General features: G+C 46.1%; 3 protein-coding genes and 2 pseudogenes across 4 annotated transcripts; 4 read left to right on the forward strand and 1 right to left on the reverse strand.

The window, feature by feature from the left end:
• Positions 1–19,767: 19,767 nt before the first annotated feature.
• On the forward strand, positions 19,768–20,179 carry LOC125399583 (ATP synthase F(0) complex subunit C2, mitochondrial pseudogene; annotated as a pseudogene).
• A 20,645-nt stretch (positions 20,180–40,824) lies between these two features.
• On the forward strand, positions 40,825–52,970 carry LOC125399585 (kinesin-like protein KIF11; annotated as a pseudogene).
• Positions 52,203–53,514, reverse strand: LOC148119899 (uncharacterized). The gene is made up of 2 exons (XM_087896577.1): positions 52,833–53,514; positions 52,203–52,495 (listed from the first exon to the last, which is right to left on the reverse strand). Exon 1 carries the CDS (start codon positions 53,428–53,430, stop codon positions 52,981–52,983), a length of 450 nt encoding a protein of 149 aa, XP_087752703.1. The 5' UTR covers positions 53,431–53,514; the 3' UTR covers positions 52,203–52,495; positions 52,833–52,980.
• Positions 53,515–53,588: 74 nt separating this feature from the next.
• On the forward strand, positions 53,589–141,314 carry Fam120a (family with sequence similarity 120 member A). The gene is made up of 18 exons (XM_048432973.3): positions 53,589–54,077; positions 72,058–72,304; positions 77,494–77,576; positions 89,473–89,601; positions 90,521–90,617; positions 97,767–97,864; positions 98,049–98,332; positions 105,351–105,438; positions 107,235–107,462; positions 109,868–110,042; positions 119,463–119,712; positions 124,025–124,139; positions 129,266–129,475; positions 130,811–130,994; positions 131,505–131,642; positions 134,899–135,040; positions 135,607–135,703; positions 139,433–141,314. Exons 1-18 carry the CDS (start codon positions 53,604–53,606, stop codon positions 139,742–139,744), a joined length of 3,351 nt encoding a protein of 1,116 aa, XP_048288930.2. The 5' UTR covers positions 53,589–53,603; the 3' UTR covers positions 139,745–141,314.
• Positions 141,315–149,436: 8,122 nt separating this feature from the next.
• On the forward strand, positions 149,437–222,806 carry Phf2 (PHD finger protein 2). 2 transcript variants are annotated; one of them, XM_085699484.2, is made up of 22 exons: positions 149,437–149,588; positions 190,170–190,255; positions 193,748–193,862; positions 197,014–197,174; positions 200,021–200,162; positions 201,591–201,777; positions 203,054–203,216; positions 204,160–204,247; positions 204,620–204,726; positions 205,132–205,223; positions 206,321–206,410; positions 206,879–207,238; positions 208,193–208,312; positions 208,702–208,817; positions 210,587–210,765; positions 210,857–210,927; positions 211,430–211,590; positions 216,686–216,957; positions 218,566–218,661; positions 219,120–219,229; positions 219,788–220,175; positions 220,877–222,806. In XM_085699484.2, the coding sequence occupies exons 1-22, from the start codon at positions 149,491–149,493 to the stop codon at positions 220,963–220,965; spliced, it is 3,291 nt and encodes a 1,096-aa protein (XP_085555610.1). In that variant the 5' UTR covers positions 149,437–149,490; the 3' UTR covers positions 220,966–222,806. The 2 variants fall into 2 exon arrangements, with proteins under 2 accessions (XP_085555610.1, XP_085555611.1); XM_085699485.2 differs by lacking the exon at positions 219,788–220,175.
• The last annotated feature ends 65,552 nt before the right edge of the window (positions 222,807–288,358 follow it).

The following is a 288,358-nucleotide window of genomic DNA, read 5'->3' on the forward strand; positions in this document are numbered from 1 at the left end:
TTTTCTTCCTTCCTTCCTTCCTTTCCTCCTCCCTCCCTCCCTTCCTTTTTTTTTTTTTTTTTTTTTTTGTGTTCACAGTTTGAGGAGTTAGAGCCCATCCTGGAGGGGAAGGCACTGCATGTGGGGGCACCATGGTGGCAAGAGAATAAAACCGAGGCCTCACATCTTGAAACAGGAAGCAGAGAGCAGACAGGAAATGGGGCTGAATAATGAAACTTTAAGGCCTACCCCCAGTGCCTACTTCATTCCAGGGCTCCATCTCTGAAGATTCTACAATCTTCTAGAACAGAGCCATCAGCTGAGTATCAAGTGTTCAAGTACTTGGGCCTGTGAGGGACAGCCCACATTCAAACCACCACACGTGTGTACAAGGAAAGGAAAAATACAGTTGGCTGTTTTTATTCTTTACTCATCGGGCTTTCTGAGGGCCTGCTACCCAGCTCCCAAATAATTCACGCAGAGTGTTTATTCTTACTTATGTGTGCCTGATCTTAACTTGGCTTGTTTCTTGTCTGTTTTTCTTAACTTAAATTATCCAGTCTACCTTTTGCCTCTGGGCTTTTATCTTTCTCTATTCTATATACTTTACTTTTTACTCCATGGCTTGCTGGGTGTCTGGCCCCTGGTTTCCTCTCTCCTTCTCCTGTCCTGATCTCCTCCACCCAGATTTCTCCTGCTTATTCTTTCTGCCTGACAGCCATGCCTATCCTTTCTTCGGCCTTGCTATTGGCTGTTTAGCTCCCTATTAGACCAATCAGGTATTTTAAACAGGCATAGTATCACAGCTTCACAGAGTTAAACAAATGCAGCATCAAAGAATGCAACACACCTTTGCATCATTAAATAAATGTTCCACAGCATAAACAATGTAATACATCTTAAAATAATATTCCACAACAGAATAACTTATGAAGAAATCTGTAGGAATGTTAATGGTTCATGTTAGCCAGGGAGACATCATTTTGTAAAGTTCCTCAATTTTGGTTGAACAGTATATAGCTTTCTTTTGGGCCACCAACCAGCTCCCACATCAGGACATGGAGACTTCTTATTAGTTATGGATGCTTGGCTTTACCTTATACTTGTCCCACTAACTCTTAAAACTTAAATTACCCTGTTCTTTTTCATCTACGCTTTGCCTTGAGACTTTTTACCTTTTGTTCTGTATGTACTCCGTGTCTGTCTGTCTGTCTGTCTGGCAGCTGCATGGCAACTAGCTCAAGGTGTCTCCCTCTCTCTCTTCCTCTTTCATCTACTTATTCTCTCTGCCTGCCAGCCCTGTAACATGAGGGCCGGCTTGTTGGGGTTTCCGTCCCACCCGGTACCCCAACAGCCGGCAAATCACAAAGAGAAATTACACACAGGACTCCATAAGGTTATAAACTGATTGGCCCATTTGGTCAGGCTACTTATTAGCTCTTATAACATATATTACCCCATTATCCTTATCTATTTTAGCCACATGGGCTCAGTACCTTTCTCAGTGTGACAGCTTACATGTTGCCTCTTCGGTGGTCTGTGCAGGAGTGGCTGAGAGAGAGCTTCTGCTTCCAGAATACTCCCAGTCTCTTTGCTCCACCCCTACTTCCTGTCTGGCTTTCCCGCCTATACTGCCTGCTGGCCAATCAGCGTTTTATTAAAATATAATTGACAGAATACAGATAATTCTCCCACACCATTTCCCTCTCTTTTTTTTTTAAACAAAGGAAAATACCCATAATCCATTTGTTGGGAACATGGGCGTAGTATTTCAAGCTACTTCCTGCTGGTTGGGGGCGCTGATAGTCTTAAGGAGGCCTAAAGAAAATTTAGAGTTATAATCAAGTCATGACTGGAGTATCCTGTGAGTCTCGATCATCTCAGGCAGCAGTCTTGGATCAGTTCTGGATGTAGACCTCTGTCATCTGGGCCATCTGTTCCTATCGGAGATTTTTCAGGTGGCCTCCCTTGGTCAAAGGTGATTATTCTTAACTCTGAATAAATCCAGAGTCTCTCGTTTTCTGTGGAAACAAAAGCAAAATCTCTTCTCCAAAGTAACATACCTTTTGACTTCAGTTTTGAAGCCAAGGTATTTTCAAAATTCCTATCTTGGGTTAGTTCAGCAGCATTTATAAACAAAAGTCTTTTAGCAGTTGTTGCTCCTTCCTCAGCAATCAAACAATTTAAAGAGAGCATAATAGCATACAGTATGAAGATTCTCTGTGCATTTTCCATCTTTATGTGGCTTTATTTTAACCTCTATTTCTTTTATTTTTACTTTTACTTTTTGAGACAGGATCTTTGTATATCTTTGTCCTGGAATAACACTGTAGACCAGGCTGTCTTTGAACTCACAGAGATCCTCCTGTCTCTGCCTCCCCAGTGCTGGGATTAAAGGTGTATGCTACCACACCTTGAACTCACAGAGATCTGTCTCTGCCTCCCAGGCATTGGGATTAAAGGCGTGTACTACCACACCTTGAGGTCACAGAGGTCAATCTACCTCTACCCCTTGAAGTCACAGAGGTCAATATGCCTCTGCCTCCCAGGCATTGGGATTAAAGGTGTGTACCACCACACCCAACTACTCTCTTTCTTTCCTTTAACTTTAAGAACTTTAACTTTTAGCCTGCATATACACACTGTAAACCATTTAGAGGTTTTCTTCCTCTTTGAATCTCTCTTTACTGTATATTTTTCTTTTTCTGACCACATGAGCCATTAATTTACTAAGCAATATGGAGAGCCGTGACTTTGACAGCTAGATCCAGCTCATTCCTTAGCTTTTCAGCCTCAAGGCTGAGGTACCAGCCAGAGCTGTGTTCACTGCCACAACTCTATGGCGTTTCAAGGTCCTTGCCAGCAAGCAAGCTGCAGCATTCTGCTCACAGACCACACTCAGTCGGACTGCCTGCCTGAAAGAGTCAGAGTTTGCTCTGGCAGGACAGCCCACATAGCCGGCATTTTAAAACAGCACAGCTTTTCTCCTGCTACAGCTGAAAACTGAAAAGAATGCGTTCAGCTTGTCATCAACAACATTTAAGTGTTTTGTGGCAGGACCTCTTTAAAGAGCTGCAAGGTTTTGCAGCTAAAGCTGAGTCAGGAAGCCTCTCTCAGATGAGAGCGCTTGCTTGCCTCTAGCAAGCAAAGTAGACCTGAGAAATTGCTGCCACCAAGAAGCCATGCTTTACTCTATTCTTTTCCAAGCTTTCTCAGGCTTTCTGTGGATTCAGTTATCCACGTCTGGGCGCCATATGTAGTATGAAGGCTGGCTTGTTGGGGTTTCTGTCCCTCCCAGTACCCCAACAGCCGGCAAGCAACAAAGAAAAATTACACACAGGACTCCATAAGGTTATAAACTGATTGGCCCATTTGGTCAGGCTACTTATTAGCTCTTATAACATATATTACCCCATTATCCTTATCTATTTTAGCCACATGGGCTCAGTACCTTTCTCAGTGTGACAGCTTACATGTTGCCTCTTCGGTGGTCTGTGCAGGAGTGGCTGAGAGAGAGCTTCTGCTTCCAGAATACTCCCAGTCTCTTTGCTCCACCCCTACTTCCTGTCTGGCTTTCCCGCCTATACTGCCTGCTGGCCAATCAGCGTTTTATTAAAATATAATTGACAGAATACAGATAATTCTCCCACACCACAGCCCTGCCTTACCCTCTACTGTCTAGCTATTTATTGGCCATTCAGTTTTTTATTAGACCAATCAGGTGCCTTAGGCAGGCAAAGCAACACATCTTTACTTCATTAAACAAACGCAGTATAAACAAATGTAACACAGAGTTACATAGTTAAAGCAATAGTCTGTAGCATGAACAAATGTTACACACCGTTACATAGTTAAATAGTCTAGCATAAACAAATGTAACACACCGTTACATAGTTAAATAGTCTGTAGATAAACAAATGTAACACATAGTTACATAGTTAAAGCAATAGTCTGTAGCATAAACAAAGGTAACACATATTTGCCTAGTTAAACAAACATTCCACAACAGACTAACAATTCCTAATGCTAGAGTAACTTGTTTGTCTAGATCCCTGCCCTCCTTACTCTCCTCTACCCTGTTGATGGCTACAGGAGAGATGTTTAGGATCCCCTGACATTCTTTGATTCACTACTCACTTTATTTCCTTAAGTATCCCTAACAGCCAACCGCAGGTCAGAAACCATCTCATTCCCATTTCCCCTTCCCCTTTTCTGCTCTATAACCACCCCAGGCTATAAGCAGGCAGCAGGCTCTGTGGTTCTTGGACTAAGAGAGTGCGCCTGTGCTGTCTTTCACGGGATGAACGCCAAGTTCCAGTAGAGCAGCCCTTGCTCATGTTTCTTCTTCTGGCTAACCTTACAGTTATTGCTTCTGAATCCTGAGATTATGGGTGCTCTTCTTTTTCCTCTTGATTATTGGCATTTTCTAAATTTTCTTTTTTTTTTAATATTTTAAAAAATATTTAATTTTTTGTGTATTTGGTTGTTTCACCTGCATGTATATCTGTACACTGTGTGTGTGCCTGGTACCTGTAGAGGCCAGAAGAGAGTGTCAGATTCCCCTGGATTTGGAGTTACAGTCAGTTATGAGTCACCATGTGGTTGCTGGGAATTGAACCCATGTCCTCTGGAAGAGCAGTCTGTGCTCTTACCCACGGAGCCATCTCTCCATAATTCTCCTAAATTTTCACGATCAACAAATATCTGGCTAATTTACTTATGTGCGTGTGTGTGCACGCATGCAAGTGTGTCAGATGCACACACGCCCCTGTGCATACTTACTTGTGTGGATAATGGGGATAAAATCCAGAGCTTTGGTGAAGAGACACCATGACCAAGACAACTTATAAAACTGAAGCATTTAATTGGGGGTTTGCTTATAGTTTCAGAGGGTCAGTCCGTGATCTTCGTGGCAGAGAGCATGGCAGCAGACAGGCAGAGATGGTGCTGGACCAGTAGCTGAGAGCTTATGTCCAGATCCATAGGCAGCAGGCAGAGAGTGAGTCAGACTGGGCCTGCTGTGAGCTTTGAAACGCCAAAGCCCACCTGCAAGTGGTGCACCTCTTCAACAAGGCCACACTCCCTAATCCTTCCCAAACAAATCCACCAAATGGGAACCAAATATTCAAATACGTGAATATTTGGGAGTCATTCTCATTCAAACCACCACAGGAAGGAAGTACCCTTTCCCAGGGATAGACCCAAGATCATATAAAAAAGCAATCTTTTTTATTGACATTAAATTTTCAGGCCAATTATGGGTCCCAAAACATTTTTTTCCTGGTGGGAGTAAAAAAATAATTCTATGCTTAAAAATAAAATTTAGCTGAAAGTGCACATGCTAATCCCAGCTCTCGGGAGGCAGAGGTAGGTAGTTCTCAGTGATTTCAAGGCTAACCAGGGCTACACAGTGAGACTGTCTCAAAAAAAAGAAAGAAAGAAAAAAGGAAAAAAGAAAGAAAATTTAGACGGTAGGTTTTTAGAGTTAAACTAAATGCTTATTTATTCGTTTTAATATATACAAGAGGATTTATGAGTTAGCCCCGCACTCCTTCCAAGTATTTAACTCTTATTTGTTGTCCCAAATGCAAGCTGTGAGCTGACACGTGACTTCACAGTTGGTGCACTTGTAAAAATAAGCCAAGCCTGCTGAGCGACCCAGGCTTGACAGATACAAGCTGTAAGTCATGTCCATCCCAGACACAGGAAAGCCAGGACTGCCTCAGGCTCTGAGCCTGCTGACTGCCTGGCCCTCGAGGGTGGTTGGCAGGGAGAGCACTCATTGGTCCAGGCCGTGGGCATCACTAATGCTGCGGCTGGCGCCGCCCCAGGAGCGGGGGCGGGGCGGGCACCGAGGCTTCGCTGGCCTGGAAACTGGCCCACCAGATGGAAAGCGCGCGTCACACCGAGCGTCTCCCGGACTAAAGGCTCTTTATGCACAAGACAGCCTGGCACTAGGAACACTGTATTCATTTTCTCGTAGCTGCCTAGCTGCCCCATCACACGTGCCAAGAGAGAATTAATGTCGCACAGCACGCAGACTGCCATGTCTTCGTGCTTTATTTTCTCCCAAACTCCCTCTCCTCCGGTATCAGGGTTGCCCAGGGGCTGCTGGAGGCCGGGCATTAAGAACTTGCACTTGAGAGACACCTTCCCCTTTCACTGACGGAGGCAGAGGGCTTTCAGTCCTTCCGCTTCAAAGCTGAGATCAGTTTCTAGTGTGTGCTGTGCCAGCAAAAGCTGCGCCTTAGTGCAACAAAAATCCCTTCCTCCTCCCACCAGTACTGTGAGCTCTAAGGAGAAGCAGCACTGTGCGTGGCAAAGCAGGATTCAACCACCAGTGAGCCACGCGGCGCCGTGTGTTTCACACTGAAGGTCTCCAAGGCCAACAATACAAAAGCCGCCTCATTAGGAATTTCCAGTTAAGGACTTGAGCTGTAGGGGCCTAATCTGCAAAAAAGCAAATGTCTGGGCTGGAGAATGCTTGCTGTTCTGGCAGAAGATCTGGGTTTGGTTCCTAGCACCCACGTCCATATGCTCACAATTGTCTGTAACACACATATATGAACGTGCGTGTGTGCGCGCGCGCGTGCACAACACATGCACGAACTCAGGAACATGTACAGACACAAAAGAATTTTTTAAATGAGTAGCACATGAATAAGCAGTGTGAAAATTTCCGGCAGAATAATTTGCAAGTAATTCCCAGCTGCTCTGAGGAAAACCGGCTCCTTCCCAGGCTGTGGAACCTGCAGGTGGAGGGATTTAGTGGGAGGGGTGGGCCCTCGAAGGGAATTTCAGGACAATCCTGCAAGCTCTACTCCACCCTCAGCCGGCCAGGAGGTGAACAGGGCTACCATTACTATCTAGGGGTCTTGATCAGGTCCATTTTCTTTGTCAGTTAAAGAATTAAAAGGCGAGTGAGGGGGTGCAGGGGGAGGAATCTCAAGGGCAGCAGATAGCAGTATAGAAATCTGCTGGTGAAGATGGGCTTTTCATTGGGGGGAGGAAACACACAACTGAGGTACCCAGAGAAAAAGACAACCTGCAAGTGGGGGTGGGGGTGGGGTGGCTCTTGGGTAGCTGAGGCCTGATCTCTGTAAGGGATAAAGTTTTATGGGTCTTCCTCCCCGAATTTAGGGCTGGTCAGGTTGAACAAAGACAGGGAGACTCATAAGTCCACAAGTTTGGAGGAACCATATCTGGTCCGGTCTTATGCTTTGTTGGATCAGTCCATTGTCTATGGGCACAGGGCCTTTGTCTGAAGTTGCCAGACTTTTGTCTCAGGTCAGGAGGGTGAAGAAGTCAGCCATCTTGGAAGACCAGTATCTTTATTGTCTATCTAATCATGGTCTATCTTCCTGTCTGTCTGTCTAACTCCTAATCAAATGTAACTCCTAATCCCTCATTGCCACATATACCTTGCCATGGCGTTTGGTGTTCAGCCTTCACACAGCCCCTAGACAGCAAAGTCAATGGACTATGACTGAATTCCTAAAACCACAAGCCCAAGTTATTTTTTCTTTCTTTTAAGTTGTTTATCTCACGCATACTGCCACAGCAACAGAAAATTAGCACAGTATTTCCAAAAAGGGGAAATACTAGGAAAAAAATCAAAACTGAAATATTTTTAATTTTTAAGTTTTTGATAAAAAATTGTAAACCCACAAAATGTAAACATCTAACACACCCTAAAATCAAGAAAAAGACAGAAAACTGTATCAATACACAGCATAATCAGGTTTGCCAAAATTAGAAAATGTGAAACTTGCCTCTGAACAGGAGCTCATGCCAGCAGGAACATAACAGACGGAAAAACTGTATGTTAACAGAGAAGGCAACAGGACCTTGGAGCAATGGAAGGAGTCAAAACCAGGTGAAAGTATCTTTCAGAAACTACAGTGTGAGGCTGCCCTGGTGGCACAGGTGTAATCCCACCAGACACAGGAGACCAGGGGCTCCAGCCCGTCTGGACTATATAGCGAGTCTCCTTCTCAAGAAACCAGAGCCTAAACTGGTTTTAGCTCAGGCGCAGAGCATTTGCCTAGCCCAAAACTGTATCCTCCAGCGCAGCAAGAAAGAAATAGAATAGCAAAACAACGAAGGTAGGACTTCCTGTTTCCGGTCTAAACCTTGACACTCAGCACTTCTTCCTAGCAAGCGGAAAAAAACGTTTCTTTTTTTATCTGTTCCAATTGAGGTTGCGAGGCAAACGGGTGGAGTGGAGGGCAGACCCTGAGCATCACAGCATACAAGAGCTAAAGCCCGTCATCGTCAGAAAATCCCACGTGAAGTGCCACCTGGAAGGAAACCAGAACCGGAACTGGTTTCCGGGAAGGCATCTCTGTGGGTGAATTGGGAACGGTAGCGCTGTGGACACAGTCATGGCACACCCCACACCTGTATGTGATTTCCCTGCTGGGGCACCACCGAGTCTCATGTAAATCTCAGAGCAAAATCCTTTCTCACCTCAGGCAAGGAAGATAAAAAGAACCACGGGGCGGTGGGGGGGGGGGGGCGCCATGGCCTTGGCTCTGCTCTTAATCTGCCTTGCTCAGGAGCCACTCTTCCAAACCAGAGGGTGCCTCTCTGAGAAGAGAGGCCACTCATAAAACTATCTTCACTCCAATTACTGATCGTCATGGATCAAAACAAATCCTTTTATACAAAGAAGTATAAAATCAAATTCCTGTGATTTAATTTAGAAACAAGGCATTCTGTTTCCTTGTGTTTCATATATTAGAACAAGTTCCTGGTAACTAATACAATGTTTTGACTTTTGTTTTAGGATGTTTTAATACAAATATTCAGGGACGGGTTCTTTAATTGAGTACATCTGAGAGACAGGCTGTTCAGGCATGTATTTGGATTGTCAGCTGTTGGAGAAGTCTGGGCAAAAAGCCCTTCAGTAAGTGGACCCTAGGGATGCTACTGAGGGATGAAGCTGGGGAGCCTGGGTTTCTGCCCTGCAAGCATCACAGCTACCGCTCAACTTGTATTTGGCACCTCGGGTAAGACAGAGTAGAGGGAGGGGGCCAGATCTGGGATCTCCCCTTCCTCATGGCGGGCCAGGGTTGGTGAAATGGTTTCTCAAGAAGGGGAGCTTCCTGGGGCGCTGCACACATGTACTGCACAGATACACATGCAAGCAAAACAGCCATACACATAAAATAAAAATAAACCTTAGGGGAAAATCCACCTGCTTTCCATCCCTCTGGAGGTATGCTGCACCTGTGTCTGCTAATGCAGGGAGAAGCAACAGCACTTGGGTGGCAGAGACAGGTGGATCTCTATGAATCCAAGGCCAGCCTGGTCTACATAGTTCCAGGACAGCCAGAGCTACATAGTAAGATTCTGTCTCAATTCCCTGCTCCCCCAAAGAGATAATTCTGTCGTTTCTGACAATCTGGATGCATCTGAGGGACAAGTCACATTAGGTAAAATAAGGCAAACACAGAAGGACAAGTCTAATACAGTCTTACTTATCTATGGAATATGAAGTATAAACTGATCAAAGCAGAGAATAGAATGAGACTCTCTGGAGGCTGGGGACAGGGTGAGGTGGGGGTCAAGGGAGGCAGGGTGGGTTCTTCAGGTTGAGATCCACTGAACAGCAATAGAACATGTCAAAAGAGATATTTCTCATTTCTTCTCAGAAAAGGGGTAAGTGATGTGCTAGACCTGTTAATTAGCTTTGTTTAAGGATTCCAGTATCACCCATCTATGAACCCTGCAACCTTGCCAACTGGTCTGGCAAGATATGGCCTTGCATGCAATATTGGCACAAATGTCATAGGGGTAACCAACCACTTTCTGGAGGAATCCAAGGCCCAGTCCACAGTAGAAAAATATGTCTGAGAGTGTCATTCTGGCCACAAACCCTGGCTGGGAGCTCACAGGTCCCAGGAGTGACTCTATTGCTAAGTTGACATAGTATCACAATGTCTTCTAAATTCATGTGCCTTTCTGTATAGATTAATGTAGCTCTTTACCCTCATCAGAGAAGCTTCTTAGTGCAGTATGCGGCTATTAATGCAGAAACTCACAACTGGTCAAAATGTAGAGAAAAATGTCTTTGGAGTGCTTGGCCATATATGGCACATTTATATTGGAATCCCCTCCTATCAGAACTTCAGGGCTGTCGCAGAGGAGGGGCAGAACCCTTGTGAGAGTCAGAAGTCGGGGAAGGATGCTTCAGAACAATACATTCTGAGGTTGAGAAGATTCCAGGTCTCATGAGCTCACAGCAGCTGTGGTTGCCTTCTCAAGACCTGCACAAGGAACAAACCAGTCAATATTTCAGCATGGACGTTGATGGCTTCTAGGGGAGGGGAGTCAGTTTTCTTTAAGGGAGTAGCCTCTAGTAGGCCAACTATGCTTCAGTGGATGACACCATCACCATGAGAAGGACTGTTAAAAAAAATACATAAAATTGGGAGGAGTGTTGGGGTAGAAAGTGGATCTGAGAGGGGTTAGGTCGTGAATATGATCAAAATAATTATATGCAGACATGAAATTCCCAAAGGATTAATAAAAAAAATCTACTTTTTTATATTCCACATTTTTGGGTCAACAAGATGGTTCAGAAACGCAGGCACTTGCTGCCAAGTCTGAAGACCCGAGTTCAATTCCTGGTACCCACATAGTGGAAGAGGAAAACCCACTCCCAGAAGTTATTCTCTGACATCCAAAGGTATGCCATTCCACATACCTAAATATACACAGAAGAGGTAAACGTAATTTATTTTTAAAAAATAAATCCACATTGTACACTTACTCTCAGAACATCACATTGTATTCCCCAAATTTGTGTGATTATAATGCGCCAAATAATATTAGATTTTAAAACGACAGAAGCATTTGTACTTGAAGATACCTTCTATGAGGCAAGGTAGAGGACAAAGCACATACATAGAAGGACCAAAAGAACTGAAAAATGAAGCTATCACAGGGAACATTAATCAATACCTACTAATGGTTGGCAGTCACTAGAGGAGACAGTGAACCCACTAGTAATTTGTATGTTGTATATAAAACACATTTGAGACAGATTTATATCTGTAGAGGTGGGGCCTTGCTGGAGGAAGTACATCACGGGGAGTGGGCCTTAAGGTTGTAAGGACCCACTTTCTTTCTGACTCTGCTCCTCAGTGCTGTCTGGCATTCGGGCTCCTGCTGCTGTGCCTCTTCCCTGCCACAATGGCTTGTGTCCTCTCTGGAACCATAAGCCACAATAAACCCTTTCTCCCTGAATTTGCTTTTGTCAAGACATTTTGTCCCAGCAACAGATACAAACTCAGATAGCACTGCACCTTTTTTTTTTTTTTAATGGAGGCTCTCTCACTGAACCTGGAGCTCAGTAATTAGCTAGACTGTGTGGGCAGCAAGCTCCAGGCACCCATCCGTCCCTGCCTCCTTAGCGCGAGGAGAATAGGTGCGCGCCATCCTGCTTGGCTGTCTAGAATCTGAACCTGGGTCCTCATCCTTGCACAACAAGCTCCATACCCACTGAGACATCTCCTCAGCCCCACCTATGGCCCTTAATGACTCCTAGGACGTTTGCTCTGCATTCCAAATGGCATCACCTCCTTCCTCTGATCTCACTCACAGAGCTGCACAGAGGCAGACTCTAATCTGCCACCTTACCCTGGCGGTTGGCACGTCCAGCTTTGAACTCACTTCCTTGCTGCTTGTGTTCTGTGAATCTCATTTCTTTTTGTTAACCGTTTCCTGCCTTCTGTCTCCTTTTAGATCAACTGAGCATTTATGGTTTTATGATCCAGTTTTCTCATAATTCTACCCTTATTAGTTTTGAGTCTGGATTTTTTTTTTAGTGGATGCCTCAAGATTTGCAATATGCATTGTAGTCTATAATAGCCTGACTTGAAATAGTGTTTATGCCACTTGGTGTTTGGTAAAATAGTTTCATAAAACTAGGCATCCATTTCCTGTCTCCTGGTCTTTTGGCTAATGTTGTACAACTTTATTATACATATGTCATAAACATCATACTATACTTTTATTTTTGCCTTAAACACTCACTCCTACTTTAGAGAACTTTAAACAACATGGAAATCTGTATGTCATTTAGCATTACACTTCCCACTACTCTTCACCAGTTCCCATGCATGGGGACCGTCTCCTGGTACTGGTTCTCTTCTGTGTGGAAGACAGGAAGCCACATTCTTGCAGGACAGGCCTGCTGCTCATTAAGCCATCCTGCTCAGCCTGCCTTGAAAAGTCTGTACTATGTCTTCACTGGAAAAACATATTTTTTGTTAGTTACAGAATTCTCGGTTGATAGGACGTGCCTTTTCCTTCTACTGCTCCTATATTCTCTTTGTTCCTTTGAATTCAAAGTGCCTCTCTTTACTCGGGCTGCATTTAGTATGTCCTTGTGATGGCCCCTTTTAAGCAATTTGGCCGTGATGTCCTTCGTTTTCTTATTTCTTCTAGTCTTTGGGGTTTGTTGAACTTTCTGGGACTAAGGATTTATATTTTCATCAAAGTTGGGAAATTTTTTTTAATTATTTCTTCAAAATGGCTATATCCTCCCTTCCTGTGGGAGGAGGGAGCTTGTTGGTTCCCAGCCGCCCAGCTAGCTTAGACCCGAAATAATCACACAGAAACTGTATCAATTAAATCATTGCTTGGTCCATTAGCTCTAGTTTCTTATTTGGCTAACTCTTATATTAACTTAACCCATTTCTATTAACCTGTATATCGCCACACGGCTGTGGCTTACGGGTGTCTGTCTCAGGCAAGGCCACATGGTATCTTTCTAACTCCGCCTTTCTTTCTCCCAGCATTCTGTTTAGTTTTCCCTGCCTATCTAAGTTCTGCCCTACCAACAGGCCAAGGCAGTTTCTTTATTCATTAACCAACAAAAGCAACGCACAGAAGGACCTCCCACAATCACCTTCCTTTGAGGAGTCCAGTTTACACGGGCACGAGAACACTCAGGTTTCACAGCTCCAGTTTTTCTGTGCTCCATTCTGACGGTGTCTATTTTTAACTTCAAGCCACATTCATTTCCTCTGCACTGTATAACTGGCACTTGTCCTGTTCTCTTGGGTTTTTATCTCAGGCTTCCATTTGGAATGTTTCTCAAATGCCTCTTCTTATGCTTCCACGTCTTCCTTTAAGATACTGAATCTTTCCTGTCTTCTGGAACATGTTGAGTGTATTGCAGTATGTATCTAGATAGATAGATGGATAGATAATCATGTATAAGTATATCTTTAAGCAGTTTTTAGATTTATATATTTTATGTGTGAGTGTTTCGCCTGCATGTACACATATGCACCATATACATGCAGTGCCTGGGGATATTAGAGCTCCTGGGACTAGAGTTAGTTATGGATGGTTGCGAGCCACTGTATGGGTGCTGGGAACTGAGCCTGGGTCTTCTCAAAGAGCAACAGGTGCTCTTAACCATTGAACCATCACTCCAGTCCCTAAATATATGTTTAATGTCATTATCTGTTAATTCTGTTATGTCTTATTTCTGAATCTGTTTTTATTGGTTTACTTCTTCTATATTGAGAGTCAAATTTTCCTGCCTCTTGTCATGCCTGACAACTTTTGGTTGCATGCCAAGCTACTATGAACTTCTACTTTTGGGGTGCCCACTATTTTTGTATTCTAGTAAATATTGCATATTGCTCTAGGGTGCAGTTGACATACTTAAGCCAGGTTGACACTTTTGAGACTTTTTAAAGATTTTACTCAGCAGGAAAATAGTGGTTAACATCGTTCACAGTTCAACACAGACTGTTTGCCTCTGAGACACTGGTTCTCAACCTTCCTAGTGCTACGACCCTTTAATACAGTTCCTCGTGTTGCGGTGAGCCCCAACCATCAAATTATTCTTGTTGCTACTTTATAACTGTCATTTCGCTACTGTTATGAACCATAATATAAATATCTGATATGCAACCCCTTTGAATGTGTCATCCGACCCACAGGTTGAGAATCACTGTTCATGAGGACTTATTTTAATGTCTATAGATTATTTCATCCACCAGTTGAGGGCTATCGCTAAGGTACCCAGTGGGTAGGAGCCTGAACGGCTGTTATGACTATGGAAGGACAACCACCACAGTGAGTAGCTACCCAGCCATGAGACCAGAATGGCCCCAAGGCTAAGGTTTAGAAACTAAAGTGCAGAGCTCATTTTTCTTATCCACTCAGACAGTTCCTTCCTGCTGCCCCCTCCCTGGATGAGGCAACAGAAACTATTCGTATCCCTGTGCAAGCACCAAAGACGGTTCCTTGTGTTTCTTCACCTCCTTCATATATGTGCACTGACTGGAACTCAATTGGAGACTTAACCATTATTAGGGCTGTATTCTCTCTCTCTCTCTCTCTCTCTCTCTCTCTCTCTCTCTCTCTCTTTCTCTCTTTCTCTCTCTCTGTCTGTCTATCTCTATCTCTGTGATGGTGGCATGCTGGAAGGTCAGAGGACAACTTTCAGAATCAGTTCTCTCCTACCATGGGCTCTGGGGCTCTCCCTTACCTGCTGAGCCATGAGCAATCTCATTGCCCCTTTCCCTGAATCTCTAGCGTGCACGGGGTGTTAGTGCGTCCGTATTTTTGCCACTACAAGAAGACTTTTAGTTGGGTAAATTAATCTCTAAAGATTGCTTTGTGTGGGGAGGGTGCAGGGGAGTAGGCGTGCCTGTGTCATGAAACACTGGTGTAGGTCCAAGGACAAACAACCCTCAGGTCTTCACGCCTCTGCCTTGTTTGAGACAGGATCTCTTGGCCGCTGTGTGAGCCAAAGCTAGCTGGCCATTGGGTTCCTGTCGCCAGCAGCCTCCTCCAGCTCCTTTCCTCTAGGCATCTGAGCTCAGGTGTTCAGGTTTGTGCAGGGTGACGAGGTGTGGCTATTCTTTGTTGTCAAGTTGACTACACCTGGAATGAGGCTCCGATCCAGATGGAGAGGGCACACCTGTGAGATAGTTTCTGCTTGGTGTGAAGTGGGCGAATCCACTTCTAGTTCAAACCTTTGAGATCAGAATACACACCTCTGAGCTGGATCTTGAGGCAAGAAGACACAGGCTTTTTTTATATATATATTTTATTTTATTATTTATTTATTTTGTATACAATATTCTGTCTGAAGACACAGGCTTTTGATCTGGATCTTGAGGAAGGGAGATCCACGCCTTTAATCCAGATCTTGAAACAGGAAGACGTGCCTTTAATCTGGGCCACACACTGTTGGAAGGCTATATAAAGATATTGTTGCACAAATTCTAACTGGTCTTAATAATAAAATTGTAAGACTTTAGACAATTCTGAAGCCATTTCTGACAATTCCAAACCCTCTCAGCCTCTATGCCATAGGCTTCCCCTCCTCCCCTGGGAACCAAGGACCTAACAGCTACACATGCACATACTCAATTCCTGAACACGTATGTTTTGATTCAGTCCCCTGGGAAATGGGGTCAAAATGACCTCTTACCTCATCTGATCTGACAATTGCTCTCCAGTCAATTATTGGTATTAGCCCTTTTCAAATAAGCCAATCATAATGGTCAAAGAACAACCCCCTTGTTTCTATGGCCTTCTCCTTTAAATATAGACTGTACCAGCTATTCGAGGTCTCTCGTCTTCCCGAATGCTGAGGGACCCTGTCATGACAGAATTAATAAAATCCTCACGCTTTTGCATCAGTTATGGTATATGAGATAGTCTCTGGGGGAGACTCCTTCTCAGTTTGGACACTAGAGTCCAACAAAATCAGAGTCAGCTGTTAGGGGTGAAAACCGAAAGATCAGAGAAGCAGAGCAGCCAGCCGCTAGTTCTTACCTCTATGAAATCCTCGGATGGAATGGGGAATTCTGTCTCTACAAGTCCTCAGACTGAGTGCCCTGAGCACCTGTCTCCTTCCACCTTATATTCCTCTCTCTGCCTAGCCATATCCCTTCCTGTCTCCACCTCCCTAGTGTTGTGATTAAAGGCATGTGACTCCCAAGTACTGGGGTTAAAGGTGTGAACCACCACAATCTGACTCCATTTCTCCTTGAGAATGGATCAATTTTGTGTAGCCCAGGGTGGCCTTGAACTCAACTGGTTCACCTCTGCGTCCTGAGTACTGGGATTAAAGGGGTGTGCCACCACTGCCTGGCCTCTATGGCTAGCTAGTGGCTCACTCTACACTCGGGCAAGCTTTGTTACAGCACATACAGGAAATGGGAGAAGAAAACTCTTGCTCTTTGTCTGCTTGCCCCGCCTTGCTATCATATCCATTCCTTCACGGGCATTGGAGTCTACTTCATCAGGATTCCAGCATACATGGAAGACCAGTTGAGACACCCAGCCTTGTGGAACTGAGCAGCTACTAGATTCTTGAACTTTCTATTCACAGTTAGATTAGCCTAACTGCATGCAACTTGTGATTCCAGTAACTTCCCTATGAGAGAGAGAGAGAGAGAGAGAGAGAGAGAGAGAGAGATTCCTTCCACAAGTGACTCTAGAGAAGTCTGACCAATACAATGACAAGCATTTTTACCCCCTGAGGCGTCTTCCCAGTCCAATATGTAGTTTCTAACATCACCTCACAGGAAACAGTCTTTTATTTTTACAAAACAAAAAAAATACATAAAAGCAAAACAACAAAACATTACTTTTAAATTCCCAAAAGGGGATCAGCAAGATAGCTTAGTGGTTTAAGGCAGCTGCCGCCAAGACCGACCTCTCAAGTTCAATCCCAGTACCCACATGGTGGAACGAGAGAAGCTACTCCTTCATAGTGCCCTCTGACCTCCTCACACATGCCGTGGCATGCATCTGTGGACAGACAGACAGACAGACACACACACACACACAAAGAACTTGAAATCTCAAGTGGAGAAAAATAAAAAAAAACAAGAAACCTAACAAGAAATCGTGTGACAAGGTCCTAAATTAATCTTTGGACAATGGTGTTAACCTCATGAGAATACTATATGCTTTGGATGGCTTGGAACTATTGCTTAGGTTTGGCTTTTATTATTTTTTTACACTAACCAAAGTATATTCAAACCAGTTCATCTGTAAGGGTTACTCCTGGCAGCCTACAACATACACAAAGTCTACACCATCTTAAACTTCTCTGTCCGTACCAAACCTCAAAGGTGGCCTTAGTGACAGGAGTCATTTATCCAGTGGGAAATAAATCGCTCATGAGTGGTGGCAGTGCACACTTTTAGTCCCAGCACTTGGGAGGCAGAGACAGGTGATCTTCGTGAGTTCGAGGCCAGCCTGATCTACAGAGTGAGTTCCAGGACAGCCAGAACTCACTGAAACCCTGTGTTACACACAGAAATCCTGTCTCAAAAGCAAACAAAAAGAGAGAGAAAAGAAAAGAAAGGAAGGAAGGAAAGAAAAGAAAGGAAGGAAGGAAGGAAAGAAAGAAAGAAAAGTGCTGGGAAGACCACAGTAGGTAAAATACTTGCCTTTAACAACTTCAGGTGGGAACCTGAATTTGATTACTAGAACCATGGCAACACCTGCTTGGAATGCCAGCTCTGGGGTGGAGATAGGACAGGGACAAGGAAAACTCTGGGTCTACCAACACAGCAGAACTGATAAACCCCTGGTCAGGGGGAAAGGCTCAGTAAAAGCAGGTGCTGTGTAAGCAGGAGGATTGGAAACCCCAGGACCCACATGAGAAATGTCTGTAATCCCCAGCACTCTGATGGGGAAACGGGAAGCAGGGACAGGAGAAATCCCAGAAGCTAGCCTGGCTCACACAGTAGCAAAACAAAGGGAACCTTCCTCTAGGGAAACACTTTTTGTTGTCCTCTGACTCCACATGTACGCTGTGGCATGAATACACCCACATTCACAGAATGAATGCACACACACACACACACACACACACACACTCACATGCACAGGCATAATAAGTAAATAGAGTGGGTGGCCCCTGAAAAATCACATCCAAAATTGACCTCTGAACACTTCGTGTACTATGTACTCTCACACACATAACACATGTGCTCCTGCATGAGTGCACACGCACACACGTGTGCACACATGTGCGCGCGCGCACACACACACACACACACACACACACACTTGAACCTATAGTGACTGAACATAGTGGCACACACTTTTAATCCCTGCACTTCAGAGGCAGAGGCAGGCGTATCTCTGTGAGTTTGAGGCCAGCCTGGTCTATATAACAAGTTCCAGGATAACTTGGATGACACAGAGAGACCCTGTCTCAAAATATATAAATATATAAGCACATAAATAAAATAAATAAAAATAAAAGAGCTTGTACTGGAGAAGTACTCTCTCTTAACTCTAGTGCTAGCAACAGGACTTGGGGAAATGTCACTCAGCATCACGTATAACTGCGTCTGAACTGGACAGTATGTTACTATTTTCTTTAGGCTTTCAGTGAACAGGAAGTGAAAACACACACACACACACACACACACACATACACACATGGGCTCTAAGCTCCTTTTCGCCGAGGCAGAGTCCACAAATAGCCTCTGTTTCTGCGAATATGGCCAGGTTTTTTTTCTGAAGTCTCCCTGGAACCAATCAGCTAGGGACCTTTATTCTATCAAAGCAGGACTTAGGGGCAGGCAAGCAATTTTGGCCCTACGGAAAAAAGTGTGAGAGCCCTTGGGTGTGTATGTCTGAAGTCCTTGCTTGGTTTAGGAAGTCTTGGCAGTTTCTAGGGAGTTTCTTTCTTCAGCTCTCCGCAGCCCTGCAGCCCGCGTCTGCACGGAGCTCTTCTGTGCTCTTCTGTGCTTCTCATGGCTGTTCTTACCACCGCAACTGACACTGCCTCTGACACTGTCAGTCTGCTTCATTTCTGCCATCTCTGTGTGTCAGCGCACTCTGCTAATAATAAAGATTCAAAGTACGTAGGGAAAAAAAAGACCTGTCCTAACACCAGATACCAGCACTTAGAAAACACACACACACACACCACACACACACACACACACACACACACACACACACACAACTTAGTTGCTCCCAAATAGTGATTTCCTATGTTTATCCCTCTGCAATATGACTGTTTTAAAACCATCTCACACCAGACGTGCTAGCACACACCTGTAATTCCAAAACTGGAGAGGTAGAGGCTGGAAGATCGAAAGTTTGTGGCCAGCCTGAGCTAAATAGTGAAACCTTGTCTCCAAACAACAGCAAAGAGAAAGAGTTTGTGTGAGGGGAGGGTGCAGATATGCATGTATTTGAGGAGGTCAGAGGGTTCTGTTCCCTCAGGCACCATCATGACAGGGCGGCTCAGTGGTTTGCTATGTGCTGAGCCCTAGGGATGTCTGCTGATAAAAGGAACCAAACAGAAACTATTCCATCCATGGAACCTTCTACAAAGCTGACTAACTGATGAGTTAACCCAGTGCCCATGGAGAGGTTGGGATGGTACAGGTCCACAGCCAAATTACAGTTTCTCTTAAGCCATCTCTAACCTCCCCCTATCCCCCCAGCCCCCCTCCCTACTTCCCCCAACCCCCCCGCCCCCGCCCAACAGCCTTTCCTTGCTGTTCTGAGTCTGACCTGTGACTACCAGGTGAAACCTTCTGGAATGTATTAACTGACAAAACCAGTTTCTACTGGATTGTCGTCAGATAGCATCTGGAGCCTCCAGCCAAGATGTCGCTGTTCTCCTGTAATGTCTCCACCAATGTACGTGTGAACGTCTTGATGGAATGTCTTCGTCCTGTTACTATAAACCCTTCACGGAATGGGCCCCCTCTGTCTTCTCTACCCTGAGAGGAGTTCTCCTGCCTTGGTCCCTCACCTGTGAAAATGTTTGCCTGCTCCAAGTTCATCTCCACCAGCTCCTCGGTCAGGAGTGCCTCCCAGGTGCTGGGTTATCTGCTGTCTGCAGTGGAGCCGAACCGACCGCAGATGTGGACAGATGAGGCCCTCAGCAGCCTGGCAGTCTCTTGTCCTCTGACCTCACTCATCCCCAGCCACTATTTCCTAACCAGTGTCATTGCCAGGGGCATCGACGCAGTCACCAAGTTCATTGGTTACAGTTGGGATGGTTGGCTCTGGGGCTGGGATTGGGACTGTTTTGGGGAGCCTCATTGTTGGTTATGCCAGGAACCCTTCTCTGAAGCATCAGCTCTTCTACGCAATTCTGGACTTTGCCCTCTCAGAGGCTGTGGGGCTTTTTTACCTAATGGTGGCCTTTTTCATCCTCTTCGCCATGTGAAGCAGTTGTCTCCATTTCCACCTCCCATAGTTCTTTTGTGTCCTCTCTGCCCCGTATGTTCCTTTTCCTGTACCTCCCCAGGAAGTCTGAGGAGAGTGCTTGGCTCAGGGTTTGACAGAGAGAAAACAAAATAAATACTGTATTAATAAGAAAAAAGAGATTTCATAGAAAAGTTACCACATTGGAATATGGGGCTCGGAGTAACCTGAACCTGTGTTCTGGGCCATGGTCACTCATATTTAATTTCAGAATAAGCAATCATTTCTCCCCTTGGAGGCGAGAGCTGTGTGTTCACACTGATTTACTATGGCCAGTTCTCTGTGCATGGGCTCTGGTCCTCATGTTTTCTAGGCAAAGTATTTGACCAACTGAGCCAGTTCCCCAGATCTTAATTGTTGCTGTTATTATTATCATTATTATTTTGCTTTTGATAGTTTATGATTTCTTTGATTTTGGGTTTGGACCATGGGCAAATTACCAGGGGCTATACCCCAAAGAAGAATGATCCCCCTTCCCCAGCAGCATTAACTGGACAGCTCTTTAGCTAAAGGGGCGGCTCACAAGCCCCTCTTCCGTGAATGACGTGTTGATGGGCTCTGTCTGTGCAGGTCTTGTGTAGGTAACCACAGCGGCTGTGAGTTCCTGAGTGCGTTAGCCATGTTGGCATGCTGTGTCCAGGGAACATCATTGCACAGAGCTCCTCCTTGCCCTCCAGCTCCTACGTTCCTCCCAGCCACTCTCCCATGACTCCCCAGAGCCCTGAAGGGTGGGTAGATAAAGACCTGTTCAGGGCTGGACACTCAACGAGTACCTAGTCTTAGTTATGTGACTAGTTGCATGTCTTGGCATTAGCCACTCCTCACTGAGAAAGTAAGCTGTAATTAAGCTTGAGAGTAGCACTAGTCTATGGACAAAAACATAAATCTGTAGAAGGCAATTTTACATTTGACAAGAACGATGTCTATTTAGCAGAACAAAGTTGATAGGTTTCACACTATAGCCTATGCCCTCCCCAGCTATAGGCTTTTGGCCAGTACCAGGCATGGATTCTCTCCCATGGAGTAGGCATCAAATCCAACCAGAAAGCAGTGGGTTACCCCACTAACAGTCATGCCACTATTGTGCAGTTGGCACATCTCTTGGTTCTTGTTTTGTTTCTTTGCTTTTGTTTTTTGTTTGTTGTTGTTGTTGTTTTTTCCCAAGACAGGATTTCTCAGAGTAGCCCTGGCTGTTCTGGAACTCGATCTGTAGACCAGGCTGCCCTCAGTCTCAGAGATTCACCTGCTTCTGCCTCCTGAGTGCTGGGGTTAAAGATGTGCACTGCCTCTGCCCGGCCTGTTGGCGTATCCTGTGTACAGTTGGCATTGTCGCATGGAGGACACACTGCTAGGAAAGACGACTCATGATGTTCCTTCCCTAGAGATCCTAGAGCACTTGCAGCACTAGGAAAGCTACCCAGCAGGAAAGATGATTCTGGCTCGCTTCCAGCTCCATTCTTCTATGTCCTTCCACCAAAGTGTCTAGAGTCTTATCATCTTGTTCTGGTGAGCAACCAAGAGCAATGACAACAGCCTGTATTGTTTTAGGAGCATCTGGGATCACAAATGTGATCTGTACCTATGAGTTTGACATGAACTTTTCTTTCGATATGCTATTACGTTGGACAGATTGCAAGACTGTCACCACATCGTGTCCATCTGCGTGTGTGCCTATGAAATGGCACCCAGGAAACTGAAGTGCATCCAGAAGCTGCATTAAAGAAACTCTGCCCCAATGGGCTTGGAAGAGCCCGAATACTCTTTTATTCACACGGAAGACCACAGCTCCACCTCTTGGGTGCTTATTCTGGGTCAGACGCCTTCTGTAGACAACCTATTCTATCCTCACCCTGCACCTCACAACAGGTACTTCCATAGGCCTTTTTTAGAGATGAGGATTCAGGCAGCTTGAGTCCAGGTCTAGACTCACAGCCAACTGCCTGCGGGACAACAACTGTCTAGTTGCCCCCTCCTGCTGGCTGCTCCCCATGAAGTCCTACTCAGAGATCTCAATCAGGTTGTGGTTGGGGTTCAAGAAGAAAATACGCCACAAGGTGGCAGTAGAACTCAAAAACTTGAGACGCGTAAAGGAGATCCCTTGGACTCAAGACTGCCAGAGGTAGGGAAGCACACTGAAGGAGAGAGACCCTTTAGGACCGGGGGGGGGGGGGGGGGGGGGGGGAGTGCTGTCAGGGCTGGGCGATATGACTCAGCAGCCTGGAGGGGGACACCCTAGGTCACAGAATCCCAGAGGTAGTGGAATGACTTAGGGTCATCACAGTTTGGGAGGTAATCTCACTTTAGCAGATGCTGGGCAGAGGTTTTCCCAGTATGCAAACAGGCAGGTTCCAAGGGCCTTATTCTGTTTATCTGAACGATGTTTAAAACAGGTGGGTGTGGGCAAATCTGAACTTGGTGTTGGTAGGCATTTGGCCAGCTCAACTCACTATGAAGAAATAAAAACACTAGAGACCCAACAGACAGAAGCTACTCCTGGCTCACTGGCTTATGTAACGGACAAGCCAGGGCTTCTTTCTTGGGGGTGCGGCCTTGAGGAGCTAGGCCATGAGGGGGGTAATTGTGGGTAGAGACACTCTGCTACTCAGGGTGGGGTCTGCATAGGCGGTGCTATCTCCCTCACTTGTCTCCTTATGCACCTGGGCACGTGGCTGTGGTTGAAGGCAGGGGGTGCCTTTCCTCTGCAGGTGGGGAATTTTGCTTTCAGGGTGAAGGACAGAATATAGGGCTTCCTGTGTGCCAGGCAAGTGCATCGCTGTGAATGGAGCTAGATAGATCCCAGTCTCCAAACATTTTTTATTTATTTATTTATTTATTATGTATACAATATTCTGTCTGTGTGTATGTCTGCAGGCCAGAAGTGGGCACCAGACCTCATTACAGGTGGTTGTGAGCCACCATGTGGTTGCTGGGAATTGAACTCAGGACCTTTGGAAGAGCAGGCAATGCTCTTAACCACTGAGCCATCTCTCCAGCCCCCTCCAAACATTTTTTTTAAAAGATTTTTATTGTATGTGTATTAGTGTTTTGCTTACATGGATGTCTATGTGTGCAGTTCCTGATAAGGCCAAAAGAGGGCCTTGGATCCCCTGGAACTGTAGTTACAGATAGCAGTGAGTCACCATGTGGAGGCTGGGAATTGAATCCGGGTCCTCTCAAGAGGAGCCAGTGTTCATAACCACCAAGCCATCTCTGCAGCGCCCTCAAGATAGTTTTTCTTTCTTTTTTTAAAAAAGTTTTTAGTAAAATATATACAATGTATTATCTACCATTTAACGCTTTTAGATTTTAAAATCCTGTGGCTTTAATGACATTAATAGTCTTGTACAAACATCACAGCTGTTTCCAGAAACTCATCCTTCTGAAGTTCTGTTCCCATTAGCCCTCTCCTTAGCCTGTTTCCCTCCATCTGCTCTTCCTCTACCAACTGACCAGTTCTAAATATTTCAAACTCACCAAGCCACGCCATGTTTTTCCTTTTGTGGGAGGTTTGTTTCACTTAGCACAGGGTCTCCATGCTGCATCCACGTGATGAGTTCAATCTTAGCCAGGGGAAGGTATTGTTAGGAGGTGAGACCTCCTGGAAGGTGGGCCACTGAGGACTTACACAGGATGGCTTACAACTCCGGCCCAAGGGGATCTGATGGCCTCTTCTGACCTCTGCAGACAGCAAATATGCTTATGATACACATAAATACATGCAGACAAAACACTCATACACACCAAATAAGTATGTCCCAACAATTTTTTTGAAAAGTTCCATGTCATTCTCTGCTATGTGGGGATTTTGAGGCCAGCCTGGGCTAGAGAATTTATATAAATAAATAAATGAATTTTTCATCTCGTAAATTTATTTTCTAATTTTCTTTGTTTCCATGACAGAGAGCTAGCACAATTTATGTAGTCTTTGTTCCGGAATCCCATTCCTCTTCTTGTTAAATTATCCATCTAACATATCTGTAATGCTCTTATTTTTACTCACCTGTTCATGGGCAAGCGTTTGTGGTCTTCCCTTCTTTGGCTACTGGAAATAAAGCTTCAGTGAACATTAGCACAAAGTGTCTGTTTTAGTATCTGCTTCCAGTTATTTGGGGGAAGTGCCTGGAAGTGGAATGACTGCGCCATATGACAGTTCTAAGTTTAACTTTCTGCAGAGCTACCAAGTGGTTTCCCACGGCAACAGCACAAGGTGGTTGGTTCTAATTGTCAACTTGATGCAATTGAGAATCACCTGGGGAGAGTCTCAGTGAGGGATTGTCTAGAAAAATTTCCCTGTGGGCCTGTCTATCTTAATTACAATAATTGATGTAGGAAGGCCCACCCAGTATGGGTGACACCATTCCTTCACAGGTGATCCTGGGCTGTGTTAGAGTGGAGAGAGTGAGCTCAGCATGATTGTAATGCTGTCTGCTTCTTAACCATGCAAGCAACGTGACTAGCTACGTGACATTCTTGCTTCCTTAGCTTCCCTGCAGCAAGGGACCTATAACCCACACCTGTGAGCTAGAATTCTTTTCTCCTCTAAGGTGCTCTGGTCAAAGTGTTTTTCTCCCAGCAGCAGGAGATCACGTTGTAATCAGCAATACCGATGAGTTTGTCCCCATTTCTCATCAGCAGCTATGCTATGGTCTGGGTAGGACTGAGCGTGGCCTTTAGAAGCTCATGTCTTCCGAAACTGGTCTTCGGCTGATAATGTATCATTTAGACATGAAGGCTTCAGAGATACCTCCATGAGTAAAATGCTTGCCGAGAAAGTGTGGGGGCCTGGTTTGTAGCCTAAGCACCCACAAGAAAGCCAGGCAGTATGTCTGTTACCCTAGCACTGGGAAGAAGTGTACAAGACCAGACAGATTCCTCGAGCCTGCTGGCCAGCTAGCCTAGCCACATTGGCCAGCTCTGGCTTCAATGAGAGACCCTGTCTTTAAAAAGAAGGATTAGCACTATTCTGTAAGTAATATATAATTAATGTTCTAACTTAAAATATAAAGGAAAATCTAAATCTCAATTTTTTTTTTCAAGTCATGGTTTCTATCTGTAATAGTCCTGGCTATCCTGGAACTCACTCTGTAGACCTGGTTAGCCTCAAACTCCCAGAGATCTGCCTCTGCCTCCTGAGTGTTGGGATTCACAGAATGTTCCATCACTGCCCAGCTAAGTCTCACATCTTAATGAAGATAGGCTTACCACCTATGTTAGCTGCTGCTTTGTGCTTCAGGTTCAGAATTTAGTGAACTCCCAGTAAAATTTTAGTGGTTTTCTTTTACCACTATGAAGATGGTAGGTTTTTTTTTTAAATAATATTTAATGTGTGTGTGTGTGTGATGTAGTGTGTATGTGAGAGAGAGAAGGGGGAAGGAGAGAGAGAGAGAAAGAGAGAGAGAGAGAGACTCATATACCACAGTGCTCATGTGGAGGTCAGAGGACAACTTGTGGGAACGGGTCCTAGGCATCAAACCCAGGTCTCCAGGCGTGGTGGCAAGCACCGTTATTCTCTGAACCCTTGGAGACGTCAGTCTCGCAAAGTCTTGTAAATAAACATGCTCATAAAATTCACATTGCTGCTTTTCACTTTGATCTCATGGAGTGGTGGCGGGGTGGTCTTCCAGGGGGTGGGAGTTATAGGCTGGGGGGACTTGAGAATGGGCCTGGGGATTGTTTCTCAGATGCGCACTTCAGTCCTTCGCTTGGTTTCCAGAGGTGGTTTCCTGTCTCTCTATTCATGCGTGCCCTGAACCCGCTCTTTCCTTTGTAGGTCTGGACAATTCGCAGTGTGCTTTGCTGTGCAGAAGTCCTGGTCCAGGAAGTACTGTTGCTTAGCAACAGGTTAACTAGTTCTTCCTCTCTGTGGCCCATAACAAAAGAGCTGAGCAGAACCTCCACAGTACTTATTTGCCCAACAAACAGACAAGTGGTCTCTTGTGCAGGTTTATGGATGAGCGGCAGAATTTTGTCTGTCTTTAGCTACAGCAGGGGTGAGAGTGTGTACTTTAAATTAAACATTTATTGAAAGTTACATACTTGTTTGACTTGACTTTTTAAAAAATTTTTATAAGTTTATTGTTATTTGTGTGTGGGCATATATGTGTGTGTGCTTGGTGTGTGAGGAGGGCACATGTTCCATGCAGAGGTCAGATGACAACTTTTTTAAAAACGTATTTTACCTTAGTTTATTTAGAGAGGAGAGGGAAGGGTAGGGGCGAGAGAGAGGTGCACACCTACCACAGAGCTCTTGCGGAGATCAGGGGACAGTTCACAGGGATCAGTCCTCTTCTTTGCTTCATGTGGGTCCTAGCGATTGAACTCTAGTTGTCAGCAGGTTGGGCAGCAAGTTCTTTACACACTGAACCATCTCGACACCCCACTTCAATTAATCTGTGTGTGCGCGCGCACGCACGCGATTGCACTTAGACTTGCACCTACAGGGTACCCTTGGTGGTGGCCAGAGCAAGGTGTTTGACCAGCTGAAGCTAAGTTATGGGGCCACCCAGGGAAGGTATTGAGAACAGAACTCAGGGCCCCCAAAACTGGTGAGCTATTTTTGCAGTATCCCACCCAACAGTTTTAAAAGGAATAGCCATTCTTTGACAGCTTCATACATATATGCCATGTATCTTGCCATACATCTTGAGCATGAGCATCCTTCTTCACTTCCCCCAACACTACTCTTTCATGTTCATGGCCTCTTCTTTGTTTGCTTTTTTTTGTAACCCAGTGAGTCCAATTAATACAGCCTGCTCTGACCTCTGAAGGCACCAGGCATGCACATGGCACACAGACTGACATGCAGGCGAAACACTCAGACACACAAAATATTGAGACATAATTTACACACAGCTCTTATGTGTGCAGTTTATTGGCTTTTGCTCTATCACAATATCAATTTTTAAAAATTATGCATTTATTATTATTATGTGTTCCTGGTGTGTGTATATGAGTGCGGGCACTTGTACATGCCGCAATGCTTGCGTGCAGATCCGAGGACAACTTTCTGGGGTGGGTTCTCTCCTTCCCAGTGTAGGTCCCAGGGATCCAACTCAGTTGCCAGGATTATCTGTAAGCACGCTTGCCTTCTGAACCATCTCACAAACCCCAGCAATAGAAATTTTTTTAAAAAAAACTGTGGTAAAATGCACATATTTAGTCATATTAAGGTGTGCAACTAGTACCTTTTATTCAGTGTTGTACATCTGTCACCAATGTATACGTCCCTGATTTTCATAGGAGCCGTACAATTCAGGACTGGGGGTGTGGCTCAGTGATTAAGAGCATATACTATTCTTGCAGAGGACCTGAGTTTGGTTCCTGGCACCCATGTTAAGCAATTCAAGCTACTTGTAACTCTAGTTCCAAAGGGAACTGATGTCTCTGACTTCTATGGGTGCCTGCACACACAAACACACACACACACATACACACACACACATACATACACACACACACACATACACACACACATACACACATACACACACATACACACACACACATACACACACACACACACATACACACACACATACACACACACACATACACACACACACCCAGAGGCAACTATCTATTTTCATCATCATCTATCTAAATAACAGTAATGAGAATAAATTTTAAAAGTTATACAATTATGCAATAATATTCCATTTTTTTTCATGCCCAACCTCTTGAAACTCTGATTGCATTCTGCCTCCTTGAATTTAATTATTTATTCTTATTCTAGCCTGTGCTTTTGTGTTATACTTACACAATTATTTCCAGGCTGGAGGATTGGCTCAGAGTGAGTAGTGCTTTCCCAGAGGGCCCGGGTTCGACTGCCAGCACTCACAAGGGGCACTCACATACACATATATACATAAATGAAATCTTTTTTAAAAAGTAAATAAGTCATTTGCTAAGGCAGAGCCAGGGATTTTCATCCATTTTTATCCCTAAGGATGTTCCAGTTTTAGAGCTGAAGTTTTGTTAGGGTCTTGGCCCATCCTTTTCCACCTAATATTGTCTGCTTCCTAACGGGCTGGCTGGACCATTCCGTGTTCTGTGAAGGCCGTAGTGAGGGGGACTGCCCTGGCTCCGGGTGGCCAGTTTCTCCTAGCGCTAACTGCAGGAATTGGATGTTTTGTTTTTGTAGATGATCTTTATCAAGACAAAGGCATTTCCTTCCTAGTTCTACGCTTTGGAGACGTTTTCTCATGAATGCGGACTTATTTTTTGTCCGATATTTTTCTGCCCTATATGGGCAGATATATATCCTCTTTCAGTCTATGTTTTACTTCCCAGCATCGAACTAGGCCTGCATTCTTAGAAGAAACCTCACTTCATCATGGTGTCTAATTTTTCTCTATATAGCTGGCCTCTATTTGATGATATTTTTTAGGTTGATGACGAGGGTGGGAGACATGTCTCAGCAGGCGAGTGCTCCTGTCCTGCAGAGACCTGAATTCAGTTCCCAGCATCCATGTTGGGCATCTCACATCTCCACGCAATCTGGGGTCCTCTTCTGGACTCAGGGGCACTTGGATGTATGTGAACATACCCACACAGGTGTATAATTAATAAAAAAAATTTTAATTGATAAAAATAAATAAAAATAAGAACTGATAATGAGCAGTAAACTTTAGCCAGTCTAGTAGGGGCATAATAATATTAATGCATATAATACTTTAATATTAATATATTTTAAAGTATTTTCATGTTTGTATTAATGAAGAATATTGGCCTATAGTTGTGTTTTTTGTTTGTTTGTTCAAGACAGAGTTTCTCTGTGTAACAGTTCTGGCTTTTCTGGAACTAGTTCTTATAGACCAGGATAGCCTTGAACTCACATAGATCCATCTGCCTCTGCCTCCTGAGTGCTGGGATTAAAGGCATACACCACCACCACCAGGTTTATAGTTTCTTATTTTTAATATGTCTTTGGTTTGGGTCTCATGGTGATACATGCACACACACCATGTGAACATATACAGACACCACACACACACACACACACACACACACACACACACGAACACATTTTATGATTGGCTTTCTGCTTTGATTTATTTCTTCTCTTTGTCTTTCTTTTTGTGGAAAAATACCAAAAAAATTTTGAAAAGTTGTTCTATTCTGGGTTCTCCTTTATGTGGTCTAATTTAGCATGTTTAGCATGTTCCTCTCTTACTTTAGGAGTTTTTTCTTCCTTCCTTTCCTTTTTTGTTTGTAAACTGCTAGTTAAAGTAAAAGATAATAAAAGCAATAAGCAACTCAGCAGTTTGGAGGACTTGCTGCTCTTGCAGAGGAGTTCACAACAACCTGTAACTTATCAGTTTCAGGAGATCCAACACCCTCTTCTGACCTTCATAGACACGCATGTAGTGCACACACATATACACAGGCACACACACATTCATGCACATAACATAAAATGAATAAATCAGAAGAAGGTTCTAAGGAATGAGAACACTCTGAAAGTCTATGAAGAGTGAAGCAGCCTCCACAGGACAGCGGCTGAGGATGCCCAGGGAAGTCAAGGGTAACATCTGAAGAGAGAAAGTCTGTCAGAAGCCAAGTCTTAGGTCTTTTATTGCTGTGAAGAGACACCATGACCACAGCAGCTCTTATAAAGGAAAGCATTTAACTGGGACCGACTTACAATTCAGAGGTTTATTCCATTATCATCATGGTGGGAAGCGTGGCAGCACACAGGCAAACATGGTGCTGGGGAAGGAATGTAGAGTTCCACATAGGCGGCAGGAAGAGAGAGTGACATTGGGCCTGGTTTGAGCATTTGAAACCTCAAAGCCCATTCTCAGTGACACACTTCCTCCAACAAGGCCACACCTCTCAATAGTGCCACTCCTTATGGGCCTCTGGGGCCGTTTTCATTCAAACCACTTCAAACCACATGGGCAGTCGCAAGATGGCTGGACAGCCTGGAGAATTAGAAAGGCTAAGCAGAAAAAAAGAAGCTGACTTCAGCACTCCAGCAGGGGCGGGGTAACCACAGGCTCTCCCACCACTTAGGCCAGGAGTATTGGTCTGGAGAATGACCGCTAACCCCAGCCACAGTGTAACATGAGGGCCGGCTTGTTGGGGTTTCTGTCCTGCCCAGTACCCCAAAGCCGGGCAAGCCCAAAGAAAATCACACACAAGACTCCAGAAGGTTATAAACTGATTGGCTCATTAGGTCAGGCTTCTTGTTAACTCTTATAACTTATATTAACCCATTATTCTCATCTATGTTAGCCATAATGGCTCCGTACCTTTTTCAGCTGGGCAGGTTACATGCTGTCTCTTCGGTGGTCTGCACAGGAATGGCCGAGGGAGTTTCCTCCTCCCTAGTCTTATCCTACTCTCATTGCCCCGCCTCTACTTCCTGTCTGGTTGACCCACCTATACTTCCTGCCTGGCCAATCAGCGTTTTATTAAAATACATGATTGACAGAATACAGATAATTCACCCGCACCATTTCCCTCTTTTTTTTTTTAAACAAAGGAAAATACCCATAGTCCATTTGTTGGGAATGTGGGCGTAGTATTTTAGGCTACTTCCTGCTGGTTGGGGGCGCTGATGATCTTATGGGGACCTAAAGAAAATTTAGAGTTATAATCAAGTTTTGACTGGAGTATCCTGTGAGTTTTGATCATCTCAGGCAGCAGTCTTGAACCTGTTCTGGGTGAAGAACTCAGACATCTGGGCCATCTGTTCCTGTCAGAGATTTCTCAGGTGGCCTCCCTTGATCAAAGCTGATTTTTCTTAACTCAGAATGAATCCATAGCCTTTCCTTTTCTGTGGAAACAAAAGCAAAATCTCTTCTCCAAAGTAACATGCCTTTTGACTTCAGTTTTGAAGCCAAGGTATTTTCAAAATGCCTATTTTGGGTTAGTTCAGCAGCATGTATAAACAAAAGTCTTTTAGCAGCTGTTGCTCCTTCCTCAGCATTCAAACAATTTAAAGAGAGAATAATAGCATACAGTATCAAGATTCTCTGTTTATTTTTCATCTTTATGCAGCTTTATTTCAACCTCTATTTCTTTTATTTTTACTTTTAACTTTTGGCTTTTTGAGACAGGTTCTCTGTATATATCTTTGTCCTGGAATAACTCTGTAGACCAGGCTGTCCTTGAACTCACAGAGATCTGTCTGTCTCTGCCTCCCCAGTGCTGGGATTAAAGGTGTATGCTACCACACTTTGAACTCAGAGATCTGTCTGTCTCTGCCTCCCAGGCATTGGAATTAAAGGTGTGCACTACCACACCTTGAAGTCACGGAGGTCAATATGCCTCTGCCTCCCAGGCATTGGGATTAAAGGTGTATACCACCACACCCAACTACTCCCTTTTTTTCTTTTTTACTTTTAAGAACTTTAACCTTTAGCCTGCATATATTTTTAACACATAGTAAACCATTTAGAGGTTTTCTTCGTCTTTGAACCTCTCTTTACAGTATCTCTCTCTCTTTTTTGACTACATGAGTCTTTAAGGAGAAGATTAATCCTCTCCTTTAAAGCCGTGGCTTTGACGGCTAGATCCAGCTCATTCTTTAGCTTTCCAGCCTTGTGGCTGAGGTACCAGCCAGAGCTGTGTTCACTGCCACAAATCTATGGCTTTTCAAGGTCCTTGCCAGCAAGCAAACTGAGACCACACTCAGTCGGACCGCCTGCCTGAAAGAGTCAGAATTTGCTCTGGCAGGACAGCCGGCATTTTACAACAGCGCAGCTTTTTTGCTGCTACGGCTGAAAACCCGAAAAGCATGCGTTCAGCTTTTTACCAACACCGTTTTAAGTGTTTTGTGGCAGGACCTCTTAAAGAGCTGCAAGGTTTTGCAGCTAAAGCTGAGTCAGGAAGCCTCTCTTAGATGGGAGTGTTTGCTTGCCTCTAGCAAGCAGAGCAGACCCGAGAAATTGCTGCTACCAAGAAAACATGCTTTACTCTATTTCCCAAGCTTTCTCAAGCTTTCTGTGGATTCAGTTATCCACATCTGGGTGCCATATGTAACATGAGGGGCCGGCTTGTTGGGGTTTCTGTCCCGCCCAGTACCCCAACAAGCCAGCAAGTCCCAAGGAAAATCTACATTAGGTTTCCGGAGGTTCTTCTTTTGTTTTCACAGAGGATGAGACCCTGTGGATTGCTTCTATCCCAATATGGTATGATAGACCACGTCCTCCTGAAAGGTTGCTGTGAACACCCTCAAGAAATTACTTCACTCAAGTGCCAACTGAGATGAACCTGTCAGACAGGTTTTACCATGAAAGACCTGATTAACAGTACCCCTATACAGCAGGAAGAAGTTTGGAGAGAAATAACTACGTCCATATTCCCAAATATTGTTTATAAATGTTCTTTTACATTTAAAGGGGGATATGATATAGATATGAATAATTTCATTGGTATGGATTTTAAGGTCAATTTTGTTATATGTATATATATATTTCTGATCTTGAGGTATTGTGATTGTGTAGTTCATTTTAAAAATGTAATGTATAATTAGAAAATATAGGTTGTTAATGGATAATATCGATAATAGTCAAGCTTGTAGTAATGTTAGTCTGATTTTCTAGAAGTGCACAGATATATTTCAGATAGACATTCATATCTTTCAAAGACTACAGAGCATGGCATTTAATGTTTTAATAACTTAGGACTTTTCATGACAATGAGACACGTCTGCTCCTGGCAGCACCAATCTACTTCAAGAGGAAGATGGGCATCGAAGAGGCTCCTTATGGAGTTGGTTAGCCATTTGGGCAAGAAACTGCTCTTGCCTGGACTGTTATATAAACTAGACACAGAGAACCCGCAGAGAGAGGACTGCTGAACTTGCCTAAAGGTGAGATGATCTTTCAGGGTTCCTGATTCATGAAAGAGTCTGCGAGACATTCTGCAGGACACAGCAGATAGTGACTGAATTGCCTTTGAAATTTCTTGCTTCGTGAAAATGTCTCTGGATATTATGGGCCTGAAGGCCGAAGATGGGTGCCCCAACGATACAGAGGAACTTTGGGTGACTGTCCAGGCAGCGAGATGTCTCTGTCATTTCTAGAGTTTTGGAAGTTGCTTACTTCTTGTTTACTTAGGTAATATATCCTTCTGGAGTCTTTGATGAAGTTAAAGAATGGATAGTCGTAGTTATAGTTTTCCATTATTATGATAAAGATATAGTTATAAATATTGTGACTGTAATTCTTGCTTGATAACTGTTTTGTTATGTGTAATTTTACTATGTTAAAATGAAAGCCTTTCTTTTTTGTTTAAACAGAAAAAGGGGAAATGATGGAGGAGGGTTATCTGTCTATTGTGTTATTTTCATTGGTCAATAAAGAGACTGCCTTGGCCCTTTGATAGGACAGAAAATTAGGTAGGCGGAGTAAACAGAATAGAATGCTGGGAAGAGGGCAATGAGCCAGAAGCCATGGAGCCAGCCACCAGGTCAGACATGCTGAATCTTTTCCGGTAAGCCACCACTTCGTGGTGCTACAGATTATTAGAAATGGGTTAATATCAAGATGTGAGAGTTAGTCAGTAACTAACTCTCTAGAGATAATGGGCCAGGCAGTGCTTAAATGAATACAATTTGTGTGTTGTTATTTCTGGGACTAAGCTAGCCGTGCGGGAGCTGGGTGAGGCGAAAAGCAGCCTGCCCGCAGCTCCTTACTACACCACAGGACAAGTCCATAGTTTTCATAAGCCTTAAATCCAGTTGTTGGACTTGGTGAGGCGGTGATGCCTATGGGATAGGTTAGCACTGGGGACGTCCATGTGGGTACTCTGCTTACTTTGGAGGACTGTGCCCAGGTACATCTTTAGAGGGGATGCCTTGTTTGAGACCACTGTCTGCTGGGCCTCTCTGGTGTGCAGAAAGCAGTCATGGGTCAAGGAGGACTGGACACAGACATGCTGGGAAGCCTAGATAGCAAGAGGCTTCTGTGCTGGCAGCAGCTTCACCTTCTTTGGCTGAGGGGATTGACAATAAGGAGCCAGAGGTCAACAGGCTTCTCCAACTCCATTCTTTCCTCTCTGTCGTGTGTTTTTCCATTGGCAGGACTGAGGAGTCTGAATTGCAGGTCCAGCGGATGCTGTCTGCAACCTCCTCTATCCTCGGGATGTGTAATTTCAAACAGAAATCACAGAGACCAGGAAAAATCTCAGTGCTCCAGCAAGCTCCCTGAAACCTCCATACTGCTGGACATTTAACCATGAGCCGCCCCAAGAGGTACAAACTGAGCAGTCTCAGGAGGGTGAGCAAAGGTGCCTAAAATGACTGCAGCCCTGTTAAGCAACTGACTGCACCACCCCCAGTTTGCACGACATGAAACAGAAGAGCCTCAGCTTCAGTTGGCATCATCTTCCACCTGACCACAGAATATTCTGGAGAACTCAGGAAGAGGTTGTTCTATGACATCTGCGGGGTCCCCCCCCCCTTTGGCCCTATATTTTTCCTTTTGCTCTTTTTTTTTTAAATATTTGTTAATTTCTTTTAAAATTTGCTCTTATGTGCCCCCCCGTGTGTGTGTGCACACGTGTGCGTGTACACGTGTGTACACATATGTGAGTCAGGCTGAAGTTTCTTCTGCAGTTTTTGCTTGGAAAAGAGTTCTAGTCTAAAGGCACTTTTAATTCACTGTGAGCTTTCCTGGTTCTTTCTGCTGAAGTCTGTTAGTTTTTTCCCTCGTCTGTCTACATTCCCTGGTGTTTTCTGTTGCCAGCTTCTGCAGTACGGCCTGAGCACCCAACACAGCAAGGCCAGGCCGACAGAGCTCAGCCCTCTGCTGTGCCTAGGTCCTGGAGTCCCTATCAGTCCAAGTTCTCCCGGCTTTTATGGCCAATTACTTCTTATGTTTGCTTTATAGGCAGTCTTTTTAGTCTACTTAGCAGAACAGGAAAGGCTTCCTTGACCGCATCGCTCTGGAAGCAGGTTCTGAGTGTGCACGAGTGTGCCGTCACTTCCTGCAGCTGTTCTTTATGTTTGATTTATTGCTTGTGTCCTTGACTTTCCCTTTCTTCTCCACATTTGCTTGGATCACGGTGGTGTTTGTGTGATCTGGCCCTTGTCCTCGGTGGTTTCTGTGACTTGTTTCCTTTGCTGCTCACTTCAGCAGAATCGGAAGGTTGTCATGTTTAACAACTTTCTTTCAAGAGATACTGGAGACTTCACGCACAGGAGAAGCTGTGGCAGTGTGTTCTCAGGCCTCTCTCGAAGCATCTGCTGTGCTCTGGTCATGTGTATGTGGGAAGTTCACTTCTGCAAATGCTCCAACTGTGGTTTGATGGACTGGACTGTGCTCTGGCCTAAATGTGACTGTTTGGATTAGAGCCTGTCAGGAGTAAGTAAGGTCGGGAGTATTCTTTTCTTTCCCTACGTGAGGACTCAGTGTCAAGTAGCCATGGGCAAGCCAGGAAAACAGCCCACACCAGAACCTGACCTACTGGCTCCCTGAGTTCCTGCTTTTAGCTTTACAACTGTGATAAGATAAATGTTCATTGTCTAAGTCACCCAGTCTATAGTTGGTTGTTAAAGCATCCAAAACTAATATACATGATTGTATTATTTGGGTTTAAATTTTTGATAAATAATGCCTTAGGGTTTCTAATGTTGTGGAGAGACACCATGACTGCAACAACTCTTAGAAGGGAAAACATTTAATTGGCTGACTTACAGTTCAGAGGTTCAGTCCATTATCGTCACGGTGTGACATGACAGCATCAGGCAGACATGCTGCTGGGGAGGCCGCTAAGAGTTCTACATCCTGTGCAGACAACAAGAGGTGGTCTGAGACACTGGGCGTGGCTTGAGCATAGATGAGACCTCAGAGCCCACCCCACAGTGACACACTTCCTTCAACAAGGTCATACCAACTCCAACAAAGCCACACCTCCTAATATTCACTCCCTATGAGAATATGGGGGTCAATTACATCCAAACCACCACAAATAGTTTATAAGTGATCTCCTGAAGAGACTTGTTTGTTGACAGTGTCTAACCAAGTAGTTCAGGCTGACTTTGAACTCAGGTCCTCCCACCTCAACCTTCTGAGGGTTGAGATTGCCCATTTGTGTCACCACACACAACTTTCCTCAAACAGTTTAAATAAGAATTTTAGCCATATGTGGCGGTTTTCCCCTGTAATCTCAGCATTCAGGAAGGCTGGGGTAATAGGATCATGAGTTAGAGGCCAGCCTGGGCTACCATGGTGAGTTTCAGGCTAGCATGGGGCTACATAGCAAGACTCTGTCTCAACAAATTTAAGGGAAAAGAAGGAAGTTAGTTAGGAGAGCAGAAAGATGGCTGGCTTCATCTAGCTATGTAGTATTGTTTCTGTTCTCTTCATTTGTGTAGGACGGCTTTCCATCTGGTATGATTTTCCTCAGGCCAGAAGGATATCATTTAACTTCTGTTTGTGACAGGGTCTTAGTATGTGCTGTCCCAACCTCCAAGCAGTGGAGTTACAGGTTTGAGCCACCATGACTGGCTCATTCTAGCGTTTGTTATGGGGCCAGTCTTTTGCTATTTTATGCTTGAAAGAGTCCTTATATTTCCTTTGTTCTTGAAAGATCCACGTAAAGGTCATTATTTTGTGTTTGTGTGGGGTACATGTGCACACGCCCCGACCTGTGCAGGCAGAAGACACCTTTCAGGACTCCATTGTCCCTTCCCATTGGGTGACCCTGGGCTCTAACTCAGGTTGTCCAGTTTGCATAACCAGCACATTTACCCACCACGTCATCTTCTTGGCCCTTGAAATAAGATTTTGCTGGGTAAATAGTTCTTGGTTTTCAGGAGGTGGGTGCTGCTGTCTCTGATGGCAACAGAGTGTCATTCCTGTGCTACTCTGTTCATGGGGGGACAGGGGTGTGGGCACCTGATACAATGTTTACTTTTGGAGGTAAACTTTTAAAATCTGTTATTGCTGGGGTGGTGGTGCCCACACCTTTGATCCCCAGCAAGCCCTGAATCCTAAATCATTCTCTTGTTAATTCGGGGAAATGCTATTCTACTGTGTATATTTCATGAAGCCTCCCTCTTCTCGGAATCATGGTTACATAGTTGTCAGTCTTCCAGGTAGTCCTCCCCCACCCCCACCACACACACCCTGAGACGGGGTTTCTCTGTGCAGCCCTGAGTGTTCTTCTGAAACTCACTCAGTAGACCAGGCTGGCCTCAAACAGACCTGCCTGACTCTGCCTCCCAAGTGCTAGGATTAAAGGTGTGTGCCGCTACTACCTGGCCTTCGTGGCTTTTCAGTGTGAAACCATCAGGTTAAGTGTCTCTTCACAGCAATGGAACAGTAACTAAGGCAACTTCTGGCTTCAGTGCTTTCCTCGCATCTATAAAGCCTTGGGTTCAATCGTCAGCACCGCTTAAACTGGTGTTTACACCTGGAAACCCCAGAATTTAAAACAGGAGTCAGAGGTTAGAAAGATGGTGTCGTAGGCACTGTCACACTGCTGCGAAGGGACACTGTGACCAAGGAAACTCTCACAAAGGAAAGCATTTCACCAGGGCTGGCTTACTGTTTCAGAGGTTTAGTCCATTATCATCACGGTGGGGAAGGCGAGCACACCAGAGAAGTAGCTGAGAACCACACTCTGATGAGTCAAGAGAGACTCTGGAATTGGCATGGGATTTTGAAAGCTCAAAACCCATCCCCAGTGGCACCCTTCCTCCAACAAGGCAACACCTCTTAATCCTTTTCAAATAGTGTCACTCCCTGATGACAAAGCATTCAAATATGTGAGCCTATGGGATCATTCTTACTCAAACCACCGGAGATGACTTTGCTGGTAAAAGTACTGTCTGCTCTTCCAGAGGGACTGGGTCTGATTCCAAGTCCTTACATGGCGGCTTACACCTGCCTTTAACTTCACTTCTGGCCCCTCAGGCACTGGGCATGCAAGTGCTAATAGACACAGACATACATGTAAACAAGATACATGGCATAAAGTGAAACAAAGGAAAAGAAGTGGAGGTAGGAAAATCAGAAGTTCAAGGTCAGCCTGGTCAAGGTGGTGGGACATGCCTTTAATCCCAGTACTCTGGAGGCAGAGGCAAGCAGATCTCTGTGAGTTGGAGGCCAGCCTATTCTACAAAGCTAGTTCCAGGACAGCTAGGGCTATTACACAAAGAAACCCTGCCTCAAAAAACAAACAAACAAACAAACAAAAAAAGAGTTCAAGTTCAAGCTGCATGTTGTGTTCAAAGGCAGCCTGGCATACATGAAATCCTGTCTAAAAATACATAATTTGTGTTTATTTTATGTTTCATTTTCATGGCATGCACATGTGTGCATGCACATTTTACATATGTGTTTGCACACATTAATGTGTGACTGGCTTTTCCAGGCAAGACTCAACACATAGACCAACTCAATAGAAAGGGAACCCATAAAAGACCGAAGCAAAAATTGCACCAAAGTCCAGTTCTGTGAAGTAACGAGATTGTTGCTGTTTTGGTCACTCACAGGAGTGTGGGTGAAAGGTCACAGAGACAGGACACCTCAAAGGCAGCCATCTATGACTGAAAAGTCTACTCCAGTGCGCACACTCATGATGCAGCCTTGGGGCTTTCTGCACAACCTGCACGCTGCCTGTTAATCCGAGAAGTCTCCTCTCTGAGGCTTGCCTGGTCTCCTTCCCCAGCAGCTGTCTGTACCGTCAATAAAGCTAGGGAGGGGCTTACAATCCTCCAAGCTTCCACTGTCCCAGACTTCCGGGAGGGAAGGTTTCAATTCAAGGGAACTGTTACATAATAACACACACACCATGGTGGTACATGCATGAGGCCTGGGTTTCATTTGGGGAATCAGTTTGCTTGCTCTCCCAACTTACTCACCAAGGCAGGGTCTCTAAATCAAGCCAGAACTCCTTGAACAGCTCATCTTACTAGCCAGAGTGCCCTGGGGATCTCACCTTTAAAGGCTGGAATTGCAGGTGGGCCATCACACCTACCCAGCATGCATATGGGTGTAGGGGATTCAAACTCTTGTCCTCATGTCTGCCATCTCCCCAGCCCTCATTTGTGTCATTTAAAACAGAGTTTGTGGTACTGTCACAAAGGCAATAGAAAACCAGTACTTTTAATTGAAGTTGTTCATCTTCTTTGCAAACCTGGTAACTTAGTTGGACATTGCTGTTTTGAGTTTAGAAAGGTCACAGGGTCACTCAGTGTGGCAGGAGCAGCTGCATGTTCTAAGAGGGGCCTCTACAGACATGCTATTCTTATTTATTTATTTCTTGCTCTTTTATAGACAGTGTCTCACTGAGTGGCTCTGGCTGGCCTGGAGCTCACTACGTAAACCAGGCTGGCCTTGAACTCAGAGATTCTCCTGCCTCTGCTTCCTGAGTACTTCCATTAAAGGCAAGCACGACCACGCCCAGCTCAGATGTGCTCTCTTAATAGCATCCCTCTCTCCATGCCCCATCTCTCTGTGTTCTAGCCATCCAGCTCAGCCCCCAACCCAAGGACTGACAGACCACATACTTCAGGCACTATCCCTCACTTCATGGCCAGAACACTTTTTCTAGGCTGGGAGCAGTAGCCATTTGGAAGTCTTTTAAATCAGTGGAGGACTCCTGTTCTTCATGCCTGACATTTGAATGTCTAATATATTCTGTATGCTATTTTGTTTCTTCATATTTATATTTTGGGCAGTGTGTGTGCATGTATATAGGCACACATGTATGTGAATGAATGTGAGTGCATGTATATGCATACATGTAGAGGTCAGAGGTTGGTGTCAGATGTCTTCTATTACCCTCCATATTACATATGTGGCAGGGTCTGATCTATTTGGCTAGTCTAGCTTACCAGCTTGCCCTGGGGATTTTGTTTGCCTTCCTTTTTATAGGCAGGCTACCACACCTGCCTGGTGTTTTTGGGGTGCAGGGGGGATCTGAATTCTGGTACTCATGCTTACTGCACTTTACCCGCTGTCATTTTCTCAACTCTTGTCTGTTATTTTAAGTGTATCAGGTGGGTGGGGGATTCAGTGCCTTATCATGGCTGGGAGTGAAAGGATTCAATTTAAAATTAATTTGTTGAAATAAAATCTTTAAAAAATCTATTTCATATGCTTCCTAAGGTAGGAACTAATTCCTTTCCAAACACTTTAGAGCATCTACTAAATAGATGAATTATTGTACTACTTAATACAAGTTTTATATGGGCCTATTTTCCCTTCAGTGGACTGGAGAGTATGGACGAATATAAGCTACAGTGCAGTGTTTTAAAAATCTGAATGCTCTATTATTGGTTTCTGGGCAGAGATGAGTCTGGAGGTTCAGTTTCTCCAGTTGGTGCAGGTTGGCAGCCACAGTCAGAGGCCTATGTGAACGGGGGAGTGGGTGCTGAGTTGCAAGCCTTTAGTTGGGAGAAAGATGTGGGTGCCCAGGCCCCCCCAGTGTCAGAATCTTCTCCAGGCCAGCAGATTTTGGCAGGACTGTCAATATGTCTGTACTGGATACTTTTATGTCAACTTAACATAAGATGAGAGGAAGGAGCCTCAGTTGAGAAAATGCTTCATGACTGACTGATGTTGGAGGGCTCGGTCCATTGTGGGTAGGGACACCCATGGGCAGGTAGTCCTGGGTGCTGTAAGAAAGCAGACTGGACAAGTCACGATGGGCAGTCCAGTAAGCAGCACCCTTCCAGGTTCCAGACCTGCTGGATTTCCTATCCTGACTTCTTTCAATGATAGACTATAACGTGGAAGTGTATGCCAGGTAAACCCTTTCCTCCCTGTAGTGATAGTTTGTACGTAATCTAACAAATAAAACTTGCCTGAAGATCAGAGTGCAGAGCTAAGCCACGAGAGGCCAGGCGGTGGTGGCACACATCTTTAATCCCAGCACTCAGGAGATAGAGGCAGATTGATCTCTGCTAGTTCAACCACCCTGGGCTACACAAGATTGAATCAGTCTAAAAGAGAAACAGAGCTCATACACTTGGGATCACATGCCTTTAATTCCAACACTAGGGAAATGGAGTCAGGGGTGATATGGCTGGGCAGAGAGAGAACTATAAGGCAGGAGGAGACAGGAGCCTGAATGCAGCCTGAGGATACAATGGGAGCATACAGTCTGAGGATTTGTAGAGACAGGATTGCCCTTTCAGTCTGAGGATTTGGTAGAGGTAAAAGGTCTCTCTAGTGGCTGACTGCACTGTTTCTCTGATCTCTGTTTTCACCCCCTAATATCTGACTCTAAGTCTTTATTATTAAGAACAATTAGAATTTGTGTTATACCTCCCCAGTTTGCTTTTGATCATGGTGTTCCATCATTAGCAATAGTAAGCCTAAGACAACACCCCAGGAAGAACTCTCCTGAGGAAGAAAGATCTGAAGGGCAAGAACATCCAGGTGTTGGTGAGACTGGAAGGGAGGAAAGCTAACTACCATCAGGAGTAGGATGTGATCACGCACAAAAAGAACTTAGTGTACCAACTGTAGGATTCACAAGAACTCCAGGAAAACATTGACTTTTGGTATGATGTTTGGAATATCTACTGAGCAAATTGATGTCTACCAAAGTGATGTTTGTTCATTCTAGATGAAGTTATTATGGGCTATAATTGGAGCATTTTACAGACTGGCACTGGAAAAACTTTTACAACAGAAAATGAAAGGTCACCTAGGAGGAAAATGACCTCTTGCCTGGGATAATGGTTTGCCTGGGATTGTTTCACAAATCCATCTACATTTAAAGAACCTTACTGATAATGGTACTGAATTTGCAGGCAGTGTCTCTTTTGGATCTCTATAATGAAGAACTTTTGATATTCTTAGTCCATCTTTTTCTGAGAGTCTGCTTTGCTTGATGATCCTGTAATAAGAGGGAGTGATAATCAAAGGTTTAGAAGCAATTACAGTGCACAACAAAGGTGAATTCTACCAGATATTGGAGAAGGGAACAGCAAAGAGGGCAACCAGAGCGACCTTGATGAACGCTTACTCCAACCGCTCTGTTAGAATACTCATGGAAAGGTACTACAGCTGGCGGAGAACAGCTCGCTAAAATCGGAAAGCTGCATTGGGCTAATCTTGCAGGAAATGAAAATTTGGCCATCCTGGAGCTGCTGACAAAAGCATTCAGGATGCTGTAAGTATCAATCAGTCCCTGTTGACTTTAGGAAGAGTTATTACTGCTCTTGTGGAAATAATACCTCATATTCCTTATCGAGAATCCCAACTAAACAGAATCCTGCAGAGTTCTCTTGGGGGATGGTAGAGAACATCTCTAGCTGTAACAGCTTCCCCTGCAGCTCTCATTCTCACCCCTGTGAGTGCATTAGAATGTGCTCAGAGCAAAGAGCATTCTGGGTAAGCCTGGAGTCAGTCAGAAACCCACCACAGAACCCGTGAGGACTACACAGAAGCGATGGAGTGTGTGGCGTGAGCTCTTGCTACAGCCCATGAGGAAAATGGAGTGTGCATCTCTGGAGAAAATCTTAAAGAGCCATGAACGGAAAATTAACTGTTCAGAAAATAAATTGTTGAACTGGTTGGAAAAAAGAATCAGTGTCCTTGAGGAGGGCTCCGTAGGGTTACGGAGTTATCTGTGGATGACGAAAGTGAACTTCATCTGTGGAAATCTTAGCTGCAAATAAGGCATGCGGACTTGAAGCCACTCAGAAACATTCACAAGAAAGAAATAAACTGACAACTTATTAGAGAGGAATAGGTCTCTTTAGCATTGGAAAGAACGTGGGAGAAACTTCATGATGTCACCAGCAAGAAAATGTGGCAGCTAGTCTCAGATTTCTCATGTGCCATGAGAAGAGCCATCATTAGCTACACAAAGTAAGCCCCGCTATTGTGCAGAAACGGGTTAGCGGGCTGTGACTGACTGTCCTGGCTCCTGAAGGCTGTCTCACCCCCGGTGTGGCATCCATACTGAAGCCCAACAGAAAACTGCACTTCAGTTTCAGGGCTTCATTGATGATGGTTGAAGACAGGGGAAGACAGGAAGTTTCTGTTTGTTTTTTGTTTTTACGTTTTCTCAGTGTGTTGTATAACAATCTACATGAACTCTAAGAAAATATAGTTTCTTCCTTAGTGAAATCACAAGAGGTTTGTGGGAACTTGGATGAGGACTTGAAGACAGCGTGGAGACCCATCCACAGAAAATTTGTCAGTTAGTCAATAGTTGGATGGAGAGATTCTGCACTTTGGCGGAAAAGTGTGAAAATGGCTGTAAACCACTTAATAGTACTCAGGAAAACACAGAGCGGAAATCTACAGATCAACCAGTAAAACAACACACAGTAAAAACCTGTGGAGGCTGAAGAGACAGTACAGCAGTTAAGGACACTGTCTGCTCTTTCCAGAGGACCTGAGTTTGATACCCAGCACCCATCTGGAGGCTCACAACAGTTTGTAAATCCAGTTCCTAAAGGCTCCAGCGCTCTCTTCTGACCCCCTGAGGGCACAGTACACACAGTGCATGATGCATGTAGACAAAACACTCATTTGCCTTTAATCCCAGCACTCGGGAGGCAAAGGAAGGCAGATTTCTGTGAGTTTGAGGCCAAGCCTGATCTATAAGAGCTAGTTCTAGGACAGGCTCTAAAACTACAGGGAAACCCTGTCTCAAACAAACAAACAAACAAAAAAACAAAGAAAAAAGAAAAAAGAGCAGACCGCATTACAAACCTGAAGTAAATTTAAGCATCAAGACTGATTATTTGTTCATTCATTCATTCATTCATTCATTCATTCATGTTTTTTTAAAAGACAGGGTTTCTCCATGAAACAGCTCTGGCTGTCCTGAAACTCACTTGATAGACCAGGCTGGTCTCGTCTATAAACTCAGAGATCTGCCTGCATCTGCCTCTCGAGTGCTCAGATTAAAGGGTGAGTCACTGCCGCTTGGCTTATTTTATTTATTTTTATGTGCACATTCTTCCGTGTGAGGGTGTTGGATCCCATAGAACTGGAGTTACAGATAGTTGTGAGCTGCCATGTGGGTTCTGGGACTTGAACCCAGGTCCTGTCGAAGAACAGCCAGTCCTCTTAACCACTGAGCCATCTCTCCAGCCCCAATTACTTATTTTAAGAAAAAAAAGTCAGGTGGTGATGGTGCATACCTTTAATTCCAGCACTTGGGAGGTGGTGGCAGGTGTTTCTCTGAGTTCCAGGCCAACCTGGTCTACAGAACTAGTTCCAGGACAGTCAATGCTACTCAGAGAAACCCTGTCTCAAAGAACCAAAACCAAAAATTAAACGTGACTTGCCATAATCTGAGGCTGTGTACAGACTGAAATGGGATAGGCTATATCAACAACAGTTACTGTGGTTAAACTGAGTGCCCTTCTTTGTCAGCACTGTAGTCCGAGAGTGTAGGAAGTTGGGTTTCATTTGGGAGTACATTGAGAACGTGCGTTTCTAGCTTTTTACATAAAGTAGGCCTTCTATAACAAGTGAGCATTTTTCTTGTATACTATCAAATACCAAACATATGGAAAATGTGTTGTTCTAGGCTTGGGCTAGCATAGAGGAATATTGCCAGCACTTAGCTTTGAAAAGGGCATCTCCTTGGCTGTTTTGTTCTGAGTTCATGTATTTTTCTTTAAGCCTCTGATGAGATTTTTCTGTTTTGCCTTCTCAGCTCATTTCTCCCCTTTCATCTGTTACCATGCCATTTGAAGAGAACAACAGGTTTCGTTATTATGAGAAATCCACGGTTTTACCTCAAAATCTTAAGCATGCTTCAGTGGTTCATGCTACATATTGTCAATAATAAACTTGACCCTGGAAGTATATACATACACACGGCATGTGCACATACACACACACACACCATGCTTAATAAGCATTGATTTGATGGATTAAGTCCCACCAAATGCCCCAGTAGCTCTAGTCTCCTAAGTGACGGAAACGCCATGCAGTGTTTCCACACATAGAGATTTTTATGCATCTTTATTGAGAGCCTTTGTAATAAACACAGACATTGGGCTTTTAGTGTAATTTGCGGTGCTGAATTCAAAAAAGAAAAAAGGCAAATGGATCAAATTACAACAGGATAGTTTTTAAAGACAGTTTGCTTGGTGGCAAATCAACTTTTAACCCAGGGATTATGATTTTCAAGGCACTGCCTGGTTCGTCTAAAGACTGGGTCTACACAAATCTTACCAATGTGTTATAGACATGTTTTAACATTTAATTTTTTTTTAGATTTATGTACATGTTTTACCTTCATTTATCTCTATGCACTATATGCCTGCCTCACACCTGCGGAAGATAGAAGAGGGTGTGGGATTCCTCGGGAACTGGAGTTAAGGTGGGTATGAGTGACCATGTGGGTGCTGACAATCAAACTTGGGTCCTCTGCAAGAGCAACGCGTGCTTTAAACCACTAAGCCATCTCTCCAGGCCCTAAAACTTTTATTTGTGTATGTGTTACTGAACCAAATGGAGGTTAGAGGACAACTTTGTGCACTTGATTCTCTCCTCTTACATTTATGTAGGTCCTAGAGTAGGGGTCCACACACTTCCTAATGCCGCGACCCTTTACTACAGTTCCTCATGTTGTGATGACCCCCAACCTTAAATTATTTTCCTTGCTACTTTATAACTTTAAGTTTGCTATTGTTCTGAATAGTAATGTAAATATCTGTTTTCCAATGGTCTTGGGTAACCCCTGTTAAAGGTCTCTTTGACCCCTAAAGGGGTCACAACCTACAGGCAGAGACTGAAATCATGCTGCCAGATTGCATGGCAAATTGTTTTACCAACCAAGCCATATTGCTAGCTCTTAAAAAGATATATAATCTCAGAAATTATGTGTAGTTTCTGTGAAACAGTTCAATCCCAGCACCTAAATTCCTTTTGACAATTCTAAGACAAGGTTTCAGGGAGCCATAATCACCTTGATCTCTTGCCTCCTCATCCCAAGTGTTGTGATTATAGGCAAGTGCTACTACAACTACCCAATTTACTTTCTTTACTGAAGATCAGAGTGACTTTCACAACTAGTTAATGACATCCTATTATATAGTCACTAGTACCCCAGGTGTACCCACCATTTCTTAAACCAGCACCTTGGACTAAATTCTCACCGTTTATAATCCTGGTGCTTTGAATAATCTGTGTAAGAAATGTTTTTGCCTATATTGTACGAGTTTTTGTTGCTTATGACCTTAGAGTCCAAACTGACAGTGTAACATGAAGTCTTAAAGAGACTCTGGAAAAGCAGTAATACCTTTTACCCCCGAGCCATCTCTCCAGCCCCCTGAAGGGCTATTTTTTTTTTTTGAGACAGGCTCCTAATATGTAGTTAGAGGCTACGTATTACATAATATGTAGTAGAGGCTAGAGCTTGACTTTGCCTCTGGAGTGTTAAGATGAAATCATGAACCACAATGCTTTCCTGAAGGGTAATTTTTTTGGGAGGGGTGTTGAATAAAAATGGCCCCCATAGGGCTATAAGAAGTGGCACTATTTGGAGGAAGTGTGTGTCACTAGGATGTGTGTGTGTGTGGGGGGGGCTTTGAGATTTCAGATGCTCAAGTCAGGCCTAGTGGCTGTCTCTTCCTGCTGCCACGGAACCAGATATAGAAGCTGCTGCTTCAGCACCATGTGTACCTGCTTGCTGCCATGCTGATAGTAGACTAAACTTCTAAACTGGAAAGCCAGTCCCAGTTGAATGCTTTCCTTTATAAGCATTGTCGTGGCCACGGTGTCTCTTTACAGCAAAGAAACCCTAAGACAGTTTCTCTGTGTAACAGAGGTTGGTTGTCCTGGAACTCTGTAGACCAGGCTGGCCTCAAATCTCAGAGTTCCATCTGTCTGCCTCCTAGTACTGAGACTAAAGGTGTGTGCCACCATGCTCAGCCTACGGTTGGCTTTTATATAAAGGACTAGGTGTCACGTAACTGTGATGAAACTCTAGGAGTGAATGGCCTTATGTGGCAGATAATGCTCCAGGCCCCACTTCCCAGGACCAGCTCTCCCTACTCGACATTCTGGGAACTTTTAAGGGGCAGCAATGTTGAGCAAGGGAAGAAGAGCAGTTCTTCAGTCTGTGTCTTAGGGTGGGGCTTTGTCATGCTGTCAGTAGGTCTATCGCCATTGCTTTAAGAATTTGAGGCAGAACTTACTGTTTTCTACATGCACATTGTTCTTGTAGCTCAAGTAACCCAAATCCTTTTGGCTGTAGTCCTAGACCTAAGCAGGGAGTCTCCACCATTCTCAGGATGACTGTGCTTTCCAGAGTCAGGCTCAGATTTCCAGCCTGGACAACTTCTCAGACTCTGGTGTAAGGGCTGTGATTTTTCTGGATACATTGTATTGTTTGCACAAGTGCAACAGATTACTAAGTAACTAATCTAGAAACGGTCAAACCTTAAAATCACTTCGTACTTAAAAACTTCCATTGGACTAGGCAATGGTGGCCCACGCCTTTAATCTCAGTTCTTGAAAGGCAGAGGCAGGCAGATTTCCGTTGAGTTTGAGGCCAGCCTGGTCTACAAAGTGAGTTCTAGGACATCCACGGTAGTTACACAGAGAAACCCTGTCTCAAGAAACTTACAAGAAAACAAAAACCAAAAACCTCCATCGGATTTCTATTATACTTGAAAATAAAATTTAATTCACTCAACCATTCAGTAGCTGAGGGCGGTAGTGCACTTCTGAAACCTTAGCACACTAAAGGCGGAGGCTGGAGGATCAGGAGTGAGGCCAGCCTGGGCATTATAGTGAGTGCCTTTCTCCAAAACCTTGAGATTTCGCCCTACATTCTATCAGGCAGCATTTCTGGAATGACTAGAAAGTTCTTTCTCTAAACAGGATTACGGCACAACAGCTTCCACTGCTGCCTGGGTCACCTCTTGCAAGTTGCCTAGGGAACATACACCCCTCATTTCAAAGTCCTCAGCAACTCTTCTCTTGAGCACAGCTATTTCTGATTTGGCCCAAAGCCATCTAGACACAAGTTTGGATAGCATACTGGCTAATAAACAAGATAAACAACAAATGGGGCCGTGGATGTTGCTTGGGGATGTACTTCTATACAAATATGAGGACATGACGTCTGGTCCATGGTACCCACATAAAAACTGGGTATGGTGGGAGCATTTGTCACCCTAGCATGGGTGGGTACAGTCAGGTGAATCCTGGGGTCTCACTGGCCAGTTAGCCTAGCCAAAACAACAAATTTCAGGTTAAGCGGAAGTAGCCTTCTTAACAAGAGGATGGAGGTAGACAGAAGACGACCATGCTGACATCGGCTTCCACACATGTGTGCAAGGGCAACACGCACCCTCCACCTCCCCAAAAGAAAATGTGTAGCATGAATAATAAAACCCAGAGACAGACACTAGGGTTCAACCTAAAGATCAGAAAAGCAAAGCAGCTAACCACTAGAGAGACCTTTTACCTCTACCAAATCTTTAGACTGAAGGGGCAAGATCCTGTCTCCACAAACCCTCAAATTCCACTGAATTCCTGTCTCTCCCCTTTATATTCCTCTCTCTGCCCAGCCGTATTGTTCCTGTGTCCACCTCCCTAGTGCTGGGATTAAAGGTATGTGATGCCAAGTATTGGGATCACCTTTGTGTGACTTCTGTTTCTCTTTTAGACAGATTCAGTTGTGTGTGGTCCAGGATGGCCTTGAACTAACAGAGAATCCCTCCGCCTCTGTCTCCCAAGTGCTGGCATTAAAGGTGTGTGCCACCACTCCCTGGCCTCTATGGCTGACTAGTATGGTTACTTTGCCCTCTGATCTTCAGGCAAGCTGTATTTATTAAAACACAAATAATACACCACTACAAAAATGTCAAAAGCAGGCAGTGCTCTTTAGGTTGAAAATGTAAGATGAAACCCTGAGAACCTATGTCCAGCAGCAGTGCTGGCTGCTTTCACCCATGTGGGGGACCTGTCTTACTCAGCCTGGGAAAACTGTGTCCCTGTTGAGTGGTGACACTAGTGCTCTTTCTCAGCAGGGTCAGCAGCTACAGCTGACCTGTTGGACAGGACCTACAGATCTGGCCACTGATGTATGTCTTGCAATATCTGTGGCTTTGGACCTGAGCCTTGGTGTTGCTGTGTAGGTTATTTTTGTTTGGTCCTGGAGATACTTTGCAATTAACACAACAGCCTCTGGAAATCTGAAAGAAAGAAAAGGTAATTGATATGTCAGTTGTTTGTAGCATGTAATGCATGTTGATCAGCCATCTCCATCATGCTAGTATCACAGGGCCAGAGGACCAGCCAAACAGAACTGTTAGCATGCTAGAAAGGCTCAGGGGACCAATTACAGACCTTCCACTTCCTATGCAGTTCCAAAGTTTGGAAAAATTTAATAATCTAGGGCTAGGAGTCACTCTCCTTCCTTTGTACTCCCAATATGGGATGTGGGAAGAAAACAAGAACATGGTTCTCGAAGGACAGCAACATACCCCTAAGTCCCATTCATTATTTGAGGGGGAAAGGCGGAGGCCTGTTGATTCAGAAAATCTCACTACAATCCTGGTTACAGTACAGTCAGACACTTCTGTTCTCTCCTTTATAACCTGGCCTATAGAAATCCAAGTTCAGGAGCACTGGGTGAGAGTCCACAAGGTATGATGTCCAAACCTCTAGCTTCAGTAAAGAGGGATGTTGGAGAGGTTGACTTTAGATGGTGAGTAGCGGGACAGTGGGACACACGAAAAGGACACCAAACCACTAGTGTGGACAGGCGGGTAAGGAACACCAGCAACCAGGGATGTGAGTGGACCTTTGGCTGAGTTGGTAAGGAACCCATCATATGATAATCATTTCAGGAGTCTGTTCTTTATCTGTGCTGTGCTGGTAAGGACAAGCTAGAGCCATTTAAGAGGCGGGATCCTCAACTGAGAAACCCCCTCCACAAGACTGGGCTGGAAGCAAGCCTGTAAGGCATTTTCTTAATTAGTGGGGAGGGCGCAGCCAGTAGTGGGTGGTGCCATCCCTGGGCTGGTAGTGCTGGAATGTATAAGCAAGCAGGCTGAGCAGGCCAGTAAGCAGCTCTCCTCCACAGCCACTGCATGAGCTCCTGCCTCCAGGTTCCCGCTGTTTGATTTCCTGCTCCCTTCGCGAAGGACTGTGAAACCAGAGTGTGAGCAAAATGAACTCTTTCTGGGCCAAGCTGCCCATGGTGACGGTGTTGGACACAGCAAGAGAGAGCCTAACTGAGACACGTGCCCAAGTTAGATTTTAGGGGATCTAATTTTACTTTCCTACTGGCTTGGAATTAAAATTTTTAAAATGTATCTTTAAAATAGCTGAAAGGGAAAATGAATTCATAGCTGTGAAAAGAACAGCATTCTTAACCCACCTGAGAAAAGGCCTCCTAATCCCAGAGTAGCAGAAGCCCCAAACAGGAAAAGCCCTGAGATTGCAGAAAAAGCCTGTGCTCTGTGGGGACTCTGAAGCAAAGACCACTCAACAGGTCAGGTCTAGGCAAGACCACAGGTTCAAATCCCAAGCAGGGACTACTGTACCTCTTCACAGTCACAGGGTTGAGACTTAGCTGTGGTCTGGGGTTTCTCTAATCTTGGTTATCAACCACATGGGTAAGAAAGAGGTCTCCACCACAGTTATTGTCAATATTTTCAAAAGGCATTGTGTCTCACACCTGAAATCCCAGAACTCTAGTGACTAAGTCAGAAGGATTGCTGGAAACTGAGGCTGGCTGGATTTCATAGTGAATTCCAGGTTATCTAGGGCTATGAGTGAAACCCTGTCTAAAGAACATCCCCCAAACCCAATCCAAAACTCCCAAGTCAAAAATGGCAATATTTTCCTGCTTTAAGTTGTAATGAATTAACCAATCAGAAACAAGTTAAAATGGTAAAGAGTTAAAAGCAAGCGTTTCTCTCTCAAGCTTGGAAAATTTTCCACACTGTGGTTAGCTTACTTTCTCTATTAATCCACTAATTATATATGTTTGTTTTCTTTTTTGTTTTTATTTTATTATTATTCATTTTTTGAGACAGGTCTCTCTAAGTAGCAGTGGCTGTCCTGGAACTCATTATGTACACCAGACTGGCCTTGAACCCACAGAGCTTCCCTTGCCTCTGCAACCTGAATGCTGAGATTAAAGGTGTACGTACCCCAGCACGGCCAGTAATCTTACTTTTTAAAAATTTGGTACTTCCTGTGAAGCCTATGCTTACGCAGTTTATACCATTTTTATTTTTCAGTTTTTTAATTTCTCAATAGCTTGGTAATATCTTCATGAAAAGTTTCTCTAATACAGCCTAAAGACTAAATGAAGAAAAAAGTCCTCTAATCAAGATCTAATCATATTGCATTTCCAAGCATATAAGAAGTTGTAGTATTTATCAATAGGGCTTGCTTTTGCCTTGGTATTTAGAGAATTTAAGTTTTATATACAGTGCTGTTAGCCAAACAATCCTCCCGTCATTAATCACAGGAGTAGAAAGTGAGTACAAATTCAATATTATTAGCATCTGTAGAACAACCTGGGAGGTCAAAGAAAGCCATGGTTCTCCCAGGTAATGTGATTTTCAGAAGAACCAGAGAGGTGACACAGATTTGGTGGTCCACCTCCAGAACCTTGGCGTTCCTGTCTTAAGATGAAAAGTACATTTTATTTCCAGAATCACGAATACTAGCACAAACGGTTTTTTCTTCCCTTTTTTTTTTTTAAAATAATAAAAGCAAGACTTTTAAAAGAAATAAAAACAGGATGGGAAGTCAGCCGTTGCAAAGGCTGACGAAGCACGTGCAAGGCCCTGGGGTGTCCACCAGCTCTGCCCAGCAAACAAGAATGAACCCAAACCTAAACAACTGGATGGAAATATGTGGACTGTAATCTTGTTAATGAAAATACAAGTGACGAAGACTCAGGCCCAATCTTGTACACTAACCATGAATTCCAAAACATTTGGCTATTTCGGGTGTATTATTATTTAGCGAGTCTCTAAGTGCAACTCCACTTTCTACATAAGATGGAACCCTGGCCTCATCACTAATTTCATCCTTAAGAGGCATAACTTATCGGGCTTTAAACATCCATCAAGGCTCCAACAACGTTTTATTTACGTCACAGGGGCCCGTGCTTGAGACTAAGAATGAGGTGTTATGATCACATTACATTGTACACATGAACGAAACGGTCAACGAATAAAAAAAATATTCTTTAAGAGGGAAAAAATCCTACAGAATTCCGTTTGCCTCTTCTCGGAGACTGACGAGAGCTTTGGGTCTGCACGGACTGGGTGCTCGGCAGTTCTGCGTGATGGGTCACTCCTGTGTCTGGTGCACCCCTCTCCAGCACCGGCTTGCACAGAAATATAACAGATGAGGACCTGAAGGTAAGCAAAAACGCTCCTTTAAACTGTTTTCTTTTCTTTCTTTCTTTCTTTCTTTCTTTCTTTTTTTTTTTTTTTTTTTTTTTTCTTTTGGAGACAGGGTCTACTGTAGCCCAGACTGGCTTCCAATTGGACGGAGATGACCTTGAACTTCTGAGCCTCCTGCCTCCACTTCCAGAAGGCTGCGCGACACGCAGGGGTCGAGCCCTACGCTTGGTGCCTGCCAGGCAAGCACTGTGCCAGCCGAGCCACATCCCCAGCTCCTTCCAGACGCCCAGGCGCACTGGCAGGGACTCCGCTTTTAGAACGTTTGGTCCCTGCACTGCATACGTACCGTCGCCGCCCGGGTTTAGCGGGATCCTCGCGGCCTTCTCAGGCACCCCCGAGGCAGCGCACGTCCGGCAGTCTCCGGAGGGCGGCGCAACGCGAGGAGGCTTGCGGCTCTCGGGGAGTCTCCTTAGCCAGGCTCTGACGCGAGGCCGTCAAGTCACGGCCTGGTCCCGGGAGCGACGCCATCTTGTCGCCCCTGTCCTCCACAGCGACACGCACTTCCAGGTTTCTGGCTCGCTCGCCCCTGCGCGCGACACACGCGGCGGAGGAGGAGCGCCAGCTGCCGGCCACGCCTCCCGAGCCCGCAGCCGCGCGCGGGGCGGGGCCGGCCTCGGAGGCCCGTGGCCTCGGGGCGCGGCCTGCACGGGCCCAAGCGCCTCCCAGAGCCCGCCCGGCCGCGGCCCCCTAAGGGCCCGACAGGCCAAGCCGCGCTCCTCCTTCTCCGCCCCGCCGCCGCCCCGGGGAACCCGGCCGCGGCCCGGCGCCGCCTCTTCCGCCTTCCGCGTCCGCGCGGGCGGGCCCGACGTCAGCGCCGCCCCGCCCGGCCCAGCATCGGCCTCGGCCTCGCAGCGCGGCGGCGGCGCAGGTCCCTCCCCAGACATGGCCCTGGGAGGTGGCAGCACATGGCGGCCGAGGCGGCCGTGAGCGCTCCCCCGGCCAGCCCCAGCCCGCCCTGAGGCTGCCCGCGCCCGCCGGCCGCGCCACGGCCCCGCCGCCCCCCGCCCCGCCGCCGCCGGCCCCGCCGCCGCCCGCGCGCGCCCGCCCCGCCGCCGCCATGGGCGTGCAGGGCTTCCAGGACTACATCGAGAAGCACTGTCCGAGCGCCGTGGTGCCGGTGGAGCTGCAGAAGCTGGCCCGGGGCAGTCTGGTGGGCGGCGGGCGGCAGCGGCCCCCGCAGACCCCGCTGCGCCTGCTGGTGGATGCCGACAACTGCTTGCACCGCCTCTACGGTGGCTTCTACACCGACTGGGTGAGCGGCGGCCAGTGGAACCACATGCTCGGCTACCTGGCGGCTCTGGCCAAGGCCTGCTTCGGCGGCAACATCGAGCTCTTCGTCTTCTTCAACGGCGCGCTCGAGAAGGCCCGGCTGCACGAGTGGGTCAAGCGGCAGGGCAACGAGCGCCAGACGGCGCAGCAGATCGTCAGCCATGTCCAGAACAAGGGCACGCCGCCGCCCAAGGTCTGGTTCTTGCCACCGGTCTGCATGGCCCACTGCATCCGCCTGGCGCTCATCCGCTTTCACGTCAAGGTGCGCCTAGGGCCGGCGGGCCGGGGTCTCTCAGGGGTGGGTCTGGGGTCCCTTTGGACCCGAGTCAGAGTCGGGCCTGGTGCCCTTTGGACTGGGATCCCTGCGGGCTTGGGTCAGAGCTAGGGTCTGGGGTCACTTGGGCAGGGGTCAGAGTTGAGCTCCGGGCCTCTTCGTGCTTGTGTTTGGGCTGGGCCTGGAGTTGATTGGGTAGGGATCGGAGTTGAGCCTGAGGTCCCTTGGGCCAGGGTCAGAATTGGGCCCAGAGTCCCTTGGGGCAGGGTTCAAGGCTTGGCCTAGGGTCCCTTCGGGCTTGGGTTTGGGTTGGGCCTATGGGACTTTCTTGGGCCAGTATCAGCGCTGGACTGGTTCCGGGAAGCCCATCCTGGCCCAGGCTGAGGCTTGGGTGCCCCTGCCTGTGGAAGGCCAGGGAGCAGGTCTCAGGGACTCTCAGGGGCTCTCTCGGGACACTTGCGTGTCACCGCCTGAAGCAGGATGGATGTCGGGCCCTTTAGGCCCGGCGTGGTTGAAGTCCGCCCACAGCCATTCCTCTCCACTTTCTCTCTGGTCTGCTGTGGGCCCATAGACTTGTGTATAAGACAGATACTTAGGCTGGTGGACAGACTCTCCCCCCCCCCCCCAAGTGGTGTCATCTCCAACCTCCTCAGTCTCTTCCTTTTTGGAGGTTGGCAGGCCACCCGCTGGTTTTAGACTTAATTGTGTATGCATCTGTCGAAATTAACCCGCTCTTTCCCAGCAACAGGTTTATCTTGGAATCATGTAGAATAAATCGTGACAGTGGATCGTCAGGGCCTTAGGGACAGGCAGATGAAAATAGTGATTGCCTCCAAAGCCGTGCAAGGGGCACCTTGTGTCTAGGCCCGTGCTGGTCTCTAATTCTGAAGGCGGACCCCCCTGCTCCTCTACCTCTGAAAAAGATGTTTGGAGAAATTGTCTATGGTAAAATTTTGGTATTAGATTTCGAGGTACTGTAAAATTTGATGAGATGGGATCTTGTCAGTTCTGTATGTCTGATGTGAAGGTGGTGGTTCAGAACCAGGAAGAAGAATTTGGGGGTCGTTTGGCATAGGCACAAGCTTTTGAGAGCCGTTTTTTTCTGCTGTACAGAAAGCATTCATTGACCTTCAGCGGGCCCGATGGGTGGGTAAGGAGAGCTGTACGTTGTCAGAAAGCTCTGCAGCCAAAATTGGGCCAGAGGAGAATTTAAGGGCCCAGCAGTTGACTGAAAACTGAGCACCTAACTGGTCTTCAAAAGTCTGGATAGCTTGCATTTTCATGTTTTCTTTAAAACACTTCTTTGGGGGGTGGGGAGGATGAGGCTGTTTGAGTTTTAACACTTGCCTATGTCTTCCAACTTGTTCCTTTCTTTGGAAACTGAGCTCGAGTTAAAAGTTTTAGACTCTCTCCTCTTCCTGATCATCCCTGCTGGCAGTGATGAGATGGTGGTAGTTAAGCCTAAAATGATTGCGGAAGTCCCACCCAGGATCCTGTTGCAATTGGTGAAGTTGTGTTTAAGTCTGTGGGTGGAGGCGGCTGGAAGAGTGGTGATTGGCCCGGGAGCGTGGCAGATACACAGCATGTCATTTCTCAGCTAGTTCGTGTAGTTCGTGTGAGAGGTAATGTGTGCCTCTCACTTTTTCTCTGTAGCCTGGGGCTCTTGGAAGGGAAAGTGGAGCCCTCCCTCTGTGATCCACCTCTAGTGGATAGCTTGAAAAAGGTTCTGGTTTAAAGTTGTTTAGTGCTGGGAAGTAACATTTAAGACAGTGAGCTTTATTACCTATTTTTGCTAACAACACAGAGCTTTCTATCTTTCAAGAAAACATTGAATATTCAGATTAGAATCTCTGTGTGTGTGTTTGCACGTGCGTTCTTGTGTGCTTTTTACCTTTTTGCAAGGTATGTTGAATTCTAAATTGTAGCTTTTTTTTATTTAAAACAAAACAAAACAAAACAGGATCTCATTATAAAGCCCTAACTGGCCTTGAACTATCTATGTAGACCAGGATGGTTTCAAACTCACAGAGGCTGAGATTTAAAGGTTACACTGTCATAACTGGCCAACTGTAACATCTTTGGGTCCTTGTGAATGCCTCCCATTCCAAGTAGGTACTCAGGATTTTGACCAATGTGGTGGGTGTTTGGAAGCTAGATTTAAGCCACATTTAAGACAGTCTAGATGCTTTTGATGGGACATACCTATTGTCCCAGCGCTTGGAAAGTTGAGGCAGGAGGATCCTGAGTTTGAGGCATGGGCTTCAGGGTAAGAACCTGTGGTCTTTCTAGCAACCTCACCTTTCTGAGAAACGCCTAAGAAGTTTAGCTTTTCAAAATTTCTTAGCAGCCAAGCAAGACATTGTGTAGAATGACAGGAGAATAGTGTTGTCTTTTCTGCCTGAAGGATCCTTTATGCTCTCTCAGCCAGCTCTAGCCTTTGCCGATGTAATTCTAGCAACCCCGGTTGTCCATTTTCTCAACTCTGCTTGAGGAGAGAGCAGGTGAAGAAGAAAGTCTGCTGAAGACAGGAGCACCATTAATAGCAAAAAGTGACAGCAGAGAGATGTGAAACTGCAGAAAGCAGACAGAATTCTGTGTGCTATTTTTAAACAAGAAAACAACCCTGTGTAGTTTTTTATCCCTGAGAGCAGTACAGCATTTATTCTGTGAGGATGATTTCGAGGGGGACCCACCCAGATTTGATTCCCAGTATCCTCATAGTGGTTTCCAACTAACTATAACTCTAGGGTTCCAGGGGATTGGAAGCCCATTTCTAACTTCCGCAGGCACCAGGTGCGAATGTGGTGCGCGTAGATACGAGCAGGCATAACATCGACATACAAATATAAAATATTTTTAAAAGTAATAATGTACATGTTTAAAAAAGGATGATTTTGAGTCATAAAAATTACCTTTAGTATTCTCTGTTTAAGGGTGTGTGTATGTGTGTGTGTTGGATTTTTGTTTTTGGATGCTCATAAAAACTTGAGACAGTATGAACTATCACTACATAGCTGACAGAGTGGGTGACTAAGAAAGGCTGTCAGTAACAGGTGCTAGCAGGTTCTGAGCGTCTGGAAATGGGCTGGCAGTATAGTTTATTACGTGTATGGCTGGTGTCTGTGCACCACTTCTGTGCCTGGTACCTGCAGAGGTCAGAACAGGACATTAGATTTCCTGGAATTGGAGTTACAGATGGTTGTGAACCACTGTGTGGGTACTGGAAATTGAACCCGGGTCCTCTGGAAGAGCAACCAGTGTTCACTACTGAGCCTTTTCTCTAGTGGTAGTTTCTTACTAAGCATACATGTTCTAGCAAATCCCATTGATGGGTATTTTCTTAATGAAACTTTATTCACATAAACACTAGCATTTGGCCTGGGGGTGTAACCAGTTACTAGAGCATTACCTCATTTGTGTGAAGCCCAGGGGTCCGTGCCCAGCATTGTATAAACTAGACATAGTGGTGCACACCTCTAGTCTCAGTACTTGGGAGGTAAAAGCAGGAGGTTCAGATGTTCGGGGGTTAACCTTGGCTGCATAACACTTAGAGGCCGCCTAGGCTCTGTGAGACCCTGTCTTGGAAAACAAAACAAAACAAATAGCAGTTGGGGAGGTGGCTCAGTTAGTAGTGCCTGCTGCACAAACAAGAGGCTCTGAAGTAGGACTACAGCTCCCATAGAAGAAGCTGAGCTGGCCCCGTGCAGCCATAACTCCAGTGCTGGCAGAGTGGACATGGGAAGATCCCTCGGCCTTGCTGGCCAGTAAGTTCCCTGTTCAGTGAGAAACCCTTTTTCTCAGAGGTAGAAAGTACTTGAGGAAGGTACCCATCGTTAACCTCTGGCTTCCACACATCATGTGCATGTATGTGCACACACACGCGCACGCACACGCAAACACACACACACACACACACACAAAGCTAGGCTCACAAAGTGTGATTCTCTTTATATGACCTTTTCTGAAAGTGAATGCCATAGGGATGGGAGTCTGGGAAGTAGAGGCCGTGAGAGTGGAGAGGAGAGGTGTGAACTCTGGCCACAGGAGTGAGCTGCTGGGAGATAAATGCAGAACTGTGGAAGTCGTGTTTTCTCTTCTGGTGATGATAACATTTAAAAATCAAAACTGTACACCAAAGCTAAATAAAAATTAATTTTGCTGTATGATAATTACTACCTTTTAAAGTTAGATAAATATTGGTAAAGAAATTGACATGAATACCTAAACATTTATTATGTTGTGTAAAAACATTTCTGTTACAAAAATACAAAAACCATCTTTTTCACTTTTTTAGTGTTTTTTAAATAGGATATCTTTTATTTATTCTTTGACAGTTTCATATTTGTGAGCCATTCTTTTGGCCATCTCCATTTTCACCTCCCTCCTTCTACTCCTCTGTCTTTACTAGTGTTTTATAAATTGGTGGAGAGCTATAATTCCCTGTCATATTTATTTAGAGAAATCCTTTTTGATTTCGAGACTGCTTCTTTGATAGAGTAATAACTATTTTTTAAGCTTACTTTTAAATTTATTTATTTTGTGGTGGGTCGTGTGTGTTGGGGGCATGTGTGGAAGTCAGAGGACAATTTTTTTCTCTCCGAGTGGGTTCGGGGATAGGCTTGATTGCAGGTGCCTTTGTTTGCGGAGCCACCTCACCGGCCCTAGCTGCATGTTTTGCAGTTAGTTAGTGGATCTCTGTGACCATTAGAAGTTGGCTTATACTTGAGATAATTTTCTTGTGGACCTTACACAGCATTACTTGAACTTGGCATTTGCTGGTCACTGGGAGAGTAGCCTTTGTGTGCCTTGAGTCATGGTAACCTTTGAAGCCTCAGGGAGTGACTTGTGTTTATTTGAAAATCTTGGTGACATTAATTCACTGGCATTGTCTAAACACCTCTCCTACCAGACTGGAGGTGTAGGTGTGAAAGTTTATCCTGAGGTTCCTCAGACCTCATCCTGAGTTCCTTCCAGTGGGGCTTCCGTAATTCAGTGCTCTGGTCTGTTTAAGCAGAGCTTACACAAAATAGTGTTCCTGTTTTCAGCCAAGCCAAGAAAACACACTTGTCTTTAGGGCTGATGATCTTGCGGCGAGGAGTAACCAGTGTCAGCCTGGGTGCTTACTGGTCCTTGTTCATATTCGCTCTGTTGTTTAGTACTCAGTATCTTACTGGCCGTTTTACATGGCGAGAAGCAGCATCTACTGGCTCAGTTACAAATGGGGACTGGGCACCCTGCAAAGGGAAGTGCAGGCTAAAGTCAAAAGTCCAGTTCCATTGTATGAGTACTTTAGGGGTGTGCCTAGTGCTCACGCCCTGGGAGCAGATTTTTTTGCAGTTACAATAGGAGCAGCAGGGTTTCTATATAGAAGAAAATCATGCATCATTAGATACAGGGAACTAAGAGCAATGCTCAGGGACCTTTAAGTAAACAGGAAATACAGTACAGAATTCACTCAAACTGGTCATCCATTAAAAATAAATATTTTTATTAGTTAGTTTATATGTTAGTTTTGTAACTAGTCCTGTGCTACTTAATGACAGGTAATTTCTTTCTTTTTTTTTTTTTTTTTTTTTTTTTTTTTTTGGTTTTTCGAGACAGGGTTTCTCTGTAGCTTTGGAACCTGTCCTGGAACTAGCTTTTGTAGACCAGGCTGGCCTCGAACTCACAGAGATCCGCCTGCCTCTGCCTCCCAAGAGCTGGGATTAAAGGCGTGCACCACCACCACCCGGCCAGGTAATTTCTTGAAATATACTTAAACCTAACTGGCTGTTTATATGAAAACCTGTACAGTGTGTGACTGTAATGAACACTGGAGGCAGTAACATAATGGTACAGCTCAAAACAGAAAAGGTACAGTAGAAAGCTAGAGATAGTATATACTAACACTGAAATGTTCCAGGGCACATGGCTGCAGCTTACCATTGCAAGAGTCAGTAATTTTGTAAGCTAAACAGTATTTATTTCATTTGTGTGTGATGCATATCCATAGCTAGACATCTGAATTTCTCCTGCTTTTTGACTATTATGAAAAAATGAGTAGTGCTTCTGTGAATGTGGTATGCGAATGGACATGTTAATGGTATTGGGTAGTCAGGACTTCATGCTTGCTAAGCAAGTACTTTATCACTAAGCTACATCCAGTCATATATTTAATTATTTCAAAATTGTTTTATTGTTACCACAGTGGCTACAGAAGTTATGTTTTCTGTCACATGTTCGCTACATATTATCAGCATTTTTTAATGTGTAAAAAAATCTTTTTTTGCTTATATTTTTTAAATTAATTAATTAATTGAGTCAAGAGCTCTCTATTTAGTTCTGAATGTCCTGAAATTCACTATGTAGACCAGGCTGGTCTAGAACTCACAGAGATCCTCCTGCCTCTGCCTTTGCTGGGATTAAAGACTTGTATCACCATGACCCCGCCTGTAGTTGTCTTTTTTTTAATATTTATTTATTATGTATACAATATTCTGTTTATGTGTATGCCTGCATGCCAGAAGAGGGCACCAGACCCCATTACAGATTGTTGTGAGCCACCATGTGGTTGCTGGGAATTGAACTCAGGACCTTTGGAAGAGCAGGCAATGCTCTTAACCTCTGAGCCATCTCTCCAGCCCCCTGTAGTTGTCTTTTTAAAGTAGTGGTTTGTAGTTTGCCTAGCCTTCACAGTTGCTATAATTGCCCTCCCCTTTCCTCCTCACTTAACTTCCCATCTCTTCCCTTGTCTTGTCTTGCCTTTTTACTTTCCTCTCTTCCAGATAGGATATCACTGTATAGCTCAGACTGGCCTGGAGCTAACTGTGTAGACTAGGCTGGCCTCAGACTAGTGGCAGCCTTCCTGCTTCATTCAGCTCCTGGGATTATAGACATGAGCCACCACGTCCAGTGGCATGAAAGTCCTGCAGAACTGTGCATCCACATTTCCAGATAGCCAGATTTTTCAAGTAAACCAGAAATCCACATTCTATGTGAAGTTATTCTACTTAAGAACTGTCAAATCAAGCAAAACAGTGCTCTGGGCTGAATTCAGCTCCTGAGCACCAGTGTCTGAGCTCTGATATCTGTTGTTGACCTCTTCCAAGTCTCTTTTCCAGAGTCCCACTGTCTCTTCCCACCTTGAGCTCTCTTCAGTGGTCACAACATTTCAGAGACTTTCCCTAAAGGCCAAGGTTGTGGGGTTTCCTTGTTTCATGTTCTTTTTCCTGGTGTCCAGTGTCATGTGAGGGGTATCCCATCCACATGCTCATAGTGTCTGACACTGGCCAATCTCTCACGGCATGTCTTGTCTCCCTGCCATACAGACCAGTGGTCCCCTTCCCCCTTCCACCAACCAGATTTGTTCTTCTCACTCCACACCCCACCAGCTATGTCTTTAACCTGCCTCTTGGCTTCTCACTCTGAATGAATTTACCAGAGCTCAGACCTGATAAGAAGTGCCAACCCCTTCAAGGCCTGTGTTCTGCATTCCTTTCTGGATGTCTTCCCCTTTCCTTTTTCCAAGTCTGCAGTTTTAATTTCACCCATACAGGTTTGAGCCTCAAGATCACTCCCATCAGTCTTCACTGCTTCAGAGTCATCTGACCTTTCCATCCCCCTCCCTTCCCCCCATGAGTCCCTACACTAATGACACGTGTAGCACCACAGTCTTTCTCACCTCTTCCTCTTCCTCATTCCCAGCATCCCTGACACAGAAGGCTACCACACAGCTGCTCTGCAAACCCGTTGGCAGGTTCTGAAACCAAATTTTTGCCTATTTATTGGCATTTAAGAAGTGATATAGACTCAAATACAACCAGAATCTAGAAGTATAGACACACTAGGAACCAGTAGCATTTCCTGTTGGTAATGTGTGACCTCGAGCTTCCACAGTTACCCCAGGTCATTCGTCATTCACACCCTGTACAGCAGCCTACCACATCTTCAGGGAGGCCTCTTGTCGTATTCAGACTTGACTAAAGCCATTAAGAGTCCAGCTCTGTTCAGACTTGTAGACCCTTCTGCAGCCCTGGCCATTATATCTCCTGCTTCATGGTTTGTACCATCCCCACCTTATTTATCTGTTTACTTTGATTCTGTCACCCATCTTTCCTGTTTGCTATCTCACTTAAGTTTGTCAAACTTATACTCTCTTCAAAGCTTGTCTCAATACCACCTTGCTTCTTGGGGTATGTGTGTGTACCCATGTGTGTGCATTTGGAGGCCCGAGTAGGACTTGGGTATCTTCCTGTATTAGTTAGTGACCACCTAACTGCTTAGAGACTGAGTCTCTCAGTGAGCTGGCAGCTTGTTGTTTGGGTTAGGCTAGGTTGGCTCATCTTTGCCCTTCAAAACTGGGTTACAGATGCGTGCAACTGTGAGTCCTGGGAATTTGACCTCACTCAGGTCCTTATGCTTGCAGAATGAGCATTCTTACCCACTGAGCCATTTTCACAGTTCCAACATTCACTTAAACAAAACCAGGGTCTCACTGTGTAGCCCTGGTTGGCCTGGAACTCCCAGCAAAATTTGCCTATGTCTGTCTCTGGCGTGTTGGAATTAAAGGCATGTACCACTGTGCCAGGCTTTGTTTTTGTTTTTTTCTAAGTAGAATTGTCTGGTCCAGAACTTGCTATGCAGACTAGGCTGATGTTAGCCTCACAAGTGCTGGGGTTAAAAGTTTGTACCACTATGCCAACATTCACCTTTTAAAATTAAAATATTTACTATGTTCTTTTATGTGGCCAGAAAAATTTTATTTTCTTTTAATATTTGGATCAATATCCATTTATTAAAATGTGTTTTCTTACGGGTTCTTTTCTGTTTCTAAGGGCTTAATTTTATTTAATGTTTACTTATTTTATGTGTATGGCTCACTTGCCTGCATTGTGTATGTGTGTGTGTGTATATGTACATACACACACAGATACTGTGTGTGTGTCTGGTGCCCACAGAAGCTAGTAGAAGGCATCAGATTCCCCCAGGTCTGAAGTTACAGAAGGTAGTGAACTGTCTTGTTAGGTACTGGGAATCTAACTCCTGATCCTCTGGAAGAGCAGCCAGTGTATGTACTTAACAACTGACCCATCCCTCCGGCCCTGAAAAGGACTTAATTTTAGCAGCCAACTGAGTGCCTGTTACTACTTGTCATAGACAGTGAAGGGAATTGAGAATTAGGGAAGCCTTTGGGAAGCTTGTACTGGGTTAGATAGTGTTGAGGTAAGTCTTTCATGTTAACATTTAGAACTTTTTTTCGTGCCATGAAATGACGTATTTGTGAAGACTTGGGAGTAGTAATTCTTAGCTAGGGTTGACAGATGAGTTAGTTGGCAGTGTCATCAGAGCCCCCAGGGCAAAGGGTGTTTATAGGGTAGAGGCCAGGGATGCTGCTAACATTCTCCAGTGTCCAGAACAACTCTCTGCAGCAGAGAGTTATCTGTTCCCAAATACCAGTGGTGCTAAGTCAAGGAAACCCTGATGCAACCAAATCCAACGAATCTAAGTTGTAGGGCTTTTGGGGCCTTTGTACACCAGGAAGAGAACTTGAAAGTAGAACTCAAGTTTCTAAACTAAAATATGCATTTATATATATATATATCTCCTATATTTAATATGTTTTAGACCTATATTACCCTTCATTTTAATTTACTGAAATTTATACTAATGCAAAGAAGCTAATTAAACACAGTACACATTCTAACTTCAGTAAATAGTTAACTGGAGGAGTAAATGTCAAAAGACCGTATAAAAGAAAAGGTATTTTAGAATGATTAGGCTATTTTCTTGGATTTGTAGACAGAATTTCAAAACAAGAAACAAGCAAACAAAACAAATTAACAAAAAGCCCCCAAATCAAATAGACATAGAAATGAACCAGAGTTTGAGTCTGGAGCCATGGCCCAGTGGTTAAGGAGCTCATACTGTTCTGTAGAGAACCTAAGTTCTAATAGCACCCACATCTAGCAGCTCTCAATTGCCTGTAACTCCAGCTCCAGGGCATCTAACATTCTTCTGTCCTCACTCATGCAGGTATATACATGTATACATAAATAAATAACAAAAATATCTTTAAAAATAAACGAACCAGAGTTAACGTACAATGTTTTAAAATTCTCCAGATGGCTGTGTAGTTTATCATTTATTTTGCTTTTTCCCCCCTCCCCCATGGAAAGTAAGTTTATGAGGACCTTGGCTGTCATCAAGCTCCTAGAACAATCCCTGGCTTATTGTAGTTGTTTACAGACTACCTGCTAAGTGTGGCACACCCAACACTGCAGCTTCCTCCTGCAGGCTGTGTGATAGGAGGAAGTAGAAATTTTTTCAGCCCAGAGTCAGTTAATTCCAAAGGTGACTGACTGACTGAGCTCATCCCAGCCACCTGGTGCCTAGGTTTTATCTTACAATAATCCTTTTATGCTTCTTAACTCAAGATGTACTCTGTTGAGAAGGCATAAAAGAGGACTGAGTAGGTAAACTGGCTTCTGCTGTTTTCTTTCTCGTTGCTCCTGATTTGAAGCATTATGGGGGACGTGTGGGCGGAGCTGCCATTGAAAGACAGCTCCATTTGTGCCCTGGCCATTTGGTATTTATTTTGCTGTTGTCTCAGAAAAAAAAAAACACAGCAAAACAAAAACAAAAAACAAACAAAAACTGGTTTTTTGGGAAAGAATAGATCCGCCATGCTCTTGTCATTTTGCCATTTAGTATAGTGCAGTAACAGGAGGTTCCAGCCAGAGGGCTGACCCCTGAGGTCCAGTGTGCTCCTGTCTTTGGAACTATAGCCCATTCACGAAGAGCAATGACAGGTTCACTGAGACAGCTGGGGCTTCTCTAGATCCTGCCCAGAGCATATGACTTTGCAAACATTACTATGGTAAATTGTATCAATTTAAAATTCTTTTTTTGGAACTCTTAAAATTAAATTTTGGTATTTCAAATTTTGGAATTAATTTAAAATCTAGTCATTTATTTGTTTATCTAGATACAAGATGTTGCTATGTTATAAGTGAGTCTTTAGGTACATGTCACTGTGCCCAGCTTAGAGTTAGTTTAACAAAAATAATTCTATTAAGTTTTAGCTGAGTCATTTGGAGGTTTTTATAATCGACTATTTTAAATAGAATCCTTGTGAAAATACTATGATGTCTCTTGTCAGGTTTTTTAATTTTTAAAAAATAAAAAATTTATCTTTCATTCTTTTATATCTACTCCCTTGTTTTTTTTTTTCTTTTTTTTAAGAAGGGAAAGGAAGCAAATTTATTACCACATAAGCACTGAGTCAAGCTGCGGTTGTGTAACAAACAACCTACTAAAGGAATTGAAAGGGGGAAATCATATCCTTTGGTTGTCTTTTTACAATTATGGTATGGTACACATAATTTGCCATCTAAACTATTTTTTTGCATGTACATGTGTGTAGTGTGCATTCTTGTGTGAGCACTTGTGTATTTGTACATGTGAAAACCAGGTGATGTTGAGTATCAGTCATCCTTTACTGATCTTCACCTTCTGTGTTGAGGTGCAGGCAGTCTCCCACTTGAGGATTCCACTAGTCTAGCTAGCCAGCTTGCTCCAGGAATCTCAGCTCCACCTTCCGATCACCGTAATTACACATGAGCCACCATGCCTGCTCACAGTTACATGGGTGTGGGAGGTGGGCAATTGCCAGGCAGGTGCTTTACCTGGTGAGCCACCTCCCCAGCCCTGATGTTGTCTCTTTTTGGGGAACTGCTATGCTGTTCTTCACACTTGCTGTAGCACTTTATGTTCTTAGGCTTGCTTGCCTGTGCTTCTTGTCTGTTTTTGAACAGCAGCCATCCTACTTAGTATGGTTACTTGGGTGTAGTTTGCATTTCCCTAATACTTGCCAAAGTTGCGCATCTTTTTGATGTCACTCCTTTTGGAATTCTGGCCTAACTCAAACATACTTTTGCTTTTAGGATCATTGCTTTCTATTCTTGTGGAATAAATGAGGTTTGTAAGATCTGCTTGGTCAGTTGTGATTGCAGTTTCCCTAGAGGGAGAGATTGGAATGAATGCTATTACAGTTATATCTCCCCTTTAAAGTCAGAAACAATAACCCACCTCACCAGACTGGAATTAACAACTGGATTTGATTTGTGAGTTAGACGAGGGCAGGAACAGAAGCAGGAGTGAGTTTCACCACCTAATACTTACAGGCTGGACTTCTGTGGGCCTATGTCAAACCTTGTTGTTTTATCTTCTAAGCAGAGTAATTCAGGTTCATCAACATCCTCTATGACTAACTTGTATCTTCTTGGTTGACTGGAGGATGGGTTAATTATTCTGTGAGCTGACATACACAGTGTGTTTCTCTATGACATGTCCTGGCTTACTTAAGAAGTGCCTGACACATTTCAAGTGTTTGTTCCCTGAAATGATTCTGTGGGGTTCACATGCAATTTGTCTAATCATCCCAGCTTCCCTGTGATGAACACGGAGGTACACCAGTATTAAGTAGGCAGTTTACCACCTGGTTAGCAGGGGCCTAAGACTGTACTTTCCCTATAGTTGAGGAGCTAGTGACAGCGCTGCCCCCAGGGCTGTCTCTGTGTCTGCTTTTCACAATATATAGTAGTAATAACTTGCTATGTAGTCTTGGGAACTTGTTCTTTATAAAATCAACTTTGACTTATTTGCCCCTCTTGTTTTAATGTGTCTGTGTATCACTTGTGTGCTTGGTGCCCATGGAAGCCAGAAGAGGGCATTGGATCCTCTGAAACGGGAGTTATAGACCAGTTGTATGTACTGGGAACCAAATTCTGGTTCTCTGGAAGAGCAGCCAGTGGTCTCAATATCTGAGCCATCTCGTCAGCTTATTTATTTTTTAGTTTGTTTAGTGCCATATTGACATTAAAAAAATTAACCCAAAATTCTGTAGTAGATTGATAGTAGAATAAAAATAATCATCCTAAGCTAAGAAGGTACTTCCTTGACAGTGAAACCAGTACATTTTGCTGCCACTTAAATCTTTCATCATTAGCCTTGCCTGCCCTGTTTCTTGGGAGGGTTTGTAGCTCTCACCTGCTGGCTCAGGCAGGCATCTTGTGTGGGTTATTGGCCTTGCACTCAGCTGGAGCTGAAGAAGATTGTTCCTTTGAGTGTGTGCAGGAGTTTGGGATTGGAATTTCACTTCCTTCGTGGGAAGCTTGCCCCACTTCTAACACAGCAGGTGGTCTCAGTGGCTTCTGGCATGGGGTTTCCAATGATGAAGCAGCTCAAATCCAAGTCTGATAAACCTTAGAGATGGGTTCTCTCTGAGGAACTCTGAAGGCTTAGTTCTTTTGTTTTATGCTTTCTGGGGTTAACGGTAACAATATTTTCAACGTTGCATCTCATAGACTTCTTTGTTTGTTTATTGTTTTTGTTTTTTTAGAGACGGGTTTTTCTGTGTAACCCTGGCTGTCTTGGAACTCATCTGTAGACCAGACTGGCCTCAAACTCTGCGATCCACCTGCCACTGCCTCCTGAGTGTTGGGATTAAAGGTGTGTGCTACCACCACCACCACTGCCTGGATTCTCATTTTTTATTATTGTGTGTGTGTGTGGTTTTTTAGTCAGGATTTCTTTGTATAGCTCTGGATGTCCTGGAACTCACTTTGTAGAACTCAGAGATCCACCTGCCTCTGCCTCCCAAGTGCTAGGTTTAAAAGAGTACACCATCACTGCCCAGCTATTTTTTTTTAAAGATTTATTTATTTATTATGTGTACAGTATTCTCAGTATTCTATCTTCATGTACGCCTGCAGGCTAGAAGAGGGCACCAGATCTCATTACAGATGGTTGTGAGCCACCATGTGGTTGCTGGGAATCGAACTCAGGACTTTTGGAAGAGCAGGCAGTGCTCTTAACCGCTGAGCCATCTCTCCAGCCCTGGATTCTATCCTAGCACTACTACAAAATTAAAAAACAAAAAACAAAAAACAAAAAAACAGTCCTATTAGAAAGAAGCATACCCTTTAGTTCACTCTCGGCTGTCGACTTTGTGCAGATTCTTAAATTTTATGGGTCTGTCTCTACAAAAAACAAGCACCTCTGCCCTCACACACATTTTGTATTAGAGAAGGCTTGTTGCCTGACACCCGGGAAGCACTGAGACTGAGAAATGCCGTATTTTGTGAGTTCCCAGGGATTCTTAAGTTACAGATTAGCAGGGTGGTCTCTCCAGTAGCAGTGGCTGGCACGGGCAGGAGTGATTGGCAGTAGTCCTCCATTAGCATCTTCCTCCACCCCAGCAGGATTCTATTTGTTCTCAACACTGGTCTTTAGATTATGAGTTAAAAGCAAAGTGCAGCTGGGTATGATTATGTAGGCTGAGGCAGGAGGATTGCAACTTTGAAGTTATCCTAAAAAAACCACAGTGAGATCCTGCCTCAAAGGAACAACAAAATCTAGTGTATTAAAAAGTGCACAAACTTTACTAATCCATCCTAACTCTAATTTGCAAATTATTAACAATATTGTAATTCTTCCACAAGGCAGATAAAGCACTAAGCAAATAGCCAGCTGCAGCAGATGTGTGATTGGCTGCAGTGGCAGTATGAACGTGGAGGTCCTTGTCTTTTGTAGTGGGCTGCTTTCTAGTGGGACTGTTCTTTTTTTTCTTTTTGTGGTAGTACTGGGATGGAACTGAAGGCTTGCACATGTTACCTTCATCTAGCCACCAGCCTTCCAGCCTTAACTAGGCTGTTTTTGTCCTCCCTCCCTCTCTCTCTCCCTCCCTCCCTCCCTCCCTCCTTCCCTTCTTCTCTCCCTCTCTCTCTCATAAAGTGCACACATAATTCCACTACCCTGATACAACCCTTTCCAGTCTGTTTCCAGACACAGTTTTGCCTATCTATAATTAACATATTGCGTTCTAATATGATTAATGTTTTAATGAAACTTTCCTCGAGTTTTTCCAAAAAACATTGTAGTGACTATCTGTTTCATAATTTCAGTTTAGTTTTCTCCTGTAGGAGTTATGATTCTTTTCAAGGCTCAAAATCTAATAATTTTTATTTGGTAGATTAGCTTTTAGGCTATTTCCTGGAGTAGGGTTACTCGGCAAAGAACATGAAGGTTTTACGGCTTTTAAAATATATTGCTGATTGTTTTACAACACTCACAGCATTGTTTGAAAGCTGACAGGTTAGACCTGACCCCTGCTGACTCAGTCTTCACCTTCCACTCTCTGGCTTCTGATCCCACCCAGGTGAAGCTTTACTTCCCTATTTTACCTCAGATCTGTGTGGGCATGGCCTTGGGAACCCATCCAGAGCCACCTTTTTCAGCTTTTAATAAAAAGTCTTCCTTAGAAGAAGCCCCTCCTTCCTGCCTTGGGTGAAGCCCATAGTCAGGGAACTCAGAGAGCGATGAAGTCAGGAGTTGAGCCTAGCTCTCCTGTTCCTAGCCTTGGAGATGGATCTGCTCTCGGTTTCCTGGAACAAGGGTGCTAATGAACTAACTGCCCACAGATAGAAATGTGCACCGTGCAGACTCACTGCGCTGTCTCCTACGAGCTCTGAATCCTCTAAGATGAGTAGTCTCCTGCCGTCCTAGGAGTCTCTTCCCTTTTATTGTAGAACCTCTTCAGAGGGGCTGTCTGGGAAACAACCAGTAATTTCTGTTCATTTAGCAATACTTTAAAATTTCTTTCTTCTTCTTTTTTCACCTTTGAAGTTTCTATGGAAGCAAATTATTTGAATAAAGAACTGGAACTAGGGGAGAGATAGATCAGTGGTTAAGAGCACCACCTGCTCTTCCAAGGGTCCTGAGTTCAATTCCCAGCAACCACATGGTGGCTCACAACCATCTGTAATGAGATCTGGTGCCCTCTTCTGGCCTGCAGGCAGAGCACTGAGAATACTGTATACATAATAAATAAATAAATCTTTAAAAAAAAAAAAAGAACTCAGACTAGACTAAGATTACCATTTCTAGATAGGATTAATTTTTGAGCATTTTTTCAGTTACTTTTCTATGTTAATTGATACGTTCCTAGATTAAGGATGAGGTAATCTTCTCTTCATCTATGGGAGACCGCTACCTGGGTAATTGTAGTTTTGCTTTTTCTTATACCATAATAATGTTTTATTAAATTTTCTCCCTAGGAGAATTCAAAAATTTATTTTTCCTTTAGCTAGTATCATTAACAGTTTGCTTTGCCTCTTGGTGAGATTTCATTACACTAATTTCAGCCAGACTTGGAGACCACAAGCCAGCAAGGAGATTAGCTTAATGATGGCCACCACTGAGGAGACACAAATGCTCTGTGTCACTTAGGTGCAGTAGGATAGCTGCTGGTCCCCTGACAGTTGGCTGCTGGAACTTAATTTTAAATTTAATTTAATTTAAAATTTCACTCATTAGTCCATACATTAGGTTGTAGTTCTAGAAATTTCAGGTTAAAGAGGGCGTTCATTTCTCCTTAGTCTCTGGAGATTTAACTAAGTCCCCTGACTCATTATAAACATTTTTAATTGGTTTTATTGAGCTATACATTTTTCTCTGCTCCCCTTTCTGCCTCTCGCCTCCCCTTCAACCCTCTCCCATGGTCCCCATGCTTCCAATTTACTAAGAAAATGTTGTCTTTTTCTCCTTCCCCTGTAGATTAGATCCATGTATCTCTCTCTTAGGGTCCTCATTGTTGTCTAGTTTCTCTGGGATTGTGGGTTGTAGGCTGGTTTTCTTTACTTTATGTTTAAAAATCACTTATGAGTTAGTACATATGATAATTGTCTTTCTGGGTCTGGGTTACCTCACTCAATATGTATGATGTTTTCTAGCTCTATCCATTTGCCTGAAAATTTTAAGATGTCATTATTTTTCTCTGCTGTGTAAGTACTTCATTGTCCACATTTTCCTTATCCATTCTTTGATCAAGGGGCATTTAGGTTACTTCCAGGTGCTGACTTTGACAAACAATGCTACTATGAACTTAGTTGAATACATGTCCTTGTGGCACGATTGTGCATCCTTTGGCTATATACCCAAAAGTGGTATTGCTGAGTCTTGAGGAAGGTTGTTTTCTCAATATAAATTCTAATCTCTAAAATGCCTTCACTTGTTGAAGAAACAAATAGCTTCCTAGAATTTTAGTTGGACAGAGTTTGAGAATTGGCAAGAGAGGAAATCAATAGTTTGGGGATTTGAAGTATTATACCTTGTTTAATTTTAAAAAATGATTTGGACTTTGGTTTTAACATTTCAGAGCAGTTTTCAGTCCTTGTGGGCATATGTCTAGGACTCCAGCAACTCCAAAGGACTGTATCCTACCTACCTGCTTGTCAGTGAGCCTCCAGGCTAGGTTATTGTGCGTAGTTCCGGTAGTTTGTAGTAGGGGTGCAAAGTGAAAGTGCTTGGGCTCCTCTTCACAGACGTGGCAGTTAGTGTGTAGTGAGCCTAAGTGGTAGTTCTGATGTGGCTTGCTCAGGGACTTTAGGGTGTTCATGTGTACCCCGAGAATCCCTGTGATGAATGCCTCAGGAACATAGACTGGGACACAGATAGATGCAGGCTATTTTTAAAAGGAGAAAGTGTATAATGTTGCTTTCCTACACTTTTGAGGTACTTTGAAGAGGCTGTGTTGGCTATGCAAATGTGGGTGTCTCCTTTGTCTTTCTGCTTTTATTTCCCCCTTTTCATCTTCTCCCACCCTCTCCATTTTCCTTTCTTCTAAATACTATCACAGGGATTAGTCAGATTTGCTTGTTTTTAGGCAGGGTGAGTTTTGAATTGTCATGAGTGGGAATTAATTTGCGGTCTAGATGGGATGGTAGATTATTGACAGGTGATTTGAGTTCAGTTTCCCAAGAGATTCCTATTGGAGCACTGTGCTACACACTTGGTCCTGGCACTTTTGGATCATTTGAATAATGTTTATGTTAGTAGCTCTTTAATGCTGTTGAGTACATCTGCCTGTTGAGCCTGCTGCTTTAGTTAGAACCTGCATCTGATGGCATTTTCTTCTTTTTTTTGTGCATAGGTTGCACAGAGCATTGAGGATCACCATCAAGAAGTGATTGGCTTCTGCAGAGAGAATGGTTTCCATGGCTTGGTGGCGTATGACTCTGATTATGCACTGTGCAACATCCCCTACTACTTCAGTGCCCATGCCCTGAAACTGAGCCGCAATGGGAAGAGTCTCACCACAAGCCAATATCTGATGCACGAAGTTGCCAAGCAACTGGACCTGAACCCAAATCGTTTTCCTATTTTTGCTGCTCTGTTAGGTAGGTGGAGTAGTGTAAAAACTGTTTTCTAAGGGAGTGGTACAGTAAGCATACTGATGTATCTTTTGAAGATTTTGTGCCTGAATGCTTTGATTTTATATCTGATATTTACATTTAAGAATGAAAGAATGGGTTCTTCAATTGTATTCTTTTGTATATTTTCTCCTTTTTTGCTAGTAATGTATGGTTCTTGTTTCTAAAATTTTGTTTATATGTTGTTCTATCCAGGCTGAAAAACTTACTCTGTGATAAACTCCAAGTTTTAGAAAAATAACATTTCTGAATCACATGTGCTAACATGTGCCAACTGTGAAAGTGGTAGTGACCATCAAACTGGTAGTGTAAATTGTGTTTATACAAGAAGAAAATATGTGATTGACATTGTGGCACAAGCCTATAATACCAGCATGCAGGAAGCTGAGGCAGTAGGATCACCACAAAGCTAGTTCAAAACCATTCTGAACTACCCAGTGAGACCCTGTCTCAAAAAACAAAACAAAACAAAACAAAAAAAACCAATGGTCTTGAGAGATGACTCAGCTGTTGAGAGTATACTGCTTGGAGGGCTGGGAAGATGGCTCAATGGTTAAGAGCACTGACTGCTCTTCCAGAGGACCTGGGTCCAATTCGCAGCACCCACATAGCAGCTAACAACTGTCTGTAACTCCAAGATATGACACCATCACACAGAGACACATGCAGGCAAAACACCAATGCAAATAAAATAAAAACAAATAAATTATGCAAAAAAAAAAAAGATTTGCTACAGTTGTCGAGGATTGAGTTCAGTTCCCAGCACCTGTAGTGGGTAGCTTGCCTCTAAGTACCTGCACACAGAAACATACACAGGCCGGAGAGATGGCTCAGTGGTTAAAAGCATTTGCTGCTCTTCCAAAGGACCCAAGTTTCAATTCCTAGCACCCACATGATAGCACACAACTGTCTGTAACTCTGGTTCCAGGGAACCTGACACTCTCACACAGAAACATAGGTAGGCAAAACATCAATACACATGAAATAAAACTTACACACACAATTCAAAATAAAACTTTGATTAGAGAGATGGCTCAGAGATTAAGAGCACTTGCTGTTCTTGCAGAGAAAACTACCCCTAGTTTGATTCCTAATACCCATGTAGTAGCTCACAACCACCCATAACTCTAGTTCCTAGAAAGCCAATGGCCTCTTCTGACCTGTAGGCATCAGGCACACATGTATGACTTACATACACACATACATGTAGGCAAAACACTTAGATGCATCCAATAAAATAAATAAATTTAAAATTAGAAAAAATAATTGCTGGGCACTAGTGGCACATACCTTCAGTCCCAGTACTTGGGGAGGCAGAGGCAGGTGGATCTCTAAGTTTGAGGTCAACCTGGTCTACAGAGTGAGTTCCAGGACAGCCAGGGCTGTTACATAGAGAAACCCTGTCTCAGAAAACTAAATGGAAAAGAAAATCACACACACACAAAATCTAAACACAAAGAAAATATACCACAGGACTAAAGCATTGCTATGATTTCTTTCCTTTTGCATGGTAGCCATTATTATAAAAGAAAACAATTGCCTTTTTGTTTTATTTTACTTTGAACTAGAGTTTTATATAGACTTCCAATGACTTTGTTCAAGGGTGAGCTTGGACTTTAGGTCCTCCTGTCTCCGCTGGGATTATAGGTGCATGACACCATTCCCAGCAGAAAAACAACTACTTTAAAAGAAAAACACCATTGTAAGTAAATTTTAAAAAAAGAATCTCGTGAAAGAATTATTTTTGCTACATTCCCAGAAAGGATATATTTTGTATATTAATTTATATTTTTTAAATAAGTTTCAAGAGGTAGCATGTACATGTGCCATTTGTTTGTTTGCTTTTCTTGTTTTTTGAGACAGAGTTTCTCTCTGTAGCCTTGACTCTCCTTAAACTTGATTTGTAGATCAGGCTAGCCTCGAACTCATTGAGATCTGCCTGCCTCTGCCTCCCAAGTGCTAGAATTAAAGATGTGCGCCACCACCGCCCAGTTGCACGTGTATGCCTTTTACTTTGTGTCATTCCTTTCCTGTTACCTTACCCTTTCTGTGTCTTTGTATGTGTAAAACTACTTTAAAATTCATATCTCTCTCTCTCTCTCTCTCTCTCTCTCTCTGTGTGTGTGTGTGTGTGTGTGTGTGTATATGTGTGTGGATATATATATATATATATATATATATATATATATATATATTATAGTTGTATCCAAGTAGAAATGCATGGTTTTTTGAGTGAGGTTTTCCTGTGAGTTAACTCCTTGGTTCTCTGCTGTAGATACTCCAGGGCTCTTTGGGAAGCTGCATGATCTCTAGTGAAGTTAGATACTGTGCTTTCTGTGGAGTTAACCCATTCTGGGAAATTAGTTAGATTGTGGATTATTTTTAGAAATTCCTAGTTATCAGAAAAGTAGGTGTATGTAGGTCAGAGGTCATTCTCTAATGACGTTCCTCTGGACAGTTGTCTACTTTTGTTTTTGATTTTTTTTTTAAGATTTATTTATTTATTATGTATACAGTGTTCTGTCTGCATATGTGCTTACTAGTCAGAAGAGAGCACCAGATCTCATTATAGATGGTTGTGAGCCACCATGTGGTTGCTGGGAATTGAACTCAGGACCTCTGGAAGAGCAGCAGGTGTTCTTAACCTCTGAGCTATCTCTCCAGCCCTGATTTCTTTTGTTTTGAGACAGGCTCTCTCACTGGGACCTGGGGCTCACCAGTAAGTGTAGGCTAGCTGGCTAGTGAGCCCTAAGGAGGATCCATTTGTGTTTGGCACACGTACCCACATGCATCTCATGTTGAGCTTGTGAAGGATGTGCCATTATACATGTCTTTTTATGTGGGTTACAACTTGGGTCTTCATGCTTGCAAGGTAAGCATTTGCCAAGTGAGCTATTTCTAGTTCCAGATTTGTATAAATAGTACAAAACACTTTTATGTTTTGTTATATAAGAACAAAATATTAATTTTATAAGTTGTTTATTTGGATCTAGTTGTAAATATCGTTTCTTATGGAATTTTTGTGTCTTGAGATTTGGAAGATTCTCAAATGAAACATTTTTAGAAGTTATAATGTCAAAGGATACTTTTTTTGATGTCTGAAGCATGTGTTGAGCTGGAGTTGGTCATACATACTCAGCACTGGAAGGCTGATACAGGAAGACTGGGAATTTGAGGCCAGCCTGGATGACATTTGACATGTTAATTTCAGACCAGCAGAGTTGTATAGCATATCAAGAACCTATTTTATAGCTGGGCAGTGGTGGTACATGCCTTTGATCCTAACATTTGGGGAGGGGGCAGAGATAGGCAGATCTTTGTGAGTTCATACAGAGCTAGTTTCAAGACAGTCAGGGTTCTTAAGAAAAAAAACAACAACCCTGTTTTAAAAAACCAAAAAGAAAAAAAACCCAACAAACCAAAAACCTATTTTATTACAAAAGTCGGTAGGGAGGTGGCACATTACATAGATGATCAGAGTGTTTAATTGCTATGCAAAATTGCCTAGAATTTGAAATATGGGTGAATATTTGATTTTTTGTTTAAGAAATGCTGAATATATTTCTTTGAGGTAATATCAACTCATACTTTTCTAGATAATTATATTAGAAAAATTTGAAATAAGTGAAGAAAAATATCCAAGTAATACTTTAGCTAGGTCTGTATGTTACTCAGGAGAATGATGCAAGAAGATCAAAAATTTAAGTCCTTTTGGGCAACTTAGTAAGGCCCTGTCACAAGACAAAAAAGTAAAATGGGGCTGCAGTTCAGTGGTAGAATGATGTCCGCCCTATGTCCAGTTCCCAGAAGTTTAAATATCATCCAATTAATGAGGTATAGAGTCCAGTCTGTTCGAGAAGTTTAGATAAATTATGAGTAAGTTTACTTATTGTAGATTTTGTAAAAAATTTGTTGTCTTCAAATAAAACGATTTCCTTCTCTGTAATGTAACAGTTATTTAAAATGTTTAGGAAGTTGAGTGGAATATTCATTTAAAAATGTTTGCGTTTTTACAAAGTCCATTTCTGATACTGAGATTGACTTCATATTTTCTCTTTTCTTTTCTTTTCTTTCTTTTTTTTGGTGGGGGGAGAAGGAGTTCAAGGCAGGATTTCTCTGTGAAACAGTCCTGGCTGTCCTGGAACTCACTCTTTAGGCCAGGCTGGCCTCAAATTCACAGAAATCCGCCTGCCATCTGCCTGCTGAGTGCTGGGATTAAAGACATGCGCCACCACTGCCCAGCAACTTCTTATTTTCTTAAATTGAATCTTTAGAATAACTCTGAGACTTTGTATTTCACAACAAAGTTCTGTGCAGTCCACTCACAGCAGTAAGCAGCACAGAGCCCAGTTGTGTGCACAGCCGGGGCTTGTGTTGGTCTGGGTGTCCTGGGGTTCATACTGTGTGTTTGGGATCATAGGCTGTAGCAGTGCTGCCTGTGTTATTGCCGGTTAGTAGGTAGTTGATGGGCCTGATGTTTTAATGTAGAAGTGATTTAGCCAGGATACAAACATCACAGAGTTGCTTAGGAAATCACTACTTTAAAATTGCAGTAACAGCACCCTAGAGGTGTGTATCAGGCCCTAGAACCCCGCTATGAAAGAACACCCTTCATTAATATAGTTCCTGCTTGTAGACGGGCATAGCCCTAGCGGTCGGACAGACAGCTCAGATATTATAGTCTGTGCTCTGTCACAGATACTTGTGGGTGGTGGGAGTCATGCTGTAACCCAGTTGTTGTTATTTCATCTTCCTAGGGAAGATTTAATAACCACAACTCCACATCTGGCTATGTCATTTCAAGTAATTTTGAACAACAGGTGTTTCAGGAACATATGAAAACTTAGGTCTTGTCCCTATGTGACTTCCTGGAATCCTTAGGCTGAAGTTTTGCATACTGCTGGGAAGTTGATTCAGTGTGTAGCTCTGTGAAATCCTTAGTACGAATGGTCTCCAAACTATCTATCTGAAAATTCCCCTGGTGCTTGAGTGAACTGTCAGGACTGCCTGCTGTGTGTGTTGCTTCATCGTACAGTGTGAAGAAATGCTTGATTTCTCTTGAAAGTGGAATGCTCATTAGCTAGCACACAGTGATATAGGCGCCTCCCTGTGTCACTGATCCTATGGCTCTTACGTTGTCCACATTTATATTCTAGGAAACCACATACTACCTGATGAGGATCTGGCTTCCTTTCACTGGAGTTTACTTGGTCCAGAACATCCACTCGCCTCACTGAAGGTACAAATGTCACTTGGTTTTCTAGCGTTTGACTGACCACTGTGATTTTGTACATAGTACAATGCACGATGTACTTTACTGAAGAAGGGGACATGCTGTGTGGGTAGAAGTGTCTTGTTTGTGACTCCATCTTAAAAAGTAGCCTGCTTCTTCCTTATTCTCAACACCTGTGTGATAGGCAGACTTATGCCTTCCTTCAAAATGCCCTTCAGAGAATGTCCTGTTCCCAGTTAGACAAGAACTCTTTGAGCTGCAGTTTTTATAGATTAACATTTTTACTTAAAACACTAATTTTTTTCAATAGGTAATGTCATCTGTCACTTAGAGCAGTATCTTTTAGTACAGTCTGAGGATTTAATAACCTTTCCTTTTCTGCGGTTATAAAATAGTCTATTGTGATGCTTCTTGAATGACGGGAGAATGGGTCGTGGCACTGGTTTATCAGCACAGTGTTTTCTTACTCATTTCTCCATTTGTGATAGTAATGAACATCAGAAAAGAGACATTCACTAGGGCGTTCTGGAGTGAGGAGGTTGTCTGTTTGATGTGAGCCTAGCAGAAATGTGGGATTGGTGTGAGCTGTGAGGACACTAGCTGGCACCTGTCAGTGACGCTGTAACTGGCATTATCATTTGTTAGGTGACTTAGGAAATGCAAAGGTGGGCACTTGGACACTGTGTCCCCTCCAGCTCTGGGACCAGCTTCCTGAGAACAGGGAAAGGCTAGAGTGGGTGGTCTCCAGAGCCGTGCCACAAAATCTGAGTTCAGTCACAGTGACCCTTCGGCCGTGAACAGTTGTAATTGATGGGCAGTTTCCGAGTTTTCCTTTCTTTGCATTATTATTGATTTCTTGAGGGGAACTCGCTCATGTAAGATTTCTTTTTTTATTCCTTGCTACTTGGAACCTCTTTTTCCTCTCTCATCTGTGTGCTTTGAAATATTTACTTTTCACTGTAATAGTTCTTGCTTATGATTACCTTCAACTTCTTAATTTCCCTTTCCTTTTAGAAAACACATGTTTTCCTTTTGCATTCAACAGAGAAAAGCTTTTCTTTTGCTGTTGGTGATAGAATGTCTCCTGTGTGTTCTTAGGAATGAAGTAACAGGCCCTGATCTCCTGACTCTGAGTGCTTGATGATAGCTAGTGGAGTGGAGACTGGGATGGTGCGGTCTCTAACAGTTAAGCATGGGGTTCTTACAAGTGGGGACATTTGTGGACGCTTGCTGTAAGGGATTTGAGTGGGACTTTTGCGACCTCCTGCTGTGTGCATAAATATAGTCACATGTTCAGCTGAACTATCTTTGCTTTGTGCTCCAGAAGCTTAGATGGGAAGAATTTTTGGAAAGCCAGCTTAGTAATTACATGTAATGCTGAAAGAACAGAGAAATGTTTGTCCAAATAGCCACCATCTTGGTTCAGTACTTGTTGGCATTTTCCCATATGTTATACAGACATGTCTGTGTCTTGTTGGGAAGTAAGGTGCAGTTGTCACAGCACTTCACTCGTTCACGTTTTGCTGTATCACTGCGCCTACTGAGGATGCGCTCTCAGTGTCTTAGTGTTACTAGTAACAAAACTCACAGCGATTCCCAAAGAGAAATGTATTAGGTTTTTGTGTCATTTTTTTTCCTTTAAAAAACATTTTTTGTGGTGTGAAGTTGGGAGGAAAATGTGAGGGAGGTTAGAGGAAGAATTGGAGGGGAAATAATGGGGAATGAGTTGGATCCAAATACACTATAAGTTATGGATATTAAGTAACAACAACTTTAATAATTATTATTTATTTATATGTGTGTGTGCTTGTACATATACACCCATCTCTTGGAGAGGTCAAAGGACAACTTGCTGTGTTTCTTTCCATCATGTAGGAATCTGGAGATTAGAATTAGTTTGTCAGGGTTGAGGGCTAGATTGCTACCCCTGCTGAGTGATCCCACTGGCCCTGCATTCAAGTTTTCCAGCACACCCAGCCTGTGCTCGTAACTGTTGAACCATCTCTCTGTTGTTGTTGGCTACTTTTTATGGTTAGAATTCTTTGTAGGCATTTTCTGTGTATAGCACTGTCTTAACCATCCTAACATGGTAGGGAGAGCCAAATCAAATGATTTTTCTCTTGAAATATGACTGAAATATATCCCAGCTGCTATTAATTCTAACTTTTTGAAAATTTTGAATACTTTTTTGCTTATCTCCATCATGCTCTTAGAGTTTTAATTGGTTTTAAAAATTGATACTTAGCTTTGAATTTAAGTTTTTCTCCCTATATTTAATTTGCAAGTGCAAGAAGACCTTGCTGTCTCCTCATGGCTCAGGTAGAATTCTTTTGCTACTTGTTTCAGCTTGCTCTTTGCTATTTAAAACCCCTTTTCTCTTTCATCTTGTTCCAGTTTTCCTGTGCCTTGAGTTGCTTTGAGTTGTTAGACAGTGAATTCATCTAGGACTAGCTCTCTGTGAACAACCATGTAATAAATTTGATTCTAGCAAAATATGCCAAATGTGGTATGATAAAAGATTTGAATAGGTGACAATTCACATTTGAGCATACAAATTGGAAATCTTTAAATCCAACACAGTATGCTAAAAGAAAACCCAATCTTGAGAAAGTTTCTCTTTTAAATATCTGATAAAGAATCACAGATATCATGGATGAGAAGCTAGCAGTTCATAATTTATTATATGGCTCAAAATCCTCAGTATGCTTGCAACACTAGAATTCTTTCTTCTCTCCCTCTTCCTCTCTTTCCTCTTCTTTCCCCTTTCACTTTACTTTTAGAAGTTTACTGTAGCCCAGGCTGGTCTTGAACAGCTGATTAGCTCACAGACAATAGTTGCAAAGAGGATGCCTAAGTGAGAGATTGTGCTGCCTTGTGAATGAGTAGCTGTGTTCATCACTAAACTTGAATGCTGTCCTGGGCATATTCATCACCCAGCACTTCCAACATTTTAGTTCCCCCCTCCACTTCTTTTTTCAGACTTTAGTCTTTATTTGACAAATTTGAGGTGAAAACACAAATAGAAATGAGATAAACAGGCATTCTCGCCTGACATTGAGAAATGTCAAGGAATTGGTGAAAGGAAAATACATCAATTTAGTTCGTATTATTTCTATTGATCTTATTTTCAAATACAGAGAAAATCTCTCTGCCATTAAGTTTTGTAAGAGGGCTTTAAAAAAAAAGTTGGTAAATATAATGAGAAACTTTTAGATAACTCTAGCGCACTATCCTTGATCAGTGGACTGTCTTCTTAATTGCCCTCTAATTTTGGATATGAAAGTTTTTAGTAGTTGAAACAGTCTTACTTATTCTCATTTTCAGGCTGTAGTCATGGCAGCTTCTGTCAAGGTAATTAAAATGTCCTCTTCTAACTTGTTTAATGGATGGATAACATGCTACACTTTGCCACATTTACATATATGAGTAGCTAACAGAGGAGAAGCTGATCTTTTCATACAATAGAGGTTCACTGTATTGTTAAAACAAATTTTATTTGTGTTCCAGGACTTAATGTTTAGCTCAAATGTTATGAAAATATAAATAAGACTCTTAATTTTATATCAAGACCTTTTAAATATTTCTTAGCCATAGTTCCAGTTAGTATAGTGCCACAGCCATGCCTATTTTAACTACTTCTTAGTATAATGGATACTTTTTAGAATGTGCTTAGAAAGTACTGAAATTTTTTTTTTTACACAAAGGCTTAATCTTACAAGTACTGAAAATTTTTATAAAGGGTCCTGTAAATATTTTAGTACAAAACTATTTAGGTTTTTTTTTTTTTTTAAGACAGGGTTTCACCATGCATGTAATCATGGTTGACCTGGAATTTGCTGTTTAGACCAAGATGACCTTGATTTTAAGATTATCCATACCTGCCTCTACCTCCCAGTTGCTGGGTTGCACACTTTCTCAGTGGCATTGCAAGTCATTTACTATAGGGTTTTGGCTTTCAGGTCCTTTGCTTCAGTCTTAGAGGCCCATTGGCTGGGTTGGCCCTGTTAATGGGGACCCTGATTCAGAAACAAAGTAACCTGAGGCAGGGTAGGTGACTGGAGGGGTTGATCAGACTTCAACCCTGAGACTGTTTGTAAGTTCATTGGCTGTAAAAACAGAGTGTGCCAGGGAGGGGAAACTGTGATTGATATGTAAAATAAATAATAATAAAACAACAGAGTATGTTATTTACCTGGAATTGCTGGATATACTTTGGGAACACACTATTTTTAAGAGCAGGGAAATCCTCACTGTAACCTTCTGCTTGAAGAATATGCTCTTAGTATATAATATTTTAGTCTTAGTTATGTAATTGTTAAGAACCTTTCTTCTACTTATTGTAATAGCATCAGATCACTGTGCCTTGGCCTGCCAAAGAGCCTTCTGCTGGTCATCCGGCTGTGCCCACTTGGTTGGTCTTGGTGGGTCAGAGTCCTCTCTTAAGTTAGCCTCAGGCTTTCAAGTGTGTGAGCTACCATTGCCTCTGGGGCAATGACCCTGATCCTGCTTCCCCTGCTCCGTAGGGATAGTTAGGCTTTTGCTTGGGTATGAAGATTGGTGACTAGCTTCAAACAACCCAGCCCTGCAAGTGTTCTGCAGAGGTGTGTGAGGCTGCAGCCATTAGCCTGGCATGGGACCCTGGCCACAGGCACACACTAAAAATGATTTTTTCAAATGTGTTTTGTGGGTTTTATATTATTCTATGATTTTTGTGTCCTTACCAGTTATAGGAATTTTAAATTTTGAGTGGGTATTTGTTTGTTTTTGTTTTTTGAGACAGGATTTCTCTGTGTAATGACCCTAGCTGTTCTGGAACTGGCTCTTGTAAACCAGGCTGGCCTCGAACTCACAGAGATCTGCCTGTCTCTGCCTCCTGAGTGCTGGGATTAAAGGTGTGTGACTGCCGCCCAGCTGAGTATTTTATTTTAATTTTTAGAAAGTCTTATCAATGTTGCTAGCTTTAATTAAAAAATATATAATTTCTTCTTGTTGCTGATTTTTCCAGAATCTTGAGTTTCTCAAATGGTTTATTACCCCTCCCACTCCTGGTGTGTATGTGTGTGTATGATTTTACTTGTAGCACTCTGGGTGTCACTCTGAAGGTGGGTGCTAATGATGCTTACCATTTGGTGTCGGTGTCACTAACCGTGTCTGCCGTGCTGAACCTTGTCCTTGGAAAGGCGGCAGTAGGAGCGCAGTAAGCCAGTAGCTGTGTGGACCCAGCCTCCTCACAGGAGGAGCTGCAAAATTTCAGTGCTTGGAAGCTTCTTTTGTGTCAGATGAGCACTGGAGCTAGGTTGGTGGACTAATGGCTTTATTATTCTGGAATGTTCTCTAAAATTCAGTTGGGAATAAATTCGGTAAATAGAAAAGTGGATTTAATTTACATATTTCACTTTTTTTTGTCCTAGCATAAGGGGACAGTTTTGTCTCCATGTATCTTCTAGGGAAGGAATTACTGCCTTTATGTTAGTGTCAAGTTGAAGTTAGCACAATGCATCCTTTACGTTAAGTCAGTCTCTAGCTCAATAAGAGCAAAGAAACAATACCTGAAGTGTGAGTGCCTCCTGGACTCCAGAGAAAACAGTGATAGGGACTGAGAGGTCAGTAAACTAAACATTCTTCCTTCTTAGAAACCCACAAAAGCAAAACATTGCCTGATTATAGGAGAAAAAAATGGAGACACCTAACTTGAGGTGTTTTGACTGGACATTCTGCTCTTATTGGTTGATCTTTATGGTTTTCCTATTTCTTTTTCCATTTTTGCTCTCCAGACTTTAAATAGTAGAGAAAAGTATAATGTGGAAATGAAAGCCATGTAAAATCCTGCTCTAGAGAGTTGCTTTTTAACATAGTTGTGTTTGGTCTTCCAGAAGTAATTGTATCTGCTACTGTTTGGCCTTGAGCTATGACCATGCTTGGTGTTTTGTGTTGTTTTAAGACTGGGTCTTGCTGTGTAGTCCTGTCTGGCCTGGAACTCATCACAATCCTTCTGTCTCTGCCCTCCAAGTGCTGTGATTGCAGGCATCAGCCACCACTGCTGGCCTGTTTGTTCTCAGTGGTTAATATGAACTCTGAGAACCTAGACTTAGCATGAAATGTAGTCTCTGCTTTTGTTGTTGTTGTTGTTTGTTTGTTTGTTTGAGACAGGGTTTCTCCATGTAGCTTTGGAGCCTGTTCTGGAACTTGCTCTGTAGATCAGGCTGGCCCCAACTCACAAGAGATCCACCTACCTCTGCCTCCTGGGATTAAAGGCGTGCACCACCACCTCCTGGCCCTTTGCTCATTTTTAATTTACCCATTGAATGTTAAGTGGAATGCTTTTAAGTACAAGACAATGCAAAGGCTTTCTGTTTCTTGAAAATAAATGTGGGACGTGTGCAGCTCTAAGAATTTGCTGCAGTCTGTTGGGACTCAGGCCTAGTTCTCTGCCCATGCTTTTTAGGTTAGCATGGGCTTCCTGTCATGATAGAAAGAGAGGGGCTTGCTTTGCTCTTCCATGTGGCAGCTGCTCAGTCTTAGTGATAGGTCTGTAATAGATTTGGGATGGAATGCGGTGCTTTTGAGAACCCTGGATAAAACCAGGAGGAAAGGCAAAATGGGAGGCTCCAGGTTAGTGTTTGCACCTTCCATGCTTACCTTGCAATGTTCTAGTTTGAAATAACAGTGTAATGGCATTAACTCATGTCCTGTCTTGTTGAGTCCATAGCCTTGACTCTGTTCCAAACCAGGTGGGCTTCATTGCTTCCCTCTCCACACTCGCCTTACTCTGAAAGTCAGGACAGTGCTGGGGTGAAGTAGCATTCAGTGCTGCTTTCTAATTTCTGTCCCTGCCAACTCCTCACCCCGAGCAGATGGCCAGCACTGTTGTTAAACTAAAGTTCCAGGGCAGTTCCGTCCCTAGAGAATATCATTTGTTAAGACTAAACTACAGGTCTGGGGATACAGACAGTGCTTCTGTCCTTAACACTGTGGGTGTGTCGAGTTAATGCAGACATGGTTTCTTAAGACTATGCTTAGGTCAGAAATGGAGGGTGTACCAACTCAACTTTGCATGCTGACTGGCTTTCTTCAAAGTCTCTGGCTTAGGCCTTGTCCAAGTTGACTTCTCTTGTTGGCCTTTTGGAACTAGCATTTTCCTCCATGAGACATTGCCTTTCCCATGGGCTATGTTTAATCCAGCTTTCTATACAGGATTCCCCTCACTTTCTTGCTTGCTCAAACTCGGGCACCGCTGGTTCCCATATCCAATTCTACAGTAGCCCTGTCTTCCCTTCAGTAACTGCTGTATTAAGATGTATAACTCACATATGGTCAAATCCAGGACTTTGTACACGTGAAGGGTTTTAACATTCAGAGCTGTGAAACCAACCTAGAATATTTTTGTTTACTCTAAACGAAATTATGTGCTTTGAGATACTCCCCAGTTCCTTGACAGTAAGCTCTGTCTCTTCATTATGAACAGAATAAGATACTATACCATTTTTCTGTTTGGTTTCCTTTCTCTTGATATAATGCTTTCAGGGTCTGCTGCTACTGTGGCATGTCTCAGCACCACATTCTGTCCTGGGGCTGGATGACACCCCATGTACGATTATGCCACCTTTTGTTTGCTTGTCAGTCTATTGACTTAGGTTGTTTATGTTTTCTGATGAATTCTGTTGTAAGCCATTGGTGGCACATACCTTTAATCCTAGCACTTGGCGGGGCAGGTGCAGGCAGATTTCTGTGAGTTTGAGGCCAGCCTAGTCTACAGAGTAAGTTCCAGGACAGCCAGAGCTACACAGAGAAACCCTGACTCAAAAAACAAAAACAAAACAAAAAACCAAAAGCAAAAGATTAAAAATATTAAATAAATTCTATTATGAACACATTGACACACTTTTTATACATTTCATTTTTCCTTAGTGTTTAGACTGTGTGCTCATTCTATGCTTGGTGTTTTGAGAGTTCACACCATTTTATGCTGTGCAGTGGCCATACAATTTCTGTTCTCCCAGCAACATGTGGTGGGTTGGATTTCTGCATGTTCTTGTAATTAGTCATCATGGTGGTTAATGAGATCTTCTTTTTACTTTCAAGTTGACTTTCTCTAATGACTAATGATGGTGTGCATCTTTTCCTATGCCCGTAGGCCATTTCCCTGTCTCCTTTGGTTGAAGGTCTACTTGGACCTTTTGCCTATTTTTAAATTGAGTTATTTATCTTCATCAAATTAAAACAGATTTTAATATATTCAGATGTAATTCTTCTGTTATGTATGATTTGCAAGTATTTTTTGATTTTTGAGACAGAATGAGCCAAGTTAGCTTCTAATTTTCCATCTTCCAGCCTCTGTTCCTTCTTCTCGAAAGCTGGGATTGCAGACTGTTGCTGCCTTTTTCTCCTTCCCAGTGATGTCCTGTTACTTTGCACATCACTAACTTGGTTACATTTTGTCATTTGCCCTATTCCCACCCCCTACAGCCCTTGGTCCTCAGTGTACTTTAGTTTAGTGCAGACATCTAGGTTACACCCTTAGTCCTCTTGTATTCTACTGCAGCCTCCTGTCTGTAGAGCCAGGAGCCTGATTTTGTCTTCTAGAAGTTTTTACTTAATGACTTAATTCTAAATAATTATTTCTACTACTGTGACTTTTACCTCTAGTACTGAAACAAGAACACCCAGGGAGCTCCTGATGAAGCATGATGCACCCGCTACCCCCACGTCAGCCATCTTACCTTCCTCCCATGCTCTATCCCTGCAGGGTATAATGGTTCTGCTCTCAAAGAACAGGTGGATGTCTTGTGGAGACATGGTCTAAATTAAAGAAAGGGTCTGTGAGCCCATTGTCAAAATGTCCGTTCTGATCACAGTTGCAGCAAGAATTTCGGTACACATTGATTTAAGAATGCATATGGGACTTTAAAGGACTGAAAATAGCAACCATTCTCCTCCCCCTTTCTTCTCTTGTGTTGGAGTCTAAGTCCAGGACCTCGAGCATGTAGACAATTCCTATACCACTGAGCTATTTCTTGAGCCCCAAACACAATTTTCAATGTGAAGAACAAAGTAGGACGACTTAACCCTGTCAATTTAAGACTAAAGCTACCACTGTCAGTCAGGATGATCATAAAAATCAGTGGAAGGAAACAATTCAGAAATAGCACATATGTATGGTCAGGTATTTTCATCAGAAGTGAAGTGAGGGTCATCTTTACAACCAATGCATATCCATATGTATTAGAAGAAAGTAGCCAGGTGGTGGTGTCACACACCTTTAATCCCACCCAACACTTTGGAGGCAGAGGCAGATAGATTTCTGTGAGTTTAAGGTCAGCCTGGTCTACAGAGTGAGTTCCAGGACAGTGAGGATTGTTACACACAGAAACTCTGTCTAAAAAAATAAACCAAACAAATAACCAAACAAAACCAAAATTAGAAGACCATCTTTATAACTATCCATTATACAGACTTAGTTAAGAGAATGAAAACAACCATACTAAGGTAAACTGTTTGCACAATAGGATGTGTCTAATAAGGGATTTGCATCTATCATGGAGAGTGACACAAGAGTCAGATAACCCGGTAAGATAATGGGCACAGGTTTGGGTCAGTCTTTTTACAGAATGCTCAGAGTACACAAGAGGTACTGCAGTGTCATGGGATGATGCAAATTAAAGCAATTATGGCCACTTCTAACCAGTATTGTGGGCTAAATGAGGGTGACTGGTGGATATTGTCACGCAGTTGCAGCTCTGCTGCTGTGGAGTATGGCACCGGAAGAGCAGTCACCAAGTGTTTAAACACTGGAGTGCATGTGCGTGCGCGCGTGTGTGTATGTGTGTGTGTGTGTGCACGTGTGTGCATGTGCGTATGTGTGTGTAGGGAGGGGAAATTTCATATTCAAACAGAGGTCAAAGGACAGAGTTTATGTTGGGTGACATGGGGGAATGGGGTATCTTGTCTGCTGATTCATTGAGTAATCTGTCATTTGGGGCTACTCTGACAGGTCATTGATTCCAGTGTGGCGGTTCTGCATTATAGCTACCTGTCACAGATGTATGGAAGATCACAGCACATAGTTTTCAGTAGGAAACAGTTCGTTTTGGGAAAACAGTGCTGAAAGTGAACATTTACATTGGGACCTTCCCCACCCTCATCCTCAGACAGAGTTTCTCTATTAGTCCTAGCTGCCCTGGAACTCCGTAGACCAGGCTGGCCTTAACTCAGAGATCCTTCTGTCTCTGCTTTCTGAATGTTGGGATTAAAGGTGTGTGCCATCACTACCCAGCTCACATGAGAATTTTTACCAAATATGACCTGTTATTTAACTTTCTTGCTGGCAAGCATAAGTGGGTAAAATCCTGTGGGTCTTTTATACCTTCCTCCTTCTCTTAAGAGTGTGCTGATGGTCTGCATCAGTAACCACCTCAATCACACTTAGGGAGCCCTTATACTATTTTTCCTGAACCAGAGTCTACGAACTGAACGGAGAGTGCTGCTCTTAGGGTGAAAACGGTGATCCACATGGAAAATTCCACTTGGTCTAGGGGTAAAAACACATTACCTTTTACCTTTTTTTTTTTTAAAGGGAAATTTAATGTAGCTTTGGGCATCTGGAAATTTGCATATTAATCTTAAAATGTAAATGGATGTATTTCCATTTTATTTATTAAGGTTAAACTTTTCTTAAATAATCCCCCTCCCCATATACACATACATCTCTGATTTTAAAAAACACAAACATTATCTCAGTGTTAGAGAGACTAGAAGTCCGAATGGATCTCGCTGGGCTGAAATCAAGGTATAACAGGCCTGTGTTTATCTGCAGTCTCCAGAGAGAATTCTCCCTGGACTTTTCTAACTTCAGCAGCTGCTCACATTCCTTGGCTTTTGGCTCCCTTCTCTGTCATCAAAGCCAGCAATGGCAGGTCCTGTCTTTCTCATGCTGCCTCACAGACACTGTTCTCTTGCATATAAGACCCTATCATTACTCTTTGCCCATGCACACAATCCAAGACAGTATTTTTTTTTTCTTTTAAGTTGAGCCAGTTGGCAACCTTTTTTTTTTGACACAACAGTGTATGTGCGGGTTCTGGATAGCGGAATGGTGACAGTAGTGAGAGTCATTGTTCTTGGGTGGTTTTGCTTTCCTTCTAATTTACTAACTCACCTTCTGGTAGCAGCTGTTCTTGGATAATGAGAGTGCCCCACTCTCATTATTGGATATTAGACTACATTTTCTTTTTCTTTCTTTTTTTTTTTTTTCTGGTTTTTCGAGACAGGGTTTCTCTGTAGCTTTGGAGCCTGTCCTGGAACTAGCTCTTGTAGACCAGGCTGGTCTCGAACTCACAAAGATCTGCCTGTCTCTGCCTCCCGAGTGCTGAGATTAAAAGCGTGTGCTCCCACCTCCTAGCTTCTATTCCTCTCTTTTCAAATGTGCCCTTCAGTGGGAGGTGGTACTCTTGTCAAGTTCATAGATAAACTTGGTGGGTGTAGGCAAATTGGTAACTGAGTTTATCCTTCAAGTTTCGGGGAGCCTTGAGTACAGGTTCAAAGATCACACCACACCGCCTAACATGTTGATACAGCAAGGAAGCTAATGGCTTCTAATGGGCCTGCTCAGTTTGTGAGGTGTAGGTCCTGTTATCAGAACACTGAATGATGAAAGCTCAGCCATGCTCTTGCAGCGTCACAGGGTTTGAGCAGATGAATTGTGTTTTTTCATCTGAAAGAAAAAGATGGCTGTAGAGCTAGCCATTCTTAGAGATAGGAGATCAGGCCAGGGTCTCATGGGTGGGAGGTAAGCAGGTCCTAGTAGGCCCAGTAGGCATACTTTTGGAATGTCTGGGCCCTACATGCAGACTTACCCATCTCTGCGGCTCATGCCTACTGCTGACATGTGCATTTGTCCTCCCAGGTCCGAGCCCACCAGCTGGTCTTGCCACCTTGTGATGTAGTGATCAAAGCCGTAGCTGACTATGTCCGCAACATTCATGACACCTCTGACCTGGATGCCATAGCTAAAGATGTTTTCCAGCATTCACAGGTAACAACACAAATTGGAAAAGGTTTGAGCTTTGCTTGGGTTATGCCCAAGATTGTAGGCTGGAAGCGTGTGCTTGGAATATGAAGCTGTAGGATTGGGGGATTAGGGTAGCCAGTATGTCTTCCATCAGCTGGGTGATCTGAGCCACTTTACCTTGCTTGTCAAGTGAACAGGAGGGGAGTTAGTGTAGGTAATGCTGGATAGAGGCTGTGGTACTTTGTGTTCATAAGATGTATGTGCCAAAGGGTTGTTTTTGTTGGTTTGTTTCTTTTCCTTTTCCGTTTTCTTCTTTCTTTCTTTCCCTTCTTCCCTCCCTCCCTCCCTCCCTCCCTCCCTCCCTCCCTCCCTCCCTCTCTAGCAATCCACCTGCCTCTGCCTTCTGAGCGCTGGTACTGAAGTCATGCATAACCATGCCTGGCTCATGCCAAAATTTTCAAAAGATAAACTGCATGTTGGTCATCTGGTGTTGTAGATTGCAGGTTAGACTTTCTGTCTGGGAAGTAAAGAATGTAGGCAAGTCTGCTCAGTAGAGGAGTATTGAGATGCCCAGGCTCTTCCTGAAGAGCCTAAGCCAGGCTCTTGTTAGTCTCCCTGTCTATGCCGTCCGTTCCCACCTGCTGTGAACTGTGAGGTGCTGGGGGTGGAGAGAATGTCAAAAACCCTTGGAAGGTCAGAGACCAAACAGAGCTGTTCAGAGAAACCAGTACCCATCCCTGATGCCAGCTGAGAAATCTACTTTCTGACCACATTGCTTTAAATTTACATTAATTTTTTGGTAATAATTTATTGTGTTTGATCTAAGGTTTTCATGTCATTCTCTGTTCTTATCTAACCTGAAAGGTTATAAATTGTTCATGTTCTGAATTATGATAAAATTATGACCAGTGGCATAATTAAGACTTTTCTACTTCTATTTTAGTCTAGAACAGATGACAAAGTCATTCGATTTAAGAGAGCAGTTGGATATTACTCAGCAACTAGCAAGCCTATGCCATTTCACCCTCCACATTACTTAGGTAAGTAAACAAAGCCCCCATGTGATTGCCATTAACTGTAGAAATTATGAGATTTAATTATTCCCCAGCAAATTTCATATGTTTACTTATTTATTTTTTTGAGACAAGGTCTCTGTATGAAAGTCAAGCTAGCCTTGAACGAGAGAAATCCACCTACCTCAGCCCCTATGTGCTCAATTAAAGATACACACCACCACATGTAGCAACTTTGTTCTTTGAAAGTACTAGTTTCTGCACTTACAAAGGTGTGGCCCACTTTCTTAGTAGTTCCTAAGAGGGACTATATCAACTTCTAAGAGAAATTAGGGGTTGTGGAGACAGCTGCAGGTCACAGCAGGGAAGTCTCCTGAGGACACAGATAGTGCAGTAGATTGACAGTAGCTCCTCTTCTGCTTTATTCTCTTCTTTCTTCTCACCCTCTCCCTCCATAGCCATTTTTTTCCTTGTAGAAGGGCAGATTCAGCAGAGATAAGAAGAGTCTTAAGAAGTGGCACCCCAGCCTGTTGATGTTGTTTTTCATGCCAACCGTTAGCAAAATAGAAATATTCATTAGATATATGTGGGAATTATACTTTTAAAAAGTTTTTATGTTTGTTTGTTGTGCATGTATGGGGGCGGGCTACAGTTTGAGAGATAATTCTCTTACTGAGAGAGCTCTGGGGCACAAGCTTGAGTTGTCTGGTTTGTGTGGAAAGCACTGTTACCCAGAACCTAAGAGCTGTTCTTTGTGGATTCATTCATGGTGTTCTGTCAGTGTGTTTGTCAGACATTGGAAACCTGGACCAGAGATGTTGGCCTTGGCATGACAAATGGGAGGTGGGCAAGTCAGTGCAGCTGTGAGACACTGTGACTGAGGGAGGTGGGATTGAAGGACTAGGGGTGCCTGGCCATCTGTTCACCCAACCTCTCTCTTGGTATTCTGTTCACTCAGTTCTATACTGTACAGTTCATTTTTCTCAGAGCAGTCAGAGTAATGTTTTAGAACATGAACAATACTACACTTAAACCCCTGCACTGGCTTCCCATCATGCCTAGCCTGACTCCCATCTCTTTGCTCTGCTTACACCTGATCTTGCACAGCCTGCCCCCAGGCCTATGGCACAGTAACACCACCTGCTGGCAGCTTGCCCCTCAGGCCCATGACACAATAACTTTTTTGCCTTGAGTGGACAAAGCCAGCTTCTGGTGGTGACCTTTGCACCAACTACTAGGTCTGGTGTTCCTCTCCCTGACTGCCTTGGATTTGAGACAGCTGGTGTATGAGACCCAAATGTGAGTGTCTGTTCTCTGGGGGCACTGAGCATTTTCTCTCAGTTGCTACAGTCCTCACACACTGTCTTCAATGCTTGCTGGGCCTTGCCTCACATCTTCTACCTGCAGAGAGCAGGAACCAGGGGAATCAGGGCCTGTTCTGCATCCTCTGTGGATAAATACTTGATTGAATGAATTAAGCCACTAAGATTTTAAATCAAGGGAATGAAGTAATGTATTGTCTTTAGGCATTATTCTTGGAAAAGAAACACAGTTTATAGAATGAGACAGGTGTGCATTGTTCTGTCAGTTAGGGTATATCTGCTGTATACTTTGCACACAGGAGATGTTTCATAATTGGGGTGATAGAGAGCATGAAATCAAGACTAGCCTGCGTGTCTGGGTCCGTCTAATACAGCCACTTTTTGACTTTGGGCTTCATGTTCTGTTGTAGTGGCTTCACTGCATGAACATGAAAGAGAAAGTGTACGTGAAGTGTTTGTTGTAGGTAGGATGGCCTAAAGGGCACCAGATGATTGACTCAGTGATGGAGTGCTGGAATGAATAGTCAGGAAGCCTGACTGCTAAGGGAGGAGGATAGACATTGAGTGCCAACATTTGGCTCCTCTCTATATTACTTTGGTTTTTACTGCTATATCCAAATATCTGAGACTGGGCTGGTAGGATGGATCACAGGTAAAGGGTATCCCTGTTGCCAAACCTGATGACCTGAGTTCCATCCCCAAATTTCACATGGTGGAAGGAAAGAACCAATGCCCATAACTTGTTCTTGGACCTCCACATGCATATTGTATCACATGTGTACACTAAATAAGCAAATAAAATAATTTTTAAAATGTTTATTTAGCTGAGACTTCTGGAAACTCGGGCCATGGCACTGGAATCAGCTCAGCTCTGATGAGGACTTCATAGCAGATGGGCCACAATGGTAACTCTACTGTAACAAGAGAGCATACTGTGATACTGGAAGTGAGAGACAGACTGGGCTCCACAGCCCATCCAAGGGTCTTTAGGAATTCCTGCTGTGCTCCAACTCTTGAAGGTTCCATCCATCACCCTCAGTACCACCAAACTAAGGCCTAAGTGTCTATCACATGAACCTTTTAGAAACAGCATATCCTGACCATAGCCCATGGGATAGTAAGCAGCAGTTACCTGAGATTATGTGAGCAGCACGGTACCTCAGTGTGTTAAGGACAGAAAGTAAGGAGAAAGGTAGTGTGAGCCTTCCATATCTAATATCTTCTAGAATATTTGTAAAGAAAACTGTGTGAAACATATACTGATTTTCCCCTATCATTTCTCCCCAAGTAATGCAGTGTAACAACAGAGCATTTACCTTGCAGTTAATTGTTGTTGTTGTTAAGTCTTTATGTGAAGTACATATGAGGGTACACACAGGTTCTGTGTATGGAATCTCTGTGTACAGGTTCTGTGTGTGGATTCTCTATGTCCAGGTTCTTTGCAAATATACAATACATAAAAGGCATTTGGGCACCCATGGATTTTGGTATCCACTGAGATAATGGGGTTACCAGAATACCCTTGGAATACTTTGGGGATACCGAGGGATGACTGACTGTACACATGACATTGCATTGATCAAGACTGGTGACCATGTTGAAGGCATTTTATGTAAACAAGGTGAATTTTAAATTAAGTTATAATGTCTGTGAAGTGCATTCATATTTTCAGGTTGAAATATCATATTTCAAATGATAGTTAAGTGTTTTACGGATAGAGTTGACTGAGAATTCAGTTTCATTTTCTGTATCAATCCACTCAAAAGAGACAGCACACTCACCTTATGAAGGACCTTTCTCTGGACCTGACCTGATAAAGGTCATTAGCGGTTCAATACTACTACGCTGGGGGGCCTAAAGAGACATCAATATTCAAACATTCTACCAGTGAGCTAGATTCGTGGGGTATTGTTGAAGGATAAAAAAGTATGTGTTCAGATAATGTCTTTATGCCTTCTCTTAGATTTTTAAAAGTAAGTACAGGGGATATTGAGATGGCTCAGTAAGGCACCTGCTGACATGTCTGTCCTCTTGAGTATGATTCCCCTGTTGCAAGTTGTCTGCCAACCTCCACACATGTGCTGTGCTGCATGTTAGCATACACATACTAGGGATGGTGTGATTTGTGTCCCAGCACACTGATGACACAAGTACTCATGTCCTACTAGTTACGTGAGCACAGACTAGTGTCTGCACGAGTGACCCCAGATCCCTCCTTATTATCTTAGCTACCTTTCTGTAATGTGAAGAGACACTAGGGCCAAGGCAACTTAGAAAAGGAAAAGTTCATTGGGGCTTCCAGTTTCAGAGGGTAAGGTCATGACCATCATGGCGGGGAGTTCACCCCAGAGCCACAGCAGAGAGTGCTGTTGGGGAATGGCACAGGCCTTTGAAACCTCAGAGCTTGGCCCCAGTGATACACCTCCAACAAGGTCATACCTAATCTTTCTCAAATAGTTCTACCAACTAGAGACTTTGTATTCAAATCTATGAGCCTATGGAGGCCATTCTCATTCAAACCACCAGTTAGGAAAAATAAATGAGCTCTTAGTACACTCTTGTTCAGAAGGTTAAAACTGTCAAACACTGTTGAGAATGCGAAGTAACAAGACATCTAGTGCTGCTCTTGAGATGATTCAGCAGTTAAGGCACTTCCTGCCACTCCTGACCATCTGTATCCAATTCTTGTGGCCCGTATGAATGAGGGAGAGATGACTCTCACAGGCTGTCCTCTGACCTCCATGCACATGCTGTGTCATGTGTGTGCCTGGTGTCCACACACATGCACTCACACAGAATTAATGAAGATGTAATAATAATAATAAAAACTTTGTCACTGGTGAGAATGTAAAATGTGTTGGACACTTTATCAGACAATTTGGCAGCTTTTCACAAAGCAAAACATTCTGACAGTATGACCCTGCGGTCATGTTTGTGGATATTGCCCACACAGAAACCTCCCATGGATGCTCATACCTACTTAATTTGTGTCTGTCCAAATTTGAAAGCAACCAGGATGTTCTTAAGAGAGTTATGTGGATAACTATAGCACTAGTGTAGTGGAGCACTGACCAGCCACGCAGTCACAGAGGAAACTTAGGTGCACAGTGCTGAGTGAAAGAAGTGACACTTAAGGTGATTCCAGCTGTGGATTATACTCCCATATTTCCATAGGAAACGACAGAATCATGCAGACAGTGAAAAAGATAGTGGTCTTGGGGTTGTGACAAGGGAGCAATGACTAGATAAAGTCTAAAGCACTTGCAGGACCCAGTAAATGTTCCCATTGAAAAGAGTGTTCAGTAATTATAAAATAATCATTGAAAGCTAATGTCAACAGCAGGAGTTAATATTTTTTTGTTCCTTGAATCAAAAATTCCAAAGCTCCATTTTTAACATTTCTAAAAATGTAAGATATATAGGTTGTCTTCCTCTTTTGTTCTCTACCTTATTGCCTGGAGACAAGACTTCTCATTGAACTGGAAGCTTACCATTTCCATTAGGCTGTCTAGCAGACCTGTGCTGCCTGATCTTAAGGTTACAGGCATGTTGGTGCTAGGGATTTGAATCCAGGTCTTAGTGTTTGCAGAGTAAACACTCTTATCCACTGAGCCATCTCCTAGTTCCAGAACATTTAAAAGTTTATTGTTACTGTTTTGTATTTTGTTTAATGTAGCATCTCTGAGTTAACAGACTAGCCTCTGTTGGGTTGGGCTGGGAGTAGGGACAGGACTGTAATGTCTGCTGTTATCTGGGAGTAGTCCTAGTTTAACACCATTCCTTTAAACAGGTATCTCAGTTTAATATAGAGCAAAAGCTAGGCAGCTCTGTGGGCATTGTGAGTCACTGGGTGGGTCATGGACCTGTGCTTGGGGTCTCTGGGAGAAAAGTCAGTGAACACACCTCAAAGGCTGTGTGTGCTGCTTCCTGTGCTTTCCTGAAGAAGTCTGTCATACTTAACACTGTTTTAAGTTATAAAAATACTCTACATTCAGTAAACATTCTTCCTGCATTCTTTTTCTCCTTTGTTGTGCATACTTTGCTAACAAAAGCCTGCCTCTAGTATGTGGTGGACAGAAGGAAATAGGAAGGCAGCAGGATTGCCTCTACACTGGGCCCTGTGTCCCTTCTGAGACACTCTTGTCATCGAGAAGGGGACCATGGTTTTCTTCAGCTGCTGCACTGGCATGGAAAACAAGAACCAATTTAGAGGGAAGCCTGTGGGCTCCTGAGACAGGTCCTGAATGGTCAGACATTTGAGGAAAATGCAGACGAATTCATTTGGTCACCACAGGACTGACATATGAGAGAGCAGTGGCTTGCCCTGTGAAGACAAGGGGTGTGTTTGAAGCCATTGTCTACAATGTTTGGTTTGGTGGGGCTGAGAGATGTCTCAGCAGAGGACTTGTGTGAGGCAGTTTCAGGGGATCCAGTGATCGTCTTCTCCTGGCCTCCACAGGTTCCTGCACTCATATGATGGACACACATTGTGTACACACAAATAAAAATAATAGAAATACAATTTAAAGAGAATCTTTGATTTTATGTTATATTGTTTTATTTGTTTGTGCTTTTTGAGGCGGTGTTAGTTGTCACAGATAAAAGGAGCACAGCATAGTACTCATCTCCACCTAAAGGTGGTGACTATAGGTTGGAAGTCTAGACCTTGTTGTATTCAGAAGTTAGGCAGCCAGGGGCAGTGTTGTTGCATGCCTTTAATTCCAGCACTTGGAAGGAAAAGGCAGGTGGATCTCTGTGAGTTTGGGGCCAACCTGGTCTACAGAGCTAGTTCTAAGACAGCCAAGGCTACACAGAGAAGCCCTGTCTTGAAACACCCCCCCATAAAAATGAAAAGTTAAATAGAAAAGGTCAGCTACCAGAAATTAAACAGGCTTTCTACAGTGATTCCAGTGACAATGTTTCAGCATTGCTGGACTTGGTAGCATTTTATTGTTCTTACTCCTAGCTGTGATTCTGAATTACCATAGAATATCTTTAACAGGTGCAGTGACTTTTACCTGACACTTGGAGAAGAACTGGTAGACTTGTTGCTTATGTGCAGGTGCATGCACGTTTGGTGTGTCTGCATGTGTAAATGTGCCCTTTAAGCACACATGCTGACTGACTCTTCCCAGCTGTTTGTAGGGCAGTTCTCTTTGTTCAGTACAAAGAGGAAAGCTGTGCCAGGATTTCTAGTTAGTGAGAGCTAAGATCAAAGACCTGTTGTGGCAATTCAGAGCTGAGAGCTGCAGGCTCTTGGAGATGAGAATGCTAGAGAGATAGATGGTAGCTTGTGAGGGTCCTGGATCCTCATGGAACAGGAGAAAGTGTGCAGAGGTCTCTGCTTTTCTTCTAGTGTTTGTGAGCTGCACCATAACTCTCAGGAGATCCTGTGCCTGCCAGATTGGAGCAGTAAAGCTAGTATTGCATTTATAGTCCTAGTCTGACCCTGAATTACCGCTACAGTTTGATATTGGAGCTTTGCTTTTAGACAGGGAGAATGAGGAACTCTGGGAGTGGGGTAGGTTTCTTGTCTGGAAATTGGGTAAGAGGTGGTGGTCACATGTGTCCCCCCTGACCAGTGCTGTTCAGAGCAGAGGCTAGGAAGCCCTCTGATCTTAAGAGAAAACTGATTTTGGGAACTCTGAGCTTGGTTTGTTTCCACTTTTAAAGCAAGATGAGGAAGTCATGGCCTGTGAAACCACATGATAAATCTGAGTTTTACAAGTTTCTAGGAAGCGGGACTTCTAAAGCGGGCAGGGCACACGGGCTCTGGGCTAACCCAGGGATGTCTTGGAGATATGTCATTCTCTTCTCAGTTGTCTTATTATTTTCTTCCCATTTGACAAAACAGCCAGACCAAATCCATTTGGAATGCCTGGGATGGTGCCACCATATGTTCCCCCTCAGATGCTCAACATTCCACAGACTCCTCTGCAAGCAAAGCCCGCGGTAAGGTACCCCTGAGTCAAGTAGAGCTATGGGCCTTAGATACAAACATCCTTAAATTCTTAGGTTGATATATAAAATAGATGCCAGTTTGTCAAATTAAAAAATGACTGAAGAGGACACAACCAATTCAGGCTTGCCTCAGGTCCTTCTAGCCCTTTGCACTGACTTGTGTTCTGCACCTCAGGTCCCACAGGTGCCCAGCCCAGGGGGTGGCCCAGGCCAGGGTCCATACCCATACAGCCTCCCTGAGCCTGCCCTCACCCTGGATACTAGCGGGAAGAACCTGACAGAGCAGAACAGCTACACCAACATTCCTCATGAGGGGAAGCACACACCGCTGTATGAGCGCTCCTCGCCCATCAACCCAGCCCAGAGTGGCAGCCCCAATCACGTGGATTCGGCCTACTTTCCTGGCTCTTCTACATCATCATCATCAGACAATGATGAGGGCAGTGGCGGGGCAGCCAAGTGAGTATGCACAGTCACAGATACTCTGGGTGCGTGACCTAAGGGCTTCCTTAACTCCGTAGCTACCTGGGGTCTGTGCCAAAATTGGACTCCCACAGGTGGGTGCTTTTATACCTAGAGGAAGTCTGCCTAGTGCCAAATCTTAACTGTTTAGCTCTGTGGCTGGAGATCCTAGGAACCTGGGAGAGTTTAACTCATGTATGTCACCTCTTAAATATGGGGGTTGCTCTAGGGTACCATGGGCCCATCGTGTGCACCAACTCCTCTGACAGCATTAACCTCTGGGCTCCCTGGAGAAGGGTGCCCCGAATTGCTTCTTTAAACTGTGCAGCTCAGGGCACCATTCTTGAAATAGCGCCATTTGCCAAAAGTGTGGAATGCTGCATGGTTCAGATCAATTCACAAATGCACAGTTGGTTAATATCAGATGGCAGAAGTCATCAGTGTATCCGCCCTTGTCCCCTAAAGTAGTCTGTTGGAAGGGAAGAAAGGACTAAGTGTCTTTCATGCGAGTCCATCTCCTTCCTGTGAGCACCACTTCAGGAGGTGAACAACCAGGGCAGACTACTACTGCGTGGAGGCCAGCAGGGCTGGTACCTGTTATATTTACCTCTGCCCTAAGACACGAGACATTTGAGAGGTGCAGTTTCCAGCATTAATGCAAATTTTCACTGATGTGTCTACTTGCAAAATAGAAGCAGATGTCTATTGACCTGCCTCAGTGTTTACTGAATTTGCATACTTTATCTGGACCAGAGAAGTATAAAATTGATATTCATTGACAGAATGTGTCAAGTCCAAATGAAGTTAAGAATTTTTTTTAAAGTAGTCATACTTTTAAATGAGTTGTTTACCAGGATGATAGGTTTATGATCTTTTGAACCAGAAATTTTGGATTGCCACCCCAGAAATCTGCATTTCAAACAAGTACCCTGTAATTCTCATCAAACCTGAAGGCAGCTGGCAGGTAGTCTTAGAAATTCTGTCTAGAATTCTGGAACATTTCACTGGGTCAGTAACAGCAATCTGTACAGGGATCATTTGTTATCAATTATGAAACACTTACAGAAGGCAAAAGAAAAAAGGTTTTGACTTTGAGCCTCTCAATGGCAGAGTTACAGAAACCAAGTCCAGGTAGTCACTTGGACATGGTAGATGGTGACTCCCGGATGTGGAGGGCGGGCACTGAGAAGAGCGCTGCTGTCTGGCTGGGATGAGACTGTCTGCAGCTCTTCGCTGCTGTGAAGACTGGCTGGCTGCTCCCAGGTTCTCAGAACTCTCTCATGAAGTTTCTGTCATCTTTCCCCAGAAATTACTATTTCCTGGGCATCTTGTTCTTGTAGAGGGATGTGAACTGCTCATCCTGGCAGTTCTTGTTCTGCCATTGTTGTAGAGAAAATGTCCTTCATACACAGCCTCATGTCAAGGTTGAACCTGAGTTGTGTGACTCAGGAATTTAATTCCTTGAATTGGTTGCCTCATTCAAGACAATAAATATGAAACTGTGTTAGAAATGTGAGGATGGTGGCAGAGGACAGAGGGTGCCTGCTCCTGAAGCCCTGGACTCCACGCTTTGCTTTGTGGAAGATGCTGTGATACAGTTCAGGTTTATGAATGTGGTGGGGGGGGTCACGGTCCTCAGGGAGGATTGTAGGCTGTTGAGTAAGTTTCATGTAGAGTGTGCTGTGTGCAGCTCAAGTCTACAAATGAAAACAGAGCCTTGCACTCTTAGTTGCTCAGCACCCTGGTCAGTAATGTCGTTGTCCCAACTATTTAGGAGACTGAAGCAATATGGTCTTGTGAGCCTAAGTGCTCAGGCAGCCTGTGTAGCATGGTGAGACTTTGACCCAAACATAAAAGCAATACCAGGTGCAGTATTTTAATTCCAGCACTTGGACCCATAATTCCAGCACTTGGAAATCTGAGGCTGGAGATTGCTGTGGGTTTGAGGCCAGCCTGGATTACATAGTGATTCAGGCCAATCTGGACTATATAGAGTGAGATCCTATTTCCAAAAACTCAAGCAAAACAGGAACAAAATTATTAGTAGGAATAATAAATAAGTCAGGATTTTACCTTTGATTTGGGCTTGACCAACACTATGCTTTTAGGAGAGTCTTGAGGGAAAGGAAGTTATCAAGTTATCTGTTCATTTGCCCAAGAAATGCTTGAGCACTTCTTGGAAATGGTTGAGGAAGTATGCTCTGTGGTATTCTGTACTGAAGGACAGTCTACAAATGGCAAGTAGGGTCCCACAGGATGACCATGTGAGGAAATCTACAGAGCAGAGGACAGATTAAGTGCCCCTCTCTAGGTCTGGCCTTGCAGAACTGAGTGGACCCTACCCTGCAGAGATCTTTTGTTTTTGTTTGCTTGTTTGTTTTTAGAAAGGAGTATACTCCCTTTTTAATGCCATTTGCCTTTGAGACCGACAGTTGAACCTCAGTAGTCTTAATTTTAACCTGTTCAACAGAGGGTTATCAACCCTTACAGTTTCTTTACTATAAAATAGCAGGGAAGAGAGTCCTTCCAATTGCCTCATAATGTGCAACACCACATGACCCTCCATGCCCCCCTGTGACCCCAAAGACTACGTGGCTGTGCTTATGGACACGTACAGTATAGTCAGTAAATACTCACTAGTTAGAGTGAAATACTGTCGCAGAAAACATACCGTTGGTTCCTAATTTAGAAACATTTCCTTTAGTATTAGTTGTGTGATACACTATGGGGAACAGTAGTCAGATTCTAGTCTATAATGACCCACTGAATAAATGGTTTAGTTCCTCCAACCTTAACTCAAATAATGGATGATTGGGGACTGTTACAGAAGAAATAAAAACATAAGAGTTTCCTGCAAATGATAAGGTAAATATTTTTAAATGACAAATGATAAGGTCCTGGAAAGATGGCTGTTAAGGGTGAGCTTCCAGAGGACTGGAGTTCCCAGCACTCATCAGGTGTCTCACAACCACCTCTAACTCTAGAGCCAGGGGATCCGACGCTTTCTTCTGGCCTCCGTGGGTATCCATACACATGTGTGCACACAGTAAACACACATACACATAATAGTAAAATATCTTAAATGACAAAAGATAAGACACTTATGAATTGGCAGTAACACTAATATCATTAAATATGTAAAAGGAAGGTCCTTTTCCCTGAGGGGGTGAAAATGTAGCTTAAAACCTTTAAATTATCAAATATTTGTTCTTAAAGATAAATCAAAAAAGTGGAATACAGGTGGGACCACTCCTGGCAGATCTTCGTCCTTGTTTTTGCCCATACTCTGACAAGAGCTGCTTGGTTATGTGCATGAAGCTGAGTGTGGACTACTGTCAGCGGGGCCTGTGCTGCAGAGATGTCCTAAAGAACTGCAGTAGCCATGAGGCCACGGGGTGCAGATGCTTCTAGCTCTGGGCAGATAGGCAGGCCGTGCTGCCAGGTTTGTTAGCTTCATGAACTGAGCAGTCCCCATACTTCACTCCTTCATTGCCCTATTTTGTTTAAGGCTTATCTAGCGTTTTGTTTTCTCCGGTTGACTGAATAGTAAGGTGGCGCTGCCCCACCTTTCCCTTGGAGTCTTCTGTGATGTGTGTGACCACTTGCCACCCAGCTTAGCCATCAGAAGAGGTGGGCTGCATGGGCATGCTGATGGGAAGTCTAGGCCTGAGTTTTAATTGGTGATTTCTGCACAGACTTGTTCTTTTCTCATGCATTGTTTGTGGAGGAGAACAGGCCTGTCTTTGCCTAGGGCAGCAACTGAACCAGCCAGTTGCCTAGGCCTAGGACAGGTAGTTGAAAAAAAAAAAAACTAAAAGAAATGTTCTACTTTCTAACTAAGTTATTCCCCCCACCATCCGAATAGCAACAGAACATACTTAGTGCTCTCTTTTTTTGTTTAAATTGCAATTTTTTTAGGGTGGTATTGTGTTTCTTCCTTTCCTGGCCTCTGTTGAACCTTTGTAGTTATGTTTTGGACTAAGAATTACAGTTGGGTCTATATTGGAGATGTTTATTTTTTATTGCTTTCAGAGGTTTATTTGGGCTTTAAGATTTAAATCAAAGGAGACAAATAACTTGGGTGTTTTAAATTATTCATTATGCATTTTTCTAATTACCACCTTTAGTAGACAGAATTATGTAGAGTTAAAAGTTTAGAAAATACAAAGAATCCTGCACAATTCCCAGTCTGGATGGTAACCAGCCAAAGCTTGTGAATGCATAACACCTTATTTCTCTGCATTTACCAAATACTATATTTTGTAATAATGAGGGACAGCTTGTCTTTTTTCTTTTCTTTATACTTTTCCTATCCTTTACTTGATATTATTTAAGCATATTTGTGCATGTAAGTAAAATGTATGAATACTTTATATTTAATAAATAATGTGCACTTGATAAGTATTGCTAACTTTTTATTGTTTAATTGTGCATATAAAATTTCTTATTCAGAGAAGATGAACATTTCAGTTTTGTGACTTTGTACAGACTTGTTTGTTTTCATGAACATGGTTGTATGGAGAGAAGAGTCCAGTGTAATAGGATGTGCAATATGTATTGTTGATTTTGAGTTACAGTATCCTGGTAGTATGGCAGTATTTCTTGCATAAGCTCTCCTCTCCCAATTCTAACAGCACACGATTCCCAGAGGATCACATCTAACCTGTGAAAAATGAGCTCAAGAAGATGAGTGCCAATGTCCAAAGGCCTGCGGGGCTGCTTATGCCCTTGCAGGATCTAGGTTGGCATTTTTAGCTGTGGTTATGTAGTTTTCCTCTTGCCAAACGCCAGCACACTCAAATGTGAATGGGGGTGAGTTGTTTATGAATTATATAAACTAAGATGCCTGGAATCAACGGCAACTGTCACACTGTTCAAAAATTAACCTTTGGAGTAATATAAAACTAAAACAATGATTTGGTTTTTAATGAATTACTAAAAGGTTTTGTTCACCTTCTTGTCATAGTATTTGAGGAAGTAGATGCCTTAAATTTATTATTATTCATCCTTCCGTCTGTCCGTCCATCCACCCACCCACCCACCCACCCACCCATCCATCTTTTGGTGTCTAACAAAGACAATTCATGTTTCCCTGCTCTGGGGTTCAAGGACATTGTGGACAGGGTTGAGAGAATGGCTTGCTGTATGCACCTGATAAGCTTTCTTCCAGTGGTTGGGCTAATGTGCCAGACTTTGCATTTATATTTTGGTTCTTTTAACACATTTCTGAGGTCTTTCCATTGAGGCAATTCAGAATTTTATGTATTGGGAAAATAACTTTAATCTTTATTCCTATAACAACAGAATCTATGTTCTAGCTGTCTGCTAACTGTTTCATATTAATCTTATCACAATAGAGAGCTCACAGACACTGGCGTCTTGGAAGTGTGAGCCATGTCCACATGGGAAAGACTGCGTATTCTCTGAAGACAGGCCTTGTGTGGAATAGGATTGTGTATGTCTAGAATACACTGCTACCTTCACCAGGCACTTGTGATCTAAGCATCCCAGCACTGTGCTGCCTACCAGCTCTCTGATAGCCTACAAAGCTTGCCCTGCCTCACTGGCCTTTCCCTCTGCAGCTGTCTTCACAGAGTCAGGTGGAAGTGACTGCTTGCTTGCTGTGGTTTGTATGTATATTGCGCTGCATCTGCAGGTGACTGTTTGCCACAGTATGTGACACAGTCTGGAATAATAGGCCCAGGTCTGAGTTCAGTGCCTTTTTCTTGGGGGCTGAGGGAAGATTTCCTTCGCTGAGCCTGAATTTGATCATCATAGATTTTATTCCATGGGAGTATGGATGAGATTCAGCGATAGCTAATGCTGGTTGGTGAGACATCTGGCTCTAAAAATAAGTTTAAGGTGTTACCAGGTATGTCAAATGAGTTACAGAATGCTGAACTACATCTGTTCTTCAAAGCAAAGTATTTATTCTGGCCATATACTTTGTTTTCTTACATTGTGAAGTAATGAATAGCCTCTTGATGTGGATTTGGTGTTACTGTATTTTCAACTTGATGGTATGTTAATAAGCAAACAGGCACACGGGATCAAGGAAACTCTGGGGTGTCACCACGTGGAACAGCACGCTTGATTTAAGATGGATGGGATAGTCTTAGGACACTTTCCTTACCTCTTTTGGAAAAAACTAAAATAATATTGATTAGTAGGTAGAAGAATTAATGAATATTTTAATCTCTCCATTTGCTATATGAATCAGTTAGAAAGGCAAACAAGAATCCTGAAGTGGCATGTTCTGTAGTCATTAAAGAGGTAATTTAGGCAAAAAGGGCTGCCAGTGAAGCAAAGCAACCCAAGCGAACAAAGGATTTATGAAGTAATGCTTACCCAGACCACTCAGATCTTATCTGCTGCATTTCAGATTTTAAAGATACTGTCAGAACTCAGTAAAGTGTTTTTGGAGGCTGCAGGCAGCTCATGAGTCACCTGCAGTTTATCAAGTGCTGCTTGAAATATGTCCTCCTGGCGTTCCATCTCTTTCCATACCCTGTTTTTCTGCTTTGCCAAGCTGTTTTCCAAACGGGAATCTGTCCTTGTTCTCTGAACTTGAGTTCAACTATCTCCTCTGCCTACACCCTGCTTTCCTTCCCTGCCTCACAAGGGTGGGATAAGAGTGTTCTTACCTTACACTTAGAAATTATTCCAGAGACCATTGAACTTTGTTCTGCCTAAGAGGTGTTGCTGGAAGTGTGGGATGCTTGATTTCCTCTCCTGATGACTGTCAAGGTGCCTTGGGGCCACAGCCTGCCTGTGTCTCAGCACTCTTCTTGTGAGCACACCTTTGAACTTCTTGCTCATGGCTTAGTGCCTGATATCCTCTTTTCCACTTGAAGCAGGAGGAAATAGTCTCGAAATAGAACTATGGGGAAAATATAAGGCCATTAGAGCCTGAAAAGTTACTGCTATTGAGTCAATGGACTTAGTTCAGACCCTTCTTTTCATTGTGAGGTGGTTTAGTCCATAGTATTCACTGATCCTGTTCTTTTATGTTTAGCCACATCGGCGGGAACAAGATTACCTGGGAGAAGACAGGAAGCCATGCAGAATCACTGACACGGGGAGACCCAGGAGACCAAGTGAAGGTATAGAGCCCACACCTTCTGTTGCTTAGTTTCTGATTGTGCATGTGCACTGGTGCCCAAGTTAAAGGAAAATCCTTTCTGAAATGTGTGGTGAGCCACATGTTTTCCAGTGGGCTCAGGAAGGGAAGGAATTGTTTAAACTGCCCCAGTCTGCTTGCTTGGGAAGCATGGCACTAGACACCCCTTCCTCTCCAGGACATGGTACCTGAGCCTTCCTGTGTCTCCTTTTAAGGGACTGTGTGAAGACTGAGAAAGCACCTGGAGTGTGTTTGTTAAAAGTAGAAAAGTAGCTGGGTGTGGTGGAGCTCGTCTTTAATCCCAGCCCTGGGGAGGCAGAGGTAGGTGGATCTGTGAGTTCCAGACCAACCAGGGTTATACAGTGAGACACTGTCTCAAAAAAGTAGGAATAAACTGAATTGTATTTTTCCCATACCTACTTTTGTTTGCTAGTAGTGACCTCTGGGAATACTTTTTTGATTTATAAGATTATGTCTGCCACCTGTGGTTCCTGAGGAAGAGCAAGACTCCTGCTTCAAAAGGGTTAGGCGAGATTATCTGGGTACCAGAAATGCCTTTAAAACTCTGAGTCAACTAATAATGGTGAATCAGTTAGAAATAAGGAGCAGAAATACTTCATGAGAAGGTATTGTTCATGAAAGAGTCTCGTAAAGTACTCTGTGTCTGTATTCCTGCAGAAGAGGGAAAGCATAGAAAGCCCGTATGGATTTGTCACAGGTTCTTCTGAGACCAAATCTGGCACTTATGTATTCAAGGGTAAAGTTAGCACTCAATTACATATCCTTGTAATGAAGACATTTATTACAAAGCAGAAAAACATACATGTTTTAAGGTGACACCAAATCACGCAATAAGTAGTTGTTATTTCCAGCATTCTGATCAAGGAAAAAAAAGTTTATTGTGTAAATAATAATTACTCTTGGGCAGTTTTTCAGACAATTCAGAATATGCCAGGGCACCTGCCTCTGCCTCTCTTCTCCCTGACACCCTGCCTGGCACTGGTACCATACTAAATTAACCCATTGCGGTTCGGCTTTCCAGCCTGCGCCTGCTGTGTGTAAGTGCTGTTAACAGGATGAGCACTTTCCACCTAGGGCCACATTATCCATTGTTGGCATTTATAGGGCTGAGTCATTGGTGTTTTTATGGGATTACATTGGTTTAGAGAGAGGATTTGTGGTGTCCTGCATTGTTGCTGTTAATATTATGTTTTACTTTTGCCTCTGTATAATTACATAGGGGCTTTTTTCATGACTATAGAGAAAATTTTAGATGGGAATTTTGTCCTTGTCAGACCTGGTATGAATTCAGTTTTTTGAGTTACTGATTATAAAACAGTGGTCAAATGCATAGTCTCTCTGAGTGCTGGTTGCCTAGTGAGTAAAATGTTAGCAAGATCTTAAGGACCACAGAAGCACAGAGAGCCAGAAACACATAGTGATGATCAGAGAGCTGAAAACTCCATGCGGGGAGCCCAGGGTCGGGAGCGCTGTGGCTGCTTCCTGAGATGAGTATTCCAGTCCCCTCACTACAGGAGGCAGTGTGTGCTGTCCTCCTTGGCACAGTGTGTATTGGTGGCATTTTTCTGCATAAGGCAGTCTGAAGAGAGAAAGGTGAGTGTGTTTCCTGGCCAACCTGCCTTTCAGTTGGCACTGGATCTGACCACTCCAGGCAGGGGTCATCTCTGCTGGATTTTAGGTGGACAAGTGCCTTGTATATTTGAGGTAATGAGAATGGGACATGAATTCTTTCCTCCACTTCTGCCCTTTGCTCTGTAGGCAGAAGGTTCATCCACTGCCTCTTCGGGAAGCCAGCTAGCTGAAGTCAAAGGGAGCCATATGGGCACTGTCCAGCCAATCCCGTGCCTCCTGTCGATGCCTACCCGGAACCACATGGACATAACCACACCTCCTTTGCCCCCCGTCGCACCTGAGGTGCTGAGAGTGGCTGAGCACAGGCACAAGAAGGGACTGATGTACCCCTACATCTTCCACGTCCTGACGAAGGTATTATCCAGGGACCTTGGAGTAGCTTCAAGTATTGCATAACTTTTTTAACTTTTGTAAACTTTTTTATTGTTTTTTCTAAAGTATTTCCTGTTTCTAAACATTAACAAAAAATGAAAATTTGTACCTATTAATACAAGTTTGTTTTTTTTTTTGAAACTAGTGAAATAATGAAACATGTTGTTTTGTGGCTCATAATTTTTTTCTTAGTAAAAGTAAAGAATTTTTTACACCATATTTATGTTGTAATATTACGTTAATCATAATGTCATAAGTGATATCTGACTTCTTTATTATTTGTCCTTAGGCAATAACAGCTCTCCTTTTGAATGGCTTACTGTAATTAATGCATTTGACTCTGTTCTTCTCCTTCACTGACTGCAGTTTTAATGATAGGACCCAAATGCAATACAGGATTTTGTTAAAATGTACATATTTAGAAATCATTTTTATAGAGTGTCATAATTTACCTTATTAGTGCCTTACCAAATGTGTAGCAAAATATATGCATATAGTTTGCATTGTTTTTTAATCTTATGTCTCAGTGTATCTCTGTGTAACTAGATTTTCTCAGTGATTTATGGTCTTCGTGTTGGCACAAGTCACTTCAGTGACAAATTTGTCATAAAGAATTGGTTTATTAGTATCACATTATCAACATGTTTTCTTCATTACATGGGCCCTGCCCCCTCACCCCCACTCCCCACCTCTATTTTCTGCAGTCCGTTTGTGGCTTGTTTTAAAGTGGAGTTCATAAATTCAAAAAACTCCTTCTTATTTCACAGATCACATGAGGTGGACTGTTGACCAGCTAACTCATCTAGACACAGAGTATATTTAGCTAATGCTATTAACTCTTAATTCATTTACTTTTTAGTTGTCACTGCCTCCAAGTCTCGTCTTACTGTTTAATATGCGTGCATGAATAGCAGTGGTCAGATTGTGCTCGTACGACAAACATTTTAGAGAATCACCCAAAATTATGAAAATGCAAGTTTTGTTATGGTATAGTTAAGTGTCCAAAATTTTAAAAGACATCTTTCAAAGGAACATGTGTAGAGATGGCGCTCTTTCCTTGTGAGACTGTTTGAGATGTAAGAGGCACCGGAGCCACCGTCTGCATCCGTGCTGCCAGCCTTGATGCTTGGGCAGTTGGGTAGGTCCATGGAAGAGTGCAGATGGTATTAATAGCTTTTTTTTTTTTCTTCTGTTCTTACAAACTTCTGGGGAAGATTGACAGAGTGTCCAGGGTTGGGAACAGTAAACTCAACTGTCTTTTCTTAATTTAAAAATGCTACTTTGGATTTTTCAGTGTAGGGGACAGTTTAGACTACAATGCATACTATTTCTTGTGAGCTGAATAGCCATGGTATGCAATTGTCAAGGCTGAGACATTTGCAGTCACGTGATGCTTCATAGTAATGTTGAGAATCGCTACAAGAGGAACCTTCCTTAAATGAATATAGTAGAGTATGTTTAACCCCTGGGTAGCGAAGAGGAAAGTGCTTAGGATAAGGGCAAAAGCAATTTTGAAATTAAATTTGTGTGAAAGAGCAAATATACAAGATCATTATTAAGGGAACTTACAAGTAATGTTTAATAGGCATCGAAGGTCATGTGTGTGTTTTGTTACAAATAAACATAAATAAAATCTTGAATATTTTGATGTATTGGGATGCCATGCAATAGAAGTTTGGTAATAGCCTTAGCTGCTGCATATGACAGTTATTTGTCTCTTGGTGGCATGTTCTTGAGTCAGATGCGGGTCTGGCCATGTTGGGACCTGAGCTGGGGATGCAATCCTTTCATTTTCTGTCCTATCAGCTGTCTGTGGCCTTGACCATGGTGAAACAATTGGTAAGCACCTACTGCACTGGGAAGAAGCTGAGGACATGTTTAAAAAAGAGTTCTCTTAGGGAGATCATTTTAACATGTGGTAACATTTTATGGAAAAGCTTGGTAAAATATGACTTTCATTTCAGAATACTGCATTCCTTGGATTTTGTTCAAATCATTGAAAATTACAAGTTTTATTACATCTGACCATCTTGATCCATGAATAAAAGTTGTAGATTCTTCATGCTTTCTTCTGTATTTGTTGTCTGGCGTTGTCTGTGTAGAATGTTTAAAAGACTTTGGCTCATCTATGTGGTTTTGGTTTGTTCTTGGTTTTTGGGTTAAAGATAAAGTAATATAGGAGTAATTTAGAGTCTCTGGACATACATTTGGACCACAGACTGCCAGTGAATTCTCCTAAACATCTCACTGTTGGCAAGTTGTAAAGCCATTGACTTGGAATAGAATAGCTATGTCATTAATGGAGATGATGCAGTATATTGCTGTGAGTTTCTTGTAAATTCAACATGAAAAATGTGCAATATTATTCTGCTTTCTTCCATGCAAAGGGTGAAATCAAAATTGCTGTTTCTATTGAAGATGAAGCCAACAAAGACCTGCCTCCGGCCGCCCTGCTCTATAGGCCAGTTCGTCAGTATGTTTACGGAGTCCTGTTTAGTTTGGCAGAAAGCAGAAAGAAAACTGAGAGACTTGCTTTTAGAAAGAACAGACTTCCACCAGAATGTATGTACTGTAACAATCCATTGTTTGTTTCCCTCGGTACCTCGTAATCTCTTGTGCATTTTCTAAAGCCTTAGAAGAATCATGGCTGAGTTGCCTGAGACCCTCCTTGTGTAGGAGGTGGGCTGTTCTTGGGGCGGTAGGCCAGGGTAAATCCCTCAGAACAGTAGGAGAAGCTATACTTGGTACTGTTTTAGTGATTATGTTTATTTGGTAAAAGAATAAAACAGCAGGTTTCCATGTTAAACTTGATATTTTTCTGAAAACATCTTGAATGGCCATCAATCTCTGTAATTACCATGTTTTATACCCAAGATGTGTATGTGTCTGGTCTATGCTCTTGAAGCACAGATCCATGCTCTCCAGCCCCTCAGAGTTCTGGAAAGCAGATCTCATAAGGCTCTACCACCGTAGTGGACTCACCTCGGGACTACCATGGGTACGACTGCTTGAACTCATCAACTTAAACGAGGAGAGGGGCACTGGAAAGGACTGTTAGGAATGCTGGTCAAAGTCGAAGTCCAAAGCTTTGTCCTTTGTGAGGCCTGGGTCATGTTTTGGGGAAAACCACCTTTTCTTCTCAACATTTTTATCTGCTAGTTTAAGAATGCAAACCCACTGTATGTGCTGGGTAGTGGTAGCGCACTCCTTTAATCCCAGCACTTGGGGGACAGAGACAGGCGGATCTCTAAGTTCCAGGATAGCCAGGGCTACACAGAGAAACCCTGTTTCGGGAAAACAAAAACAAAAAAGCAATAAAGATTCACTATGTGCTAGGAAGTACAGAATTATCTTTAAAACATGAAGTCTAAAATCATAATGTTGTGAATTCATATATTCCTGAACTGTTCTCTCAAGCAAGAACCTTTGGTTGTAACTTTGACTGTAGTGAACAAATATTTGACCTCACTAGGTGGTGACATACAGCTGTCACTTACTAACTAGTTCTGAACATGGGGACTTTAAGCTCAGTCTATAGAATCTGGCCTAAATTCACAGGCTGCCTTTCTGCCTCAGCCTCCTGAGGTCTGGCATGATAGGTTATGCACCAAAACACCAGGTTTAAATTCAGTAGATTCTTAAATTTTCCTTTTGTTGTTCTTGTGCCAAAGTTATGATCAGTAATACTTTTTCAGTGCTTTCTTAAATCTTTTTGTAGCTGGCGGATGTGATGCCAGCCCTTCTACTCTCTACCCTTATGTGCCAAAAGGCTAAGGATTCCTGGGGTCTGTGTGCAGCCCTTCGTCATCAGCTCCAAAGGACTGGATTGCTTTCTCAGTAGATGTACTTTTGTTTATTTGCTTATGTTTTTAAAAACAGGGCTACTCTTTGAAGAGTTTCCAGTAATCATTATGCCATCCCAGAAAACTGGTGTAACTGACTTCTTCCCCTTACTGTCATGTGTGCTGCCATGCCAGAGACACTCAGAGAGCAATGTTGACCTCTTATGCCCTGCTGCACGTCTGCAGGCGGCAAGGACAAGCTTTTGCAGAGCTGATGTGCAAAGTACATGAGGAATGGGGGTGTTAGGGCCACACAAGCCTTTTCCTTAGAGACGCCTATCTATCTGCTTCTAACCTTGCTCCAAGCAGCCTTGGAAACCCCATGGAATGAGCCATCAAGGGAGAAAAGATTGGGTAAGGAAATATGAAGTGACTCATGAAAGTACCTCAGATGTAGAGGCTGCTGGCCTATTTGAGAGAGAAAGGAACATGGGAGAATGTACACGGATGGAGGTGGCAAACTGTTCCTAATATCTTCTCTTCAGACACAACTAAGATGACAGAAAGGCCGTGACTTAGGATATGTCTAGGACTGCCTTTTCCCTTCTTTCTACTTCTTCCTTTATGAAGATGGAAAATTAAATACTTTGACTTTTTTCCCCACTAGGAAGGATCTCTAGAGAGAAAATATATGTGCTAGAGAGTAGAGACGAGAGTGTAAATATGGAGCCAGTGTTCTGGACTCAGGTGGAAGAGGCAGGAGGTGTCCATTCTTGGGAGCCACTGTTCCTGGAAAGGACAGGAGGAGCTGGGAATGGCAAGGTGTCTGGACTTGGTTTGGGAAAAGGAACCAAGTAACAGTTTGCCAAAGAGTAGGCCCAGCCAGGTAGGCCTTGGAGCGAAGGGCCTTTCTCACACAGCAGTGAGACAGCCTCTTGTCAGCTGTGGCCCTGTCCTTAGGTTGCAGGTGTTTGAGATCAGTTCCATCAGCTTGTCTCATTGCTGCTCAGTGTATGACTTCTGCAGGGGTGTCTGACAGGCAGTCACAAGGTGAATGATGGCCAGGTGGTGATGTTGCGTGTGTCTTTAATTCCAGCAAAGGCAGAGGTACACAGGGCTACACAGAGAAACCTTGTCTTAAAAAGGAAAAGAAAGAAAGAATGAATGAATGATACAATGCATGGTTAAGATTTATTGAGGTGAATACACGAGTCTTTTAGTCTATTAGGAAATTAAAACCCCTGGGTAAGAGAGCATGTAATTACTGAGGTTCTTTGAAGGCTCAGTACTGGGACACCCCCTCCTCGTGTTTGTGCTCTTTGTTTTTAACCTCTGTGTAGGAGTAAGAGGGTCAGTCATTCAAGGTTTGGGGTCAGTGCTGCTGCTGTGTAGAAAGTTATGATGTGGGATATCTGTGTGTATACTACCAAGACAGATGAGGCCTGTGTATGGTAAAGAAAGGGTCTCTGCAGACAATTAGCTAATGAAACCCCTAGAATTTCAGATGTTTGGAGAAATGTATTATTTCTGTGCTAACATAGATTTTCTGAGTGAAAATGATAATGTTACTTTGATCTTTAGGGTTTAATATTGAAGGATTTTTTAGTATTGTAAATATGAGGTGAGATTTTTATGAGCCACCAGTTTGGAATCTAGACTTCTATGGAGAACTCATAAAATGGAAAAGATTTCATATTTTCATCTGTCAGTTAATTCACAGGAGAAGGGAGGGGAAGAGGGTAGGTGGACAAGTCTTATTTTTAAAGATTTATTTATTTTTATGTGCATTGGTGTTTTGCCTATGATAATATGACTGTGAGGATGCCAGCTCTCCTGGAATTGGAATTACAGACAGCCATAAGCTGCCATGTGGTTGCTGGAAATTGAATCAGGGTTCTCTCTGGAAGAGCAGCCAGTACTCTTAACTGCTGAGCCATCTCTCCAGCTTCTCCCCAAAAGCTCTAATTGCATTTTTTTTAACAAGTCTTTAAAAAAATATTTTTAGAGGCCCAGTGTGGTGATGCCTATCTATAATCCTAGCACTTGGGCAGAAGTAGGAAGATTCCTCAAGTATGTAGCCAGCCTGGCCTATCTAATTTTCAGACCAATCAGTAGTATATAGTAAAGCCCTTTCTCTAAAACCCAAAGTAAAAGAAAACACTGTCTATGGCAGCAATTCCTTCCCACCAAAGAGCAGTCTAATTGGATTCCCAGGCCTCAACAGAGACATTTTCGTCCTTATCACCTGAACATTTTGAGTCTGAATCCTCTTCTCTTGTTCACATGTTAAGAGAACTTAGTGTGTGCCTGGCTGGCACAGTCTCCCAGTGTGCTTAGAGGTGTCTCCTTTACAGCCTGTCTATTGAGTTTCACTCAACTGAGTACTGACTCTGCCCTGAGCATCAGCTGGGGCTTCATTATCTGCAATAGCTAATTGCTGGCTGTGTATTTTAGTGTCTGGTGACTGCTGCCACTTCCCAAGGCTCTGAACGAGCCGGGAAAGTAAGCTGTTGTGCTGTCATGAAGCAAGGCTACTCAGGAGTGCTTATTTGCTGATGTAATGAAACCATGACTGGATTTCAGTCTTGTTGGCATGCCACTCTAACTTGTGGCCACTCATGAATGACCTGTAGGGTAGGTACATGACTGATAAGTGGAAGGAGAGCCATACCACAGAAAGTGTCCCATAAGGGCAAATCCTTATAGCATGGTTCTTTCCATGGTACGACCCTTGTGGGTGGACTCCCAGCTGGTGCAGCGTACCCTCAGAATGCACAGGATAAATTCCTGTCAGTGATCACCATGGCAATAAAAATTTGCAAAGATGGCCTTAGTAGCAGAGAGAACTATCCAAAGCATATAAATAAATCTTATGCCTTATTTAAAACGCTCTCACTAGATTTAGACCTATACCCATATACCTATTTGTAAATATAGTACCATGATTAAGGCATGCAGACATGTTCATAATTTATTCTTAGTCTTTGAGTGTTTTACTTAAGGTTCACTTACCTAAAATTATTTTAAACTGGAATATCAGTCACTTTATACATTTCAGCCTTGACTTGAGTGTGACTGAGTGGAAGAACACTTGCCTAGCGTGTATGAGGCCCTGAGTTTAATCCTAGCACTGCAAAAAATGAAGATGAAAGAAGAAAAAAAATCACACCAGCCTTTTAAAAGTCATTGTTTTGTTCTGTTAGTTTTTTCCTGTTTCTTTCCATTTATGCCTCAACTCTGTACTGTAGCTTTTAAGAAATTAATCAGAAAGCAAGCCAGTGAGATGTTCACAGGTAAGGTAGCTTGAAGTCTGATTCCTGGAGTCCACACAGTGGAAGGAGAGAATTGATGCCTGAGAGTTGTTCTCTGACCATTACATGTTTGGATGGATGGGATGGACAGATAGATGAGGACGGACAGGGACACACACACACACAATTGTCTCCTGAAGGTTTACTCTCTGACGATTACTTGTTTGGATGGGGACACACACACACAAAACACACTTTTTAAAATTTAAAAACAATAAGGGAAATTCTCCAGGGAGATCTGGGGTTGTAACCCAGTAGTGGTGCACTCATCTAGTGTGGGGTGACTTAGTTCATTCTTAGCAAACTTAAGAACCTTTGCTGATTGCAAGTTTTTCAATGAGCTTCTGTTCCCTGTTGGTGGAAGAAGTTAAAGTGTTCCTTTATGTAGACAGTAACCGGGGGGAGGAGGGATCCCCCACACTGAGGATAGACACAGTGCCCCAGCTGTGATGGAGACTGGAGCCTGTTTCTCTTGCCTAAGTAGTAGCAGAAACTGAGTCATAACGTGGGGCTTCCATAGTAAATTCCTAGCCAGCCTGGGCTACATAATGAGACCTGGCCCCAAATGAGACAGAGCAGACACCACATTCCATTTTATACAGCTGACCATTGATTTCTTCTTCATGTTTCCTGAAATATGAAATCTTCCCTAATATCTCAAAATGGCATAAAGGAACTAGGCTTATTAAAGGATAGATGTGGAGGCTGGAGGCAGGGACAGTGTAGTTTCAGCCCCAGAACTGCCAAGCAGAAAGAAAAAAAAGAAAGCTTCTGAAGGAAGGTGTGGTGACATTAAGTGCATACCTGTAATCCTAGTATCCAGGAGGTTAAATGCTGGGGCGGAGAAATAAGAGAATATTTTGATACATTTCAGAATTAAAGATGTTTTATGTCCATCTAATTTTATTTGTTTTGTTTTTACTGAGAAAGAATCTTGCTATGTAGCCCAAGCTGGCCTTGAAATTAATCATTTTCCTGCCTCAGCCCCAAGTATGAGATTATAGTCCTGCGTGCCCCATCACCCAGAAATTCCTGTGACTTCTGTGAAGGCTGTTTACAGATCCCTCTGAGTCTCTTTATTCCACACGGCTTTCTAGTGCTAGCCCAGACATTTTCCCACAAACTTAGATTAACCAGCACATGACCAGCACCACCACCAGTCTGTGAATTGATTTTTATTTTCTAGTCCTTGACTTTTTGAGTTTCTAAAATGCCAGTCGCTGCATACCCAAGGAGAAGGACTGGGCAGCACTCGTCTACTTGTCTTTGCCATTGTGCCTGCCAGTGTACTGTAGCCCACTGAGCATCTTCTCTCTGTGGGCAGTGCCAGCTTCAGAAATCGGTTTGAAGAAAAGTCTCTTAGTTCCTATCCTCTTGAGGACTGTGGCGGCGCTCAGAGGAAGGAGCTAGAGGGCCTTGCTCCTCTCTGCCTTCCACCCACTGGTGCTGGGAGTGGGCAGCATCCACGATGAGGAAAGAACAGATGTCATAGTGTCCAGTTTTCCTTTCAATCCTGAGCTGAAGTTGTTTACATCATGTCCTGGGCAGCTTTTCCCCAGGGCACATGCACATATGCACAGGTCACAAGTTTAGGAAACTGCTGCTTTTGCTGCTTCTTCCTCTCCCTTGTAAAGGTGGTGTGGCATGCTGCCCCTGCCCCTGCCCCTGCCCCTGCCCCTGAAATGGTACTTTGTGACATTACCAGCCAGTAGAAACTCCTGTATGAAATGGACCGTGCTTGCTGTTGTTGGCTTGGGGGTAGATGCTCAAAGTCTTTAGGTGTTGTATATTAGGCGTGATATAAGGACATGATTAATGTCTGATGGCAAACACTGGATTTTTATTGATGGCTTGAGCAGGGCAGTGTTTTATGGCCCCAAATTGTATTTGAGGGTATGCTTTCAGTAAGGTAAGTGTATTATAATTGAGCTTCTAATCCCATAAACACTTGATGTCCTAGAACTGGTTTGTGCTAAGGTAAAGCATGGGGTTAGGGCAGGAAAAATGATGTTAATGTCTGTTGAGGTGACAGATTATCGTTCTTCAGCTGCGTGGTCTCTTTGGTACTGCTCCTCTGCCATCAGAGTGCAGCATGAGATGGCTTCCTGCAGTGGTTCCACCACTGATCCAGGTCCAGGCCAGACAGTGCTACCTTGCAACCTCTTTAATCTGTTATTTAAAATGAATTTATGGAGAGAGGTAGATGTAGGAGTAGTAGTGGATAAATTTGCTAAAAAAACATTGTCTGGAATTCTCAAAAGAATAATAAAATGTTATGTTAAAATTTACAAATTCTAATCAATTAATGTAAGTATAATCATAAATTGAACAAATATTATAAGCTATTGAGTGGTGAGGTACTCAAAAGGTCTCCAAATACTAGACCATTTAAAAACAGCTAAGCATCTGGGAAAAACAAAAGAAGTGCTGAACACCGCGGCCTTTTGTATGTTTATTACACCTATTAGATTTGAACTGTGCTTATCATGAGCGTTGCAGGTGGATGACCAAATACTTAGTGCTATGGGAGTGCGTAAGCCTCACCCATCCCTTCTGCATCTGTACCCGTGGGATCCCCAAAGTAAAGGGTCCATAATATAGTATTAGATGAGGCAAAATCAGGACACTCCTGGCCCTCCAAGCCCTAGGGCAGAAAGCCGTTGGTTCTGAGGTTGGAGGAACTGTTTCTTTGGGCACCAGGCAGGCAGTGCCTAGAATGCATAGGAAACACCGTCGAATAAGCAATTGCTTGTTACTAAGACATGTACCTACTGAGATCAGGTCCCCCAAAACAAATAAAACACAGCGTGTGCTAAAAAACAATTAAAGATAATCTAAAAACAGCTGAGGGAAAGGGAAAGCATATGGCAAAGGTAGGTGAATTAGAATGCCTCTCTTGTGAAAACCCCGAAAGACTAAACACAGGAGATCTGTCTTTTATGATGCACTAGAATACATACTGTGAGCAGGGTGTGTTTGTGGATTTTGTGTGGTGTGTGTATGAATGGGGGCGGGGTGGGGGAGAGAGTGCACATGAATGAATGAATGAACACGGTCACAGGAATTTGGCCAGAAGCTCAGTTTGAAAGGCCCTTGCCTGTCTTTTCCTCTCAATACTAGGTATCCTTTGTGGTGGACACAGGAGGAGGGAGACAGGAAGAGGAGTGGGCTTCCAGGATGGCTGTTTGTGGGGGTGGAGGTATATGTGCTGGTGCTGGCACAGCTGGGGAAACTTCTGGAAGCCAAGCTGTGCTGGAGCTCAGTGGGAACCAGGTGGGATGTGGTAATGCCTTAGATTGTGCGTCCACGGACAGGTCCTACTTGCTGATAGCAGTTTTCCTGGTTCTCTCGGCTCCTAAAATACTCAATAAAAACAAAAAGTGTATGTTGATATATACATGAGTGTCCATTCTGAGTTGATAAACTGTCATTTTAAGTTGTCTCAGCTGTCCTCACATTATTCAATATTAGATATTCTTAAATGTGTTAATACTTATATTTCCATCTAAGAATCTAAGAAATGTAAATGAAGGAATTTGCCTCATGACAGCAGTACTTCTTGTAAAAGGGAAATTTTCAATGACTGTCTGCACTTGTATTCCTGCTTGACCCGCTGGCCTGCATACCGCGGGGGTGGGGGGTGGAATTCTCGCTAAAAGTGTGCCTCTGACATTCCCTGTATGCGACACTGTTAGGTGTTGTCATTGAAATGTGTTCAAGCATATTTTTTTCTGTTACTGATATATTGTGTCTTCCAGTACCTAATCCTTGGCAGTTTTCATTATATTTGAAGAGATTATTATATCACCCAACTATATTTAGACTCAGAGTGGAACTGGAGTTTAGCTAGTTACTTGGGTGATTCTTCCACCATTTTGGAGTCTTGTGAATCTCCACAGCTTAGATATTTCATTAGAGAAAATGAATCTCGGTAAAGGTTATTTGGATAGGCTATCCTTAGCCCCATCCTGGTTTTCATGCCAGATGGAGCCTTGCGTACAGGCCTGCTCTGTTTCTGTTTTTTTCTGCTTGTTGCTTGTGAAACACACAGCCAGATCTCATTGTCAGATTGTTATCTCAGTGGAGCTGAGGATTTGCAGCTTCCCGACTGCAGGTTGGATTGTCTTTCTATTGCCACTCTTGTAGATTTCCCTTGGTGTCTTTGAAGACTGTGGGACTATGCCATGTTTCTGTGTTTCTAAGAACGGACTCCAGCAGGGATGAAACCCAGGATGTGAGGTCATAATCTGTTATGTGTATTTAGAACAATTTGCCTCTTTCAAAATGAAAGTTTGGAGAATTATGTACAGTCTTAAGTCCTGCTGAAGATAATTGCTATGTTCTGCTACCATCTGGGATTTGGACGTTGGAATGTTAATTCTACATGGTCATACTGGCTACCTTGTAGTGCTTACTATCTGTTCAAATAGGAAATCCTTAAGTAAAGCTGTTACAAAATTTAAATGGCTTCTCTAGTCTAACTTGTGGAAGTATTTCTAGAGAAAAAGAGTGTGTAATTTGGGTTAAAATGTTGACATACCAGAGAGTCCCATATTTCTGTGTATTATATCCATTGATAGCATTAAAATTCTTAATAGATTTAAAGTAACAACAAATCTAACATCTGTGATGTATACATTCAGCAAGTGGAGAAATCAAGTCTTGATCTGTCTGGGAAGTTTATGTGTGGCCTGACTGAAGATCTAAGTGAGCTGTTAATCACATAATAGAGGGTCAGAGAGACATAGGCCCTATGCTTAGAAGCTTGCTAAGGAAAGAATGCCTCATTCTCTGTGAGGGAGGCCCGGTGCTAGAGCAGGTTGTTTTTGTGCAGGCTGAAGGGCCAGTGAGCAAGCTGCAATGAGCCTCTTTGTGTTTTTCCTCTACAGTCTCACCAGTGATCATTAAGGAATGGGCAGCTTACAAGGGGAAGTCTCCTCAGACCCCGGAACTAGTGGAAGCTCTGGCCTTCCGGGAGTGGACCTGCCCCAACCTGAAGAGGCTTTGGCTGGGCAAGGCGGTGGAAGACAAGAACCGCCGGATGAGGGCCTTCCTAGCCTGCATGAGGTCTGATACCCCAGCCATGCTCAACCCCGCCAATGTGCCCACTCACCTCATGGTGCTCTGCTGCGTCTTACGGTGCGTGACCACTCATGGGATTAGGAGTGATACAGGGCAGGGCACAGTCGCCATGTTCAAAGTCTTCTAGAAAAATGATCAACTTACTGTATAGGAATTGTGCTTTCTGTTGAGATTTGTCTAAGATCTGTGTATGTATAATATAGGGATGTAGGTCACGTAAATGCAACAACTAATTATACTACAGAGTGCATCTAATAGAATAGATATATTTGAAAAACCACATAGCTTGTAAATATTATGTGATTGTGTGAATATGTCTGTGTGCGTACACAACCTCTACGTTGCACACACATACACACAGAAAGTAAAATCTGTGCACTTGATGATCATGAGCAAAAGTGAATTTGGTTATTGTTTTGATCATTTCTTTGTTGCTATGATAAACACCAGTACTTAGAGCAGCAACTTGGGGTAGGAAGGTTTTCTGGTTTATAGGTTATAGTCCATCAAGGGCAACTACAGCAAGAATTTGAGGCAGGAACTAAAGCAGAGATTATTGGAAGGGCTCAGCCTACTGGCTTGCTCAGCTACATTTCTTAAACAGCCTATGCTCACTTCTTCAGAAATGGTACAACCCATAGTGTCCTATGACTTACATTAATTAGCAGTCAGCCCCCCCCCCAGCCTCCAACACACACACACACACACACACATCCTCATAGGCCAGTCTGATGGATACTGTTCCTCAGTTGAGATTCTCCCTCCCAGGTATGTCTAGGTTTGTGTAAAGTACAGTCAGTGTATAGTCTTTGTTTCAAGTGTGAAATGATGTGTAACACTTGACTTGTCCACTGTCAACACTTGTATTAGGTGGCACACTGGACCACATATGATATATAATTTGTGGTCGCTTCTGGGCAGCACACAGACACACTTATTGGTTATGGATAAGGGGTGACATTCACATTTTTGTCTGCCTTATGGACAACTTCATGCTTTCTGGACTGATGATAATCTTATGTCTTGACTGTTTATTCTCTTGGCCTCTCAAAGAAGAATGAGAGACTCATTCTTTGCCAGTACCTAGGACATGGTGAGATGGAGGAACACAAGTACCTCTCTGGCCTCTGCCTGTCCATGTAGATCTTTATTTATCCCTGACACCTTCATCTGCTTGGGCAGAGAACCACAGAGGGTGTGGCGTTCTCCCATTCTCCAGAGACAGCTTTTGCCAGTGTTCTCAGTCTCCACCTTTGGGGAAGGTCACATTGGGCATTGCTATGTTATGAATGTCATAAAAGGCCAGGTAGGTAGAATGAATAAGGAGCATTGTTGGTCCAGTCTCTAGAATCCAGGGCAACAGAGATGAGAAGGAGTATGAGCAGAAGTTGATGTTCTGAGGTGTGAGGAGAAGACTAGGTTTGTTGTCATGTCACACATGACAACATGACTAAATCAAAGACGCTCTTCTTTGAAAGTGAAGAGACAAGACCTCAAGTAAATGAATATGACTTGGGCTTAAGTCAGTATGAAATATCAGGAAGGAGGCCGCATGGGTTGGTGCCCACCTCTGTCCCAGCACTACGAGAGCCTAGAGGAGGAAGGTGAACAGTTCAAGACCAAGGTGGTCTATAAAGTAAGATCTTATTTGATAAAAACCAAACAATCAACCACATATACATGAATATTTTTCAAGGAGGAAGGGGCCAAGGTCCCATCTCGAGGCTCCAGTTGTCTGTGTTTAGAGATACTTTGGGCTGTGCTGATAATGTTCTCAGAATGGTGTCAAAACCACCTTTTCCCCAATTTCCATGGTAATAAAGGGCAGACAAGCCTCTGAGGGCACTAGAACAGTTTAGACTGCCTCTTAGCCTCTGTGGTAGAACAGCCCTTCCAAGTCTATTACTATAAACGCACCAAGTATATTTTTATTTGTTATTAGTTTTTTGAGACAGAGTCTCAGTGTATAACTCTTTCTGGCCTGTAACTTGCTATGTAGTCCTGGAACTCATGGACAGAGATCTCATGCCTAGAGTGCTGGGAATAAAAGCATAGGCTTCCATGTCTAGCTTTAGAGTAGTACTTTTTGTTTGTTTGTTTTTGTTTTTTTGAGACAGGGTTTATCTGTGTAGCCTTGGCTGTTCTGGAACTCACTCTATAGACCAGGCTGGCCTCAAATTCAAAGAGATTTGCCTACCTCTGCCTCCCAAGTGCTGGGGTTAAAGCTCTGCATCACTACTGCCTAGCTCAAGTATTACTTCATTCTCTGCTCAGTTAATTGCATGGAAAAGTTAACACTTAACCAGAAAAAAAAATCTTCAAAAAATTTCTTAGGTGAATTGGTAATGCAAATAGTATCTGAAAACATTCTAAATGTGCAGATAAGACTCACTGAATAAATGAGATAGTGCAGTGAGTTGCTGTTTCCGTTATCTGTGGGCTCTGATCCTTGTCTTCATGAACCTGTTTTCTTCATCTGTCTCTATCTGAGAAGAGATGTAGGTAACTAAATAGAAGGACAAGGGCAGGAAATGCACACATTGACCAGCAGGGTTATGAATTCCTGCAGCTGTCCTGAGTTCTGAGTCTCCTTCCAGAAAAACAGAAACAATTTAGAACTATGGCTGTGATCTTTTTCTGATCCATAGTTAAAGGGTATCTAGAGACAGACAGGGTAGAACCTGAAAAGTTAGTGCTCATGGGTCATAGTTTCCATCTAAGAGATGAAAGGAGTCCAGTAGGGGAGTTAGGCTGTAGGACACTTAGTATAGGGAAGTCTGTGCTGTATGTATATGTATGCTACAAATATATAGTTACTAATAAAAGAACATAAGTGTATATAAATAATAACTTATGAATTAAAGGAAGAATATAAACCATGGTTATTTAAGGAAAAGAACCTTGTATATTGATCATAATCTCCACAGTAATAACTTTTCAGTCAATATTTGGGACTGCTGTCACTTTACTTGTTTTTTCTACCAAGCTGATTGAACCTCAGTGGGACCACTTCTAGCACTTAGTTGCAAAATATGCACTTATCTGCTTATTTATTTGAGAGAGAATCTTACTATGTAGCCTTGACTGACCTGGAACTACTCATGTAGACCAGGCTAGCCTCAACTCACAGAGATCCACCTGCCTCTGCCTCAGTGTTGGGGTTAAAGGCATGCACCACCATTCCCAGCCAAAGGATATAATTTTTGTCAGTACAAATATTGATAGTTTAATTTACGTTTATTTAAGTGCAGTAGAAATATTTCGTATTCATTCTCAAGGATGTTTGACTGCCCATCTACTTATGCTACATAATTGTACTGTAAAGTGTATGTCTCTTTCTTGGTTTCCTCATCTTTGATACAGGATACTTACTCCTGCTTCAGAATAGATAAGGTCCTGTCTATAAAATATGTAGACCACTGTCTGCCTCTTAGCATATGAAATTCACTTTGCTTACTGACCTCCTTAGAATCCGCTTGTGCCTTCTCTTAGTGTACATCCCCATGGGTGAATGCTAGCTCTGGTCCTGGTTTTAAGCCTGGAAAGCCTATTCAGCAGGCAAAAGTGGAATGAGTATTGTTTTATATGTCATGACTCTCTGTACTCCTTTGACTTGATCTCCAGCACTGACAAAGCGGTCTGTTTTCAGGAGGTTTTTGTTTTGTTTTGTTTTTTAGATGGTAGCTAGAAACCTGATCTAGTCCTCTGTAAGGTTTGTTGGGTACAAAGAATCAGTACTAGTGGACTTGAGGGTTTATGGCTATTGCAGTTAGTCATTCCCATTCCCACACATGTAAGCTACTTGGGGTTGTACTCTGTGTAGTGATGCAAGCTGTTGATTGCTTGCCAGATCTATCCTAGTGGAATTTGTCTCTTCAACCGTCCACACCAGGATGTTCCAAATGCCAAGTGTGAAGGTGCCCTCAGTGTATTGAGTTACCTTCTCCTCGTGGACACTCCTTGCACCGTTCCCACGTTCATCTGCTGTTGAGGAGCCGTCAGTCAAATGAGACAGATCTCACTCTGGCCCTGGGTGGCCTGGAACTCTCTGTGCAAACAAGGCTGGTCTTGAGCTCGCGGAGAACCACCTGCCTCTGCCTTGTAAATAGTGAGAATAAAGCATGTGCCACCAGGCAGGTCTGGTAAAGCACCTTATTTTTAATGGCTATACACAATACAGCATTCTAGCATGCTAAATGTTGATCAGGTTCACTTTTCAACTAATGTTCTCTCGTGGAAACACAGTGGCTGAAAGAGAGTACAAAGGCAGCTTCCTGAATTGCACCATTTTGGATTTACTGAGAACTCAGTTTTTCCAAGCACTACCTGACAGCTTCAGTTATTCCACTCTCGTTTTATTCCTCACCAGGTATATGGTGCAGTGGCCCGGAGCTCGCATTCTGCGGCGTCAGGAGCTGGATGCCTTCCTGGCTCAGGCATTGTCCCCCAAACTCTATGAGCCGGACCAGCTGCAGGAGCTCAAGGTACCAGTCAGCCTTGTTCCCCTGTCCTGGGAAATCTTGCTTTGGATTTTGGTATAACTTTGCTAACCCTCGCCAGACAGTTGTTTGGGCACCAAACTAATGATACTAATGTCATATGTGTCAAAGCCTTCAAGGCAGAGGGGATATCCTGTCTAGGTATGGCTGTGCCATCAGGGTTTGTAAGCAAGAAAACAGTCGATTCCATATTTATCAGATTTTACCTGTTTATCAATGGATGTTTAGTCTTATTTTTCACATCAGGAAATAAACTTCTCTTTTTTATTTTACCAGGGGATTCCAAGCCCTGGGAGGACTCAATCTTAGGAATTTTCTAACATCTAGCCAGGATTCTTTTTCTTATTTCATTCCATTGTTCCTAGCTGCAACTTTAGTTTTCTCTAAAGCATAATCTTTGCCCTTCTAGTGTTGCGCAGTCCCCTTTAAAAGAACCACTTGAAGAACGGTGTTAGACATCATCCCAATACCCCTTTTCGTATTCCTTTTGATTTTGCCTTCTAGCACTCCTTTGTTCTTTGTGTTGGCAGTGTTTATTTCTCCTAAGTTGTCCCTGGTTTGTAGTGACCTCCTTTTCACTGCACTCATTAGTTGCTATGTTCATGTTTATAATTGCTTTCTGATTTCTGTATTAAATGTTAGAACGTTCAAGACCTCAAGTTTAGCTAAACTCACAGCTCTGCCTTTTCTTTTTAAGGTTAGGGTTTTGTTTTTCTTTGCCATCAGTTATTTAATTTTTTACCGAGTTTGATTTAAAATCAGCTAATCTCTTTTAATAAAAATTGCCTTCACTTTTAGATCTTTTTGCTGTTCTTTATGAACGCATCTTATGGCAAACAGTTTAGACTAGCTCTGTATTTGTTTTAAGTATTTTTTACGTATTTGACAGGTGGTTCTCAATAAATTTCTGGGTTTTCCCTAAATTATTGTGTTAAATTGCATATTTTGGTGCTAACTAGAACTCCCTTGAGGCTTCTGATGACTTTGAAGCAAGCTGAATACAAAACCAAAGCTCAGCAGAATCCTCCTCAAACTGTATTCTTTACTTTGTGGATCAAGCTTTTCTGTTTGTTAGGCAGAAATTGTTACTGTCTTTAACACTTTTGTTTTCGGTGTCAGGCAGTGTGGCGGACCCAGTCAGGTCCTCCCGCGTGTTCCCTGGGTGCCCCGTCACCACCGTCCTCGCCGCAGGCTGTGCTTCAGGGGGTGGAATCACTGCCCTAGAGTGTGGTGCCACCCTCTACCTCTCCTCCTGTTTCTCTTGTGTAGATTATTCCTTCAGTATTGACATCCCAGTTCTGAAAATCAGACCGCCAGGGACCAGGTATGCCCACCAAGCCTTATTCACCATCAAGTTACTTTAACCAAAGTCCATCTTCTCTCCCATATCCTTTTCATTTTCGGATCCACATGCAGGATGTACCTTTTGAATACTTTCATTTTGGTTCTTTTGAGGCCTTAGTGCTTTCATGGTTTTCTCCTGGTTCTTCATCTAAGGCGAGACATTTCTAAAGATGTATCAGTGAGATACATTCCACGAACAGGGGCCTTCTGTCTGACTCGTCGCAGCCCGGGTCTTCTTGTGTCGAAGTTGGTGGTCCTGTTTCACGAGCACAGGCCACACTATTCATTGTCCAGATCAGTGCACATTTCAGAAGAGCTGTGAGGGAAAACAGCATGTGATTGAGGGGAAGGCAACTTGTTTTTTTGTTTTATTTTGTTTTGTTTTTTGATTTTTTTTCAAGATTAAGCATCGTCTCAGCTATTGAATTGAGAATTAATAGAAATATTCTTATTTCAGGCTACCCAAAATTCCCATTAGAGTCCAGGGTTCCAGAATTCAGTGGTAGAAAATTTTTAAAATTGCTTTTTCATTTAATCATTAAGGTTTTTGACATGTCAAAAGCAATGACGGTGCTTTTCTGTAAGATGCCTCTTGACTGTCACTGTTGCTGTGCCAGGGCTGTCACAGTTTGTGGATTGCCTGGACCTGTCGCTCTTCTCCCTGTCAGTGTCTAACACATGCTTTGCCGTCAGAGGAGGAAAATAGAAAGGCAGGTCCTACTTCCGCCAGTTTGCACTCTTGCTGCTAGCTTTTCTGAAGGGAGGGTTAGTGGGAAAAGACACTGCACCATGAGCTAAAATGAGTTTTTAAGAATTCATCTCATCCATGCTTTCTCTGTCCACCATGTCCATGAATAATTGAGCATGTTCTGTGTGGTTCCCTGAGTACCTGTGACAGTGACTGATGACCCTCATTTTCTTCCCTGTTATATTTTCTGAGCCATTCTTCTAGGTTTTGAGCATGAGTGTAATTGTTAAGGTAAAATTAGCACTGAGCCTGGGATTCAGAGTGGGTGGGTGAAGGACGAGGAGAAGGAACTTTTACCATTGTGATATTTGTCTAGTTTCTTCTCTCTTGTTCTTGACATCCCTATAATTCTTTTAACAGTTTCACATGCCAAGTGCAGAATATAAAAGATGGAAAATGAAGAGCTTTAAAGACAGTATTAGGGGCGTGCACCATGTCTGTGATACCTGTAAGAGTTGTTTTGCATATAGGTAAATATGACATAAAGTAAGAGTCTGTAGCCCCATAAGTAGAATCAAATAAAGTCACCTCACTAAAATTGGTTCTTGAACTAATTGGGCAGAGAATAAATTCTGCAGCTGTATTTCTTGTGAAGCCAGAATTTTTCTGTCTGTTTCTCTACTTGAGGAACTTTGGATAATGTTGAATATTTTATCTCTATTGGCATAAGACAGTCAGTACAGATATCTGTACAGTTCAGGGTTCTAATTAGCATTTAAAGAGACTGGAGAGATGGCTTAGCAGTCAAGAGCACTTGCTGCTCTTCCAGAGGACATGGATTTAATTTCTAATACCCACATGGCAGCTTTCAGCTGTTACTCATGTTCCTGGGAATCCAACACCCTCTTCTGGCCTCTGTGGACACTGGGCATTTATGTAGTGTACATACACATAAATAACTAATTTTAAAAATTAACATTGACGGATATAAAGGCACTGCAGTGTGAATTTTAGGGGAGCTTTTGGGCAGGCATTTTGGTACACGCTTAGGAGCCAGAGACAGAAGAAGCAGGAGTTTGAAGCCATCTGGGGTGTGTACTGAGCTGTTATCTCTAAAACAACAAAAAACATTCTGAAGGAAGTTCAGTATACACAGTAATAGAAATCTTATTCACATACTTATGTAGCTTTTATTTCAAGAAATTTTGCCTTTTAAATTAACAGTAGTTGTCATTATTAAAATTGATAATTATCTTGAAAGTATACTTTTTATCTTCATTGCTAAGGATTCAACTCAGGACTTCATGCGTGTTAAACTAAGCAAGTTCTATATCACTGATCTATATCCTCAGACCTAACATCGTGTTTGAAATCCACAGCTGCTGTCCCTCAGTGGCCAGTGAAACTCATATATGAATGAACACACACAGGGTCTTGCTCCATTCCACCCAACAAACTCAGAAATAAGTAATTCTAACAAGGGTGATTCTGTCTTGTATATTTCTGTTATACTCTGTTAAATTTCACTTATTGTGATATGACCAGGATTTTATTCAGTGGGACTTTGTATCTGGGCATGACAAGTAGTAACCCATAACCTCAAGAGTTGCCACAGTTGTGTCCACAGATAGGCGGAATGGTATTTCAGGAAGACATTTTCATACAGGTAGAAACCTTTAAAGTGCCACTATATCTCTCCCTAAGCTGTGATCCTGATTTCCCATTCTCTGATATAGGGCACAAAGGACTTGAGCTGGAAGCAGTGGGAACCAGATGAGGGATTCATAGCCACTATCCCAATATGGGGTTGGGGGGGGATTAACCTGTGTGCAGGGCTGGCTCTGCCTGCTTACAGCCCACCACTTTTGCTTGACTGCTCTCCAACAGGCCAGCTCACTCTATGGTGAAGATTCTTCTTCTTTCTGAAGCTCACAGATGGGATCTCAATAAAGCATATGCATTCATTTGTTTCAGACTGACCCCCTTTCTTTTTATTGCACATAAGTATGAAAGCACATTTAATTCCATCACCCCAGTCCCTCATGCTTCTCACAAGTATATGACTAGTGATGCACACTAGGATCCAGAGATGTAGAAACAGAATTTGTAAATTTATGACCTGACTCCTCTAGGCCTTGCAAGTTTAATTGCATAGACTTACAAACTTTAGAAAAGATGGGCAAGAATGTTAGTTAATGATGTGAAATATTGTTACAGTGGGAAATAAATAACATAATCCTAAATTCATTTTAGCATTTGGCACTGAAATGTTCTTTTTTTTTTTTTATGTTTCATACAATGCCATTTTCCAAAAGTCATTTTCTCTGCCACAGTGCAGCCTTACCTGGACTCATACCCCCTAAAGACTTCATTCTTGAAAAACCATTGAAGTGAGAAGAAAGAAACCAGAGCAGAATTAAACCTGTGTCCTAGATAATCCACAAACTAGGCCCTTTGCACACAGATGATCAAGAGTCAATTGGACTGTCAGGTGTCTTACCCCGCCTGTTGTCTTTGAGAGGAGAGTTCTGGCCAGGCACGTGCCAGTGCTCAGCCTAGGAAGACACAACTTTTGGGAATATCAGTAAAGCACAGTTCAAGCGCAATGTTTCTCTTTTTGCATTCTTTTGTTTATGAACTAAAACGTGCTGACAGTTCAATTAAGCTTCAACATATAATTTACTTAAAAATGAAATTATGCCAAGTAATTTCTTAATACAGGTGCTTGAAAAATGCAGGATCTTAAAATGTTTCTTTTGGACACCCTTCTGTTAGACCATGGCCGGTGTTCAGATGTAGGCTCTGAGCCATGAAGGAGACTGAATCTCATCAGACCCTTTATCATGTCGACTCTTAGCACCATTTTATCCACACTGTGTGGTAATCTACAGACGCAAACTCAGTGTATTCATAAAAGCCTGTTCCCTGCTATTCTAGTAACAAAGAATGTTTTCTTTGAGTAAGACCGGGTCTGCTGGTACTCTTGTGAGGATTGTGCTCTGTTAACTTTGGGGAGTTTTAGTGCAAGGGTGATACTGTACTACTCCTACTCCATAAAAATTACTCTTTCAATTTAAAGATTGAAAACCTAGACCCCCGAGGAATTCAGCTGTCAGCTCTCTTCATGAGCGGAGTAGACATGGCATTGTTTGCCAATGATGCGTGTGGGCAGCCCATCCCCTGGGAACACTGTTGTCCTTGGATGTATTTTGATGGGAAGCTCTTCCAGTCCAAACTTCTCAAAGCCAGCCGGGAAAAGACCCCACTCATCGACCTCTGTGATGGTCAGGTATGTTGGGGACAGGGTGGCCATCTTGGACTATAGTGGAATGTAGTGTATAAGCTAAATCGTAGTATCTTAGCCAGGGTTACTATTGCTGTAATGAAACACCATGACCGAAGCAACTTGGGATGAAAGGGTTTTTTAGACTTCCACTTTCATGTTACCATTTGTTATTGAAGGAAGTCAGGATAGGAACTCGAACAGGGTAGGAACCTGGAGGCAGGAGCTGATGCAGAGGTCATGGAGAAGTGCTGCTTACTGGCTTCCTCCCTCTGGCTTGCTTAGTCTACTTTCTTATAAAACCCAAAACCACCAGCCCAGGGATGGCCCCACCCACAATAGACTGGGCCCTCTCCCCCATCAGTTGCTAATTAAGAAAATGCCTTACAGGCTTGCCTGCAACCTGATCTCATGGAGGCATTTTTTTACTTGAGGCTTCGTCCTCTCAGATAGCTTTAGCCTGTGTTATGTTGACACAGAACTATCCAGTACACCTGCCATCTTCTTAACTGAGTATCCTTAATAGATCTTTGATTCTCATTGCTTAAGAGAGTTAGGTCCTAGAAAGCTCCTTGCACACTGAGTCAGCGAATGTGAACTGCTGCAGCTGGAAGTGAGGGCTGCTGTTCACGTTTTCATTTGCATAGCCTATACTGTGTGGCTTCTCTTCATAGGTATTTCACTTAATATATGTTTTTTGATTGTGATTATTGAGCCTATGGCCAATGGGACATGCTTGTGGGACATCACAGCCTAGTATGCTTTTTCAAGCCCTACAGAACGCTTCAGCACTGTGGGACTATCTCAACCAGTGCAGCCATCAAAAGGGGCAAAAATGCAACACTAAGCCCTGCAGGAAGCCCCATTTTCAGTATGAGCTTCACTGAGCAGCAGTGTTGTCCCGTTGGAGCTCAGTGAGGATCAGTTTGTTGTGTCCTGCATCCTGTATCTCTAGGTCTTAGAGTGACCAGAGAAGCACCTGACTGTTGATTTAGGTGTTAAGAATAAGTAAGCATCAGGAGTAGGTAAGGGGCTGGAGAAATGGTTAAGAACATGTATTGTTCTTGCAGAGGACCCAAGTTCAGCTCTCAGCACCCTCATAAGGCAACTCACAACCACTAGCACCAGGTAGGGAGGCTCTGACTACCACTCCACAGGCACCTCACACATAAGCATGTGCCCACATGGAGACAGATATTAAATAAATATTAAAAATAAAAAAATAATTATGAGAATGTGCAGATATGGACTTTGTACCATAGTAGTTCTGTTTTGTTAGTGACTGCTCAGATGTATTAAAATGAGGATGGTGTTTTTACTTGCCTGTCCCTTGACTTTCAGACTGAGCAGGCCGCCAAGGTGGAAAAGATGCGCCAGAGCATTCTAGAGGGGCTCAACTTCTCCCGGCAGAACCACCCACTCCCCTTCCCACCACCTCCTGCTCTGCCCTTCTATCCAGCATCTATGTACCCTCGGCACTTTGGGCCAGTCCCACCCTCACAGGGCAGGGGCAGGGGCTTTGCAGGTGAGTCATATTTTGGAAATCTGTTAGGTGGGGGCAGAGTGTGTGGTCCTTCTAGTGGCATTGTAGCTTGCCGTATGGAGACCCTGTAATAATAGGTTTTACAGAGTCACATTATGGCAGTAATTCTTCTGAGTATGAATGAGAGAGTAAGATCCTGAAGGAGATGGGGAGAAAGAAAAAGGGAGTCACCTTGATTTTAGTTCTCTTTCATATGTACAGGGAAAGTATATCCCTCTGGGTCAGAGGGAACTCTCTTCTGGAATCACACCTCCAGGGTCTTTAGGAGCCCACAGCCAGTACCCTATTGAATGACTACTGAGGGAGGCTGGCCTTTAGTGCTGACCTCTGGCTGTGATAGAGTGGAATACTGAAATAGCAAGATGGCCTGGGAGACTCCTTCCCAGAAGTGGAAAGAGATATAAATTCTCCTGCCTACTATCATGAATGGGAGGTCCTTCTTAATCCCTTCTCTCATGCTTTTCCTGTTTCTCTCTACTCCGGGTCCTACAGGAGTCTGTGGCTTTGGAGGCCACTATGGGGAAACAGTAGCAACAGGCCCTTACCGTGCCTTCCGGGTGGCAGCAGCATCGGGACACTGTGGAGCCTTCTCAGGCAGTGACAGCAGCAGGACTAGCAAGTCCCAGGGCGGTAATTATTACCCACACCCCTCCCAGACTTACCTGCCAGCATTTCTTCTGCTCCAGCATTTGGCACCTTTCTTCCTTGGCTGCCCTTGGAAGCCATCTTTAATGTAGTGCCTTTTCTCCTGGGTCCCTGACTGACCCTCTGCCCGTTTGTCTGTGCAGTGGCCCTATTGTAGCTGTCCTTTCTCTCCTTTCAGGGTAGGCCACCTAGAAGAGAACTTGTCTGTACCAGTATGACCTGGCCAATACCTTGTGCTCGTGGGCTAGGCTGCCAGCTTTGCATAGTGGTGTATCTCATGCAGCCATTCTTTGGTAAAGGTGCTTGTACTTGTGTAGAAGGTGCCAGCGGGTGCAGAATTCCTAGTATACAAAAGCTTCTGATAGTTTGTTTTATAGAAATGTTTTTAAAGAAAATTTTAATATAAGGTTATTTATTGTAAATTTTGCTTACATCTCTCTTCATTTGTGTTTGTATTATAAAAGGAAAGAGTTTTGGAAATAGTTTATTGTAATTCTGCTGTCACTTGAAGCCATCATGTTGCAGGATCGGTCTGATACATAACTAATTACTTTGAGGATAGGCATTCCTTTCGGGATGATAGTGTTTGCCAACACAGTTGCTCGGGCACTTAGAGTGGCCAACAAGAAGCATGATATATGGGAAGATGTGGCTAAGGATGGGTTGTCTGCAGCCCCAGTGGGCCCCAACACTCCTGTTCCTCACCTTCTCAAGGATTTCTGTGCCTTGTGGCTGCTCCTGTAATTCTTGACCCTGAGGTGTTCCAGCTCCCTCTGGAGCTGGACTCTGATGCTGTCTGTCCTGTGGCTGGGGACAACGAGGGGAGAGGGGTGCTCTCTGGGACAGTGTGGGGAAGAGAAAGTACAAGAAGCTTACCTTGCCTCCTAGCTGTCCTGTACACACTTGTGCACGCCTAAAGCATATCAGCTGTGGAGCTGGAGTACAAGTATATGCAAGGTGTTCAAGACAGAAAGTAGATGTAAACTAGCTCAGTAAATTTTCAATCTTAGTAGGGTGGTGGTAATCCCAGCCCTTAGAAGACAAGGGCAGTCCCTAAATGGGATTTCTCCATCAAATCCCTCCCCTCAGGACTCAGGGAAGCCTGAGGAAAAGAAGGCTGAAAGAGTGTAAGATCCAGAGGGGATGGAGAACACCGAGAACACAAGGCCCTCTAAATCAGCATGATCAAAGCTCATAGGAACTCAGACACTGAGGCAGCATGTGCAGGGGTGGTACAGGTCTGCACCAGGTCCTTTGAGTATATATTATGGCTTCTGTTTTATTGTTTTTATGGCATTCCTGAGTGTGTGAATAAGTGGGTTTCTGTTTCTTGTGTCTTCTCTTTGGCTCTTTTGTTTTTGTTTTGGCTCTTGTGTTTGTTTTGTTTAATTTCAATGTGTCGGTTTTTGTTTTATTTTATTGTATTTTATTATTATCCCTTAGAAGCCTGTTGTTTTCTAAGAGACGGAAAAGGAGTAGATCCAGATGGGAGGGGAGGTGGGGAGGAACTGGGAGGAGTAGAGGGAGGAGAAATTAATCAGGATATATTATGTGAGGAAAAAAAACCTATTTTTAATAAAAGGAAAAAAATAAAGTAAAATAAAAAGAAAACGGGGCAGGAAAATTTCCACAAATTCAATGCTAGGCTGGTATACATGGAAAGTCTTCGATCAGCTAATTCTATATGATGAGATTGTGTCTTTAAAAAAGTTATTTATCTTAATTACCTGGTAAAATAATATTTTTGGTATAAAATAAGCTATTATTAAAACATTGTCTGGCTGGGTGTGGTGGCACACTCCTTTAATCTTAGCAATCTGGAGGCAGAGGCAGTTTCGAACCAAACCTGGTCTACATAGCAAGCCCTAGGCCAGCTAAGACCCTGTATCAAGAAAACAAGAACTGTCTTGTCTGTTTTTTTATACTTTTCTCATGTGACTACAGGAAACAGAGGCCTCTCCTAAGAGGGTGGTAACTTGGTAGGCAGACCTGTTTCCAGTACTTCTTCAACTGTGTAGGTCAGTCATAGGCATACGCTTTGACACCAGGACGGCAGGGAAGCATATGCTTAGAAGTAAGGTGTTTACACTCATTTGTTTGAACAGTTTTCCTGTACTTAATAGTTTAGGAAATGTCTTCGGTTAGAAAGCTAGAATATTCACGTTATCAGTAATATGAAATGTGTGTAGTCCACCTGTAATTCCACCCGACATACAGAGCTAGAGGGCTAAGAGGTCATGGCAGGCCTGGATTGCACAATGAGACCCTGTTTCGTGGGATCTTATATAGTCCAGATGTAGCATGCTTGCCTAGCCCGTGCACGGCCTTGGGTTCAATTCTTTGTACTTTGAGAGTGAGAGAGGAAGGGCTGTTTCTAGACTTACTAATTTCTCTAATGTTTAGGTAATGCTGTAAATATGGTAGTGTTTACCGAGAGGACAGCGCACTGAGGTTGCACAGCCCATCTGGTGGTAGGGAAGGCAGGTCAGCTGCGTGCAGCTACATTTCACTGTGAATCTCTCCAAATAAGGGGTTCACATTGACAGTTGGAATCCAGCTCAGTTGCAAATCCATTTGTTTTATATTTTAAATATCTATTTATTGTGTGTATGAACATACTACAGGGTACTTATGGAGGTCAGAGGGCTGCTTGCAGGAGTTGGTTCTCTCTTTTAAACATGGATCTCTATGATTGAACATAGATCATCTATCAGACTTGGTGGCAAGCACCATTATTGGGTGGATGAGCCACGACACCAGCCCCTCCCCCCATAAATTTATACAGGGTTTCCCTCTGTACTCCAGTTGGGCCTCAACTCCACAATCCTCCTGCCTCAGTTTCTCAAGTGTTTTAATCACAAATGCTTACTACCATACCTAGCTCTGTTACGGGTTCTTAACTATAGCTTGAAATCACATGGTGTAGGGCCGGGCATGTCATGATCTCAACATTCGGGAGGCAGAGGCAAGTGAGTTTGATGCCAACCTGAGTTCTAATCTGGAGAGTTCCAAGACAGACAGTGCTACATAGAGAGACAAAAAAAAAAAAAAAAACAATAATAATGAAAAAATTGCATGGTGTGTACAGAGGGTCTTCTGTAATATAATCTTCGCAAAGCAAGGTAAATAGCTGCTTACTAAATTGGAAACAACCAAGAGTTGCTTTGCTTGCTTTCTCTTTGTTGGTCCTAATGATGCGGTTGTAAAGATCTTGTCTTCTCGTGTACTTATTTTTGTGCAGGAGTTCAACCTATTCCTTCTCAGGGAGGGAAGCTAGAAATAGCTGGCACCGTGGTCGGCCACTGGGCTGGAAGCAGGCGGGGTCGTGGGGGCCGAGGGCCCTTCCCTCTGCAGGTGGTGTCTGTAGGAGGACCTACGAGAGGGTAAGCTCTGGACCTGGGTGGTGAAAACAGTCTTTGGTTGGTTCTTCCTCCTGAGCAGGAGTTGTTCCACCTCACTCCACCCCCTATTCCCTACTCCCACCCCGCCAGGTTTTTGTTTTGTTTTGTTTTGTTTTTGAGGCAGTTTCTCTGGATAGCCTTGGTTGTCTTGGAACTCACTCTGTAGACCAGGCTGACCTCTGCCTCCCTCCCAAGTTCTGGGAGCAAAGGTGTGTGCCACCACCACCACCTACCAAAGGTCTTAGTGTTACATGGAATCCTATTATATTACATTCTATAATTGTTTAATTGACTGTTATTAAATAATTAACCATGCATTATTCAATTAATGAACTGTCTTTTAAAAAGTATTTAAAGTTTTAGTTTTGAAGTCAGATGTTTTGAATGTGAACCAGAAAAATGATTCCTTGAGTTTGATGTGACCACACTTAATACTTAATACTCAATACTCGCTGTCTCGCACTGTGTAAGATCTATTTGAGAGTATTTTCAGCATAATCTTTGATAGATTTAAGTCTGTTTGGTCTTGTCTCTTTATATTGACACAGGCGTCCAAGGGGAGTTATTTCCACTCCAGTGATTAGAACATTTGGAAGAGGTGGAAGGTACTATGGCAGAGGCTACAAAAGCCAGGGAGCAATTCAGGTAATTCAGCACAGGGTTCCTATCACTCCTGCTCATGCCTCCCCTAGGCTGAATTTCCCCTGCTGTGTTGTGACTTTAGGGCAGTGAATTTGTTTGGCAGTTTTCAGTCCTCTGACTTGATACCTGGCCTATAGGTGCTTTCCATGTTTACATAAAACTTCCTGTCAGCCCAAGTCATTTCCTTTCATTCAGGAACTTCATCCATGTAATACCGGTGGTATTGGACCTCTTGTTTGTACCAAATGAGGACCCAGGCTCCCCTGGCTATCTGTCTTCCTAGTTTGCAACTTCTTAAGTAAAAAATGGATTTTTTTTTTTTTTAAGTCAGGGTCTCACTGTGTAACCCAGGCTGGCCTCAAACTCACAGAGATTCACCTGCCTCTGTCTTCTGAGTGTTGCTGCAATTAAAGGCATGCACACCATCCAATTGAAATGAGATTTTGAGGCTATAGGCGTGATACCAAGTTATTCAGCCTACAGGTTAAACATGTACATATGATATATGGGGTGATGGTTTATGTGCGTGTATTAAGACTTGCTTATTTTTCAGTGGGGCGGTGATGGTGCATGCCTTTAATCCCAGCACAGATACAAACGGATCTCAAGTATGAGGCTAGTGTGGTCCACAAAACAAGTTCTAGAACCTTGTCTCAAAACTAACAAACAAACAAGAAAAGACTTGCTTATTTTTATTTTGTGTGTGTGTATGGATGTTTTGCCTTCATGTATGTCTGGGCACCATGAGCCTCGGATCAGAATAAGATGTTGGAGTCCCTGGGATTAGAGTTAGAGAAATTCCGTGCAGGTGCTGGGAATCCAGCCCAGGTCCTCTTAAAGAACAACCAGTGCTCTTAACCTCCTGTCCCACTTTTTTTTTTTTTTTTTAATTTTTAAGGTAAGATCCTCATTATACCTGTTGTAGCAATGCTTCTCTTTGATCTTTGTCTCACATATCCTTTTCCCTGATTGAACTTCCTGTACTTTTTTTCTTTTTCTCGAGACAGGGTTTCCTGTAGCCTTCTTTCGGATACCTGTACCTTGTGCATGCCATGTAGAGACAGTGTGCTGTCACTCCTGTTCCAGTCAAATACTTACTGAGTTCAAACATCAAGTATTTACTAATTCTCTATTTCTAGTGTCTAAATGTACTTCCCCATCTTGGAGAATCTTGCTTCAGGAGGAGGTGATTAAATTAACTCATCCCATAATTAGTCAGTGCTTTGTCACACATTGCACTTCCAGGCTCAGTACCTGCTCACAGAGCAGCTGGAGGTGGAGGGCATGTGTGTGCCCTGCATTCTCACACCCCCTCTTCTGAAGCACCGGCTGTGCTATTCTCATCTGTTTTCCGGGCGGGGAGCCATGATTTTGCCTCATTTGTCTTGGTTCTATAAATAACTTTTTGTCCCATGTCCCCTTTAGGCTCCAGGCATCTGTTCTGGTCTCTGAAACCCTTTCCTCAGTGGGTTCTTGAAGAATTGCCCCTCAGGAAGGGCTGAAGGAAACTGTTCGATGTGAAGGTGTTTTCCTAATCAGGACACTGGCTTTCCACTGTTTTCTTGATTCCTTCATTTTCTTCAGCTTACCTAATGTCATTCACATTGAACTCACCCATGTGCTAGACCTACATGCCCCTATTGGTTTTGGTTTCCCATGAAGCCTTGCTGCCTTTCCTAAAGCCCCTGGCACTGCTGTTCCAACCACACACTCAGAACAGTTAGCTTAGACCTCGCTCTTCAGGAGCTTGTCTTCAGTGGGCTGGCAGTGCTGCTTGGCTCTGGCTCAGTTCCTTTTCTGTGCTGTTTTCTTTCTTTCTTTTATAAAAGATTTATTTATTTATTATATACACAGTGTTCTATCCACATGTATGCCTGCAGGTCAGAAGAGGGCATCAGTCTCATTACAGATGGTTGTGAGCCACCATGTGGTTGCTGGGAATTGAACTCAGGACCTCTGGAAGAGCAGCCAATGCTCTTAACCACTGAGCCATCTTTCCAGCCTGTCTTTTTTGTTTTCGTCTTCAGTGTTCTGGTGACTCTCTTGCTGGCTCTTCTATGCCTACCTTTGATTTTTGGCAGGCTCTTCATTGCTTGTCTCCTTTCTTCTTTTTTTTTTTTTTTTTTTGGTTTATAACTCAGGCTACAATTTACCTTTATGGTTTTTTGGTGCTGGAGAATTGTCTGTATTCTGTCAGTCATGTTTTAAATAAACGCTGATTGGCCAGGCAGGAGGTGTAGGCAGGAAGGAAAACCAGACAGGAAGTGGAAATGATGCGAGGAGAGCAGGAGAATTCTGGGGAGGAGGAAGTTAATTCTTCCCACTCCTGCCCAGACCACTGAAGCAGCAGGATGTAAGCTGCCCCACTGAAAAAGGTACTAAAATAGATCAGAATAATGGGTTAATCAAGATGTGAGAGTTAGCTAATAAATAGCCTGACCTAATGGGCCAATCAGCATTATAACTTACGGAGTTCTCTGTGTGTTTGATTTTCTCTGGGGCTTGCCAGCTGTGGGGTACCAGGCGGGGATAGAAAACACAAACAAGCAGGACCCCCTCATGTTACAGTTTTTATTTTGTTTTCCTTCTTTTTTTTCCTTGTTTGGTGGTTGTTACTCTTCTGAGACACTCTCGCTACATAGCCCTGGATGACCTGGAACTTGCTATGTAGGCCGGGTTGATCCAAATTCATAGAGATTCCCTGCTACTGTCTCCTGGGTACTAGGATTAAAGTTATGGATCACTGTGACATATGGAGCACTATGCCACACCTTATGTATTCATTCATTTATTATTGTGTGTGTATAATGTATGTGTTATGCATTCATGAATGCAATGGTCATGTGGCACTGACAGCTCAACTTTGTGGCATTAGTTTTTGTTTGTTTGTTTGTTTTTTGAGACACCATGACACTCAGTTCCATCATCCTTCTTGCTCCCAAAGAACCGTATTGACAGTCACTCCCCTTCCTGTGACTTTTCCTTCAGCTCCCTTTGTCATTCAGTCTCATTTGTGTTAAGGGACATTTATAATCCTTGATTGTCATAACTTATTGACTTAGAAACTTGGTTTCTAAGGGGAGAAAGAAGGCTCACAGCAGAAAACTGCCAAGCCACAGTCTCTGTCACATATGAGGGTGAAGGCATTGCCATCTCAGAGAGCCTTATGTTGGGAAATGTGTCAAGCCCAAGGTCCATTGTTTTCAAGGGAAATTATTTGTCAACCTGCTTAGAGGAGGAGGCACACTCCAGAAGAGGTCATTCCCAGCCCTTGTGCTGTTATTCATACAGCTTTGCTTCGTGTTGAGGGTGCCTGGCAGTGTTTTTGTTTACTCTGTAAAGATGGGGCATGTGCATTCTGAGACCTATGCATTTTGGAAAAAGTATGAGGACAGCCTCCATTTCAAAGAAGACTCACTAAAAGGTACTTATAACTTTAAATAATTAGGTACTATGTAAAATTGTTAGATAGAGCACTCCAAGTGGAACTTTATCATTTTAAAACAAACATTACCAGCAGAGATGTTGAGGCAAGGGGCTACAGAAGGAATTAGCCAAGACGGTTGAAGGCCGAGCAGAACAGAGGCAGAGGGCCTAGCCTCTCACATTTTCCTTTTGAATTCTCTGGCTGAGGCATTATGGCCAAGCCATGTCCCTGTCTGTCCATGTTGTCCCCAGTCTAGCCCTGCCTCTTCCATACCTAAAGCTCTTATCACCTCTCCTTCTCAACAGGGCCGGCCTCCTTATGCTGCTTCAGCAGAAGAAGTGGCCAAAGAACTGAAGTCGAAATCTGGGGAATCCAAGTCCTCTGCTGTGTCCTCAGAAGGGTCCTTGGCTGAAAACGGAGTGATGGCCGAGGAGAAGCCACTGCCCCAACTTAATGGGAGCACAGGCGAAACCAGGGCCCCCAGCCACTCTGAAAGTGCCTTGAACAATGACTCTAAAACGTGCAATACAAATCCTCACTTAAATGCACTAAGTACAGACAGCGCCTGCCGCAGGGAGGCTGCTCTGGAGGCAGCTGTCTTAAATAAAGAAGAGTAAACTTATTTTTTATAGAGGGTGAAGGATGCTGGAAGGGTAAGGATTTAGGAATATCCGGAGAGAAAGAGAGCCTGCAGTTATGTACATTTTGTCCTTTCCGTAAGAGAAAAATGAGGACTTTGGAAATTCAGATCCCTCTTTGATATCAGAGATTTAAAACAACACATTTTTTTAGTTTTAACCAGTTGTAGTCAAAATGCTACAATAAAACAAAAAAGGAGAAAGAAAATGAAGAGCATTTGACTCCCGCACTTAAAATGAAGTACACAAAGTTTTAACTGGTTATGACAAAAGCCTAGAGTTGTGTTTCTTGAACTATAAAGAAAACAAATTTTGGCAGTCTTTAAGTATATATAGCTTAAAATATAATTTTTAGCATTTGGCACCATATGTATGCCATTATATTTGATTTTTGCATTACTGTTTCACAATGAAGCTTTGTTTTAAGCTTTGATTTTTATGATTATGAAAGAAATAAGGCACAACCACAGTTTTTCTTTCTTAAATTTCATCACTGTTGATGTGGTTCTTTTGTGTTAAAAAAAAGTGCAACTATCAAAACTAAAAAAAATTATAGAGTAAACTGCTGTTGTGCTGATTTTGAATACACAGTACATCATACATACTTTACAAGCAAGTTCAATGGAGATAAAGTTGAAATCATAGAAGATGCAAATGACCTTTCAAAATCAACACAATGTGTTCTGAAACTTCGTGACTAATACACCATGCATCTGTGATCAATGAGCTATGTGGTTTTGATCGGATGTAGACCATTAGTGCTACTACTTGAGCTAAACTTCTGCATGGTCCATAATTTTTAAAGTGTGTAGTTAATATTATGCATGTTATTGTCCTTTCTTCCATTCTTACCAGTATGTGCCCATTTGCAAAACAAAAACGCTAATAATCAGTAATAGTCCTAGAAAAGATGTTAACTCTGTTTAGTCATTGACTGATCTTGCTCTAACCTTAAAATTTTGTGATTATTGACCTCTGTTGCATTTATTCTAAACCCCCAAAATTATCTAGCCGTTTGGAATATCGACATTACCCTGGTGTACTCACTGCTGTGTGCATTACTGTTCTTTGTTGCTGTTTTATGCCTTCATATTAGCAAAATATGAAATTCTGTGAAGAAAAAACCCCCTTTGATCTTAAAAAACAAAACACCCCTCCCCTTCTGTAGCAGGAAACAGATTGCTTGTTCTTGAGAAGTTTCCCATCAGGAATTTAGTAGAAGCAGGTATACTTCTATCATTTTGATGTTTTGTTACTGTTTCCAAACAATGTACTTTGAATCAGAATCACTTCTTACGTTTCATATACTTCCGATGCTCTTCATCACATTAGTGATCAGAAATGAGGTGTAACTCCCCAGCCCCTGCCCGCAAGAGCTAAGTAGGATCTTACTGTAAGTTGAAGGGAGTTCCGCCCTAACTCATGGATTGTGAAGAATGAACTGCTGTTGGGTCTGATTGACTGTCGATGGATTGTGGTGTGGTGTATCCGGAGGCTATTGAATGCAACTTACAATGCTTAATAAAAATCTTTATTCTTTTAGTATAAAGTATGGTGTGGCTTTTAAATTCACTGATGAAAACATAAATTTAACAGAGGTTTAATTCAGATTGCGGTAGCTCATGAAGAGCTCCGTCAGATAACAAAAAGTTCAGAAATACCGTGCCCTGTCAGAGTAATTCTAGAGGGACATAAGAAGGGATTAATATGAAGATTATTTTGAGCACAGTGTTTTGAGTTCCATTAAAGACATTCTCCGACCAATCAGGCTAAGTCAAAAGTGAGTTTTATAAAGGCCTAAGAGGGTAAGATCTGGACCAAACCTTTCTTTAGTGGCCAGGAAGTGCCTGCAGCGCGTGCTCCCAGCCCAGCCGCTGGCTCGGCGGGTGGAGCGGGGCTTGTGCAGCAGATGCGCGCGCATCTAGGGGCGGGGCCGAGCCTCGCCCAAGGCCCTGGTCCCTCACGCTGCCGCGCCAGGGCGGAACCGCGTGACGAGGCCTGATACTGCGCCTGCTCGGTGGGTCAGGCCCTGCTACTTAAAGATCTGCGTCTACGGCCTTACACCCACTGGGTTCCGCTACCCGCGGCGTCTGTAGGCCTCATGAAGGTTCCGAGACCCAGCCACCGGGCGTCTTTCTACTATGCCGTGGCCTCCAAATCACGGGGGAGAATACCTTCTGTCCGAGTCTGTTAATTTGGCCTCCAGGGTGTCGGGGACAGTGAACCTGTACCTGTTGCCCGTATCAGGGGTCCAGAACCTTTGGCTGTGCTTGGTAGCAGGGCCTATACAAAAGTCAAGGTCTCGGTGGCCAATGGGAAGCAAGTCCAGTCCACTCTGGATTCCAATAGAACAGCCCAGCAGCATAAGTGGGGAAGATTGTAGTCTTAGTCACAAACCTCACTATTCTGGATCCTCCTGGCCTGAGGACAGCTAACTGACCAGAATGGCCTTCTGGGTTAAACTGAGGGGTGGATAGTTTTGTGCACCATAAAGTCCCAACGACAGGATCTCAGGGATTTCCCCTCTGTGGCATCCTTTCCCCTGCTTTCATATTACTTGAATTGCATGTGTTTAGAGCCTAAGATGCCATTCTTAGCTCCAGGGTAGGCTTCCACCTTAATGACTGGAAGCTTGGGCTTGAGCCTGAGGCAGAGTGTTGTGGATATGGAACTGGACCCTCACTTTGCTGGAGACATACTCACTGTTCTTCACACACCACCGGAATTTCAGGGGACTTTGTTCATATGTGGCACTGGCCAGAATCCAGAAACAAATCTTAGGCTTTGTACACACCAAAGATGAACTCAGACTGGTGTTGTTCCTGGTCAGATGGCAGACTGTGGTTGGTCTGATGCTCTTGGTAGCATCTTTTAGAAAGAAACTTTTCATCTTTTAGAAAGAAACTTTTATGATTTTTGCTTAACTCTGTCATCTTGAAACAGCTATTGTGAACAGTGGGTCTTCTTTTTTGTTGTCATATGTATTTTCTTTTTCTCCTCAGCACAGAGGGGACATTCTGCTTATGAGCTTAAGGTTCTTGTGTGGCACCTTTACCAGGCCTTGCTCTCCCCTACAAGGAACAAGGCACAAGGCTTGCACCTTGAAGCATTGTCATTAAAATGGGGGAGCAACACAAGTGTTCACATTTAATAAGCAAACTATGAGGACAGGAGATGGAGTGAGGGGTGGATATGCAACTCGGTAGATGAGTCCTTGTTGCTTCTTACTCCTGGTAGAGCTGTTTGTATGAACAGGCTCAGCTGCCTGGCAACGCCAGTCTGATGGCGACTTGCCAATTTTGATAGGCAAAAATCGGCCTTCATTTATATGACCTTGATCCTCGGGAGGGTAAACATCTTGATGGTTATGGTTAATGTAGCCTCATTCTTGTGATAGAGAATGTTGGATAATTCCTGTCTATACCTTCAGCCACATATTACTTAGATGAATAAAAGTCAGCCTGTCTCTGGATCACTCAGTTCAAGGCCAGCCTGGTCTACAGAGTGAGTTCCAGAACAGCCAGGGCTACACAAAAAAGAAAAAGAAACAAATTTAAAAAACCAACCAAACAAAAACCAAAACAAAACACCAAAAAAACAAAACAAAGCCTGGCTATCCCAACTCTCCTTGCAAACCCTCGTGACCAGCTCTGAGAATGTGCTAATTTATTGTTCCCCTCTCCGCCTACCTTTCCCCATGTTGTCTGCTATTTAGCCCTTCATGTGGTGGAGTAGAAAGGGAAGAGGTCTTTTTGTCATGGGCCTGTCGCTAGTGGGTCTGCCAACCCTGCCTATATCCTCCACACATGGTTCCCTAGGTGTGGGTACTGCTCTGTCATCTCCTGAACCACATTAGGGTGCTCAGGCCCTTGTCATCACCTTATGGGCTCTTCCGGGAATTTATGGATATGGTTCAGATTGAGGTGACCTGGAGGCCCTCAGGTGAAGCCATGTGGAAGCTTTTTGTAAAGATGTAGCACCCTGTATTAGGGTCTGAACCATGCCCCCCTCTCCCAACTCACTGGACAGAGACATGACTCTTAGGATCTCAGAATGTGACCTTATTTGGAAATAAGGCCTCTGCAGATGCAGTTAGCTGAGGAGTTGGGACAAAGTCATGTTGGAGTAGGATGGGCCCTTATCCAGTATGACTGGTGCTCTTATAAAAAGGGAACTTGGACACAGAAACACAGGGTCAAGGCCATGAGAAGACAGGAATGACAATGTCCTAGGCCAGGAAGCTATGAGAAGGTGTACAGAGGCCAGACATAGATCCTTTTCCGGTACTTCTAGAGGACTGCAGTCCTGCAGATCCTTGATTGGGGACCTTTGGGTTCCAGAACCATAGATGGTAAATGAAACCATCTCCAGGGCACCCAGTCTCTGGTCCGGGATTTCCATGCCTGGTAAGTGGAAGTTTCTGAGCCCATATCAGGGTCACTTCTACCCATCCAGGGCCTAAACTTGCTCCCCTGTCCCCGGCCTCTGAAATTGGAAATGGTCCAGGGCAGAATGTGAATAGTTGTGGTGCCATGGACAACGAATACACCCAAGGAGCCGGAACTACAGTGGGTCATGTTTTTGTCGATGAGATTTCAGACGGAAGGTCTAAACCAAGTACCACAGGGAGTCTTGCACAAAGCACCCTAAAACCCATCTGGATCAAAAGGGAGGCCCATTCAATCTTTGATGCCCTGTCTGCTCACTCCAGGAGAGTTACAGGGACTGGCACTGAGCCTGCTGCAGAAGACACAGTTCTCTGGGGCTGTGAGACATCACCTGAGTGGGGAGAGCAGGAGCATAGTTATATAAACACACAAGTTAAAAGGAATCCATGTAAAAACATAAGCTAGAAGGGGCGGAAGGTTCCAGGAAAAACAGCAGAGTGAGTGAAAACTTCCCAGGTACCAGGGAAGCCACACTAGGGGATGATTTGGAGGACAGGTAGGAGTTAGGCAGGGCACATGCATCCAGGATAGCTCTAAACAGTATACATGCATGTGTGTGCACCCTCACACAACACCTTTTGTTAAAATACATGGCTTCGGTAAAAAGCAATATACAAGATCAATATGGAAAGTCAGTTTTGTTTCCAAAACTAACAATGAATAACTAAAATAAAATACATAAGAATTCTAATGCTAAAGATTAAATTCTAATTCTAATGCTCAGTTGGTGAAGTGTTTCTAGCTGCATGAAGTTCTGGATTCCAGTCCGAGCACCCCGAAAGTCAGGTGTGGTGGTGCATGACTATAAGCAATACACTGAAGAGATAGAGATGGGAGGATACAGGATTCAAGGTCATGTTCAGCTACCAAAGCTGGTGGTCAGCCTTCATCACAAGAGACTGTATTTAAAGGGATGGGTTGCCAATGAGATGGTTCAGTGGTTAAAAGCATTGGCTCCTCTTCCAGAGGTCCCAGCACCCACTTCGTAGATAACAATAGCCTGTAACTCCAGTCTAAGGAGATCTGATACTCTCTTCTGGCCTCCATGGGCACCAGGCACACAGCTGATGTACAGACATACATGTAGGCAAAACACCCATACACATAGAATAAAAAGTAAAGAAAAAATAGAATAAAGAGGACTGTTATATATTATAGTCAATGACCAGTGTAATGACTCAGTAGATAAAGGTGCCTGCCTCTGAAACTTGATTGAATTTGAACACTGGGATCCACATAGTAGGTGAGAAAAACTCCTCCAAGTTGTCCTCTGTGCCCCCATATACACATACAGATATTTACAAACACACATTAAGTAAATGTTAGAAATAAATAGTTACCAAAAAACCTACTCAAGAATAAATAAGTGGGCAGTGGTAGCACACACCCTTAATCCCAGCAGATCTCTGTGAGTTCAAGGCCAGCCTGGTCTGCGCGAGCTAGTTCCAGGACAGGCTCCAAAGCAACACAGAGAAACCCTATCTCAAAAAATACAAAACAAACAACAAAAATAATAAACCAAGGAAGCGAGGCAAATGACCAGATTTTGCTCAGAGTAATTAAATGGAAAGACAGACTGTGTTCACAGATTAGAAAACTTCATACATAACCACTTAAAAGTACTGTATAGGGCTGGTGAGATGCCTCAGCAGGAAAAGGCACTTGCTGCTAAGCCTGACAACCTGAGTTTGATCCTCTCCAAAATAAATAAATAAATAAATAAATAAATAGTAATAAAAATTTAAAACCTATAGATTTTCCTAAAATCCATAGCAAAATCTCATTTTTTTCAAAAATAAATATTTACAGATCCTGAGTGTGTGTGTGTACATAGCATGTGATGGTCAGAAGGTAACTTTGTGGAGTTAGTTTTCTCATTGGCCTTAATGCAGGTTCTGAAGAACCTATCAAACTCAGGTTGCCAGGTTTGCATGACAAATACCTCTACCTGGCCCCAAGAAAAATTTAAGAAGAAAAAAAATGCTAAAATTAATTTTGTTTCAATTTTGTTTGGTTTTTGTTTGTTTGTTTTTGATTCTTGCGACTGGGTTTTCTGTGTAGCTCTGACTGTCCTGGAACTAGCTCTCTAGACCAGGCTGACCTTGAACTCACAGAGATCCACCTGCGCGTGTCTCCCAAATGCTGGGATTAAAGGTGTTCACCACCACTGCCCAAATAGCCTTAGAAGTCTAATTAAAAAAAAAAAAAAGAATTAGAAGACTCACAATTCCTGATGACAAAGCTTACTACAAAGTAGAGTAATCAAGACCGTGTAACCTCAGCATAAAAAGATACATTGACAATCTGGATACAACAAAGAGCCCAGAAACACCCCACTCATGTCAGAATTCGCAATAAGGGAGGGGCCGGTAAGATGGCTCAGCCAGTAAAGTGCTTGCCACCCAGCCTGACAGCTTGAGCTAGTCCCTGGGATCCACATGGGAGAGAGAACTGCATAGTTAGTTGTCCTCTGATCTCCACACATGCACTGTGGCACATGCATAGTCACACACATACACTAAATAAATAAATGGGGTTGGGGGAAAACCTTGACAAGGAGGCCAGCACCTTTCCAGGAAGAAAGGTCCATTTCTTCAGGAATGGTTCTGGGAAACCCCGGTATTTACAAGACAATAGAGTTGCTCAGTGTACTACAGTGTAGGGAGCCGTGTTAATGCCTAGAGGTTGGGCTGCTGTGCAGTACCAAGGTCATGGTGTCACTGGAGTGCCTAGGGATAAGGCTGGTGTGGAGATCACATAGCTGTGAGCCAGTTCCCCTTTGAGGGCCACAGGCCAGGCCAGTGGGGATGAGTGGTGGTATGCAGAACTGAAGCTGAGCCCTAAGCAGCGGAGGGGGCAGAAGCGCCAGTAGAGGGGGCCACCAGACCACACTGCCCTGCTCTGGAGCACCTCTTATGGCCAGCAGAAACATCTCACTATCACCTTGTCCCCTCTCCTGGGTCATGTTCTCAGAGGATGGCTCATCTGTTCAGCCTTTCCCTGCTTCCCTCCACCGTCTACTCAAATCTAAGTCCATCCCTGGCTCTCTACTTCAGGGTGAATAGGAAAGCTGAGACTCTTTTGAGCTATGGTGTACTGCTGTCAGCATACAGTAGGTGCTCAATAAACACCTAAAGATAGGAGGTGGGGGAAAAGAACAGAAGTTAGAGCTGGGGCCTGGGCTAGGGTCTGATTGCTGCTGCACAGTGCAGCAACCCCAGGAGAGCTCTGAGAATCAGGAAAGTATCTAGCCCCCACCCACAGGGACATCTTGTAGTGGGCACAGCCGCCTGCCAGAGAGAAAATCACAAGGTGGAGAGAGTAGATGGAGGCACCCAGTGGTCAGTACCCCACCAGAAGGAGGACAGACTTTCTGAGAGAAGGGTGAGGTGAGAGGTACAGGTTCAGGACTAATGTGTGTAGGGGGTGCTCTTCCCTTGCTCCCTCTGCCCCAACCCTTGTCAGGCCACTCCTCTTCTGCATCTAACTGCTCCAAGCTTCAGCTTTCACTTCTGCTAAAAGGCACCAGCACCACCTCTTGGGGAAATGAAGGGTCCTTTAGGTAATGGAGATAGAGTTTGCCCCCTACAGGACTCACTCTGGGTCTCCTATAGACTCCACCCTTTAGTTGCAGGAGTTCACACCTGGTGCTGATGCTATCTAGGGACAGTGGCTTAACAGTTATTCATTGTCTTCTCATGAGAAGAACCACCATGACACAGCAGACCAAAGGTGACAGCTGGACTTCAGGCAGGTGACTTGAACTGAGCTCATTCTGTACAGTTTGGAGGGGTACTTTACCTGCTCCCAATTTCCCACGTTATTTTTCCTCTCTCCCCTTCCACGTGCGCGCTCTTAGCTAAAGCACTGTTTGCCCTGGGCCAGATTCTGAGTTGTGTTCCTGGCTTCACAAATTTGGTGCGGGCAGGGGGTGGCTGAGGGCAGATTCTGGCTCAATGGGAGGATCTCCTTGAGTCGCCTGCAAGGGAGCAAATGGTTGATTGGCAGCTGCAGTCTGGGCAGGGATGTTGAGGACTCTGCCTTGACAAGGTAAGAGGAGGCCTGAGACTTGAGCTCACCTGCAGAGACTAGCATCTTCACGTGTTATGTGGGGACAAGCAGAGAGGAGGCAAATCTAGCAGACAGGTTTCTTACTGGGTATGTGTCCCTGCTCCGCAGAGGCGACCTCGGTAGGGGACAGAGGACCCCTCACTCCAGCAAATAAACAAACAAGTTCTAAGCAGGACAGGTGAGACTTGGGAACCAGTTCAGGGCAAGGCTGCAGGGGCGAGAGGGACAACACAACCCCCTTTTCTTCTTCCCAATCCTGTGGCTCAGATGCGAGTCACTGGACTGTCTTCCGCCCCTAAGGTCTGGGGGGTCTAGGGTTGTAATGCGGGCTCCTGGGCGGCACCACTGCCAGGTAAGCTGTGTCTCATAGTAGCTCGCACTCGGGTCCTCTGACTTTTGTCCTCCACCTCTGGGGGCCGGAGCATCAGGAAAGTTCACCGAATCGCGCGAAAAGAGCCAGGCAGTCCCCAGTTAGGAAGAAGGGGAAGGGGAGGTTGTTCAAAAGCCAGTAAACTCATTCGCAGTTCGGGATGGGAGGGAAGCTGCCGGGCCCAGGAAGAGGAAAATCCCCCTGTCCATCCCACTTCGGGGTCAGAAGAAAGTTAAGGCCAAGGAGTTGCTTCTGGCTGAGGCAGGGCTGTGCGGACTGTGCTCACGCAGTCGGAGACAGGGGCCTCCGCGGCTCGCTTCCCCTGTCATCCCGGGGCCACCCTCTCCTCGCCGGGTCCTCCCGGACTGGCTGCTGGCTCCCCCGGGCCCGCGGCCCACCTTCTACCGCGGCCCGCCTTCCCGGCGGCGGGAGCGGGGCCCAGGCCGGCGGGCGGAGGCGGCGCCACCCGGGGCGCTGACGTAGCGGCCGCTCGGCGGCCGGGGGTCCCTTCGGTGGGGCCGCGGCTCCCCGCCCGCCGCCCCCGCGCGTCCATTCGCTTTGTGTCCCGCGCGCGGCCGGGGCCCCCGCGCACTCTCAGCCTTGAGCCCCGCGGCCCGGCGGGCGGCTCCCGGCGCGGCCCCAGCAGCCCGCGCCGGCATTGTGTGGACGCGCCCGGCCGCGAGCGCGCGCGCGGGCCCTGCCGAGCGCCCCCGGCCCCGTCCGCTCCGGCCGCGGCGCCCGCGCCCGCCGCCCCCGCCGCCCTCGCCGCGCGGCCCCCGGCCCGGCCCGGCCCGACCCGGGCAGCGCAGCGGCGGGGCGAGCGGCGGCGCGGCAACATGGCGACGGTGCCCGTGTACTGCGTCTGCCGGCTGCCCTACGACGTTACCCGCTTCATGATCGAGTGCGACGCCTGCAAGGACTGGTTCCACGGCAGGTGAGCGCGCCGCGGCCCGCCCGGCCCACCGAGCCCCGCGCCCGGGCCGCGCGCCCTGGGCCCCGCCGGGCACCGCAGCCGCGTTCGGCCGCCGGGCCGCGCGCCCTTTTGTGCCCAGGGCGGGGGCGTACGGCCGCGGCGCACAAAGCGAGGCCCGCGGCCGGGGCGGGCGAGGGGCGCGGGGAAGTTGGGGCTCCGGCCGCTATGGGGCTGGGACCCGGCCGTCTGACAGCGGGGCCGCAGTGGTCACGGAGGCCCGGAGCCGGACGAGGCCCAGGCCTGGGGACCCCGTCGCCAGCCCCCTGCGAAGTTGCAGGAACTTTCCCCGCGCGGGCTCGGGGCGGCCGGGCCGGGAGAGGCGGGCGCGCGGCCCGGCGCGGGTCCCCCGAGAGGCGCGACTGGCGGGCTCCGGACCTGGCAGGGCTAGGGCAGACCCGGGAACGGTAGCGAGGTGGTGGCGGGTGCCCCCAGCCCCTGCCGGAACCGGGAAACCTCCCCAGGACCTTGTCCTGGCGGGCAGGAACCCTCTGGGGACCCTGCGCGCCTACGGCCCGGGCCGGCCTGCGGGCCTAGGCGGGAGTGCAGTGACAGACCGATGTGAGTGTCTGTGTGTTGGGGTGGGGGTGTTGTGGCTTGGCCACCTCCTCCCTGGCCTGTTCGGTTCCCCATTTCCCTCCTCCCTGCTCCAGGCAGGGACACCCCAGTTTTGACATGACCTTATGCTCTTTAAGGAAGATGGGGAGGGGGAAGGAGGTAAGCTCGGAGATCCTAAACCCGCCCTCTTGGCCTTTGACGGTGGCCATGACCTGGCCTTGTGCCTACTTTTCGAGCCTAAGTCCCTTCCTACTCAGAAGTAAGAGGAGGAGAAAGAGGTGATCATCCTGCTTAAACTGCTCCAACAGGTTCTCTTGTGTCTGACTTTGCCTGTGGGGTGTGCTTGGGCCTCAAGAGGGCTGACCCGAAGCTGGACAGATCCGTCTGTCCCCTGGGTGTGAGGTTTTAGTAGGTAGTAGGGGGGTGTGTAGTTCTGAATGGTCCCTGACCTTCCTTCCAGAGAGAAGACCCCCCTGTTTGCTCACATTCAGAATCTTTAGGAATCTTAGAGAGCTAAGTACTTAGAGAGTAACAGGGATGTGATGGGCTGGCTCACATCTGTAGGCCCTAGGACAGAGGCTTATCTGACCCTCGTGGGGTAACCTGACTAGCCTTAGGAAGGGTGGTCTTTTATGGCTCTCTAAAAACTCTGGAGTATCCTGTGCTACCTCCCCCAAATGTCTAGGGCTACAGAGAACCCTCAGAGCTGTGTGACCCCTGGACTCTGCTCCAAATAGGGCCACTCAAAACAGTAACTAACTGGTATCCATCTCCAAGGGTTTTGTGGCCAGATCACGCTGGGTAAGAGCCTGGAGGCCTCCCCCAATCCAGAAACACTGGAAATCTGGTCCTGAGTAGCTCTAAGAGTGGTGGAACCCCTTCTTCCACTTCCCTGTCTTAATCCAGGGCCTGCAGCACCCCTGGGTACCTGTCAGCTGCGCTTTTGCCCAGGCAGAGAAAGGGGAGTTGAGATCAGTGGGCAGTCTTGATACTAGATGAGGTTTGTTATCTGTTTTTGTTTTGTTTCTGGAGGCCTTACTACTTCAGTTTGGTCTGAGACAGACAGTTGATTAGCCCAGATGCATTTGCACCTGTTTGGGGCTCTGGGTTGTAACAGGGCTCAGTCATGGCAGGTGTTTTCTTATGCTCAAGTGCACCCTGAGTGGTGCCTGTTTGTGGGTTTAGACCTCTGACTAGCTCTGTGCAGGGTCAAGGGTTGGGGCCCAAGCGAGGCAGGGTGGGAAAGGCCTGGGCCTCTTCCTGCTCCAGGAGCCTGGGACAGATCCCTGAGCCCCTCTCAAGACTCTCTTATTCAAGAGTGGGAGTGGAAGGCATGTGCTCAGCTTCGTGTGTTGTCTCCCCCTCCAGAGAGTCTTGGAAGACCCCCGATGACTCTCTTCAGACCTGGGTAGCTGCACCTGGGTTGTTAATTCGCTCAGTTTACATTTTACTTCTCTTTTGAACAGCGTGTATGCCTTTACACTTTTGATCTTGAGGAAACAAGACTTACTGAAGAAATTGTTAACATGGTTTCCCCAGGAGTGGTAGAGCATACCTATAATCCCAGCACCCACGAGGTGGAGGAGGCAGGAACATCAAGAGTTCAAGGCTATCCTTGCTGTTATACATCCTGTTTGAGGCCAGCCTCAGGTGTATGAGACCCTGTCTGGAAAATTGCAGCAGGGGCTGGTGAGATGGTTCAGCAGAGAAAGGCTCTTGCTGACAAGGCTGTTGACCCCAGTTCTAGTCCCAGGACCCACACGGGAGATGCAGGTTTTCCTCTGATCTCCACATCCGCCCCATGACATGAACTCCCCTCCAAAATAAACTTGAACAGTAATAACAAATGCACCCAAACACCAATAACAACAGAAGGAATTTTGCTACACATAGCCTTCAATCCACTTCTCCTAAGTGACTTAGTTGACTATGCCAGCTTTGAAATTAAGGCGAGAACTTTGGCTCAATGCCAGGGACTGAATGCCACACTTTATTCCAACTTCTTTAGCCAGGTTTCCCTCCTTCAAGTACTTTTCCTGTTTCCAGATCCCACACAGAGTTGGATTCCGTATCCTGGCAAATGTCTCTTTTAAAAGGAAACTTTGTATCACTCTCTAAAATAGAGCATTATTGTAACTCCATACACAGTAACCGTAAAAATAAACACAGTAGCCAGGCAATGGTTTCACATGCCTTTAATCCCAGCACTTGGGAGGCAGAGGCAGGTGGATCTCTGAGTTGGAGGCCAGCCTGATCTACAGAGCCAATTCCAGGACAGCCAGGACTACACAGAGAACTCTTGTCTTGAAAACAAAACCAAAACAAAGCAAAACAAAACCCCACAGTAACCAGAAAGCCTCAATTTGTCCTACCTGGGGTCACATTACACATTACCAGCAAGGCTTTGGGGGGGATTGGAATGAGGATCTCTTAAGTCACCTATGCTTACAGCGATGGGGTGTTGGTTCTTGACTGCTTCTGTGACCTAGAACTTGCTTGGGATGGCCACTTTCTAAAGCCCAGCTTGAGTCCATGGTGAGTGTGCCTCTGTAGAGACAAGGAGCTCCAACAGCACCCTGGCAGGCAATCTCTTTGGAGACAGCCCTGATGCAATGGGATGAGGTGTGTGGCACACTGGAGATTGTTTATCCTGTATTTCTTAGAGAGGACGGTGGGATGTGGGGAGCGTGGGGAAGGAGCCTCGCCTTTCAGTTCATGGCATGCATAGGCTTTTTGGTGTCTTCTCCCTAGGCCCCTGCAAGATTTTTCACTCAATCCTGCTTGGCAGTGACCGATACTCCCTTTGCTTTTTTGGGATCCCTGTGGTGCCTGCGAGTTGGGACTTGGATGTAGAAGGGACTGATTCAAAGGCAGGACTTTGTAGAAAGCAGCTGGAGGCCAGTTGCTCCTGAAAGTGTCACATCTGGTCCACTTGGTAGGGACCTGGAGCCAACCCTACAGAGGCCTTGGGAACCTGCCCTCTTTGGAATCTTAACTCTTGTACAGAATCTCTTGGATCAGAAACCTCAGTCCTTCCTTGGGCCTGTTTCATCCATTGGGTGGATGGGAGCAGAGCCCATGTGCAGCACTCCTGCCTGCCTCCGGCTTTGCAAGACCCGGCCTCTCACTTGTCACTGACTTGCTTGGAAGAATTTTGACCTCTGGGAGGCAGGAATGGCTGCATTAATTCATCCAACATCTTTAAGGCTGACCCTCTGACCCTCTTATGGGTGCTCATTCCATCAGAAGGTTCCTTGGAGGCGTTGCCGATAAAATTGACTTCAGAAAGCTTAAAAGATGTGCAGGTGACTTACCGACCAAAGTTTCACTCGTTTCTCAGTAAATATTTGCTCTGTGTTCCAGGAGGGGCTCAGAGATGGCAGTGAGACCTCTGTGGGTGGCCAGGTGGACCTCTTGCCTGTCTGTTACTGGGTTCTTGTGTATGGTTTAGACTTACAGATGGACTTCTTGTTCGCTCTGGGGGGTGGGGGTGTCTTGTCACAGAGTGGCAAGTGAGATCTGTGGGAGCAGAGAAATAGGAAGGAAGGCAAGGAGGTCAAGGGAGAGGGGACTTAGGTATAGGCAGAAAGTGCACTGTGGGACGGGATGGGGATCTGGGCCAAGTGTGGCAAGAGCAGGCTCAGAGGGTTGTTTTTGTTTTTTTGTCTTTTTGTCTGTCTTTCTCCTCTTTTTCTCTCTCCCCCTCCTCCTTTCCTTCCTTCTCCTTTTTTTCTTTTTGAGTCAGGGTCTCACTAACCCTAGGCCAGCTTTTAAGTCTTTATCCTCCTGCCTCAACCTCCTGGGCACTGCCGTTAAAAAAAGGCTTGTACCACTCTACCTGGGTTTGTTAGAATCCCAGTGGCTGTTCTTAGGACAGATGGAAGGCAGGGATAGGGAGCCACCATGTAAGTACAAAAGTAGGGCTCCTGAGGACATTGTGTCTGTTTGTCTCCCCCACCCCACCCCACCCCAGACTCTACCTGCCCTTTTCCTGGGGTTCTATTTCTATGTCCAACTCCCTTAGACTGAGGTGACCTGTGTGGATTTTCATAAGGTCCTTGGAGCAGAACTGCATCTGGGGTACCTGGGGACATGGGGGCTTGTGGCAGTGCTCAGCATGCCAGCTCTGGTGCTGGCCAGCAGAGTTCATGTCTCACAGAAAGGAGACGTGGCCAAGAGGTGTCTGAGCTATCATAGACTCTGATACTGAATATGGGGAAGAGGCCTTCCTCACTGAGATAGGCTAGAGATGTATTTAGGAATAACAATCCATCATTTTAAATAAATAAACTATATTTATTTTGTATGTATGAAAGTTTTGCATGTGTGTATTATGCATATGTACCATGTATATGTCTGATACCTATGGAGGTCAGAATAGGATCTCATATTCCCTAGAACTGGAAGTATGGGTGATTATGAACTGCCATGTAGGTGTTGGGATTTGAAAGCTAGTTCTCTGCAAGAGCAACATGTGTTCTTAACCTCTGAGTCACCTTTCCAACCCGTAACCCATCATTTTAAGAGAAGGAATTCTCCCTATGTGAGTTTGCAAAGTTCTGGAAAAAGTGGGAAGAATGTCCATTCAGTATCAAAGGAGACTAGGAGTCCTGACGGTGTTTCCAGAGAGGGGCACAGATGTCTGGAAGGATATAGCTTGGTGTGAGCCTCATTCTAATCTCCATGATGTATGCTTCCCCACCCCACCCCCACTGGAAATAATTTGGCTGGCAACAGGCACGGTACAAGCACAGGATTGCAGCCCATATTTGTTTGGGGCCATTTGGTCACCAGGCATAACTACAGATGGCCCGAGATCTGGGATGCCCAGTGCCAACTCCTCTATCCCAGGCCACCTTTTTCCTACCATTTCCTCATAGTACCTCACACTTGCCAGGCTCTTATTTAGAAAGAAAGAAGAAATTACTGTTGGAACTGGGCCGCTGTCTAATGCTGCGTGGAGTGCCCTGCAAGAGTCCACCAACTTCTCAAGTTCTCAAGCTCCATTGTGGGTAAAACAAGTCTACTGGCTGGGTCCTGAGACCATGAAGGTGACAATAGGGCTGCAGGTGCTTACCATATTTAGGCCGTGCTGAATGCCTGTGGGACTATGCAAGCCTTGTCCTACCTGGTCTCCATATTAACTGTGAGTGGAAGTCTAGTCTAGTAGGTCACAATGTCAACTTCATTCTCAGCACCGACCCAGAGGTAGCCAAGTCTCTGTCATTTATGATTTTCTTGACCCCAACAGTTACACCGTGAGCCAGGGCAGGTAGATGTGTTCACCTCTAAGACGGTATGGCAAGAAGGAGGTGCCTTGCTTGTACTTTTCTTGTTCAAGGTTTGAACAGACACTGGGTGTGGATAACCTTGTGAGTTCATGGATGTGGCTGTATGGTGTAGTGTGAGCCCATCGGGAGGTCCACGGGCAGTGCTGGTGTGGAGTGGTGTCCAAGCAGCTACCTGAACAGTCCCTGCTGGGTCTCAGTGTATCCCCACCTCTGAGGCAGGGATTCTCATCTTTGTTTCCTTCCTCCCCTGCTGGTCATCTTTAGTTCCCATTTTTCTGGCCACTTCTACTCTTGGTTTTGTGGTTTGGTGTCACTGGACTTCTCTAGTCGTACCCTGCCCATATCAAATCCCTGACTTTAAAAAACAGAAAGACGTATCTGGAACTCCAGCGTGCTTGACTGTCATCTTGAGCCCTGAGACCTGGAGGTCTTTTTTCAGGCAAGCGGAACAGCCAGTCTCTTGCCTTTCTGAAAAGATAGGGGTGAAATGCAGTTAGTATGAAGTTGGCCATTGTAAAGTAGACAGTTGACCTCGGCACCACGCCAGGAAGAGTTCAGCGACATTCAGTGCATATGTGCTGTGTGACCTCCCTCTGTCCATCAGACAGCCTCTTCCTCTGCTTGTCCCCATCCCCTACTGACTGGGCATCTTCAGGACCTGTTGATTTACCTACTCAGAATATTTCATGTAAACAGAATCACACAACATTAAACATTATGAATCTGACATCTGTTTCTATTTCTGAGGCTAATATTTTTGAGGTTCATGTGTTAGTGTTATTATTTTATTATTTTTTGTTGCTGTTTTTTGAGACAGGGTTCTTCTGTGTTGTCCTAGAACTAGCTTTTTAGAATAGGTTGACCTCTAACTCACAGAGATCTGCCTGTCTCTGCCTCCTGACTACTGGGATTAAAGGCGTGTGCCACTACGCTCAGCTCTGAGTTGTTTTCTCTCTCTCTCTCTCTCTCTCTCTCTCTCTCTCTCTCTCTCTCTCTCTTTTATGACTGAATAATATTCTACTGCCTGGGTGTCTAGGCCACAGCTCTCCACTGTCAGTTGAGCTGAATTTGGGTTATCTCCTCGCGTGGCTGTTGTAAATAGTGTTGCCGAGCACATTGTGCACTAACGTTTGGTTGAACACCTGTTTCCAGTTTTTCTGGGTATACTAACCACACGTGTTACCGCTGAACTGCACCCCCATCCCTATATTTAACTTTGTGAGTAACCAGCTGGGCATTTGCCGCAGGGCCTGCCCCGTGCCCCCATTCTCACCAGCGATTGCTGTTTCCCTGTCTTTGTATTATAATCATCCTCACGGGTGTGGGTGCCAAGTAGCGTTCGGTGGTGGCTTTGACTTGTCCCTGATAACTAATGGTGTTGGGCATCTTGCCTCTGCTGCCTGGTGTTTTGGTCTTTGGCTTTGAGAGATGTCTACCTAAGACCCCCGTCCCCAGGTGATGGATGGAATCTAGAGCTTTGCACTTGGTAGGCAAGTGTCTCACCACTGAGCCACACTCACTCCCCAGCCCCATCGCACGCTTCATTTTATTATTTATTATGTGTGTTGGGCTCTGTGTGCATGCTTGTTTGCCACAGTAGCATGTGTGTGGGCAGAGGACAGCTTGCAGGAGTTAGTTTCCTCCTTCTATCGATTGGATCTTGGGCATCAGCCTGAAGTCGCCAGGCTTGGCAGCAAGCACTTTTACCTGGCAAGCCAAGCCGTCTTGTCTGCCCTTTTCTTTCTTTCTTTCTTTCTTTCTGTCTGTCTGTCTGTCTGTCTGTCTGTCTGTCTGTCTGTCTCTCTCTCTCTCTCTCTCTCTCTTTCTTTTTGAAATTGGATTGTTTCTCTTCATTTCTGAGCTTTAGAGCTGCTTTATGTATTCTAGCATTCTAGCAATTACACCTTTATCAGGTAAATGATTTGCAAGTGGCTTTTTGTTTGTTTTTCTGTTTCCCTGAGTTAACTTTTCATGTTCTTCCCTCCTTCCTTCTTTTTGGGTTTTTTTGAGACACTGTTTCTCTGAGTAGCCCTGCCCTGGCTGCCCTTGAACTAACTCGGAGATCTGTCTGCTTCCACCTCCCAAGTGCTAGAATTAAGGGCATGTGCCATCAGTGCCCAGGCTACTTTTCATATTTTTGATACCATCCATTGGTTCATAAAAGTTTTTATCTTTAATGAAATCCAGCTTGCTTATTTATTTAAATTTCTTCTTCATGGGTTTAGTGTCCTAAAATCTCTTATCAAATCAATTGTTGTAAAGTTTACTCTAGTGATTTTTTTTAAGTTTCATACTTTCAACCTCTTTATTTAAAAATTACTTATTTTGTATGTGCATATGCACATGAGCACATACACACCACTGTGTATGTCAGTGTGTGTGTGTATATGTGTGCACACATGTGCATTCATGCATGCACACCATCACCTACATGTGAAAGTCAGAGGAAAACTTGTGAGAAATGGTGCTGTTTTTCCTATCATGTGGAGCCAAGGAATCTAACTCAATTTTCAAGCTTGACAGCAAGCAATCTGCCTATCCCTCAACTCTTAGATTTAGGTTTAAAAAAAAATCTTTTATTTGTTGTTACTTTTTGTTTGTTTTAGAGACAGGGTCTCACTGTGTGGCCCCGACTGGCCTGGAATTTGCTCTGTAGACAAGGTTGGCTTTGAATCACAGAGATCCATCTGTCTCTGCCTCCTGAGTACTGGAATCAAAGGCATGCACCACAGACTTGGCTTCTAAATGTTTTTAAAATTTCATTTATTTATTTTTGTGGCAGGGGGCACACACCACAGCGTGTGTGTGTGTGTGTGTGTGTGTATGTAGGTGTGTGTGTGTGTAGGTGTGTGTGTGTGTGTGTAGGTGTGTGTGTGTAGGTGTGTAGGTGTGTGTGTAGGTGTGTGTGTGTGTAGGTGTGTGTAGGTGTGTGTGTGTAGGTGTGTGTGTGTAGGTGTGTAGGTGTGTGTAGGTGTGTGTAGGTGTGTGTGTGTGTAGGTGAGAGTACAGTTTGCAGGAGTCAGTTCTCTTCTTCACCGTGTGTATAGATCCTAGGGACGAAAGTAGGATCACCAGCTGTGGCGGCAAGCACCTTTAGTATTTGATCCGTTGTGTGAGGTAGGATCTTGGTCAGTCCTTATTTACAGACTGTCTCTACTGCTGTGTGAAGTCCTAAGGTAGATGCCTAAAGGAAGAAAAGGTTTCAGTTCCTGGTTTTCCGAGTTTTGTGACATAGCTACTTGGTCACATTGCTTTAGGCTTGTAAGATTCATGCTTTTTACATGTTTATGTGTGTGCACACTTGTGTGCAAATGTGAATATGGAGGTCAGAGGTCAATGTTGAGTAACTTCTGTCACTCTCTACCTTATTCATTCTTTCCCTCCCTCCCGCCCTCTCTCCCTCCCTCCCTCCCTCTCTCCCTCCCTCTATTATGGCCTGGAACTTCCTCATTTAGCAAGACTGTCTGGCTAGCAAGCCCCAAGGTTGCTCCCATTCCCTTCTTACCAAGCACAGGGTGAAATACCACATCATGGGTTCTGTTTGTTTGTTTGTTGTTTTAACATGGGCCCTGGGGATCAGAACTTAGGTCCCTGTGGCAAGCACTTTAATGAACACACCATCTCCACAGCCCCAGATCCTTGTTTTTTGGTTTTTTTTTGTTTGTTTGTTTGTTTTATTTTGTTTTGGTTTTTTTTTTTTTTTTGAGACAGTTGTCCTGTGTAGCCCAGTCTCTCTCAAACGCATGGTCCTTCTGACTCATGTTCTGGTGCTGAGATTCTAGGTGTGCGTCATCACTCAGCTTCCCATGTGTTTCTTGAGAATAACTTTTGCTCTGTTGTCCTCCATTGTTGAAAACCATGTGTATGAATGGGGTTTATTTCTGATCTCTCAGTTCTGTCCCCTATTTATGTCTATCCTCAGGCCAGTGCCACATGGTTTTGAGTACTGTGGGTTTGTCATGTGTTTTGAAATCAGAAGTGTGAGCCGTTTGCTTGATTCCTCTCCACCCACAGAATCATTTTGTTGTTTGGAACCAGCATTTAGCCCCTTGCAATTTCATGTAAATTTGAGTGCTATATTTCTGCAGAAATAAAAATAAAGAAAAGAAAAGGCAGCTGGGTTTTGACAAGGATTGCAGTGTTTATAGGTTTGCACATTGCTCTCTTGACAGACTTAAGGCTTCTGACTGCGAGCACAGCATTTCTCTCCATTCATGTCTATCTTTGGCTATTTCCACCAGTGCTTTGTGGTATCCAAGTCTCTGACTTCCTTGGCTTGTTCCTAGATATTTTGAGGGCAGTGCTTCTGTAAGTCATTCAGTCTCATAAGTCTTTCTCTGTCCCACCAGCCAGCTCCCAAATAATGACATGGAGATTTCTTATTAATTATGAAAACTTGACCTATGACTTAGGCTTATTCCTAACTAGCTCTTATAACTTTAATATAATGGTTTAAATTAAACCATTTATATTAATCTATGTTCAATCCCATAGAGCTACCTCTCTTCCATCTTGCACCTTCTGTTTCCTCCCTGCCAGTCTGGCGACTCTGCCCCCTCTGCTTTCCAGAGTTCTCTTTCTCTGCCTGGAAGTTCCACCTATACTTCCTGCCTAGCTATTGGACATTTAACTTTTTATTACACCAATCGCAGCAGTAAGTTTTTACATAGTGTACAGATATCCCACAGTCATTCACAGATGGTGCCTGACTTTTTGTTTTTGCTTTTCTTTAGTGTTGGACATTGTGTCTAGGGGCTGTGTATACTAGACAAATACTCCACCACTGAGATACGCTCAGCACCATTTCTGCCCCTTTTGCTTGTTTTCATAGTTCCCTTGTAACATCTAACTGGGTTTTCAGAATCACATATGTGCCCCAACCCCTTTGGGGTTTATGCCCATGCTGGCATGGCACACCCAGATGCTGGGTACACATGTCTATCCTCTACCTTTGAAACAGGGTTACCATCTTCCTTTTTAACTATAAGCTTTGCTGGCCTCTGTGGCAGATGTGGAGTCTAGGTATTTTTGTATGTGTGGGACTCCTTTTGTATCATGCATATGACCCTCTTGTGCAAGTCTTCTCCTTCCCCTGTCACCATTGTCCTGGGGGTTGCCTTTATGGTTGAAGCTGTGTTAGGGACTCCCAAGACTTAGGCTGGTGGTGTTTTTGAGCTGTGACAGATGCCCCATGCAGGCAGTGTGTGACCTTGCCAGTATGCAGGCTGCCCTGAGAGCTTGGTGGGTTACTCTCGCCAGGTGGACAAGCCAACTAAAGTTTAGCGGGTTAAGATTTCTCGGTTCAATACAACAGAGTACTGTATACAGCTGGAGTGTCTGTCTCAGGTCTCTGCAATAGTTCCCTTCTATCCACAGTGACAGAAAACCCCAGGGTTGAGTGCAGGGGGAAATGTCTGAAGTCAGAACTAGGCAGACCCTCTGAGTGTATAGGCCAGATAGGCTGTAGAGTTTCTACAGGGGCAGGCCTAGACATGATTGGTGGTGCTTGGAAGTAGGGAGCAGTTCAGGAACTCAAAGACCTTATAGGGAGTCTAGGAAAGTGAAGCCATTCCAGGCCGTGGCTAGAGTGAGTCTCTATTCTTTCTCATCTCTTCTGATGTTTCCTCCATGACCCTGCGAGGAACAGGGCAGGAGGTACCAGTCCAGCTGCATAGTGCCCAGGTCCCCGGCCTGGGGACAGACAGCTAGTGAGACAAAGTACAGGTGCTACTGTGGTGGCCGGGGCAGGACAAGGAAAAACTGCTGTCCGTCTATCTGAGGTACAGGCCTCCCTGCCTCACAAGAGTAGCCTGAAGGAAGACAGTGGCTGGCTTGTGTGCTGGGTTGGGCTGTGTGCATGCGGAGCTGGTCCCACAGTGGCCCATGTGGAGTGCATGGTGGGTAGCCCCGAGAGAGAGGATAAGGCCACCACTTATTCTTTTTTTTCTCCCCCCACTTGGTTATTTTTTTTATTGATTTTATTGAGCTATACATTTCTCTCTGATCACCTCCTTTCCTCTCCCCTCCCCTCCCTTCAACCCTTTCCCAGGGTCTCCACACTCCCAATTTACTCAGATCTTGTCTTTTTCTACTTCCCATGTAGATTAGATCCATATATGTCTCTCTTAGGGTCCTCATTGTTGTCTGGGTTCTCTGAGATTATGATTTGTAGGATTTTTTTTTTGCTTTAAGTCTAAAAACCACTTATGAGTGAGTACATGTGATAATTGTCTTTCTGGGTCTGGGTTACCTCATTCAATATGATGTTTTCTAGCTCCATCCATTTGCCTGCAAATTTCAAGATGTCATTATTTTTTCTCTGCTGTGTAGTACTCCATTGTGTAAATATACCACATTTTCCTTATCCATTCTTCAGTCAAGGGGCATTTAGGTTGTTTCCAGGTTCTGGCTATGACAAACAAAGCTGCTATGAACATAGTTGAGCACATGTCTTTGTGGTACGATTGAGCATCCTTTGGGTATATACACAAAAGTATATACCTTCTTGAGGAAGGTTGTTTTCTAATTTTCTGAGAAATCATCACACTGATACCCAAATGGGCTGTACCAGCTTACACTCCCACCAGCAATGCAGGAGTGTTCCCTTTACACCACATCCTGTCCAGCATAAGTGGTCATCAGTGTTTTTGATCTTGGTCATTCTTACAGGTGTAAGATGGAATCTCAGAGTTGTTTTGATTTGCATTTCTCTGATGCCTAAGGATGTTGAACATTTCCTTAAGTGTCTTTCAGCCATTTTAGATTCCTCTGTTGAGAGTTCTCTGTTTAGATCTGTACTCGTTTTTTATTGGCTTATTTGTTCTTTTGATGACCAATTTCTTGAGTTCTTTATATATTTTGGAGATCAGATCTCTGTCTGATGTGGGGTGGTGAAGATATTTTCCCATTCTGTAGACTGCTGTTTTGTCTTGTTGACTGTGTCCTTTGCTTTACAGAAGCTTTTCAGTTTCAGGAGGTCCCATTTTAATTATTTCTCTCAGTGTCTGTGCTACTGGGGTTATATTTAGGAAGTGGTCTCCTGTGCCAATGCATTCAAGTGTACTTCTAACTTTCTCTTCTATGAAGTTCTGTGTGGCTGGCTCTATATTGAGGTCTTTGATCCATTTAGACTTGAGTTTTATGCTTGGTGATAGATATGGATCTATTTTCATTCTTCTACATGTTAATATCCAGTTATGCCAACACCATTTGTTAAATATGCTTTCTTTTTTCCATTTGATATTTTTTGCTTCTTTGTCAAGAATCAGGTGTTAGTAGGTATATGGATTTATATCTGGGTCTTTGATTCAGTTCCATTGGCCCTCCTGTCTATTTTTATGCCAATACCAGGCTGTTTTCAGTACTGTAGCTCTGTAGTAGAGTTTGAAGTCAGGGATTGTGATGCCTCCAGAAGTTCTTTTATTGTACAGGATTCTTTTGGCTATCCTGGGTTTTTTGCTTTTCCATATGAAGTTGAGTACCGTTCTTTCAAGGTCTATAAAAAATTTTGCTGGGGGGACTGGAGAGTTGGCTCAGTGGTTAAGAGCATTGCCTGCTCTTCCAAAGGTTCTGAGTTCAATTCCCAGCAACCACATGGTGGCTCACAACCGTCTGTAATGACGTCTGGTGCCCTCTTCTGGCGTGCAGACATACACACAGACAGAATATTGTACACATAATAAATAAATAAATAAATATTTAAAAAAAAATTTGCTGGGATTTTGATGGGTATTGCATTTAATCTGTAGATTGCTTTTGGTAAGATTACCATTTTTACTATGTTAATTCTACCAACCCAAGAGCACGGGAGATCTTTCCACTTTCTGGTGTCTTCTTCAATCTCTTTCTTCGAAGATTGAAAGTTCTTGTCATACAAGTCTTCCACTTGTTTGGTTAGAGTTACTCTGAGATATTTTATGCTATTTGTGGCTATTGGGAAGGATGATGTTTCTCTGATTTCTTTCTCAGCCCATTTATCATCTGTGTAAAGGAGGGCTACTGATTTTTTTTTTTTGAGTTAATCTTGTATCCTGTTACATTACTGAAAGTGTTTATGAGTTGTCGAAGTTCCTTGGTAGAATTTTCGGGGTCGCTTATGTAAACTATCATATCATCAGCAAATAGTGAGAGTTTGACTTCTTCTTTTCTGATTTGTAAGCCCTTGATCTCCTTTTGTTGTCTTATTGGTCTAGCTAGGGCCTCAAGAATTATATTGAACAGATATGGAAAGAATGGATAACCTTGTCTTGTTTCTGATTTCAGTGGTATCGCTGTGAGTTTCTCTCAATTAAGTTTGATGTTGGCTTTGGCTTGCTGTATATTGCCTTTATTATGCTTAGGCATGTCTTTGTATCCCTGCTCTCTCCAAGACCTTTACCAGGGAGGAATGTTGTATTTTATCGAAAGTTTTTTTTAGCATCTAATGAGATGGTCATGTGGTTTTTATTTTTCAGTTTGTTTATATGGTGGATTACATTGACAGATTTTCATATGTTGAACCATCCCTGCATCTCTGGGATGAAGCCAACTTGATCATGGTGGATGATGTTTCTGATGTGTTCTTGGATTCGATTTGCTAGTATTTTATTGAATATTTTGCATCAATGTTCATGAGTGAGATTGGTCTGTAATTCTCTTTCTTAGTAACGTCTTTATGTAGTTTGGCTATCAGGGTAATTGTAGCCTCATAAAAAGAGTTTGGCAATGTTCCTTCTGTTTCCATTGTGTGGAACCATTTGAGGAGTATTGGTATTAGTTCTTCTTTGGAAATCTTGTAGAATTCTGAGCTGAAACCATCTGGTCCTGGGCTTTTTTTTGGTTGGGAGACTTTTGATGACTGTTTCTATTTCTTTAGCAGTTATAGGTCTATTTAATTTGCTTATCTGGTCTTGATTTAATTTTAGTAAGTGATATTTATCCAGAAAGTTGTCCATTTCCTTTAAGTTTTCCAATTTTACAGAGTACAGGTTTTTAAAACTGACCTGATTATTCTCTGCATTTCCTCCGTGTCTGTTTTTTTGTCCCCCTTTTCATTTCTGATTTTGTTAATTTGGATATTCTCTCTCTGCCTTTTGGTTAGTTTTGATAAAGGTTTGTCTATTTTGTTGATTTTCTTGAAGAACCAACTCTTTGTCTCATTGATTTTTTTTGTATTGTTTTCTTTGTTTCTGTTTTGTTGATTTCAGCTCTCAATTTGATTATTTCCTGCCATCTTGTTCTCCTTGCTGAGTTTGTTTATTTTTGTTCTAAAGTTTTCAAATGTTCTGTTAATTCACTAGTGTGTGATTTTTCCAGCTTCTTTATGTAGGCATTTAGTGCTATGAATTTTCCTCTTAACACTGCTTTCATTGTGTCCCATAAATTTGGGTCTTTAATTTCTCTCTTTATTTCTTCTTGACCCATTGATGCTTCAGGTGAGCATTGTTTAATTTCCATGTGTCCATGTGTTTGTGGGCTTTCTGGAATTAGTTTTGCTACTGAATTCTAATTTTAAGCCATAGTGATCTGATAAGATACATGGGGTTACTCCAATTTTTTTTGTACCTGTTGAGGTTTGCTTTGTTACCTAGTATGCAGTCAATTTTTGAGAATGTTCCATGAGGTTCTGAGAAGAAGGTATATTCTTTTATGCTTGGATGGAATGTTCTATAGATGTCTGTTAAGTCCATTTAAGTCATAATGTCTGTTAGTTCCCTTATGTCTCTATTCATTTTTTGTCTGACAGACCTGTCCAGTGGTGAGAGTGGAATGTTGAAGTCTCCTACTATTAGTATGTGGCATTCAATGTGCACCACTTATTCTTATACATAACACTGGGCTGGGCACAGGCCAACATTTGGGCAGGTGTCAGTGTTTGAGTGAGGACTGATGTGCCCTACCTGGGCTGCCAGGCTGTAGCAGAGACCCTGGCCCAATACTCTAGAAGTGTGGTGGTGACCTCGGGAGCAGACAGACATTCAGGCTGAAGGACTCTGTGATCCGTGGTGTCTCCTCTCCCATTTAGGCCCCTTTTCCCTATGGGAAAGACTGTGAACTGGAACTCTGAGGCTCCTGAGATCCGGAAACTATCCAGAATTTGTGTTTTAAGCCAGTCAGTCTTGTAGATGAACACTGAGGAAGGGATGTGGTGAGCTTGGTGAGTGGAGACCCTGTGTTCTCACAAGCTGCAGGTCATGTAGCACAAGGGTCCCCACAGAGACCCTTCCCCTTAAGTGTGAGGCTTGTCACCCTGAGAGCCTGTGGTGTCTCTGCCTAAAAGGAGACAGAATTCTGCCACCCTCCGCCCAGCTGCCTGTGGCAGGTGCTGTAGGACTGCCCCCTGGGAGCAGCCTTTCCTGCCCGTGCTTTGCATATGGCTTTGGGCACTTCTGATGCCACCCTGACCTTGCAGCAACTCCCAGTGGCCCTTGGGTATGAGGCTGTTCAGAAGAAACCAGCCAACCAGGTCCCCTGAATCATGGTCCCACTACTTGCGCTGGCAAAAGCCAGGACTGGAGGGCAGTCTGTGAGACCTGTCTGCCACCCTTGGCAATGCCTGTGACTACACATTTATGACGGTGGTCCCTGAATCTCAGCTGGGCACAGACACCCTGAATTGGCCATGCTTGGGGACTGTCCATCTAGACAGCTGCTTTTCCTGGGGTGAGAGGTGAAGAACTCCCAGGGTGAAGGATGAATGGCAGAGGAGCTCACACAGAGCTCCTCTGTAGTAGAAAAATCAGTTAAGAAGGTGTCTCCTCCAGCCATCCTGCTTGCCCCTTGGAAGATCTGCCAGGCTCTGTTCTGGCTTTGAGCCCACTACTGTTATTTGGAGAGTGGAGACAGTAGCTGCCTTTGGCATTGCGGTTCTCATGGTACAGTGTTACCATGTGACCCACTTACCCCAATCTGTGTATAACTGACCCTTAGTCTCCCAGTGCTCTTCTATGACTGATGCCTGCTGGCCTCCCTGGTCTGTTCCCTGCCTGCGGGGGATCTTGATCAGGCCTTGGAATTGTGCTGTCTGGATTGGAGAAAATCCAGCTGCTGGACAGTCTCCTAGGTGCCTCCTCATGGCCTGCGTAGCAATCTTATATTTGAGCCTTGTCTCTCCCACTTCTGAGCCACAGCTGGGGTGGGTTCCAGAGTCACAGCTTCAGGGCAGATTGAAACACTCTAGAGCTACAGGTTAGAAGTGGTCAGCTCTGGATGTGCCCAGTGTCAGTCTTGGAGAGCTCAGCTCTGCTAGGGAGCTGTGACTGCCCCAGACTGCAGAGATTACTCAGCGGTTAAGAACTTGTACTATACTGGCAGAGGACTCCAGTATCACTACCCAGCACCCATGTGGCTGATTCACAACTCCATATAACCCCAGTCCAGGGGATCCAACATCATCTCCTGGACTCCATGGGCAAATCTGTATCACATGTCCATTCTCATCCACAGACCCAGACACATACACATGTAATTTAAAAAATCAGATAAGAATCTAGAAAGAAAGGAAGAGCAAGGAGGAAGGGTGGCCAGAAGTAAGGGTATGTGGACTGCCTGGGCCAGATGCAGCCCTTCTCAACTTAAGACAGGCAAATTTGAGAATAATCCAGAGTGCCGTGAGAACAGAACCAGCTTGGCTGATGTCTTTCCCCTCTTACCTCTTGAACTCTAATGCTTAATGAGGCCCTGAAGGCAGTTCTGGGAGTGGCCTAGTGGGATTTATGTGCAGAGCTATCCCTGGCAACTTGTGATCTTCTGGGGTAGGGAGTGAAGGAAGCTTCTTCCAGGGGCCCTGGACACCAGGCTGGGACTCCTGCTTTGTACCCATGTTTTCTGGATCTTCCTTCAGTTCCTCCCTCACAGCGCCATATCAGCTGCAGAACTGGGAAGGCTCTGAGAACAGGTTCAAGTGTGGAGACAGCGGCTTTACACAGGAGAATTTGTGCTCAAGTGGAGAAACTTTCTAATCATTGAAACTGTCCCCCAGGGGATACCATCTAGGGAAATGAGGTCTATGGTAGACAAGGAATGCTCAGTTTTGTGCTGTTGACATTCTGGACTAGAGGATGTTTGGAGTAGGGCCTGAGCTATGTACTATAGTATCTATAGTTCTGGTCTCATCATGCAGAGCACCCCAAGTTGTGATAAAGTATCTTCAGCCTTTACCACTTGTTCTGAGGCAGACACAGTGGCACCCAGGGACAGGCCAGGCCCCACCCCAAAATATTTTTTCTCATCCTGAGCCCCTGCAGAGCTGCCAAGTAGAGACCTGGGCTTGCCCACTTCAGTGCATGTTGGTAGCTGTGTCTGCCACATAAATGGTGAGAACTAAGGCTGTAGAACCTTAGCTTGTCAGATGACCACAGGTCATACTGATTTTGCTACACCCTTGGCAGCTGAACTTTTGATGTCTGTCGCTGTAGTTTTATTTTGTAATTACCTAGTGCTGCCATTCATTCACATTTAAATTCTTCTTCCCCGGAGCTGTGGCATTCTACCCACAGTCCTGATGTTTTCCGTTGGCAATAGAGTCAACAAGTTCAACGTGAGGTGTCTGGGCTGGCTGCTTCTCACCTGTTTGTTTCTTCTTTATTTGAGCCATGTCTGCCCCAAGGTCTAAACTCACTTTTGTTTTTTTCAAATTCTATCCACTTTCCACCTTTCCCTCTGAGACTAGGTCTCAAATCAGCTCAGGCTAGCCTTGAACTTGCTGTATAGCTGAAGATGACCTGGAATGTTTTTCCTGGTGCTTCTGCCTCTACCTTCCAAGAGCTGAGATTATAGGCATGTGCCATCAAGCCCTGTTTAAATGATACTAAGGATAGAAGTCATGACTTGGGCACGCTAAACAAGTGCTCAATCAGCTGAGCGTCCAGCCCTTCCATACACATTTAAGGTTGGTTTACAGAAAGGTGTATACATGGCACTTAGTTTCCCTGAATGTTCACGTTCTTTACTGTTAGAATAGAAGCCAACATCCATCATTGCTGCCCATGGCCTGGGCTGACTCACTCTGCAGCCCTCTTCACACCCTGGAGGCATAATTGCGCTTGTACTCTCTGCCCCTCCAGCTGTCATGGTGACCTCCCTGACTCTGTCCTATGACTGTGGAAGGTGAGACAGCAGCATAGGCTGGATCTGAGGATCCCTTTTTCTTCGAGGGGCTGCTTCTCCCCAGGTATGTCAACACACCCGTGTGACACCTTGACAGCTCTCAGGGTTAGTCGGGGGAGGAATCCAGTGTCACTTGGCAGGTATCATGGTGACATCAGCACACACCTCTGGTCTGCTGAGATATGGGTCATGAACCCACTCTCTACCCTGTGACCATCTGGTCCCGACAGTGGCCAGACAACAGTTTGTGAGCCTGGGTGCATTTCCTATTCAGTTTCTTCTGCATCTCACCTTCTAGGAAGGAGAGAATTAACTCTGTGGGTCTGTGGAGTCTCATCTGGTAAAAGCGACTCCGAGCCAGCTTGATTTGGCTGTGACTCTCCACTGGGTACAGGTTTACTTCTCTCTGTTGGGTGCTGGTTTACCATGTCATAGGGCAGCCGTCTTTGGAGCATTTGGTTCGAGCTCCACTTTTAACAAGTGGGAAACCGGCACTGTGCGGTAGGCAGTGGCTGTGAGGACCAGGGGCTTTGCCACCTCTTGTGGCCCGATGTTCCTTCCCTTGAGATGCTTTTCTGAAGGAAATCACTGTTGCAGGAGTCACTTTTCATCTGAGACCACCCCAGACATAAGACAGGCAGTGCTGGTTGGCTGCCACAGTCTGCTAAGTTACAGCCATCAGATTGTGGTGTGTCTCCTGCCTTCAGCCCTGCCTGCTCCTCCCTGGGGACCTTGCAAGTAACCTGGGTCCCTGGTTTGTTCCTTATCTGCAGTGATGTTGGGGTTCTGGGTGTGGGGACACAGGAACCACTGAACGCCTCAGTCTGTTCTGGTTCCCCCTCACCTCCAAATGACCCTGGCATCTCTACTTTTGAACATTTGGGTCTTTACCCAGAAGTCTGTATGTCAAAACCTTGTCTTCATTCCTCACCAGGATCACCTCAGAGTGTTCTTGTTCTGGGAAATCCCCAGTCCTGTCACCTTGGAATGGGTAACAGGAGGGGGCTCTGTGGATGCCTCAGGTTGCTTTCCCACTTGGAGCATCTCCTCTGATTTTCTAAATTTAGAATTTATTTTAAATTTAGATTTATTTATTATTTTCTGTATGTGAAAGTTTTGCCTGTTTGTGTGTTTATGAACATGTATGTCTGGTATTCACAGAGGTCAGAAGAAGGTGTCAGATCCCCTGTAAAAGGACTTACAATTGTGAGCTGCTTTGTGGGTGTTGGAAATCTAACCAAGGTTCTCTGCTATTAGCCACCAAGTCATTTCTCCAGTCCCAGCTGCTCTGCTCTTGGCCTCAGGTTTCCGGGATTTCATGGCTTTGCTTTTTTCCCTCCTGGGGGAGGTTTGTGACGGTGACTTGGTGAGACCACCACAGGATGGTGGTGGCAGTGCCACGCCTTGGTGACTGACCAGCTCGAGTGGACTGTTCACGCATGGGATTCAGTGTCCCCACAAGTCCATCTGGAAACACTGTCCACTGCTTGCCCCCTCACACAATACCCCATAGTCCCTGAATACCCCTCTGATGGCCAGGACTCAGGAACCAGACTTTGTTCTCCATCTGCTATGCGTGTGTGTCTGTGTCTGCTCATCATATGTCCCTTGGTGTTAATTACCTGAGGTGTGGCTAGGTGTCTCACCTGCTGTCAGCCACCTGCTCCTGGCCCTATGAGTGAGCCATGTCCCCACCATACCACAGTTGTGAAGACTGAAAATGGTGAAAGCTTTCATGGTATCAGAGGCTGCAGAGTCCTGGCCCATCCTGTGCGCCATAGCTCTCTGTTTCCTGGCTATTATCCCAGAGAACCCACCCCAGTCCTGCCAGTTCTAGACTCCTGACCAATCACCTTCTCACGGAATGTGCCACCAGGAGGCACTGTCCTCCCCCACTACCACCTGCTCCAGTCTGGAAGCTGTACCTCTTGTAGTCAGGGGCAAAGCCCGTCTGGAGAGGGGGGTCTCATGAACCAGGTCTCTACGAATCTTTGTGTTTTTTATCTTTTATGGCTTTAAAAAGGGTCAAAGAATAAGTGGTAGAAAATTCCAGCAAGATGAGTCATAGAGCTCACCCTCTAGCAACAGGGATCTCCTGGGGCTGTCAGAGGTCTTCTGACTGCAAGAGCCACAGGACACAGCTGTCCCCAGGGTCTGTCCCTTGCCCAGGGCTGAGGAGAGTAAGCTCACCTCCTTTGGTCTAGAGTCCTTATCTCTGCTCATAGGACCTTGGACTGCATTTGTTCTTCAGTCAGGGTTGTTTGCTGTCTCTGAGGGTTTCATCTAGGGAGAAGGCTTTAATTCCCAAGGCTTCTGGGAAGAGATATTTGCTCTACATCTGCATACAATTGGTTTCCTTAGAAACCACTGGAATAGATGCTCTGGAGCCTGCTTCAGATTTTTAAAGAGACCCTGTCCTATATCTGGACGATCTAAAAACCCACAGAGTGGTTTTAGAGTACATGCAAAGACATGTGAATATTCATTTAATAAATCAAGACTCCTAGGCTGAGGAATGATAGAACTGAGGGGTGATTAAATAAATGGCTGTGTGCACACACAATGGGAAATTATCCAGTTGCCAACAATGTGTTTACAGCAACTTTAATGATTGGGGGAAATGTTTACAATGTAACATTAAATGACTTGCTGTATTTATTAGTAGGGTGACAGCTGCTATTAATTAGTTAAAACAAGCTCCAGTTTTAAAATATTTAAATTTAATATTTTAGCACTAAAGTTTTATTTTTGAAATTGAAGGGTTTAAAAGGTTATGATACTTTCTTTCAAGCACATTTATACTTTCCAGTGAGTTTTCCTAATCAGTCGTGTTACTTTTTCAATGAAAAAAAATGAATTCAGGACATGATGAGGAGAAGGTTTGTTGTAGATATGAGGGAGACCACAGCCAGTGGCATCTGGAAGGGTCCAGATTGAACCAGGTCTTGAGAAGAGGGTGGGGGAGCGAGAGAGAAAGAGAAGAGAGAGGAAGAGGAGAGAGAATACCTGGGAACCCAGAGACCCAGAGGCCAAGAGACAAAGAGACTGGCATAGCTAAAATGGCTGGGTTATGTAGGACTCAGAGAAGCTGGAGGGAGGAGGGCTTGGCCCTGGGCTGGAGAGTTTAGGTTAGGGGTGGCATATGCCTGCCAGGATGTCTCCATAACTGGTCATGGGGATGCTGGAGAGGCTGAAACTGCCAGTGTCTGCTTTGGTGTGTTAATGGGCACCTCAGTTAGCTATTTGTCCCGAGTATGAGACCTGACACTTTTATGGTTAGAAATGAAGTAAGCTGGGCGTAGTAGTGCACACCTGCTCAAGAGGCAGAGACAGGAAGATTGACATAAATTTGTGGTCACCCTGGACTACACAGTAAGACTCTGTCTCACAAAACTAAAAACAAAACAAACACACAAAAAAGAAAGAGAAGCAAAGCAGGCAAGGAAATCAGCTGCGGGTGTGCACTGTCTGGCTCCTTCTAGAGAAGTTTTTAGACTCAGTGTGGGGGCGAGTCTCCTTGTCCCACAGCTGTTGGCCACAGGCCTCTTGATACTGAAGACTGAGAGGAGAGAAGACAGAGAGGGGATAGCCCCACTCTTTTGGTACACTCTGCCCCTTTTCCACTGTGACCTCACCCCCATAGTACTTTAGCTACTTTAGCCTACTGCCTGCCTTGTCCTTAGCCCCCGGAGGGCCTGGGAGCTAAAGGCTCTGCCCAGCCTTGGTGGTTTAGGGGCTGGGGTGAGTGGGGCTCCTTTCTCACACTCCTGGGTCCAATAGATCCTCCCTAAGAGCAGAGGCCATTGTGTAGAACAGTGGAGCCATCCTGTCACCACCTGCATTCCTTGACCCCAGTGTGTACCAGGGGACCCTAGTGCTCAGCTGTATCACAAGCTGAGGGTAGTGTAGGGGTCAGTTCTGGACATGCTAAGTTCCCCTTCTTTACCCAGTGATGGCTCCTGTGTGACTCTGAAGATAAGCTTAAGCTCCTGTAGGACTTTAGGTGCTAGGATGACTTCCAGTAGGGAATCCATACTTGGTCAAGATGACATGATTCCTTAGAGATGCTAGGGTAGGTACTTACAGACACGAAATGGTCACTGGCAAGCAAGTTCCTGAATACTGACAGATGTCAATGACTGCTCACAGATACGGGCTCTTGCATGTACCGCCCAGTTACTCCCTGGCATTTGACTGCTTGCAGACACTGAACAGTGCAGACTTCTAGGTATTCAGGTCTCAGTGGCTGTAAACAATTATGAACAGGTATTTGAATGCTTAATGAGGCTAACTCATTGCTTGCACATGCCAAAGTGTTTTGGGCAGCTGCTCTACCTGGAAGCAAGGTGGCCCAAGGCTGAAATATGAGGAGCCATGTCAGTAGGATCATTCTCCTCCAGGAATTGCCATAGATAACTTCTGATTTGTTTGTTTTGTTTTTTGAGATAGGGTTTCTCTGTGTAGCTCTGCTGCCCTGGAAATCATTCTGTAGACCAGGCTAGTCTTGAACTCAGAGATCCGCCTGCCTCTGCTTCCTGAGTATTGGGATTAAAAGTGTGTGCCTCCGCCACCCAGTGAGAACTTCTGAATTTTTATGAGCTTTGTGAGGATTTTGAGCCAAAGGGACTATTTTCTGTCCACATGCAGTAAGTTAACATAACACCCAAATATGCTTTTGGGCCTTTCTGAGTGTGTCAGGCATACAGTGCCATGCAGGAGGTGCCCATTCTCTCTCTCTCTCTCTCTCTCTCTCTCTCTCTCTCTCTCTCTCTCTCTCGTGTGGTGTGTGTGTGAGAGAGAGAGAGAGAAAGAGAGAGAGGAGATATCTTCATCATTTGTCATCTTAGTGTCTGAGATTGTGTCTCACTGATCTGGAACACACCATTGTGCTAGCCTGGCTGGCCAGCAAGCCTAGGATCTCTCTTTCTTTGCTTCCCAATACTGAAGTCACAGATGCACCACTTCCATTCCTGGCTTTTATGTTTGTACTGGAGATCCAAACTCAGGCTGTCATGCTTACATGACAGGTACTTCACCTACTGGGCCATATCTCCGATCCAGAGGCACATCCTTTGTGAACAGGTTGAATGAGGCTGGCTGCCTCCCACTCTGCATGTGTCCTTAACAGGTGTGTGTGTGTGTGTGTGTGTGTGTGTGTGTGTGTGTGTGTGTGTGTGTATTGTGTGTCTGGCATTCAGCTGCAGGTTCATGTAGCCACAGAAGCCTAGTACTTAAAGTGCTTAAAGACTACTGGATCTGGATCTTTTGAGGTGGAGCTCATGAAGCAAAATAGCCAGCATCCTAGTGTAAATCCAGTTTCTGTACTCTGTCAGGGCAGACTCAGTTACAGCCTTGTACTAATGTCTGTCTGTGTCTGTCCACAGTGCAGGAGATGTCATATCCACAGTGGCCATCGCTTGCCCACTGTCATCTTGAATGCCCTGTCCCCAGTCTCTGTCATGCCTGGCCTTTAGTGTCAGGTACTTGCTCTCCAGTGGGCCAGGTTTGGAGGTTGGTGGCATACTAGAAGCTGATTTCAGTTCAGATGCTGCATATCACTGGGTCACCCAGTTCCCATGCTCCCCTGCTTATCTGACACAGAAATTCAGCTGCTAACTCTGGTCACCAGGTACAGGCCACCTCTTTATCATGGTTAGGGGTGACCTCGAGGCCAGGGACTCAGCATCTTGTTCTGCTCCAGATGGGTCAGTCCTGTGGATTCCCTATGCTTGGCCTGGTTATGTGTGCATGTGATGTCTGTGCATATAGTCTGTATGTATATGTTGTATATATCATATGTGTTATATTCTGCTCATAGTATGTGATATGTTTGTGTGAGTGTGGTATATGTAGTATGTAGAAGGTTTTTGGTTAGTGTATGAGCATATTTTGTGTAGTATGTTTTTATGTAGAAGTGTGGTATTTATATGTATGTGTGTTTGTGTGTGATATGTTTGGAGTGTATATTTGCTTGGTGTGTAGTGTATTATATGTATGGTGTGTGTGTGCATATTTTTGTGTGTGTGTCTATGTCTCTATGTCTTGCAGTGGCCAGATGATGTGGTAGGACCCTATCAGCCTTGTCTGGTTCTCTGAGATTCTGAGGAGGTGGCTGTCATCTGTAGGTCTTAGCACCAGGCATTTCCTCTGAGAAGAAAGTTACAGGACCCGAGGGGTGGACAGAGCTTTCTAGAGCAGCACACCTGTGATTTTCACCTGTGACACCTGGAGCTGATCCCGCAGAGCCCTCCATAGCCCTTTCCTATAGCCACCTCAGCTGGAGTCTGAGAGAATGCCCCCCCCCAGGATGAATGTGACACCCGACATGTGGTCTTGTATATCAAAGGTTTGCCATGGTTTTAGAACCAGGCAGGCAGCGGACATTCTGGATTCCTTTTGAGCCCCAAGGACAGAGCTTAGTTCTATCTGATGGTCTAGGTGGCTGGGCCCAAGGAGTGAACATTCTCAGAACTCTTTGCAAGCTCCATGGAAAGCTGAGCCTCTGCTGTAGGCATTTGTCCAGTGCCTTCGAAGAGCAGCTAACATGCAGCTGTGTGCCCTGGTTGTGCCTCTGAAGAGGTGTGGACCTCAGAGCAGTGACAGAACTCCTTCTGTGGAAGCTGACAGGCCAGCGAGGCAAAGAAAAATGAATTACTTTCTCCAAACATGTGCATATACCCTAAATAAGTAAGTGTAACAAGCACACACTAAAGGACTCTGGGCTTTGGCCCTTGAGACTAACCAGACTCTCCTGCCTCCTTGCCTCTGAGCCCGAATTTTCTGCCTGTTACTTACATTTCCACCTCCTCGTTTCTTCCTCGGGAACTTCCCACACTTTCTGAGAACGGGGTGTTTATGTGGGTGTTTGTTGCCTGCCCATGTCCCTCTGCACACTGCATTTAGAGTGCGTCTGGGCTGGGGGAGCCATCCCAGTGCTGCTACCCGCTACTCAGTTCTTTGTGACCCGGTGCAGCTTCTCAGGGCACCCAGGTAAGCCTTGGTTTCCACCAAGGTCTGCTCGTGACGGCACCCAGGACTCAGGGTCCAGCCTCCCTTCTCCTGGCCCCCTTCTTCTTGCCCCATCATGGACTTGCTTCTCCTTCAGGAAAGCTTTCCATCTGAGTAACTTTGCCCTGCATCTCCCACATTCCCAGCTGATAGCTCTGCAGGTGGGCACACACAGAAAATTTTTCTTCCCTTCCCTTCACTCTGTTCTCTTCCTTCATTACTTTCCTGGGAGTGGAGTGGTGTGCCCTGCACACACTAGGTAAGGTTTTTGTATCGAACTGTACCCAGCGCTCTTTGCAGAGTTTCACTTTTGAGACAAAACCTCATGAGTTATGCAGGTGGATTTTGAACCTAAATCTGCCATCCTCCTGCTTCAGCCTCTTATGTAGCTGAGGTTAGAGGCCTGCGCTGTCAGACCCAGCCTGATTTTTAATAGACAAGTTTTAGACTGATTTTAAATTTGTAGAATGACCAAGCAAGAACAAAGTGCCTGTATACCTCCCCTACCCTACACAACACCCTGTTTTCTTATCAGAATCTTTTACATTCATGTGGTGTATTTGTGACAGTTGTTTTAGAAGCAAGGCATTCTTTGTCTAACATTATTTCATGTGTATGGGTGTTCTGCCTGCATGTATGTCTGTGTACCACATGTGTTCCTGGAACTTGCAGAGGCCAGAAAAGAATGTTGAATCCCCTGGGACTGGAGATGTTTCTACATTTTAGTGTTTATGACTGTGCACAGGTTTTAATGGCAACACGAGTTTTCAGCTCCTTCGGGTAGGTACCAGGGAGAGCAACTGCGGAATCACATGATAAGAGTGAGTTCATTTTCCGAGAAATGGCCATCTAGAGATCTTCCTGGTGAGGAGCTTGTCAAGGTCTAGGGCTCACTTTAAAATCAGGATTATTTCTTGTTGAGTTTTAAGAATTCTTGCAAATTTTGGATGCCAGGCTTTTAACAGATATGTTTTGCAAATATTGTCTCTGTGGATCATCTCTTTAACCGCAAAACAGCATTCTTTTCAGAGCAGAAGTTTTAGATTTTAATAAAACCCCACTTGCCTATTCTTTCATAAATCATGGCTTTGGGTTTGCATCTAAGTCATCAACAGGGCAGGAGAGATGGTTCAGCAGGTGAAGGTGTTCACTGCAAAGTCTGACTTCCTGAGGCTGGTCCAGGGAGCCCATGAGAAGGTGGGAGGAGAGACTGAATGTGCAAAGCTGGTCATCTACCCTCCATATGTGCTCAGTGGTATACATTTGCTCTCATATGCATGCACACCCTCCTCTTGTACATATTAATAATACTAAATTTTAAAAGTCATCTCTAAATCCAGGCTCATCTCGATTCTCTCATGTGTTATAGGAATTCCATAGTTTTACATTTTACATGTAGTCCACGATTCCTTTTTTCTAGGATCTCTGCCTGATTCTTTCTTACTCTTTTGCACGTGGATATCCAGTTGTTTACCAATACTCTCTTCTCTGTTGTATTGTCCTTGTTCCTCTGTTACAGGCCCAATAACTGTATCCGTAGGATATGCTCCTGGCCCAGTATTTCATTCCATGGGCCTGATTCCTTATAGCCACATGTTTTCTATCTTGGCTGCCTTACAGCTAGCCAATTGCCTGTCCTTTGTTTTGTTGTGGTGTGCTCTGGGCCCGTTGTCTCTCCATATAAACCTTGGAATCAGTGTGTTAATTTCCATAGAATGATGTGTTGATATTTCTCCAGTATCATTTAGATCCTAGAAAGCAAGTTAGGAGTAGCTGACATCTGACAGCCTTCCTGTCCATGAACATGGATTATCTTTCCATGTTTTTAGTTCTGGGATTTCTTTCATTAGGGTTTTATAGTTTCCCTTATATTGACTTTCTGTGGAAATCTACACTTTTCTCATTTCATTTTTATGGTAAGGCTGTATAAATGATGTTCCATTTCTTAATCTTAAGTGTTCTTCGCTGGCTGTGTATCAGCCTTGCTGTCTTGTATCTCTGTCACATGCTTATGCTCTAGCCCCAGGAGACCATCATGCCACTTGTGAGGAGGGACCATTTGCTTTCCTCTTCCCAGATGATGTTCATCTTCTTGTCTTACTGCACAAGTCAGGGCTTTCACATGGGATAACTGGAAAGCAGCAGGAACAGATGTGCTTACCTCTATCCTTCCTTCTTGCTTCCCTCCCTCTCTCCCTCCCTCCCTCCCTCCCTCCCTTCCTCCCTCCCTCCCTTCCTTCTTCTTGAGATCATAATTTTCTTGATCTTGGCAGGATTCTGGTTTCTCACTGTGGGATTTTTGGTTCATGGTAAATGTTTTTTGTCACAAGTTTCTATCTGTGCCCAGTTTGCCGAGAGTTAATCATGCATGAGTCTTGAAATGTATCAAACATTATGTAATTTTTTTAACCTGTTGATATCTAATGTAAATTTCCTTTCAAATGTTGAACCAGCTGTGTATACCTGGAATTAATCCCAGTTGATCATGGCATATAATTCTTTATAATGTTGAGTTGAATTTGCTAGTATTTTACTAAAATTTTTGTATCTATATTCAGTATTCATGAGAGATTCTGGTCAGATTCTTGTAACATTTTTGTCTAGTTATGTATTAGGGTAAGGCTGCTCTTGTGGAAATGTATTAGGAAGGATTCCCTTCGCTGTGATCCTTTGAAACAGATTGTAGAGACAAGTGTGACTTGTATTGTATTGTAAAATATCCAGTGTGATTCACTAGTGACTTCACGTGGGCCTGGTGCTTTCTGCTTTGGAAGGTTGCTAATTACTGACTGAGTTCTTCAGAAAATAAAGGTCCTCTCAAGTGTCTATCTTCGTGTGCATTTTAGCTGAGTGTGTTTTAGGAAATCGGTCCATTTCAGGTGAGTCAGTGAAATCTGAGAGCATGGTATTGTTTAGTTTGATTTAGTGTCTCTTAATCTTCACATGCTAAGTAGACCTCACATAGTTGAGTCTTTTCCTTTTCATTTTTGCTATCTATTGTAATGGTCTCTGCCTTTTAATCAGTATATTTAGGACATTTATTTATATCTAAATTGGTATTTAATATAAATTTATTTATAGTTAAAGTGCTGTTGATACAAGTGGGTTACTATTTACTACATCTACTACTATTCGTTATTCATGGCTATGTGTGTGTGTATACACACACACACACACACACATTTGTGTGTATGTGCTTGTTTGCACATAGGTATGAATGTGTAGATGTTCATACACCTTTGTGCCTGTGTCCAGAGGTTGGTATTACATGTCCTTTTCAATTGTTTCTTTACCTTATTTTTTGAGACAGTGTGTCTCACTGAATCTAGAGCTCACTGGCTAAACCAGTTGGCCAACGAGCCCCAGGGATCCTGTCCCTACGACTCAGTGTTGAGGTTATAGGAGTGTACCACTATGCAGCCTTTTATGTGGGTGCTGAGGTTAAACTGAGTCAGCATATTTTATCACACTTGACCAACTGAGCTATCCCCACACTCTCTTCTTCTTCTTTTTTCTTTTGTTCTTCTTTTTATGCCTGCTTTGGTTTTAATTAAACATATTATAGGATTTTAGGTTTTTCCTCCTCCTGTCAGGGTAGCAATAATATTTTCTAAGTAAACATTTTTAGTGGTTGCTGTGGTGGTTTGAATGAGAATGTCCCCATAGGTTCATGTATTTGAACACTTGGTCCCCATTTGGTGGCACTGTTTAGGGACATTATGAAATTTACAGGATGTGAAGCCTTGCTAGAGGAAGTGTGTTTCTGGGGTCTCTGTAATGTGTTTCTGAGTTTGTAGCCCATTTCTACTTTGTGTTTGTGATTGAAGATGTCATCTCTTATCTTGCAGCTATGGCTGCTGGCTGCCATGACTCCCCGACATTATGGACTCTCCCTCTGGAGCCATCAGCCAAATAAACTCTCCCATAAGTCACTTTCAGTCTTGGTGTTTATCACAGCAACAAAAGGTTACTGATACAGTTAGTTGCTTTTGAGTTTACAATGTACATTTATGACTACTCCAAGTCCTCTCTCACACAGCACTCCAGCTGCTCTTGGTCTTTTAAGGATTCCTTCCCATGCTTTATAACATTGCTATTTTTTAACTTGATGTATCCAACATCAAGTTACTGTTGTAAACAACAGGCACAGTATACACTGTTGCTATTATTTCCAGCAAATACTTATCAGTTGGGTCAATTGAGAGTATGAGACCTAGGAGTCAGTGAGATGGCTCAGTGGATGAAGGCTGTACCGCCGTCTGACCCTTTTGACCCAGTTTGATCCCTGGGTCCAACATAGGCGCCATGGCAACACGTGCGTGTGCATCTTGCTAACACACACACACACACACTAAATAAATGTTATGAGTTTTTAAAGAATATGAGAATTAAAACTTTGACTTGTTACTTTAATGGCATCCTTTCATTATATAATTTGAATTTCCAATCTTTACAATCTTTCTTCTCTCTAAAGGACTTTAATATTTCTTGGAAAAAGAAAAAAACATTTCTTGGAAATACGGTACACTGGTGACTAGTTCTCACAAATTTTGTATAAAATAGAGATTATTTTCCTTCATCTTTGAAGGGTAGGTTTGCTGGACATGGTGCTATATACCTCGAACCCAGCCCTTGAAAGTTGAAGACAGGAAAATCAAAAGTTCAAGGTCATACTTGGATGTATACTGGGGCCAACATGGGCTGTGTAAGTTCCTATCTCAAAAAGAAAAACTAATTAATTAAATGGACTGATGCATGATTAATAAAAACTCAGAGTTAGAAATTAGTGTTCAACCCGAAGATCCTAAAGCCAAAACAGCCAACCGCTGGGTCTTACCTTGATCTTAGTCTGAAAATGGCGATCCTGCCTCCAGGAATCTCAGAAGGAGACTATGTCTGAGAGCTGTCTTCCCCCGTCTTATATCCCTCTTTAGGACTGGGATTAAAGGTTTGCACCACGGTCGTTAAAGGTATTCACCACCCCATTTCTATGGCAAACTAATGTGGCTACTGGGGTAAAAGGTGTGTGTCATTATGGCTACTGAGATTAAAGGTGTGTGTCATTGTGCCTACTGGGATTAAACGTGTATGTTACCATAATCTGGTCTGTAAGGCTGACCAGTGGGACTGCTTTATTTTCAGATCTTCAGGCAGTCTTTATTTATTAAAATATAATTGAAATGCCACTACAATTGACAAGGGGGCTGGTGAGCTGGCTAAATTGCACACAGGCCTCATTAGTGATCTTTGTTCATTCTTAGAACCCACAGAGGACGGAAAGAACTACTCCTGCAAACCTCTCTCTGACCGCCATATGCACATGAAAATTTTAAAGATTGCTAGACTCCGAATTCCCATATGTTCTCCAATTCTTCAAATAGTTTGCCACATACTCTTGTTGTCCCATGGTTTTTGAGAAATTGGATGTAAATCTTGTTTCTTGTAGGTAAGGAGCTTTCCTCCTGCCCATGGGTTTTTCTCGAGGTCTTCTCGTGTTTGAGTGTGCTTGCATGCACACGTGTGTGAATATGCACATGTGCATCCTTGCTCACACTTGTGGAGGTTAGGGGACAGCTTTTGTAAGACTCTCCCCTTCTACCTTGTGGATCTTAGGTACTGAACCAAGGTTATCAGGCTCAGCAGCAAGTGCCCTACCCGCTGAGCAGCCTTGCCCTCTGCTATCTGGTATTTTGCTTTTGTCTGTGTTTGCTTTTTGTGTGCTTTATATTTTTTCTTGCAAATACAGTTTTGAAAACAAGCATTCTATTTACTTACACCCTGCCACACAGAAGGGTTGGTGTTTCTTACATACTTGCAATGCCTATTCTCTGTCACTTCTGGAAGCTGAGCTCACGTGGTTCAGTGTGTCTCACCTGAAGCTCCGTGGTCTCTGTTACTGAGGCTGTATTGCTTCAGAGTTGTACCTTGGGAAGTATCTCTCTTCACACTTGTCCCCTCACGTGGTGCCGATGGTGGCTGACCAAAGGAGTCAAAGTGTCCTGGCCAACCAAGTCTCTTGCTTAGGTTTTATGAACTTGTGTCACCAGCCAGAGGGATGGGCTGGATGAGTGACAGTCACTTCCTTCTGTTGCTCAAGAGCATCCGGTCCTTGCTGCCTCGAGCCACTTTCTTTGAAAGGTCTGTACGTACCAGCAATTGCTTTGGCTTGCATTCTGTAAAGATTCATTTGTGAGTGTCAGTGTATTTTTAAGACAGGGGCCTCAAACTCAAGAGATTCACCTGCCTCTGCCTCACTAGTGCTGGAATTAAAGGCATGTGTCACCACACTCAAACAGAGAATATATTTTAAAATAGATATTACATGCTTAGAAATTCAGATAGCTTTGATTGAAACAAAATCAGATTTTCATGATTACAAATCTTACAAGGGCTATGGGTTTAACTCATTAATACTCTCAGTATAACTGAGAGCACATGAGGTCCTGGTTCAAGCCTTAGCTCCATAAACACTAAGGTTTTCCGTTTCATTGTGCAGTTGCTAACAAACACCAACCTTGGGGGACAGGGAGGTGGCTCAGTTGGGAAAGTGTGTGCTGTGTGAGCATGAGGGTCTCAAGTTGAGTCCCCAGCATCCACTTAAAAGCTAGGTGTCTGCCTGAAACCCCACCTTGGGGTGGAGTGATAGGTGGTTCTCTGGAGTGGATGGGCATGCCAGCCTACCAAGTCAGTGAGCTCTAGGTACAGTGAGTGACCCTGTCTTAGAAAGGAAGGTGGAGAGCAATCATGCTTACACACATGCATTCACACCCACATATGCTTGTACACACTTGAACATGTGCATGCATATATTCCTCATGCATACACAAACAAAATGCCAGCTGTCTCACCCATGAACTCATGCTGGCAGGGGCTCCTGCTAAGACTGATGTGGGTGCTTGTTCTCCAACATCAGTGTTAAGATTTGGATATTTACACTCCCCAAAAGCCTGGGTGTTGGGTGCTTGGTCCCAGCCTGTCATGCGGTTGGGAGGTGACAGAACCTTGAGGAAGTGAAAGCCAGTGGAAGGAAGAAAGGTCTCTGGGGTACTGTCCTGGATGGGCATACCCACTCTTCCCCTGCGGCTCTCTCAGGCTTCCCCTGTGACCCGTTCCCACTGTAATGCTCTGTACCACAGGCCCGAAGAGGTAGGCGAGTGACTCTGGACCAAGGTGGCTCAAACACCGAGCCAGAACAAGTCTTCCTGCCTTTACAGTTGATGCTCAGGTGTTCGTCATAGTGGCAGATAGCTGAGGAACACAATCAGCGACACCCTTTTCACTGAAAGTTCCCGTGGGCGTTTCTTACTGCAGTGTGTCCTTTTCTATCACTGTGTAAATGACAACTTAGTCACTAGTCAGCCGGATACCATTTCCTCACCTGATTTTCATACAGAAAATGGTCTTTTCGCAGCTACACCCTCAACACACAGTTCCGCACTAGGCCAGAGGCTTGTGACTCATCTGCTAGTGATCATTTATTTTGGTTCCTGATGTTTTTTGGTGCAACAGGAAGCTGTTCTATTATCCTGGATTGTCTTTATGACTGTGCCCAAGAGGGATGCAGTGACCACATTGGGCTTTGGGAGGCATGTCATCTCTGTGTTAGTGTGGGTGGGAGGGGCCAGTGCACTTTCAGGCACACGTGCAGCCAGCCCTGACCTGCCTTTATCATTCTGTTTTGAGGAGGGTCTTACCAGGTAGCTCTGGCTTTTCCCAAAGCCCACTCTATAAACTAGGCAGGCCTTGAACTTAGGGTGATTCCCTTGCTTCTGCCTTCAGAGTGCCAGGCTGGCAAGTGTACACCACACCCAGCTCTCGACCTGGCTTTAATTAGAATACCAAGTGTGGGCCTTGCTGACTTCTCTCCAACAAATGCTGTTTTAAATAAACCTGTAAATGTGACTTTATACTTTTAAATGGGTCAGAAGTCAGATTTCCCAAACACAGCCTTTGAAATGCCTGCTAGTTCAGTTGTCATGGGCATCTTGGCTCTTAGTACCACGTCCACTCATTCTCCCAGCTCCAGTTTGCTTTAAAGCCTGGTGACATCTCTGCTGTGTCCTGTAAGTGGAATGATGGTGGCAATGAAACTTGAAGGAACCCAAGGCTTCTCCCTTCCTCTGAGAGCAGTACAGCTGCCTCTGGAAGAAACACAGCTAACCCTGAGTTCCTTAGGAAGGTCACAGAGCGCTGTCATCAGGGATGTTTGAGATGTACTCAGCAAAACACATGGCTTTAGAGCTGAGGAACGGTAAGTGACCCGCCTCATACTTAGGGCAGTATGGTTTCTCCCTGTCATGCTTGGGTTTTCTTTAAGCAAATTCATTCTACAAAAAGGCCCACAGAATGGAATTCCCTGATAAGGCAGAAACAGACCCTTTGCACAGGTTCTGTGGTAGTATGAAGGTTTCCTGGCCAATCTGCATACTCCATGGTTGGTGTGAATGCTCCATGACCAGTATGATGCTCTGTGACTGGTGAGTGCTCCATGACTGGTGTGATTGTTCTATGGCTGGTGTGAATTCTTCACAGCCAGTCTAAAATGCTCCATAGCTGGTGTGAATTCATCATAACTGGTGTGAATGTTCCATGACTGGTATGAACTTTCTGGACAGTGTAAGATGTTTCATAGCTAGTGAGAATTCTCCATGGCTAGTATGAACGCTCTGGCCAGTGTGACTATTCTGCAGTTGGTGTGAATACTCTGTGGCCAGTGTGGATGCTCCATAGTGGGTTTGAATATTCTATGGCACTGTGCCAATGTTCCTTGGTCATAAATCACTTCCCATCAAGTTGCAACTCCAAATCCCTTCCTTCCCACCCTCTAGCACCTCTCTTGCCATGTGTCTCTCTTGCCTTACCTGTTATAGACATTTTACTTGAGGGCTGCTATTAAGTATTAGCACTGTGTATTGGGCTTTTTTCCCAGTAATCTAGTTTTTCTATCCACATATGTTACTGAATATGTAAACTTTAGTCGAATAATCTGTTATGCGTGTGATCACATGTTGTTGATCCATCTACCTGTCCTTGGATTTCGGATGCCTTACCCACTTTGGTTAGTGTACATGCCACTATTTTTTGTGAATAGGGCATTGATGGAATGCCAATTCTTAAATCTTAGATATATAGCTGAGTAAAACTTCAGGCTCATATGTCACTTTATGTTTATTTTCGGAAGAAATCATTTTTTTCCCCTGCGTCTGCACTGTTTTACGTTTTTCTCAAGTGAGGAAATTATGGAAGGGTCACAATCTCTCCACAGCCCACGATGTGAAGTTGCATCTCACTGGAGTTTTGGTTTGCACTTTGCTAATGACTTGAACGTTCAATGTTGTTTCATGTGCCTGTGGCTGTGTGTTCATCGTCTCTGGGGAAATGCATGTTTGAGTCATTTGCTCATTTTAAAATTAGATTATTTTATTATTGAGCTATAAGAGTTCTTTATGGATTTGGATGCTAGACCCTTACCTGATATATAATTCTAAAATATTTTCTCTCATCCTGTAAGTGGCCTTTTCTTTCTCAACAGTGTCTTTTAATGTACAAAAGTGTTTTATAATTGAATTGAAAAAATTCTTTGACAGCCTCATACATACATATAATGAACTTTGGTCTTTTTCACACACGCCCAGTTATATGTTCCGCTTCCTTTCCCTCTCCCATCGAAGCTCTTCTCATTTCCAACAAGTCCTTGCCAGTTTCAAGCCCTCTCCTCCTCCTCCTTTTTTGAATCACTGAGTTAACTGGAATTTCTTACACAAGCATAGGTGAAGGGGTTCTTTACAGGGGCACAGGCAACTTACCAAAGATACAGTACTGAAGAAAATGGTCCTTCCTTCCCTACCTAGTAACCATTAACCCAGGAAGGGGTGGAACTTCATGAGCACCTCCCCCATGATGAAATGTTGCCTGGCCCAGTCTTAGATGCACAGAAGTTTTTAGTTTTGATAAAGCCCAGGTTATCATTTGTCATTGCTGCTGCCTCTTACCCCTTTGCCGTTATTTCTAGTCCTCCATGGCTGGATCCAAAGGTATGAGGATTTTATTCATGTTTTCTTCTAATAATTTTATCATTTTAGACCTTACATTTGGTTGATCAATTTGTTTTTAGTTAGTTTTTGTGTAGGGTGTCAGGTGGGCATTAAGGGGTCGAGACAGGCAGACTCTGAGAACTCACTGGCCAGCCAGTCTAGATAAAAATGGTGAGCTTCAGGTTCAGTGGAGACATAAAGCAGAGGGTAATGGAAGAAGACATCTAGTGTTCTGCTCTGGCCTCTCCATGCATGAGCTCAGTTGGGTGCATCTGCAAACCCATGTGTACACAGTACAACACACACACACACACACACACACACACACACACACACACACACACACACATTAAGAGAATCCATGTGTGTCTGTTTAAGGGGTATCTAGAATTATAAAGATATGAAAGAGGGAACATATACTCATGAACACAGGATATGGTAAATCCAGGTGCAGAGTCCTTAGAAAGCTGGGGACCATTCACATGCTGTTTCACACGACCTAACCTGGTCTTTACCACCCTCTCTCCTTCCTTATAAGAGGTCATATAGACAGACAAGAAGCATTGCCTCTATTGGACCAGATAGTCTAAGGTCACGGGCAAAATGAATACCCACTACACACACATACACGCACACATACATAGAAAGAGAGAGAGACGGGGGAGGGGGAGAGAATAGACTTTCCTTATATCTTACAATCCTTGTCAAAAATAAATTGACCTCTGATATGTGGGTTTATTTCTGGGTCTAATTCTGTTCTGCTCGTCTGTTTCTAGCTAGATGACAGTGGCGTACTGTTTGGTTACTATGGCTTTGTTGCAAGTTTTGAAGTTGTGAAGTATATGTTCTCTTCATTTTTGTTTTTAAAGATTGCTTTGGTTATTTGGGATCCTTCACAATTCCATATGAGTTTAAAGTCAGCTTTTACCCTTGTTTCATCAGTGTACAAATCTTGCCTGTGTTTGAGGACATTTCCCCAAATGGTTTATCCTTCTTGATGCTCATATGATTGATTTCTAGATTTTCTTCTTGATTATCTATTGCCAGTGTCCAGAAACACAGCTGTGCTGTGTGTTAATCTTGCACCCTACAACTTTCCCTTTTATTTATTAGTGCTGGCATGTTTTATATGGAGGGTCTCCATGTGATTTTCTGTATATTTAAGCATGTCATTTTCAAATAAAGATCATTTTACTTCTTTCAATTAGAAAGCTTTTAATTTAATTTTGTCCCCTAATCATTCTGACTAGCAGCACTTCTAACATTGCGTTGAGTAGAAGTGGCAACTACAGATATCCTGCCTCATTTCAGATCTTCTAGGGAGAGGCTTTTGGTTTTTCATCATTCTGTGTAATATTAGCTGTGAGTTTTTTATATTATACCTTTATCTTTCTGAGGAAGTTCCTTTCTATTCTTAGTCTCTCTCTCTCTCCCTCTACACACACACACACACACACACACACACATACACACGAAGAGCTAGATGTTGTGGCACATGTCTTTAATCCTACCACTTAAGAGGCAGAGGCAGGCAGATCTCTGAGTTCACGGCCAGCCTAGTCTACAAAGTCAGTCCCAGGACAGTCAGGACAGCCAGGACTATTCAGAGAAACTGTCTCCCTACCCCAAATAAAAATAAATGAAATTATGAATAGGTGTTGGATTTTGCCAAGTCTATCTTTTTCTGCATCAATTGAGGTGCTCATGTGGTTCTTCCTTGTGTCGTAAGAGGTGAGAACACATTAGGGAAGATGGGAGTTGAATAGGAATGTGAGAGAGAAAGGGCCGTGTCAACTGTGGGTGAGACTTGCACAAGCCCTGCTGCTGTGTAACCTCCAGAGTGGGGCCTCAGGGCACACCCATTTTTTTTTTTTTTTTGTAGTCAGATGTGATGTTCCAGCAATTGAAGTGTTGCTTTATTTCGTGTATTGCACTATCTTTACATTCCCATGATAAGTCTCGCTTGACTGTGAACTACAGCCCTCTTAGTATGCTGCTGAACTTTACAATGTAGTTGGTGGAGGATTTTTATACTGCTATTAATAAGAGATGTTGGCCTGTTTTTTTTTATGCCTTTGTCTGGCTTTGGAATCAAGATATTATTGTTTTCATAAAAGGAATCAGGAGGGCTGGGGATAAATGACAGAATCCTTGTCTAACATATTTGAGGCCCTAAATTTATTCCTAGCATGAAAAGAGGGTGTGGGTCAGGAATATTACTTTCTTTTCAATTTGTTTCTGAGAAGGATTGGTATTATTTTTTATAGAATTCACTAGTGGTGCTTCTGGGCTTTTCCTTTCTATTACTTTATTTATTCATTGTGTTTGTGTGTACACCCATGCTTGCACACAGGTGTGTATCAGGCACACATGTGGAGGTTGGGGGACAACTGGCAGGTGTCTGTTCCCTCCTTTTACCCTTTGGGTCCAGGGAGTTGAAGTCATGTTATCAGACTTGGTGGTGAGCATCTTTACCCCCGGAGCCATGGTGCTCGTCTCTGGAGTTTTCTGAGGGAAGATTTTGAGGAATGACACAATGTCTTATTATAGATCTGTTCATTTTCTCTGTTTCATCAGTGTGTGTACTTATGTGTTGTTGGGTGGCGGGAATCAGTCCCAGCTTCAGATGTGCTCATCACGTGCTCTGCTGCTGAGTTACAACTCACTCTGCTGGTTTTGAATTGCTTTTGTGTAGTTTATGTGTTCCTAGGAACTTGTCCACTTCACCTGGGCCACCTAACTGTTTTCTATAAATAAGCCTGGTTCCAGTCATCTTTCTTCTTTTTGTCTGGGCAGTCTAGGTAAGAGCTTGTAAACTTTGGTCTGATTGACTCTCTCTGCTGTTACTGCGTCAGCTTGTACACAAGCTACTCCCTCCCCAGGTCCTTATTTAATGCCGGTGTGGTGACACGTGCCTTTAATCCCAGTACTAGAGACAAAGACAAGCAGATCTCTGAGTTCCAGGCCAGCCTGGTCTGCAAAGCGAGTCTGGGACAGCCAGGGTTACACAGAGAAACTTCGTCTTGGAAAAACAACAACAAAGGGTTCTCATTTGGGAAAACAAGCTCAGATTCAGAGATATGCTGCCCCTCAGGTGATGTTGGAGAGAGACACAAAAAGTCAGGAAAAGGATTGACAAAGGTCAACCTTGTTTATCATTTTCCAGAAGTCATTCACCTTGTTTTTGGAAACAGGGTCCCTAGTTGGGACTGGAGCTCACTGATTAGGGTGGGTTATCTAGCCAGCGAGTACCCTGGAGATGCTGTCTGCACCTCTCCGATGCGGGATTATAAGCATATGCCAGCGAGTCCCCTGGAGATGCCTGTCTGCATCTCTGCGATGTGGAGTTATAAGCATATGCCACCACATCCTGCTTTTCTTGCATCAGTTCTGGGAATCTGAACTCAGAACTTGGTGCTTGCATAGCCAAACCCTTTCCTGACTAAGCCATCTCATCAGCTCACCTTACTTATTTTTAATAGATATAAAATTTACAGTGGTTCCCTATGAGTCAAGACATCATGAGGCCATACTTAACAACAACAACAACAAAAGACAAAAGAACACATTTTAAAAGTCATGCTGAATACAGCTGAAAGCAGTTTGGGAACTTGGACTTTTGATGAACTTGTGGAGTTTGCCCTATGTAAAAATCATCTTCATAGAGTGCACTGGTGACTTCCAGACAGTCAGTTCCCTTTGCCCTTCCTGGGTGGAGACTCCGCGGCTGCCCTCAGGAAATGCTACTTTAAAATATATCTGGTGGCTCTGTTTGTGCGTCTGTGCTCGCAGGAAGATGTGCTGGTGTGTTTTCCAATCCAGTGACTTTTTCATTTGTGGGATTCATCTGTCCCAACACTCTGGCCACACAACTAGATTCTCACCGTCTTTTTCTACTGGCCTCTCTGTACCTGTAACCAAAGAGTGGGAGGTGTCAGAACAGAGCAGCATTTTTTCATTTTGCTGGTTGTGATGGTAGAAGCCTGTTGGCCTTGTGGCTTGCATCCTTTGATTTTTGTCCTCATTTCCTAAGGGACTTTTGGATGCCAACTGATCAGTGCCAGTAGCTGCCTCCTGAGCAGGTTTCAGGCCCTGGAAGAACTCCTGGGAGGGAAGAAGAAGGGACATACTGGTCACTGTCCCTCAACCTTGCCCTGACCTCCTGAAACTGAGTGGGGCAAATTGTTGTGGTGTAGCTCAAGGTTCTCCTGTCTTCCCAGGTTGTTGTCTCCTGGCTTCCATAAGGGGCTGTGCCCCTGGCTCCTAGACACTCCCCTGCCTTCCCAGGGTGATGATGGAGGTGGTCCTCACTGAGGCAGGCTTGCTGTATGAATGCCATAGTGCTGGGTTCTCATTGTGAGCACCTGCAGCTGCGTGTGGATCCCACTGCAGATTCGTGTTTGAGGAGGGCAGCTCTGCAGCCCTTCCGCCCCTCCCTCTCTAAGGACTACTGTCGCACAAAGCTCCACTGACCTCAGTCCCCAGCAGTGAGCAGGGGCTACCCTAGGATGGAAGGCTGAGGGAGACTGACCATGAGAGGAATAATGATCTGTCTCCTCCTGTTTCAGCTGTGTTGGGGTGGAAGAGGAGGAGGCACCAGATATCGACATTTATCATTGTCCGAACTGCGAGAAAACCCATGGCAAGTCCACGCGTAAGTACCTCAGCTCATCGAGGTCACAGCCCAGTGGCTCTGGTGCTGGGGACCCCTCCAGCTTAGCTGACTGTTTTCTGATTGATTCTTGCTCTCCGAGGCAGCCACGCAGACTCCACCATCACCAAGGCCTTGCAAGGGCCACACCTAGCACCTATAGACTAGCCCATGTTAAGTGTGGGCTTGGGGCTCAGGTGATAAAAGAGGTATTCAGGGCTCTCAACTTAGCCAAGCCAGACACATTGTATGTTTATGAGTGGCTCTGTTGTCCATCCTCTAGGAGCTCAGCTTACCCCACCCAGCATCCCACAGTGCCTGTTGCTGTGTATCTGACGTTTCTCCTTTCTACCCTTGTTCTCTGAGCCCCTGCTGTGCAGCAGGTGCTAAGGGAATGCCCAAGGTGTAGGCTCAGCTCATATTGTGCAATTCCATCCAAGTAGGCTTTGAACTCCAAAGCTGAGCCCTAGTTATAAGTAGGGGTTGAAGCTGTGGCCTGTAAGAACATAGGGACTGACGTGTGTGTGTATATGTGTGTGTGTGTGTGTGTGTGTGTGTGTGTGTAGTGAGTATCTACTTTACCTCTGTCCTCAGGGCTTCTGCCTATGTTGGTGTTAGAAGTATTCACATACACTGCAGGTAGACACACTCTGGCTGTTTCACTGCTCACATGCCATGCCCGAGGCTGGACTGGTTGAGCTGGGGGATTAGAGGACTGTGTCCAACTCCCTTCATAATCACTGTGTCGCTCCCCTTTCAGGAGACCCTCACCCAGGTACTCAGTGCAAGCCGAGAGACCATATCCCTGCCTCGGTGCATTAAGTGCTGTGAACACAGAGAGATGAAGAGAGAGATGCAAACAGTAGGGTGGGGGCAGTGAGGTAGGGATATAGTCAATGGGAAAGACACAGGCAACTCAGGAAGTGGGAGGGAATTCCGGTACCAGAGAACTCAGCTAACAGTGGAATACAGGCAATGGGGACAGGGGAAATGGAGGGCCCACACTCCTGTTCGGTGAGCCAAAGCCTCTCTGAGAATCTGGGAACATTGGAGCCTGACCTAACTCCTGGTGAGGCTGGTGCTAGGTGGGTGGGATCTCCCTGTTCCTGGGCTCTGTCTGCTATCTTTTGGCTCTTCTAGGGCCTGGCTCTAGTGTGCACATGGGGCAGCTCCGGTTTCTGGTTGTATCCTTGCGTATCCTCAGCATCTGCCAGTTTAGGACTCCTAAGGCACCTTCCAGACCTCCCCAGACACACAGCACTTACTCTCAGAGTGTCTCTAAGTCACTGACAGTAAGGACAGGAAGAAGTGATCTCACTCTCCTGGCACCTTGTTAGGCTCAGGCTCTTCTTTATCTTTATATCAGAAACGAGACAAATATGGCGAGCTTCCGTTAGGACCCAGAGATGTCTTGTGGGGCCTGGGAAGTGGGGTCACCACAGAGCAGGGCTGGATCAAAAGATACCAGCAGGCATGTTCTTAAGGAGGGATGGAGTAAGGCTGTGTGTGCCCATCCCAGGGTCCTAGTGAAAGTGATCCAGAAGATGCTAGGGTGACCCTGAATGATTCATGGTGCCTCAGGGAGTCATTTCTACGAGACTCTAGATTGTAGAGATGGAAAAAGTTGGAAATTGGGGTTGAGCCTCTCCCAGCAATCATGAATGTTTGAAAGGGTCCTGACTTGGGGGCTCTTGCTGAGTCTGCTCAGAGAAGAATGTAGGTGTGGAGTGGGACTGAGCAGGTTGCATCAGTGTTGAACAGTTTGATTCTTTGGTGCTGTCAGGCATCCTCACGGTGTCAGCCACCTAGCCACTGAGAAAGGCATGTGCACCGCCTTACCAAGACCTAGACCCTGGGCTTGACTGGAGTTTGAGCAGAGGCTCCACAGTCAACCAGGAGCCCAGGTACCAGTTCCAGTTCCCATCCCTACCACCAGCTCCCAGGGAGTGACATGCGCATAAGGTGCCTGCATTTTTACCTGCATGCCTACCTGCATGCTTGTTTGTCTCTTTTTGCCACAGGCTGGGTTGCTTAAATAGCAGGAGATTCATTTTGTGCCATTCTGGTGACAGAGAAGAGCAAAATTAAGGTGCTAGCCCCTCTGGCATCTTCTCACAGGGTAGTGGGTGGGAGAGCCTCCTGTGCTTTCTGTCTCCATCACCTGGGCGTTAATTCCATGACTCAGTCTCCTCTCAGGTGCCCCACTTCCTAATCACCTTGAGGACTAAAGATTTCAACATAAGGATCTGGAGCACAGACCAGTCAGAGTGTGCTGAGATGTGTGTGCACATATGTCCATTTGTGTGTGTGCTCAGAGGGGGCTGTGTAAACCCTGGGGTTAGACTCCTGATGTTATTGAGAGGCTTGTACTCCTTCAAACACCACGGTCCAAAGTCCTAGTCCTTTCTCTACCGGTCTCTACTAGTCTCGGTTTTGAGCTGAGTGCCTATGAACACTGTGAGCACTGCTGTCTGTGACACTGATTTTAGTCACACCTCCATCTCCAAAGCCCCGGTGACAAAAGGCCTTCCATGCTCCTGGAGAGTTCCAGCCTGTGGCTGATACTAGGAGCTGTCTTGAGGTTGAGAACCTTCTTCCCACTTCCTGTTCCTTCCACCCTTGCTTGAGGCAAGGCCTGCAATGGGTGGGTACAGTGAAGCACAGGAGCCAGCAGCTCCCATGCTGCTTTTTCTTCATTAAGCAGCAGGGGTGTGGGTTGTAAGGTTCAACCCCATATAGTCTCTGTGTGCTCTCTGAGGTGATTTTTGGCCAGTGGGTCTTGGTCAAGCCATCAGACAGATTTATTTGATCAACAAAAATTTAGTCCAGGAGTCTCAGGCTCCTAGACATGAGCCTGGCAAGGTGCCTGATGTGACAGAGACCAAAGGAACAGTGCTGCTCTGCAACCACAGCACTGTGGCAGAATGTACTCAGCTGGGTGATGGGACCCAGTCCCCATCCCTAACTCAGGCCATCACTGCCCTGTGATGTGGGTGGGAGCCCAGGTGTTCCCAGCACTGCCCTCTGTTGCTCAGAGGACTGCATGACAACTTCAGTACCAGGGTCTGCTTGACATCCCTGTGCCTCGGGCCATCTTCATGGCACACTGGCTGCAAGGTGGGTAAAGAGGTGTTGGAAACGAAAGGACCTGGCAGAAAGGTGACAACTCTTCTTGTGGAGGACAAGCAGAATGTGTCCCCCTACTGTGGGATGGCGAGCACCTGGGTTGAGAACCTTCTAAGAGTTGCCTGAGTGAGGAAGGCCAGGCTGGAGTGGAAGAGTGACCTCCATCATGAGAGATAGGGATGAAGATAAGGAGGTGCGAATGTGGGCTGGCAGGGTCTGTGGAGAGGTTTTGAGTTTGCTGTGCTGGTGCGCTCCCTAGCTTCCTTTCTGCCCCTGTGGTGCCCAGTGGATGTCTTCTTATAGTGTAGGGGCCTCCAAAGTTGGGTGGCAGCTGTGTTTGGAACAGACCCATCTGTGTCTCCTCTACAGTCAAGAAAAAGCGGACCTGGCACAAACATGGCCCTGGGCAGATGCCAGACATGAAGCCAGTGCAGAATGGCAGCCAGCTCTTCATCAAGGAGCTGCGGAGCCGAACGTTCCCCAGGTAGGTGATCTTTCTCAGGTGGGTGGACCAGCCATTCTTACCCAGGTGGTGGTCCTTCATTGGGTGGTTGGGCCTTTCCAGGTGACGTGCTTTCTACGGATGATTGGCTTTCCTTAGCTGGGCAGATCTTCCACAGGTGGTGGGCCTTCTCCTGGTGGGGTCCAGGCAGTGCTGCCTACAGGGTGGGCCCATCCACTGCCTCCTTCTCCATCTTCCGATCACTGCACACAAGGCTGTGTGTACTGTCCCTCTCAGTACACATTACTTTTATTGGGAATTCCCTTTCTAGGGGAGCAAAGATCCAGGAACCTGTTGTGAAGGCAGGAGCCTCAGGCCTTCCATAGACAGGTTGCTTCTCTCTTCTCTCTGAACCTCTTGAGGGCACACATTGGCGCAACTGTTGACATTTTTTCCTCTAGGTGGAAAGTACCTCTCTCTGTCCTGTTTTCTGGCCACCTGCCTCTGCCCTTGCCATGTGGTAGAGACCTTTCCTTCCCTCTACTGCCTATATCCTTATTCTGTCTGAGTTCTGGCAAAAAAAAGTAGGCAGAGAGCAGTCTCAGGAAGCTGTTCCGGGTCACTCACAGTTGTGAGGCTGGTTCTGTTTGTCTGATAGAAATCGTTATTTCTCTCTTACTTTGGAAGGATAGTATCATTGCACAGAGTTCTCAATTGCTGGGTTTCCTTTGATACTTATTATGTGATGTCACATGATTAATTGATCTATGATTTACCCTGGCTCCTCTGAGCTGAGTGTTACTCCCCCAGCTCCCTGACCTTCACTGAGATGTAGTTCAGTTACTATAACACATTCATTTAAAGTCAGGAGCTCTTGACATGTGTGTGCCTCCTCACTGGTGTGCACATCCACACAGGTGTGAGCATCCTCACTGGTGTGCGCATCCACACACGTGTGCGCATCCTCACAGGTGTGCGCATCCACACAGGTGTGCGCATCCACACAGGTGTGCGCATCCACACAGGTGTGCGCATCCACACAGGTGTGCGCATCCTCACAGGTGTGCTCATCCTCACAGGTGTGTGCATCCTCACAGGTGTGCTCATCCTCACAGGTGTGCTCATCCTCACAGGTGTGCGCATCCTCATAGGTGTGCTCATCCTCACAGGTGTGCTCATCCTCACAGGTGTGCGCATCCTCATAGGTGTGCTCATCCTCACAGGTGTGCTCATCCTCATAGATGTAGGCATCCTCACAGGTGTAGGCATCCTCACAAGTGTGTGCATCTTCTTTAGTCAACTTCAGAGCCTTTCATCTCCACAAAGAAATCCTGCCAACTTCTCATTCCCAGTGGCCTTGAGAATCCACAGGCACCTTTACCTGCTGAGCCCATTTTCTCATGTGTAAATCTGAGACGTTTCCTAGAAATATCCAGTATTTGGGTGTCTTCTTTTAATCCAATTATTTTCAAGGCTCATCCACATTGTAGCAGTTGTCAGGACTTCATTCTCTTTTTGGTTGAATAGTATCCCATTGTCTAGCTGGCTGGACCATTTGCTGTTTATATCATTCAGCTGATGACCATTTGGGCTGTTTCTGTTTTTGTTTTCGTATTTTTGCTTTCTGACTACTGTGAATAATTGTGGTCTAAATATTTATATCCACATTTTTGGGTGGTCATGTTTCCATTTGTTAGAGTGCAGCCACCGGGTCAGATGGGAAGTCTGTGTGTAATTGTCTGAGAACCACCAGGATGCTTTGCGAGGCAGTGGCATCATGTGACATTCCTGCCAGCTTACAGGAGGAGAGTTCTCCAGCTCCCCTTCCTGTCTAGCTTTTGGATATGGCTAGCCGTCCTGTGGGTGGGAAGTGGTCTCTTATATTTCTACTTGCATGCCTTTCATGACTAGAGATGTTGAACAACTTTTAATTTACATGTGGGCTTTTCTCTTCTTAGGGAGTCTACTGAGATCCTTTGCCTCATACACTGTGTGTGTGCACACACGTGTGCACCTGCATTTGGAGGCCAGATTATAATCTTAGGTGTTGTTTAACTGGCATGATTCATATTCTCTCTCTCTCTCTCTCTCTCTCTCTCTCTCTCTCTCTCTCTCTCTCTCTCTCTCTCTTTCAATGGGATCTCCCCAGCCCTTTGCCTCACACTTTAAAATTGTTTATTATATTTATATATTTATTTGCATATGTGTGTAAATGCTCTCATGTGCGTGATCAGGCCTGGAGGTACTTTTATCTGCTGAGCCATCTCACTGATCTTGCCTCATATTTAAAATTTTTTAAATTTACTTTATGAGTGTTTTACCTCTGTGTGTGTGCACACGCACCACGTGCATGTTCAGTGCCCATGGAGGCCAGAAGAAGGAAGCAAATCTCCTGAGCCCGGAATTATGAGTGGTTTTGAGCTGTCATGTAGATACTAGGAACCAAACCTGGGTCGTCAGCAACAGCAGCGAGTCTTTTAACCACCGAGCTATCTCTCCAGCACCATTCCCTCACACCTTTTAAAGTAATATTTGTGTCGTTAACCTGTAAAGGTTATTTGCACATTGTAATGCATTTTAAGAAGTCTTTGTGGCCCTATGTATTCATAAGTACAGGAGCTTGTAGTCTAGAAGAGGGCATTGGGTCCCCAGGAGCTGCAGTTACAGGCAGATGTGAGCCATGTGGCAGTATTCTCTCTTAGCTGCTGAGCCATCTCTTCAGGTCATCTTTACATATTCTCCATGCATACTCCTTGTGCATGACTGGCAGATACTTCCTGCCCCGTGGTTTGTCTTTTTACTTTCTTGATGGTGGCCTTTGAAGCAGAAAGTACTTTTGATGATGTTGGTTTTATCTAATCTTCCATTTGTTTCTTGTGCTCTTGTTGCTATCTAAAGCCTTCACAAATCCGAGGTCATGAAGATTTATCTTCCTGTCTTCTCCTAAAGGGTTTGTAGTTGTAGCATTTAGTGTGTACTTTGATACATGCTGAGTTAATTTTTACATATAGAATGGAGTAAAATCTAACTTCCTCCCCCCTCCCCCTCAGTGGTGGGTTGCTGGAATCAGCACCACAAACTTGCCTACAGCTGTCTTAGTAGTTTTCAGGGTGCTGTGGCATGCCACCCTCCTGGAGCATGGGCGGCACATAGCCAGGTATTCTGAGGTCCCTGACCCACCCTTTCTCCACAGTGCTGAAGATGTGGTGTCCCGTGTACCAGGCAGCCAGCTCACTGTGAGCTACATGGAGGAGCATGGCTTCACCGAGCCCATCCTTGTCCCCAAGAAAGATGGACTGGGCCTATCTGTTCCTGCGCCGACATTCTATGTGAGTGACGTGGAGAACTATGTGGGTGAGTACTGTCCTTTGTATATCTTGTGGGAGCCTGAAGTAGGGAGGTATTGGGATGAGGAACTGCGCTGTGTATAAGCACACTGGCCTTATCCTTGTCTGATGAGAGTAGGTAAGGCTTAAGGCTCCTGAGCCAGGAACTACTACTGAACCTGGAGTCCCAGTGATCCTCCTGTGGCTGTCCCCTCTTCTCTTTCCCAGTGCAGGCATTACAGGCCACACTCTCCACTGTAAATGAGTGCTAAGGATCTGAGCTCAGAATATGTAAATACTTTGCTTTTCCCAATGATCCATCTCCAAGACTTTCATGAAGATTTGTTTGTTTGTTTGAGACAGGACTTCACTGTGTACCTCTGGCTGGTCTGGAACTCTTTATGTAGACTAAACTGGCCTTAAACCCACAGAGCTCTGCCTGTCTCTGCCACCACACCTGGCACATGGAACACTTTAAATACACAAAATGAAAGAGACAAAAGCAAGCCTGTGCACCTGGCTGTTGGCCACCCCCCCCCCACCAGTTGTGGGTTAATTTTCTCATCCCCTAATTTTTTTCCCTTAAAGTGTTTTCAGACCTACGTTTTGCCCATGAACTCCAATGCTAGTTGAACATGGTTTTAAACATAATTGTTATTCAGTCACTGATCCACACTAATAATTCCGTGATGGAGTCACAGGGGTGTCTTCTGACACTGTGACATGATGGTATCATCTACAAATGTGTTGGGTCACATTCCTGGGATACATGTGATTATGGGCTGCAGGTTGGATACACTTATACGTTGACCTAATTCTCCCCAGTTCTCTCAGAGAATTCCTGTTTAGAGTTGCTGAGAAGGCTTGCCATGTAATGATGACCTGAGTTCACAGTCCCAGAACCTACGTAAAAATCTACTGTGGTAGTGTGCATCTATAGTCCCAGCACCCCTGATGTGAGATGGAAGCCTGGCACAGGAGTCACCCAAAAGCTCACAGCCAGCTAGTCTGGAGTATGTACCAACAAAGAGCAAAGAGATCATGCTCAGATCGAGCAGAGTAGAAGGTGGAGACCAACTCCTGAGAGTTATCTTTTGAGCTCCACACACATACTTGAATTCACATACATGATGTGCACACATGTACCTATTGACATGTACAAAGTTCTGGGTTTTATCTCCAGAAGTACAAATGACTCTTTACATTGGGTCATTTGACTCAGAATTAAGCAGGACCCATGGGTTTTCATGTCCCTTACATATTCTTTTGTGACATCCTCACCCCTGCCATTTTGTCAGTTTTGTGGGTCCTACAGAATTTCTCATATCCAGGATATGTGATTGGTTGTCAGAGCCCCTGCTGTGGCATCCAGCAGCTCACTGTGTCCTGGATGTTTTCCCATGAACTCTGGCTTACAGGCCTTGCATTCTCACTCAAGAATTTGTGCCTCTCCCATCCCAGTGGGTGCTCCTCCATCTTTGAGAACACTTACAGTGCCTAATACACACCTGTAATGATGCTACCATGGTCAGTGGGGCCTGGTGTCCAGGCTTCTTGTCCACAGATGTTCCAGAAGCTTCCACCTTGTGTTTGAGCAGCCACTGTTGACCTGGACAAAGGGCATGTTTGCCTGTCCATTCTGTATTGTTTCTTCCTCTCTCGCTCAGTGACTTTTCTTTCCTTGGTTATTTGAAGAGCTTCAGCTTTTCCTCATCAGCTACGGAAAGGGCAAGATAAGTGTTCTCTCCTTTAGTTATCGATTAATCAGAACAGCAAGTTGGTGCCTATATTAGTTCTCCTGTATTAGAATTCTACCACTGTAATAAAATATTTGAGACAAACATTTTACAAAGGGGGAAAAATTGTTTGAACTCATGGTTCTAGAGCTACAAGCCCATAATCATGGGTTCCAAAGTTTTGCATCCCTATTAAGATTGTATGTGATGGTACAAACTGATCATATAATATACCCATGAGATGAGGAAGCAAAGGAAGAAGGAATGAGGGTCCTGTAATTCTCTCCAGGGACTTCCCTGTAATTGGGCATTTCTCTCCCATCCACCTGTTCCCAAATACCTAGCAGCTGCTTTCCAAATTACTACACGGAGGCTTATATTAATTGTAAATGCTTGGTCAATAGCTCAGGCTTGTTACTAGCTAGCTCTTACATTTTAAGTTAATCCTTATTTCTTATTTACACTCTGCCATGTATCATGGCACATCCATCTCCTGCTCCCTCTGCATCTACTGGCGACTCCTCTAATTCTGCCTTTCCCCTTCCCATCATAGTTTGGTCATCAGGCCTATACTTCCTGCATGGCTACTGATCAGTCAGTGTTTTATTGAACCAATTTGAGTGATAAATCTTTACAGTGTCCAAGATGATTATTCCACAGCATTTCCCTGTGATCTCGCATCCTCCCCACTTCCTAAATGTTCCACTACCTCCAAATAGCAGCACAGGGTGGGACCAAGCCTTTGTGTAGCCATACCAAACAAATGCCTTTGAAATGCAGGGCTCCTGGATTTTAATATCATTCTGGAAGTATTTATTGCCAAGATACCTATTGTTATCTTCAGCTCATGCTGACTGTGCACCAGTATATTTATTTACTGACATGGTCTTTCTATCTGAGGAGAGATTCACTACCTCACAGTGTTACTAGGTCCAAGAAAGGAGCATCAGTTATTCTGAATCCACAGCAATTGTAGGTAGAGGAGATAAGGTCAACCCTTATCTATTCGTGGGGGGCACTGCCCATAGGAGAGTGTACAAGGGCAACCGAGGACATGTAAGTGTCCACCCTCATCACATCCTCTAGGGAGGCCATAGCACTTTCCTGGCATGCTCATATCCTCCCCCTTCCTCCCCAGGGCCAGAGAGAAGCGTGGATGTGACAGACGTCACGAAGCAGAAAGATTGCAAAATGAAGTTGAAAGAATTTGTGGACTATTACTATAGCACCAACCGCAAGCGTGTCCTCAATGTGACCAACCTCGAATTCTCAGACACCAGGTGACAGGCTGCTCTTTAGTGGGCTTTGGTGGGTCTGGCTCAGGGTCAGTGTCACCAGTCTCCAGTTCTCAGAATGGTGTCAGCACCCTAAGAGCTGACTCTGGGTCCTGCATGGGGTTCTGGGGTTGTGAAACCTGGTTCAGGGTTCTACCCTGGTGTGGGGACTGTGAGGCCTTGCTTGGGGTTCTGCCCTGGGGTCCCTGAGAGGGATTGTTCATGCATACTGAATGTGGGGGTCAGCATAGTTGAACATATACGGTGCCTGTCCCATAGAGAGGTAGTCACCAACTGCAGAACGTGCATGAGTCATATTGAGGGTGTGGAAGGAGGTTAGGGACTAGGAGTTGTCAGGGGTGCTGGAGTTCTACCTAGGTATGGGAAAGGCTGTCTCATATGTAAGAAGGACACAGAGGATCAGGCTAAACGGAGCTACTCCAGACAGCCTGGTCAGGGTGTCTGTAGACTTCAACAGAGGCAAAGTAGAGATTTGTGGGCTAGATGTAGCGGCATGACAGACCCTGTGTGACCTGAGTCAGCAAGAACATTCAAATCTGCTTCTCTGTCATTGCACATGGGGGCTGACATTTCAATAAACCCCAGGTGTATTCGATTGCCTTCTATTACTGTGAAAGACACCATGACCAAAAGCAAGTTGGAGAGGAAAGGGTTTATTTCATTTTATAGCTATGGTCCATCATGCAGGAATGTCAGGGAGGGAGCCTGGAGACAGGGACTGCATCAGAGGCCATGGAAGAATGCTGTGGGGCTTGCCCCCCATGGTTTGCCCTTATACATCCCAGGACCACCTGCTCAGGGGTGACACCACCACCCACAGTAACCTAGACCCTTCCATATTAGTTTTTTAGTTAAAAAAAAAAATGCCCTATGGGCTTGCCTACAGGCAAGTCTGATGAAGGCATTTTCTCAAATGAGGTTCCTTCTTGTCAGATGACTCTGGCTTGTGTAAAGTTGAAAGAAACTAACCACCTCTGCCTTTTCCTACCTTCCTTGAAAGTGATGTAGCTGATTTGACAGCAACTAAATGTGACAGGGAGTCTCTGATCTGCCTGTTTGCCCCAGAGAGAGGTGGCCTTTCTTCAAATGGTACAGGAGGCACTGAGTCATGTGAGAAACATTTCTTTAGAGAGTCTTATGGTACCAACTCCAGTGGGCCACTTTAAAGGACTGACTCTTCCTGGGGTAGAGACAATATCCTCTGTGGCCTCTGCAGCCCCACACAGTGACCGGGCTCCATCCACCCTCTGAAGCTCTTGGTTTACTCCCCTATAAAGTGAGATGGCTGCCCAAGGCCTGCAGATTTACGAGGTAGCATGTGGAAGGAGCCTTGTACTGTTCCTACCTTAGAATGCATTAAAAATGGGAGCCCTGGGCCCCATTCCCTGACTACTCTTCCTTTTATGGCCCCAGAATGTCCAGCTTTGTGGAGCCACCTGACATTGTGAAGAAACTATCATGGGTGGAAAACTACTGGCCTGATGATGCCTTGCTGGCCAAGCCCAAGGTGACCAAGTATTGCCTGATTTGTGTGAAGGACAGCTACACTGACTTCCACATAGACTCTGGGGGTGCCTCGGCCTGGTACCATGTCCTCAAGGTGAGCCACATCCCTCAAAACATATCTCACCCTTTGCCTCCTATTCTCTGTCCTCAAGATTACAGCCCCTCCAAACCCTGTTTGTGGCCAGGAAGTTACCCACTTCCAGTGGAGGGGGATACTGGGATGGCCAGTTCTGGGGCAGGAAGCCCACTAGATGTGTATGGGTAGAGGAGCATCTGGGACTAGTGACATATATGTAGTTCCCGTTTCTAATGTCCTTAGGGCTCATTAACAATTATGGGAGGCCACTGGGTCACCTAATGCCCCAAGTAGAATGCAGAGGTAATGGGAAGACCTCTCAGCAACTACACTGACATCTGCAGGCAAGATGGTGGGTACCTGAGCCAGTAGGGAGGGTTGAGAGGCGTATCATGGAGGCAAAGGGGGACTTAAGAGAACAAGATCTATAGAACAGCAGAAACCCTGAGCTTGGGCTCTGCTGGCAGCAACTGTCCGTCTGCAGACTAGCTGTGCTGGACCTGGGGTGCTGGACTCGCACCCTTTCTGGCTCTGTGAGACTCTAAGAAGTCATCATGGCGTCTGTTCCCAGGGCATGAGGATGAGGCTCTTTCTGCTCTGGGTGCAGAGCCTGACCAGGCTTGCACATGATCACCCGGGAAATGATGGCTATCATTTAGTCCAGTCTGGAAGCCCTGAAGCTCTTGAGAGTAGAACTGTTAAAGACTCGCTGCATGCAGTTTGCGTTTTTATTACCCCCAGCACACATGGATCTGTAGTGCCATGGAATAATGTGTGTACTGCTCCTGACCATATCAGGTCACACACCTAGAACCTCCCTAACAGGCAGACTTCCAAAATTCAAAACAGTGTTGCAGGTGGAAGTGGTGAGCCTGTGAGAATGCTTTTCAGGTCAGAACCTATTACCTGACCCCAGCAGGCTGTGAAGGGCACCCATTGTCCCTATCACTGGTGGACCCTGCTGCCTGCCTCTGTGCCCCAGCTTCTAGTAGGCTATATCCCCTGGGAAAGTCTCTAGCACCTGTAGACTCTACCCCATCCGTAATGTTACCAGAACCCTGGGGGTCTCCATCTATTCCAGTGTTCCCCAGCACCCTATGACTTCTGCCCCACCCAGCATCCTCAGCACCAAGTAGGCTCTGCCCCCACCCCAGCATCCTCAGCACCCAGTGGGCTCTGCCCCACCCCAGCATCCTCAGCACCCAGTGGGCTCTGCCCCACCCCAGCATCCTCAGCACCCAGTGGGCTCTGCCCCACCCCAGCATCCTCAGCACCCAGTGGGCTCTTTTTGCAGGGGGAGAAGATCTTCTATCTCATCCGGCCAGCCTCAGCCAACATCTCCCTGTATGAGCGCTGGCGGTCAGCCTCCAACCACAGCGAGATGTTCTTTGCCGACCAGGTGGACAAGTGCTATAAGTGCACTGTCAAGCAGGGACAGACCCTCTTCATCCCCTCAGGTGAGTGTGCAGTACCCAGGCTGACAGCTGTCATACTCACTGCCTATTCCTCATGGTGGAGTGTCTTGCTGTCCCTGGCTGGCTCAGCCCTCTGGAAGGACCAGCAGTGGGCCTTTCACAGCAGGAGGCCTGGGTGGTGGACCTACCCTAGCCAGCACCAGGTTACCTCAGGGCTGTGTGGCCAGCTGGTTTTGGCATGGGAGACCTGGCTCAGTCAGTAGCTCTGGAGGAGGAGGGTAGGTATTAGAAGTGTTCCTGAGGAACGCTTAAACTAATATAATAAAGTATGCCCTGAGCAGCTAAGCTTGCCAGGTTCTCCTGGGAGGGTGAATCTCAGAACTGAAAAGTTCACTCCAAAAGACTCCTTCCCTCTGAAGTAATGTGACCACATGTTGAGAGTGGGGCGTGGGCCCCACTGTCCCATGCAGGAGCTGATCCACTTGCAGCTTTCCTTATGATTATGTATATGGCTTTTTGTTTAAAATCATGATCCAAATGAGGCCCCAGAACCTGACTAAACTCAGGCTCTGACTCTGGCTCTAGGAGATCTTTTAGGTCTCTGTAGTCTGGTCCCAGCTCCATCCCCTGGAATAACCTAGAGACAAATCTCAGCCTCTCAGAAGAGTGACAATTCAAGCCCTACCTCTTCTCACCCCTGTGTGGGCAGGTCTGAGATTGGGCCCCCTCTTCTGATGACAGGGCTGTCTGGGGGTGTCCTGACTATGTCCGGTTGGCTCCGAAGCCTCAGTTTCTATCTGTCTGGTACCGGGGTGTTACCTCAGACACACTCTGCTCTCCATCTTTCTGAGAGGTTCCTACCTGGCCCAAACAGGGAGGAACAATGAGGCAAGGCCTGGGATGGTAGTCCATGGTGAGTGGGGAAGGTGAAAGCAGTTATGGGAAGAAGGTAGAAGCTAGCCACAGCTCTGCATGTCTCCCTCAGGCTGGATATATGCCACACTCACGCCCGTGGACTGCCTGGCCTTCGCTGGACATTTCCTCCACAGCCTCAGTGTGGAGATGCAGATGAGGTAGGGACTCCTGCAGTGCTGTCCACCCTTGAACCAGGCTGCCCAACGGGCACCATAGCCAGACTCCTGGCTGGACCTAGCTATGGGTTGCTATGCTGACATCTCTGTGTTGAGGGGAAGGAGGAATGGGTTTCATGGTCTGGGCTAAGGCAAGCCTAGCAGTAGTTTGGGATCAGGAAGGCTGCTGTCATCTTTCTTGTACTATGGCCAACCTCTCTAGTAACCACAACCCACTGCTTCAACTCATGGTGGCCATCACTTTGGATCTCTTCAGGTCCGGGGAGGCTGGGCTGGCTCAGTAGCTTGGATCTCCCTTTGGTGTGGTCTACTTGATGCTTCCTGCACCGATTCATTCTTTTCTGTGGCTTCCAGGGCGTATGAGGTGGAAAGAAGGTTAAAACTAGGCAGCCTGACTCAGTTTCCCAACTTTGAAACTGCCTGCTGGTACATGGGGAAGCACCTATTGGAAGCATTCAAAGGTAACTGTCACTCCAGGTTGGGTGACTTGAGCCGACCTGCAGTCCTGGTCTAAGGGACATCTTGGCCCTTTGTAAGCCCTGGTCATGCCCCTTAGGACATAGGATAAGAGGGTCCCTGGGGACTTGGTGTAAGCTCTGACCCACCTAGACAGGGCTGGAGGTCCTGGGCAGAGAGGGGAAATAGACAAGGCCTGCCCAAGCCCTGTTTGGTAAGCTTCATGTGGGATGGGAAGAGATGGGAGGTCAGACATTTCCCTGCAGGGCAGGTGCCAGGTGGGCGGGTACCCCAGATTCCAAGGAGAACCGTTGGCAGTTGGACTAGTGTCCTGGGGCAGTGGCCTCTGGAAGGCCTCTTGCTGGGGCAGGCTGAGCAGCCACCACACTAACCTATCGTGTCCTTCCCAGGTTCTCACAAGTCTGGGAAACAGCTGCCCCCACATTTAGTCCAAGGAGCTAAAATTCTCAATGGTGCTTTTAGGTCATGGACGAAGAAGCAGGTAGGGAGCTCTCACTTGTGTTCTTGTCTGAGGGAACAGGGAGTGGGTGGGGAAGATAGCAAGCGTGTGTCCTACAGAACAAGTGTCTTCCCCAGGCTGGCCTAAGCTGCCTGCTGACACTAACCATGATCCCCTGAGGGGCGTGTTGGACAGATGTAGGTCATCTGGGCCAGCCTGGGGTCATTGGCCCCAGGGCTAGATTCCCTCGGGAGTTTTGGCTAGGACAACTTTCTGATAACCTGGAGAGGGCAGGGAGGGCCCCAGGAAGGGCTGGTGCATTGACCACACATCTGGAACTGGACAGGAAGCGCTAGGGATGCACTTGTGGCTCCTGTCACTCAGCATCCACACAGCCTGTGGATGTAGCCTCCCAACTAACTTGCTTTGTGACCTGGGGCACCTTTCCCTCCTCCTTATCCTCTCCTGTGATCCTGTGCACTGGTTTCCTCCAGCCCCTGGGAACTGTTTCTCAGAGGCCACAAGGATGAAAGTGTTCCACTGACTTTCTCCTCTTGCCTAGATTGTCGCTACAGAAGGAGAAATGAGTCTGGCCTAGCCTAGGGTAACCTTGTGATATTGTCTCCTGCTAGGGGCTCTCGCTATGCAGAGTGCCTGTTCACCTGCTACTTGAGGGACCAGGGATCACTTCTAGGTCAGAGAGAAAAGTGGGAGGTCTCCCAGAGCCTTAGCAGAGGCCAGGTAGGGAACAATGTCCGTGGCCTGTTTCTACCCAGTGTGGGCCTGGTGGAGTGGGCTGCCAGTGTTCTCCTGGGACCATTCAATGGCTGCCATCTTCTTGAGACTCAGAGCTGGGACAGTCCAGGGGTCCCTCCCACCTCACCTTAACTACATGGTCAGGACGAGAAAGCTGGCCACATCCACTCCATAGTCAGCTAGCTGGTGGTGGCATCAGACAAGGCCCAGTCTTTTCCACTAACAGAAGCGGCTCACAGAGACAGGGCCCAGGGTCCTGGGCACCAGGCCGTGCTCCATGGTAGCCTCTCACCCCGTGGGATGGCCATGGCCCTGGCTGGGCGGACAGGGAATGACTGCGGTACTGCGGTGGCCAGGCTGGCACTGACCCCACTGTTGCACAGGCTTTGGCAGAGCACGAGGACGAGCTCCCCGAGCACTTCAGGCCCTCGCAGCTCATCAAGGACCTGGCCAAAGAGATCAGGCTCAGCGAGGTAAGGCCATGCCAGGGTGACAGACCCCTGGGACGAGCCTGCCAGAGAACTTTCTCTGCATTAGTGTTGTGCCCAGAGCTTGGAGAGTGCTTGGGGATAAAGGCGGAGGGAGAGAAGAGTGGGGACCCTGAGTCCAGTTTGAGTCCCAGGTCTCCTGAGTCTGGAGGAACTGGGCCTGGGTAGGGCAGAATAGTCCCAGGAAGTGGGGACTGAGTGATGGGGGACTAGGTCAATGTGAGTATGTCACACGGGGCTCTAGGGTTCTGTGAACATTTCTTGATGTTATTGGACAACGTGTGAACATGCGGCCTGCCCCTTGACAATGTGAAACAAATATGGGTGTCACGTGGTGTGGGCTGTGTGTTCCTTTCTGGACTAACAGCTTCTCCAAACGTGGCTATAAGGGTCCCCTGAGTCCTGTCGTGGTCTAGAGGGAACACAAATGATTCTTTCCTTTTCCCACACCAGAACGCCTCCAAAACTGTCCGACCTGAAGTAAATGCTGTCGCCTCCTCAGATGAGGTCTGTGATGGGGACCGGGAGAAGGAGGAACCGCCATCTCCTATTGAGGCTACCCCACCTCGATCCCTCCTGGAGAAAGTGTCCAAAAAAAAGACACCCAAGACTGTGAAGATGCCCAAGCCATCCAAAATCCCCAAGCCCTCCAAGCCTCCCAAACCCCCTAAAACCCTGAAGCTCAAGGATGGAAGCAAGAAGAAAGGGAAGAAGTGCAAGGAGTCAGCCTCACCCACCATCCCCAACCTGGACCTGCTTGAGGCCCACACAAAGGAGGCGCTGACCAAGATGGAGCCACCCAAGAAAGGAAAGGTGGGGCCCTTGAGCTCCTCCCCGTAATGTGCTGCGGTCACACCAAGGGGAACAGCAAAGACTCACATGTTTTTGCTCTCCTTTGTTACTGGGTGGGGAGGGGAGACCAGCTGTGGAGTATGGTCTCCAGAGAGTACAGGGGTCCAGAGTCTGCCTATTGATAAATCTGTCCAAAGTACTTCCCTGTCTGTGCCAGCCACTAGGCCAAGACCCCAGGCAGATCCCGCAGAGCAGTGCAGCCCTCTGGAGAGAGCTAGCACAACATGTTTATACCGTGGCAGGGGTAGCACCCAGGAGGTCCACTGGATTGATGCAGGTGGTGGTCTTTAGGCAGAGGCCACCCTGCTTAGTTTTCCAAGTACTAGAACCCACTTCTGGACTAAGGCCCTGAAGATATACAAGGCATCAGTTTGAGGAGGACACTGGGAGAAGGCGGAGGGTTAGGAGAAGGGTTTGTTATGAGAGCCTGAGCCCCAGTAGACAGAGAGATGGCTCACTGAAGGGTCATACTGAACCATGAGATTAAGAACTATTGGTCGTGAGCTCCTTCCAGGATGAATACACTTCTCTCCTACATCTTGGGGGCCATGCCCATGCCTTGTAATATTCCATTGGTGCTGTTTTCCTGGGGCAAGGAAGGGAGGGAGAGAAGGATGTGTGTATGTATGAGTAGGTAGGTGGATAGGTGGGTTGGTCAGCTGAAGGGCAGTGGATGGACAGAGAGATAGACGGATAGGCGGGTAAATGGATAAACAGGTGGATGAAGGACAGATAGGTAGGTGGATGGTTGAATGAGAAATGAAAGCTAAATGAGCAGATAGATAAATGGGCAGATGAAGGAATGGATGGATAGATGTGTGGACCAGCAGGAGTGAACCACTGGGCTCCTGTGCCATTGTAACCCAAGCCCATTCACCTCTGTCCACCTTTGGGTCATGACTGTTCTGTTTGCAGACCCCAAAGAGTGTCCTGAGTGTTCCCAATAAGGACACAGTCCACACACAGAATGACGTGGAAAGGCTGGAAATCCGAGAGCAAACGAAGAGCAAATCAGAGGCCAAGTGGAAGTACAAGGTGAGGGTGGGGTGTAGACCTGTGGTAGGGTATGTTCTGTCCCCAGGAGGTGGGGCCTGAGCAAAGTCTTTGTGAGTTTGGAGCACACGTGACCTCCTATAAGCCACCCTCTGTGGACAGTGTGGGAACAAAAGCGAATGTGTCATCTTCTCCTTGTCTTCCTGCATCCTTTCACCTCCTTCATGGCCCTATTCTGGTCTGGGTTCCCATTCCCTGAGGCTGCGCAGCACTCCAGGGTGGGTCCTGCATGCTGATGACCAGACCAGCCTTCGCATCTATGAACAGCTTTCCTGGGCATGTTCTAGTCCCAAGTTATACCCACTAACATGGATTGGAATACTAGCCCCTCATTCCAGTGGGCTCAGGGACAACCTTGGTCTTGCTTTCAGAACAGCAAACCTGACTCTTTACTGAAAATGGAGGAGGAGCAGAGGTTGGAGAAGTCACCCCTGACTGGGAACAAGGACAAGTTCTCCTTTTCTTTCTCCAACAGAAAACTTCTGGGGTATGTGAGAGCCTGGGCAGGGGCGAGGGTGAACCTACAGATGTCCCATATCACATACATGTCCCCATACTGTGCATGCAATCTACACTACACATAACAAATACTGTGCATCGTTCTGTACCCACAGACATATCTGTCACATGCACACACCAGTGGACAGTCCAAATTGAACTTCATGTATGTATGACATCATACACACAAACATATACATTTCCTCATAACCTCTACCAACACTGTCCATACTAGACATACACCCCACACACCATATGCATAAGACATTTATATACCCTCATTGCGTGCGCGCACACGCGTGTGCACACATACACACAGTACATTTGGTTGACACCCTTCAGTGGCTCTCTCCAGAGTCATTGACTCGCTCACTGCCACTCTGTTGCATGGAACACCTTTGTTTCTGCTTCCAGAGCAGTCTGCAGGGTACATGGAGAATACAGCTAAAGTGAGGGCCAGCGAGGGGGCAGGGGTTCCCCGGCAGAGTAGCTGGTGTGAACTAATGTTGAGGATCAAGTAGGGATTAGGACACAGGTCTCTGAGCCCGGTAGCCAGTAGGGCAGGATAATCCAATCTCAGTAAACACAAGAGTCACATAAACTCACAGCTGTGATGGGTGCCGTGGGGAAGGGTGCGGATTTGGTGTGGAGGGCCTGGGAGAGGGGAGGTGCCAGCTTCAACCTGGGTGAGTCTCACATTGCCACTGCGGCCACAGGCACATGTGCCACATCCATAATCCCCATGCGGTGTAAGGTGACAGACGTGTCCTCTGAGGTACTCCTGTGACCTGCAACAGTGGCAGCCTCTGCTTCCTCTTCTGAGAAGGGAGGAAAAGGCCTGTGGTGATGGAGAAACAGGCCTGGGGCCAAGTGGATGCACTCGTAGTTACTTGGTGGAGTGAAACCCACACGGGCCTGGCCTTGCTACCCTGATCGGATGAGTCTGCTTCTGTCATTTCATTAGAAGTGTCATTTCTGGGTCTCAGAGAAACTTTCCAGTGACATCAGTTCTATGACAGGGCCACGAGTTCAGAATATGCAGACAAAATAGATGAGCCTCTGGAGCCATACGTATACACATGTGCACGGGTGTGGTGGTCTGTGCTTTAATAAGACAGCAGGACGACAGCCTTTTCTGAGAATGCTGGAGGCTACTATGGCCTGGTGTGCTCTCTGTCAATGTGGCCAACATTCTGTTCAGGTTGTTGTCCTTACTATTGAGAAAGTCTGTCCTGAAAGTCCAGAGAGGCCTAAGCCTGATCTGCTCATGGGGACACAGCATCCCTGCCTTGTCGTAGCAAGAAGAGAGACACACAATATTTCATAGCCCAGTGGAGGTGCTCTGTGACTCAGCCCTGAAGTGCTTTTGTTGTTGTTGTTTTGTAAAAATAAGTATGCATCAAAGGACATGAAGGTTGGATTTGATTTAAACTCTGGCAGGCTGGCAAGGAGGGTGGAGGCTGTGCTTGTCAGAACTGAAGTGGGTAGATCATTCCAGAACTTCAGTTGTTTAGATCTTTCTCCACAGTGCCTGACTGGGCCTCATACCAGGTGACATGGAGGGAAGGAGGGAGCTATAGGATTGGGCCATGCCCCTTCCCATGAGCAGACTCCCCCAGTGGAAACTAAGGGTTGCATAGTCCCTGGCCAGCTGCTTGCCTTCCAAGTGGATGCTTTCTTTCAGGTCCCCATAAAGTTCTGTTGTCTGCTAGCCTCAGGGCCCTGGGGTCACCTGCTGACCTATGCCTTCTACTCTAGCTCCAAGGCCCTCAGGCCTCCGAGCAGCCCTGGTGTGTTCGGGACCTTGCAGAGCTTCAAAGAGGACAAGGCCAAGCCCGTGCGCGATGAGTATGAGTATGTTTCAGATGATGGGGAGCTGAAGATAGACGAGTTTCCCATCAGGAGGAAGAAGAACGCCCCCAAAAGGGACTTGTCCTGTGAGTGTGGTGGGCGTGGGCAAGAGGTTCCAGGTGGTCTCGGCCAGCCCCCTGGAGGCCTCCACTTGACTCCTGTGTGTTGTGCTTTCAGTCTTGTTGGACAAGAAGGAGGCGCTCCTCATGCCCACCACGAAGCCGAAGCTGGACTCTGCAGGATACAAGGTGAGCCGCCCAGCTGTGCCCTCAGCTTCTGCAGCACGCTTCTGCTTGATGTTCAGGGACATCCCCAGGTAAAGGAGTGACAGGGAGTGGGTTCCTGCCAGCAGGGCTCTAAGGTGACCTCCAAGACTGACTCTTTGGGGAAAAGGGTCATTGCTGAGGTCCTATGTTTTCTGGGGAGCCCAGGAAGAACATGAACCACCTGCTGGGATAAGCTTATTTAGGCCAGAGGTTTTGAGTCACAGCATCCTGATGGAATTTGGGGCTTCCTTTTGGAAAAGAGGCATAGGGTATAAAGACCACTTTAACCTTTGTGGTTTCAAGAGCCTTAGGGAAGACTTGGCACCCACATCTGTCTCATGAGAGCCTTGCCCATTGCATGAGCCTGAGACTATCCTGTAGCATTCATTAGACCAGAGCTCCTTAAGACTCATTTCCCCTTGAAGGACTCCCCCCCCCCCCCAGTGTCCTACCCTGACCGACTGCTCTCTCTCTGGCTCCTCAGAGTGACGACTCCTCTGATGAGGGCTCTCTGCACATTGACACGGACACCAAGCCAGGCCGCAATGCCAAAGCCAAGAAGGAGAGTGGGAGCTCAGCCGCAGGCATCCTGGACCTGCTGCAGGCCAGCGAGGAGGTCGGGGCACTCGAGTACAACCCCAACAGGTGGGCTCTGACTGCATCCTGCGGCGCTTAGAGCTCAGGCTGGCCCAGTACTGGTCACGCAGTGGGATGTGGACAGGGACCAGGCTCTGATTGCAGAGAGCTGGGCTTGGGGAACAGCCAGGATAGGCTTTCTTTCATTCTCGATGGCCCCCGTTCGATTCACACATTGCTGGCTCGGGTTTTAAGCACTTCCATTGTTTATTTCCCATCGAAACTTTAGTGGCATTTCCAGGTGTGGCACTGACAGCTGACTGAGGGGCACAGCCTACACTTCCTAACACATCGGGGACAGTAGTTCCCTCCCAACTCTCTAGTTTCATGACATCTTCGGACTCCAACTGTATAGTTGAGGAAACTGAGGTTCAGGGAACTTAGCCTTCTCACGGCCCCACAACTTGGAGGTAGCAGAGGCAGGCCAGGCTCTGGGTTGTAGCTGGTGTTATTTTACTCTTTGGGGGCCTCACCCAGCTCCCAAATAAATACATAGGGACTTTTTTCACCTATGAATGTCCCGCTAAAGACAGGCTAGGCTTTTCTGACTTAAATTATCCCATTTCTCTTTAACTACATTTTGCCTCTGGGTTTTTTACCTTTCTCTATTCTATATATCTTTCTTTCCTTCTTATTCCGTAGCTGACTGTGTGGCTGGGTAGCTGGGTGGCCGGCCCCTGGTGTCCTCTCCTTTTCCTTTTCTCACTCCCCACTTTTTTTCCCAGCCTACATTCCTCCTCTTATTTATTCTCTCTGCCTGCCAGCCCTGCCTATTTTTCTTTCCTGCCTAGCTATTGGTCGATTAGCTCTTTACTAGGTCACTCAGGTGTTTTAGACAGGGAACGTAACACAGCTTTACAGAGTTAAGTAAATGTAACATAAAACATTGCAACACACCTTTGCATCATTAAACAGATACTCCAGAGTGTAAACAAATGTAACACATCGTAAACTAATAGTCTACAACACTGGATTGACCTGACTCAGGAGCCCAACTTGGGCTCAGGGCTGCTAAGGGGTTGTCGGGTTACTGAGCTATGTCCGCTTGTGAGTGCCAGTCCCTCATGATCCCTCATACTCAGGAAGGCAAGTCTAGCCTTCCTCTCTTGGCAAGACCTCTCTTGGATGCCTGCTCCCACATCTGCCTGAGTAGTTTTTGGATGACTGCCTTGGGCACCAGCTACCCCAACTCTCAGGCTGCTCCAGCAGGTGGAGGCCTGGTCAGGTCTGCTGGTAGATGATATGAAGACTCCAGTAAGGTGGATTAGGACTTGATTGAAGCAAGCTTCTCCTAAATTAGTTGGCCATATTCTATTTCATAGATTGCTGTTTTGAACGCAATATCATGTTCACAGTCAGCCGCCTCAGGCCCTTTTCCTAGTGGGAGTGAAGCATGATGGGAGGGGTGTGCATGGCTTTGGGCACAGGATCCTGGCTCAGCCTGACTTGCAGTGAGAGTCTTGGTGGCCACATGGTGAAGCCTGGCTGTGGCCTCTTCCCCATTGGAAGTGACAACCCCTCCACATTCCAGACTGTGGGCCTGTGCAGGACTTCACACGGTCTATGGCGGTGGCAATGCCTGGCTTTTGGGAGGAAGTATGTGTTAGCGAACACTTTGATGACTGATCTCAGGGTCTGAGAGACCCTTTCCCCCAACACCCTGGATTCCCCATGACCTCAATGGAACGGCATGGGAAGTTGGAACATGGGGTGAACCTGGCACCACCCAGGATGAGGGCAGACAGGGCCTTGGTCTTAGCCATCAGGTACCTTGTTATGGGTGCTGTGGAGAGGGAACTCTGGGTGGCACGAAGATGGAACACAGATGGGGCATTTGAGCCCTTATCTGCGGGGCCAGGAAGGGGCTGTCTGCTAATGAGAAACCAGAGCTGCCATGACCTTGTGCCCCAAGTCTGGGGAGAGCACTCTGCAGACACTGCCGCCATCCTCACACACGTGCCTGCTGTGCCTGCCAGAGCCTCAGAGACCAGCCAGCTCCCTCAGCCTGCCGCAGGCAGTTCCTCTCCCAAAGTCTCCCATTTGGAGCATAGGTCATTTTTTGATGGTCCATTTGCTCTGTTTTAAGTACTGACTGTTTGGAAAAAAAATAGCTGAAGAAAAGGGAGGAAAATATGTTAATTTCTTGAGGCTGGTTTGCTTGGTGTTTACCGCTGTGGGAGAAGAAGGGGATTTGGGTATGGTAATTGGAGGATTAAAGTATTATTTTCCATGCTGACTGGTTAAACTCTGCTCATTGATTCTCCAGGACCTTGTAGATAGATGGGCCAGCTGGGTCTGGGGTCACCCAGATGACATGGGTGGGCAGAACACATGCTCAGGAGGGCTCTCTTGGGGGTCCTGTCATCAGTGTTTAGGATCCTCATGGCGGATTTCCCTGTGATCTGCACCTAGGGCTTTGTATCTAGAGAGTATAAAGTGAGCTATTTGTTCTTGACAGTGGTCTGTCCCTGCTCTGAGAAGTCCATGAGACTGGCGTAGCTGGACAATTCCAGGGCAGCTGCTGGCCTGCAAAACATAGCCCAGGCATTGTGCATGGGGCAGAGCAGGCATTCTGAGGGTGGCTTCAGCATTGCTTTCTGCAGAACTCAGGGTTGTGTGACTTGGCCTTCCATTATGACTTCAGCCCAGGAGGCAGCTTTCACAGAGGGCCGTGGAGACAGTTAATTCCCTCTCCTCAGGCTCAGGAAATGTCCATCTGTCCATGGGGCATTGGCCTAAGAGATAGCTTTTGTCCAACCTTACCTATCCAGCCCCATTGGGACTACTCCATCTCTTTGACCCTCCCCCCAGGGCCTTTGTCTCTAGAATCCTTGTGCAGCAGCTTTTCTAGGTCCCTGTTAGAGCTCTGCCTGGGTCCCTCAGCCTGTACACAAGGCGACGTGCCCGCCTCTGTCTCACTCGTGTGTCATCTTGAGTAGTAGGGGTCTGCACAGTGCTGTGTGGTTTCTCCTCCATTCACCACCATTCTGGGCCTGGGCTTGCCATGACATCCTCTCACACACCTTCTTCTCAGAGGCCGGGCTGCCTTTCCCCTGCAAAAGTCTTTCTTAAAGTGTCCAGATACTTGGATGTCATTCTCAGGTGTTCAGGATATAGCAAGGGATAAGCTGGAGTCAAGAGGGCTTTGATGCAAGAGTCTCAGGAGAAAAGGGACCAAAGAGCACAGGGTGGGGACAGTGGGAGCCTATGTGCCTCTAGTCCAGACCCTGCTGGAGCCGGTACCCTGTGCTGATAGAGCTTTTCCTCACCAGCTAGAGTAAGCCGTTCTTTTCTAGGCTGGGCTCAGCTGCAGGGCTGCTGAGCTAGAGTAAGTTCTAGAAAGTCCCCAGAGAAAGCTCTCACTGGGCCAGTTTATCATGGAGCCATGTGCTCTCTCTGCCTGTGCATCACGTGGACACTTGGATCCTCTGCTAGACCATGACTCGGAATCTCCTGTGGGGCCTAGGTGTGGGTATTCTTAAAGCTGTCCAGGAGGCTCTAGCTTAGACAGGTGGGAAGTCTAGACTGGAGGAGGTGAGCAGGCTGGGCCAGCATAGGGTGCTGAGCCTGTTGAAGGGTCTGCTGGAGACTGAAGACTACCCAAAACCTAGCCCTAAGGGTCTCTGCAATCCAGCAGCGGCCAGGCCTCAGATCCAGGGATGGTGATCAGCACTACTCCCTGCACCTAGTTTGGGATGCTCTTTCTGGAAGGCAGGACACCAGTGCAGCCAAGCAGAGGTGAGGGCATGGGACAGTAGATAAGGGCATTGCTAGAAGAGCACAAAAAGGGCGTAGCAGCAAGGACTGCAGAAGAATGTGGATGGAACCCTGTGGGCAGTCCTGCATGGAGCTGGACGAGAGGAAGTCTGGGGATCAAGAGAAAGCTTGCAACTCTGTATGGAGGGACCCAGAGAGGGAGCCTGGCTGAGTTGAGGCATGGCTGTGCCTAACAAGAGACGCGTTGTTACAGATAGAGATATGGGCATGCATACAGGTGTACATGGCGGGAGTGCAGGGCTGAGTACAGGTGTAGATGGATGTGTGTGCAGGTGTAGATGGAGGTGTAGGTGCAGGTGTAGCTGAGGGTGCAGGTGTAGATGGAGGTGTAGGTGCAGGTGTAGCTGAGGGTGCAGGTGTAGATAGATGTGTGTGCAGGTGAAGATGGAGGTGTAGGTGCAGGTGTAGATAGATGTGTGTGCAGGTGAAGATGGAGGTGTAGGTGCAGGTGTAGATAGATGTGTGTGCAGGTGAAGATGGAGGTGTAGGTGCAGGTATAGATGGATGTGTGTGCAGGTGTAGGTGGATGTGTGTGCAGATGTAAATGAGGGAATAAGTGTGGATGTGTGTGCAGGTGTAGATGGATGTGTATACAAGTGTACATGAGAGTACAGGTGTAGATGAGGATGGGATGCAGGTGTAGATGAGGATGGGGTGTAGGTGTAGATGAGGGTATAAGTGTGGATGTGTGTGCAGGTGTAGATGAGGATGGGGTACACAGGTATATACATGTGTGTATAGATGCAGGTGTGGGTATAGGTGTAGACAGAAGGTGTAGATGAGGGTCTGGATTCATACTTGGGCATGGATCACCTTGGGTTAATGTGTCATGGGAGTGAAGTGGGGACTTCTTAATTTCAGCCTAGGAGTGAGGAGAAGGGATGCCCCTGGCTAAGACTGAGGTCAGGGCCAGCCATGGAAGGACATAGAGAGCTGGCAGGATGCAGGAGTCAGGCAGCTGAGCCTCTGGCCAACTCAAGTTGTAAGAACCATTGTGTGATGGTGTGAGATCTGATCCGATCCATCCACCCTCTGTGCATTTCCTTGTGACCCATGTCTGTCCCTTTCCCAGAGTGTGGCTGAGTGTACAGAAGGGCCGGCCAGGCCTTCCCCACTGCTAAGTCACCAGTCCGTGCACACTGCTCTCTGTCATCTGTTGGTTGTCCATGCCAGGTGTGTGTGCAGCCCTGGGCTTTGGGCTGCAGTTACAGCACCTTGAACTACAAATTGTGGATTATGGACTACGAGCTCTAGTCTATGATCCAAATGTCCTGGGCTGTGGGCCAAGGGCCATGGCTGAGTGCCTGTTGTCTCTCTGTGTCCCCAGCCAGCCCCCTGCCTCCCCCAGCACACAGGAAGCCATTCAGGGAATGCTGTCCATGGCCAACCTGCAGGCCTCTGACTCCTGCCTGCAGACCACATGGGGCACTGGCCAGGCCAAGGGTGGTTCACTGGCAGCCCATGGTGCCCGGAAGAATGGCGGTGGCAGCAAAGGCACAGGCAAGCGCCTGCTGAAGAGGACTGCCAAGAACAGTGTGGATCTGGAGGACTACGAGGAGCAGGACCACTTGGATGCCTGCTTCAAGGACTCAGACTATGGTGAGTGTGGCTGCAGGACAGGGCCTCTGCCTGTAGGGAGCAGCACTGGCCAGGAACAGATCAAGGAGGTTCATGGTACATATAATCCAGACTGTAAAATCCATCTTGGACTGGAGTGCGGTGGTGCATGCCTTTAATACTAGCACTCTGGAGACACAGACAAGGAGGATCTCTGTGTTCTGGGCCACCCTGGTCTATATAGTGAATTCCAAGGCTAACCAAGGGTACACAGTAAGACCCTGTTTCAAACAAAACAAAACACAATCCTTTGGTGGCCTGGGTAACTAAAGCCATGGTCCATTTCAGAATGTCTTCCCTACAAGGAAACTCTGTCCCCATCAACAGTTCACCCCTCCCCCAGCCCTGACCGCTTGTCATGTTCTTCAGGTCTTTGAGGATTTGTTCAAGATACATTATCTAAATGGGTTATATAACATGTGACTTTTTGTGGTTCTGTCTATACTGTGGCATGTGCCAGAATTTCCTTCCCTTTTCAGGCTGAGTAATATTCTTACCTGTGTGTAGGAAGTGTACCGTAAGTCCATGCATGCATTCACCCCTGGGCCCTTGGCCTTTTCTTTTGGCTGCTGTGAACATGTAGGTACAGGTTCCTCAGTTCCTCTGCCATGTTTCTGAGGGCCCTGCTGGGTCATAGGCCACTGTGTATTTAGCTTTCTGAGGTCTTGGCTGACAGGTGTCCGTTCAGCTGAACAGGGACAGAGCTTTGGAGTGATTGCACCCACCCTACCTGTAAGATGGAAAAACTTAGGCCCAAGGACAACCCTGCAGAAACCAGCAAGGCTCTGGCCTTCTGCCGTGGGCAGTCACCAGGCCGCCTACCAGCAGAATCTGCCTGTTCACCCCACCTCAGGGAACATTCCATCAGTGTTGCTGGTCCAGGCTCCTCATCCACAGGGCTGACAAGGGTTTAGTCCAGTGTCATTCTGATGGCCAATGTGAGAGCTCCCGAGAGAGGCTCCCAGGCCCTGTGGTGCATGTACTCTACATTGAGAGACAAACTGACAGCAAAGTGACCTCTTTCCACTCAGTGGGTGTGGAATGCCAGGTTCTGCTGCCACCCACAGAATCACCAGGTTTCTCAACTGACCTTGTTGGTCAGGGAAGTAGGACCCACAGTGCAGGGGTCACTGCAAGGAGGGGACATTGTCCCTGAGACAGGGAAGCTCCAATGACCATGTAAGCTATTAGGCAGGTACCTTCTTCCAGTTTGCTAGGAGGGTCTCAGGGCTTCAGACACAGTGGAATTAGCCCAGTTGCCTCCGTTTCTCACTCCCCACTGTAGCAGCCTCCAGAAGGACTGCATGTTTCAGGCTTCTGAGGGAGCTGAGAAGAGTGATCCAAGTGACTGAGGCTTTCAGGCACCAGGCCAGCCTGGGGTGGGTGTGGCTGGCAGCCTGTATACACACTCTCCTGCCAAGTGTAGGTACCCTTGCTGTGCAGTTCCAATTGTACAGCATGTCTGAGAACCTAAGGATAGATCTGGGGCCACCACTCAGGAAGGTCCCTGAGCCACTGCAGCACCACCCCCTCCCCAGCCCTGGCTGTACCCAACCATTCAGGGGCCTGCTTTCCCATTGCCTCCTTCAGTTTACCCATCACTGGAGTCTGACGAAGATAATCCTGTCTTCAAGTCCCGGTCAAAGAAGAGGAAAGGTTCAGACGATGCCCCCTACAGCCCCACAGGTAGAGCTGGGCTGGGGGCCTGATATGCAGCCATCACGGACGTAGGTGTGGCTCTAGACATGCCCAGAGGAGATTGGTCAGCTCCCCGTAGGGCCCCAACTGGAGCTCTGCTTTGTGTATTGGGACCTCTGAGCCTAGACCTTACTTTAGAACCTTCCCACTTGGGCCCCTCCTTTCCAGGGTGCTCTGTTAGAAGATCTAGGAGGGGCACCAGACACATGCTGGGGTGGTGGGTGGGATCAGGCACGTCTACCTTTCAAGGTTCCCTGCTTATCTGGCTTCCCCTGCCCAGTTTGCTGGGCCTTCCGTACTGCCTCATAGATTCCTCAGCATGGCCCAACCTGGGGAGAGCAGATGAGATAATGTCTTCCCACCCAGACAATTAGATGCTTATGGTCCCCCAGACTCAGACTTCCAGCACCTGACTAACTGGTTGGCCTTTTCCATGTCTTCCACAGCCAGGGTCGGCCCATCGGTGCCGAGACAGGACAGGCCTGTGCGTGAGGGGACCAGAGTGGCCTCCATCGAGACTGGACTAGCAGCTGCTGCAGCCAAGCTGTCCCAGCAGGTGAGGAGACCGACTTTCCCTACGAGAGTAAGTCTCCATTGTGTGAAGTTAGGCCGACCTCCAGACACCTCAACCACTGCCCGCTTGTGCAGACTGCCAGGGCTAGGGACTGGCAGGCAGGAGAGGGGCTCCAGATTCCAAGAAGGTACAGGGGAGCCAGGAACACAGCCCCATGCCCCCTACCCCAGACAGGCACTTCTCACTAACAGCATGATTGCTCTCGGTGCCCAGGATGCCCTCATTGAATGCCTCCGGAGACTCCTCCCTTCCCCAAGGGTCCTGGCACTTAAGTGGTACACACAGGCAGGAGCTGGGGCCTACCTCTACCTGCTCCTCTCATCTACTCTCATGGGTCATCTGTTGGCAGAACTCACAGTGGGCTCACTCTACCGTAGGCTCGGTGGGAGAGCCCTCCCAGCCACTCCTCTGTGCTCCCTACCTGAGTCTGTGCTCCAACCCCTTGAAGCCTGCATCTGGGTGGAGGCTGAGCTGACTGTGCCCCACCGTGATGTGTCTGGGGCAGATGATGGGCAGCACACCTCCACACTTTATTCTTAGGAGGAGCAGAAAAACAGGAAGAAGAAGAACAGCAAAAGGAAGCCGACTCCTAACACTGCCTCCCCCTCCATCTCCACCTCCGCCTCCGCTTCCACGGGTACCACCTCGGCCTCCACCACCCCAGCCTCCACCACCCCGGCCTCCACCACCCCAGCCTCCACCACCCCGGCCTCCACCAGCACAGCCAGCAGCCAGGCCTCACAGGAGGGCAGCTCACCTGAGCCCCTACCTGAATCACACAGCAGTAGCTTGGCTGATCACGAATATACAGCAGCCGGCACGTTCGCAGGGGCCCAGGCTGGCCGTGCCTCCCAGCCCATGGCCCCTGGAGTCTTTCTCACACAGAGGCGGCCTTCTGCATCATCCCCCAACAACACTGCTGCCAAAGGTACCCCTTTTGCCCTGTCTGCCCCTGCCCTTAGGAAGCACACTGCAAGGGGGATTCTGCCCTCCAGACGGCAGGTCCTGGGCATCTGAGACAGTTATGTCCATGCATCTGCATGGTCCCCGCCCTTCACACGATTGTTTGCTGCTGGGCTGCTCAGTCACGTGACACAGATAGTCTGGAGTCAGGAGATATGGCCCGAGCAGGGCTTATTGATTGCAAACTTCAGGATTCGACCTCAGCTCAGGGCTCTGACAGGCATGTGGTCAGCCATTTGCCACAGGTGAAGCTGGGTGTGATATGAGCCAGGCCGGTGGGTTGAGCCCCTCTGTGGCTTAGTGTCATACCAGCCAGGCCTTGTGGCACCCTGTAGTCTCCTCATCCTACTTACCTACTCTCCAGCCTGGGCCTAGTGGCCAAAGTGGCATGTTTACTTACTGGTGGCTCTTGAGATGGCCCTGTTGCCGAGGGTGGGGCCCAGGGTGGCCTCAAATCCTAGTCATGCCATCCTGAACCAAGTCTAGGATGCTCTCTGTACCTCCGAGTATTTTGGCTCCATAAGGGACTTCTGAGCCTGGGCCTCAGCCTAACTGACTGATTTTATAGAGGTGGGTGGGACTTAGGGAGCCTGTGGGAGCCCATCCTGCTCTACCTGTCACTCTGACCTCTTTCAAAAAAAAAAAAATCTCTCCTCACCTCTGTAGGAAAACGTACAAAAAAGGGCATGGCCACCGCCAAGCAAAGGCTTGGAAAGATCTTGAAGATCCATCGGAATGGGAAACTACTCCTCTAAGGCTTGGAAAGCCAGGATCCTTCTGCTCTGCTCAGGACCCCCGGAGCCCCGCTACATCAGCCCCTCCCAGGAGGGTGGCTGTGCTGCCTGGCCCAGGGAGGGCCTTGCCTCCTCCCAGCCACCTCTCCCCAACACGAGCATCTGTCCCTTGAGCAGGTGGAGCGAGCGGAGCATGGCCGTCCCTTGTTGTGAACACGGACATCCTTTCTCAAGTTGCTTAGAGTGACCAGTTCCTGAAGGTGGCCCTGCCAACTTAAAGACCATTCCGGTTTCAGGACAGCCTCCAGGCACCCCACCAGAGACTGGTGACCTCTATGGTTCTGCTTGGGAGCATGAGGCCTTCAAGGAAGGTGCAGTGAGCCACGCTCACCAGCCCGAGTCCGAGCTGGCCCCAGGCTGGCAGCCTCCAAAGGCATAAAACAAGGCAAAGGACACAGAGAAAGAGAGGAGCTGCGGGGTAGTGAATGTCCCCTCCCTCCTCTTCCTGAGCGAGTTTTACAGCACTTGGCCAGTGAGGAGAGGTCGCCCCAGCTCCCTGGCTGGCAGGTAGCAGGCTAGATAGCGGGTGTCACACCCCAGATGCCTGCAGACATTTGGGGTTGTCAGGACCCACAGTTAGGTTGGTGTGTTAGTGGGTGGAGGAGCCACTGTGGGGTCACAGGGGAAGGGTGACAGCTCAGCCACGTCTTAGGGTCCAGGGGACCCAGGCTAAGCCACGTGGAAGGGCCCCACTCTGGAACAGCACTTCTAGGCCGAGGCACCCTGCCCTACGTGGGCAGACAGGTGGGCAGGGCCACAGGGCTGGAGCCAGCATGGCAGCGCTTGTCTGAACCCCTGGGTGGCATCATGAGCATGGGCCATCCCAGGTGGCGTGTCCACCCATTGACACAGAGGGGCTGGGTTTGTTTCTCAGGCAATCCTGTATTTTCATTTTAGATGTATTTCCGGAAGCATATTTTTCATAGAATGTAGCGTGTAAATAGCTTTTTAAATGACTTCTTTTTTATAAGAGCAAAAGTATCTCTAGGAATTTCTTTCTATAGAGTCCTTCATTAACCTTTATACGAGTTTTTGCTCCCCCACCCCGGCTCTGATGGACGGCCGGGTGCTGACTCCACCCCCTTTTCTTTCTTTCCTTTCCTTTTGTTACTCTTCTTATTTTCCTCTTAGGAACTAAGGTATTGCCTGAAAAACAACGGCGCCTGCGCAGCCTTACACTCTGTCTCTCAGAGTGGATAGTACAGATCCCTTCCCACACGCCCTGCAGCCGCGTCTCCAGTCTTACACCAGCTCTTCGCTCTCCTTCGTGTATGATGGGGGTCGGGGATGCAGTTCTTTTACTAGCACCTTGTGAAGTATTTGTGTTTCGTGATGCTGTAATTTATTAATGTTTGTAGCTTTTTATATTTGTACATTTCTTATGAGGTTTGTTTCTACACCCGTTACCTGGATGTGTTGTCCATGAGGAGATGCAGCTTGGCGGAGGCCTTATCCACTCCCACTTGACCTGTTTGGAGGGACGCCATCCCCAGGGCCCGGGGCTGGGAGAGGGGCATCTCGCGGGCCCCAGGCTTACTCAGAACTGGTGTTTTTAAAGTTTCCTTGACCCCGTCCTTGTGAACATTTCTATAATCTTAACCCGGGCATCAAGCTGTTCTCTCTCCTTCTCTTTTTAATTTTATTATTATTTTGGCGACATGTACATTTCTAACAAAGTTTATCGTGGCTATTAAAGTGTTCTATTTCCCAGTTCATATTACTCTTGTATCGAGTCCATGAGGTCTAAGACAACTTAGACCAAGGTTTTAAAAAAGTAAAAATATTTCAGGTTTTGTACAGAACCATGTCTTTGTCGTCCTTGCCTCCTTCCCATACCCCTCTGCCACCTGTGGGTCCTGTGGAGATGGGATCAGCTCCCCTGCCTGTGCTGTGAGTACAGCACTCCCCAGGGAGAGCCTCAGGCTGTACTCCAAAGCCACCAAGCCACTCAAAATGTCAAGCAAGAGGGTCCATTCAGAAGAGCTCTTGGGGTCCCAAGGGTGGCAGCCTGAGGCCCTACTCCTATAGTCCAGCCAGGGCCCTGTGCTCCCAGTATGTGAGGCTCCTCGACCTCAGTGGGCTCTGGCCAGGTGCATCCCTAGGGTGCATCTTTGGCCCCCATTGATGTTATTTGCAGCCAGCCAACAGCAGCTGCTTTTCCCTTCCCCTGAAATGTCATCACAGAGTGGCCACTGTGGAGGCAGGTGACTGAGAGATGAGGCTCATTCTGTTTGGGGAGGATGCTGATAGCAGCAGGTGAACAAGCACAGGTGTGAGTCTCTCAGACCACGCCTCCTCTGTGAGAAAGAAGGTCCAGTGACAGGAAGTGACCCTGCCCTCTGACCACGCCCTGCTGAGCAAGATCCTGTGCCCTCCCAGCCCTATATGCTCATGGGTTTCTATTTTCTAGATAAGAAACTGGAGGCCAGTGTGTACCCAAAGTCATCCAGACACAAGGAGATAGCGCGAGACTCTGCCAGTACCCCAAGCAAGCCTGGAAACACATGCCCAGGGATTGGGTATGGTGGCTGGGATTCCTTGTGCCTATTGACATGTAACATCACATGACCTTGGGTGGGCCCCTTTTCTTTAAGCCTTGTGTTCTCTGGTGCCTGCTGGATGCTCAGAAGAGAGGCTCCAACCTGAGCTGTTGGCTGAGTTGAGTCCCGGGGCAGGGTAGGAGGGGCCACACAACCTTTTCTGTTCTGGGTGGGGTAGGGTGCTATGCAACCCTTTCCGTGGGGGTGGGTCTCAGTGTTGCCACTAGGTGGCGCCTCGGGCCCGTGCTGAGCTACAGGCTTCAGGCACCTCTCAGGCCCTCAACCCCAATGAGCCGTGGAGTGGTCTGATGACCCTTCACCCCAGAGATTGCCCCCACTCCATCCCTGAAGATAGGAGTCAGTACTCAGTCCTGGTGTCTCCATGCAGCCACATCCCATGGCCAACATCTGGGCCTCACAGTTGGCAGGCTTGGCCGTGAGGGCTGTCAGGGAGCTGATGATCCTGGGTCTGGGAAGAACTTCCCAACGCCACCCAGCGTTTCCCAGGGCCTTCCAGCCAGCCGGCTTTTGCTGTGTGTCAGGCAGCCTGTATGTCTGTGGCCAGAGAACACGGGAAGGACCCACAAAGCACAGCTCCTTCACTCTGTGCCATCACTGGCTTTTTGTGAGTTGCCAGGAAGAGTCCCAGTGCAGCTCCATTGGAGATGACACTTCCCCGTCAGCCAGACCTCAGGCTGCTCAGACAGAACCATGGACCAAAATGAGGGACCATGGCTAGTTCTGAGCAGGCATCAGAACTCAGGGAGCCCACACTGAGGATTTTGGAGTTACCCCCAAGTAAGCAGAGGAAGCACAGGTGAGCCGAAGGCATGGCACTTTCCCAGCCCTGCCCCTGGCGTGTTCTCTCTATGTTCTCTCATCTTCTCTATGCATGGCAGAGAGATCAGCAAGATGGTGACCCGGTTTACCCCTGTGTGTCCTGCTTATTTAGATACCTAGGTCCTTTGACCACCTGGTCCCTGAACCTGTTGGCAGAAATAGATCTAATTGGGAGCCTGTGGGAGTAATGCTCAGAATGAACGCCAGGGGGCAGGGCAGGGCTGGGATCAGGGCAGTGACCAGCAGTTACTTCTCCCCTAGGGCATAAAACAAAGTTACAGGAGCTGGGGAAGGGGACAAGAAAAATGACATCGATTCGGTCAGGTCAGTAGCTGCCTTAGGCACAAGTGTCAAGATCATCTCTTATACACGTGACACAACCACTCTGAAAAAAGGCCTTGCAAGAGTGCTTTGCTGATGGGGAAACTGAGGCACAGTGTCTCACAGCTGCTAGAGCAGACGTTAAGTGAAGCCTAATCAGTTCCATGACTCTTGGGTTTCTACTCTCCTGCAGATGGTGGCCAGGAGAGCAGCTCTCAAAGTTTCCCTGAGGTCTGGGCCCCTGCAAGGGTCTCGGCCGCCACCCTCCACTACTCCCTCCCCTCTGGGTCCTTTTCTGGGCCCAGATTGACCTGGGTCTGCACTCACCCTAGACTGCTATGCCCTAAACAATGGTTCCACTTCGCAGATGGGGACACTAAGGCAGGGCAGGACTGGGATAGATGGCCATTAAGGGTCCATGGCACTGAACACTGGTTCTGTAGGAGAGTTGAGTGGCCCACTGTCAAGGGTTACTGTAACCCTCTGAGAAGGTGCCACCAGAACTTCGAGTAAGTCACAGGGTATCAGGACTGAAGGCCATAGCTTTCCTAAGTGGCTATGGTGTGGTCATATTTCCCATGTGTCTGCTGTGTTCTGGACAGGGCCCCCATACTTTCTTGTGACTTACTTGGCTCTTAAGCCTAGGCCCATGGAAGGGGCAGCTGGGTACGTGCCAGGCTGTCTGGGCTTGAAGGTCTTCCTGAGGAAGTGACCTGAGCACACAGCACTGAGATCCCAGAGGGAGACTGCTGATCTGAGGGGACAGACTATGCACAGGTCCTGGGGGGGGGATCAAGTTGACTGAAGAGGAGCTGGGAGGGTGATGACAGAGAGAGGGAAGCGCCATCTTCCCCAGCCCTGGGTAAGCCCTCGCCCACTCTGGCTGTGTAGACTCAGCTCTGTCATCTGCAGAGTGGGAAGAGTGACTCTTGCATCCTTCAGAGAAACTCTAGGCTAACTTCTCCCCTCCAGACCTCTGGAGGAAGTAATCCTGCCCAGAGGACCTGGTTTCCTGGGGAGCTTCAGGCAGGGCCATTTCCCTTTCCTGGCTGATTCTTGCATTGCTTTCCTGATGGAAGGGCATTTCCAGTTGCAAGAGGAAGGAAACAATGTGCTCCTTCCTTCCTGTGGCCAGGCCTACCTCGAGAACTTTGCGGTGGTCTTGCTTGCTGGTCCTGAGACAGAAGGGCAGGTGGAGGCTGCCTGGCAGTGTCATGCAACCTTGAACCCCTGTGACCAGAGCCTCCTGGAATGTTCTCTTGACTCAATGCTTAATTCAACACTTAGTGTTCCGGGTCTTGACGTCCTTATAATATAGACTTTGTCCCATTTTGCAATTCACACTCTTTCTGTGCCCAGAACCGCCCTCCCTGCCCCCACCACAGGCTCTATTGCAAGGTTGGACATGCTGGGCAGTGTTGTCCACTGTGGAGGGAGGGAAGGCCATGAGGGGAGAGTAGGCCAGTCTGTCCACAGCCTGACAGATGGTATCCTCTCTCCTGAGCCGCCCACCGCCCAGTCTGGGTCCAGCCGGCCTCCTCCTCATCCAACCCCCCCAAGCCGGGATGCCACCTCGGCAGAAAAATGATGCAGTTCCATTAACATCTGACACGGATTTGCTGGCCCCAAACAGACGAGTGCGGTGTAAACACCCGGCGCTGGGCCCTAGCCCGGCCTCTGCATGATCCCAGTAATTAATTGTCCTCTGTTGGCCGGGCCACACTAGGCCCCTTGATGCAGCCTGAGTAGTTTCCAAATCAGAATCCGGCCCTGCCCCTGTGCATGGTGTTTACCAAACAGCGGATGTACTGGGGGTGGCAGGAAGGAGCAGAAAGGGGGTGAGTCCCGCTTCTGGTACCGATGTCAGGGTGGGGTCCTTCTTTGCCTTCCTGAACCCAGTGACTGGGGACCTTAGTTTTCTTTTTGTAAAATGGGGCAATAGTGCCATTCTCCCAACGTGACTGAATTTGAGCCAAGTGCAATGGAGTCTGAGTGTTAGTGCCACCCACGGCCGAATTCTGGGACTACCTAGCCTTGAACGGGAGAGGACAGACTGTGTCACGCAGGAGACCAGAGGCACTTCCTTTTCATGTTGGTTGATTTAATAAGCACACAGGCCACCTAGATATGGTCCCATATCTAGGTCTTTATTTTATTTTATTTTTATTTTTGTCACAGAGGGACATTTCTTTCTGTACAGTGTCCAGTAGTAACAAAATTTTCTCTTTTATGTGTGTCTTAGGGAACTTCTTTCTTATGAGACAGAGTCTCCGATAGCCCAGGCTGGTTCCAAACTCTCCATGTAACTGAGGCTAACCTTAATTCTCCTGTACCCATCTCCTGCGTGCTGGGTTTCCGGGCATGTGCCACCACACTGCATTAATGTGGTACCCAGGGTGCTGTGGATGATAGGCAGGCACCCTCCCTGCTGAGCCCCGCACACACCCAGGGACTCCTGTGCAAACATTTAGAGTCCCCTGGGCAGTGGGATTGGTTCCAGGGTGCAGCTGGCCCTGGCTGGGGAGCGTCAGAGTTTCCTTCTTCCCTTGGCAGTTGAGGAGAACATCATGCCCTTTTTTTTTCCTTCTAGAGCCCTTCAGGATCTAGGAGCTCTGACCACTTGGGAGGAGTTCCTATTGACTGTGACCTGGGAGTAACCATGTTTCCCCTGGGACACTACCAGGATTACAGTGATAAGCTGCATCTTCTCCATGCCAGCTCCTAAGATCATGCAGAGCTGCCGGGGTCCTTACACTGGTCAGAAAGCATCCGTTTCACCCAAAAGTTGGGGAGACAAACTTTGCTTCCTCGCTGTCAGCTGCCTGGCTCTACCTTCTGGACACAGGTGCTGTTCACGGCTGAGTGCTGGCGTGCCCCACCCACATTTGGGATCTATGTTGCGTGCCATACCAATATCACAGAGGGCCTGGTAGCCCAATGGGCGAGCTGCCCCTGCCATGGAGTGTCATCATAACTGTCTGGGGGTTTAGGGTTGTCTGTGATAGCAACCTGCCAGGGCAGGTGGCCAGCTCCTGTTGAGAGGGAACAGCTAGGGCTGGGGGCATAGGCAGGTGACATTTCTGGGTTTTATTCTTTTGTATTTTCCCTCTGGGCTTGTTTGTTTATTTTTGTAGTAAACTCTGTATCATTTAGTTGTTTCCATGGCTTTGTGTGATGAAATCCTTTGCCCTTTCCTTGGATGGGCAGACTGTGAGATAATTCTGAAAGCTGTCCAGGACCTCAGACCGTGTCCTACTGGTTCAGAGAGAAGGGGCCCTGTACAGAGACCGCACCCCCAGCAAGGACCTGTTCTGTCTGGGTCTCACGGCCTCGTCATCCCTATATTCAACTTCAAAACACTGTCTCTTCTGGGCACCTTCATCTCAACCTGTTAACAGGGTCCTAACCTTCTCAACTTCCACAGCCAAGCAGGGAATGACATCCTTGGGGTGATCAAGCATTGTGGAATAGAATATTTGTCTAACTCTGTAAAGATGGGCTGCAGTTGTTTGTGTTACAGAATAATTGCTTAACTATATATATATAATAGCCTTGCTGTTTCACGTTGCCTGCCTATGGCACCTGATTGATCTAATAAAAAAGCTGAACAGCCAATAGCTAGGCAGAGAAGAGATAGGTGGAGCTGGTGGGCCGAGAGAAAAAGGAAGCCACAGCCAGCCAGACATGGAGGAAGCAGGCAGGAGGGCAGGATGAATTGTGTGTAGATGAGGTAAATGAGCCTGGGGCAGCACACAGATGAACAGAAATGAGTTAATTTAAGTTAAAAAGGAGCTAGCTAGAAACAAGCCTAAGCTAAGGCCAAGCTGGTGGTCCAGGAAAGCCTGTTACAGTCAAACAAGCCTCCCCATGGCCCATTGGTCTCAGAAGACAGTCTGAATACTTGACCTATATCCGATGGCTGGGAGCCTTGGTGGGGGACAATTAGTTTATGGAAGTGTGAGTGATCAGGCCCCTGGAGTGGTTTTAGAAGAGAACTACCTGAGTGGGCATTACAAAGAGAGATGGTAGCCTGACTCGGAAAGGAAAGCGATTGCAAGCAAGAGACTATGGTATATAGACAGGGGAGAAGTGGGGACATGGAGGGACAGTGGGAGGGTATGTCAGTCAGCATTAGTGACACTGGGAACTTGAATAGGTTCTGGGGCAGGGAGAAGTAGGCTGTGCTGAGCCCGACCAGCCAGATTAAGACAGACAGCATCCGGGTGGCCCTGCTGGGGTCTGGGGTTATCACTGCTTCCTCCTGTGAGGGCCGGGTGATTCATGGGCTTTGAGTACCGGACAGGTGGTCAGGGGCCTGGTCGGGAGGCAGGTCAAGTTGCTTGCGCCTTTGTTAAGCAAACCAGGGCCTCCCAGAAGCCCAGAAGGGAGAGGCCAAAGTCTGGCGTTGCTAGAGCACCTATGCCACACTCTGGTTGTTGGTCCACACTCAGGCTAAGGCGTCACTGATTACCTCCTGAATAGTCTGCCTCACCCTGAACTTGGCTGGGTTCAGTGAGATGGAGTCGTCTTTCTGGGAAACTCAGGGTGGGAGGTACAAACCAAGGAACTCTGGTTCTGCCAGCTTCTGTCCCTAGTTCCTACCCCGTTGGTCATACAGGGGTCAAAAGTGACGTAAATCTATTCACGGCCCATCCCATCCATCCTAAATAGCAATCATGTCTGGGGCCTGTGGGAGCGTAATGTCTCCTCAGGATGGGAAGCCCGTAGGAGCTCCGGTCCTGGGAGCTGGGAGTCGGACAGAATGAGACATGTGGTTCTCTGAGGAGCGCCTGCCTTTAGAAGTAGAAATGAGAACGGACAGAGAGATCTGAAGATCAGGAAGGAGGGAGGTGCCACAGGTCCAAAGTTGGGTCCAAGGTCAGGTCATGGAGTGGACAGGATGGATCTGAGTTCTCCTAGGAACCTCAGAGAACTTAGGAAAGATGCTGAGCTGAGGGAAGTGGGTGCTTGGAAAGTGAACTCCACCCTTCTACAAGGTCAGCACTCCAGGCCCAAGGGTGGAGATGCTCAAACCACTGCAGCTGGTACCAAAGATGTAACTAACGGGACTGAATGTGGAAGTTGAAAATTTCTACTTAATTTTAATTACTTTGCTTTAAATTTAAACAGCAGAATAAAATTCAGTGAAATAGAAGATAGAAAAACAATAGGGGAAAAAAATCTGTGAAGCCAAAAATTGATATTTTAAGATCAACGACATCAGTGCACCACTCCCTAGAAAAGACAAAACAAACAAACAAACAAAAGACGACATGAGCAAAACAAAACAAAAAAACCAGAGAGGGTGCACATGACAAATGCCTCAGACTGACCCTTGGCTGTAGGGGTTGTTGACTCAGCAGGTTTAATCAGGACTGGAAATAGTGGCAGGATCAGAAGGACGACTCAGTGGTTAAGAGCCCTTCTTGCAGAGGACCTAAGGTTAGTCCCCAGCTCCCAGGTCAGGTGGCTCACAACCACCTGTTACTAAAGCTCTGTGGGGGATCTGATGCTCTTTTCTGGCCTTCGTGGCCACCTATTCTCTCTCTCTCTCTCTCTCTCTCTCTCTCTCTCTCTCTCTCTCTCACACACACACACACACACACACACACACACACACACGGGGGGGGATGCATGCATATACACAAATAAATAAAAATGGAAAAAGTACTTTAAAAATGAAAATAGCAACAAATACAGGGCTTGGGATGGTTTATCTGGTAAGGGCATTTGCTGTGCAAACATGAAGACCTAAGTTCAAATCCCCAGCGCCCACATACAAGTCTAGGTGTAGCCACCCACACCGTCAACTCCAAGGCTGTGGGAATGGAGACAGGAGAATCACTGGGGCTTGCTGGCTTCTAGCTTAGCTCTAGGTTTAGAGAGAGATTCTGTCTCAAGAGAATTGTGATAGAGCAGAATACACGATATCTTCTTCTTATCTCCAGGCACAATGGGTGGATAGGCCTGCACATGTGCATATATACTACACATATGCTCACAAACATGTGAATAAAGTAAAAAATTAAAGAACTAAAAATAGCAACAGTGAAATATTATGATAAACTGAGTTTTGACCACTTGTCAACTTAGATGACTTGGGAAATTCCTGAAAAAATGCAAATGATGAAAAAAAGATTAAAAAAAACCAAAAAAAAACCCAGAAAATTCAGTCATGTCTCTGCATATAAGAAGTTTGCACTTGGGGCTGGAGAGATGGCTCAGAGGTTAAGAGCATTGCCTGCTCTTCCAAAGGTCCTGAGTTCAATTCCCAGCAACCACATGGTGGCTTACAACCATCTGTAATAGGGTCTGGTGCCCTCTTCTGGCCGGCAGGCATACACACAGATAGAATAGTATATACATAATAATAAATAAATAGATAAATAAATAAAAAGAAGTTTGCACTCATAATTAAAAAGCTATCTAACAAAGAAGTCTAGGCTCAGATGACATCATTGGTGAAGTGCAGTGAACATTTTATGAGGATATATTCTAAATCATCTTCTGAAAATAGAGGTGGAGCAATGCTTCTCACTGTATTCTACATGGCTGGAGTTATTCTGGTCTCAGGACTAGAATTAGGCTGGGAAGATGTCTCATCAGGGAGCTTGCTGCAAGCTTGATGACCTGAGTTTAATTCCAGGGACAAGTAGAAGGAGTTAGTGTTGTGGGAGAATGCACTTGTTCACTGTAAAGATTTGTCACTTGCATTGGTTTAATAAAACATTGGTTTAATAAAAGCCAGGCAGGAAAGTATAGGTGGGGCAACCAGACTAGGAGAATTCTGGGAAGAGAAAAGACAGAGATGCAGTCACAAGTCAGATATGGAGGAAGCAAGATGAGAATGCCCTACTGAGAAAAGGTGCCAAGCTAAACATAGACAAGAATTCTGGGTGAATTTAAGTTGTAAAAGCTAGTTAATAATAAGCCTGAGCTAATAGGTCAAACAGTTTATAATTAATATAAGCACCTGTGTGTTTATTTGGTACTGAAATGCTGTGGGACTGGGTAGGAAAGAAACTTCCTCTACAAGTTAGGTTGTCCTTTGACCTCCAAGCATGTGTCAGGGCACGTGTACCTCTCCCCTCAAGAAAATAAATTTAATTAAAACAATGAAAACCATTCTTTGTGTATACAGACAGACTCTCATAAAATAATAGAAAATAAAATCCAACCATGTGTAAAAGTCAATATGTTTTAGGAGAGCTAATCTCTAGAAGGCAAAGCTGATCTAACCATCAAATCAATTCATTTCTCCATATTGGAAGAATAAAGAAGAAAAACATATGATCAAAACTGCTTGATAAATTATATAGCCATGCAGCTCAATGGTTTCTCAAGCATAAAAATAGAAAGGGATGTCTTTGTCCTGTCTTTGCCATCTATGCATACTGTTTCATGGTAAAGAAGCTAAATCTTTTCCCCTAAGAACAGGATTGAGGTAAGGATGTCCACTCAACATTTTTATTCAGTGTTGTACTTTGCCAGTGCAATAAGACAAGAAAAATAAATCGAAGACATACAGATACTATGACATCCACAGATGGTATCATCATGCTCAAAGACTTTTCTTCTTAATTCTACAAAAGATCTTCTGGAACAACTCTGAGCTTAAAAAATACAGAGCACAAATCAGCTGTGTGTGTGTGCGCGTGTGTGCGCGTGTTTGCTAAGGTGGAAGATACGGCAAAGACTAGCACGTTGAGGTTACAGGATGTAATATCAGCACCAAATTGATTGACCATATTTCTCCATGGAAGCAGCCGGTGTCTGGACGCTGAAATGATACATATATTTCCACAAATATCGTTAGGAATACAAGACATGCTTATGAATCAATTCAGCACGAATATTTGCAAACCTATAAGATAAAACTACCACAAGCAATGAGAGGAAATTGCAAAGAATTTAAATAAGCAAAGAGATAAAACACATGTATTGATCAGAAGAGCCGACTTTTTTAAGATGCCTGTTTTCCCCCAAACCAACCATACATTTATTTATTGTAATTCATTGGCATGGGAAATACAAAGGATCTAGAACATTCAGAAGAGGTTTTTTTTTCTTTCTTTCTTTTTTTTTTTTTTAACGAAACAGAAGGACTGCACAGTGGTTGATTTCAAGACTGGATGTGATGTTTTTGAGGTTTATGTAAACTAAGTGAACAGAACCAAGCGGTGGCTACCGACAGACAGAACTGAAGAGGACATCTAGAAATTAATCTGCACGGATTTTTCAACAGAGGACCCTGGGAATGTGATATGAAAAACAAGAGGCATTTTACAAATAAGATATCTGGCTGTGGGGAGGGGGGATTAACTTTGATTCTTTAAAAAAAATTTCAAGACAAGATTCAAGACATCTAAGTGTCTGAGTGTTTTTCCTGCATGTCTGTCTGTATGTACAGCATCTGTGTGTTTGTTGCCCAGGACAACAGAAGAGAGTGCTAGAACCCCTAGAACTGCATTAGAGATGGTTGTGAGCCTCCACATAGGTGCTGGGAACTGAACCTGGGTCCTCTGCAAGAGCAGCCAGTGCTCTGAACTGCTGAGCTATCTCTCCAGCCCCTAATTTCGATCTTAACTCCTGCCTCCTTCAAGAATTAAGGCCAATGGCACCAAAAAATGAAGTGAAATGTTAAAAGAATGTATTTTCTCAAAGAGACAGTAGAAAATCTCCGTGTGTGGGTTAAATGTTAAGTTACATACATACATACCAAACAAAAACAAAACATAAACTAAAAACTGGCAAACTGTGCTTCATCAAAATGAATAGAAAACCCCTTTGCCAAATCCTATAAGAAAGTCTCAAAGCAAATCCACAAAGGGCATAAACTTGAAGACTAGAGAGATCAGGGAAGTCTCTTACAGAACAACCTGAAGAAATCAACATCAACAAGGAACACCAGAAGCAGCTTTGGAGATCTAAAGATAAAGATCTCAAAACCCCTCAGATTTCAATTGGCTGCTACTAACAAGGAAGCAATAGTTCTTAAGACAAAGCAGACTTCTCATTGGAAACCACAGCATTCAGGTAGAAGTGGCCCAACCATTTCACATCTTTCAAGAAAAGCACTGACTGTGTGCAGGGAACCTGTATGTTATGACTGAAAAGAGGATGAAGATGCCCTTGCTAGACTGACATCGGCAAGCATCACTCTACTGAGAGGGTTCAACAAACCTAAGGCTGTACGTGCTAAGGCTGTACGTGCTAAGGCTGTACGCGCTAAGGCTGTACGCGCTAAGGCTGTACGCGCTAAGGCTGTATGCGCTAAGGCTGTACGTGCTGTACGTGCTAAGGCTGTACGCGCTAAGGCTGTACGTGCTAAGGCTGTACGTGCTAAGCAGCACAGCTTCAAAGCACGCAGAGCAGACTCTGATAAAGCAGGAAGAACAGACAGATTCACAAGAGTTTGGGACCTCGACACTAGACCCCCAGCAAGTGATGAAACACAGGCCACCCTGTCAAATAACCACAGAATGCAGGTTTTTTCTTTAAATAGCCATGTAACATTAAACAAGATTGACTATATTGTGGGCCATAAAACACATCTTAACAAATTAGAATAGAAACCATGCAGAAAGTGTTCTCTGACTAAATTGATTCAATTAGAAATTATAAGGCAAAGTCAAAAGAAAATTTCCAAATGTATGGAAAATAACATTTCTGCAAAAAGAAACAAACTCACCATGAAAATTCAATAATAGCTGGTATGGTGGTTCACACCATTGACCGTGGCGCTTAGGAGGCAGAGGCAGAGGCAGAGGCAGACAGATCTCTGTGAGTTCAAGGCCAATGTGGTCTACATAGAGAGTTCCAGGACAGCCAAGACTATACACTGAGACCCTATCTTAAAAAAAAAAAGGAAAAAGAAAAGAAAAAAAATCAATAATAAATGGAAATAAAAAACAAAAGCATATTAAAAGATTTGAGATTTAGTTAAAAGCATGCTGAGGGAATTTAAATTGTTGAACACTTACACTGACTCTTTTTGATTGTGCTAGAGTTTAAACACAGAGCCTCTTACATTCCAGGTAGTCACTGGACCGTGGATTACATCTTCAGTCAGAAAGTCCTACAGAAGAAATGGGAAAGGCTTGCAAATTAATTCTACAAGCTCATGATGGAGAGAATGTTTGCCCTTCCATCCCAATCTGCTATCTCTGGAAAAATGTGGCAATTAATGAGCAATTAGCATGATTGTTTAAAAGCCAATCAATACAATTCATTATTTTGATCAGTTAATAGAGAAAGTCCTATGAATTTATCAACTGGTGATAAAAGGTTTTTTGATGAAATCCAACTCCCATTCATGGGAAAGAAAACCTCCAGAAATTAGAAGCAGAGAGAACACCGTCAATTGGCTACAGGTTATATAGAGAGAGCCTACGGTTAATGGCGTGCTTAAGACTAGACTCTTGCACACACACAAATTGCAAAGGAAGAAATAAAAACTGTCCTTGTTTGCAGATGAATATATAGACTGTATAGAAAACCTAAGGAAACAAATAAAAACAAACCTCAAAGCAAAGCTAAAGGCTAAAAAAAAAATCAACAGAGAAAAGCTGATGAGTGCTTGGTGATCTAAAGTGAACCAACGGCTGTGTCCACACCCTAAAGGAGGAAGAAACTCTAGGGTCCCAGTGTAAGATGGCTTGGAACTCCGAAATGGCAATAGTCACAGAAAGCTGACTTTGAACAAACGGTGAGGCATCTCACATTCATGGAGTGCAGAACCCTTGGGGTCAATGACAGCAACTTGATATATAGACATAACATAATTTCTATTAAAATCTCAAGGCAATCACCGTTTAAATTTAGACACAAAAGCATAGGCCATCGAGCATTGTTATGTGTGGGATCGTCTCACCCAAGCCCTCTCATTGATTTCTTAACTTTCAGGACCTCAGGATGTAATCTTATGTAGAGACAGCTTTACCGAGAAAGGAAATTAAAATGAGGTTATTACGGCGGGTCCTGACACACCCCACTGATACTTGGGGAAGCTTGGACACGCGCACATACATGCACACCGAATGCCAGGTGAGCACAGAAAGGGCCATCTGCACACGTCACGAGGGAGAAGCCTGGAGCCATCCTTCCCTTACTGCTGTAAGGAGGAGCCAACCCTTCTAGAAGGAAACACGATTTGAACGTTAAGCCTCTAGAATTGTGAAAACATTTTTGTGTCTTAAGCCACCTGTGTTGTGGTGCTGGGCTATGCCAGTGCCAGCAAGCAAGACAGTTGGCCACAGCAATGTAGGGCAAGGGGAACAGAGTGGGAGGAGTCACCTATGATCAGCTTCAGAGTTTCTGCACAGCTCCTGGGGTCAAGACATGTGACCAGTGAGACAGAAGGGAGGGTCCAGAGCGAGACCCTCATAAGCACATGGAACGGCTTTTGATAGAACGCAGAATTAACTCCAGGGAGGAAGGGAAGTAGCTTTTTCAACCAATGTTGGTACTCCCGAGTGAAACAATGAACCTAAATAGTTCTTACACCTTAAAAAAGGATTCACTTTTTAAATTCATGAATGTGTTTATGTGTGTCTGCATGTACACATGTGAAGTTGGGTGACTGAGAGGCTCGATGAGGGTGTTGGATCCCTTGCAGCTAGAGTTCCCACACAACATAGGTGCTGGGAACTGAATTCAGGACCTCTGCGAGGGCAGCAAGCGCTCTCGCCTGCTGAGGCCTCTCTCAAGACTCCCGACTCTCACATCTTCTTAAAAATTAAGTGTAGGCTGGTGAGATGGGTCAGGGGAAAAAAGACACAGACTGCCATATGGTCCCTGGAACCCACACGCTAAGAGGAGAGACAGGATGCCTTTCTGCAAGTCGTTCTCTGACTTCCACATGTGCAAGCACACGCATGCACTCAAATGGTCAAAAAATCGAACTCAAAACAAGTCACAAGTGTAAATAAATGTAAAGTATAAAACCCCATGGCTTTTAGACCTAGCAAGCCCAAGGCTTTGGGTTTGGTTCCCAATTCAAATGAAACACACACTCCTATATGACTTTTAGGGAGAAAAAATGAGAGAAAGGAAGGAAGAAAGAAAGAAAGAGAGAGAGAGAGAGAGAGAGAGAGAGAGAGAGAGAAAGAAAGAAAGAAAGAAAGAAAGAAAGAAAGAATAAACTTCTGGTTTTTAGACTCGACAAAGGGTCTTTTTAAAAATATTTGTTTATTTATTATATATACAATATTCTGTCTACATGTATGCCTGCAGGCCAGAAAAGGGAAGCAGACCTTATTACAGATGGTTGTGAGCCACCATGTGGTTGCTGGGAACTGAACTCAGGACCTTTGGAAGAGCAGGCAATGCTCTTAACCACTGAGCCATCTCTCCAGCCCAATAAAGGGTCTTTATACTCAACACCAAACCAATCCACAAAAGGAAAACGGGTGAAAACAAAATGCCTTCGCTCCTCCAGGAAAGCTGCAAGGCCAAGAGGAGGTACACAGGCACCGAGCTCCCAAGGTCAAGCTCTAGAGTACAGAAATGTCTTTCAAAACGAATTGCAAAGCCGAGCCATTCCTTTGGGACCCTGGAACAGGCAATAGGGGTTTCTGTTGTTGTTGGTGATGGAAGCCACGGCCTCCCAAGACCTTGGAGCTAGGCAAGTACCCCACCCTCTCAGCCCCATGAGGCATTTTCTTAGAGCCGCTAAGTAGGTGGCAATGCTAAAGGAATGTGTGGCCTGGCATCAGCAGCCGTCAGGGAACACGGAGGAAAACACTAAGTGTATCCCTCCACACCTATTATAGCAGCTGGTCTGCAAAGCGGGGCGTATCCAAGGCTGTAAGGACCTGGGGGACTGCGCCACTCAGGATCTTCCTGCTGCAGGAACGGGAAACGGTGGGGTCACTCCAGAAAGCTCCCCCAGTTCTTTAAAACAGAAGAGTGGAGTTGCCAGGAAACACACAGCTGGCATTCTGAGGCATTGATGGGAGAAATGCACATTATTGTCACTGGAATATCTATATCAGTTTTCTATGCAATAAAGTCTGAAAACAGCCTAGATGACCCTCAGGGATGAACACTGACATCCGCGGTGGTGCATCCACCTTCCTCCCCACCCCACCCCCCACCCCCTGCCCAGCATGGATAGTCTGGACAATGGAAAAGAGTTAGGGGCTAAGTGATGGCTCAGTGGGTAAGAGTGCTTGGTGTGCAAGCATAGAGTCTTGAGTTCGAATCCTCAGCACCCATGTAAATAGTCAAGCTTGACTATGCATGCCTGTAATCCCAGCATTGGGAGATAGAGACAAGATCCTGAGGGCTCTCTGGCCAGCCAGCCTAGCTGAAAAACCTTGAACTTCTGGTTCAGTGAGAAACCCAGTCTTAAGGAGAGCGACATCTGGACTCTGCAAGTTGCACACCACACACACACACACACACACACACACACACACACACACACAGAGGTTTGGTTGTTTTCTGTACTGGATCAAACAGGATCTTTCATGCCCTAGGCAAGCACTCTGCCTCTGGGCTAGAGCCTCAATCTTTGTCCCTTTTATTTTGAGACAGGTCTAACTAAGTTGACCAAGGTGGTCTTTACCTTGCTCTGCAGCCCAACAGGTTTTGAATTTGTAATCCTCCTGCCTCAGCTTTCTAAATTGTTGGGATTGGAGGCCCAGACTACCAGGTCAGACTAAGAGTTACAACTGATTGATGTTGGAGAAATATGACTCAGGGGAACTATTTTGAGCCATAAAAGCCAGTTTCAACAGGATATGTCTGGCATGATTCTTTTTCTAGAACATTCATTAAGTAACATAATTATAGAGATGGAGGCAGATTAGAGGTTGCTGGGGGTCAGGGATAGATAATTATGCGAGGCTGTGAAGCCTTTAAGACAATATCGATGAAAGCGCTGAATCTAGGGACAGTCGCTTTAACCTATACGAGATAAGACGGCAGAGCCCAGAGCATGCGCACATACAAACACACGCTCACGTTTAGTATTTGCCGAGGCCAGTGTCCTCATTTTAATACCCTGCTCTTGTGCTATGATCCATTCTCATTGAGAGAAGGAAGTATCTGTAGGATTTCTCCTGTACACTTTTCTGAAAATTGTTCTCAGTCAGTATCCAAATAAGAAAATGTAAAAAACCACATTGTAGAAGAAAAAATAATCTAACTAGGATCCCCAAATTGACAAAGAACTCTTGCAGGTTAATAGTAAGACAACACAGTAGCATTGATGAAAGACGCGGTAAGAAAGTATGCAAATAAAAATTAGCATATGGAGAAGTACTTAAAATCATTCCTTAGGAATATGCAAATGAAAACTATGCTAAGAGTCCACCCATTAGGCCTGCACTAGAGAGATCAACATGGAAATGACTCTTGGGCAGTTCAGGTTGGGAAGGAAGCAGGCCCACTGTGTGAGACACACAGGCTCAGGAGGATGCAGGCCCACTGTGTGAAACATTGTGCTGGTTCCCTGTTACATTAAATACTTAACAGGGTCATCCAAGATTTCTGGGAGTGGGCGTTTTTCCCAGAGTAGTTGGGTTTATGAGTAGGAAGCCCAAATACACAGGGGTAGAAGAGGGGATGAGAAAATTGGTCTGTCAGGAGCGCGTCTGCTCAGTCCTAAACGGATGAGCAGCTGAGGGCTTCCCATCATAGAAGTCAGACCTTTCAGCTGTGTGGGTTGGAGCTGTGAAGGGGTAACAGGGCCCAGAACAACACCAGAGAGGCCAGCAGGGCAGCACGGGCTCCAGGGAGCATTTTAAGGAGATGAAAGGGCTCTCCACCTTCACGACTCTCCAACTCTTTGGAGTGAGTTTTGAGGCAACAAAATTCACACCTCAATGGCTTCTTGTTTTGTTTTTTTGTCAGTCATGGGCGTGGGATTCAAGACTTAGCCCATATCTTCTTTTTTTGTTTGTTTTTTGTTGCTTTTGTTTTCTGAGACAGGGTTTCTGTGGAGGTTTGGAGCCTGTCCTGGAATTCGCTCTGTAGACCAGGCTGTCCTAGAACTCAGAAAGATCCACCTACCTTTGCCTCCTGAGTGCTGGGATTAAAGGCGTGCGCCACCACCGCCCAGTTGTCCGTGCCTTCTTAGGAAAGCGTTCTACCCCTGAATCATAATTCTCTTAGCCCAATAAAGTTGATTTTAGTATTGTCCCATGTGTTCCCGTCCCCTTTTTCTGATCATGTCTGAAGAAGCTCATTCTGAAAATCACTTCCAACAGGGAAGGACTGTGGTCTGGGCCAGCCAAAATCTGACATGACACCATGCATGTTCCGACATGACAGCATGTTCCCTCTTGTTCCTGTAGGCAGACCATATTAAACAACTACCTACTCACTGGCTCACCCCCAGCACCTTCCTGGGGCTTGATCTCCAAGGCCCTCCCCTTCCATCTTGGATATTTTTTCTCCCTGGTGTCGGTGGCAAGATTGCCTCCTCCAGGAAGCCTTCCAGGATGCTCCAGGATGATCCTGTTTTCCTGTGGGTTCCTCCCAGCCCTTAGTGTCCTGGGAATGACCTGTTGTTTGGTGTTGTTTGATTTTTTTTTTTTTTCCTAGAAAGCCATGCTCTGCTCCCCACTCCACTGGGATCTCCTTCGAGGCAAGGATCTCCACTTGGTTCCTACGCCTGCGCTGGGCAGGAGGCCTGCATCCAATCTCCGAGGCCTACCTGTGTTTGGAAATTCAAGCCTGACAGGTGGGGCGGGCCCTGAAGTTGGGGAGGGTTCTGAGCTGATTCGTTAAAAGGTTTTATGAAAGCACGCTAAATAGACCGTGCAATTGCGAGAATAAGTTCTTCTCTGGTGGAAATTACTCAGCCATTTGGTTCTTATTTTGGAGAACGCGGCTCGGCCCTTTTGAACGCACTTGATATGCCTCGGCTGCCAGAGCAACAGGAAGATATGCTTTGAATACCCTGTAAACCCCGTGTAAACACCAGGCTTACGGGTAATTGCAACAGAACCCGGCTCCGCCCCGCAGCCTCTGCGAGCCACCCCTCCCGACTACTGCCGTGGCCTGCAGCCCGCTGCTCCGCCCCCGGCTTCAAGGTTTAACAAGAGCCAGCCCAGCCTGCACCCAGACAGAGGCTGGGCTTTAGAACGACTTCCTCCTGGCAAGAAGGAGCTGGTAGCTTCCTGGCCTCAGGCCTTTGCCTCCGACCAGCCACCCCGCTGGGTGCGATCTGCAGCTATCTAGATCTCTGGGCTCCAATACCAAGTCCTTCCTTCCAAGACAGGGAGACTCCTGCCTTGGCTTCAGCACAGAGGCTTTTTGGTCTCTGGACCCCTTTGCTCTGTCCACTTCCTCCAGGCCCGTGGGTTCTATACCACAGCCTGGGGCCATCAGTTCACAGGACACCTGCTGGCTCTGATTTTTGGTGGCTGTGGGGACTGTGGGTCTGGCCTTCAGGGTTGTACCTCACATCCAATCTGAAGGCGGGATTCTTGCTTCTGAGCTTCCAGACTCTTGTCACGCTCAGCTGGATGGAGATACAGATCTGAAACTGAGATGCCCTGGACCCAGCAGCGGTGTTCAGACTGGAGTTTGGTCCTTAGCACCCACATAAATGCTGAGTGGATGTAACCGCCTACCTGCCACGCTAGCACTTAGGAGGAAGAGATGGGAGGGGCCTCCAGCAATCTGACTTGCTAGGCTATCCAAATTCTCAAGCTCTGGGTTCAAGTGAGAGACCCTGCCTCAATATGTAAGGCAGAGGGAAATTGATTTAGGGTACCTGATGACAACCTCCACATGCGCCCACACATGCATTCACATACATGAACATACACACTCTCAGTCTGTACCCCCATGCACACATACCAGAGTGACAGAGAGATGAAGAGAAGGGTGTCCCAGAATACCCACTCCCTCTTCAGATGGGGTTGAGGCTTTTTTAAAGGGCTCCAGGCAGTCTTCAACTCACTGGCCTTTTTGTCTTGTCATTAGAGGCTCCAGGGCGCCCCCATCAGGAGGATGAAGCACTGGGCACCATCTTGGGAGCAGAGACTAATTCTTAAAGGCGCAGGTGCTGCTGGTACTTAATCCTCACCCCTCCCTCCCCAGCCTCGAGAACCATGAGAACTCTATCTCTGTTCTTTACCAATAGTCCAGCCTCTGGCGTTTTGTTATAGCAACCTTACGGAACCAAAGCCCAGATCTTGCTGCCGGGAATGCCCTGGCACCCAGCAGCACCGTAGATGGGTGTTCCTCCCATTCTGCACTCTGCTTCTTCAGCCCTCTTGGTTACCATGGACACCTTAGAATCTATCTCTCCCCATATCTCCATGGTGAGTGACTCAGCCCAGGTAGGGGCTCTGGATACTGTAGTTAGGAATTGCCTTGAAAGATGCAGGCAACTGGTTACCTCTGCATCATCTAGAGGCTTCCTTGCTCACACATCAAGCGGGAGGTGGGGTGACTCTGTGAGACTTGGGCTTCCTGGTAGCATGGTGGCCTTCTTTAGGTAGATGCTCGCAGGAGGCTCCAGGCTCTGTAGGAGAACTTCCAGGGAGCCTAGGCAAGGTTAGTGACATCTGTGTCTAGGAAGGCTGTCACAGTCAGCTCCCCCCACTTAGCTGGTCAAAGACTTCACAAGGCCAGACACATTCCAGGGGAGGGGTGTGGTCTCCACTTCCCTGGAAGACGTGTCAAAAACTGCAGCTAGTTGCAGCCATCTGTTTCGTCAACAAACAGCAATAATGACATGGCCTTTCCTAGGGTTGGACCTGGACTTCATCCTGTCCTGTGCCCCTGGACCCTGCTTGCACACTAGACCCTATGAGTGGATGCTTCTATCCCTGAGGGCCCTTTGAGGAAGCAGTCATACAGTGCATGCAGGGTTTGGCCCTGGTGTCAGTCTCCTGGGGTCCAGAACAGTCCCTGCTTCCGCAACCACCACATATGAAAGTCACATGGAAAACTTCATTCTGTTCACTGATGTTCATCTTGTATCACTTCCAGTGGCCAAGCTGGATGAGGCTTCTGTGTCCTGGAGCTCACAGTGGGTTGAGAGACAAGAAACCAACTGGAACACGCCAGCCCCAGGCAGGCAGGATGGGATGGGAGCTGAAGGGAGGAAGGGTCCTTCAAAAAGACATCAGCTGGAGAGGGGCTCAGACTTACGAAGGGACCGTCCAGGAAACCGAAATAGCTACAGCCCACAGAAAGGTCCTGGGGGCCAAAGGCTGTGGGGTGTCACCAAGCTGGAAGGATCTGTGGATCAAAATAATGAAGTCAAGAGAGGTGTGAGTAGCCATGTCCCCTGGGACCACCCTGAGGGTTCGGGGGACCCTAGCAGAAAGGAGAGGTCTGGGTAAATGAGGCCCCTTAAAACCCAGCCTGTGTGTGCCCTTTCTTCCTACCCCAGGCTACATACTGAGGTCTACCAGGAGCACAGGCCTCCACAGAGACTTTGTTCAGGCAGGTCAGTGCCAAGACCAGCCACGGATCCCCCCTCACTGTCCCACCTCTGCCTGGGTGCTGGTGGCTGTCAGGCAAAGCAGGCAGCAGATCAAACGCCCCGCTCCCCAGGGCCTGGCCTTGCCCATCAGGAAAACATCACGTGGCACTGGAATGAGGTGATTTCGAGCAGCCGATGTGAGGAAATGGGTATTTATGTAGCTGCGGGCATGGTTTTTATTTTCCCTAATTTTCAGATTACTTTCGATTAGGCCTCTTCGGAGTAGAAAAGGCTTGAAGTGAAATCGATCCTGCCTAAATCATTATGGCTGGCTCAGCCCCAGGCTGCCTCTGTAGACAATTACCCCAGACCCTGAGGTTAGGGGGCAGACTCCAGGCAGGGGACACTTCCCGGGGCTCACCCAGACCTGAGCAGGCCCAGGGCCTTTGTGCCTTGTGGTACAAGCAGCCATTGATTCCTAGTCTCTGGCAAGAGGGGCAGGGAGGGAGCTGACCGAGGAGTAATTCTTAGCACCATCTGGACTCTATCTCTGTTCCCGCCCCTAAGTCAGGACAGGGAGGGGGCTGGGAGAGGGAGAAGGGGAAAATGCCCAGGCCAAATCCAAATGCTTTCATGAATTTTGCAGTAGAAATGTTTTGACGTGAATATTTTTGTCAGTCTCTAGAGTTTGCCAAAAGAAACTCAACTCCCCACCGCAGCTCCAGTGTATTCTGCAGTTGGCTCTTTGTAGCCACTGCAGGATAGGCAGTTGGCCCCAGCACCTGCGAGGCTAACTGGGTTGGCATGTGGGGGTTCAGGGGTCCCAGAGATACCCAGGGAAGACCCCGTGGGGGCACTTTGTCTCCAAGGAGAGACCTCAGACATCTGAGGGGCTGGGTCTGAATACAAGGGCAGCTGGGAAGCTGGAGGGAAAGTGGACACCATGAGAAGGGCCCTCTGCGACTACAGGGTTTGCTTCTGGGAACTTGGAGGATAAGACAAGCTTTTCTTCCTTCTTATCCTTCTCCTGCTCCTCCTTTTCTTCTTCTTCCTCTGCCTCCTCGCAGGGTCTTATGGAGCTAAATCTGTTCTCAGACTCTGTGTAGAGGAAGATGACTTTGAACTTCTGATCCTCCTGTCTCCACCTGCTGAGCACCGGGGCTACAGCCCTGCGCTCCCATGCCTGGTTTAGTGGGTGCTGGAGATGAAACCCACAGCTACGTGTAGGTTAGGCCCTCTGCGACCTGAGCTACGTTCCCAGCCTCTATATGCTTTCTTCTTAAAAATATAAATTTTTGCCTGGGCATGTGACACATGCCTTTAATCCCAGCACTTGGGAGGCAGAGGCAGGCAGGTCTCTGTGAGTTCGAGGACAGCCTGGTCTACAGAGCAAATTGCAGGACTGCCAAGGCTACACAGAGAAGCCCTGTCTTGAAAAGCAAAAACAACAACAAAAATATAAATTTCTATGTTTTTGTTGAAACTTTCATACGTGTATACTATGCATTTTGGTTATTTCCATCCCGAACATTCCCCCACTTTGTATGCTCCTTTCATAAGTGTTTCTTCTTCCTCTTTCTTTTCTCATTCATTCATTCATTCATTCATTCATCTATTTTTAGCTCCCTGAGTACAATTTGTGCTGTCTAGATACTCATGGTCATGGGGTCACCCACTGGGACTTGGGAACCTACCAGTGTCCACACTATTTTTTTAAAATTTTATTTTTATTTATGAGCATTGGTGATTTGTGTGCATGTATGTCTGTGTGAGGGTGCTGGGTTTCCTGGAACTGGAATTACAGACAGTTGTGAGCCATGTGGGTGCTGGGAATTGAACCCAGGACCTCTGGAAGAGCTGTCAGTGCTCTTAACTGCTGAGCCATCTCTCTAGCCCCCATGTTCACACTCTTCTTTTAAAAAAATATTTATTTATTTATTTATTATGTATACAATAGTCTGCCTGCAGGCCAGAAGATCTCATTTCAAATGGTTGTGAGCCACCATGTGGTTGCTGGGAATTGAACTCAGGACCTTTGGAAGGGCAGGCAATGCTCTTAACCGCTGAGCCATCTCTCCAGCCCCCATGTTCACACTCTTAAGGAAAAATGACTTTCCCTCCCTCAGCCGCCATCAGCCGCCATCATCGGAGGGTGGGACCTTGTGATCTCCCTCCCCAGTCCATGCTGGAATGTGTAACTGGTTGATCTTGTGCAAACCTTGAGGTGGTAACCAATGCTGCTGTAAGATCATGTGTGCAGCATGCCGGGAAGACATCACTGAACAATCCTCCCGGTCCTCCAGCTCTGACATTCTGGGCGCCCCTCTTCCACCATGTTCCCTGAGTCCCGAGGAAGTGGTTGCTACAGTGTTTCATCTGCAGCTACATATTACCATTGTCCTCAGCCCCTAACAACTTTGAGTTAACCACCGCCCATTGTAGTCATAAGCTTCTATGACCAACGTTGACAACCACACAAACCTGGCAGCAGGTGAAGGGAAGTGTAGCCTGTTTTTATTGTTTTCCACTTCTGCCATAAATATGAATAACTACAAGGACTATGAGTCTAACATTTTCTTATCTCTCTGAAGAGATTAAGCATAGAATTGACATGTGACCCAGCCGGTCTGCTGGGTTTAAGTTGAAGAACTGAGAGTGGGCACTCAGATGAGGGCTTTATCATCTCAGTGGCAGACTAGGTGGGCAGAAGCGGTGGGTTCTTTCTGGATGCTGTGCTTGACTGTGATGAGGAAGACTGGGACAAATCAGAGAAGTGACTACAGTGACAGAGACCTCTGCAGGCTTCCCAGGACACCAGAAAGGATCACAGCCTCGTGATATGGGCAAGCAACCTGGTCGTGGCCTGGTACTAGCTGAGCCTACAGAGGCTTAAGTTAACCAGCTCTGGATGACTGCTTGCTCACAGGCTACACTGTTCATAAAGATGGATGTTTCCTCTTGTGAGGGGCTAGGCGAAAACTAGTTTGGCCCGGAACCCATCTGACACCCAACTCAGCTGACACTGTCCAGCGGCCTTTGTTTCCTACCCCTGTTTGTTTTTCGATTGTGACAAACTTTGTACAACATAAATTTGTTGGTCTTTCCATTTTTAATTGTATAGTTGAGCAGGATTAAGAGTATCACAGTGGCTTCCAGGTGGTGGTGGCACATACCTTTAATCTCAGCACTTGGGAGGCAGAAGCAGGTGGATCTCTGTGAGTTTGAGGCCAGCCTGGCCTACAGAGCAAGTTTCAGGATACCCAGAACTGTTACAGAGAGAAACCCTGTCTCAAAAAACCAAAACAAACAAAAAACCAAAAGCGCTTGCCACATAAGCATGAGGACCTGAGTTCAAATCCCAAGACTCCATGTAAAGCCACTCACAGTAGCATGCCTGTGTCATCCCAGAGCTCCTACTAGGAGACAGGAGGTGAAGACAGGAGACTGCCCAGGAGCTTAGGGACCAGTTAGCCTGGTATACACAGCTACAAGCAACAAAGAGACCTTGGTGGGACATAGAAGGGGAGGACAGACATCCAGTACTGCCTTCTGACCTCTACGTGCACACCGCAGCATGGCTGCTTTCCACACGCACACGTCACACACACACACACACACACACACACACACACACACACGGAAAAAAGACCATATTATAGTGTTGCTTGTCATCCCCTCCATCCTTCTCCATAGCTTTCTCAGCATCCCCAGTTGACCTCTGTCCCCATTTGCAGTTACTCCTGGACCCTGGCAGTCATTGTGCAATTGTTGGCTCTTAATTTATCTCCTCCATATAGGTTATGCCAGGAGAGTCATGCGTGAGCATCGTTCAGTGTCTGGCTTGTTTCACTTAGCGCAGTATCTTCAGGGTTCATCTATTTCACAGTGTGTCAGCATGCTCATCCTTTTCATGGCTGGAGAATATTCTACCCTATATCCAAGTCACCTTTTATTGCTCCATTGATCCCTCAGGGGACACTTGTGTTGTCTTGGCTCCAGACTGTTGGAATGGCATTGGTAAGGATGTGGCTGTATTTTCTTCAAGTCCTGATGTCTGCTCTTTTAGTGGAGGCATAGCAGAAGTGGGATTGCTGAGTCACATGCTCACTCATCTGACTTGCTGAAGAACCACCAGGCTGTTGCCAGGCAACATGCCACTCTCCAGTTCCATCCGCTGTGCACAGAGGTGCCGGTTCCTCTACATCTGGCCAGCATTTGTTCTTTTCGGTTCTAGCAGCAGCAGCTGTGCCAGGGGTTAGGAAGTGCCTTCTCCCTACATTCTGAGTGTGCTTCCTTTGTAATTAACAGTGTTGAATACCTTTACATGAGTTCATAGTCTGTTTTGATGTAGTCTTTGGCCAAATGACTGTTTAGTCCTTTGCCCAGTTGTGAATTCTGTTGTGATTTCTGTTCCTTGTATGGTAGTAGATTAAACATTTTCTTGACATGTATTATTGTATGTATGTGTGTGTGTGCATGTGTGTGAACGTGCACGTATGCATGGGTTCCACAGCACGTGTGTTGAAGTCAGAGGACAACTTGCAAAAGTCATTTCTCTCCTTCTGTAGTGAGGAGCTGCGGGCAGGCCTGCTTTTCGCCTCACCCGGCTCCTGCATGGCTAGCTTAGCCCTGGAAATAACAACACACAAATTGTATTCATTTAAGCACTGCCTGGCCCATTATCTCTAGAAAGTTAGTTACTGGCTAACTCTCACATCTTGATTAACCCATTTCTAACCATCTGTGTAGCATCACGAGGTCGTGGCTTACCAGGAGAGATTTAGCATGTCTGACCTGGTGGCTGGTTCCATGGCGTCTGCCTCATTGCCCTCTTCCCAGCATTCTATTCTGTTTACTCCGCCTACCTAATTTTCTGTCCTATCAAAGGGCCAAGGCAGTCTCTTTATTGACCAATGAAAATAACACAATAGACAGATAACCATCCTCCATCATCCTTCCACCAGGTGAGTCCCGGAGGTCAATCCTGGAGGTCAATGTCACCAGCCCCTAGCAGTAGATTTTCACGTGTGTCGTTGGTATAAGCCTCAGCGGTTTGATTTGCAACTCTCCTCTCCTGCTGTGCATGTTGTCTTTTCATCACCTGTGTTTCCTTCCGGGTGTTTTTAGTGTTAGTTCTGAAGTTTAGGTTTTTGATTCATTTGGAGTTAATTTTTATAATGGTCTGAGATAAGGGTCCAGTGCTGGTCTTTCTTATGAAGAGGATATCGAGTTTCTCCCAACATTTTTGGTTGAAGGATGCTTTTCCCAGTGAGTGGTCTTGGCAACAAAATAGAAAATCCCTCCCTGTGCATGGGAAGCCTGTCTCCCCTCCTGGGTTCCAGCCCACTAGTCCGTATGTCTGTCATCCTGCCAGACCACACGCTTCTGGTGCCCATAGCTTCCTGCAAAGCTCTGAAGTTGCAAGCATAGGTCCTCCAAGTCTATCCTTTTTAGAGATTATTTTGTTTCTCTGGATTCTTCTGAGGTTCCACATGAGTTTGAGCATGGGGTTTTCATTTCTATAAAAAATGCCGTCGAGACTTTGGAAGCAGTTGCGGCTATTGGTGATGCTGACAGCATGCAGCCTTTCACAGGGTGCAAGGAACACCGGCAGGAGCAGGGAACACCAGCGGTCTCCCGCTCACCCGCTCTGATTTCCTTGTGCAGTGCTTTAGCACATGCGCAGGTCACCCGCGCCCTTCGCTATGGGAATCTCTCAGTACTTCATCAGTTTTTCATGTTAATCAAGTAATTTTCATGATTTTATTTTTGTTTATAGTCTCTAGAAACACGACACATTCTAGCATGTTGTTTTTGTGCCCCAAACTTTTGATAATTCATTTCTTGGTTTTGATAGTTTTTTGTTTCACTTTTTCCCCCAGGTATAATTTTTCTGGCATTTCTCTTTCTCTAGTATCTATTTTATACACATATACATATACATATATATGACATTTCTATGCATATCACCTATATATTGTATAACATATATTATATAAGGTCATGCTGTTGAATAAAGATAATTTTACTTCTTTTGAATTTGAAAGTCTTTTATTTCTTTTTCCTGCTTAATTGTTCTGGCTTAAACGTTTAAATTTTATATTTTTGAGACAGGGTCTTGATACATAGCCCTGGCTAGCCTGGTATATACTGTGTAGCCCAGGCTGGCTTCAGACTCACAGTAATCTCCTTACCTTAGCCTTCCCAGTGCTGGGCTTACACTATGGGCCACCATGCCTAGGTCAGGCTAGGAATTCTAATAATGTGAGGAACAGAAATGGTGAAAGTGGGCATTATTCCTTTCTAAAGATTTATTTTTATTATTTTTAATCATGTGCTTTGTGCCTCTGTGTAGTGCATTGTGCACATGAATGAAGGTACTCATGGAGGTCAGAAGAAAGCACTGAATCCCCCAGAGCTAGAATTAAAGGCCGTCCTGAGTGGCTATGGTGGTTTGAAAGAAAAATGGCCCCCAAAGGGAGTGGCACTATTAGGAGGTGTGACCTTGTTGGAGGAAGTACATTACTGTGGGGGCGGGCCTTGAGGTCTCTTTTACTTAAGCTTGCCTCAGTGTGACTGTTCAGTCGACTTCCTGCTGCCTGCAAGATGGGGCACTCTCAGCTCCAGCATCATGTCTGCCTGCATGCTGCCATGTTCCCTGCCATGAGGATGATACAGCTCTGAAGCTGTAAGCGAGTCATCCCAGTGAAATGTTTTTGTTTTTTATGAGAGTTGCCATTGCCATGATGTCTCTTCACAGCAATAGAAACCCTAACTAAGACAAGCAGCCATGTGGGTGCTAAGAACAGGAACCTGGGTTCCCTGCAAGAGCAGCAAGCACTCTTGACCACTGAACCATCTCTCCAGCCCCGAGTTAAAGCAATCTAATTCAAATGGACACTGAATTAGTTTTGATAGTGTGCTATGCTGTAGTCTGTTCTGCGCTCGGTCTCGCCTGCAAGAACCATGCGGGACACAGGATTCTTCTGCAGAAATAGCTTTAATGCCCCTTGGGAGAGCGAGCATCAGCCAACATGGCCGGGGACCCCGGACAAGGTGAACCCAGCCCTATATAAAGGAAGCAGTCCTTGCTTCGGACGTGTAACTCTTGGATAGGTCAACTGTCCATAATCCCAGGTGAAGGCCTCGGGAGTAGGCGGGGACAGCAGTGGGAAATTACCGAGCACATGTGCGTTCATCTGGCAGTGAAGCCGGATATCTGCGCCATCTTGTGAAGGAGAATGTGGCTGCGACTCTCTACAGTAGTCTGCACAGCTCTGTCCACTCCTGGAGGGAACCGACGTCAACAAGCCACATCGTTATACATTGTGTGCTCAGTGACGTAGGTGCACCTGCTTTATTCATTGGTCTTTCTGATCAAAGAGCAATGGTCTGGCATTTATATTTTCCTGTGAATTTATCTTCGTTGGAAATTTTTCTTTCTTTATATTGCTTCAAGTTGTATGCTTTTATTTCAGACTGGCCAATCCTTTTAGCATTTCCTACAAGGACAGTTTGGCAGCAACACCTCGTTTACCTGAGACTGTCTTCACTTCAGCCTCCTCTGCAGAGACCATTTGTGCTGAGGACAGAATTCTTGACTGACATTCCCTTTTCCGCTTCCCACTTCGACTGTGTGTGTGTGTGGCACGCGGCTTCTCTCCGCTTGAGCTGAAGGCTTGTCTCTGGTTTCTGTTGCTGCCTTGCTGTGCACGGTCCGGCCAGTCTTTACAAAACACATGCTGATGGCCTCAGCAGGTCCCCTGGGCTCTGTTCAGGCTCTTCGCTCTTGCTCTCTCTGTCCTTAGACTCAGCGATCTCAAACTGCTGTGTCCGAGTTCAGTCATTCTGCGTTCCGTCTGCTCAAAGCTGCTGTTGACTTCTTCCGTGAATTTTTAATTATCTTATTACTGTACTTACCGAAATTTCTGTTTGCTTGCTCTTTCTAATTTCTGTTTATTGATAGTCTGTCCCATTTCGTCCCTGCAACTGTCCCATTTTTGTTTACTCTGTGGTTTCTATTTGTTCAGTTCTTGGTGTATATTTGAAACAATTGTTTTACTTCTTTGTCAAATAACTTCAACTTGTAGGCTCCCCCAGTGATGGTTTCTGTCAGTTTATTTCATTGCTTCAAAAGAGCCGTACTGTTTTTGAGACACTGAGTTGTCCAGGCTGGTCACCAGGCAGTCCAGGAAGGCCCTGGATATGCAGCTTCCTGCCTCAGCTTCTTGGATAGCTGGGATTAGAAGGGGGCACAACTGGGCATGGCTGTGTTTTCCCTTTTCTCTATGATCCTTTTCTCTGCTGAAAATGGGCATTTGACTACTATACCACAGTGACTTTGTAAATCAAATGTCTCCCCTGCCCAGCTTTCCTTTTAAAGCTGTTATTCCCTAACGTTGTAACAGCATGTTTCTTTTGCTACTCTTGAAAATGGTCCTATACTAGCCTGCTCCTTGACAAAATCCTGTGATTGCTGAGACCTCTGCTTCTTTTTCTCACATTCAACTAATGCTTTTACAGTTTTCACAGACATGTTCTCTACTGCAGGAACACACACACACACACGCACACGCACACACACACACGGAATTAACAAGGTCAAGGAAACTCCATCTCTCCCATTTCTGAGAATCAGCTCTGTGCTGTGCGCCCCAGTGTGCATGCAGGCTTTTCCTCAGCCTGGGGTCAGCCCATTGTGGACTTGTAAGAGAGCGCCAGTCTTGTCAGGGGGTGGTTCTTTGTAGGAGGAGTTTCTCTGTGTCTCTACAGCTGCTCCCAAATAATCTTTCTGAGACATAATACTATCTATAAATGCTCAACTGAGAGCTTAAGCTTGTTTTTAGGTAGCTCTTATAATTTAAATCACCTATTTCTATTGATCTATACGCTGCCCCAAGACTCTCGTTTACTTCATGTATGTACTTCCCATCCTATTTACTCTGTGTCTCGTGACTTATGACTCCACCCTTCTTCCCATTATTCTCTCTGCCCCGAAAAGCCTGTCTAACTATCTTTCAGTCAATTTGTTTTTGTTTTGTTTTTTTAAAACAGGGTTTCTCCGTGTAACCAGCCCAGGCTGTCGTGGAACTTGCTCTGTAGGCCAGGCTGGCCTTGAACTCACATAGGTCCACCTTCCTCTGCCTCCTGAGAGCTGGTAGGCCAATCAGCTTCTTATTAACAATGAGAGCAACACATCTTTACAGTGTACAGAAGGATTATTCCACAGCAGTTCTTTGTTACATATAAACAACTTTCTAAACTTCTCTATGTATGACCATTAAATTTTCTATTACTTTTATTTAGTGTGTGTGTGTGTGTGTGTGTGTGTGTGTGTGTGTGTGTGTGTGAGAGAGAGAGAGAGAGAGAGAGAGAGAGAGAGGAGGAGGAGGAGGAGGAGGAGGACACACACATACCAGGGCATGCTTGTGGCTTCAAAGGTTAAGTTGAGGGAGTTGGTTCTCTCCTTCTATTTATATGAATCCTGGAGATTGAACTCACATAGTCAGGCTTGGTGGTAAGTGCTTTTACCCACTGGTCCCATGATCACTTTTGAATTACCTCTTTGTGTCTTGACCCACGGCCTCTCACCCCAGGCCTCTGTGGGTCTTGGGTCTGCAGTGTAGCCTTTACAAAGTGGTATCTACCACGTTCCTGCCTAAGTCAGGGGAGCGATGCCAGTGTCTGCCCAGTCCTACAGGTCTCTGCTTGACTGCAAAAACATATACACCCAGCCGTTTGTCAACGAGATTGCCCCTGCTCTGTCTGAGGGCTCAGAGAACATATACATACAACAGTTTGTCAACAAGATTGCTTCTGATTTATCTGAGTATCCAGTCTTGGTCCACGGGCAGTCACCACTTCACAATCAAGGTCACCACAAGGATAATGGAGGGCACGAAAGGGAACAAAGTGCCATTTCTCTCTGGAGCATTTCCAGAGGTGCTGTAAGTCCGTGTCTGCCTCTCAGAGTTCTGACAAAGTGGACTGTGGTCGCTGTTGTTTGTTTATTTTGCTTCTGTCTTTCTGTCTGGAAACAGGAGCTCAGAGCCTCCAGTCCATCATTTCTAAGCACCTTCTCCTAATTCTCTCCTGCCTAGAGCTAAGGCACTGTGGTCATGTGGGTTGCAACTGGATACCAGTGTCAACCAGGTCTTGAGTGGGTGTCCTCAGTCACTAGAGGGTTCGAGAAGGTGGGAGCCTTGGCACTGAAAGCATGTCCAAGCAATGCCTAAGCAGACTGGGATTGGTCCCTAGAGGACCCAGAGTGAGGGTGAAAAACAATATAGTACTCAACTAGTAATGTCTGCCCAGGATGGAAAATGAGCAGGCTCTCTTCTCGTCATTTAAGTTCTGTTGTCAACATAGAACCCTGCGTGTGGGAGGCTGAACTCAGATCCACTGAACTGGCCTGCAGTGGTGCTGGATCTTGGACCATGGTCCTAGATTCTGATTATCTTTTCCTGCATAGCACACAACCTCCAAGCTTTGTTGCTCAAAATAGCAGTAACAACATCCTCATAGGTTCTGGGGGTCAGAGACAGGCAAGATACCATGGGTCTCTATTCTGAGCTATCTTGTGCCTCTGCTAGCAAGACTGGGGATTTGTGTGCCTCATGGCTGCAAGCCATGTTCTCTGGTCTGGAGCATCCATAGACAACAACCACTTTAGATAACCTAATGGAACAGACCTGTCATCTGGCTGGCTGCGAGGCTGAGGCAGGAGAATTGAAAGTTCGAGGCTTGCCTAGGCTACAGCGTGACTTCAAGTCCAATCTAGGCAACCTAGTACGATTTAATTTTATCTCAAAATTAAAAAGTGAGGCTGGCGAGATGGCTCTGCTGATCGAGGTGCTGCCATAGCCCGAGAACCTGAGTCTGACCGCGAGGGACTGGCATGGTGGAAGGAGAGAAATGACCTCCTGAACACAATCCCTGACAGCACACATGCACAAAATATCAGTAATGAATGTTTAAAAAATTAGTTCCTCAGTAAGTGGCTAAAAACACTGGCACATGTATTGTGTCACAAAGAAAAAGGAAATGAACGATTACAGCCCTAACAACCTGGACAAATCTCTAGGACATTCCCTCAAGCAAAAACACCAGTCCCTAAAGTTTGCATATTCCATTCTAGAGATGGTACAATCACAGAAAGGAAGACAAATCAGTAGTTGGCACAGCTTAAGGGACGGATGAGGGGAGGGAGAAAAGGGAAGCTCTGAGAGCGCAGCAGGAAGGTCGATCTCCATCTTCACTATGTCGGTAGAGCCACGAACCTACACTAGATATTACAGAGCACTAAATAGGCACACAGGCTCACAGGCAGGCAAGTCAGAGAAAAGCTGCGGAAATTAGAGCATTCTGGTTTACCACCCCAATATCAATACTCATATAATGTTGTACTGTGAATTTACAAATGTTACTTCAGAGGAAATGGAAGAAAACGAAAGGTCCACAGAATCTGTCTATAGGAAAGTTTTGTACCTGCTTGGATGAATTAGTAATGATCACGATAAAATATTCAGTTGAAAAATAATAAGGAACTGGAGAGATGACTCTGTGGTGAAGAGCTGTGGCTGCTCTTCCAGAGTTCAGGTCCCAGCACCCACATAACAGCTCACAACCTTCTGTGACTTCAGTCTCAGGGATCTGATGCCCTCTTCTGGCCTCCATGGGCACTACACACACTCTGTGCACAGATAAACATGCAGGCACACACAGAGTAAAAATAAATAAAATCTCACTAAAACTTTAGAAAGAAAAATAACAAAACATCTGGAGAATTTTAATGAGGATTCCAAAATCATAAATGACATTTTATCCAAATAGAAAAAAATTATAAACATTCAAATATTTAGGAAAATTTAAACTGTAGCAGTTGTTTATAAATAATAGTATATTGTATTTTATATCAAGATCTCTTCCTGATAGAGGACGATGGCCAACAGCAGTCTTTGCCCTAGAGGAGTTTCTATTAGGTGTCTATTTTTAATTAATTAGCTGATGAATTACCTTGAGGCAGTGGCTCACTATGTAGCCAGTTCTGGAACTTCCAGTGCAGCCCAAGCTGGTCTTGGAACTGTGATCCTCCTTCCTCAGCCTCCTGAGCTCTGGGATGTCAGGTGCATGCCCCCGCAGCTGGCTTGGGTCTGTGCTAAAGCAGAGGCTGTAACTATGCCACCGTGTACCACGCTGCAGCTCACTCCGTTAACACGTTTGTCTCATCACCGTCTGCGCTGACTCCGGAGTTTCTAGCGAGGCTTCTTCTGGCACCAGATCAACAGGCAGAGCTTGGCAATCATTTCATTGCAGACACAATTCACAAGCGCGGGGACACCATCTGTGTGTTGCCAGAGCACCGCCCCTGTGTGAGCCTTGCCTGATACAGATGTTGGTGCCCCAGAAGTGGGATCACACAGTTACGTTCTCCCGATCGGTTGGAGGTTTCTGGAACTGGTTATCTAGTCTTAATTAAAGATTTAAAGGTTCAAAAATAGCCCTGTTCTCCATGGTAGGGAAGACAGTGCCAGGGCTCTGGATGTAACTTTCTGTCTCAGTGATAGAACATTTGCCTAGCACGCAAAAGGCCCTGGGTTCAAACCCCAGCATTGCAAGCAACAATGAAAGAAACACAGCTAGTCTGGTTTGAGACGTGGTGAAATGTTGAGATTATTCCTGTTGGACATTTATAATCAAACAGAGAGTGTCTGTGTAGCCAAATATTTGCTACGTTAGAACATTTGTGCTAAAATAAGAACAAGGATGGTACTGAGTGGTTTTTCCTAGTTGATGGGGGACTGCAAGAAAACAGGGATTCAGGAATCCAGTTCTTACTCAAGTTCTGCGTCAGTGGCACAAGAGTCTCTGCCCGCCCTAATGTCCTTGTCCCTGACAGCCACGGGACTGAGATTTCTGCAAAGCAAGCCCAGAAATCTGTTCTGGGGATGGCTGGGTCACTGCTCGTGGTAGTCCATTCTGTGAGGAGGTTCTATTCCCAACATCACGTTGTCTTTGTGTTAAAGGAAAAGCATCAAGAGAAAGGAATGGGAGGAATGGGAGCCTTCAAGTTGCACTCGATAGGGGTTGAGGAGACAACTTGAATGAAGCTAGGGACGCCAGATTTTGAAATCCCGTCGAATTTTCCTGGCTGATAGAAGGAGTCCTCCTTGCCTGCCTGGGAAGGTAGACCTGTGTCTGTCATGTCTGAAAGGCTTCTCCATTTCCCTCTGGCCTAGGAAAGCACAGCTTTAGCTGCAGAGCCAAGAGACCCCTCCCCGTCCAGACAGCTGTGTCACAGGGCGCTGTCTGCTCTCCACATGACTTTACTTCCATCGTGTGTTTTTGGTTTGAGGTTTGTAACTAGCCTTGGGGCTTGGGGGTGTAGCTCAGTGGTAAAGCACTTGCCTAGCATATGTGAGGCCCTGGGTTTGATCTGTGGTGTCGGGAAAATAGGAGAAAAGAAAAAGCTAGCCACTGGCTGAAAACTGGATGTAAAACCCAGCACCACTCAAGGCAAGGCATGCATGATCCATGAGGAATTTGCTTCAACCCCAAACCACCCATTTCCTGTTCCCCAGTTCAGACAGAAATTTGGGGGGATGCATGTGAGAATGAGCAGATACGAAGGATGTAAAACAATGGTGGGGGGCACAATGTCAGGCAGGAGGAGGGTGTTGGTCTGTGTCTGCTAGGTAGACATTCGGGGCTTACTGCTATAGTAGTAATGCTGGCGTGCTAGTTGGCTGACTGACATACGAAGCAAAGGATCCATCATAAATCATATAGGAGTGTGAGAACCTCAAGGTATTCAGGCTATGAATGTGCTGGAGTCCTCGAGAATCTGGACCTGGTAGAATCCCACATTTGTTTTCCACGATGATGCGCAGAGCCTCCACCTCTAACACAGTCAACTGAGTCTAATTATTTGGGAAGCCAGAGGTGTAAGTGCCAGGGGTGGTGGCTTAACCTCCTGCCATTCAAATCTCCTATCTGCATTCAAGATGAGATACGTAATCAGAAGTTTGTAGATTATCCTAATCTCAGCTGAGCGGGGACTCCACATGCAGGAGCCATGCCAGACGCTGTTTTATTACTTGGATACATAAACTCATGCCCTGGGACCTGACGTGTAACACAGGGGCAACAAATACTTCTCCAGCGCCCCTGTCTGTGGACTGTTGAGGGAAGACTATTGGTTTGTTCCCGGCTGCTTACACCGAAAGAATCACTCCAGCCCTGGCCCCTAGCCTCCTCTCCTCCTACACTGGTGGTGCTGGTGATCCACAGTGTGTGGAGTCAGCCCCCCTCCATGAATGAAACACCTGAGGCAATCAGCTGAAAAGGAGGAGAATTTGATTTTGACTCTGGGCCTCAAAGGTTTCAGGACACCTGACCTCTGGCTCCATTGCCTTGGGGCTTGGTTAGCACAGTGGAAGTCAGCGGTAGAGGGTAGGGGCGCTACTCACCTCACAGCAACAGGGGACCAGGCTCTTAACACAAGGGCTTCTGGGAGCACATTTAAGGCCTATCTACGACACCTGGCTTACAGAACCCCCACCCCAAGCTCTGCCCCCATCATCACAGACCTCCTTTGGGTTTCTCCTCTGGTTCTGTATCTGTCCGTGGTGTTCTTGTATGAATCTAGAAAGTTTCATGAGAGCCTAACTTTATCTTAGTCCTACCTGCAGGATCCTGTCTCCCAATCAGTTTACATTCCAAGGTTCTGGGTCTACCTGGGTCTTGGGGGAAATTGTTCAACCCATATTTGACAGAAAATAGCAGAGGCAAGGGGGTATCATTTCTGTATTCTTTCTTCTGCCCCCCCGTGTGTGTGTGTATGTGTATGTGTGTGTGTGTGTTCCCTTCCTCCCCTCAATTTCTTGGCTCACATGCTCTGGGGTAGGTCAATTGCTATGTTGGAGTGCCCTCAGACAGCCTTGGGATGGGTCCCTGTGGTGGGAAGCTGAGGCTTCTAGCCAACAGCCATTGGATGAGTTCAGAAGCAGGTTCACTGCCCCCAGTAAAGTCACCTGGTATTATGCCTGCAGCCTTAGGGCAGACCTAGAGCCATAAGGCCAAGCTGCCCCTTCCAGAGTCACAAATACCACATGCCAATAAAGATTCGCTGGTCTCACTAAGTTGTGAACTAGCACAGACAAGGGGACAGGCCGAGTGTACTCTGTTAAAGAACGTGCAAAAGCCTTGCATGGGGTGGAGTCTGAGAAAAACTGGTGGAATGTTCTGGAGGTGAGGGCTGTTTCTGGCCCTGAGGATCTGGCACCCAGAGAGAACTCTGATCAAGGCTAATGGCCCAGTGTTTCTAGAGTGAGCTGAAGATGGTGTCTCTCTTGTCCTCCTTCATAGTATAGGGGAGATGTCTGACAATGTGTGTGTGGGGGGGGTATAGGCCCCTCCTTTCGGTGCCCTCTGTCTCCTCCTGTTTTGGTTTCCCTGGGTTTCTCAATCACAGTCAACAGCTGCGAACCACCTTCCACCATGCTGGCAGGCCTTCTCGCAGCGATGGAGGGAAAGCGCGACCGAGTTATAAATGAGTCCATTAAGGGAGGCGGATTCACTAAAAGGCTGCCTTTGCTCCACCTGGTCCAAAGCCTCCCTTGCATGATCGATGACTCCACAGCCTGCAGACGGTTCTGAGCCTCGGTGCATTCTTAATGCCTCAAAAGTTTCCAATTAAAGGCAAATGGCTCTTGGCAAAGTGCAAAGCATTTTTACTAACTAAAATAAATACCTGGGCAGGCTCCATGGTTTATGACTTCTTCACATAGCTGAGAATAAGCAGCTAAGGAGTCCGGGGCTGAGGGATGGTAGGAACGAGAGGCCCGTCAAGCCTGTGAAAGGTATCCCAATTAACAGCGCTGGGGTGGTGCTCCTGGGCTCCTGGGTGCCTGGGCTGGACAGTCCTACACATGTGGACTTCAGTTGTTGTTGTTGTTGTTGCTTGAGACAGGGTCTCATGAAGCCCAGGCTGATCTCAGACACTCTACAGAGCTGAGACTAACTCCTGCCCCCATCTCTTAGTGTTGGGATTACAGGTGGGTGCTAACACTCCAGTTCTGTGAGTTGTTGGGGATCGAACCCAAGGCTTTGTGCATGCTAGGCAAGCTCTCCTCCAACTGAGCTGGGGCCCCAGCTTTTCAGTCTTCCTAGGCATGGGTGGAGTGGGCAGTGACTAGTGGAGGTCGCATGGAGACAACCCTCAGTCCCTCGGCCTCCACTGTGTCCTCTATAGCTGTTCTCTCCACTGTGTGTGTCCCTATAGCTGTGCTCTCCACTGTGTCCCTATAGCCCCTATAGCTGTGCGCTCCACTGTGTCCCTATAGCTGTGCTCTCCACTGTGTCCCTATAGCTGTGCTCTCCACTGCGTCCCTATAGCTGTGCTCTCCACTGCGTCCCTATAGCTGTGCTCTCCTCTGCATCCCTATAGCTGTGCTCTCCACTGTGTCCCTATAGCTGTGCTCTCCTCTGTGTCCCTATAGCTGTGCTCTCCACTGAGTCCCTATAGCTGTGCTCTCCACTGCGTCCCTATAGCTGTGCTCTCCACTGCGTCCCTATAGCTGTGCTCTCCACTGCGTCCCTACAGCTGTGCTCTCCACTGCGTCCCTACAGCTGTGCTCTCCACTGTGTGTGTCCCTATAGCTGTGCTCTCCACTGCATCCCTATAGCTGTGCTCTCCACTGCGTCCCTATAGCTGTGCTCTCCACTGTGTGTGTCCCTATAGCTGTGCTCTCCACTGCGTCCCTACAGCTGTGCTCTCCACTGTGTCCCTATAGCTGTGCTCTCCACTGTGTCCCTATAGCCCCTATAGCTGTGCTCTCCACTGCGTCCCTATAGCTGTGCTCTCCACTGCGTCCCTACAGCTGTGCTCTCCACTGCGTCCCTATAGCTGTGCTCTCCACTGCGTCCCTATAGCTGTGCTCTCCACTGCGTCCCTACAGCTGTGCTCTCCACTGCGTCCCTATAGCTGTGCTCTCCACTGTGTGTGTCCCTATAGCTGTGCTCTCCACTGCGTCCCTATAGCTGTGCTCTCCACTGTGTCCCTATAGCCCCTATAGCTGTGCTCTCCACTGCGTCCCTATAGCTGTGCTCTCCACTGCGTCCCTATAGCTGTGCTCTCCACTGTGTCCCTATAGCTGTGCTCTCCACTGTTTCCCTATAGCCCCTATAGCTGTGCTCTCCACTGTGTCCCTATAGCCCCTATAGCTGTGCTCTCCACTGCGTCCCTATAGCTGTGCTCTCCACTGTGTCCCTATAGCTGTGCTCCCGGCTCTTTCTGTGCCATCCTCGCAGCTCTGTGGTAGAGGAGACTGGGCAGGGAAGGTGGCTTAGAGCTCAGAGAACTCAGGGGTCAGATGTTGCCATAGCTCCTATTCCCTCTGTAGGCAGCCCTTTCCTGGGATGGCTCCCTGCCCTCAGCGAGTACTGAGCAGGTGTTTTCTCTGTTTTCCATCCACCTTTTGAATGCAGAGCTTCCTGGACACCTGCTGGACAGACGCTTTCTAAAGGCACCAAGTTCCATCCAAGAAGTAAGATTGACACCGACCTTTCAGAGCCTTCGAAGTTTCACCTGAACTGCTGGACCAAAAGAGAATTGTCGCTTCCCTTCTTTCAGCCCAAGGAATTGTCCGTCTTCCTTCCTTCCCTTCCCCTCTTCTCCCTTCTTCTTTCTGTGCTCATGATGCTTGTGGCCCCTTTCAAGGGACCATGGACCCTACCCAGGACCAAGGATTTATCAGGGTCTAGCCATTGACAGATGGGAAGTTGCCCTGCATAAGGGTCTGACCTAGAAGTTGGGAAGGGTCAGTTTCTGGACAGCTGGCATTTCCAGTGTCAGTGCTCCAAAGCCATTGTATGTGGCTTGAGTTGAGAGTGGAACTCCTTACCCCGACCTGCCAGGCTACCTTCCCTGTGCCCCACATAGCTAGGCAGCCATGAGTCAAGACCCCACACATCTGAGTTGTAGAGAGGACCCAGTTGCAAACTGGGACTTCTGGATTAGACACAGGACCACGGCTCAGAGTCCTTGACAGCACCAGGCAGGTGGTAATGGACTAGAAAGCAATATCTGGAGCAACCTGGGCGCTGGGTCCTGAAAGCAGCAGACCACAAGACCCCCACTCCCACCCTCTGCCTCACATGGGGTTCCAAATATGCCCAGCTGAGTTGCGGCTGCCTCCATCTGTCTGTGAACCACACAAGTGCTCAAGGTTGAACCTCCAGACTTGCAGGACCTGGCACCAGAAGCCAAAGAGTCCTTATGCCTGTGTAGCTACCCACCACAGTCCTGTCTGGGTGCCCAACAGTCTCAGGAGGGATGCAGCGAGTACCACTGTGCAGATGGCAGCTCAGGGTAACCCGTTCAGCCTGTGCTGGGACAGTTGCTGGGGCCTCCTCTGCACTGGGCTACATGCATGAAAGCTAGGCTTAGGAAACTCTTGTGGATGGGTAGAGGTGGTCTGTGGGTTCTCTGGGTGGTTGGTGCCCTAGCCCTGTTGAGAACCCAGAAGCTGATGTCACCTCCCACGGGAGGGTGGCACTGAAATGAGGACAGCTGCTGGTCACCTTCCATGGGGACCCCAGGTACTCCCAGGAGTGGACTGAGACTCATCCCTTCTTCCTGTATGTGTTCCACTGCCTAGGTTGTGCCAGCCTTTTTACCCAAATGGGGTCCTGTTTGTCCTACATATTGTGTGGTTTGGTTGGTATTTGCCAGTCAACTCACAACTCCTGACTCCTCTTTCTCTCCGACTGGGTATGAAGTTGGCCTTCGATAGCTGAAGGCTCAATTTCCTGGTGGCCCATGACCTCCCTTCAAGCTTACCATGTCCCTTAGACCTAGCCTTCTCTGCTGATGGTATTTTAGGATTTATGGCCACAATTGGCATACACATTAATCCATCCATCCATCCATCCATCCATTCAATAAATAAATACCCAGACATAGTAAAAGGACAGCTTACATCACATAAGGAGGAGGCACACAAGCTATGGGGCCTACACAAGTGGAACCTAGAACATGGAATATGGATGTGATTACCTCAAGCTTGCGGTGACTCTGGGTGCTTGTTTCTTTGTATGTTTCATACAACACACATGTTCCTGAGTCACGCTCAGATCACTCTGGCTCTGCCCTCCTCCCAGGCTCTCCTTCCTGTGGCAGTCCTTGGGCAGGAAGGATGACGTTGCTCATTGCTGGAGTCCTGTTCATCCTGGCTCTGTGAAAGACCCACTGGCCCAGATCAGCCCCCAGAAAGGACAGTGTTCTTAACGTAGTCTGATACAGTATTTCCAATGTGTCTTCGTTCCTGAGAGGCCCTACTCTCTCACTCTCATTCCTAATAAACCAGGAAACCATTCTCTAAGACTCATGGGTAATAGCAAGGACAGTTGACTCTGACCTCAGACCCTTCCCCTGGAGTTCTCCAGCCTGGGTCTCCTGGGAACTCCTCCTCTTTGCAGGGTTATGGCTGCCTCCCTAGGGATAGAATCTGAAGTGAGGAGACACTGTCCACTGGGGTGCCGACTGGAGCTGAGAGAAATCTGGGACTGGCTAGGAATACAGAGCTTTCTAGCAACAGGTACCTTCATCACCACCCTCCACCTGCCAAGGGCCATTTTCTCATCTTGAAGTGTCACGAGATGCACTGAGTTCCTGTGAGAAGTTGTGCTGAAGATCCCTAGGACCTGGCGATGCTCTTCATTTGGAAACAGAGCCACCACAGATGCGACAGATTAAAGTGAGGCCGTCTGTATCAGCGTTGTCATCCAGCATGTGTGACATCACCATAAGGACACAGACAGGCACAGGAGACCGTGGCTGCATGGCCCCAGAGGCAGGGACTGAAGTGTTACAGCCACAAGCCAAGGAGAAGCAGGGAGGACCCTCCCCATCACTTTCAGAAAGATCATGGTCCAATCAGCACCTTGCCCTCGGCTTTCCAGACTCCATAACTGTGAGAATCTGCTCAAACCACTAAGGCTCAGGTCCTTTGGGCAGTCCCAGAAATTCATACCTCATTATCTCATCATGCAGTGAAGCTAAAAAATGAACCTGCCCCTTACCCAGAGGAACTTCAGGGGCTGTTCCCATGCACAGCCTAAGCCCTGGTGGTACCAAGAGGGATCTTCTGGGGTTGTGCTAAGACATCTCTGGCCACTTACTTCCGGGTCCCTGGGCTTTACATAGATGAGAAGCCTTCCCACAGACACAGAGCACGCTTTCACAAGACACCGAGCCTATCCTCCCCCATTCCCTCTTTCCTCTCCCCCTCCCACGCTTGCTCTCCACCCTCACGCCTCGCTCTCGCTCTCACATATCCCTGACTCTTTAAAGCAATGAGAAAACACAGACCTTTCTGATTGCAAATGTTTTTAAATGCCTGCGTATTAATGACTGGTTGAGTATGTGTGCTGGCGAGTGGAGGGTTATCCTTCTTGTCTTAAATGAGAAAAAGTCATAGGAAAAATGGGCTTTGTGTTGTCAAACATTACTCTGAGCAGACGCCCTCTGAGCGCCCAGCTCTGGGGGCTTCCTGAAGCCAATTGCATTTTTCCTGGAGTGTGTTTAACGTCAGCACCCTGAGGAGCTTGGCTGAGAAGAGCCCCGAAGGCCAAATATTTACACAGCCAACCCTCGAGCCCCATGGAAATGACCTCAGGAACATTGTTTTTAATTCATGAGATGTGGAGAGGAACGGAGGCACGGCCTTTTCAACACTTGTTTCTGGACCATGGACACTCGGGGATGGGTTTCTGGGTAGGGATACTGCGACTCTTTTCTGGATTCACCTTCCTTCCTGCGTCCTTACTTAAGATGCAGAGTTTGAGTTTGTTTCTCCCTTAAAACACAGTCAAACAACACAGGTTCCCTGGGGTGTTCTGGGGAGGCAGCAGCTCTCCAGGTGAAGTCTCAGCAGAAAGCTGTGCTGTTGGACCCAGGGCATCTGGGTGGAGAAGCTTCCAGAAAAACAGCAATCCAACCAGAAGACATTAGTTCTAATCTTCCTTTCTCCTCCCTCCCTCCGTCCCTCTCTCCCTCCCACTGTCCCTTCCTCCCTTCCTCCCTCCCTCCTTCTTTTTCTATCCTCCCTCCCTGTCATTTCATTTTTTTTTTTTTTGAGGCAAAGTCTCATACAGTCCGTAAAGGAAGACCGTGAACACAGCTCCCAAGATTACAGGTGTGAACCCTCATACGTGTTTTGTGCAGTGTTGGGGTTAGAACCCAGGGTTCATGTGTGCTCCACAAGCACCCTTCCGGTGGTGTGCTTCCCTCTCAAACTCAGGGACTGCCCAGCTAAAGAGTGTGTTTGCTGGGAACTGTCCTTTAGCCCCAAGGCTCTCCACTGCCCTTCTCCAGCCTCTACCCCCTCTGGCACCAACACTAACACTTGACGAACCCTGGTCCCCAAAGCCTTGCCTGTTTTAGGTGAAACAAACCTTCCACACCTACTGGCCCTCAGGACACCCCTATAGCCAACATGCCAGCTCCCTTGATCCTCAGGCTGCGTCTCTCTGAGGGGCAAATTCTGCACTGGTCCCTTGAGTTCTCCAGCAGGCGTAGGGTCCAGTTGCCTGTAGTGAATCTTGCTACACCCTCTCTTTATCCGCCCTCCCAATCCTGCACCACACCCCTCCTTCCCAATCTGACACTTTCTAGACCTGCCCTCAGGTAAGCTACCTGCCCTGCAGGCTTACGTGCAGGCTGCCTTCTGGAGGGACCGAAAGGGTTCCAACCAACCGAACTCTGCCACCTTGATCTACGACAGGTGCCTTTCTCTCCCGTTGTCATGAGTCCCCCCACCCACCCACCCGATGATGGACTATGACACCCACTTTGAAACGGTAAACGGTAAACCTTTTCTTTCTCCTCCAAGTTTCTTTGGGTCACAGGAGTTTATTACAGCAACAGAGAAGTGACTGATACAGAAATCGATGCCGAGACATAGGGCTACTGTTGGTAAACCTGACCACGTGGCCTTTCTGCCCTTGGACTATTTTGTGGAAAGCTTTGAAACTATGTGAGCAGAGCGTTACACGCTGCCATGAGGAGCTTGCCATTCTGTGCACACTCGGAAGTCAGAGACGGTGAAAGACACATGGGCAGAAAGCTTCAGGCTTCCACGGTTTCAGAGGGAAGCAAGGACATTCCCGGGACCTGGGCTAAAGACTGTGTCATAAATTACATAAAACTCTGACTACATTATGACTGTGTCTTGAAAATGTGTGTGAGGCTGGATTAAAATGTAGTGAACTAATTTCTTTGATGGAAGAAATTTCAAGACGGCACACTGCGGAGTCCGTGGCACAGTTATTCCTGGTTATTGCTCTTATGCTGGTTTACAATTTAAAAGGGCAATAAGTGGGCAATAAAATGTTCTTAATGCCCAGTGTGGAGAGGAAAAGAGCACTAGGCAGCTTCATGGTACAGCCAGGACACGTGCTGAAAGAGCCTGTCACTGTGACAGGCCGCATCCAATCAGGTGACAGGTGACTTTTCCAAGTAAAGGAAAAGTCCTGCCTGACACCTCTGGCTGGGACCCCAACTCTTTTCCTGTCTTTGCACTTAACCTGAAAGCCAGGCTCTCCCTGTCAGTCTTAATGCAAAAATCACATCCCCAACTCTTTTGGGTTTTGTTCTTTGGATTCAGCCTGGAACCAAACTATGGGCTTCACTGGACCCTAAATATGTTGGCATACAATAAAGATCTGGGGATTTACATCACTTCATAGACACATGAGCCAACCCCCGCCCCCATCTCTACCATTGTGTACAAGAACATCACACACACACACACACACACACACACACACACACACACACACACAGGATTTCTCTGCTGAGTTGAAGGCATGATCTGCTTCTCTGTACTGCAGTTGAAGGAGCAGGCTGGCCTCCTCACACTGCACTGCTGCAGGCTGGCCTCCTCACACTGCACATGCTGCAGGCTGGCCTCCTCACACTGCACTGCTGCAGGCTGGCCTCCTCACACTGCACTGCTGCAGGCTGGCCTCCTCACACTGCACTGCTGCAGGCTGGCCTCCTCACACTGCACATGCTGCAGGCTGGTCTCCCCTCACTGAATTGCTGCAGGCTGGCCTCTCCTCACTGAACTGCTGCAGGCTGGTCTCCCCTCACTGCACTGCTGCAGGCTGGCCTCCCTTCACTGCACTGCTGCAGGGTGGCCTCCTCTCACTGCACTGCTGCAGGCTGGCCTCCTCTCCCTACACACAATATAGGCTGACCTCTTTTCATTGCCTGTGAAGGCCCAGTCTGGCTGTTCTACACTGTGGTGAACTGTGAAAAGAGAGGAAGACATTTGGTAAAAAGGGAACCAGACTTAGAGATTTATTAAATCCACAAATTTAATAAATTTGTGTTGCAAAAAGTAAAAGTTTGTGACGGGTTGGGAAGATGACTGCAGGCAGCGTACAAGCTGTGCAAGCATGAGGACCTGAGTCTGACCCCCAGAACCCACGTGAAGAAGCTGGCATGGAAGTACACACTTGGAGACAGGCATCTACGTCCTTGGGGTTCACTGACAAGCTCACCTCGCCTCGAGGCAAGTTCTGGCACAGTGAAGATTCCTATCTTGGAATGATAACCAAGATCAACCTCTTACCCTCCCTACATGTGCATGCATGTGCATACATACTAACACACACATGCACACACACACACACACACACACAATGTGTGTGCAAAGAAAAGATTTTTAAAAAAGAATGCTGAAGGTGTTGGAGAGTTGAAGGGTGGGCTAATGGGCATGTCAGCACATACTAAGTTAAAAATGACTATACCCAAGAGACTCTGCTAGGTGGAGCCAAAAGGTGTAAGTGATAGACAAATAAAGGAAGGCTCTGAAGCCCTGGTGTCACATAAGATGGAGTTTCAGAGCTTCTGGCTGTGAAGAGGCTTCATCCTCTAAGAAAACACGAGAATGACCCAAAGGTGATTCAAAGAACATCAGGTCTGCTACCACAATCCCAGGAAGAAAGCCGTGTCTTCTTTGCTTTGAGAGCATGGAGCTGTGCGGACCAGGTGACCCCACTCAACGCTTCAGAGGCTGGATCACCAAGAATGTGGACAGATCAGCCACACGGAGCAGCAGCTGGCCCACGTGAGTGGGTGATGCTGCTCCAGTGAGCACAGGAGGCACAAGGCAGGGATTCAGCCCAGGACAGTTAGTTCCCATCCTCGGGGTCTGAAGGAGTATGCTTTGCTTGGTTTTGAACTTGCTTGGGACTCATCAGCTCTTTAAATACACCACTTTTATTTTTATCTCATTTCTTCCTTCTTCTCCTTGTCTTCGCCTTCCTCTTCTTCATATTATTAGTATTAGTACTAGTATTATTCTGTGTGTGTGTGTGTGTGTGAGAATGTGAGGGTGGGTGTGTGAGAATGAGTGTAAATATGTGTGTGTGTGAGTGTGTGTGTGTCTGTAAACAACTACTATGAGTTAGTTCTACTGTAGGTTCCAGGGATGGAACTTAGGTTGTCAGACTTGGTAGCTAGCACTTTTACCCACCTTGCCAGCTCAGGGCTCATCCCTCCTTTCCCACAGCACCTCCTGGAATGTGCATGCCAAGCTCTGTGTGCCTGGTATTTGGGAGTGCATAACTTTCTCTGGCTTCATAAGTGCACAGGTAGGAGGGATCTTTGTTTCATCTCAACCATTCTTGTCTTTAGATGAGACTCGAGAATTGAGACTGATGTTGGAGCTGGTTGAGAACTTAGGGGCTGTGAGAATGAAGTGGAATTATTTTACCTGTGAGAAGGCTATGAGCTTAGAGGAGGGGGCTACAGGCAAAATATTATGAACTGAGTTGTGTCCCTTCTCCAGATTGCTATGTTGAAACCCTAACTCCCAAACGAAGACTATCTGGAGAAGAAGGGAGGTAAGGTAGGTCAAGTGAGGACACACAGATAGGCTCTGAGCTGATAGAACTGGGGTCCTTTAAAGAAAGATCCAGGGCCTGGAGAGATGGCTCAGCGATTAAGACAATTAAGAGCACTGTCTGCTCTTCCAGAGGACCTGAGATCAGTTCCCAGTAACCACAGGGTGGCTCATGACCATCTATAACAGGATCTGATACCCTCTTCTGGTATGTAGGTATATATGCAAAGCATTCATACATAAAATATAAGTAAAGGAAAGTCCAGTTGGTAAAGTGCTTACCATGGAAGCATAAGGGCCTGTGCCCACGTGAAAGACCAAGGGTGATTGCGTGCACCTGTAACCCCAGTGCTGGGGAGGCAGAGAGAGGAGGACTCCTGGGGCTTACTGGCCAGCCAGTCTGGCCACATGGGTGAACTCCAGGGTCACTGAAAGACCCTTCTTCAAAGAATAAGGAAGAAACACTTGACATCTTCCTTGGACATGTGCACCAGCACACATATATGCAAGGATATATAGAACACACAAAGAGGAAGACCAAATTTCCCAGCCTCTTTCTGTGTGCACAGAGACCCATATGAGAACACAGCGAACAGGAGTGGCCCTCGAGCATCTGCCAAATTTCCCAGCCCCTTCTGTGTGCACAGAGACCCGTATGAGAGCACAGCGAACAAGAGTGGCCCTCGAGCATCTGGGAAGGAAGCCTCGTCTCAGAATGCAGATTTCTGTTGTTTGAGCCACTGCTCCCTGACGTTTGGTCATGACAACCCCAGCAGACTAATAACTAAAGCATTGGTGAATAAAGAAGAGGCACACAGCTCAGGGGAGCAGAACAGACAGTCCAGAAAAAGGCCCAAGCACAATTTAATGACGATAACATGTTTTCCCCCAGTATGTATCACTAAAACAGTTGTCATCCATATAGAGAAGAAAGATCCTAGACACATATTTTGAACAAGATCAACTCAGAACAACTCAATAGACACAGAGGTAAAGAGCAAAAACTACAGAACTTATCGAGAGAACAGAAAATCTATACAACCACGGCATGGTAATGGGTTCAAACAGAACACTAATAATGCACTTTATGTGGAAATTACGAGCTGTGTAGCTCTGAGGTAGAGCAGCTACCTGCCTGGGGTGTAACTTTGTGTGAGCATGCCTACATGAAAAACGCACTTTTCAAGTTGTCTTGGACTGGGTTGAACAGAAACACAAAGACCGGTTGCTATACTTCTTCAATCTGAACAATACATACAGAGTTGCTAGTCTGAAAAATAGGCACTTTCAAGCATTCAAGTATCTATGAAGGTATAATGCGTGTGCTTGTGTGTGCATCCGTATGCATGTTGGTCTGCTGGTTTTTAAGTATCTTGCTATGAATCTCAGGCTGGCCTTGAATTTGCACCCATTCCCCTGCTTCAGCCTCCAGGTAGCTGGGATTGCAGGCACGTGCCAGTCTGCCTGCCTGTATTGCGAGAAGCAGCCTACAGGTTCAGCGGCCTCCCCATCTAGAGTTCAAAGGTGATCTTCACAGAAATATCCATACAAGAGCACACGAGATGATGGGTAGCAAAGCAAGCCTGAGCAAAGAGAGACATTTCCACACCTGAGTTCGAGTCTGTGGTACACATGGTACACACCATGGTATGGAGCCACAGGGGCAAAGCCCTGCGTGGTGCTGGCACAAAAACAAACATTGATTAATGAAAAGAAAGGACCTGGAATTAAAGCCACACAGCTTCTCTGACAGAAATGGTGCTGGGAAAAAATGTAGGAAAACGAAGCTAGACCCTATCTCTCACTTTGTACAATATCAACTCTAACTAAGTAAAGACCTTAACATAAGAACTGACACTCTCAGACTATTATGGGAAACACAGGTAAACCACGTCAACCATAGGCATAAGCAAGGACTTTCTCAAAAGGACCCCTATGGCTCAGAAAGCAATAGCCAAAACTGGCAAATGAGAGCGCATGGCATTTGAATGTGTCTGTACAGCAAAGGAAACAATTGGGCTAAGAGACGGACTACCAGAAGGGAGAGCAGTCTGTGCCAGTCAGACATCTGACAGACTGGTATCTAGAATATTTAAAGAGCTATAATGTTAAAGATCGGTGCAAGAAAATGACTCCCCAGGAAGAGCAGTCCCCAGCAAGCCTGGTGACCCGAGTTCTGTGAGGCTCCCATGATGGAAGGAGAGGACCAACTCCTTCCAGTTGCCCTCTGACCACCACGTGTGCTTCATCTGCACATCAATGGACATTACTTTGTCCAAGTCTGCACCTTGGAGTGGCCAAAGATTTTGTTCATCAGCCTTCTGGGACTGCAGTCTCCCTGTTTCTCTCCATACTCTGGGGGTTAAGGGAGACCTCAGATGTCATACAACTGCCTTGAGGTGGCCACTCACCTACACTCTGGGATGCTGTATTAGCTAATTGCTCCGGCTGTGACGAAATACCAGGCAGAAGCAACTTAAGGGAGGATAGGATGCATCTATTTTGTCTTTGTCTTAGGCTTTTATTGCTGTGAATACAAGACACCATGACCGCGGCAATTCTTACAAAAGAAAAGATTTAATTGGGGCTGGTTTATTTCATTATTGTCATGACGGGAAGCATGATGGCAGACATGGTGCTGGAGAGGTAGCTTTGAGTCTGGCATCTGGATCTGCAGGCAGCAGGAAGTGAATGCTACTCTAGGCCTGGTTTGAGAAGTTTGTGACCTCAGAACCCGCCCCCAATGACACACTTCCTCCAACAAGGCCACACCTACTCTGACAAGGACATTTCTCCTAATAGCATCACACCCTATGGGCCTGTGGGGCCATTTTTTATTCAAACCACCACATTCCACTCTTTGACTCCCATAGGCTTGTAGCCATATCATAATGCAAAATGTATTTAGTCTAATTTCAAAAGTGCCCATAATCTAACACAGTATCAATACTGTTTAAAAGTCCAAAGTTCAAAGTCTCTTCTGAGATTCATGCAACCTCTTAACTCTAACCACCTACAAAATCAAAATTAAAAAAAAAAAACAGATCACATACTTCCAGTGTATAATGGCACAGGATATACATTACCATTATAAAATGTAGGGAAGGGAGCATAGTGAGGAAACACTGGACCAAAGCAAGACTGAAACCCAGCTGGGCAAACTCCAAACTCTGCATCTCCACCTCTGATGTCAAAGCGCTCTTCAGATCTCCACCTCCATTCAGCTTTGCTGACTGACTGCAACACACTTCTACCTCTTGGGCTGGTTCCACTTCCTGGGAGCAGCTCTCCTCAGGTGATATCCCATGGCTCTGGCATCTCCAAAATCTTGGGGTCTCCAAGGCAGTCCAGGCTTCACCTTTACAGCTTCACACAATAACCTCTCTACTAGGCCACCATTCAGGGACACTCTTGACACATGCCTGTCCTTAGCAGCTTTTTGTAGTCACAGAAGGAGATTCCATAACACTTTTCTTCTATCTTTGATGCCAAAGTCAGAACCATGTGGCCAAAGCTTCTTAATTCTGCTGCTTGCTCGGGCTGAAACATGGCCCGCTCGTTCAATTACATCTTGACCAGACTTCTGTTTTCTGTGGTTTCCTTCACTGCCTAAGCTTGACTGTCCTGGAACTCACTCTGTAGATCAGGCTGGCCTCAAACTCAGAGATCTGCCAGCCTCTGTCTCTGGAGTGCTGGGATTAAAGGCATGTACCACACCTGGCTCTAAGCTTTTTCACAGGTTGGAAGCTCAGCTTGTGGGATCTTGCCCGAGGTCACCACTCCCTTTATTCCATTTAACACCAGGTTTTTCTTTAATCTGTTTACCTCCTTGAATATGAGATTTAGCTTCACTCCCCTTCCTGGTACCACTTTTTTCCTTGAACTCTACATTGTTCATTTTCCTTGCTCAGCTCGCTCCTTTTCATTGTAGATCTTCATAAGAGTGAACACTAATAGCCACATGACAGAATCAATACTAGACTGTTTTGACATTTCCCCTGCCAATGGAATTAATCCAAAACTCTTCAATTTAGCCCCAGGAAGATTTTTTAGACAAGGGTAGCCACATTCTTCACCAAAATATGACAAGAATAGTCTCCAGTCCACAAACTAACATTCTTCTCAGAAATCTCTTGAGCCAGGCCCACACATCTCAAATCACCCCCAGCTCCACATCGTCCATGCTCCTATTAGGCTGGTCCATTAAGTCCCCTCGTCCACATTCCTCCAAACAAAAGCATGGCCAGGCCTGTCACAGCAACTTTTGTCTTAGTTGGGGTTTCTATTGCTGTGAAAAGGCACCATGACCACAGTAACTTTTAAAAAGGAAAACGTTTAATTGGGCCTGGCTTACAGTTCAGAGGTTTAGTCCATTATCTTCATGGCAGGAAACATGTCTGTACACAGGTAGTCACGATGCTGGAGAAAGAGCTGAAGGTTCTACATCCCGACTGTCAGGCAGTACGATGTGAACTGTCAGCCCTAGGCCTGGCTTGGGTATTCTGAGACCTTAAAGCCCATCCCGTAGGGACACATACTTCCTCCAACAAGGTCATACCTCCTAATAGTGCCACTTGCTTTGGGCCTATGGAGGCTATTTTTACTCAAACCACCACAGCCTTGCTCCAAGTTGGGGGGAATACAGTCCGCCATTGCGGGAAAGGCATGGCAGCAGGTGTTTGGGCAGCAGCTAACCTTCAGTCTGCCGTCAGGAAACAGAGACAGTTGACTGCTGGCGCTCACTCCCTTCCTTCTTATCAGTTCAGGACCTCAGCCCATGAGATGGCATCATCACATTTAGGGTGCATCTTCCCACCTCAATTACCCCAATCTAAAACACTCTCTCACAGGCATGTCCAGAAGTTTGTCGCCTCGGTCTTGTTGAGTTGACCATCAGTACATGTGCACACAGCCACAACCAATGTCTACCCACAGAAACATGTGTGGGCAAGTACACACGCACATAGGTGTATACATGTGCTCATGCACACACACATGTATGCATAAACAATAAAATAAAAAGAAGTGTCCTATAAAGACCATGTGTGCAAAAGTGGTCCTCGATCAGCAGGTCAGCAGATGGGAGTGCAAGACCTGTGTAATGTGAGCAGGGTGCTTCTTGCAAAAGCCCTGAGATAGCCCTAAGTGGGGAAGAAACGCTGTCAGTTACTGGGGCTGAAGGCTGGTGTGTAAATCTTGCTGTGTACACACACACACACACACACACACACACACACACACACAAACGATACCTGCTTTTGTGAGTCCCTCTCTGCAGCTCACTTCCTCAGGAGATAAGGGGTTACTTTGGGGATCCCACCTGCAGCTTTTGTGCTTCTGTGAGTCCCTCTCTGCACCTCACCTCCTCAGGAGATAAGGGATCACTCTGGGGATCCCACCTATAGCTTTGTGCTGAATATAGTTTCATATTAACTTGATACAAGCTGAAATCATTCGAGAGGAGAGAACCTTGGTTGAGAAAATACCTCCTGAAGATTAAGGCTGCAGGCAAGCCAGTAAGGTATTTTCTTAATTAGTGATTGATGGTGGACGGCCTAGCTCATTGTGGGTGGGGAGAGCCCTGGGCTGGTGATTCTGGTTCTATAAGAAAGCAGGCTGAGCAAGCCACGGGGAGAAAACTAGCCAGCAGGTACTAGAAAACTAGCAAGAGTGTTCCATGGTACTCTGCTTCAGCTCCTGCTTCCAGGTTCCTTGTCCTGCTTGAGTTCCTGTCCTGACTTCAGCAGTGATGTGGAAGTGGAAGCCACGTTAACCCTTTCCTCCCCAATTTGCTTTTGGTCATGGTGTTTCATCACAGCAATAGTGACCCTAACTAAGACCCGTTTCAGCATCACTTTCTGGGGAACTCCTTTCTGATTGCTATCCCTGGGCAGCCTGGAGCTTCCTGGGTCTTTGTAGATCTGATGCCCCCAAACCAGGCTGGGGAATCTCTGAGGGCCATGCCTCAGTTCATCTCAGAGAGTCCTCGTTTTAGAAGAGAGCCTTCGTTTTAGAAGAGAGCCCATGTTAAAAGAGCCTGAACCTGCTGAGAGCTGCAGATGCCTCTTGGGGGCCAAACCGGCTGAATCATAACGGAGGCTTGTGGGGCTGAACACTTGAGGGGGTGGCAGCTGCCACTCCCAGTTGACAAACGCCAGTTGCCTGTGAAGAGGGAGTCTCGGTTGAGGAGTCGCTCTAGGAGACTGGCCTGTGGGCATGTCTGTGGGGCATGTTCTTAATTGCTAATTGGTGCAGGAAGGCCCAGTCCACCATGGGCAGTTTCTTCCCTAGGCAAGTGGGCCTGGGCTGCATAAAAGAAATAGATAACAAGTCAGATGTGGCAAGCCGGTAAGCTGCGTTCCTCCATGGTCTCTGCTTCAGTTCCTTGGATTCCCTTTGAGGATGTAAGCTGTAAGCCAAATAAACCCTTTGCATTCCCAAGTGGATTTGGGGGACAGTGTTTTATCAAAGTGACAGAAAATAAACTGGATCAACAGCTCTTGAGCTGGGAAGTTGCTCTATCTGTACCCTGGCCTGCCTGTCCCTGGCTGTGTGACACTCCTGCACTGGTGTCAGCCTCCCCCCACCCCCCATGAGATCACGATGGTAGGAGAGGTCACCCTGGAAGTGCAGAGCACCCAAGGGTGTCTTCGGAACCACCAGCCATCTTCTAGGTGTCGTGTGTCTGTCTGGGAGTTAGCAAGGAGCCGGCAAATGGACTTTCTCTGGCCATCCAAGTGGCAAATGTCGACACACTCAGAACAAGTGTCTAAGGCCTGCATTGTGAGCTGACTTCTAGGAGAGTACAGGGAATGAGTCCAGATCAGGGTGAGGACAGGGTAGGTACCAGGCTATAGGTCCTCAGAGGGGACGGTTATATCAGACTCTCAAGGGAGTGAGGTACGGAGGGGTAGTCCCTGGCATCAGAGCTGGCTTTGACACCCTGCCTGTGACCACCACTGAGTATTCGACTACATACGTAGATGCATCTTGCCAGCACCACACGGTCTGACTATGGTGGGATGTGGTGAGATCTACCCATTGGTCTCTCCCACATTGGTAACCCACTTTACACAAGTGATAAAATGACCATGGGTCGTCGCATCAGGAGTGATGTATCTGTAGGGATTCTAGGTCCCAGGCTGCACTGGGATGGCCTCAACAGCACATCTCAAGGAAGCAGCAACAGCATGGCCACAGCATAGCCATGTGGAATGTTGCCATGCGAGTTGAATTTCAAGACTTCTCTGGGAATTTAGTGTATAGAAAATGCACACCGCAAGTGCCACCTAAGTGTTTGCTGTCCTTGCAGCAATTGTCACCTGGCTGCACTTGGTCTGAGAAGTGGGACAGGCCTGGACCCCCGTCTTAGTCAGGGTTTCTATTGCTGTGAAGAGACACAAATGCTACAGCTACACTTCTAAAGGAAAACATTTCATCTGGGGCAATTTATAGCTTCAAGGAGTGGGACATGGTGACATGCAGGCAGACATGGTGCTGGAGAAGGAGCTGAGAGTTTATACATCTTGATCTGCAGGCAACAGGAAGTGGTCTGAGATACTGGGCGTGGCTTGAGCATAATTGAAACCTCAAAGCCCACCCTCACAGTGACACACTTCCTCCAACAAGGCCACACCTACTCCATCAAAGTTATACCTCCTAATCGTGCCACTCTCTATGAGCTTATGGGGGCCAATTACACACAAACTGTGACAACTGCCCTTCTCTGCATGCTCCCACCTGTCCAGGCCCCCATTTCTCACCAGGCTGGGGACCAGGTCTTAGGGCCACCTGCCCACATGAGCAGAAGGCTGCCTTGACCCGCTTTGCACCTGAGGAATGTTCTTGCCTTCAGACTCTCCTGTGGGAAGCTATCCAGGCCAGCCAATGGTTCTCCAGTTCACTGCCTGTATCCAGCCCTAAGCTAAGCCTGTTGGGTAGAAGCTTAGTCCATACCATCCCCTGGACTTCAAAGAGGCATTACTGCTCTGATCCCATCCATAGTGATCAGCTGAGCCAGTGTGCTGGCTTAGCCCCTGAGGTATGACAACAGACCCCTGGCTGTCCAAAAGACTACTGAGTCCCCAGTCGAGTGACCTCAGGATGTCAGCCAAACCTGCCAGAGTGTCACCAGTGCATGGGCTGACTGGTGAGGTTTTGGAACTGCCCCCTCTCTCTCGTGTGCTTCCCCCAAAGCCCCTCCCCCCCCACCGGTGGCCCCTTCCGCCTGTGGCCAGCAACTGGTGGTTGTGTTTAAGTGAGTAATTTGGCCCCCGTTTAAGGAGAGGAAGTAATAATAGTGGCCGTAATTGTCCAAATTACCGCTGCCCCCCTGAGTTTGACATTTGCCTAATGACGGCAGACGGAAACCTGACCTGAGGCCCAGGGCGGGTGGGCAGTGATGACTCCTGGGAGTGTCCCCAAAGCCAGCCAAGCCTCTGCTGGCCATGGCCCTGGAAGATGAGTCACTCGGCCCAGACACTTACAAACCAGAGCCCAGAGAGGGCATCACTGCCCATTGTACTAAGAGTGGCTGGAGATGAGCCCTTCCGCTATTTGGTAAGCTTTCTGTCTGAAGCAGACAGAGTGCTGTCCATTCAGAATCGAAGAATAGAGCCCAATGCTTCAGGGTCGGTTCTGCTGCCTGCTGATGGTGGCTGATACGTGACACCAAGTGAGACTCCTGCAGTACCGCTGGAGTCCAGGTGAGGTACCCGCTGTATTGGCCCCAGATGAAAGATGCATGTCTGCCCTGGCCGCTGTCTGAGTGAGAGGTCCTGAAATGTCCACCATATGGCATGCAGGTGAGAAACACCTGCTATACCAGAGTCCAAGTGAGGTGGCTGCTGCATCGGTGTCTAGGTGAGAAGAACCTGCCATACTGGAGTCTAGGAGAGGTGTTCCTTCTGTCCTGAAGTCCAGGTAAGACACTCGCTATATTGATACCCAAAGGAGTCACCTGCCGTGCCGTCGTGCAAGTAAGACACCTGCTGTACCAATATCGAGGAGGGATACTGGGCACACAACAGTATGACCAGTAGCTGCCGTGTGGTATCCATGGGAGACACCTGCCACTCTAGCATCGGGTGAGACATGCCTGCTCCACGTGGCACCCAGTAGGTCCACGTGTGGCTCTATTGTCACTACCATCAGCTGTCAGTGCCTTTGCCGTGATGGCATACAGGTGAATGAAGCCTTGACATACCACCCCCCTGTCTGCAGGCTCAATGTTGGGTGCTTAGAAGCTCCAGCCCCTGGGACTTCCTGTATCGCAGCTTCTAACAGCTGGAGAGGACATATTGGACTCTATATCATGTCTACCCACATATACCCTGGGACCCTATATGAGCCCACTGCCACTACTATCATCAGAGATGTCTCACCAAAGACTTCCTCAGAGGGCCTGAGACGACACTGCCTGGCCATGCTGGCTGTGAGCACACCTCGTCCCACTCCAGCACAGGGAGCAGAGAGACTTGTGTGTGTGTGGGGGGGGGTATTCTATAGGTCCAACAGGACCCTTGGGTGATCCTAGAAGCACCTCCCATCTGCCTCCAAGCTCAGGCAGGGGATTTCTTGGGTCCAGGAGAAGGCCAAGAGCAACAGGGTCTAAGGGGGATCAGGGCCATAAAGTGGTGATCTTACGCCTGCATATTTGGGGATTGGGGGCTGGAGCCACAGGTGTCACATGAGTCCCTGGAGGCTCAGGTTCTTTTCTAGGGGGGTTTCTAATACTGAATCTGATCGACTGGGCATCAGACTCAGGTTGTTGAGACACCAGGAGCAATGCTGCTTCTTCCACGCCTCACGACTCGGCCAGTATCTTTCTCTCTTTTCTTCTTTTTGTGTTATGGATGACACGTGTAATTTGTGTGTGTACACGTGGAGATTGGAGGACAACCTCCTATGTTATTCTCAGGAACACTGTCGACTTTTTTTGTAACAGGGTCTTGCATTGGCTTAGAAGCCACCAGGTAGGCTGGAATGGCTGACCACTGAGCCCAGGGACCCTCCTGTCTCCGATTCTTGAGCACTGGGATTACAAGTGCTCATCACCATGTCTGGCTTTTCACAGGGTCCTGGAGCAAAAACTCAGGTCCTCATGCTTGTTCAGCGAACACTTTGCCATGAAGCCCTCTCCCCTGCCCTCAGCAAGTCCCTTCCCATCTGTGCTTCTGATAACTCTGCTCTCCGCAGTGGTCCTGGCCTGGCGCTAGGGTGCAGAGATGCTGACCATGTGCTGGGATGCTGAGATTCCTGTTCCAGATCCACCCACTCTACTCATCCAGCAGCAACTCTGAGTGCTTCCGGCTGTGGGGAAGCTGAGGGACTGCACCGCTTCCCACAGTTGCTTCAGCATCCGCAACTCCATTTGTCCCTCATGATTCCACGGACCTCAGGTTCTCCCCATAGGGCCGGACTTAGAGACCCCTGTGGGCCACTTGCCTCTGTGTCTGGGGTTCACTGTGTGTTTTCTGACCCCCATTCGTAGGTGAAGGGATGCAGGGCTGTGGGGCCCATGAGATCAGGCAGGATCTGAGACTTCAGATAGGTGTGGCTTAAAGAGTCCTGCATGCCTATCACGTGGGTGTGGAAGCCCTAGATGTACAGGGCGTGAACTTTGGTGAGCAGGAGTCCTTGCCCAATCCGGAAGAGCGCCTCAGGTGGTCATCGTGGCCAGACACCTATGCTTTGTAGAAACACTCTGCAGACCAGGAGAAAGGAATACGGGGGTAGGAGACAACACTAGTGGGGTCCTGAGTCTGTCCCAAGTGCCAGTCCTGGGGAAGAGGTCCCATTGACCTCACACCATACCACAGCCTCCGGCCTTCCATAGAGGTCAGGGATGGGTACCCTGAGGACAGGGGACCTTGTATCAAATAAGACTCCTTCCTCAGCCGTAGCCCACAGTTAAGAGCCCTGAGGGTCTGGTGCCGCCTGAAGTCGTACATCTAGGAAACTGTGCTAGTCTGTGGGATGCTAGACTGGAGCAGAACGTCCCCAGAACTGGATCTCAGAGCACACTAGCATGACACCGTCATCAAAGACACCCACCGGTGCCTCCAGGCTTTGTAGGGAGGAGGCGCGGGCTAGCTGAGGCAGGAAGGGACTCAAAGGTGTGCCCAAGGCCACCTCAAACCAAACCCCTTTGGCCTGGAATCTATTCAAACCTTTTAGCCACTGGTTACAGGCTCATCCTTCCGGTCACGAGCCAGCTGGGGCCTCTGGAAGAGGAGAAAAACATCCCGCTGACCCTCAGCCACCTTTATTATACACAGAGGCCCCTCATCTCCGGCCTCTTGAGAGGACTCCCCAGCCAGGCCGCTGCCTGCCCTTGACCTGTGCGGTGTAACAGGCGGGCCTCCCTCATCCACCCGGGGAGGGTCTTCCACAGCCTGAATGCTGGGTGGGCGAGGCGCTCTTACAAGGTGTAGACGGGAGACCCCCAGAGTCAACTCTGGCTGGAAAGGCCAGCCTTAACAGCAAGCTCCAGGTTTACTTGAGAGACATTGTCTCAATGAAGAAGGTGAAAGAAAGATTAAGGATTATTCCCGACATTAACATCAGGCCTCCATGTGCAAAAGTATAAGGACATGTAAAAATGGGCATGCACATACATGCATACTACACACACACACACACACACACACACACACACACACACACAGACAACTAACTGGGGTCAAAAGCACTAACTTCCTCCTGCATCTTGTAGTTGTAGTGTTACATGGAAGCAGGCATTCTGTCTTATTTCAGGAATGAACTCTGGCTGAGATCCCACCGCAGTCCTCTGTCTCCTCCTTCCTCTGTCAGTCGCACAGCAGGTGAGCAGCCTCTGGGGGCCACAGGCCTCTTCCAACCTCCACATTAGGAGAAGCGTACCAGCAGTTCAAAGTTAGCCCAGCCCACTCCCACTCTCCTCCCCTCACACTATCACATGGCGAGTGTCCTCACCCAACACTGGGTGACACATATCTGGGTCAGGCTGATTTCTGCCAGGTCCTTCTGTAAGTCATAAACACATGTATGAGCAAAGCCAAGCCCGTGTTCCAAGCTTCCAGAGCCGACATTCTGGTGAGGAATGTTGAGAGGAGCCATCTGAAGAAAATGTGTTCGTTTGTGAGAGAGAGGAGCTGTGGAGAAAATCATGTCGTGGAGTAGGTCTATAGTTCTGCCGTCAGGTGGTTCTGGAGGTGGTGTGGGTTCAAGACATGTGGGATGTATTAGATCTTGGGTTCAGATAGTGCAGGGGTGAGGGGACAGCCATGATCCCCATCAGGGCACAAGGCCAGCAGTTTTGGGGCCCTGCTCCTCATTTTTCCACTCATGGGCACAAAGAAGCGGCTGGAGTTCCAGACAGCACATGCGCACAGAACGGCAATTCTTGGGAGGATGCACCTCTTTCTGGTTTCCATGTGACAGAGTTTATCTGTCTGCCTCTTCCACTGTCCTCGACTGAAAAGTGAGAAAGAGAGGGGAGAACGGGGACTGGAAGTGGGGTGGAGGGAACACGGGCCCAATGGGGACCTCTCAGGATCTGCAGTTTGTACCTGGGGGCTCTTCCAGGCAATTCCCAAATGCATTCGACTCTTCTCTCCCAAGGTACCTCTCAAGACTGAGTTGTGGGGATCTCTTGGTCCCCTGGGTAGATGTGCTGAAGGTAAGAGGGAGCCCAAAGGTAGAGGGTGGTTGTTGGCAGGGTGGGAGATGCAGGACCCCTGGGGCTAGAACCAGGAGGAGGCTGGACAGGGGCGTCCTCTAGATGTTTCAATACTTATAATCGTGATAGGAGAAGAAACAAACTCTTCAAAGGACCAAGGGAAACAAGCTCAGACCTTGGGATTGATTATATGTTGTCTTGAGAACTTGTGGATCAGGTGGGGTCACATGAGACCTGTTTGCCTATGAGGTGGAATGGGGTGGACCCAAGAGAGCCAGCCGGTTTTCCAGGGCAGAATCTAAACCTCCCTTCCCATTTCCTTCCCTGGCTGCTTCCTGCCTCTGCACTGTTGCTTGAGCCCCAACTTCTCAGTGCTGCCCCAGGGCCTTTGCACCCACTCTTCCCTAGAACGCTTTCTGCCGGATCCCAGTCCGCAAAGCTATTTCTCTTCCCTCCCCAAACCCTCCTTTGCAGGAAGCCCAACCGATTCCAGTCTTCTCCACCAGGGACCTCCCTTCCCAGCATGGACTCCCCTCTGACCCTCCACGAACCAGGACCGCTTGTGTTCTCTGCCTTCACACAGGGCCTGGCTTAGGGTAGGTGCCCAAGAATTCATTCATTCTTTGCTTTTAATTCTTTATTCCATTCCACTATGTGTGTGTGTGCGCGCGCACGTGCATGCATGTGTGTGTGTGCATATTCATATGCATGGTGTGTGTGGAGGTCAGGGAACACTTCTGTCACATACAAGGCCCAGGGATGGCACCTACGGTCATCAGGCTTGGAGGCAAGCCCCTCCACCCACTAAGCCATCTTGCCAGCCCCCACTTATTCTTCATCTCTTCCTTTAAAGGCTGGTGCTTAGTTAGCAGTGGCAGGGGAGGTGGGATCCTTAGCATCCTTCAGGAAGCTCCCTTTGCCAAGGAGACAATCACAGATGCAGTAAAGGCCAGCAAGCCTCGAGGAAGGAAGCATGGAGGCTTCCGTGACTGGATGCTGGTGTGGATGAGCAGGGCAGCTTAACACATGCACAGGCAGGTAGAGTTTGAGTGCTGATTCGGAATTCCGTCTCCAGCTCTGATGGGAAGGAAGGTGTTCTGGTGGGTTGTATTTTTTTATCCCCTCTCCCTGAGAGCAGAAACACCCCTGGTGGTCCCTGGTCCAGCCCCCTGTGCTGGGAGGGGTGTCCCTAGAATCAGGTGCATAGGGTGAGCCCTTGCCTCCCCAGCCTTCCCCTCTCTAAGCCCAGTGTTTACAGGAGCAGCCCACAAATCACCAGCCTGTGCTAATGGACCCTGCCCGTGGGCCTCTGACAGCCCAGGAGGCTTTTAAGAAAGGCCTTTGACTCCAGTGACCGGCAGTGATTGTGGGTGCGCTCTCTCTCCTCCGCCCCCCAGCCTCAGCACAGACACAAAGAAGGTTTGGAGGACAAACACAGGACTGGAAGATGCGTCCTGCTTTCTTGGACATTTTCAGGCAGGGTGAGACCCATCCACACCAGCTTCCCCACCACCTCTGCAGTCTGGAGGGAACACTGAGGCCCAGGCCCAGGCCCAGGCCCTCTGCCTGCCAGTCAGGGAAGGCAAAGCTGCAACACGGGGCGGCTCAGCTTGGCCTGCCAGTCAAGCAGCACAGGTGTGTACCCCACCTGGGAATGCCTGGCACCTCCGGGCTTCCTCTTCTATTCTACTCCATCACAGGGCTGAGGAAGAGGAAGGTCAAGGCAGCAGAGGCTCACCATGTACACAAGGACCTGTGTTGTGGCTTAGCCCAGCCTGGCTTCAGACAAAGGACATGGAGACCAGGACAGGTGAATGTCACTACAGAGTGGGAAGGACTCCTGAGAGGATCAGGGTGACAGGTCTTCTGAGGGTTTGTATGATATAAACATGTGGACATGGTGTAAAAGAAGTTACCACGTGACCCACACAAGCAAGGCCATACTCTCATCACCCCCCCCCCATTACCTTAGTAATCCATTTGAGGGCTGAAGATGGGGCCTTTGTCCCTCCAACCCTGGGCTGTGTCACCTGGTAAAATAATGCTGGTAAAAGGGGTTTATCACTTTCAGCCTTTTGAGTAATTTTTTTTAAAAAAATGGTTACTTTTATCTTATATATGTATATATTATATGTATATATATTGTATATCTAGAGCAAAAAATACATATGGTTACATGAAGCCAGGGGTAATCTCAAATTCCTTATGTAGCCAATAATAACCTTAAATTTCTGATTCTCCTGCCTCTACCTCCCTACTGCTGGGATTACAGGTGTGCACCACCATGCCGATCTGCTTTTATTTTTATTTTTTTGTGACAGGGTGTAATAGAATTATTTGCCAGCTTGGTGAGATTTAGAAGCAACTGGGAGAGAACCCTTGGGGGGATTGACTATCTTGATTCTATTCATTGATGTGGGGAGATCCACGTTCATTCATACTCATTGTGGGTGGGGCCTTCCCTTGGGCAGGGTATCCTGGACTGTGTAGTATGGAGAAAGTGGGCTGAGCATGCATGCATCCTTCAGGGCTTCCTGATCGTAGATACCATGTGACCAGCTACTTCTGCCTCCCATCACCCTGACTTTCTGCCATGGTAAACCGTGCTTTGAAACATGAGCTGAGATTAAACCCCTCCTCCCTTAAGTCGCTTTTTAAAATGTTCCTTCCTCTTTATTTCCTATGCGTGGGTATTTTGCTTCCATGTATACCTGAGAACCATGTTCATGTGGTGTGGGCCAGAAGAGGACATCAGATACCCAAGGACTGGAGTTACAGATGACTGTGAGCCACCATGTGGGTGCTGGGAATCGAACTCTGGTCCTCTGGCAAAGGAGCCAGTGCTCTTAACTGCTGAATCATTGTTCCAGCCCCTTGAAATTGTTTTTGTCAGTGTATTTGATCACAGAAACAGGAGAAGAAACTGAGATGTATGTCTCACTCTGCAGCTTAGGCTAGCCTAGAATGCAGCAATCCTCCTGCCTCAGACTCGTAAGTGCTGGGATTACAGATGTGAGCCACTATCCTAGCTTCTACATTGTCCTTATCCATTCATCTGGACATGGGTTGTTTTTATTCTTGTAAACAATGTCATTATGAACCTGCGGGTTTTGGGATAAAGGTGTGCTTTCTAGTCTCTTGAGCACAGACCTGGGGTGGCCTCCTTTGTTGGATGGTAAGTCCCTGGTTAAAATTTGGAGGAATTTCCCAGATGTTTGCCACTGTGTCTGTACTGGCCAGACATTTCAATAATAGAATGCATTCCAATAATGAAATGTATTCCCATTCCCATTAACAACAAAGGAGGCAAGAGAGTGGCTACTTGCAAAAGCCAGAGTCAGTCCCTGGATCCCCCTGGAACTGAGGATACAGGTGATTGTGAGCATCTTAAGTGGGGTTTGGGAACCAAACTCATGTCCTCTGTAAGACATCAAGAGCTCTTAACTGGTAGGCCCGCTCTCCACTTCCCTCCATCTCTCCATCTCCCCGCCCTTTCCTCTTCATGCTCTAGAGAAATGTCCCTTCCACTCTTAGCCTGGTTTTAAAACTGGGCTCTCATCATTACTGGCAGATTTTAAGAGTTCTTTGTCTGGTCTGAGCACAAGACCTTTATCAAATGCAGGGCTCGTAAATATCTCCTCCCATTCTCTGGGTCAAGTTTCTGCATTCTTGACAGCGCCCTTTGAAGTACAACAGGTTTTCATTTGGATCGGACCCATTCGTCCCTTTTTTTTTTCATTTGTTTCTTCTGCATTTTGGTGGCGTATCTAAGAATCTCATCAGATACCAGGCCACAGAGACTTACCCCTGTGCTCCCTGAGAGCATGTCGGCTTCATCCCCTGCCTTGTATCTTTGATCCACTTCGAGTTAAGCTTGCACGCAGTGGGTTTGTATATTATTCTTGAGAATAAGTGCATGCGTTGCAGCTGAATGCCTTGAACTGCTGCTCTGTGAGAGAGAGTAGAGAGAGCCTCGAGGCTTGGCTTCGGCCGCTCCATGACTTTGTCTCACCACAAGGAACCCTGTGTCTGCCCATCTTCAGGCTCCCTCTTCTGGACCTGATAGTTAAGGACCGTGCTTCTCAGGTAGGGAATCTGCAGTTGGTAACCAGGAGACAGCAGAGGGACCGAGTGAACTATGCCCACCATGCTCTTTCCTCTTTCCTCCCCCATGCCTCTGCAAACAAGCTGGTCTGGTAGGGGTTCTCCAGCCTCGTGTCTGTCCTGTCCTACTGACAGCGTGGCGGATTGTGCTGTTTGCCGCTTGTTGGAACTAGAAACAGCACATCCCACACTTTCTCAGTCATTGACTTCATCCAGGGAGAGGAAAGACAGACCGAGAGAGTAGCATCAATTACTTCCTCAAAGAAACAGCTTGGGTCTCTGTCACCTGAGTGGGGCAGGTTGTTGTGACACCTGGCCCATTATACTGTCTGCCATCTACTCGACTGTTGGTACAGGAAGCAGAGCAGAGAGGCGAGGCTTGAGGCGTTGGTTCAAGCTGTTTTTCTCCTGCTCTGGCTCTGTACCCTCCTCGTCCTCAGGGTCACCGTGCCTCATCTGTCAAGCCCGAGGCTGGAACAGGACCTGCAGTCGGCCTCAGGCAAAGATGCTAAGTGCCGCCCCAGTTAAGGTGGCCACACAATCTCCAAGCCTGTCAGAGACCCTGGTAGCCCAGTGAGTGATGGCCCCAGGGGATTGATCAGCTGCCTGGGTGTCCCATAAACACAACCTTAAAGTGGCTGGTGACACCCATCCATCTTGCCATTGGGCTGTGTCCTGGTGGCATTCAAGATGGCTCTCGCTGACACAGCCTCGGCCCCTTCTGGGTGGTGCGACGGTGATGGTAATGGGGCTGTGGATAGATAGAGCCCCGTGGTGGGTGCCCAAGGTGACTAGGATAGTTGTGTGGAGGCAGATTCATGAGGCAAGTACCCATCCTGAGTTTCACTGATTAGGCCTCTACCCCTGAAGCTGAAGCCACAGTCCCTTGGGGTCTGTCTCCTGACCATAAGCAGGACACCAGCCCCAATCTGGCACACGTCTCCACTGGGAGACACACACACACAGCAGAGGCGTAGGAACACAGAGAGATGAGAGAGGAGTGGCAGCTGTGGACAGTCAGGACTCTCTGAGTCAAGATCCAGGATGCCTATTATTTCTCCAGGGACCCTCCCCCCACCACTAAACACAGCACACATGCCTCCCCCACTTTCTGATGCCTCCTCCTCCTGTCCTCTTGTCTGCCTCCTCCTCTTCAACTCTCTTCCTTATCTATGGAAAGAAAAGATAGAAGAGGGAACGAGAGAGAGAGAGAGAGAGAGAGAGAGAGAGAGAGAGAGAGAGAGAGAGAGAAAGGGAGGTAGGGAAGGAGGAGGACACACGTCCTTTGGCTAGTTTGGGCATATCACCCCATCACATTCTTTGTGGGACACACTAGAGGTTTCCGAGTGATGAATCCACTTTTCCTCTCTTCCCTGGCTTCATCTCTGCTTGCACGCTGACTTATTTCTGTCCTTCATTGTGAACCTGGGGTGCCCAGGACCTTTGAGAAGTCTAAGGAGGCTCCAGGGGCCTCTGCTGGGATCACGAGGCTGTTAACACAGACAGCTGACAAGAAGTCAGCTCTGGGCACCACTTGGTCTCAGATCTGGCCTGGGGCAAACTATCACTGGGCAGCAGTGGCGTGTCCTCAGACCTACCCTTGTTCACCTTAGTGCCACCCACAGTCACTCTGTAACCACCGCAGCACTCCCCTGGGGAGCTGCGGATAGATGCAGCCTGGTACCCTCCCAGGGGCCACCTCACACCTCACAGGAACCAGAACCTCGTCTGAAGAGTAGGAGACAGAGCTCAAAAGGATCAGGCAGCACTTTGGAAAGAAGTGGTGGGCAGTACGTCTGCCTAAGAGCTTCAGCCTGTCAGTGAGAAGGGAGCGGTCGGACACCCTGCCTTTGCCGCCCATCACACCCATGTCTTTACAGAGCTTCATTGTCTTGTAGGGCATGGTGATCCGAGGCCTGCAAGCCCAGCTCCTGGGGGTCCGAGGAAGGAGGATCCCAAGCGCAAAGCCAGCCTGGGCTACAGAGCACGTTTGGTCCAAACAGGAATAATTTGTCTTGGAATAAAAGGGCTGTGGCTGTACCTCAGTGGGCAGTTGCTGAGTATACACAAGGCCCCAGAATCCCTCCCAGGCGTTCAAACACAAGTGGAAGACAAAAGGGGACTTTGTGTGGCTGTACCGTTCCCCACTATCTACCCCTGAGGCATGGTCTCCTATTAAACCTGGAGGTAGGCCAGTAGCTAGCAAGACCCAGCGATCCTTCTTGCCTTGGGGGGTTTCAGGTCGAGTGGCTGGGACCTTGAACTTGGGTCCTCAAGCCTGCACAACTAGCACTCCTACCCACTGAGCCATCTGCCCAGCCTCCCAAACCTTTCTCGCCTCATGTCTAAAACTGGCAGGGCCAAGACAGGGAAGTCCATTCACCTCATTTCCTTTGCCCCAGTCCCAAGGGTAAACCCACACAGCCACCCTTCTAGCCTGTCCCCAACCTGTACTGAAGCAGGAAGCTATGGGTCTCACTCTTCTGGCTCTGGCCACTGTTGGTGATTTTCTTCTTTGATCCTCCTCCTCCTCCTCCTCCTCTTTTGAGCCTCAGCTTCCTCATCCATAACCCGGATTATGGATCCATAATCCATAACCTGGAAAGCTCAGAGTTTTCCAGAGTAGCTGGATAGGGCTAGGGCTGCCTACCTCCCCCAGGCCTTGGTGACATGCCCCCAAGGAATCCATTGCTGCCCCCACACTTCACTGTGTGACCAGCAGACATGAGGGAGGGGAGGCCAGATCGTTTTTCAAACAAAATGGTATCAGATGTGTGATTTGGAGTATATATATATATATATTCCTGGCAACAGCTTGAGCTATGCTCAAGTCCAGGTGGGGGAGGAGGTGGAACGGAACGGAGGCCATTCCAGTGGCCTAAAAGACCCCAGATAAGTGTGCAGTGATTAAGTGCCACCATTAGCTCTAATGGGCAATAATTGGCAATGAGAAACAATTTTCTAGGGCACCACAGCCTGGTGCCCCACACCCCGGCCCCAGCGGGGACAGCTGAGGGCTGATTAACTCCTGGGCAGGAGGAAATGTCGGAGGCACAAAAGTTTCCAGATTCGACCGTAATTGGAAGAAGTGATTTCACTTTCCACAGCAGGCTGATGAGGGGCCACCCACCTGCTGGCGAGGGCGGAGCTCGTGACTGCTTCCTGCCTACCATGGAATGAAGCGGCACCCCACTGCAGAGCAGGGAGCCACGTGGTAGGGGTGGGAAGTGGAGATGGGGCCCCCACTCCTCCCAGGTCCTTCTCCCCTGAGTTCCTCTCTGAGACTCAGGAGAAGGTACCCTGCTGGCTGGCACATGCAACCTCTCTCCAGGGCCCTCCCTCCTAGCAGGAGTGGCTGGTCCTCCGCATGGCTGTGCTCAGGGCTCCACTACCTTCCCCTCTGCCCCTAGGAGGGGCCCTGTTGCTTCCACAAGGGTGAAGCTGAAGGCCACACCTCAACCCCATCTCTCTACCCACTGTTTCCCCTCTCCACACCTCCTGATTCTAATACTTATCTTCCTCTCTACCAGCTTTACTCCCCTTTCCCCCAATCCCAAGCATAAATCACCACTTCCCACCC

This window comes from Myodes glareolus, chromosome 14 (genome assembly GCF_982192425.1).
Source record: "Myodes glareolus chromosome 14, mMyoGla1.1, whole genome shotgun sequence".
In the NCBI taxonomy this organism is placed as follows: Eukaryota; Metazoa; Chordata; class Mammalia; order Rodentia; family Cricetidae; genus Myodes; species Myodes glareolus.

Excerpts from the sequence above, each read along its gene's own strand:
- LOC148119899 (XM_087896577.1), bottom strand. The coding sequence starts at position 53,430 with ATGTCTGGGGAGGGACCTGCGCCGCCGCCGCGCTGCGAGGCCGAGGCC.
- Fam120a (XM_048432973.3), top strand. The coding sequence starts at position 53,604 with ATGGGCGTGCAGGGCTTCCAGGACTACATCGAGAAGCACTGTCCGAGC. Across the intron at positions 54,078-72,057 it reads TCATCCGCTTTCACGTCAAG|GTTGCACAGAGCATTGAGGA; the intron begins GTGCGCCTAGGG and ends TTTTGTGCATAG. Across the intron at positions 89,602-90,520 it reads ATGTTTTCCAGCATTCACAG|TCTAGAACAGATGACAAAGT; the intron begins GTAACAACACAA and ends CTTCTATTTTAG.
- Phf2 (XM_085699484.2), top strand. The coding sequence starts at position 149,491 with ATGGCGACGGTGCCCGTGTACTGCGTCTGCCGGCTGCCCTACGACGTT. Across the intron at positions 203,217-204,159 it reads GACCCTCTTCATCCCCTCAG|GCTGGATATATGCCACACTC; the intron begins GTGAGTGTGCAG and ends TGTCTCCCTCAG. Across the intron at positions 216,958-218,565 it reads CTTCAAGGACTCAGACTATG|TTTACCCATCACTGGAGTCT; the intron begins GTGAGTGTGGCT and ends TGCCTCCTTCAG.